The sequence below is a fragment of the Rhinopithecus roxellana genome, chromosome 10 (genome assembly GCF_007565055.1).
Source record: "Rhinopithecus roxellana isolate Shanxi Qingling chromosome 10, ASM756505v1, whole genome shotgun sequence".
Taxonomy (NCBI): Eukaryota; Metazoa; Chordata; class Mammalia; order Primates; family Cercopithecidae; genus Rhinopithecus; species Rhinopithecus roxellana.
This window is the reverse complement of record NC_044558.1, coordinates 61541864-61824852: the sequence shown is the minus strand read 5'-3', so window position 1 is coordinate 61824852 and position 282989 is coordinate 61541864. Positions and strand designations below refer to the sequence as shown.

The window sequence follows — 282989 nt, the reverse complement described above, 5'->3', positions numbered from 1 at the left end:
TGAGGAAGTGAAGACCAGAGTACCCTCTTTTTTTCTGAGACAGAGTCTACTCTGTCACTCAGGTTGGAGTGCAATGGCGCGATCTTGGCTCACTGCAACCTCCACCTCCTGGATTCGAGTGATTCTCGTGCCTCAGCCTCCTGAGTAGCTGTGATTACAGGCGTGAGCCACCATGCCCGGCCCAGAGTACGCTCTTAAGATGTGGTTTGGCCTGGCACTTTGGCTCACGCTTGTGACCCCAGCACTTTGGGAAGCCGAAGGGAGCAGATCACTTAGGTCAGGAGTTCGAGACCAGCCTGGCCAACATGGTGAAACCCCATCTCTACTAAAAATACGATAGTTAGCTGGGCGTAGTGGCGGGTGCCTATAAACACAGCTACTCGGGAGGCAGAGGCACGAAAATCACTTGAAGCTGGGAGGCAGAGGCTGCAGTAAGCCCAGCCTGGGTGACAGAGCAAGACTCTGTCTCAAAATAAATAAATAAAATAAGTTTTTTCTTTCTTTCCTTTTCTTTTTTTTTTTTTTTTCAGAGTCTCACTGTGTCGCCCAGGCTGGAGTGCAGTGGTGCAATCTCGGCTCACTGCAAGCTCTGCCTCCCAGGTTCACACCATTCTCCTGCCTCAGCCTCCCAAGTAGCTGAGACTACAGGTGCTTGCCACCACGCCTGGCTAATTGTTTTGTACTTTTAGTAGAGATGGGGTTTCACCATGTTAGCCAGGATGGTCTCGATCTCCTGATCTCGTGATCCACCTGCCTCAGCCTCCCAAAGTGCTGGAATTACAGGTGTCAGCCACCACACCCAGCATTGTTTTTTTTAGATGAAGTCTTGCTCTGTCACCCAAGCTGGAGTGCAGTGCCACAATCTCAGCTCACTGCAACCTCCGCCTTCCGGGTTCAAGCAATTATGCTGCCTCAGCTTCCTGAGTAGCTGGGACTACAGGCGCCCGCCACCATACCCGGCTAATTTTTGTATTTTTAGTAGAGACGGGGTTTCACCATGTTGGCCAGGCTGGTCTCAAACTCCCGACTTCGTGATCCACCTGCCTCGGCCTCCCAATGTGCTGGGATTACAGGTATGAGCCACAGCACCCGGCCTCTTTTTCTTTTTTAGACAGAATCTCATGCCGCCCAGGCCAGAGTACAGCGGCATGAACATGGTTCATTGTAGCCTCAACCCCCTGGGCTCAAGCGATCCTCTCATCTCAACCTCTCAAGTAGCTGGGACCACAGGTGCATGCCACCACACTTTGGTTAATGTTTTTTACATTTATTTCCTTTATATTTAATTTTTTTATTTTTATTATTTATTTATTTATTTATTTATTTATTTATTTATTTTGAGACGGAGTCTTGCTCTGTCACCCAAGCTGGAGTGTAGTGGCCCGATTTCAGCTCACTGCAAGCTCCGCCTCCCGGGTTCACGCCATACTCCTGCCTCAGCTTCCCAAGTAGCTGGGACTGCAGGTGCCCACTACCATGCTGGCTAATTTTTTGTATTTTTTTAGTAGAGACAGGGTTTCACCATGTTAGCCAGGATGGTCTCGATCTCCTGACCTTGTGATCCACCCACCTTGGCCTTCCAAAGTGCTAGGATTACAGGTGTGAGCCACCGCACCCAGCCAATTTTTTTTCTTTTAAATGGAGATTCGGCCTCACTTGGTTGCCCAGGCTGGGTCTTGAACTCCTGACCTCAAGTGATCCTCTGCCTCGGCCTCTCAACGTGCTGGGATTACAGGCATGAGCTCATGCCACCAAGCCCTCCCTATTTTTTATTTTTCTTTTTTTGAGACATGGTCTTGCCCTGTTGCCTAGGCTGGAGTGCAATGCTGAGATGACAGCTCACTATAGGCTTGACCTGGGATCAAGTAATCCTCCCACCTCAGCCTCCTGAGTAGCTTGGACTACAGGTTCATGACACCACACCTGGCTAATTTTTGTATTTTTTTTTTTTTGTAGAGACGGGGTTTTGCCATGCTGTCCAGGCTGGTCTCAAACTCCTGGGCTCAATTGATCCTCCCACCTTGGCCTCCCAAAGTGCTGAGATTACAAGCATGAACCACCATGCTTGGCCTAAAATTCACTTTTTATCTTTATAATGTGGCTAAAAAAAATTAAAAGAGACCAGGAATGAACATGTTTAATGCTGGGGAGAATGTTAAACAATCAAATTGTCATGGGTGAGCCCAGCCTTCTGTTAAAATGATACAACCTCAGTCTTGGATGTGATTGAAAAGTTTTGGGAAAACTCAAAATCCAATTCTAATCAAGGTGATCTGATTTATTTATTTATTTATTTATTTATTTATTTATTTATTTATTTATGAGACAGAGTCTCATGTTGCCCAGGCTGGAGTGCAGTGGCACGATCTCGGCTACTGCAACCTCCACTCCCAGGTTCAGGTGATTCTCGTGCCTCAGCTTCCCAAGTAGCTGGGACTACCGGTGTGTGCCACCACTCCCAGATGATTTTTGTATTTTTGTATTTTTAGTAGAGACAGCTTCGCCATGTTGGCCAGGCTGGTCTCAAACTCCTGACCTCAAGTGATCTGCCCACCTCGGCCTCCCAAAGTACTGGGATTACAAGTGTGAGCCACTGTGCCCAGCCGTGTTCTTCTTCTTATTTTTTTTTTTTTTTTTTTTGATATGGAATTTCGCTTTTGTTGCCCAGGCTGGAGTGCAATGGTGCAATCTTGGCTCACCGCAACCTCTGCCTCCTGGGTTCAAGCAATTCTCCTGCCTCAGCCTTTTGAGTAGCTGGGATTACAGGCATGCACCACCATGCCTGGATAATTTTGTATTTTTAATAGAGACGGGGGTTTCTCCATGTTGGTCGGGCTGGCTTTGAACTCCCCACCTCAGGTGATCTGCCCACCTTGGCCTCCCAGTGTGCTGGGATTACAGGAAATATCTGTACAACATTCTTCTTGGGAAGAATGAGTCCAGTTGGGCCTCCAGGCAGGAGACCCTTAGCAGTAGGGGACACACTGCTCCCTCACCTAGGGTTCTACTTCTTTGATTGCTCCTGTCTTTTTTTTTTTTTTTTGAGACAGCATCTCACTCTGTCACCAGGCTGGAGTGCAGTGGCGCAATCTCGGCTCACTGCAACCTCCGCCTCCTGGGTTCAAGCGATTCTCCTGCCTCAGCCTCCCATGTAGCTGGGACTACAGGTGTGCGCCACCATGCCCAGCTAATTTTTGTACTTTTACTAGAGACGGGGTTTCACCATGTTGGCTGGGATGGTGATTGCTCCTGTCACAATGAACAAATGACCTCACCCTGGTGTTTGCTTGCCCAGTTTCTTCTTACTCATGGCTTTGACTGCCCACAGCTTCCATTGCCTAGTAGCAACTGCATACTGATTTCTGGGGCTTTCTTTCCCTTCCTATCACAGAAGATGCCCACATTATCAATCTTATCAAATGGATCAATACTCTCCACCCTCTCTGTAAGACATTATTCCCACCTGATATCCAAAACATGCTGAGCTTGTGAGACAGCTGCACTAGTTCCTTGTGCACCCTGGCTGCCACAGGCTGAGTTAACAAATGTTAAATGCATAACACATGTTGGTCGTATTTATTCCTAAATCTGTTTTTGACACTTATATTTGTTATAAAATCCTGTCGTTCAAGTAAACATTTCTTAAACTAATGAAAGAGTGAATCATACAACTTTCATTTAACAGATGACATAGTAGGTAAGAATCTCTGCATTTGGGCCAGGCACGGTGGCTCAAGCCTGTAATCCCAGCACTTTGGGAGGCCGAGACGGGTGGATCACAAGGTCAGGAGATCGAGACCATCCTGGCTAACATGGTGAAACCCCATCTCTACTAAAAATACAAAAAAGATTATGGGCGTGGTGGCGGGCGCCTGTAGTCCCAGTTACTTGAGAGGCTAAGGCAGGAGAATAGCGTGAACCTGGGAGGTGGAGCTTGCAGTGAGCTGAGGTCGTGCCACTGCACTCCAGCCTGGGTGACTGAGCAAGACTCCGTCTCAAAAAAAAAAAAAAGAATCTCTGCATTTGAATCTTTTTTTTTTTTTTTTTTTTTTTTTTTGAGACAGACTCTTGCTCTGTCGCCCGGGCTGGAGTGCAGTGGCCTGATCTCAGCTCACTGCAAGCTCCGCCTCCTGGGTTTACGCCATTCTCCTGCCTCAGCCTCCGGAGTAGCTGGGACCACAGGCGCCCGCCACCTCGCCCGGCTAGTTTTTTGTATTTTTTAGTAGAGACGGGGGTTTCACCGTGTTAGCCAGGATGGTCTCGATCTCCTGACCTCGTGATCCGCCTGTCTCGGCCTCCCAAAGTGCTGGGATTACAGGCTTGAGCCACCGAGCCCGGCCTGCATTTGAATCTTGAATCTTCTACTTACTAGATGCATGACCTTTGAAAAGATGCTTCACATCTTTTTGCCTCAGTTTCCTAATCTGTAAAATGGACACAACAATAGTAGCTGCTTTATATGATTACTATGAAGTAATTATCTATGTGAAGATGAAATGAGATGATTCATGCAGAGCTGAGTGGACACGGCTGTCCTGTACGCAGGAGAATAGGGTGACACTGTTCAGAATATGACCTGGACTGCTGCCCTCAGCAGGGCGGCATGGGACTGATCATAAATTATAGACCAAGGATCACAGTTCTAATTGTTCAACAGTATAAACATCAAAGATTTTTTCTATTTCAAGCAGAAAGCTTGAAAATATGTTTCAGCCCTTTTCATGCTATATACATTTCCTACTGCCATTGCAACAAATTACCACAAACTTAGTGACTTAAAACAACAAATTTAAGGGCCAGGCATGGTGGCTCATCCCTGTAATCCCATCACTTTGGGAGACTGAGGAAGGAGGATATCTTATTTATTTATTTATTTATTTATTTATTTATTTATTTATTTTATTTTATTTTTGAGACTGAGTTTCATGCTTGTTGCCCAGGCTGGAGTGCATGGCGCCATCTTGGCTCACTGCAACCTCTGCCTCCTAGGTTCAAGCAATTATCCTGCCTCAGGCTCCAGAGTAGCTGGGATTACAGGCATGTGCCACCATGCCCGGCTAATTTTGTATTTTTAGTAGAGACGGGGTTTCTGCATGTTGGTTAGGCTGGTCTTGAACTCCCGACCTCAGGTGATCCACCCACCTCAGCCTCCCAAAGTGCTGAGATTACAGCCACAGCACCCGGCCATCTTTTTTTTTTTTTTTTTTTTTTTTTTTTTTTTTTTTTTTTTGAGACAGAGTCTTGCTCTGTCACCCATGCTGGAGTGCAGTGGTATGATCTCGGCTCACCGCAACCTCCGCCTCCCAGGTTCAAGCGATTATCGTGCCTTAGCCTCCTGAGTAGCTAGGATTACAGGCGCTCACCACCACATTCGGTTAAGTTTTGTATTTTTAGTAGAGATGGGGTTTCACCATGTTGGCCAGGCTGGTGTCAAACTCCTGACGACCTCAAGTGATCTGCCTGTCTCAGCTTCCCACAGTGCTGGGATTACAGGCATGAGCCACTGCACCTAGCCCAGGAAGGAGGGTATCTTGAGACCAGGAGTTTGAGACCAGCCTGGGAACTATAGAAAGACCTGTCTCCATAAAAAATGAAAAAATGAGCTGGGTGGCATGTGCCTGTAGTCCCAGCTACTGGGGAGGCTAAGGTGGGAGGATCAATTGAGTCCAGGAGCTCAAGGCTGCAATGAACTATCATTGTACCACTGCACCCCAGCCTGGGTGACAGAGTGAGAACTTGTCTCAACACAAACAAAAACAAACAAACAAAAAATACCCACAAAACCCCTAAAACAATACATTTATTATCTTACAGTTCTGGAAGTCAGAAGTCTAAAATGGGTCAACAGAGCTACGTTCCTGCTGGAGGCTTCAGAGGAACCTTTTCAAGATTACTTGCCTTTGGCTGGACATGGTGGTTCGTGCCTGTAATCCCAGCACTTCAGGAGGCCAAGGCTGGCAGATCGTGAGGTCAGAAGATGGAGACCATCCTGTCTAACATGGTGAAACCCTGTCTCTACTAAAAATACAAAAAATTAGCTGGGTGTGGTGGTGAGCGCCTGTAGTCCTAGCTACTTGGGAGGCTGAGGCAGGAGAATCGCTCGAAACTGGGAGGTGGAGGTTCCAGTGAGCCCAGATTGCGCCACTGCACTCTAGCCTGGGCGACAGAGTGAGAATCTGTCTATAAAAAAAAAAAAAAAAAAGATTAATTGCCTTTTTCAACTTCTAAAGACTGCCCGTGTTCCTCAACCTGTGGTCCTCTTCCATCTTTAAAGCCAGCAATTGCCTCAGTCCAACCTCTACTTCAGTTGTCACGTTTCTGACTCTGACTCTCCTGCCTCCTGCTTCCCTCTGATAAGGATCCTTGTTATTACATTGGGTGCACTCAGATAATCCAAAATAATCTCCCTATTTCAAAATCCCTAATTTGGCTAGGTGCAGTGGCTCATGCCTGTAATTGTAACATTTTGAGAGGCTAAGGTAGAAGGATCGCTTGAGCCCATGAGTTTGAGGTTACAGTGAGCTATGATCGCACCACTCTACACAGCATGGGTGACAGAGAAAGGCCTTGAAAAAAGAAGGAAGGAAGGAAGGAAGGAAGGAAGGAAGGAAGGAAGGAAGGAAGGAAGGAAGGAAGGAAACAAGGAAGGAAGGAGAAAGAGAGAAAGAAAGAAAGAGAGAGAAGGAAGGAGAAAGAGAGAAAGAAAAGAAAAGACTTAATCAAATCATTAAAGTCCCTTTTGCAATGTAAGAAAATGTATTCACAGGTTCTGAGGGTTAGGATGTGGACACTTTTGGGGAGGACATTATTATGCCTACCATATTCAGCCCTCTGGCCTCTGAAGATTTGTGTTCTTCTCACATGTAAGATATATTCACCCCATCTCAAGATCTCCAAAAGTCTGAAGCCATTGCAGTATCAACTCAAGTCTCAAATCTCATTTAAATCTCATCAGCTCAAAAGTCCAATATCTCATCATTTAAATCGTCTAAATTAGGTATGAGTGAGACTCTGGATATAATCACTCCTGGGGGAAAATTCTTCCCGATCTGTGGACCTGTGGAACTAGAAAACAAGTTATCTGTCTGCCCTACACCCCACCCCCCTTTTTTGAGACAGAGTCTCGCTCTGTGACCCAGGCTGGAATGTAGTGGCATGATCATGGCTCACTGCAGTCTTGAGTTCCCTGGGCTCAAGGGATCATCCCATCTCAGTCCCTGAGCAGCTGGGACTACAAGTGTGCACCATCATTTTTTTTTTTTGAGACAGGGTCTTGTTCTGTTGCCCAGGCTGGAGTACAGAAGTGCAGAGGCCTGATCTCAGCTCACTGCAACCTCCGTCTCCCAGGTTCAAGTGATTCTCCTGCCTCAGCCTCCTAAGTAGCTGGGATTACAGGCATGTGCCACCATGCCTGGCTAATTTTTGTATTTTTAGTAGAGACGGGGTTTCATCATGTTGGTCAGGCTGGTCTTGAACTCCTGACCTTGTGATCCGCCCGCCTTGGCCTCCCAAAGTGCTGGGATTACAGGCGTGAGCCACCACGCCCGGCCCATTTTTTATGTTTTATAGAGATGGGTTTTTGCCAAGATGCTCAGGCCAAAGTTATCTGTTCCTAAAATACAATGGTGGGACAGACAATAGGATAATAGTTATAGACATTCCCATTCAAAAAGGGAGAAAATGGAAAGGAGAAAAGGACTTACTAATCTGAAGTAATTTCAAAACCCAACTTGGAAAACACTAGATGTCAAGGCCTAGAAATAATCCTCTGTGGTCTTAGCTCCCCTTCCTGGCCATGCCCTTGGCATCATCCTCCTTGTTCCATGTGTTGTCCTGTGTTATTTACTGGCTGCAGAATTTTGAGATTCTGACAGCCTTCTTTCTTTTTTTATTATTTTTATTTTTGTAGAGATAGGATCTCACCCTGTTGCCTAGGCTGATCTTGAACTCCTGGCCTTAAGTGATCCTCCCACCTCAACCTCCCAAACTTCTGGGATTATAGGTGTGAGCCGCTGCACCTAGTTCAGCCTTCTCTCTTTTTTTTTTTTTTTTTTTTTTTTTTTTTTGAGATGGAGTCTCGCTCTGTCGCCCAGACTGGAGTACGGTGGTGCGATCTCGGCTCACTGTAAGCTCTGCCTCCTGGGTTCACACCATTCTCCTGCCTCAGCCTCCCGAGTAGCTGGGACTACAGGTGACCACCACCATGCCCGGCTAATTTTTTATATTTTTTGGCAGAGATGGGGTTTCACCGTGTTAGCCAGGATGGTCTCGATCTCCTGACCTTATATTCCACCCACCTCAGCCTTCCAAAGTGCTGGGATTACAGAGGTGAACCACCATGCCTGGTCCAGCCTTCTCTAATTTGTTCCTCTAATTTTTCAGTACAAGCTGGCAGTGTTTCCGTCACATGACATTCTCAAGAATCTCGTGGGTTTCCTATGTATGTCTCAGGGATTCACCTCATTAGACAAGAGGCTCTGTCACAAATCTTTTCGAATAATCCTATTTCTATTCTGCTTAGATGACTGAGGAGACTCACTAGTCACATGCCAAAACCCTCCAAAGGGCCCGCTGTATGACTGAATGATCTGACTTTTGATCCTTCCCAGGCACTAGCAGAAGATTGTCCAGGTACACTCTTGGATTTCTCTTCAGAGCACATTTCCTGACAGTGAATGGCCTAATTTGAGCATATTCACCAATATGGGTAGGCTGAGAATTTCCCAGATCCCAAGTCCTGCTTCCTTTCTGTTTAACAGTTCTTCCTTCAGTTTATCTCTCCTCTCACATTTTACTATAAACAGCAAAAAGAAAGCAGTCCACCTTCAACACTTTACAACACAGCTAAATATCCAAGTTCATGCTTACAAATTCTGCATTCCACATAATTATGACACAATTCTGCAGAGCTTCCTACTACTATATAAAAAATCCCCTTTCCTCCATTTTCTAAAAAACCTGTTCCTCATTTCCTTCTAAGCCCTCAATGTCAGCACTAACATTCACATTTCTACCGACATGATGACTTAGAGATTCTCTAAGATAATATAGGGATTCTCTCCTATGCTCCTCACTTCCTTCTGAGCCCTCCCTGGCAGAGTTGTTAGCAGTCATATTTTTACTAACAGTATATGTAAGGAAAGCTGGACTTTTTTTTTTTTTTTTTTCCTGAGATGGAGTCTTGCTCTGTTGCCCAGGCTGGAGTGCAGTGGCGTGATCTCGGCTCACTGCAACCTCCACCTCCCAAGTTCAAGCGATTCTCCCTGCCTCAGCCTCCCGAGTAGCTGGGGTTACAGGTGCATGCCATCATACCCGGCTAATTTTTGTGTTTTCAGTAGAAATGGGATTTCACCGTGTTGGCCAGACTGGTCTCAAACTCTTAACTTCAGGTGATCCGCCTACCTCGGCCTCCCAAAGATCTCAGATTACAGGCGTGAGCCACTGCGTCTGACCAGAGGTCCTGATTTTCTTTCCTTTGGGTATATGTATAGTAGTGGGATTGCTGAATCATATGGTAGTTCTAGTTTTAATTTTTTGAGGAATCCCCATAGTGTTTTCCATAATAGTTGTACCAATTTACACTCCTACCAACAATGTACAAGAGTCTCCTTTTCTCCACATCCTGCCACACATCTTTTATCTTTCTGATAATAGCCATTCTAGCAGGTGTGAGGTGATATCTCATTGTGGTTTTGATTTGCATTTCTTTGATGATTAGTAATGTTGATTTTTAAAAATATATATGTTAGCTGGATATAGTGGCTTATGCCTGTAATCTTAGCACTTTAGGAGGCCTAGGTGCACAGATCACAAGATCAGGAGTTTGAGTCCAGCCTGGCCAACATGATGAAACCCCATCTCTACAAAACATACAGAAAGAGAGAGAGAAAAAAAGCCAAGTGTGGTGGTGCACACCTGCAGCCCCAGCTACTTGCAAGGCAGAGGTAGGAGGATCAGTTGAGCCCGGGAGGTTGAGGCTGCAGTGAGCCAAGATTGAGACACTGCACTCCAGCCTGGGTCATGTAGTGAGACCCTGCCTCAAAATAAAATAAAATAAAATAAAATAAATATATCTGTTGCTCATTTTTATGTCTTCCTTTGGGAAATCTCTACGGAGGTCCTTTGCCCATTTAAATAAATCAGGTCTTGTTTTTGTTTGTACTATTGAGTTGTTTGAATACCTTATATATTCTGGATATTAACCCTTTCTCAGAAACATGGTTTGAAAATATTTTCTCCCTTTTCATAGGTTGTTTCTTCACTTTGTTGATTGTTTCCTTTTCTGTGCAGAAGTCTTTCAGTTTGATGCAATCCCATTTGTCTATTTTTGCTTTTGTTGCCTGTGCTTTTAGGTTCATTTCCAAAAAGAAAAAAAAATCATTACCCAGACTAATGTCATGAAACTTTCTTCTTTTTGCTCAAAATTGCTTTGGTTAGTTGGGGTCCTTTGTAGTTCCATATAAATTTTTTTTATTGTTTTTTTCTATTCTGTGAAAAATGCCATTGGAATTTTGATAGGGCTTGCTTGAATTTGTAGATCATTTAGAGTAGTATGAACATTTTAACAATATTAATTCTAATCTCTTTGTATTTTCTTACATCTTTTTCTTTAACTTTTTATTGTTTTCAGACCTCTATTATTATGATAAAGGGATCAGTTCATCAACAGGATATAACAATTGTAAATATATATGCACCCAACATCAGAATAACTATATGTAACAAATATATAAAGCAAATATTAACAGAACTGAAGGTGGAAGTAGACAGCAACATAATAATAGTAGGGGACTTCAATATCCCACTTTCAACAATAGATAGATCATCCAGACAGAAAATCAATAAGGAAATGGCAGACTTGAACAACACTATAGCCAAAATGAACCTAACAGACATATACAGAATATTCCATCCAACATGTCGCTATGCTGGAGCGTAAGAATGCTTAAAAGTGATGAGGTGGTCGGGCCTGTAATCCCAGAACTTTGGGAGGCCGAGGCAGGAGGATCACGAAGTCAGGAGTTCAAGACCAGCCTGGCCAATATGGTGAAACCCCGTTTCTACTACAAATACAAAAATTAGCTGGGTGTGGTGGTGCGCGCCTGTAATCCCAGCTACTGGGGAGGCTGAGGCAGGAGAATGGCTTGAACCTAGAAGGCAGAGGTTTCAGTGAGCCGAGATTATGCCACTGCACTCCAGCCTGGGTAACAAGCAAGACTCTGTCTCAAAAAAAGAAGTGATGAGGTTATGTTAAAAGGATACAGTAGGCAACTTGAAAGGACTCCCACTGGCCAAATCAGAGAAAAAGTGTCAAGAAAAAAACAATATTAGCCGGGCGCGGTGGCTCAAGCCTGTAATCCCAGCACTTTGGGAGGCTGAGACGGGTGGATCACGAGGTCAGGAGATCGAGACCATCCTGGCTAATACGGTGAAACCCCGTCTCTACTAAAAAATACAAAAAAACTAGCCGGGCGACGAGGCGGGCGCCTGTAGTCCCAGCTACTTGGGAGGCTGAGACAGGAGAATGGCGTAAAACCCGGAGGCGGAGCTTGCAGTGAGCTGAGAGCCGGCCACTGCACTCCAGCCTGGGCGGCAGAGCAAGACTCCGTCTCAAAAAAAAAAAAAAAAAAAACAATATTAGTAACTGGATAGTGGTCCATTGAATAGGCATTTACGAGTTCATACTGATATAATTTTAAAAAGCAAAAGAAGTCAGGTGCGGTGGCTCATGCCTGTAATGCCAGCACTCTGGGAGGCTGAGGCGGGCGAATCACCTAAGGTCAGGAGTTTGAGGCCAGCTTGACCAACGTGGAGAAACCCCATCTCTATTAAAAATACAAAATTAGCCAGGTATGGTGGCACATGTCTGTAATCCCAGCTACTCAGGAGGCTGAGGCAGGAGACTCGCTTTAACCTGGGAGGCAGACGTTGCCGTAAGCTGAGATCACGCCATTGCACTCAAGCTTGGGCAACAACAGCGCCCCACACACACAAAATACTTCTTCTTTTTTTTTTTTTTGAGACGGGGTCTCGCTCTGTCGCCCATTCTGGAGTGCAGTGGCGCAATCTTGGCTCACTGCAAACTCCGCCTCCTGGGTTCACGCCATTCTCCTGCCTCAGCCTCCCGAGTAGCTGGGACTACAGGCGCCCGCCACCATGCCTGGCTAATTTTTTTTTTTGCATTTTTAGTAGAAACGGGGTTTCACCGTGTTAACCAGGATGGTCTCGATCTCCTGACCTCGTGATCCGCCCGCCTCAGCCTCCCAAAGAAAATACTTCTTAATTACAAAAGTGAAGCGTAATTTACAGTGGAGAAACTTGGCAGATACCACTTTTGTTGTTGTTGTTGTTTTTGTTGTTGTTGAGACAGGGTCTCTCTCTGTCTCCCAGGCTAGAGTGCAGTGATCAGATCCTGGCTCACTACAGCCTCAAACTCTCAGCTGACGGGATCCTCTTGCCTCAGTCTCCCAAGTAGCTGGGACTACAGGTGCACGCCAGTATGCCCAGCTAATTTTTATTTATGTATTTATGTATGTATTTATTTATTTATTTTAGAGATGGAGTCTTGCTCTGTCACCCAGGGTGGACTACAATGGCGTGATCTCAGCTCACTGCAACCTCCGCCCCACAGGTTTAAGTGATTCTCCTTCTTCAGCTTCCTGAGTAGCTGGATTACAGGTGCCCGCCACCACGCCCAGCTAATTTTTGTATTTTTAGTAGAGACAGAGTTTCACCAAGTTGGCCAGGCTGGTCTCGAACTCCTGACCTCAGGTGATCCACCCACCTCGGCCTCCCAAAGTGCTGGGATTACAGGCGTAAGCCACTGCACCCAGCCGCCCAGTTAATTTTTTAAAAAAATTTTGTAGCGACAGGGTTTCACCATATTGCCCAGGCTGGTCTCCAACGCTTGGACTCAAACGATCCTCCTGCCTCAGCCTCCCAAAGTGCTGGGATTACAGTCATGAGCCACCACACCTGGCTACCACTTGAATCTAATAATTAAAGTAACAGGACACACTGAAATGGGAGTCACCTGATAGGATGTAGTAGGAAGAAAACAGCATAACTTCTGTGACAGTCCTGCCAAAGATTATAGCATGAGTTTAATCATAAGAAAACATCAGGCCGGGCGCGGTGGCTCAAGCCTGTAATCCCAGCACTTTGGGAGGCCGAGACGGGCAGATCACGAGGTCAGGAGATCGAGACTATCCTGGCTAACACGGTGAAACCCCGTCTCTACTAAAAATACAAAAAATTAGCCGGGGCGAGGTGGCAGGCACCTGTAGTCCCAGCTACTAGGGAGGCTGAGGCAGGAGAATGGCGCGAACCCAGGAGGCAGAGCTTGCAGTGAGCTGAGGTCCGGCCACTGCACTCCAGCCTGGGCGACAGAGCGAGACTCCGTCTCAGAAAAAAAAAAAAGAAAAAGAAAACATCAGACAAACCCAAACAGAGAGAAATTCTACAAAATAATTGGCCCATAATCCTCAAAAATGTGAGGTTATGAAAGGCAAAAATGAAGAACTGTTTGAGATTGAAGGAGACTAAAGAGATATGACAACTGGCCAGGCGCCTGCCACCACGCCCAGCTAATTTTTGTGTTTGTAGTAGAGATGGGGTTTCACCATGTTGGCCAGGATGGTCTCGATCTCCTGACCTCTTAGTGATCTGCCTGGCTCAGCCTCCCAAAGTGCTGGGATTAGAGGTGTAAGCCACCACACCCGACCTCTTTTTTTTTTTTTGAGAGAGAGTCTTGCTCTGTCTTCCAGGCTGGAGTGCGGTGGCCCGATCTCAGCTCACTGAAACCTCTGCCTCCTGGATTCAACGATTCTCCTGCCTCAGCGTCCCGAGTGGCTGGGACTACAGGTGCATGCCACCATGCCCAGCTAATTTTTTGTATTTTAGTAGAGATAGGGTTTCACCATGTTGATCAGGCCGGTCTTGAACCCCCGACCTCAGATGATCTGCCCGCCTTGGCCTCCCAAAGTGCTGGGATTACAGGTGTGAGCCACTGCGCCCAGTCTATTATTATTATTTTTTTTTATGATGGAGTCTTGCTCTGTCGCCCAGGCTGAAGTACAGTGGCTCGATCTCGGCTTACTGCGAGTTCAAGCGATTCTCCTGCCTCAGTTTCCTGAGTTGCTGGGTCTATAGGTGTGTGCCACCAGGCCCAGATAATTTTTGTATTTTTAGTAGAGATGGGGTTTCACCACGATGGCCAAGCTGGTCTTGAACTCCTGACCTCAGGTGATCTGCCCACCTTAGCCTCCCAAAATGCTGGGATTACAGGCATGAGCCACCGCGTCCGGTTCCCTATATCCACTTTAAACATTGCAAATATTTTCTTAGTGGGGAATATAATTGATTTTCTATCCAATGAACTCTTTTCTTATTTTTCTATTGATTCTTCTAAGTTTTCTACTGATATAATTATGTCCTCTGTAAACAAAACGGTTTTACGTATTCCCTTTCAATCTTTATACCTTGTTAGATTTTTTGTTTTTCTTGTTTTGTTTGAGTTTTTTTTTTTTAATGGTGTTTTGCTCTTATTGCCCAGGCTGGAATGCAATGATGTGATCGCCTCCACCTTCTGGGTTCAAGTGATTCTCCTGCCTTAGCTTCCCAAGTAGTTGGAATTACAAGCATGCACCACTGCGCCCGACTACTTTTGTATTTTCAGTAGAGACAAGAGTTTCACCATGTTGGCCAGGCTGATCTCAAACACCTGACCTCAGGTGATCCGCCTGCCTCAGTCTCCCAAAGTGTTGGGATTACAGGCATGAGCCACTGCGCCCAGCCAAACCTTGATACATTCTGACCACCTAACCCTCAGGCCCTCTGATGGTTAATTTAAGGCGTCAACTTGACTGGATTGAGAGATACCTAGATGGCTGGTGAAGCATTGTTTGTGCGTGTATCTGTAAGGGTGGTGCAGGGGAGATTGACTGTGAGTCCTTGGACTGAGAGAGGAAGACCTGCCTTCAGTGTGGGTGGGTATCATCTAACCGCTTGGGGTGGATTTGAACAAACAGGAAGAAGTGGGGGAATTATCAAACTCTCCCTTCCAGAGCAATCTGCTTTTTCTCCTCCTGCTCTTGTACAACAGACTACAGGTTCTTCAGCTTTTGGACTTTGGGACTTGCACCAGTGGCCTCTCAGGGGTCTTCAGGCCTTTGGCCTCCGACTAGGGGGTTGTACTGTTGGCTTCCCTGGCTCTGAAGCTTCTGGAGTTGGACTGAGCCATGCTACCAGCTTCTCTGGTTCCCCAGCTTGCAAAGAGCCTATCATGGGATTTTGCCTCTGTGATCATGTGGCTAATTCCCTAATAAATCCCCTCTCATATATCCAGTTGGTTATGTCTCTGTGAAGAACCTTAATACAAAAATTAGCCCGGCGTGGTGGCGTGTGCCTGTAATCCCAGCTACCTGGGAGGCTGAGGAAGGACAATCACTTGAACCCGGGAGGTGGAGGTTTCAGTGAGCCGACGTCGGGCCACTGTATGGGCGACAGAGCAAGACTCCATCTCAAAAAGTAACAATAATAAATAAAATAAAATAAAATAAATTTTTAAAAAGTGAATGTGGGATTAATATTCATAATATAGTGTAATCTTATGAAGGAACAAAAGTAAAGACAGGAATCCAAAATAAAAATAGCACAAAGGGGCCGGGCGCGGTGGCTCAAGCCTGTAATCCCAGCACTTTGGGAGGCCGAGACGGGCGGATCACAAGGTCAGGAGATCGAGACCATCCTGGCTAACACGGTGAAACCCTGTCTCTACTAAAAATGCAAAAAAATTAGCCGGGCGTGGCGGCGAGCGCTTGTAGTCCCAGCTGCTTGGGAGGCTGAGGCAGGAGAATGGCGTAAACCCGGGAGGCGGAGCTTGCAGTGAGCTGAGATCCAGCCACTGCACTCCAGCCTGGGCGACAGAGCGAGACTCCGCCTCAAAAAAAAAAAAAAAAAAAAAATAGCACAAAGGATATGAATAAGCATTTCAGAGAGGAGGAAGCTTTGTTGGCTAATAAGAATATGAAACAGCCAGGTGCAGTGGCTCACGCCTGTAATCCCAGCATTTTGGGAGGCCAAGGTGGGTGGATTACCTGAGGTCAGGAGTTGGAAACCAGCCTAGCCAACATGGTGAAACTCTGTCTCTATGAAAAATACAAAAATTAGCCAGGGATGGTAGCACATGCCTGTAATCCCAGCTACTAGTGGAGCTGAGGCAGGAGGATCACTTGAACTTAGGAGGCTGAGGTTGCAGTGAGCCAAGATCATGCCACTACACCCCAGCCTTGGCAACAGAGTGAGACTCCATCTCAAGAAAAAAAAAAAAAAAGAGTATGAAGTAACACTCAAACTCACTAGTAATCAGAGAAATGTAATTTTATTTTATTTTATTTATTTATTTATTTATTTATTTATTTTGAGTTGGAGTCTCGCTCTGTCACCCAGGCTGGAGTGCAGTGGCGCGATCTCGGCTCACTGCAAGCTCTGCCTCCCGGGTTCACGCCATTCTCCTGCCTCAGCCTCCTGAGTAGCTGGGACTACAGGCGCCTGCCACCGCGCCCGGCTAATTTTTTGTATTTTTAGTAGAGACGGGGTTTCACCATGGTCTCGATCTCCTGACCTTGTGATCCGCCCGCCTCGGCCTCCCAAAGTGCTGGGATTACAGGCGTGAGCCACCGCGCCCGGCCGAGAAATATAATTTTAAATAACTAAGAGTACACTTAATATACCCATTAGAATTGCAAATATTAGAGAGTTGTATAATATTAAGTGTTGGGAAGGGTCTGAGGTAACTGTCAGTAATAATGTTGATACTGTAAACATCTACAGACCTGGGTTTTTTTGTTTTGTTTTGTTTTTCAGGTTTTTTTTAAGAATGTCTCACCATGTTACCAAGGCTGGCTTCAAACTCCTGGGCTCAGGCAATCCTCCTACCTCAGCCTTCTGAGAAGCTGGGACTACAAGTGCATGCCATACCCGGTTTATAGCTACAGATTTTCTGAAAAATAATCTGATGCTACTTAGTAAAACTGAGCATGCACATACCTTACCACAGAAATTCCACTCCGAGGAATATGTTCCAGAGAAATTATTGAACTGGCTCACAGGGCACTGTGTAAGAGATAACTGTCTGGCATTGTGTGTAGAACATTAGTTTTTGCGAGCACATAGCAAAGAGGTCTTTACTAGATTGGGGTGGGTGGTAGGTAAAGGGGTTCAAGGAAGGCCTGAGGAAATAACAATGGAAATCAATTTGGAGGCATAAATAGGCAAAGTGGAAGGGGAAAGGGCATTCCAGAAACAGGGACCATATAGAGCAATCAGGACAAACTTGAGGAATTGAAAGAAGCCATGAAGTTGGAGGTATTAATAGAAGGGGAAGAGTGGTAGAAGATGGAGGGTTTCAGTGGGGAGAGGTCAAGGAATAGTGGTAGCCTGACTGGATGTGCATTTTGGAAAGATTACTCTAGCTGCTATATGGAGAATGGAAGAGTGTGAAAAGAAAGAGAGACTAAGGGATGGGAGACCAACTAAGAGACTTGCAATTGCCTAGGTGAAACTGAGGTAGATTTGGGTGGTGCTAACAAAGAACAAGAAAGTAGATGGGCTGGGCACGGTGGCTCACTTTGGGAGGCCAAGGCAAGTGGATCACTTGCGGTGAGGAGTTCGAGACCATCCTGACCAACATTTGTGAAACCCTGTCCCAACTAAAATACAAAAATTAGCTGGGCATGGTGGCTGGCGCCTGTAATCCCAGCTGCTCAGGAGGGTGAGGCAGGAGAATTGCTTGAACCTGGGAGGTGGAGGCTGCAGTGAGTCAAGATCAGGCCACTGCACTCCAGCCTGGGTGACAGAGCAAGGCTCCATCTCAGAGAAGAAAGGAAGGAAGGAAGGAAGGAAAGGAAGGAAGGAAGGAAGGAGGAAAAGAAGGAAGGAAAGGAGGGATGATGGATGCGAGTGGAGGGAGGGATTACTGGAGGGATTGGCTTGAAGGAGGACCGCGAGCGCACGAGCGAATGCCCTCCCCCCCCCAAATCCCCGATCCCCTCCCCTCCCGCCCCTCCAGCTCCCTCCCCCCTCGCCTCCCTCCCGACCCCCCTCCCCCCTCCCAGCCCGAATACAAGCCAATAAATCAACGACCTACCGCAATCAAAAAGCCACACAGCGAAATAAAGAAAGAAAGAAAGAAAAGAAAAGAAAGAAAATTTTTTCTTTTTTGAGACAGAGTCTCACTGTCACCCAGGCTGGAGAATGCAGTGGCACAATCTCTGCTCACTGCAGCCTCTGCCTCCTGGGTTCAAGCGATTCTCCTGTCTCAACCTCCTGAGTAGCTGGGATTACAGGCACCAGCCACCATGCCTAGCTAATTTTTGTATTTTTAGTAGAGACAGGGTTTCACAGTGTTGGTCAGGATGGTCTCAGATTCTTGAACTCAGGTGATCCGCCCACCTCGGCCTCCCAAAGTGCTGGGATAATAGGCATAAACCCAGCCGAAAGTAGATGAATTTTTTTTGTTGTTGTTTGTTTGGTTTTTTTGAGATGGAGTTTCTCTCTTGTTGCCCAGGTTGGAGTGCAGTGGTGCGATCTCAGCTCACCTCAACCTCCGCCTCCCAGGTTCAAGCGATTCTCCTGCCTCAGCCTCCTGAGTAGCTGGGATTGCAGGCATGCGCCACCAAGCCCAGCTAATTTCTGTGTTTTTAGTAGAGAAGGGTTTCATCATGTTGGTCAGCCTGGTCTTGAACTCCCGACCTCAGGTGATCCACCCGCCTTGGCCTCCCAAAGTGCTGGGATTACAGGTGTGAGCCACTGCGCCCAGCCTGAAAGTAGATGAATTTTAAAGATACATACAATTAGTAAAGATACCTTACGTATCTTTAAATTTTTTTTTTTTTTTTTTTTTTTTAAAGAAACAGGATCTTGCTACATTGTCTAGGCTGGTCTGGAATTTCAGGCCTCAAGAGATCTGCCTGGGCCATCCAAAGTGCTGGGAAGGACACCTGCAGCCCCAGGCTAGACAATGTAGCCAGATCCTGTCTCTACAAAAAAACACAAATATTAGCTGGTGGGGGGGGCACCTGTAGTCCCCAGCTACTTGAGAGGCTGAGGTGGGAGGATCCTTGAACTCAGGAGGTCCAGGCTGCAGTGAGCTGAGATCGCACCACTGCACTCCAGCCTGGGCGACAGAGTGAGACCCTGTCTCAAAAATGCATAAATAGTAAAATTAGTGAGAGTGAATGAGAGATGGGATATGTAAAGGGAGTGGGAGGACTTAAGGAGTAACTCCTTGTTTCTGACTTGTGTAAGAATAACTTCTGTGATTGGTGGGGAAAATTCACCAGAGTTCCGTCAACTTGAAAGTGTTGTTCATTTCCTGTCCCCCATTAGGGGTTACCCCTTTCATCTTAAGCAGGATATTCTAGGATCTCTCAGTCTCACAGCTCTGCCCACCAATAACCAGCAGGTGAGTCCCCTCTCCCCAGACCTCTAGATCTGCAAAAGGCAACCTGGAGGCAAGGAAACCCCCAGCTGTGAGTAGTCCTTCAATTCTGGTGCTGTGGTAACTGAGTTCAAAAACAATGAGTTTTGTTACCTATCGTGAAATGAAAGACACCTCACCAGACACCTCACTGGGTTGTGAGGCTTCAAGAAGCACACATATTGTTAGGCTCAGTTCGATTCCCTTCAGCCCTCTCTGCCCGTTTGAAGGCAGTTCCTTATCCTGGAGACAACGTGCAGATGTTCTGTCTCTCTCTTTCCCTATTTATTTATTTATTTATTTATTTATTTATTTATTTATTTATTTAGACAGGGTCTCACAACGTGCAGATGTTCTGTCTCTCTCTTTCCCTATTTATTTATTTATTTATTTATTTATTTATTTATTTATTTAGACAGGGTCTCTCTCTGTTGCCCAGGCTGGAGTGCAGTGGTGTGACCACAACTCAAACAGCCTCAACCTCCTGGGCTCAAAATAATCCTCCTGCCTCAGCCTCCAGAGCAGCTGGGACTACAAGCGCGCACCACTGCACAGGGGTTATTATTATTATTTTATTATTTTGTAGAGACAGGGGTGGGAGTGGTCTCGCTATGTTGCCCAGGCTGGTCTCAAACTCATAGCTCAAGAGATCCTCCAGCCTCGGCGTCCCAAAGTGCCGGGATTACAGGCGTCTGCCACCCCGCCCGGACGCAGATATTTTCTATGGGCATCTGGAGTGGCGTCCCCAAACCTTGGCGCCGTGCTATGGTCGAGCCGGGTCGGGGGCACGGGCCAGCCTTCAACACCGTTGGCACCAATCAGAACAAGCAACTGTCCCCTCAGGGCCGCGACGGCCCCTTTCTGCCAATGGCCAGCCCCTCGCCGGTCCCGAGACCTCGCGAGAGCTCCCGTGGCTACGCCTTACCCGGCCTCTGAACGGCCTCGGAACTGCCCTATCCTTCCTCTTTCCCCGCCTTCCAGCGGCGCTCCACTCTCGGATTGGCTGATTGAGCCGAGTCAGTTTTTTTTTTTTCCTGGCCAGAAAGCGGTTCGACAATTGGTCCTTCTTTTGGCCCCTCCTGCGAAGCCCGCGGATTGGACGGCTGAGTCTGGCTGCACGGAGCTCCGCAGGAGCGCGGCCGGGCCAATCAGGAGCTTGGCGTATTTTACAAACTGAGGAAGTAGCTCCAGCAGCATCCGAGAGAGTCAGGCGAAAAGCGGAGGAAGCTGGGTCGGCCCTGAGGGGCTCTCGGTAAGGTAAGGCACGGGGGTCTTGGAGGGAACGAGGGCCTCTGGGCTCATAGGGAGGAGGGCAGTTCGAGGTCCGAGGGCAAAAGAGTAGGCTTGGGGTGTCTGGAGGTAGCACTCATAAGAGCGGTCTTGCAGCTGCCGGGGGCTTGTGGGTGCGTGGATTAGGGCAGAGGTATTAGGGATGGCAGGACAGGTGCCCCGAGAACTGGTTGATCTTTGATCTCTGATTCTACCTGCCTTCTTCCCCGTCTCAACTGTAGCCATCATGACTACCCGGCAAGCCACGAGGGATCCCCTCCTCCGGGGTGTATCTCCTACCCCTAGCAAGATTCCGGTACGCTCTCAGAAACGCACGCCTTTCTCCACTGTTACATCGTGCGCCCTGGACCAGGAGAACCAAGATCCAAGGGTAAGAGCGGCCTAATGGGGGAAGACAGTAGTCACACCAGTAATGCACCCCAACACTAAACCTCACCTTTTTGTCCCACCTCCCTCCCCTAGAAATGCTTGCAGAAACCACCGCTCAATATTCAACGCCCCCTCGTTGATTCAGCAGGCCCCAGGCCGAAAGCCAAGCACCAGGCAGAGACATCACAAAGATTGGTGGGGATTCCTCAGCCTCGGAACCCCTTGGAGGAGCTCAGGCCTAGCCCTAGGGGTCAAAATGTGGGGCCTGGGCCCTCTGCCCAGACAGGTACCTGTTGGAGCCCTGGTAACACGGCCTCCATGGCTGAGTAGGGAACTAGGAAGGGTAAAAGTGGGGTTTTGGGGTTTTGCACTCACTCCTGCTGTCTCCTGCTTACTGTGATAGTCCTGGTTGCACCTCCTGGAAAGCTCTTTGCTCTTAGAAGATCTCCCTTTCCTCCAGCAAAATGTCATCTCACCAGGTGCCATGGCTTGTACCTGTAATCACAGCTACTCAGGAGGCTAAAGTGGGAGGATCACTGGAGGCCAGGAGTTGGAGACTAGCCTGGATGACAGAGGGAGATCCTATCTTTTTTAAAAAAAAATAAATAATAAATGTCACTTCTTCTGAAGCCTTTTCCAGTTCCCCATGTCACATGTTCCCCTAATACTTTGCAGTACTTCTTTTATAACATGTATATACCTTGGCTTGAGTCTATTACCTGTCTATAGTTTGATGATAGCTTCTTGAGGTTAGGGGCTTTGTCTTATTCTTATGGGACCCCAATGCTTAGAATAGTGTCTTATGTAACATTCTATGAACATTTGGTGGGCAGGTGTGGTGGCTCACGCCTGTAATACCAACACTTTGAGAGGCTGAGGTAGGAGGATCACTTGAGCTCAGGAGTTTGAGACCAGCCTGGACAACATAGTGAGACCCCATTTCTTTTTAGTTTTTTTTTTCTTTTCTTTCTTTCTTTCTTTTTTTTTTTTTGGAGATAGAGTCTTACTGTATCCCTCAGGTTGGACGACAGTGGTATGATCTCAACTCACTGCAACATCCACCTCTGAGGTTCAAGCGATTTTCTTGACTCAGCCTCCCCCAAGTACCTGGGATTACGGACACCTGCCACCACACTTGTCTAATTTTTGTTTGCCTTATTTATTTATTTATTTATTTATTTATTTATATGAGATGGAGTCTCACTCTGTCACCAGGCTGGAGTGCAGTGGCATGATCTTGGCTCACTGCAACCTCCACCTCCCAGGTTCAAGTGATTCTCCAGCCTTAGCCTCCTGAGTAGCTGGTACTACAGGCATGTGCCACCATGCCCAGCTAATTTTTTTTTTTTTTTTTTTTTTTAGTAGAGATGGGGTTTCACTATGTTGACCAGGCTGGTCTCAAACTCCTGACCTCAGGTGATCTGCCCGTCTCAGCCTCCCAAAGTGCTGGGATTACAGGTGTGAGCCACCATGCCCAGCCATCTATTTCTTAAAAAAAAAAAAAAAAAAAAAAAAAAAAAAAAAAAGCCAAATTCAATTGAATGAGTCTCTTTTGCTCACCTTGTACCTCAAAGTGACTATGCTAGGGTCCCTATCCCCCTCACCTGTCCCCCTTCCTGGTCCTTCTTACCTTTCCTTCTCTTTCCTTGCAGAGGCTCCAGGGACCATAGAGTTTGTGGCTGACCCTGCAGCCCTGGCCACCATCCTGTCAGGTGAGGGTGTGAAGAGCTGTCACCTGGGGCGCCAGCCTAGTCTTGCTAAGAGAGTACTGGTTCGAGGAAGTCAAGGAGACACCACCCAGAGGGGCCAGGTAATGAAACAGGATGTGAGGAGACCAGGCTGGGGGCGCTGAGGTGGGCATCCTGAGCTGTGCTGACAGCCTCTGTTGGTGTCCCAGGGTGTTCGGGCCTCTGCATATTTGGCCCCCAGAACTCCCACCCACCGACTGGACCCTGCCAGGGCTTCCTGCTTCTCAAGGCTGGAGGGACCAGGACCTCGAGGCCAGACTTTGTGCCCCCAGAGGCTACGGGCTCTGGTGAGTGCCCTTGAGAGGCCTGATACTTGGTGCTTCTGGGAGCTCCTTCCAGGGACAAAGCTGGCCTTTGGGAGAGGAGGTACCTCATGATGAGGCAAGGGATCCTATTGGGGGAGATGGGGTTGGTGGTGAGGCCTGAGGGTTTAGGGTCCATCTCTGATTCCGTTTTCATCTCTTGCTCCTGTGGATCAGATTTCACCTTCAGGACCTTCCTTTCACCCTTCCACTCGCCCCAGTTTCCAGGAGCTAAGAAGGGAGACAGCTGGCAGCAGCCGGTGAGAAAGGAGAGGGTGTGGGAGAAGGTCATCTGGAAAAGAATGAACCAGTGTCTGATATAGGAGTCCCCCAGAGTGGGGGCCTTCCAGTAGCTTTAGGACTCCCCACCAACTCTGAAGGGGAAGCAAGAAACCTGTGATTACCTGGGATGAGCCCTTAGGATAGGGTCCAGGCCTTCACAGGCAGGCCTCAGTGTGACATCAGTTTCCTCAAGTCATGGGGGGACAGGGAGGACAGAAATGTGCTATCTTTTTTGTTTAGTGGCTAGAGTATAGACTATGGCAATAAATGGGATTCGGGTTATATCCTAACTCTTACCACTTACTAGTTGTGCAGGCTTGTCTTCACCTCTCTGAGCTTTGGTTTCTTTGTCAAGTGAGAATAACATTTGTATCATCATTAGAAATTGTCATGAGAATGAAATGAGATGATGTTTGTAAAGCACTTAGCACATGTCCAGCTCATACTTGGTACTCAGTGACTGCTGGCTACTGTCCTTATTGTCATCAGGACTTCAGTGAGCCAGGCCTCAGGATTGCTCCTGGAGACCCCAGTCCAGCCTGGTGAGTGTATCTGACTGTGGGGAGAGCACAGGGGCAGTTGGGCTGCCTGAAGCAGGGAACAAGATCAGATAAAACTCAGCAGGCTGAGAGGGAGCATGAGAAAGTGGGAGGCTGGGAGGCTAGGTCAGAAGGAGAAGAAGAAGAGACCTTCTAGATAGGCCAGAGGTTGGCACAGTTGCACTTGTGTCAAAGGAGATGGTCTCCATTTCGGCCCTCTCTCTGCCACTTCCTGCAAGATTTATCTTCCATTCACTGTTTATCCCCAGCCCCTAAGTGCCATCACCACATCCCCAGCCTACTCAGACGTTCAGATTAGTAAGTGTTTACTGAGATAGTGTTGGGTGTTGAGGGGCTGCTGGATGGGTTCCTGTCCCTAATAGTGCAATGGGGGCTATTAAACTAATATACCTTCTTCAGAAGTTGTAGAACCCTGTGCCAAACTTTGGTGGGTGTTCTAGAGAGTCTACAACAAATGTCCCGTTTCTTCCTAGCTTTCTCTCTCCCTAAAGGAGAACATGAGGTTGTCACTCGCTCAGATGAAGGAGGTGTGGCCTCTCTTGGTCTGGCCCAGCGAGTACCATTAAGAGAAAACCGAGAAATGACACATACCAGGGTGAGATGCGACTCTCCTGGGATGGTGGGTGGGAGGTGCAGGAGATGCTTGGGAGAATTTCGCAGCAGCAGCCAACACTGAGAATTGTAGGTAGAGCCAGGCAGTCTTGGGCCTCAGGATGTTATTGGGTAGGTTTACCCCAGATGCACCCAGTCCCTCTCCAATGTGAGACTGACCTCTCTTTATCAAATGTCTAGGGCCTGGGGTGACAGATCATATTTGTATCACCATCAGATCAGTGCTAAGGGTGAGACAGATCTGCCACTTGTCAGCCAAAAGCGTTCATCCCTTCGCTCCACAAATATTTACTGAGTAGCACCAGCCTACTGAGAGCCAGGCCGTGTTCTAGGATCTGGACATACAGCAATAAACAAGTTCATATTCTAGAAGGGGGAGACAAGAAATAAACACATATATAAAATAGTGTCTCAGATGACTGTAAGTTCTCTATTAAAAAAAATAAAAATAATAAGGCACTAAAGGGGAATTGGGAGCAGGGGAGTTGGTGTTGCAATTTAAAATAGATTGGTCAGGGAACTCTTATTGAGAAGATGATGTTTAAGTGAAGACCAGGGGTTGGAGGAGGAGTGAGATATGTTGATATCTGGGGGAAGGAATATTCCAGGCCAAGAGAACTGAAGAGGCAAAGGCCCTGGGGAGGGAATGTGCCTGGCATGTTTGAGGATCGGCAAAAAGGAGAGGCCAGTGAGATTGAAGCAGAGTAAGGAGAGCGGTAGGAGATATGGTTTTAGTGATAACATGATCAGATTGGGTAAGGAATTGTACACCAGTGTAAGTCCTTGGCTTTTCTTGGAAGTAGTGGGAAGCCATGGGGAGAGGGGTTGATCAAGAAAGTGGCATGATTTGACTTAGGTCTTTTTTTTTTTTTTGAGACGGAGTTTCACTCTTGTTGCCCAGGCTGGAGTGCAATGGCACAATCGCCGCTCATCACAACCTCCGCCTCCCAGGTTCACGTGATTCTCCTGCCTCAGCCTCCTGAGTAGCTGGGATTACAGGCATGCACCGCCACGCCTGACTAATTTTGTAGTTTTAGTAGAGATAGGGTTTCCCCATGTTGGTTAGGCTGGTCTCGAACTTCCGACCTCAGGTGCTCTGTTCTCCTTGGCCTCCCAAAGTGCTGGGATTATAGGCCTGAGCCACCATGCCTGGCTTAACTTAGGTCTTAAAAGAATCATGCTGGCTGCTGTAGTGACAACAAGATATAGGAAGACAAAGGGGGCAGGGATCACTCTTCCACCTTTTTCTTCTTCACAGGACAGCCGTGACTCCCACCTGATGCCCTCCCCTGCCCCTGTGGCCCAGTCCTTGCCTGGCCATGTGGTGCCATGTCCATCACCCTTTGGACGGGCTCAGCGTGTACCCTCCCCAGGCCCTCCAACTGTGGTTTGTGTCAACAACTGGGGGCTGGGCAGGGGCAGAACAGTCTGGCCAGAGATCCTTGCTAGGTCTGCTAAGCCACCCACATCTCTCCCCAGACCTCATATTCAGTGTTGCGGCGTCTCACCATTCAACCTAAAACCCGATTCACGCCCATGCCATCAACCCCCAGAGTTCAGCAGGTAAGAGAGGGCATGGGGAAGTGGCTGGCATAAGCCACAGCTAGGGGAGAAAGGAGATGGATGGGTACAGGAGAGAGAAGACAGAAGCAAGGGGAGGTTGAGTGCCACCTGTGGGTGTCAGGCCTTGCTGACATCTCACTTCTGTGCCAGGCCCGGTGGCTAAGTGGTGTTTCCCCTCAGTCCTGCTCTGAAGATCCTGCCCTGCCCTGGGTAAGTATCAGAAGGCTCTTCCTACTGAGATTCCTTGCCCTGTGCTGCCAGCCTGGAGGCCCAGGAGTTTGAGACACATGTGCTTTCTGGGCCAGGCATGATGGCTCACACCTGTAATCCCAGCACTTTGGGAGGCTGAGGTGGGAGGATTGCTTGAGCCCAGATCTTTGAGACCAGCCTGGGCAACATAGTAAGACCCTGTCTCTACTAAAAATTTTAAAAATTAGAAAATGCTCTCTGGAAAAGCTGCCTAACTCTCCCTGCTTCTCTGCTGCCCCTCCTAATGTACATCTAGGACCTCTCAGTTAGGGGCTTTAATCCATTCCTCATGAGGGTGGGACTCAGGCTGGTCTTTCTCCTGCCCCATCCTGGCTTTCTTGTGTGCCTTGTTCCTTGGTGACAGGAGCAGGTTGCCGTCCGGTTGTTTGACCAGGAGAGTTGTATAAGGTCACTGGAGGGGTCTGGGAAACCACCTGTGGCCACTCCTTCTGGACCCCACTCTAACAGAACCCCCAACCTCCAGGAGGTGAAGATTCAAGTGAGTCTGTGTGGGCAACGGCTTTGATGTCTATTGAACAGTGACTGGGGCTGAGGAAGAAGGAAGAGATGGGAGGTCAGGAATAGGACAGTGTAAGTAGACTACTGAATGCACATCTTGATGTCACACTGGGGTGCTCTCTCCCACCACAGCGCATCGGTATCCTGCAGCAGCTGTTGAGACAGGAGATAGAGGGGCTGGTAGGGGGCCAGTGTGCCCCCCTTAATGGAGGCTCTTCTCTGGATATGGTTGAACTTCAGCCCCTGCTGACTGAGATTTCTAGAACTCTGAATGCCACAGAGCATAACTCTGGGACTTCCCACCTTCCGGGACTGTTAAAACTCTCAGGGCTGCCAAAGCCCTGCCTTCCAGAGGAGTGCGGGGAACCACAGCCCTGCCCTCCAGCGGAGCCTGGGCCCCCAGAGGCCGTCTGTAGGAGTGAGCCTGAGACACCAGAGCCCTCCCTCCAGGAACAGCTTGAGGTACCAGAGCCCTGCCCTCCAGCAGAACCCAGGCCCCCAGAGTCCTGCTGTAGGAGTGAGCCTGAGACACCGGAGCCCTCCCGCCAGGAACAGCTTGAAGTACCAGAGCCCTGCCCTCCAGCAGAACCCAGGCTCCCAGAGTCCTGCTGTAGGAGTGAGCCTGAGATACCGGAGTCCTCTCAGCAGGAACAGCTTGAGGTACCAGAGCCCTGCCCTCCAGCAGAACCCAGGCTCCCAGAGTCCTGCTGTAGGAGTGAGCCTGAGACACCAGAGCCCTCCCGCCAGGAACAGCTTGAGGTACCAGAGCCCTGCCCTCCAGCAGAACCCAGGCTCCCAGAGTCCTGCTGTAGGAGTGAGCCTGAGATACCGGAGCCCTCCCGCCAGGAACAGCTTGAGGTACCAGAGCCCTGCCCTCCAGCAGAACCCAGTCCCCTTCAGCCCAGCACCCAGGGGCAGTCTGGACCCCCAGGGCCCTACCCTAGGGTAGAGCTGGGGGCATCAGAGCCCTGCACCCTGGAACATAGAAGTCCAGAGTCCAGTCTACCACCCTGCTACAGTCAGCGGGCTCCAGCAACCACCAGCCTGATCTTCTCTTCCCAACACCCGCTTTGTGCCAGCCCCCCTATCTGCTCACTCCAGTCTCTGAGAACCCCGGCAGGCCAGGCAGGTAAGGAGTTGGCTAGGAAGGAGTGTGAACACAAGAGGTCCTCAACTCACTGTGAGTTGCACCCCTGCCCTGCCCCACCCCTGCTCCAGGCAATCCCATGCTTCCACACCTTCCACCCTGGCCCAGCCTGGCTCTCCCTCAGGAAGAGGGGAGGGGCTGCACTTCCAGCCCTGTGCTCCTAATTGGCTTGGCCGTTGGTGGGGGAGGAGGAAAAGACAGTACATGGTGGAAGTATGGGACCCCAGACCGCCCTCTAAATTCTCCATGCCCCTCAGGCCTCAGCAGTCTAGCCCCTCGAACCCTAGCCCTGAGGGAGCGCCTCAAATCATGTTTAACTGCCATCCACTGCTTCCATGAGGCTCGTCTGGACGATGAGTGTGCCTTTTACACCAGCCGAGCCCCTCCCTCAGGCCCCACCCGGGTCTGCACCAACCCTGTGGCTACATTACTCGAATGGCAGGACGCCCTGGTGAGACTCCAACCCACAGCCCAGCTGTGGCTGCACAGTGAGCCTGATGGGAGGTGGGGAACGGGGACAGGGGGCCACCTGGGCTCCTTCACAGAGAGGTCAGCAGGAAGGCTTGGCTACAGTGCAAGGTTGGCTGGGCTGTGACAAGGTCTTCTCTCTCTCCAGTGTTTCATTCCAGTTGGTTCTGCTGCCCCCCAGGGCTCTCCATCATGAGACAACCACTCCTGCCCTACCGTGCTTCTTCCTTTTAGCCCTTATTTATTGTCGGTCTGCCCATGGGACTGGGAGCCGACCACTTTTGTCCTCAATAAAGTTTCCAAAGTATCCACCTGTCTAGCTAATGAGTTCTAAGTGTCCAAACAGGCCAGCTACTGCTGTCACTCTCCCATTGCCCACAGGGTGGCAGTGTCCTCCAGTTCAGAGGGCAGCGCTGGGCTCTTGGGATCCCCCAGGCTCTCATCCAGAAGCTAGTCCTGAATCCTGAAAGGGAAGGAAGTAACTCACTCCTGCCTAGCCCACCCCCTTGCAAGCTCTGAGCATCCCACTCCTGCCAAGCCCACTCCCAAGCTCTGTAAATATGTTGGGGAGAAATTGGAACCGCTGTTCCCCTTGCTTTTTGAGATCAGTCCCACTTAACCTACAGGAGCCCTAGACTACTCCTTCACCCCCTAGAGCTCCTTTTCTAGAACTCTCTGCATGCACTGGGCAGAAGAGCAGAAGCACCAGACCCAGACCTTTGGAATCTTCCCTTGTTAGGTTGCTGTCTTCCTCCACCTACAACGTGAGGCCCCAAAGCTTTCCTGAAACTGAGACCATCCCTCTTCCTCCCCATAGCAGAGTAGAAGCACACACACACACCCCTTTTCTCAGGCCTTGCCTGGAATTAACTAAAACTTTGCCTCTGGCAGGGACTGACAGCACAGTAGGAGTCCTTTAGAGGAATGAGGGAAAGGGTCAGCCACTTTCCCCCTAGTCTATGCACCAAGTTAAGCAGCCACACACAATTCCCCAACCTCACTTTATTGGAAGAGGCAGCAGCAGCTGTAGCCCTGGGGCCTAGTCCGGATAGGGGGGAATGGAGACTGTACAGAATGCGTTTTAAATGCCAGGAAAGAATTCACTGGTTCCTCCAGTTCACAGGAAGGCTGCCAAGGCTGGAGCCTGAGCCTGAAAGTGGAGATGAGGGGAGGAGAGGGTGGCGAGAGAAAGTTGTCCTGACGGAGAACCTGCACTACCCTGTCTTAATGTCTTCTCTTGCCTAAATGGGCTCTTCCTGTTTCTATTATTTCCCTCGCAAGCTGCGGGGCTTCCCTCCGGCTTTCTGGGCCTCTGAATCCCGCTAGTAAAACTGCTCCCCATCTCTGTACAAAAGAGAGAGCCATGACCTCTGCCCCTCTGGGGTCCAGGGCGCACTTGGGTGCGGGTGATCCCTCCGGAAGTCGCTCTGCTCCTCCGGCCGGGTCTCCTCCTCTTTCCGGCCACTTATACCCTTGAGCACCAGGAGTTCACCCATTTAGGCCGCCTCCAGGAACGGGAGGGTCCACCCCACCACCAGGCTCTTAAAGGGTGGGGTGGCGCCTCGGGTGGGGCGGGCTGGAGGTGGGTGAGGACGGGGCGGGGCCGGCTCAGTCGGGGTAGATGATGAAGCCGGAGAAGGTGCTGTACTTGTTGGTGTTGCCGCCGTGCACCTTCCCGCCGTCCAGCTTGATGAAGACCTCGTCGCCCACGTCCAGGTGCAGAATGACGCTGTTGCTGGCGTAGTCGTAGTTCTGGTCCGCGTCCTGAGCAATGGCGCTGGCCCGGACCTATCGAGGGAGAAGAACCCCCTCATGCTTGGTGTGGAGCTGGGGTGACAGGAGGGGTCGGGGCGGCTGGGCGTGCGAAGGCGGCAGCACAGCCGCCGCAGGGGCTGGGGGAGGACCAGGAAGGAGGGTAGGATATCGCGGAGTTGCTCCAGCGCTGCCATTCACTAGCTGTGTGACGCGGAGCAAATTCCACGCCTTTTCTGGACCTCAAATTGATCTATAAAGTGAGGGATAATAATAGAACCCACCTCATAGGGTGTTAGGATTAAGTGAATTACTACGTGCCAAGTGTGTTCAGAACAGTGGTGTTTGTTTGTTTGTTTGTTTGTTTGTTTGTTTGTTTTGAGATGGAGTTTCGCTCTTCTTGCCCAGGCTGGAGTGCAATGGCGCGATCTCGGCTCACTGCAACCTCCATCTCCCGGGTTCAAGCTATTCTCCTGCCTCAGCCTACCTAGTAGCTGGGATTACAGGCGCCCACCACCACGCCCTGCTAATTTTTTCTATTTTTAGTAGAGACGGGGTTTCACTGTGTTGGCCAGGCTGGTCTCGAACTCCTGACCTCAGGTGATGCACCCACCTCAGCCTCCCAAAGTAATGGGATTACAGGCCTGAGCCACCGCATCTGGCTCAGTGGTTTCCATTCTTAAATTATTTTTAATGCATTTTCAAATTACTATTCTCATTTAAAAAATAAAATTGGCCGGCCAGGCGCAGTGGCTCATACCTGTAATCCCAGCACTTTGAGAGGCTGAGGTCGGCGGATCATCTGAGATCGGGAGTTTGAGAAGAGCCTGCCCAACATAGAGAAACCCTCTCTCTACTAAAAATACAGAATTAGCTGGGCGTGGTGGTGCATGCCTGTAATCCCAGGTACTAGGAGGCTGAGGTAGGAGAATCGCTTGAACCCAGGAGGCAGAGGTTGCAGTGAGTCGAGATCGCGCCATTGCACTACAACCTGGGCAACAAGAGCGAAACTCTGTCTCAAAAAAAAATAAAATAAAATAAAATAAAAATTTGCCTATAGGATAATTTCTTTTTTTTTTTTTTTTTTTTTTTTTTGGTGACGGAGTCTCGCTCTGTCGCCCAGGCTGGAGTGCAGTGGCCGGATATCAGCTCACTGCAAGCTCCGCTTCCCGGGCTCACGCCATTCTCCTGCCTCAGCCTCCCGAGTAGCTGGGACTACAGGCGCCTGCCACCTCGCCCGGCTAGTTTTTTGTAGTTTTTAGTAGAGACAGGGTTTCACTATGTTAGCCAGGATGGTCTTGATCTCCTGACCTTGTGATCCGCCCGTCTCGGCCTCCCAAAGTGCTGGGATTACAGGCTTGAGCCACCGCGCCGGGCCGCCTATAGGATAATTTCTAAAACTCTGAACCGACTCGGACCTCCTGTCAGTCCTCATGGAGGGCTGGCTTCCCCAGTGGTGGGGCATAGGTGTGCCTGTGCGTGTGCCACAGAGTGCGGGCCATGCTAAGGTGCACTGTTGCGCTCTCGCCTGTGGGCCTGGATTTCCCAACCGAGCACCCACTGGTGCCCAGGCGCAGGGAGGTAGTCTTCTGCCAGAACAGGGAGCCCTTCCTCCCCTCTGGGCTCATGGCGGTCGATTCGGGCCTCCAGCCCCCCTCTTCTAGAGAGTCCCACAGGGGCTGGTTATTAACTCATTAATTATTCATCATTATTCTAATCACTATTTACCGTCCCCAGGGCCGCAGCGCCCGCGCCGAAGAATACAGAGTGGGAGCTGCGCAGTCCCCTCCGCCTCTGAAACCCGCACAAATTAGTTACACACTGGCCCCCTCCACCTCCTCCCAGATACCCCGCATAGACAAAGCACGCCTACTCGGTGTTATATGCAGATAGACACCTCTCCACTCTCAACATCTTTGCACTCCGCAGTCACACACACTCCCTGACACACATACATATTCTCTCACTCCATGAGGACGCACACTCACTCCCTTTCCCCGGGTTCCTGGGGCAGCCCTGCTGGGATGAGACCCCAAAGCAGGTCTGGGGGCAGGCAGACGCTGCCGCGGTACCAAGCTCCGGCAGGCTGAAGCTCCTGGGTAGCCACCACTCCCTTCATGCGGGACATCCTGAGGTCACCACTCAGCCCCAACCTCCCTTTGCGGCCTGCGCAGCTCTGGCACCTTCTCCCACCTACCCCACACCTGTAGCCTCTAGTTCCCACTTTGTGTGAAATTTTGGTGCTAGAGCTTAGTTCTTGGGGCTATTCCCCGAAAACAGAGGCAACAGTGACTCCAACTGCCCACAAAGGCAGGGAACCAGGGAACCTGGATACTGAGAGATTGCTAGGGAGGGTGTGGGGCCTACAAGACCAGGCTAGGGTCCAAGGCTTTTCTACCTGTCCCTTGCCTCTTTCCTCCGCCAAATCCTTTCATTCAAGCCACCTGGCTGACCCTTGAGCTGCCAGGCTACAGACTCAGCTGAGGGCAAGGCTGTTCTAGGCCCCCAGCCCTGGGGTGAGCAATAGGACAGTTGATCGGCAGGTGAAGTGAGCAAGCCAATGTTTTCTTCCTTTTATACCTTTTCCTCAAACATCCAATCCAAATGCCCCCAACTTGAGAACAGCTGCCGACTTCCTATTGCCTGAGACATGGATTCCATTCTAATTCGAAGGAGTCTAGACTCCAGTTAGCTGGTCCAATGCAAGGCTGGGAGACCCAAAGGCCAGGAGGGCCGCCGCGGAAGAAAGGACAAGAAAAGAGGCCAGTTGGCAGGGCCAGATACCAAAGACATCTGGTGTTGCCCATAGTTGCAATGTGAGGTCGCAGCTGCAGAGACACTCAGGTTTGAGTACTGAGTTCTAATTCAAACACCATTCCTATACTCCCTGAGGCCCTAGGCAGGAGGTTTTCCTTCTCTGGCCCCCAATTTCCTCTGTGGGTAAATGAAGCCGTCTATGGTTCTTGGCAGCCTCATGTTCCTGGATTCAGTGACGCCTTTTGGGGGAATAATCTCAGGTTGTGAGATGAATGCAGAGACATCTAGAGAGCGACCAGTCTGAGCTGGTTGGAGGGAGGGGCATCTTACCTGTCCGTTCTTCATGAGGTCAGCCCACATGCTGGTGCCGTCGCCGCCGCGCATGAGCACGTGGTAAGCGAAGAAGTAGACGCCTGGCATGGGGCAAGTAAACTTGCCGCTGGCTGCCTCATAGGCGTTGCCCACGTTGGTCACCACGTCGTCGAAGCGCAGCACCTCGTAACCCTCGTGGGGCCGCCGCAGGCCCGCGTAGAAAGCAATGCGAGGCACGTAGCCTGCAGCGGGCGCCACCCCGCCCGGACCTGGGCCGGGAGGGCCCGGCGGGCCTGGCCTGCCGGGTTCTCCAGGGGGCCCTCTTGGACCTGGTGGTCCCGGGGGCCCCCGCAGGCCTGCTTTCCCGCGCCGGCCCACCTCTCCCTTGGCGCCCGGCGGGAAGGGGGGCACGGAAGCAGGCGCGCCGTCGGGGCCCGGGCCACGGGGCCCATGCGGGTCGCACACCATGCGGCAGCGACCCAGCATCTCATAGTGCGCTGGCCCGCGGGAGCTGTGGACCAGCAGCGGGATGGCCACCAGCAGCAGCAGCACCATGGCCACCCCGACGGCCGCACCCGCCACCCTCTTGCGGCGGCTCAGCCGCGACGCGGCCAGGGCCAGCAAATCTTCTTCACTCTTGGGCGCAATGGCTGCCGGGGCCCGGGGCTCTCCGCGGGCCCAGGAGGCGGTGACCCGCCTTGGGCCTGGGTCTGCACTTCCCCGACGGCTGACCCCCCCACTCCCCTTACCCTGCCTCTACGGGTCCCCGCCGCGGCGGTGCCGCTCCCCAAGCCGTCCGTCAAGGGGAGGCCCCTCGTGGGTTACGTCAGGGGCAGCTCCTAACGGTCCAGAGCCCGTGGTCCTCTAGTACCCTCCCGTTCAGTCCTAACGATCCTGGGCACCTGAGATCCGCGGCTTCTCGGACGGCTGGTTTCTTACAGATCTGAGATGCCTGCTCTCCAGACCGCTGCTTTCTCAGGGATGGCGCGCTGCCTGGGTCCCAGGCTGCTCAGATAGACCGCTCCTGGCTGGAGCGGGGACTACTCCCCGCGCTCCGGACGTCCCGGGGTCTGAGCTGTGGGTGCTGCTCACGGGGCGCGATCTCCTGGTAGGTTTTGCGCTCTGCCTCTTGGCAAGCACCGACTCACCTTGCTACCCCTGCCGCGGCCCCAGCCCCTGCTAGAGCCCTGGCCCGCGCCTCTGTCCTGCGAGCGCGGTCGGTCTCCGCGTCCCTAACCTTCCTCCCCTCCCTCCCGGTCGGCGATGCGGGTGGTGTGAGGCGCCGCGCGGCGGGAGCCACTATAAGCGGCCAGAGGCGGAGCGACCCCTGGTGCCCAGAGTGGGAAGCGCGGGGGCGGGGCAGGCAGCCGCCCCCCCTCCAAGTCCTCCCCGCCTCCCCTCCACCCCCACACCGCCCCTATGTTCCTTCCCGGCTCTGAGCGGGTTCTTCAGGGTCTCGCGGCCCCCACTCTATCTTTACTTTCACCCTTTACCCGGAGTTTGGCGTTCTCAGAGCCCAGAGGAAACCCAAAACAGCGACGGGATAAAGAGGGGTCACGATACAAACACGCATAGTAGATTCCCGAGCTAAAATGAGGGGGAGGGACCTCACAAACAAACGGAAAACAAAATAACAAGGACTAGAAAAGATAGAAATTCGCCACCCCACGCCCCTCAGCCCCCGTGACCGAATAACATGGTAAAGGGTTCAACTGATACTAGTTGGCCTGAACTGGAAAAGGCAAATCTCTAGCCAACCCCACACCCCCACCCCTCAGTATTGGGGCGCGGGGTGGAATGTGTGCGTGTGTGTGTGTGTGTGTGTGTGTGTGGAGAGAGAAAGAGAGAGAGAGAGAGAGAGAGAGAGAGAGAGAGAGAGAGAGAGAGAGAGAGAGAAAATAAGAGAACAGACCAGCCCGGAGGAGCAAGCAGGAAACCGACAAGAAAGCAGAGAAGGAGCGACAGAGAAATCAAAGAGCAGGAAAGCTAGATAGAGATGCAGAGACAGAGACAAAGCTTCGAAAAGAGACGGACTGACAGCCCCAGAGGGGGAGAGGGAGAGACAGAAACAGAGGAAGAGAGACAGAGCCGGGACAGGTTGACAGATCGAGAGAGAAATGTAAATGGCGCGCTGCAGAGAGACACCCAGGTCCGTGTTTGGACTCCAATGTGACACATCAACTGTGGGGAAGACGCGGGGGCAGGGCGGCTCTGCCAGCAGTGCTAGGCTCTGGGCCTGTGCGTTGTGACAGTGTGCTCCAAAGTGTGGAGGTGGCCATGGGATCCTGGCCCTGTGTGTCCCTGGGTGAGTGCGACTGTGGATTGTGTGTTGTCTTTGTGTATGTATACGTGAGGGCTGTTTGAAGGGAGGTATTTGTATTTGTCTTCCTCTTAGTCCCTAAATTTGGAGCCCACAAATGCCATTTTTCCTACCTTGGAACTGAGAGTGAAGGAATCTACGGGAGAGAGAGGAAGTCAGAAGACAGCGGTTTTCTCATTTGCCCTGCTCAGCTCAGCCCAATGCCACCCCCGCCCTGGTCCCAGACTTATCCAGTCCCAGGAGTCTCTGCCCCTTCCTCCTTCAAGAGTTTGTTGTTAGATGAAACCCAGAGAAGTTGGATCCCACATAATGGGTATTTGGGGTGGGAGTCGAAGTTGGTCATGCAAATTAATGTAAGTAAAATGGAGATTAGGTGCTAGGGAGCCTCCTGTAAGAGGGGACTGTATCTGGCTTTCAGAGCGGCTAAGACATTGCTAGACACAGGCATTACTAGATCAGAGTCCAGAGAAGAAGCTATTGACTGCATCCTTTCTTAGGGCCCGGGCCCTCTGGGGAAAATGTCTTGCTCACAAGGACCCCAGAGGCTAGGAAAACAGGCTCTAGGACTGGTAAAAAGTGGGGGCATTTGGAGACCCTGCAGGTGAGTAGCTGCAAAGGCCTCTTAGAGACCAGGATAAGCCAGGACTGTCATGTATGGGAATACATTGTGTAAGATGGAGGGCACAGGGCACACCAGGGCATGATTATTGGATGGAGAGTGATTTCCTCCTCTCTTGTTTTCTGTACTCCTTCCTGACCCCCTGCCTCATAATGATGCTGGGAGAGAGAGGTTCCTGAGGCTGGGCCTGTGTTGGGGGTTGGGGAAGGCCCCTACACATCTGCAAGGAGTGGGAGAGAAAGGATTGGCAGTCAGTGGGGGAGGGGTCTCCTGCTCCAACCATAAATACAAATTTTATTCAAGGTCTTTGTCGCCATTTGTCTTCCTCGGGGGGCTGAGGGCCGTGTCAGCCCTCTGCATGTCTAATTCTGGATCTGCTCCCCCAGGCTGGATGATGGATGGATCAGAGAGCAGACCCAGGCTCACACCAGCCTCCCCTGCCTGATCCTCAGGCCCCACCCACCCCAGGTCCTGCCACTCCTCTCCCTCCCTTTGCCCTCCCTCCACTTACCAGAGGCCCCCCCTGCCCAGTGGCACTCCCCACTCCACCCATTCTACTCACCAAGGCCCCCTTTTTAAGTCCCTCACCTCTGCCCCTTTCAGGTCCCAGTCCTCTTCTCTCTAGAGCTTCCCCTCTCCTCCCATCCCCAGCCCAGGGTGTGAGCTGTGGTGACTAGCAGGGCTGCAGGCGGCAGCGGATCTGTGTGGTTCGGGCGCAGGCTTGGCTCAGGGGGAGCTGAGGGGCCAGCTCCATGAATTTATTCATGTTCTGTTGCTCTTTCCCCACACTCTGGAATGAAGCTGCCAGCTCACCAGGTCCTTATTGCTTCCCGTGCAGCTGCCACATTCTGCCAAGAAGGGACCTGGGTGGGGCCAAGGCCAGCCTGCGCATCTGGGGCTAGAAGCCAAGTGTCTGGGCTCGAGGGAATGCTGGGGCCCAGGCCCGGGTCTGGGACAATTTACCCAGAGCTCCTCCTGCAGCCAAACTGGGAAGCCCCAGGGAGGTGGTATGATTGGGAATGGGAAGCAGGTAGAGAAGGGTGTGCTGCAGGACAAAAAAGAGGCAGTGGAAGTGAGAGGCCGAGTTGGCAGGAGGAGGGGAGAGGAGAGGAAGCCTTTAACAGTGTCCTAGGCTCCCCCATTTAAAGGTTAATGCAGCCTTCAGATAGACCAGTCTGTCCTTGACTCTGCATTAACCTTGACCCTAACCCCTATTTATATACTTGACTCCTCTTCGATCATAAAATGAATTTTAACTCCAGAAACTGACCCTAAATGGAATGCCTCCCTCACCTGTCCGGTACCCAGGGGGCTCCCCAGAATTCCCCCCAGGGCTATAGCTAGTTGTGTGTCAGAGTTCTGAGAACCAGACTTTGGATTAGCATGTGATTAGCATATGATTTGCATGTGATATGTGCCTTCTACTCTGCGGAAGTTTTCATGTTAAAATTTTATGAAGTCTAGTGGAAAGGTCCTGGCTCCTTGAAAGTTTTCTCTTTTTGTTCCTTCTCTCACACTTCTTGTCACTGACCCAGACCCCCTCAAGGGAAGAAAGAGGGTGAAGAGGTGAGCAATAGAGGGCCCTTGGGAGGGAAGGCCCCAGCAGAGTGATATGCCTCCATCACTTGAACGAGCCTCAGTTTCCTCATCAGTAAGAGAAGAGAAACCTCCCTTCCGCCTGACATTTTACCAAGATCTAAGGAAACACTTTTTTTTTTTTTCTTGCACTCTCTCCCTCCTCCCCTTCAGGGCCAGTCACAGTGTGGTTCTCCCTACTCATTCCCACACTCTGGCTTTCAGCTCCCACATTGAAGCTCACATGGATCTGGAAGCAGCCTGGGTTGCCTGACAGCAGTCCTCTAGTATGAAGAGAAAGGAATCCACGTGAGAGGACAGGGGAGGCATGGAAAGGGAAACATTATTGAGTCCTTATTGTATTTTAGGGCTTTAACATACAACATCTCATTGCATCCTCACAGCACCCCTTAGAGTTAGCTCTATTGTCCCCATTTTACAGGTAAAAAAACTGGGGCCCAGAAAGGGGAAATGACTTGTCCATTTTCACCCTGTAAGGGATAGTCCTGGAATTAGAGTTATGACCTCCTGGCTTTCTTCTCATTTCCCTAGAGGAGACAAATGGCACCCAAGGCAGTGGAAGAGTGAGAGAGGCAGGCCAGGAGTGGGCAGTGAGATTTGAATGGCTTCTGGGAGACTTTTGTATGTGAGGCCAACAGGGTTGGGTCTTGGCTCCGTGTATACCCCAACCCCCATCCTGACACTGTTAAACCTGACGCCCAACAGGTGCTCAACTGTTGGCCAAAGGATGGCCAAAGTTAGTTTCAGAGAACAACTCTCCAGATGGAGGAAGAGGGCCGAGAAAAGGGAGGCAAAGGAAAACAAAGCGAGTCAAGGAAAATTTGCTTAAGGGACAAAAGGGAAACCTGAAGCCGGCTCTTCTCCAACTGCAGCTGGGAAAACCGTCCCAGCCCAAGAACCTACTCATGGTTTGACTCCTTGCAGAGACTACCCGCCTGCCTCTGCCATCAGGCAGAGAGAGTGAGTGCAGGGCCAGGCCCAGGGCTCCCACTCATCAGCCAGTGCCTCTGGCACCAAAACTCAGTGCAACCTTAAGGTCAAAGTGTGGCACCAGGGTCCACAGGGCTGAAGACAAGCTCCTGGCTTCCCATAGAGTTGGTAAAGACTGCTTCTAAGGTGTCTGTCAGGCCAGAGCTGTTGCTGACTGACTTTGGCAGCCCTCCACCCCTGGCCAGGTGCTGCTCCTAGCCTTTGCCTCCTCCACCTCCCTTTGTGCTCCCCGCTGCCTCCACCGCTTGCCAGCTCCAGCCTTCAGTTAATGAAATGTGGGGATCGGCTGCACAGAGAGCTGTCAGACCCCTCATTTCTCCGCTGGGATATTGACTCCGGCTCTGGGAGACCCACAGATGAAAGGAGGCGGGTGGGGTGTGGGAAGCTGATGGGGCGCAGGCTGACGAGAGCCCAGAGACCAGGAGGTAGTGCTAAGCTCCAAGTCTCGAGGGCTTGGCTAAGCGAGGAAGGCCCTAGGATGCTCTTTCTGCTTGGGGTCCCCAGCTTTTCTCTGACGAGTAGGATACTTAACGAGCCCCAACCCACCGCACCCGGACCTGGACCCCGAACTAGCACCCCAGGCGAGCTGGACTTTAGTGAGCGCCGCGCGCAGCGCCTCGGAGCCGGAGACCGCTGCCCGGTGCTTCCTCCTATCTTCTTCCATTCCTTCCCTCTTGCTCCCCCTCCCTCCTGCACTCCCTCCCCGGCGGCCGCGGCCTTTATTAGGGATTCCGCGGCTGTCGGTCCCGCCATCCATCCTGTCCGCCGGCAATTAGGCGGCCAGACAAAGAGCAGCTTCGGATGGATGAGGGTCCCGGCGGATCGGAAATGTGAAGGGTCAGCGCTGCCGCCCGCGGCGCACCCCGCTCCCCCTTCAGCATAATCACCGGCCGCCCGTCACTCAGCCGGCCGCCCGGGGAGCTCCTGGGCCAGGCCCCGGAGAGGGCGGGGTGCGGCTGCAGCCTAGGCGCCCAGGGCAGGGCGAGGGCGGACCTGCGGCAGGGCGCCTCCTGAGGAGCAGTGGAGGACTGCGACTGAGGCGTTTGCCGAAGGGAGGGGGATTATGGCCCCGGGCGCTCCCCGAAGGGAAACTGAGGCTAGCGGCTTGGGGCCTCCCAGTGGGGAAGAGGGAACAAAAGCTGCGGAGACCAGAGGCCCTAGGTCCAGGGCGCCCCCTGCTGGGAAGCTGGGGACCAAGTCTTAGAGGTCAGGCAGGTACAGATGGTACCAGGCCCAGGACGACCCCTCCTAGGGAAACCAAGGGTTTCTAGCTTGGCGCGCCTCCTACCGGCTTTGAAGGACACTGCGCTTCTATGCCCGCTCTGTTCAGAGAAATCCAACCAATCCTCATCCACTCAAAAGAGGCTCCAAGTCCTGGCGAACCCGAGGGGAGCCTAGAGGGAGTTCAAGGAGTCCAGGTTTTACTGCAGATTCTTTGGCGCTAGCTCCCAGCTGACAAATCAACATCTCAATCTGACAATTAGTGGTCGAGATTGGGGGTGAGGGGCTCTCACAGCCCCGGCCGCTTAGCCCTCCTGGCGGGAGGCAGAGAGGTGGGCGGTGCTGGCAGTGATGAACGACTCCAGGGGGGCCCGGGGCCCGGAGCGCGCATTCATTACTCGACTGACAGGCGGGTGGCGGGTCGGGCGGGCTGCGAATGGACGTGCCGGGAAACAGGCCAGTAGCAGGAGGGGGCTAAGGGAAGCGTTTAACAGTCCCACTGCTCCATCTGCTCCTGGTCCTTCGCCTTGACCCTGGGACTTGATTTCCTTGAGCTCGGCCTCCCAGTTATTGGAGTTGTCCCTGGCTGGGAAGCAAGGGCGGGGACCTAAGCCCTCTTCTGGGGTTAGGTGATTTAAGGTCTGAGATGTCAAGGAAAGGTATTAGGCAGGTCTCAAGACTAGGCGCTTCGGCCTGACCTCTGAGAAACTGTGCGTGACTTGTGCACTCAGAGATGGTGTGTATGACAGGGATTGATGAGTGTGGATCGCAAGTGGGGGTCAGTGACTGTGTGTGTCAGTGCCAGGTATGTGTCAGTATGATTTTGCCAGTAGAGGTGTGAGATTCCCATCTGAGGATGTACCACCCCTCTCTGTGTGTCCACCCCCTGTATGTCCATCTCCCCACTACCCCCCAGCTGGCTGTCAGCTCTGTCTCCAGTTTTGGAGGAAATGGCAGTGCGCACAGTGACGGTGACAACTGAGGTGTGCTGCTGGGGTGGGGGGTGGGGGTGGTGCTAGATGTTAACTGTGAGAGTGCTGGTCAGGACAGCTGCTCCCTTCCAGTACCTTCACCACTAACATCCCTACCCCGAGGGTCTTGAAAGTAGTGGATTGATTTTTTTTTTTTTTTTTTTTTGCCAAAGTTTGGACATCTAGTTGATGTGCCCTGGGGAACAAAGTGATTACTGCCAGAGTTGTCTAGCCCATACCCCCACACATACACATACACGAGGTCTCCAATGTAAAATGTGATCTCCAACCCATGTGGCCTCCCTAGGCTGGTGTGGTGGCCAGAGAGGAGTTGGTAGATGTTGAACAGATGCCTGTGTGATGCTCAGGAAGAGAGGGGCTGACCTTCAGACCGCCAAGGCAGCCTACCTCTTTGGAGCCTGTACTAGCAGCCTCTGAGATCCTAATCTTTTGGGTCTCAAGTCCAAGTTAGTTACTAGTTTATGCCTTGGGAGGATAATGCTAACTGCACTCTAATTCCTCTCCCTAATAACTCTCTTCAGTTTTGCTTGGTCTCCACTCTCAATCTTCATTCTCAAAAACACCAAGAAGTTAAACCTGGCCTCCTCCCCAGCTTTGAACCTCCTGGGTCTACAGAGCAGAGAACTGGGCTGACTCTGGATCTCTGGCCCCCTGTTTTGTTCAGCGAGACCCCTTCCGTTTCCCTTGTTGTTCCTTGGGGCTAGGGTATCTCCTGGAGCTTCTGTATCTTTATCTCTGTACTCTTTTTCCTCCTCCTCCTCCTCCTCCTCCTCCTCCTTCTCCTCTTCCTCCTCCTCCTTCTTCTTCTTCTCAGGGTCTGGCTCTGTCTCCCAGGCTGGAGTGCAGTGGCTCCATCTTGGCTCACTGCAATCTCCTCTCCTGGATTCAAGAGATACTCCTGCCTCAGCCTCCTGAATACCTGGGACTACAGGCTCTGCCTGGCTTGCTTTATTTATTTATTTATTTATTTATTTATTTATTTATTTTGTATTTTTAGTGGAGCTAGGGTTTCTCCATGTTGACCAGGCTGGTCTCAAACTCTTGACCTCAAGTGATTCACCCACCTCAGCCTCCCAAAGTACTGGGATTACAGGCGTGAGCCACGGCGCCCAGCCTTTGTACCCTCCTTTGTGTCTGCATATTTCCACATTTAGGAATCTTCCAAATTTGTCTTCATACATTTTCGGGGGCTCTCTCTTTGTTCCTCTTGGGGCTCTTCTCTTTAAGAATACACCAGCCCAGCAGAATACCCCACGGAGATTGGAGTAGGAGGAGGAGGGCTTTCTTCCTGCCCCCATCCAGAGGTGATTGCTAACCCAAGGATGGTCACACCGTGTCAGGACTCGGGCACACGCGGGTCACTTCACATTCTGGGCACAGACGCCTGGTCGATGCCCTGCTGTCCCTCCTTCCTCCCAACCTCCCTCCTCCTGGCCCCCGCCCCCTCCGCCCGCCTGGAAAAGGCAAATTTGACATTTTTAAATCCCGAGCCTTAAAGGGATCGATGCGGCCCGGGGGCCCCGCCCGGGGTCGATATTCCTGATTGGGAAGCGGCCGCTGCGCGGAGCCCGCGTGTAAATCACCCGGGCTGGAGGAGGGGGTGTGGGGAGCCTACCACGTCCCAGACTGGTGAAGCCAGGAGGGGTCGGGACCCGGGCGGGACCCGAGGGCGAAGGAATGAGAACGACGGGCCTTAGATAACCAGAGAGAAGCCCTCCCAGGGCCTCCCCCTCCCGCGCTCAGCCCTGCCAACTCCCCCGGCCAGCTCCAGTCTCGCTTCAGCGGCCGCCACCCTTCGCTGCCCCTGGAGCCGCCGGGGAGGCCAGTGTCGGAGCCAGCCATGCGGCGGCTCCTCTCCGGCCGCTCCCGCGGGGCCGGGGCTTCGGCGGCTGCTGTCACGGAACCGACAGGCCGGGCCGGCCGGGAAGGGGCGGGTGGCGGGGGAGAAGCGGCGGGTTGAGGCTGGCTTAGCGCTGGCACTCAGTGGGCGCGCAACGTATGTTCGCCGAATTGAGAGTCTGGGACACCGAGCGGCGCAGGGCAGGGGGTCGGAGGGCACAGGCCGCGTAGGAGATGGCCCAGACCGGGTGAGGGCAGAAGCCTCACTCACGGGGGAAGAAGGCACTCGAGATCGCTCTGGGAACAGCTGGGCTGGGATAGACCACCCCAGCCCCCTCGGGGGAGACCTGGGTAGTTAAGAACAAGACATAATGGGGCAGGCAGGAAAGTTTGGACCCCACCCACAAGGGCCTACACCACCCCAACCTCCGATCCTTGTCGCGCTCTGCTGGGGAAACCAAGGCAGCAGATGCTGAGAATAGCCAAAAAGGTTAAAAGCGGGATCAGCGACGAGGCTGGGGCAGCAACCAGAATTCCTGCATGGGTTTCTGGATCCTCCCCCCACGTGGGGCCCGTTTGCGGGTAAATGCACCACCGCGCCCCCCACCACAGCTCAGACACTTTCCTCTCGCTGCAGCTTGTCAGATCCCCCCACCTCCCACTCTGCACCAGTTTATAGAACAACAATTTGGGGAAAACAATCCGGGCGGAGTGACGGCCTCGTAATTGTGACAAAGTGAGTGCGGGCTGCTGGAGAGAGCACTAGGGCGGGAGCGCTGCGGGGCGAGGCGGAGGCAGGGGCGCCTCCCCCCGCCCTGCCGTCCCCTCGTTCTTATTCCGGTCACCTCCCATTCCTCTCCTTGTCTCTTCTCCAATTCCTCTTCTCCCGGCTCCTCGCGCCTTCCTTTGCTTGTTCCTCCATCGCTCTTCCCTTTCCTCCCGGTAACAGCTCTTCTCCCGCTCCCCCTACCCCGTCGCCCCTCCCCCGGTGCGCTTTTTCCTCGCTCACTTCTCCCTTCTCCTCCGCCCTCCACTCGTTTCTTCAGCTTTTCCTCGTGCTTACATTGCCCTTGGGCCCCTGGCTCTCCCCGCACAGTCCGCTTCTCTCCCTCCCCACTTCTCGCTTCCTGAGATCGAACCCTGAGCCCCTTCCCGATCCCCACTCTCTGGGCCGCCAGCGCAGCACCGCATTCCTGGGTTCCTCGGTCCGTAAAGCTGGTGGCGCGCTGCGGCCCGGGGTGCCCCAGCGGCCAGCCTCTTCCCTCTCCCTTGTGTGGCTGCCGCCGCTGTCCCACCACCTGAGCCGGGAGATTGTTTGTCCAGAGGCGGCCGCCGCCGCCCGCGCTGTTTGCAAAGCTTAGCGCGCCGTCGCGCAGTGCGGGCCCAATTAAGTCTCATTCATTATTCAGCGCCCCTGTCCGCCCCCGCCCCCAGCAGTCTGAGGCGTCGCTTTGGGGCCCCTCCCAGCCTAGGTCCCTCAGTGAGACCTAAGAGGTCATATAGAGAGCAGCATTTCCTCTCCAGGCTGAGATGAGGGCTGAGGGCGTTTGGAGGGAAGCGTGCTGCCTACTGCAGGGAGGTGACACCCGCGAGGCCGACCGTCACCCCGAAGCCCTCGCAAGTCCAGACTGGGGGTCCTTGGAGATCCACGAGATTTCCAGAGAAGGAAATTGAGGCCCAAGAAGCTGCATGACTTAGCCAAGGTCACGGAGTAGAACCCGGGGTAGGAGCCTGGGACGTTGAAATGAAGGCGTCTTGCACTGCAGCTCCGTGGCAGCGCAGAGGCACAGGAAGGCAGACTACCCCGAGCCTAAGGGCTGCGGCCTCGCCCTCCAACCTTCTGCTCCCGTTTCTCCCTCTGGTCCATAGCCCGCGGGACGAGCAGGCCTGGATTGGGAGGCTCCTCAGATCTCAGGCTCAGGTGCAGGAGCAGAGCCACTAACTGGAAGGCTCGGAGGTGGGCCCGTGAGGCAAGCCCTGTGGGGGGTTGAGGACAGCTTGGGTTGGGGGTCCCTCCCTGCTGCCTGTCCGTGGATGTCTCTGCCTTAGGGGAATTGGAGGTGGAACCATCCAGTCTTGAAGGTCAACGGAGAGTGAAAAGAGGAGTGTGCAGCTTGAGGTGAGGGAGGAGTCACCTTTCTATTTGTGGGGGTGGGAAGAGGTAATCTAGGACATATTCTTGCATTTACAGGAGTTTGTCCTCTTTTAGCACTACAGATAGGAGCGTCCTTGCTCCTGCCAGGCAGCCCCTCCATAGGGGCAGTCCTGTGCTGCTGTGACTCGGCACCCGCACAAGGTGAGTCTGGGGACCGCCCGGACCCGCCCTTCCGTCGGCGGCAGCGCCACCTGGCGGCGATGGTGCCGTGGTGCGCGAGGCGCTGGGCCTGGGCTGGGCGCTGATTCTGCTGGAGCTGCAGGCGTCTGCAGAGCCTTGCACCCTCCCCTCGAGGGCTGGCGGGAGGAGTCCCAGGCGGGAATGTGATCCCGAGGGGCCCGGGGAGGGCCCTGAGGAGGAGCCTGGCCTGGGGTGGCCGGACTTCCGTGACACAACAGACACAAAAGACAAAGTCCATTTGGATGGAAGTGGGAGCCGGGCGAGACATGTCATTTTCACTCTGTGGTCAAAGGAAATGACTGGTCTGACTCGGTCTGGGAGCGGAGCACCCAGGTACGGCCACTTAATTTGGGACTAGCGGGTGCTGACTGGTGGTCGCTCCAGATAGAGGGGACACTGGCAGGCACGCTTGACGTCTGGTTTGATAGTGTGAGGATTCGTCTAGCTGCTGTGGAGTGACTTTTCAAGCCGGCCTCCGAAAGAGGTGGTTGAGTCGTGGGGTGCAAAGGTCTAGGTCAAACGTAGTTTTCCAGGATATTTTAATAGAGGGAATTCAGGACCCCTTTCAAGTTTGACCTGTGGGAAAATCTCGTGGCCTGGAGAGTTAGGAAGGCAGGAGAGGGGTAAAGCCTGGGCCAGGTGTGGGAGGGCAGCCACAGTTGGAATTAAGTCGTGGGTAAGGCGCAGGCTTTCAAAATGTGTGGGAACTTTGGAAAGGCATCCAATGCAGCTCTGCCCCTCCACACATCCCCCCATGAGTCATTTGGGGTCATTTGTCTGAGGGGAGGTCTGAAATTTAAACAGCTTTCTCCTCTAAATCTGGAGTCACTGTGGTTGTAAAGAATGGGACTGAGGTGCTAGGACAAGGGATATGAGATAAATAGCACTGGGGACTCAGGCAGATCTGGACTCGACTTTTATTGGAAAGAGAAATGGTTGCTGTGTTGGAGCTTGGACATCATCTTATGACTCTGCTTTTTCCCATCTCTTAGGGTCTAAGGATAACTCTGGGGCCATGACGGCCATGATTCTCACAGAAGACTCCAAGACTTCTGTGCTGCGAGTAAGCGGACTTGTTCTGAGACCTTTGCCCTAGAGGATGGCCAAGGGGCTCCTGGTGACCTATGCCCTCTGGGCTGTGGGGGGCCCTGCTGGGCTTCACCACCTGTACCTGGGAAGGGACAGCCACGCCCTGCTCTGGATGCTGACCCTGGGGGGAGGTGGGCTGGGCTGGCTCTGTGAGTTCTGGAAGCTCCCAAGCTTTGTAGCTCAGGCCAACAGAGCCCAGGGGCAGAGGCAGAGCCCCAGAGGGGTGACACCCCCTCTGAGTCCCATTCGCTTTGCTGCCCAGGTGATAGTTGGCATCTATTTTGGCCTTGTGGCACTGATTAGCCTTTCGTCCATGGTCAACTTCTATATTGTGGCCCTCCCACTGGCAGTTGGCTTAGGGGTCTTGCTGGTGGCTGCTGTTGGCAATCAGACCTCAGACTTTAAGAACACTCTGGGGGCAGCATTTCTCACTTCACCTATATTCTATGGCCGCCCCATAGCCATACTGCCCATTAGTGTGGCCGCCAGCATTACAGCTCAGAAGCATCGCCGCTACAAAGCTTTGGTGGTGTCAGAGCCGCTCAGTGTGCGGCTCTACCGGCTGGGCTTGGCTTACCTTGCTTTCACAGGCCCACTGGCATACAGTGCCCTCTGCAACACAGCTGCCACCCTCAGGTATGTGGCAGAAACCCTTGGCTCCTTCTTGAATTGGTTCAGCTTCTTCCCCCTTCTTGGCCGCCTCATGGAGTTTGTCCTCCTTCTGCCTTACCGGATCTGGAGGCTACTGATGGGAGATACTGGCTTCAACAGCAGCTACTTCCAGGAGTGGGAGAAGCTCTATGAATTTGTTCACAGTTTTCAGGATGAGAAGCGTCAGCTGGCTTACCAGGTAAGGCTTTCTTCCCTCAGTCCTGTCTGGTGGCTCTGGTGGCCCTCAAGTGGAAGCACTGTACTTACGTCTGTTGGCCAGGTGCCGGAAGGATGTTCTGGCTTCTTTGGATATCTGTTTGCAATGGGCAAAGGTTACCGAGGCTGTAATAGTAGAGTAGGAAAAATATATGTGTATATTATTTACTTTTTATTTAGGTACAACATATACAGTGCACTAATTTTATGTATACTCCATTCAGATCAAGGGATGGAACATTTCCAGCACTAAGAAGGTTCTTTTATTCCCCTTCTCGGCCTATACTCCCACCTTCAGAGGTTATCTCTATTCTGACTTTAGTCACCATACATTAGTTTTGCTCATTCTTCTTCTTTTTTATTTTTTTAAGGTAGAGTCTTGCTCTGTCGCACAGGCTGGAGTGCAGTGGCGCCATCTGGGCTCACTGCAAGCTCTGCCTCCCAGGTTCACGCCATTCTCCTGCCTCAGCCTCCCAAGTAGCTGGGACTATAGGCACGTGCCACCACGCCTGGCTAATTTTTCATATTTTTAGTAGAGACAGGGTTTCACTATGTTAACCAGGATGGTCTCGATCTCCTGACCTCGTGATCCGCCCGCCTCAGCCTCCCAAAGTATTGGGATTGCAGGCTTGAGCCACCATGACTGGTCCAGTTTTGCTCATTCTTGAGCTCCAAAAAAGCGGAACCATCCATTATGTGTTCTTTTGTATTTGGCATCTTTCTTCTTTCATTCAACATCATGTTTATGAGATTTATTCCTCTTGATTTCTTTTTTTCTTTTCTTTTTGAGATAGAGTTTTGCTCTTGTTGCCTAGGCTGGAGTGCAATGGCACCATCTTGGCTCACTGCAACCTCCGCCTCCTGGTGATTCTCCTGCCTCAGCCTGCTGAGTAGCTGGGATTACAGGCATGGGCCATGACGCCCAGCTAATTATATATTTTTAGTAGAGACAGGGTTTCTCCATGTTGGTCAGGCTGGTCTCGAACTCCCGACCAACCTCAGGTGCTCTGCTGGCCTTGGCCTCCCAAAGTGCTAGGATTACAGACATGAGCCACCACACCCGGCCATTATTCCTCTTGTTACTTGCAATTGTAAATTGTTTGTTTTCGCTGTTGTGTAGTATCCTATTGTATGATTATACCATAGTTTATTTACTCACTCTATTGTTAATGAACATTTGGGTTGTTTCTGGTTTGGGGCTATTATAAATAAAGTTGCTATGAGCTTTCTTGTACATGCCTTTGGTGGACATATATACATTTATGTCTTTTGTGGGGAAGAGATCTTGCCAGGGATATGAAGTTTCAGGTTGGACAATGGAGAGTTGTGATTAATGGCCCTTGCCATGAGATCTAGAGCTTGTCTATGTTTCAAAAGGCTGGCATTCTTTTTCCTACAAGAATTTTTTTCTTTTATTATTACTCTCTAAGGCTGGAATTCTAACCTGAGCTGCTGGACCTTTCCCACGGGCAAGTAGAAGCCAATTCTAGAGATATGATAGCCTGATTTAGCAAAGGTGCAAGGAGAGGCCCAGGTACCCTAACAACTTGGGAGATTCTGATTTGTCATCTTCTGTTTCCATAAGGTTTTGGGCCTCTCAGAAGGGGCAACAAATGAAGAAATACATCGTAGTTACCGGGAACTAGTGAAGGTCTGGCACCCAGACCACAACCTGGACCAGACAGAGGAGGCACAGAGGCACTTCCTGGAGATCCAGACTGCGTATGAAGTCCTGAGTCAACCCAGGAAGCCCAGGGGATCCTGGAGGTGAAAAGAAACTTCCCCCTGAGGATTGACTCTTCCTATCAGAGCTGGAAAACTTGTCCCAAATCTAGCTTTGCCCAGGAATGGCATCCCAACAAGGTTAAAGAAACTGCTTGCAGGGGCCAGGCGTGGTGGCTCACGCCTGTAATTCCAGCACTTTGGGAGGCCGAGGCAGGCAGCTCACAAGGTCAGGAGTTCGAGACCAGCAGCCTGGCCAACATAATGAAACCTCGTCTCTACTAAAACTACAAAAAATTAGCCAGGCGTGGTAGCAGGCGTGTCTAGTCCCAGCTACTTGGGAGGCTGAGGCAGGAGAATCGCCTGAACCTGAGAGGCAGAGGTTGCGGTGAGCCAAGATCATGACACTGCACTCCAGCCTGGGCAACAAGAGTGAAACTCTGTCTCAAAAAAAAAGAAAAGAAAAAGAAAAAGAAACTGCTTGCAGGGGACACGAGAAAACCTTAATGGGGTGAGAAAAGGTTGTGGTAGAAGAATGTGTTTATATTCTGAATTTCTGAATTCTTGGCTATTGCATTCTTGACAATTTTTCTTAAAACCAGAGAGTGAAAGGCATATTATAAAACAGTCAAATATCTTTTAGAGTATGGACAACTATTATATACCAATAAAAAATTAATTAGAAAAAAATATATCTTTTAGAGAACACACCACCTTATCCCACCCATGATATATTGATGTGTGATGGAGGAAGGTTATTTAACTTTTTTTTTTTTTTTTGAGACGGAGTCTCGCTCTGTCACCCAGGCTGGAGTGCAGTGGCCAGATCTCAGCTCACTGCAAGCTCCACCTCCTGGGTTCACGCCATTCTCCTGCCTCAGCCTCCCGAGTACCTGGGACTACAGGCGCCTGCCACCTTGCCCGGCTAGTTTTTTGTATTTTTTAGTAGAGACGGGGTTTCACCGTGTTAGCCAGGATGGTCTCGATCTCCTGACCTTGTGATCCGCCCATCTCGGCCTCCCAAAGTGCTGGGATTACAGGCTTGAGCCACCGCGCCCGGCCTTAACTATTTTTTAAATGTGTAAAACAGCAGGGCATGGTGGCTCATGCCTGTAATCCCAACACTTTGGGAAGCTGAGGTGGGAGGATCATGTGAGGTCAGGAGTTCAAGACCAGCCTGGTCAACCGACGTGGTGAAAAACCCCATCTCTACTAAAAATACAAAACTTAGCCAGGCATGGTGGCGCACGCCTGTAGCCCCAGCTAGGTGGGAGTCTGGGTCAGGAAAATCACTTGAGCCTGGGAGGTGGAGGTTGCAGTGAGCTGAGATTGAGCCACTGCATTGTACTCCAGCCTGGGCAGCAGAGCAAGATTCTGTCCCAAAAATTAAATAAATAAATGAATAAATAAATAAATAAATGTGTAAAGTACTATGTCAGGAGATTGAAGGAAAAATATGAAGATTCTAGTATTCATAAGCTGTCCTGTGATAAGAGGTATTTGATCTTTTCTATAGATGGGGTGAGACTAGGGTTACATTTCAAAATTTGAGAAAAATATTTTCATTCCATTTATGGGAGAACTTTCTAGCAGCTACACTTTCTCCAAGAAGGAACAAACTACTGTGGAATGGGGGGTAGTTCTTCCTCCTCTGCTTAGAGGAGGATTTTTGGAGAGCCCTCAGACTTGACGTAGGTGGTTAGACTGGCTGACTTCTCAGGTCTTCCCATTATTTGAGGTCTGATTCTGGGCCCCATACCCTACTCCTAGAAGCATACAATCTGATGGGAGATAATGACACAGGTACACAGATATCAAAGCCGTTGTTCAGTGTTTTGAACTAAATGTCATAAGAGCTATAAATAGTGTATTGGGACACTGGATGAGGGACAGATAACATTGTTTTATGGGGACTCAGAAAGATTCATGATTTTATATGTCGTATGTCCCTTTGGGGACTTTGGGGAACCCTAGAGAACCAGCAGCTGGAGCATCTCAAGGAGGCCTTATTCAATTCTAGATAACTAGCCAGGTGTGAAAGAAAGGGCCCAGGGTATCTCACTTTGCAGAGGAAGATTGGAAACCAGGAACATGATTTTAAATTATGTGCCTTTGCTGCAGCTTTCTTGCTGTCTTTGTGTGTGTGCATTCTTTACATTTTTTTCTTCTTTCTGGATGTTAAATCTGAGTAATATATATAATTTTTTTTTTTTTTTGAGACGGAGTCTCGCTCTGTCGCCCAGGCTGGAGTGTGGTGGGGTGCACCTGTAGTCCCAGCTAAGGAGGCTGAGATTGGGAGGATCACTTGAACTCAAAAGGTGGAGGGTGCAATGAGCCGAGATTGTGCCATTGCACTCAGCCTGAGTGACACAGTGACAGCCTGTCTCAAAAACACAAAAATAAATAAATAAATAATAGTGGAATTACGTTGGCGACTATTCTCTCTCTCTCACTCTCTCTCTCTTTTTTTTTTTTTTTTTTTTTTGAGATGGAGTCTTGCTCTATCACCCAGGCTGGGTCTTGGCTCACTGCAACCTCTGCCTCCTGGTTTCAAGCAATTCTCTTGCGTTAGCCTCTTCAGTAGCGGGCATTACAGGTGCCCGCCACCATGCCTGGCTAATTTTTGTATTTTTAGTAGAGATGTGGTTTCACCATGTTGACCAGGCTGGTCTCGAACTCTCGTCTCTACCAAAATACAAAAGAAATTAGCCGGGCACGGCAGCGTGGGCCTCTAGTCCCAGCTACTTCAGAGGCTGATGCAGGAGAATTGCTTGAACCCAAGAGGCGGAGATTGCAGTGAGCCAAGATGGCGCCACTGCACTCCAGACTGGGCAACAGAGCAAGACTCTGTCTCTACAAAAAACAAACAAAAAACATGACATGTAGCACTACTTCTATAAAATATAAATATATTCAAAATAATCTTAAGGAAAAAGAGACCAAGGAGTGATTAGGGTCTTTACTTGATATGGAAAATTATTTTACTGTTCTCAAATTTTTATTATTATTATTTTTTGAGACAATCTCGCTCTGTTGCTAGGCTGGAGTGCAGTGGTGCAATCTCAGCTCACTGCAATCTCCACCTCCTGGGTTCAAGCAATTTTCTCGCTTCAGCCTCCCTAGTAGCTGGGACTACAGGCGCGCGCCACCACGCCCAGCTACTTTTTGTATTTTTACTAGAGACAGGGTTTCACCATGTTGGCCAGGATGGTCTCAATCTCTTGACCTCATGATCCGCCCACCTTGGCCTCTCAAAGTGCTGGGATTACAGGCATGAGCCACTACACCCGCCACTGTTCTCAAATTTTATTATGTTTTTTTTTTTTTTTTTTTTTTTTTTTTTACAAAATATGGGTATATTTTAATTTACTCAAATGGGAACTGCTGGTAAGCAGTTCTTATTTTTCCAGCATGAGCAAGGCTACAATAAATATCTTTGAATATATGTACTGATGCTTTTTGTTTTTTGTTGAAGCTATATCCCAATAAGTGATAAGTAGGGTCAAATAGAAGACATGATTTTTGGCTGGGCATGATGGCTCACACCTGTAATCCCGGCACTTTGGGAGGCTGAGATGGGTGGATCACAAGGTCAGGAGATCGAGACCATCCTGGCTAACATGGTGAAACCTCATCTCTACTAAAAATACAAAAAAAATTAGCCTGGCGTGGTGATGGGCACCTGCAGTCCCAGCTAATCGGAAGGCTGAGGCAGGAGAATGGCACGAACCCAGAAGATGGAGCTTGCAGTGAGCCAAGATCACGCCACTGCACTCCAGCCTGGGTGACAGAGCGAGACTCCATCTCAAAAAAAGACATGTTTTTTACAATTTTGATTGATATCATATTGGGCCAGGCATGGTGGCTCAGGCCTGGCATCCCAGCACTTTGTGAGGCTGAGCTGGGAGGATAGATTGAGCTCAGGAGTTCAAGACCAGCTTGGGCAACCTAGCGAGACCTCATCTCTGCTAAAAAAGCAAAACAAACAAACACAAAATTAGCTAGGAGTGGTGGCATGTGCCAGTAGTCCCAGCTAGTTGGGAGGTTGAGGTGTGAAGATTGCTTGATCCTGGGAGGTTGAAGCTACAATGAGCTGTGATGATATCACTGCACTCCATCCTGGGCAACACAGCAAGACCCTGCCTCAAACAAATGTATTTGGTTGATATTGTGTCAGATTTCTTCTGAAAAACGTTTTAACAATTTAGGCTTTCACCAAGTGCAAGAAACTGGCATTTTCTTTGTAACTGGCTTGGAATGTTACCACTCTTTTAAACTTTTGTCAAGATGATTGTGAGAAATAGTATCTAATTACTTTAATTTGCATTTCCCTGATTCCTAATGAAGTTCAGCATCTCTTCAAATCATTATTATTTTTTTTGAGACAGAATGTCGCTCTGTCACCCAGGCTGGAGTGCAGTGGCGCGGTCTCGGCTCACTGCAAGCTCCACCTCCCGGGTTCACACCATTCTCCTGCCTCAGCCTCCTGAGTAGCTGGGACTACAGGCGCCCGCCACCACTCCCGGCTAATTTTTGGTATTTTTAGTAGAGACGGGGTTTCACCATGTTAGCCAGGATGGTCTCGATCTCCTGACCTCATGATCCGCCTGTCTTGACCTCCCAAAGTGCTGGGATTACAGGCATGAGCCACCGTACCCAGCCCTCTTCAAATTTTTATTGGGCATTTGAATTTTCTCTTCAGTGAATTGCTTCATCATATTCTCTATTTATTTTAAAATTGTGTTCCTATTTGTCTCTCTCAAATCTAGTTTGGTGGAATCCTTGCATGTTAGAAACCTTAAACCTTTGTAATATGCGTTGTAGACATTTTTCCCTCACCTATGACTTGTCTTTCATCTTTGAGCATGAGTTTTAGAGTCAGAAGAATCAACAGTAGGATTTGAATCAGGTTGCATTATTTTCTAGTTGTCGTATTTTTTATTTCTTCAGCCTCTTAGAATCTTAGTTTCCTTTAAAATTGAGATAATAGTATCTACTTTATTTAAAACATTTTTTTGGCTAGGCACGGTGGCTCATGCCTGTAATCCCAGCATTTTGGGAGGCTGAGGCGGGCGGATCACCTGGGGTAAGGAGTTGGAGACCAGCCTGGCCAACATGGTGAAAACCCATCTCTACCAAAAATACAAAAATCAGCCAGGTGTGGTGGTACATGCCTGTAATCCCAAGTACTTGGGAGGCTGAGGCAGGAGAATCACTTGAACCCGGGAGGCAGAGACGAGGTAGTTAGCTGAGATCACGCCACTGCACTCCAGCCTGAGTGGCAGGGCGAGACTCTGTTTCAAAAAAAAAAAAAAAAAAAAAACTTTTTTTTTTCATTTATTTATTTATTGAGACAGGGTCTTGCTCTGTTGCCCAGGCTGGAGTTTAGTGAGATGATCACAGCTCACTGTAGCCTGGAACTCCTGGGCCTAAGTGATCCTCCTGCCTCAACCTCTCAAGTAGCTGGGACTACAGACAGGCACCACCATACCTGGCTTTTTTTTTTTTTTTTTTTTTTTGTAGAGATGGAGTCTTGCCATGTTGCCCAGCCTGGTCTCTAACTCCTAATTTCAACCTACCCTCCTGTTTGGCCTCCCAAAATGCTGGGATTACAGGTATGAGCCAAGTATCTACTTTAAAAGGGTTGCTGTGGCCGGGTGCGGTGGCTCACACCTGTAATCTCAGCACTCTGGGAGGCTGAGGTGGTGGATCAACTGAAGTCAGGAGTTTGAGACCAGCCTGGCCAACATGGTGAAACCCTGTCTCTACTAAATATACAAAAAATTAGCTGGGCGTGGTGGCACAGGCCTGTAATGCCAGCTACTCAGGAGGCTGAGGCAAAAGAATCACTTGAACCCAGGAGGTGGGGGTTGCAGTAAGCTGAGACCGCGCCACTGCACATCAGCCTGGGTGACAGAGTGAGACTCCATTTCAAAAAATAAAAAGTACAAAAAATACAAAAATGAGCCAGGCATGGTGGCGCACGCCTGTAGTCCCAGATACTCTGGAGGCTGAGTGGGGAGAATCGCTTGAACCCAGGGTGCGGAGGTTACAGTGAGCCAAGATTGTGCCACTGCACTCCAGCCTGGGCTACAGAGTGAGACTCTGTCTCAAAAAAAAAAAAAAAAAAAAAAAAAGAAAAAGAAAAAGAAAAGAAAAGGTCGCTGTGATTAAAAAAAAAAAAAAAAAAAAAAAAAAATAGTAGGCCTGGTGTGGTGGCTACTACTCTTCAAGAGGCTGAGGTGAGAGGATTGCTTGAGCCCCGAAGGTCAATCATGAGTAAGTTGTGACTGTGCCCCTGCACTCCAGCCTGGGCAACAGAGTGAGACACAGTTTCAAATAAATAAATAAACAAATAAAATACAAACAAGTAAATGAAATTAAAACAAAACCCAAAATACAGTCTTAAAAGAAGAAGGAAATTTAGTAAAATAATAGGAAATCTAAGACATTAACAAGTGAGTCTTCTTTATTTTCTACCTTAGTTGATTTAATGAAATCCAGTGATTTTGTATTCTCCCATTTGCACAAATCAAAAAATCATAGATACTTTGAAGAGTTGGAAGGGAATTGAGAAGGCCTGTATCCCAAGCAACTATACAGTACAGAATCTTGGGAACAGCTTGCCTCAGAGATGACCATTTTGGGTTTTGCTTGAATTGGAAATCTCCTACTTGTCTCATCTTTTAGAGGGTTAGAAGCATACATCCTTAATTGTTCCCTAAATTGTTTCCTAAATTTGCTTCCTTATAATGTCTTTCTGGACCTGCCATCTCTTACTACAAAGAACAAAAACAAAAAACGAAAAACCATTTCTTGATGAGAATCTGCCCTTCATCTCCTATCCCTGTAAATCTTCCATTTGCCACATTTACCATCATCTTGTTTAAGGAGGAGGCACTATAGCCGAGTGAGTAAGGATGAAGGGGTGAAGAGATGGAGCTCTACTTCTGCCTCTTGCACTGACCATACTGGTGACTTTGGGTGAGCCACTTTTCCCCTAGGACCTCTGTTTCTTTCTCATCAGGTGAGGGAGATGGACTTAGATGACTTAGATGATTTTCTTTTTCTTTTTTTTTTTTTTGAGACAGAATCTACTTTGTTGAACAGGCTGGTGTGCAGTGGCACAGTCATAGCTCACTGCAGCCTTGACCTCCTGGTCTCAAGCGATCCTCTCACCTTGGCCTCCCAAAGTGTTGGGATTACAGGCATGAGCCACTGACCCCAGCCTAGATGACCTTAAGCTTGCTTTCAACCTGTGTTCTGTAGTTCTTAGCTTTTCAGCTGAGGCTTGTATTAAATGGTTTGATTCGTCATCTTCTGTCTGCCCCCTTGTGGACATTGTTTTGGGAAGAAAATAAAATATTTAATTGCTTAAGGAACAATGTAATGACTATCCCACCCTCCAAGAATTCACGGGCATCACATTGTTTGTTTTCAATTATTCACGTTCACTTCTAGTACTTGTTCATAAATGTACATCATTTTACATGGTTGAATCATATCCGGGACATAATTTTGTACTTTTCCCCCCTCCCTGATAATAATGATGTCTTTACAGTAAAATATAAAAATGCTTGTGATTCAATAAGCTTTTAAAATATTACCACAAATACTGTTATTATATATATTTAATTGAGATAATAATTCGTATAGCATAAACTTCACACTTTAAAAGTGTACAATTCAGTGGTTTCTGATAGATTCACAAGGTTGTATAATCATTACCACTATTTAATTCCAGAATGTTTTACCACCCCAAAAAGAAACTCCATACTCATTAGCAATCACTCTCTGTTTTCTCCTGCTCCTAGCCTCTGCAATCCCTGATCTACTTTCTGTCTCTAGATTTGCCTATCCTGGACATTTTATTTAAATGGCATTACACAGTATGTTGCCCTTTGTGTGTGTCTGGCTTCTTTCATTGAACATGTTTCCAAGATTCAAATATGGGCTGGACATGGTGGCTCACACCTGTAATCCCAGCACTTTGGGTGGCTGAGGCGGGCGGATCATGAGGTCAGGAGTTTGAGACCAGCCTGGCCAACATGGTGAAACCCTGTCTCTACTAAAAATACAAAAATTAGCCGGGCATAGTGGCATGCATCTGCAGTCCCAGCTACTCGGGGGCTGAGGCAGGAGTATTGTTTGAACCTGGGAAGCGGAGGAGGTTGCAGTGAGCTGAGATTGCACCACCGCACTCCAGTCTGGGTGACAGAATGAGACTCTCAAAATAAAATAAAATAAAATAAGCTGGGTGCGGTGGCTCACGCCTGTAATCCCAGCACTTTGGGAGGCCGAGGCAGGCAGATCACAAGGTCAGGAGATCGAGACCATCGGGGCTTACACTGTGAAACCCTGTCTCTACTAAAAATACAAAAAATTAGCCGGGCGTGGTAGTGGGCACCTGTAGTCCCAGCTACTCGGCAGGCTGAGGCGGGAGAATGGCATGAACCCAGGAGGCGGAACTTGCAGTGAGCTAAGATCGCGCCACTGCACTCCAGCCTGGGCGACAGAGTGAGACTCTGTCTCAAAAAAAAATAAATAAATAAATAAATAAAATAAAATAAAATAAAATAGATTCAAATATGTTGAAGCATACATTATCATTACATTTACTTTATTTTTAAATAACACACCATTATATCTTTTTTTTTTTTTTTTTTTTTTTTGAGACGGAGTCTCGCTCTGCCGCCCAGGCTGGAGTGCAGTGGCCGGGTCTCAGCTCACTGCAAGCTCCGCCTCCTGGGTTTAAGCCATTCTCCTGCCTCAGCCTCCCGAGTAGCTGGGACTACAGGCGCCCGCCAGATTGCCCGGCTAGTTTTTTTGTATTTTTTTTTAGTAGAGACGGGGTTTCACCGTGTTAGCCAGGATGGTCTCGATCTCCAAACCTCGTGATCCACCCGTCTCGGCCTCCCAAAGTGCTGGGATTACAGGCTTGAGCCACCGCGCCCGGCCACCATTATATCTTAAAGCTGTATAATATTCCCTTTTTGAGAAACATTTATATAATGTTGTTGGAAAGAATGTGGCATCAATATCTTCATGCCTCTAATTCATCTCTTCTCTTGAATTATTTCCTTAGAATAAATTCCCATGGGTGGGATTACTGGGTCAAAGGGTATGAACATTTTTTATAGCTCTTGTCAATATTGCTCTTAAATTGTAGTGCTCAGAACTAAATGCAATTCTGAGATGTGTTCAGACAGAATGGGGTACTGTGGGGCTATTACATTCTCAAGGTCTGAACAATATATCATCCTTTAAATCCAGCAGCCTGAAAATTTATTAGCTTTTTTTGGTTGCTATGTAATTGTGACTCATTAAGCTTATAGTCAACTGAGGCCCTTAGATCTTTTTCTAGGCACTGTGTCTTAGAGCTATGTTTGCATCTACTCTAGGACCCAGGAGGCTTTTGAGGACTCACTGACTTTAGTACTCTATGTCTTAGTTTTCTTTTCTCTTGAACAATGGGGTGGTCCTAACAAGCTTGGAGAGGTGTGGTTTGTTGTAGTCTTAGCTAGGAACTGCAGATGGCGCTACAAGGCTGTCACAGGGTGAAATATGTCCCTCGCCTGCTCCCTTCACTTAAAAAAAAAATGTGGTAGTGACACCTCCATAGCAGGTTCATTACCTGAGTTCAGCCCTCTCCTTTTGCTGAGAAGGAGCAAGCAACTGTGAAGTTGGATTTGGGGTGTTATTCAAGGCAAGCTCCAACTGAAGCATACTCTTCAGTTGTCATTTAATCTCCTAGGGGAATCTAGAGCTGTCTATTTCATGTTAGAACTTTGAACACACATCTCATGCCACTGCTTTGGCTTTTGAAGTTCATACCCTGAGAAGGTGATTTAACATTTTTTTTCTTGGCCGGGCGCGGTGGCTCAAGCCTGTAATCCCAGCACTTTGGGAGGCCGAGACGGGCGGATCACGAGGTCAGGAGATCGAGACCATCCTGGCTAACATGGTGAAACCCCGTCTCTACTAAAAAATACAAAAAATTAGCCAGGCGAGGTGGCAGGTGCCTGTAGTCCCAGCTAGTCGGGAGGCTGAGGCAGGAGAATGGCGTGAACCTGGGAGGCGGAGCTTGCAGTGAGCTGAGATCCGGCCACTGCACTCCAGCCTGGGCGACAGAGCCAGACTCCGTCTCAAAAAAAAAAAAAAAAATTTTTTTTTCTTTTACTTCATGTTCCCTGCAGTCTTTCTGTTAGTCATCTCAAGGCATTGAAAGTTGTTCAACTGTTTTGTTTTGTTTTTGCTAAGATGAGTTTTGAGCAGTAAGAGTAAAAAATTTATGTAGGGTTCTAGCAAAAGATACTTCATTTCGGCCGGGCGCAGTGGCTCAAGCCTGTAATCCCAGCACTTTGGGAGGCCAAGACGGGCGGATCACGAGGTCAGGAGATCGAGACCAGCCTGGCTAACATGGTGAAACCCCGTCTCTACTAAAAAAAATACAAAAACCTAGCCAGGCGAGGTGGTGGGCACCTGTAGTCCCAGCTACTCAGGAGGCTGAGGCAGGAGAATGTCATAAACCCGGGAGGCGGAGCTTGCAGTGAGCTGAGATCCGGCCACTGCACTCCAGCCTGGGCGACAGAGCGAGACTCCGTCTCAAAAAAAAAAAAAAAAAAGATACTTCATTTCAATAATTTGTTCTTTCTTTTCTTTCTCATTCTTCTTTTTCCCCACCTCTCATTCACCCTTTCCATAGTCCATCTGGTTATTTGCAAACTATTAGGACTCTAAGCAAGGATCTTGGACTTTCTGGGTTTAAACCTTACTGACAAGTTTCAACAGAATAAAGCAGTGTCCTATATGGGAAACTTGGAAGGAATCTTTTTTTTTTTTTTTTTTTTTTTTTTTGAGACGGAATTTCACTCTTGTTGCCTAGGCTGGCGTGCAGTGGTGCCATCTCAGCTCACTGAAACCTCTGCCTCAGGCTCCTGAGTAGCTGGGATTACAGGCATGCACCACCACACCCAGTTAATTTTGTATTTTTAGTAGAGACAGGGTTTCTCCACGTTGGTCAGGCTAGTTTCAAACTCTCTACCTCAGGTGATCTGCCTGCCTTGGCCTCCCAAAGTGTTGAGATTACAGGCATGAGCCACCACTCCCAGCCCAGAAGGGAATTTTTTAACCTATTCTGTGCCAGACCTCAGTCCCAATTCTGGGTCGAGAAAGGTTGTGGGGAACATCTTCTGCTGGGCAGTGACTGAGTCAACATGTGAATCTGGCTTTGCAAGCAACACCTAAAAGGGCATTTTTCCTAGCATCAATAGCTCAGGCACCTTTCAGGTGAATTAGCACCAGAAAAGGAATGAGAGCGGGGCATGATGATGGGTGGAGGCAGGGGGATCACTTGAGCCTGGGAGTTTGAGGCTATAGTGAGTTATGATTCTGCCACTGTACTCCAACCTACGCAACAGAGCAAGGCCCTGCCTCTAATAAATAAACAAGAAACTTATTAATCTGTCTCAAGAGTAGAAAAAAAAAGCCCAGGCATAGTGGCTGATGCCTATAATCCTAGCACTTTGGGAGGTTGAGGCAGGAGGATCACTTGAACCCAGCGGTGAGGATTGCTTGAGTTTGAGACCAGCCTGGGCAACATAGGGAGACCCATCTCCACACACACACAAAAAAAATTAGCTAGGCCTGGTGGCTCACACCTGTAGTCCAAGTTACTGGGAAGGCTGCAGTGGGAGGACCAGTTGAGCCTCGGAGCTGGAGGCTGCAGTGAGTAATGATCCCACCACTGCACTCCAACTCCAACCTGGGCAATGGAGAACCCTGGTCTCTTAAAAAAAAAAAAAAAGGAATGGGGCTTGGTGCCAGTGGCTCACGCCTGTAATCCCAGCACTTTGGGAGGCTGAGGCAGGTGGATCACAAGGTCAAGAGATCGAGACCATCCTGGCCAACATGTGAAACCCCATCTCTACTAAAACTTCAAAAAAATTACCTGGGCATCGTGGCGCACCTGTAGTCCCAGCTACTCAGGAGGCTGAGGCAAGAGAATCACTTGAACCTGGGAGGCAGAGGTTGCCGTGAGCTGAGATGGCGCCACTGCACTCCACTCCAGCCTGGGCAACAGTGAGAGACTCTGTCTCAAAAAAAAAAAAAAAAAAAAAAAAAAGAATGAGAAGGGTTTATGGGACATACAAACATCTTCGGTTCAGGCGTTTCCTAGTCACATATCTGAGGGCCATTGAGGCTTATTTTACTCCCCCACCCCTCCTTCCATATCCTTACTCACTTTAAATGTGGTTTCTCTTGCTTTTTTCTCCCTTTCCCTCCCATAACCCACAGGAGAGAGTGTACGTTTGATATTCAGTACGTTTGATATTCAGTAAATTTGATGTTCAGTGCCTGCAAACTCACTTTGTCTTAGCATTTGATTTTCTTTTTTTTTTTTTTTTTTTTTTTTTTTTTTTTTTTTTTTTTTGGTGCTCGGGGGCTGCTCCCCTTTATTATTGACAGCGGTTTCTCTCAATGAAGTATAGCGCCCTCCCCTTTGGGACAGTTGCCTGACCCCTGTCCATCAGCCCTTGAAGTACCCTCATCAGAAGAAGAGTCCGCGCATTCGCCTGCCGATGCCTTGTCGATCGTAGAGGAGGTTGAACTTGTTCACAAACTGGTTCATGGTGTTGCACGTTTTGGTGATGGTGCCGAGGTAGGCCATGAGCCCCACGTCGTTGCATTGATCATAAAAATCTGTCTTGAACTTGTCTGTGCTGAGCACCCGGAGGCAGTGACACAGAGCATAGGCCTCCCGCAGGATCTCATGATTAAAGGGGACCTCTCCCGCTTCAGAGGCCTTGACATACTCCAAGATGAGCTTGACGCGGCTGTGCAGCATCTTGATGGCGCTGTGCTGTGCTATCAGGTGTTCGGCCACAGTGGAGTTCTCTCCACTGCCTGTTGCTGTCATTCGGGCTACATGGTGTACACCAATGCGTTCCGCTTCCTCTGTGGCCAGAGTGTAGGTCAGCTCAGCAAACAGCATTGTGGCCTCTCCATTGATTATATCGATGACAGACTCAAAAACGCTGACAGGAAGATCTGTGTGCTTGGTCATAGGGTTCAGCTTCAGAAAGAGGGGGCTCTCGATGATCTCACACACCTGCTTATGGACGTGGATGTCCGAGGGGTCAGGTGGCCCCCCTGTGGTGTACCAACCCAGAAACTCCAGCTCCTTGAACACCTGTTTAAACTGCTCCTCCTTGGTGTAATAATATTCCTTGTCAATGATAATCTTCTCTTCCACGGTGTGGGACAGCAGCTCAAAGGAGTTCATCACCTCGATATTTCGGCCCTCCTGCTTGCCAATCAAAGCCCCAATCACCTGCACAGGCCGCCCCTCCTGGGAGCGCATGCGGATCCAGTGGTCGGAGATGTTGAGAATGACAAGGGGATGGAGAGCGACGGAAACACTCCCAGTCACTCCGGAGGCCAGCACGCTGGGAACTACTGCTGCATCCACCTCCATCCCGCTGCTCCCTCCGGTCCCGTTTGTAGCTGCAGCCGCCGCCGCCGCCATTTTCCCCGCGCCCCGCATTTGATTTTCTTGCACAGCCAAGACGACCGATCATTTCAGACCCATCTCCCTTCAGGCTCTAATTCTTCTCCATCAATGTGTTTCTTATTTTGATATTTTTGCCTTTGGCTGGTGTTGTTCTTCTTTTCTATAATTATTTTTCCTCTGTGCTAAATCCTTTTTTTTTTTTGAGACGGAGTTTCGCTCTTGCCCAGGCTGGAGTGCAGTAGTATGATCTTGGCTCACTGCAACCTCTGCCTCCCAGGTTCAAGTGATTCTCATGCCTCAGCCTCCCGAGTAGCTGGGATTATAGGCGCCTGCCACCACGCAAGGCTAGTATATTTGTATTTTTAGTAGAGACAGGATTTCATCATGTTGGCCAGGCTGGTCTCGAACTTCTGACCTCAGGTGACCCACTGGCCTCGGCCTCCCAAAGTGCTGGGATTACAGGCATTAACCACCACCCCCAGCCTTGCTAATACAAATCTTTACACTTCTTTCAGGACCTAGCTTAAGGTTTATCCCTAAATGATGGCTTCACTGATTAATTCCACCTCCAGTAATCTCTGCCGTTTGAATTCCTTCTGTATTCCCATCTAGTTTGTACTGTTCTATCAATAAGTTTCTTGCATGTTGCCATATAAATTGTTCTCTGTCTCATGTTTGCAAGTCTTCTCTTCTTAATTATACCAAAGCCACTTGAGGGCAAGGGACTGTGTCTTCTCCTAATGTAAATAGCAGGACATTTATTAAATGTGCAACCTAGGTAAATTATTGAACAATTTTGAGCTTCAGTTTCCTCATTTGTTACATGAGGCAATGATGCCTGCACCACACAATGTTGAGACAATCAAATAAAACAATGTGTAGAGAGTACTTTATGAAGTATAAAACATTTGACAAAAGAGAAGCATATTAATTTTTTAAAACGATGACAATCTACAAATGAAAGATAATTTAAAAACTTAATAAAAGAACTTAGAGTACAGCAATATTAGTTACATATCTTACACATAGGACAAATTCACTAAATATCAAATTCAAGTCTTTTTTTTTTTTTTTTTTTTGAGATGGAGTCTCACTCTGTCGCCCAGGCTGGAGTGCAGTGGCCGGATCTCATTTCACTGCAAGCTCCGCCTCCCGGGTTCATGCCATTCTCCCGCCTCAGCCTCCCAAGTAGCTGGGACTACAGGCACCCGCCACCACGCCCGGCTAATTTTTTGTATTTTTTTAAGTAGAAACGGGGTTTCACCGTGTTAGCCAGGATGGTCTCAATTTCCTGACCTCATGATCCGCCCGTCTCGGCCTCCCAAAGTGCTGGGATTACAGGCTTGAGCCACCGCGCCCGGCCTAGCTTTAAATATCTGATACACAAGTGAAAATTTGGGTATGTTAGCCTTGTCTTTGGGCCTCAGTTTTGTTATCTGTCAAATGGGAAATGCTGACCTAATCAAACCGTTTTAATTGAACTTTATACAATGGATGTTCAAAGACACATTAATTCTGCAAAAAAGTCTTGGGGGTGGGGATGGGAGTGGGAAGAACTTCCTTGGGGAAAGCTGCACACTATATAGCCTGCTCACTTCAATATGAACAAAGCATGGTACCATATTAAATATTCTGGGAAGTAAATAAACCAGTTTAACTTGATTTTAACCTGTGCTTCCCAAACTTATTTGGACATGGAATAGTTTTCTCAGATAACATGATTTTGGTATCCCATGAAACGAATTTTCTGAGACACACTTTGGACTGCTAACATGAATATTCATAGGTACTAGAGTTAGTATAGGCAAAAGGAAAAGTACAGTCTTACGCGCTGTTCTCTACTGGTTTTTGTGCCTGTTGTCACTTGCAGCTTCAGTCAACGGATACCTTAAAACATTCTTTCTTTTTTTTTTTTGAGACGGAGTCTCGCTCTGTCGCCCAGGCTGGAGTGCAGTGTCCAGATCTCAGCTCACTGCAAGCTCCGCCTCCCGGGTTTACGCCATTCTCCTGCCTCAGCCTCCCGAGTAGCTGGGACTACAGGCGCCCGCCACCTCACCCGGCTAGTTTTTTGTATTTTTTAGTAGAGACGGGGTTTCACCGTGTTAGCCAGGATGGTCTCGATCTCCTGACCTCGTGATCCGCCCGTCTCGGCCTCCCAAAGTGCTGGGATTACAGGCTTGAGCCACCGCGCCCGGCCAAACATTATGTTTCTTAATTACAGTCATTGGTTGTCAAGTCTCCAAGATAATAAGTTAAATTTCTGTGCCTCTCAGGTTACAGTTGGCCTCTTTTTCTTCCTAATAAAAACATGGAATCTGGCAATCAATCACTTAAGATACAAAACATCAATTCAAACCAAGCAAAAGCATTAAAGTTCTGAAGTCAAGGATCTATCTGAAAACATATCAAATTAGGTCAGGTTAATACCTGCAGAATACATCTGCCAAGGTGAAGCTTATGTCATGATTTCTCTCTAATTCTAGTTCTGGCACTCGATCATCAAGTAACCTGGGATAAATTAATTTCGTAAGGCTGAACAGAGACTAATGGATCTCATTTCAAAATGATCTTTTTCTTTTTTAACCCTTAACATCTATGCTAAACATTTAAGAAATTTGGTTATTTTTGTGTTTTCATAAGAGTAGGTCACAAATATTATATTTTGCATTTATTGCAGCATTTATTTTCCTCCAAAATAATTTATACACGCACTTTGAACAATTTGCAATTATTTCAAGGCAGGTGACAATAACTTTGTTTTATTGTGAAGTAAAACACACACAGTAGGCCGGGCACAGTGGCTCATGCCTGTAATCCCAGCACTGTGGGAGGCCGAGGCAAGTGGATCACCTGAGGTTGGGAGTTTGGGACCAGCCTGACCAACATGGAGAAACCCTGTCTCTACTGAAAATACAAACTTAGCCGGGCGGGTGGTGCATGCCTGTAATCTCAGCTACTCGGGAGGCTGAAGCAGGGGAATCGCTTGAACATGGGAGGCAGAGGTTGCGGTGAGCCGAGATCGTGCCATTGCACTCCAGCCTGGACAAGAGTGAAACTCTGTCTCAAAAAAAAATACATAAATAAACATACACAGTAGAAAATATATGTGTATTATAAAGAACAAAAATAGGTCGGGCCTGGTCACACCTGTAATCCCAGTACTTCAGGAGGCTGAGGCAGGTGGATCATCTAAGGTCAGGAGTTCGAGACCAGCCTGGCCAACATGGTATAAACCTCATCTCTACTAAAAACACAAAAATTAGCTGGGTGTGGTGGCAGGCACCTGTAATCCCAGGTGGTCAGTATGTTGAGAGAGGACGATTGCTTGAACCTGGGAGGCGGATGTTGCAGTGAGCTGAGACTGGGTCATTGCACTCCAGCGTGGGCGGCGAGAACAAAACTCCATCTTAGAAACAACAACAAAATTAATATTTGTAACCTAGGTCGAAAAATATTTTTGAAACATTTGTTCAATGTCCCTTTAGAGAGGTTGAGTGCTGCATGGAGAAAGGGCAAAGGTGGGCCATGAGTTGCAAGACCCCTTTTGCAAATCCCACTCAGCAAGACATATGCTAAAGCAACCTGATCTTCTTGGAGGATATTTTTTGAGTAAAATCCTTGTGAGGAGGTCATGTGTACTACTACACCCAGAACTTTCCCTTGAACGAGACTTGTTAAATACAATATTCTCCATCTTGCTAGATTTCCAGTGATGTTTTAACAGCTCTCATACCCTAGGGTGCTCTTCAATCTACCTTCCTTCTCTTGGAGAAGGCTGTCCACATATACAAAGTCTCTCCTAGCCGAGTGTGGTGGCTCACGCCTGTAATCCCAGGGCTTTGGGAAGCCCAGGAGGGAGGATCTATTTGAGGCCAGGAGTTCAAGACCAGCCTGGGCAATGTGGTGAGACACCCATTTCTACAACAAATTAAAAAATTAGCTGGGCGTGGTGGCCAGAGCCTTAGTGCTAGTTACTCAGGAGGCTGACAGGGGAGGATCCCTTGAGCCCAGGGATTCAAGGTTACAGTGAGCTATGATTGTGCCACCATACTCAAGCCTGGGCAACAGAGGGAGACGCTGTCTCCAAAACAAACAAAAAAGTCTCTTCTATTAGATCAGGGAATCTCTTGGCGTCATGAGGCATCATGTCTTCCCCACAACAGACTATAATATTATTAAGAATGGGAACTTGTTTTGATAAGGTCTCACTCTGTTGTCCAGGCTGGAGTGCAGTGGTGTGATCACAACTCACTGCAGCCTTGACTTTCTGGGCTCAAGGAATCCTCCTACCTCAGCTTTCTGGGCAGCTGGGACAACATGCACAAGCCACCTCAGCTAGCTAATTTATTTTTATTTTTTGTAGAGACAGGGTCTCCCTATGTTGCCCAGGGTAATCTCAAACCCCTGGGCTCAAGTGATCCACTTCAGCCTCTCAAAGTTTTGGGATTACAGACATGAGCCACCGAACCTGGCCAACAATGGGAACTTTATTTTCCATCCAAAAAACTTGTATTGGCTTTGCAGCAGCAAGAGGCCCTATAATGAAGGCCTTTCCTGAGTGACTTTTGGTGAGTGAAACCAGTCTTTGTGGAATAGGATGCAAGGCTCGCATTCCATACCTCATGATGTTCTCCATTTACCAGGGTCATATCATCCTGTTCCTACTCTGTATGGGAAGGAAGGGGAATTGTGGAAGAATTAGTCACTCGTTCTTTTCTTTTCCTAAACCGCTTTGTACTTTTCTGCTTCAACACTATGTTATTATAGTCACTTAATAACTTAAATTTGTTTGTAGAGATGGGGGATCTTGTTATGTTGCCCAGGCTGGTCTCAAACTCCTGGGCTCAAGCAGTCCTCCCACCCTGGCCTCTCAAAATGTTGGGATTACAGGCATAAGCCGCTGCAACTGGCCTATTTAATAACTTTATCCTCTTTTGTAACTTGATACTCTCCTTGGGGTAATGATATTGTTTTTTTCTTCTTTGTAAATGACTGAATACCTAGAACAATACCCACCATCGAGTAGGTGCCAGTTTAGTGAATGAAAAGAAAGCAGACATTTGGATAATTTGCTTCTATTTGAATTTTTGAAAGAAGACGGAATAGTAAGGAACATACAGTCCAGTGCCCTACCTAGCTGGATTACTTAAGTCTTCTGCTTATCCAGATCAGTAAATTATATGGTTGGAGTAGATGAGACACTATTAACCAGAGGTCATTGGACTCCAGAGGATTTTTGAGCCCTTACCTCAAGCAAAATTAAAAACCACAAGGATCAGATGTCTTGGCAAACCTCTACTATACTACTCAGTCATTGGAGTAGGATACCCTGTCATTGCAATAACATACGTGGAAACCAAAATGGTATGTGCCTGTGGTGTCTACCTATACACTCACACACACTCTTCAGCTTGTTGGTGCCTTTTCAGAGTCCCTTTGCTTGGCCCCAAAAGGTAAGATGGGAACAGATTCTTTTTTTTTTTTTTTTTTTTTTTTTGAGACGGAGTCTCGCTCTGTCGCCCGGGCTGGAGTGCAGTGGCCGGATCTCAGCTCACTGCAAGCTCCGCCTCCCGGGGTTACCGCCATTCTCCTGCCTCAGCCTCCCAGTAGCTGGGACTACAGGCGCCCGCCACCTCGCCCGGCTAGTTTTTTGTATTTTTTAGTAGAGACGGGGTTTCACCGTGTTAGCCAGGATGGTCTCGATCTCCTGACCTCGTGATCCGCCCGCCTCGGCCTCCCAAAGTGCTGGGATTACAGGCTTGAGCCACCGCGCCCGGCCGGGAACAGATTCTAACAAATCTTTTTTTTTTTTTTTTGAGATGGAGGGTGGAGTGCAGTGGCACAATCCTGGCTCACTGCAACCTCCGCCTCCTCCGCCTCCTGAGTTCAGGTGATTCTCCTGCCTCAGCCTCCCGAGTAGCTGAGATTACAGGCGTGTGCCACCACATCCAGCTAATTTTTGTATTTTTAGTAGAGACGGGGTTTCACTATGTTAGCCAGGCTGGTCTCGAACTCCTGACCTCAAGTGATCCGCCCGCCTTGGCCTCCCAAAGCGGGCGGGATTACAGACGTGAGCCACCGCGCCCAGCCCCATATTCTAATGAATCTTTTCAAGGCTGATTGTCTAAATCCCTCTGGCCCCTCTTAATAGACCCCGACCAGTCGACAGTGAGGTGAGTGCTTCATGCATGCGGAAAGGTGCACAAATACCAGTTAGTTCCAGCACCAGGGAGGTTGGGAGTCTGGCGTCGAAGACCGAGTATTTAACAAAAAAGATTCCAAGCGCGGCGGGACCGACCAACGCTGCGTAGAGGGGCTATGCTGACAGCTGGGTAGATTAGAAACTCGACTGACGAGGAACTGACTTGGGGGGCGTGCCGGGCGAACATCGCCAGGGCAGAGAAACCCCATCAGCTCCTGAGGTCATTCTTCCCGCGCCCCCACCGGCCTCTGCGCACTCTCAGAAGGCAGAGCGACCGCGCGGCCCGGAGGCCCCAGCGTTTCCCGCCGTTGGAGACTCTGAAATTGCCTTTTGGAACAAAACTTGAGTCGGAAAGGAAGCGAAGGGAAAGCGGTGTGAAGTCCTCCGTGCGGAAGAGTGAGCGGCGCCGTAGGGGGTAGCCCGAGGGGAAGCTTCCAGACCCGGACTTTGAGCAAAAGCCGCGCGCTCGACTCCTCTCGCTGCGCCTGCGTTCGGCCACCTCCGGGAGAGTTTCGGCTCTTTCCGTCAGTTCAGCTCGGGCCCTCTATTCCCGGCGCGCGTCGGCCCCCTACCCGATGCCGCCGGGTACGAGCTGTTCTGCACGCGGACGCGAGCTCGAGTCCCACCCGTTTTCCCCTTGTATCTAGTTTGTCCCCGACCCCCTCCCCGAGTCTCTTCCCTTCCGCAAGTAATTCCCAGTCTCCGGTGGCGCGCGAGCCTGCGGACGGTGCGAGACGCGAGGGACCGGGTCCCGAGAAGAGAGGTAACGCGACCGCTCGGAGCCCGCCTCTCGCCGCCCCGCGCCTCTCCCCGATCCCCTCGGTCTCCGGTGCGCGGGCCGTCTAGCCGCTCCAGCCGCGCTCGCGCACCCGTTGGCTGCCACAGCCTCGAGCTTGGCGCGCCGGGTTCGCGCCGGCGCGAGTACGCGCTCTGAGCTCTGGCTGGCTGGCTGGCGCGCACGCGTCCGAGAGGGCTCCGGGGCGGGGCGAGCCGCTGCCCCGGCGAGGATCGGGGTGATCTGCTGGAGCTCCGGCCGCAGCCTTGATTCGCGGTCTGCAGAACGGCCCTGGAGAGAAGCGGGGAGGCGGTGGTGGGGGCGGGGCGGCGTTCGGCTCTGAGAGAGCTGGGGGAGGAGCGCGGCGGCGACGGCGGCGGCGGCGGCGGCTCTAGAGGGAGAGGTGAAGGAGGCGGAGGATCTCTTTTCCTCTTCTCAGACCCGGGAGCGTCTGGGACGCGGATCCCGGAGCTGGGGCGACAAGGCGATTGCGGGGACCCGGGCTAGGTGAGACTGGGGGTGCTGGGTGGCGGGGTTGGCGGGGGCTCAGAGGGGCGCCGAGGTGCGGGGAGCGGGTTGAAGGAGGAAAAGGGGGGAGGGGGTAGTTGTTGGGGCGGGGGAACGGGAAGGAGGGGAATGTGAGCCCTTAGAGACCCGAAGTGCCCAGAAGGTGGAAGGTTCCTGGGGTATGTGGGGCGGGCGAGACACCCGTGTCCGAGTTGGGGAGTTTCCAGAGGGATAGGCCGGGGAAACAATGGAGTGTGGGGGGGACTCTGGCGTGAGCGTGTGTGGGGTATTGGATTTTAAGAAACAACGAGCGAGATAGAAAAGAATGAAAGAATAGGATCATTTGGGATGAGAAGTACAATGAATTGGGAATGCAGTGGGGATGCGTAAGGTCACCTCCGTGGGTGTCCGAGGTCCTTAGGATTCGGGGGCAATAATGAGATTTGAAAATAAGGGATAGAAGGGCGTTCTTGGAATTGAAGGGGGAGACGGAATGGAAAATAAGGCAGAGAGGCAGAGACATAAAATAGATGGGGTTAGGACTTGGATTAAAACAGAAAGGTAGATTCAGTCAGTTTTGGACTAGAGTGATATTTTTCTCATAATTCATCCAGAATGATTGGGTTCTTTTAGAAAGTGGATCTTTCTCAAGCTTGTCCTCTGCTAAGAAGTACAAGCCGTTCTTTAAATAATTTGATTATCACTTGTCCATTTTATTGATAAAACATGCCTGTGATAGTTACTTCCCCTCTGTTTAGCAGGCTACTGTACGTAATTTACCTATGGTTGATGAAGCAGGAGAGGACAGATCACCAAAAATATCTTGCTTTGAGTTAGGTCAGTGATAATGCAGAGTTCAGTGTTTTGGAGAGAACCAAAAGCTTGCTTGTTTTCAGTTTGATCAAAAGGTGATGGATAAAATTAAGTTATCTGTACTTTGTTAGAATTGCAGTTTCTCACTGAGAAATGTTCATGTACCATCTGCTACTGGTTTTATGTTTGTGGGAGAGAGTTGGGGTTCTGCCTTAAATTATTTCTTGATGTTAACTTCAGATAATCAGGCTGCCTCATACCTTCCGGTTTCAATTAAGGTGATTTGGGAATATTGTGGAAAAGTATCTCTGGGATTATGATCTTTGCATTTCCTTAATACTTGGATTTCCGGACGAAATTTATGATGGTACTGGATAGAAAATTGCTGATTTTGAAATTGTAATGACTGTTGTGTGCTCATAAATAGTCCATGTTAAGCCTTTTATTTGTTGGGCATTACATTTTGCTGACTCATCTAAGATTTTTGGACATTCATCAGTTTATATTTCTCAGCTAGGTCTTGGATGGTAGTATTTAGGTTACTTTATAAAGGTCCAAAATATGATTTAAATTGTCACTTTTCTTAGATGTTATGAAAATTCAACAAAGCAAGAAGTGAGTGCAGTGTTCTTATTAGTGACAATGTGCCTCTTTTTTTTTTTTTTTTTTGAGATGGAGTCTTGCTCTGTTGCCCAGGCTAGAGTGCAGTGGCGTGATCTTGGCTCACTGCAACCTCTTTCTCCCGGGTTCAAGCGACCCCAGCCTCCCCAGTAGCTGGGATTACCACCGCACCTGGCTAATTTTTGTATTCTTAGTAGAGACAGGGTTTCACCATCTTGGCCAGGCTGGTCTCGAACTTCTGACCTTGTGATCCATCTGCCTTTGCCTCCCAAAGTGTTGGGATTACAGGCGTGAGCCGCTGCGCCCGGCCTCTTTTTTAACTGACCTCTTTCAGTGGGCTAGTCAAGGTGCTAAGATTTTTTTGAATGTATTATGTCATTTAATCCTCACAATTATTTCATATTTTGTAAATTAAGAGGTTAAATAATTTACTGAGATCACAGAACTAGTAAATAACAAAGCTTGATTCAGACCTAGGCGTATCGGATGCCTTTTTAAAAATCTTCACTGCCTGCTTGCTCTTTCTGCTTCACCCCCATCTTGGTTATAGTAAAGCAGCATGAACTGGTTGAAACTTGGGTCTGATAACTGTGATTTAGATGAAGATTAGGTGAGTAGGCTGTAGCCTACTCTGTAGAGTTCATTGAAAGTTTACTGCTCCTGTGATTTAACAAAGCTCTGGGATCCTGATAAATAGGGCTAAAAACATCTTTTTGCTAAGGATTTGTCTTGCGACCACACTTAGTTTTCTGTTTAGTCTTGTACTGCTGAGGTACTGTGCATACGTGGCACTCTTACTTGTAGAAGTCAAGACAGCCAGTTGTGGAGCCAAAACCAATTAACTCTGAAAAGCAATTGAAAACTGCTCAGTACTCAGGTGCCCTCCAAGCACCTGTTGAGCCCACAATTGGTACTAGCATTACCTCTAAATATAGATATGATCCTCTTAGAACCCAGGAGTGAAACAGCTAGAACTGAGGGAAACAGCTGCGGCCTGAGGGAGGAGCCACAGGTTATAGCCAAAACATGAGCATAGCCCCTGGAGGCTAATCAGACTAAGACAGGAGGGAATTTTCATTTGTTGAGCATTTATGTATTCAGGCACTGAACTCAGTGTACATTTTTACCTTATCAGTTAGTTGTATTATCCTCATTTTTCAGATGAGGCTCAGAAGGACTAAAAGTAACTTACACAAAGTCACTTTATAATGGCAGTGAAGAAAGTTTGTGTATACTATTCTAAAAATTGCTGCTTTCAGTTTTCCATTGTAGGGTCACCATATTAAAGCTGGGAACTAAAAGTCAGTCTTTCGGATCTACCTGACTTCTCTTATGTGTGTAACTGATTATTTCAGTCTTGCTGCTTTCATTGGAAACTGGAAGGAAAAGCTTGTATTTTTTGGATGTAATTGTTAGGAAATACAGTCCATTCATTATATTACCAAATGACCTGTAGAATATAATTCAGCTTCCTCAGTTGCTTAGTGTATATCTGCAGCAACATGAAAATAGCATGTCTATCCCTTCTCTTCTGGGATCTTCACTTTCTTTTTTTTTTTTTTTTTGGGACAGAGTCTCGCTCTGTCCCCCAGGCTGGAGTGCAGTGGCGCGATCTCGGCTCACTGCAAGCTCCGCCTCCCGGGATCATGCCATTCTTCTGCCTCAGCCTCCTGAGTAGCTGGGACTACAGGCGCCCGCCACCACGCCCAGCTAATTTTTTTTGTATTTTTAGTAGAGATGAGGTTTCACCGTGGTCTCGATCTCCTGACCTTGTGATCCACCCACCTCGGCCTCCCAAAGTGCTGGGATTACAGGCGTGAGCCACCGCGCCCGGCCAGGGATCTTCACTTTCAACAAAGTCATCTAGACTCTGGAGGATGACAGTGAAGCTTGCCTGTTACAGATTCTTCCACTTTTCTCTTTTTTTTTTTTTTTTGAGACGGAGTCTCACTCTGTCGCCCAGGCTGGAGTGCAGTGGCCAGATCTCAGCTCACTGCAAGCTCTGCCTCCCGGGTTCACGCCATTCTCCTGCCTCAGCCTCCCGAGTAGCTGGGACTACAGGCGCCCACCACCTCGCCCGGCTAGTTTTTTGTATTTTTTAGTAGAGACGGGGTTTCACCGTGTTAGCCAGGATGGTCTCGATCTCCTGACCTCGTGATCCGCCCGTCTCGGCCTCCCAAAGTGCTGGGATTACAGGCTTGAGCCACCGCGCCCGGCCTCTTCCACTTTTCTCAATAAGTTTTTGCCTCAAATGTTTGACGGTTGTTCTTGGTTATTTATTTATTTATTTTTTAGACAGGATCTCACTATGTTGCCCAGTTTTGCCTCAAACTCCTGGGCTTAAACGATCTTCCCGCCTCAGCTTCCGGAGTAGCTGGTATTTACTAGTTTGTTTACTCCCCCAAACCCCCTCCCACCTGCCCAGAAAGGATCTCACTCTGTCACCCAGGCTAGAGTGCAGTGGTACAATCATGGCTCACTGTTTGACCACGCCCAGCTAACTTTTGTATTTTTTTGTAGAGTCAGGGTTTTGCTGTGTTGCCCAGGCTGGTCCCCAACTCCTGGGCTCAAGCAATCCACCCTCCTTGGCCTCCCAAAGTGTTGGGATTATAGCATGAGCCACCTTACCTGGCCTTTTTGTTTACTTAAAAAAAATTGTTGTGGTAAACTATACATAGCAAAACATTTATCATTTTAACCATTTTTAAGTGTATGAATCAGTAGCATTAAGTACATTCACGTTGCTGTGCAACCATCACCACCATCCATCTTGGGAACTTTTTTATTTTTCCAGACCGAAGCTCTGCACTTATTAGGCAATAACTCCTTGTTTCTCTTTCTCTACCCAGCTGCTGGCCACTGATATTCTACTTTCTGTCTCTATGAATGTGACTACCCTGGGTACCTCAGATGTAAGTGGAATCATACAATATTTGCTTTTTGGTGTCTGGTGTGTACCACTTAGCATATCTTCAAAATTCATCCATGTTGTAGCATATGTCAGAATCTCATTCCTTTTTAAGGCTGAATAATATTCCATCGTATGTACACACCACATTTTGTTTATCCATTCATTCTCAATGGACATTTGGGTTGCTTCCACCTTTTGGCTGTTGTGAATAATGGTGCTGTGAATTTTGGTGTACAAATCCACTTGTTTGAGTCCATCTGTATTGGTCCATTCTCACATTGCTGTAAAGAAATACCTGAGACTGGGTAATTTATAAAGAAAAGAGGTTGAATTGGCTCATGGTTCTGCAGGCTGTACAGGAAACATAGCAGCTTCTGGGGAGGCCTCAGGAAACTTATGATCATGGCAAGAAGCAAAGGGAAAGCAGGCATGTCTAGCTGGCTGGAGCAGGAGGAGGAGACAGAGGTGGGGGAAGTGCTACACACATTTAAACAACTAGATCTTGTGAGAACAACCCAAGGGGGCTGGCACTAACCCATTCATGAGAAACCACCCCAGTGTTCCAGTCACCTCCCACCAGGCCCCACCTTCAACACTGGGGATTACAGTTTGACATGAGATTTGGTGGGGACACAGATCCAAACTATATCACCCTCCTTTCATTTTTTTTTTTTCTTCAATTTACACAGAAGTAGAATTGCTGGATCCTATGGTAATTCTATGTTTAGTTTTTTGAGTAGGCTTGGTTACTTTTATTTTTTATTTTTATTTATTTTATTTTATTTTTCTTATTTGTTTTATAACATGTTTGGGTAAATTTATTTCAAAAATATCATTTTCTGGAGATATTTTCTCAGGTCCATATTTTGACTCCAAATCTGAATACCATCTGCTTGTTTCTTTCCTTACAACAATTCAGGGCTCTTTCTCTTGCTCTAGTAACGTAATCACATCTGGCTTAGAAATGGAACTTCCCAGTGAGATCAGGTGGCTGTAGTTCTCCAACTTCACGTTCCTGTACAAGGTCCTCTGATCAGGCTACAGGCACTCCCACTCCTCCTGAGAGAAGTCAGTGGTCACATCCCTGAATGTCACTGATCCATGGACCATGTTTCTAGAATTACAAAATTTGGTCAATCTTCCTCAGGCTTCTTCCCCTTGACTTAAGTATGCAGCAATAACTCTCTCATCCTCCTGGTCCTTCTTTTGGATAATGGTACGACCAGCTATGTCGTCAACCCCTGGAGGCCGGAAGTGGAACTGTTGTATTTTTTATTTATTTTTTTGGAGACAGTCTTGTTCTGTCACCGTGGCTGGAGTGCGGTGGCACGATCTCAGTTCACTGCAACCTCTACCTCCTGGGTTTAAGCAATTTTCCTGCCTCAGCCTCCAAGTAGCTGAGACTACAGGCATGCACCACCACACCTGGCTAATTTTTGTATTTTTAGTAGAGATGAAGTTTCGCCATTTTGGCCAGGCTGATTTCGAACTCCTGGCCTCAAGTGATTCACCCGCCTCAGCCACTCAAAGTGCTGAGATTACATGTGTGAACCACCGTGGCCTGCTGAGGCTTGGTTACTTTTAAGTGGTGATTTTATCATAGGCTACCTGAAGGTAGCACTTGATGGTGCTTTCTCTATTGACTTTTTCTGTATTGCTAGCAGGACACTTAGGGTGGAAATGATTCAAAGGAAATGTTTTACCCAGTTTTCTTGTATCCAATGTGGAAGGAACCATTTGTTACATACATTTCTTTCCAGTCATGTGCAAATATGGATGATCGTCTTTAAGAATGCTGTATATGTTATCTGTCAAGATTTTTAGTACACTTTGCTGCCTTTGATTGAAATTTAGGGTACTTTTTTCATTTAAACATGTTTTACATGTATGAGCTGCTGCTTACTGCTTACCTTCTGTATCTTCCTGCATTCAATGAAAAAAAAATTTAGTGTCTGCTGTATGCTTTAAATATCAAGCAGATACCTGGAATACATAGAATAGAAAGTAAAATTGTTTGAAGTCATTTGGCTCCATTTTCTCTCCCTCCTTATACAGTATGCAAGCTGTAACATAATACCAAATATAATAGGTTGAAAGAGCTGCAGTGAACTGTCTCTTAGGATGAACCTAGCCTCTCATTTCATCTGCTATTTTGTGTGTGTGTGTGTGTGTGTGTGTGTGTGTGTGTGTGTGTGTGATGGAGTTTTGCTTTTGTCGCCCAGGCTGGAGTGTAATGGTGTGATCTCATCTCACCACAACCTCCGCCTCCCAGGTTCAAGTGATTTTCCAGCCTCAGTCTCCTGAGTAGCTGGGATTACAGGCATGCCTGGCTAATTTTTTGTATTTTTAGTAGAGACGGGGTTTCTTCATGTTGGTCAGGCTGGTCTTGAATTCCGAACCTCAGGGGATCCACCCGCCTTGGCCTCCCAAAGTGCTGGGATTACAGGCATGAGCCACTCTGCTTAGCCTCCCATTGCATTTTCTAAATGTTACATGGAGGTTAATTATCCCTGCATCTTGCTTCATGATATTGTTGGGTGACATAGCGACTTCAGGCTCATATGCCATTTTCTGGAAGCCTTATAGGAGACTTTGTGAGCTCTCACTTACTTTGGAGGTGGTCTGCCTGAAACCCAGTCCAATTGCCATTCAGTTGAATTGATTCTGAAATATTTCTAAAGATTTGACGTTTGTGGGAGGCTGGTCCTGGTGGGAGGCCACTTTCACCTCAGTCCTAGCACTTTGAGAGTCCAAGGTGGGAGGATTGCTTCAGACCAGGAGTTTGAGACCAGCTTGTGCAACGTAGCAAGACCTTGTCTCTACAAACAATTAAAAAATTAGAGCTGGTCATGGTGACTCATGCCTGTAATCCCAGCACTTTGGGAGGCCGAGGTGGGCGGATCATGAGGTCAGGAGTTCCTGACCTTGTGATCCACCTGTCTCGATTTCCCAAAGTGCTGGGATTACAGGCATGAGCCACCGTGCCCAGTCCTGTGTTTTATTAATCTTATCAGCACACGCGAGGTTTTCTTTCTTCTTTTTTTTTTGTTTATCTAGAATATACACACTGGACACACTAGGTTTGAAATGGCTGTCTGACTTCTTTTTTTTTTTTGAGACGGAGTCTCGCTCTGTCGCCCAGGCTGGAGTGCAGTGGCCGGATCTCAGCTCACTGCAAGCTCTGCCCCCCGGGTTTTACGCCATTCTCCGGCCTCAGCCTCCGAAGTAGCTGGGACTACAGGCGCCTGCCACCTCGCCCGGCTCGTTTTTTGTATTTTTTAGTAGAGACGGGGTTTCACCGTGTTAGCCAGGATGGCCTCGATCTCCTGACCTCGTGATCCGCCCGTCTCGGCCTCCCAAAGTGCTGGGATTACAGGCTTGAGCCACGCCTGGCCAAGCTGTCTGACTTCTTAAGTTGATAATGCTTTAAACAAGGCTTAGTTGGTTAATCTTTTTCACCTCTGTTATTACTCAAAGGTTGTATTGTATCTAGGAATTTTTAAAGTTGATATTTGGCATTTGTCATTAGACTACCAGTCTATAATGTTATGATGATCCTATAAATTAGACTACAGGATATTATTATATGATGTTATTGTGATTTGGGAGCACGGGGAATAATGCATGACAATGACTGCTAAGTGTGTATTTGGTCTCTAGCCTGATGAAAAAGCTCCTGAAAAAAGGAAGGATATTTGGTACTTTCATCCTGATTACTTGTTACCTGAAATCTTAACATTTCAGCAAGATTAAGTAGAATGATATTCAATTTTTATATGATTACATTTTTCATTGGGCAGTGAAAATGAGAACACATCATCCTTTCACACTGTACTGGCTAATTATTTCCATTGTGAAATAGCCCCAAGTATATTATTAACCTTTTTGGCAGCTGAAGTTTCTGGTCCCTGAAATGTGTATCTACTGAATGGTGTTAGTTATGATCAGGCCAGTATTGATAGCTGTTATAATATTTCTGTGTATAATATGATCAGGCCAATATTGACAGTATAGTTATTTCTATGTATATTTCCAATATTATTCTTTTAACTTATTAAAATAGGGAAGCTGTATGAGATGTTAGTTAAAAGCACAAGCCATTGAGTACACAAATCTGGCTTTGAGTCCACTCCCCTACCTACTCCCTTGGTCAAGTCATTTAATTTCTCTGAGCTTATGTTTCTGTATCTGTAAAATGGATGCAGTAGTAATCCCTCCTATGGGGTTGTCATGGTTATTGGATTTTGTTTATTTATTTTTTGAGACAGAGTCTTGCTCTTGACACCCAGGCTGGAGCGCAATGGCACGATCTCAGCTCATTGCCACCTCCAGCTCCAGGGTTCAAGCGATTCCCCTGCCTCAGCCTCCTGAGTAGCTGGGATTATAGGTGCTCGCCACCACGCCTGGCTAATTTTTGTATTTTAGTAGAGATGGGGTTTCACCATGTTGGCCAGGCTGGTCTCAAACTCCTGACTTCGTGATCCACCCGCCTCAGCCTCCCAAAGTGCTGGGATATTTATTTTGAATTAATCTTTATTTTATTTTATTTTAGTTTATTCTTCTTTTGAGACGGAGTCTCACTCTGTCACCCAGGCTGGAGTGCAGTGGCTCGATCTCGCAACGTCCGCCTCCCAGTTGCAAGCGATTCTCCTGCCTCCTCAGCCTTCTGAGTAGCTGGGACTATAGGCGCGTGCCTTCACGCCCGGCTAATTTTTTGCATTTTTTAGTAGAGACGGGTTTCACCGTTTTAGCCAGGATGATCTCTGTCTCCTGACCTCATGATCGGCCTGCCATGGCCTCCCAAAGTGCTAGGATTACAGGCGTGAGCCACCGCGCCTGGCCAATTTTATTTTTTTTTGAGACAGGGTCTAGCCCTGTCACCTAGCCTAGAGTGCAGTGACATGATCATGGCTTAATGCAGCCTTGACCTTCTGGGGTCAAGCAATCCTCTTGCCTATGTCTCCCAAGTAGCTGGGACTGCAGGTAGATGCCATCATGCCTGGCTAATTTTAAAATTTTTTGTAGAGACAGGATCTTGCTGTGTTGCACAGGCTGGTCTTGAACTCCTGGGCTCAGCTATCCTCCGGCTTCAGCCTCCCAAAGTGCTGGGATTACAGGCATGAGCCTCTCTGCCCATCAGATTTTATTTTATTTTATTTTATTTTATTTTATTTTTTTTGAGACGGAGTCTCCTTCTATCAACCAGGCTGGCGTGCAATGGCAAGATCTCGGCTCACTTCAACCTCCGCCTCCCGAATTCAAGCGATTCTCTTGCCTCAGATTCCTGAGTCGCTGGGGTTACAGGCATGTGCCACCAGACCTGGCTAATTTTTTAAAATGTTTTTAGTAGAGACAGGGGTTCACCATGTTGGTCAGGCTGGTCTTGAACTCCTGACCTCATGATCCGCAAACTTTGGCCTCCCAAAATGCTGGGATTACAGGCATGAGCCACTGCGCCTGGCTCCAGATTTTATGTTTGAGTTGAAATTCATATAACATAAAATTAACCGGCCAGGCATTGGTGACTCACGCCTGTAATCCCAGCACTTTGGGAGGCCAAGGCAGGTGGATCACGAGGTCAGGAGATCGAGACCATCCTGGCTAACACGGTGAAACCCTGTTTCTCCTAAAAATACAAAAAAAAAAAAAAAAAAATAGCCGGGTCTGTGGTGGCGGGCGCCTGTAGTCCCAGTTACTCAGGAGGTTGAGGCAGGAGAATGGCATGAACCCGGGAGGCGGAGGTTGCAAGGAGCCTAGATCATACTACTGCACTCCAGCCTGGGTGACAGAGTGAGACTCCATCTCAAAACAAAACAAAACAAAAATTAACCATTTTATGCCTACAACCATCACTCTATCTAGTTCAAAATTTTTTTTTTTTTTTTTTTTTTGAGACAGAGTCTCACTCGGTTGCCCAGGCTGGACTGCAGTGGCACAATCTCCGCTCACTGCAATCTCCGCCTCCCGGGTTCAAGTGATTCTCCTGTCTGAGCCTCCCAAGTAGCTGGGACTACAGGCACACGCCACCACACCTGGCTAATTTTTGTATTTTTAGTAGAGATGGGGTTTCAGCATATAGGTCAGGCTGGTCTCGAACTCCTGACCTCAGGTGATCTGCCGTCCTTGGCCTCCCAAAGTGCTGGGATTTATAGGCATGATCTACCACGCCTGGCCGATTTCAGAACTTTTTCATCACCCCCAAAGGAGACCCTATATTCATTAAATATTTACTCTTTATTTCCTCCTCTCATTTCTGGCAACCACCGATTTGCTTTCTGTCTATGTGGATGTACCTATTCTGTATATTTCATGTAAATGGAATCACACAATGTATGACCTTTTGTGTCTGGCTTTTCTGACATAGCATAATATTGAGGCTTAACCACTGGTCTCATGTATCAGAACCTCATTCCTCTTTCTCTTTTTTTTTGAGACAAAATCTCACTCTGTTGACCAGGCTGGAGTGTAGTAGTGTGATTACAGCTCTCTGCAGCCTCAAACTCAAGTGAACCTCCTACCTCAGCCTCCCAAAGTGCTGGGATTACAGGCATAAAACACCATGCCTGACCAAGAACCGCATTCCTCTTTATGGCTAAATACTACTCCGTTATTTGGATATACTACTCTGCCTGCAATGCCTTCCAAGTCATTCTAAAAAATCTGTTTATCGGCCGAGCACAGTGGCTTACACCTGTAATCTCAGCACAATGGGAGGCGGAGGCCGAGGCGGGTGGGTCACCTGAGGTCAGGAGTTTGAGATCAGCCTGGCCAACATGGTAAAACACTACCTCTATTAAAAATACAAAAATTAGCCAGGCGTGGTGGCATGTGCTTGTAATCCTAGCTATTCGGGAAGCTGAGACAGGAGAATCACTTGAACCTGGGAGGCAGAGGTTGCAGTGAGCCAAGATGGCACCAACCTGGGAGACAGAGCAAGACTCTGCCTCAAAAAAAAAAAAAAAAATCTATTTGTCTATTGATGGTTAGTTGTGTCTTTTCCACCTTTGCTTATTGTGAATAAGATTACTCTGAATATTCATGTATAGTATTTGTTTGAATACCTGTTTTGAGTTCTTTTGTGTCTGTACCTAAAAGTGGAATTGCTGGGTCATATAGTAATTCTTTTTTTTTTTTTCCTCAAAAGCCGGTGTCATAGTGTACATATAGTAATTCTATATTTAACTTTTTGACGAATCACCATACAGTTTTCCATAGCGGCTGTACCATTTTACATTCCTACCAGCAACGTATGAGGATTCTGATTTCTCCACGTCCTTGTCAACATTTGTCGTCGTTGTTGTTTTTAATTTTAGCCATCCTGGTAGATGTGAAGTGGTATCTCATGCTTTTTATTTGCATTTCTCTGATGACTAGTGATGTTGAACATCTTTTCATGTGCTTATTAGCCATTTGTATATCTTCTTGGAGAAATGTCTATTAAGTCCTTTGCCCATTTTCAAATTAGATTGTCTTTTTGTTGAGTTATGACTATTGAATTTTAATTGCTGTAAAACACTCCATGAGTACATGCAGCATGCACTCAGTAACTATTAGCTAATACTATAGTTGTAATTATTTTTGCCACATGTGGCCTGAATTGGAAGGAAATTTTGCCTAGTTTTTCCAAATAGGAGTGGAGAGGCAACAAAACTTATGTTTATGATCAATAAAGATTTGACTCTGTCAGTGTTGATACTTTGCTTTTAATTGATGCTCTCAAATCAATAAATTAGAAACATGTATACATAAAATCAGTTTATCTTTGGCAGAAATCAGTATATTATCAATGTTTAATTAATTCCTAAGAATTAATGGCAATAATGACTCTAGTTTTAGCTGAGATTTAGATCATCTTTCTTCATTCTGCCCTGTTATGAGACATTTGCTGTAATTGCCACAATGAGAATTTTTTGAAAACTGGGTCAGAGAAGCCTACTTTTTACATTTAATAGTATGTGATTTATGTATTATCATTGTTTTATGCTTATTGCATCTTGGTTTTATGGGGTGTTCAAAAGAAGATAGATGAGAATAGGCGATCCAAAGTAATTATTTAGAATTTTTTCCTCCAGTCAGGATTGAACCATCTTGAACTGATGAATATATTCTTCCAGGTTTATAGGTAGACATGCCATTTCATTATAGCATGATTTGGAGTCAGACAGTAGCTTTTAAGCAGAACAGACAGCCATATGTAAGTCTAAATTTGGTTATTTTCTTTGAATAAGCAGTGGAAACTGTATGCATTCAGAAACTGGTGATTATTCAGATATCTTCTGAAGGTCCTCTCTCCCTGTGCTCTGCAGCTTTGTCCTGAACTCTCCTGTCTCTTGCCGTGCCTCTGTGCCTTTACCTATGCTGTGAACTCTGCCTACAGTGCCTTCCAAGTCAGTTGGTGACTCCTCAAACATCACTGAAGTCTTTCGGGTGGATGCAAATGCTGCTTTTAGCCATTAAAATCTGTTACATACTTTCACAATAGTTCTTGTCCTAGTGTAGTTTTAAAAATGCACTTAAACATTTTTAAAGCAGTGCATGCATGCAGTAAACAAAATTGGACAGTACAGAAATAAATGGTGAAGACAGTCTCCCAGTTTTCTTCCCCATGGATAGCACTTTCCCTTTTGTATCCTTCGAAAAATATTTTGTGCTGATACAAGAATTTTTATACTGTATGAAGTGCTTATTCATCTTATCTTTTACTTCAGGGTAATTTATGAATAATGAAAATTTCAATCATTATAGAAATGTAGAGTGTGTGAAGCAAAAGTCCCCTTTACCTTGATCCCTAACACTAACACTGTCCTAATTAACATTACTCTCTCCAGAAGTAACCTCTGTTATAAGCCTTGTGTGTGCCTTCAGATTGTTCTGCTTACACTTATGCCTATTTAAAAGTGTATGTTTTCGTATTTTTTTGGTTGTTTGAGACAGTTTCGCTCTTGTTGCCCAGCTGGAGTGCAATGGCGCGATCTCAGCTCACCGCAACCTCCACTTCCCAGGTTCAAGCAATTCTCCTGCCTCACCCTCCCAAGTAGCTGGGATTACAGGCATGTGCCACCATGCTCAGCTAATTTTGTATTTTTAGTGGAGTCAGGGTTTCTCCATGTTGGTCAGGCTGGTCTGGAACTCCCGACCTCAGATGATTTGCCCGCCTCAGCCTCTCAAAGTGCTAGGATTACAGGTGTGACCCACCACACCAAGCCCATTCATTTCTTTAATAAAGTTTTACTGAGTGCCTACTATGAGCCAGGTACATAAGAGTAAACTAAGGATGAAAATTCTTGCCTGAATGCAGCTTATATTCTAGTGGAGAGGGCAGATATTAAGTGAAGGAGTGAACTGTTTAGTGTTTCACGGGGTAATAAATGGTATTTCCAAAAAAAAAAAAAAAAAACCCCACCAAAGGAGGGGGAGACTGTGTGAGCATGTAAGTATATAAATGTGTGTGTGTGTTTGTGTGTGTGATAGAGACGGAGAGAGATACAGATTCAGATGTAGTGAGGGAAGGCCTTGTTGAGAAACTAATATTTGAGGAAAGATCTAAAAGTTGTCTTTGATTCCCTTTTCTTCCTCATACCTCACATCAAATATATCTCCAGTTCCTATTGATTTAATCTTCAAAATATATCTGCAACCCACCCATCAAGTAGGTGGATTGAATTGACAGTGGGAGTTTGTGAAGATTTTCTTCTGATTGTTTTAATATTCTCAGTGAATTAGGAAATAAAGTGCTCAGCCGAGAGTGAGGATGAGGAGGGTGATGGAGGTTTGTGTAAAGAGGAAAAGGTGTGAAATTGTTTAGGAGAATGGGAGAATGGCTGCAGCAGGGAAATATTGTATGATTGCCAGGGAGCATTGAGAGCCTCTTGAGGTTTGCAGTTACAATTTTTTTTTTTTTTGAGACAGAGTCTTGCTCTGTCTCCCAGGCTGGAGTGCAGTGGTGCGATCTCACTGCAACGTCTGCCTCCCAGGTTCAAGTGATTCTTGTGCCTCAGCCTCCCAAGTAACTGGGATTGCAGGTGCGTGCCATCATGCCTGGCTAATTTTTGTATTTTTTTTTTTAGTAGAGTCGGGGTTTCACCATGTTGGCCAGGCTGGTCTCAAACTCCTGACCACAAGCGATCCGCCTGCCTCAGTCCCCCAAAGTGCTGGGATTACAGGTGTGAGCCACCGTGCCCAGCCTGTGGTTATTTATTTATCTGAGATGGAGTCCCGCTCTGTCTCCCAGACGGGAGTGCAGTGGCGCAATCTTGGCTCACTGCAACCTCCACCTCCTTGGTTCAAGCCATTCTCCTGCCTTAGCCTCCCAGTAGCTTGGATTACAGGCACATGCCATCATGCCCAACTAATTTTTGTATTTTTAGTAGAGATGGGGTTTCACCGGGCCAGGCTGGTCTCAAACTCCTGACCTCAGGTGTTCTGCCTGCCTTGGCCTCCCAAAGTGCTGGGATTATAGGTGTGAGCTACCATGCCTGGCCTTTGTGGTTATAAATTTAAAGTGAGATCAGTCAGTATGGTTTGTTTCCTCCAGCTGTATTCAGCTGCAGGGGTGTAAATTTGGAGTGGATTTAACCAGGGAGGGGTTTTGCCAATAAAGCCGAACAAAGCAGGAGAAGGGCAAGGGATAGAGGGTACTTGTGTATGCAAGGTAGTGGTATAACATACTGTGAAATTCAAACCAGGTAAGGAGGGGAGGACATGACGTGGCTAAGAGATGGTGAAAAGGTGGGAGAAGCAGTGGATGGAAGGTCCTGGTGGGATCAGAAGCTGCAGGAGTTTGGGTATGTGAGAGACTGAACCATGAAGATAGTGGGTCATTGTTGGACAGTGGGAGATAATTGATATTGTGAAAGCATGATCATGGGCTGAGGGGGTGAAGGACAAGATCAGTGGAGGTGAGAAATTTAAAGAACTGAGACAAGGAATTCAGAGAGGTAGGGTATGGAAAGATTATCTTTGTGAAATCACTGAGAGTTAAGATAGTAGTATAGAAAGTCACAGTAAGCCAGGTAATGCGTAATAGGATTTTCATAGGATATTCAATGTAATGTTTTGTGTTTTTTTAGGGAATAAGGAGGGAGACAGATTTGGAAACATCTGTGAGGAGCAAGGAGGACATTTACCTCACTCCCAGGTCCAGTGGTATGAGAGGTATGGGGAAGGTAACTTATACCACTTTCGGGCCTCAGAGGCCAGTGTGGCTCCAGAGGAGAACCAGCTTTTAATTAGAGCAAGAAGTTGAAGGGAATATTCAGAGAAGTTGCTGAAAATGTAGGGAAGAGTAGAAGTGTTTCAAAATTTGGAGAGGTGGAGACAGAGCTAGAGATATGCAGAACAGTGTGGGGATTAGAGTGTGGGAGATGAGGCTGGGCGTGGTAGCTCATGCCTGTAATCCCAGCACTTCGGGAGGCTGAGGTGGGTGGATGGCCTGAGGTCAGGAGTTTGGGACCAGCGTGACCAACTTGGTGAAAACCCATCTCTACTAAAAATACAAAAATTGGCCAGGCGCGGTGATGCGCTCCTGTAATCCCAGCTACTCAGGAGGCTGAAGCAGGAGAATTGCTTCAACCTGGGAGGTTGAGGTTGCAGTGAGCTAAGACTGCGCCACTGCACACTCCAGCCTGGGCAACAGAACTTTTTCAAAAAAAAAATAATAATAATATGTGGGAGATGAGAGATGTGGGAGTCTGGGGCTTCTTTGATGGACAGCATAAGCAGAGATAAAGAACCTGAAGAGATTAGGCCTGGTGGAGAGCAGGCAGGCACTGGAGGTGAGGGTGGGAGTGTGGGGAGGGCTGCTCTTACCTAGATCCCCTGCTGACACACCTGTTCATGATGGAGAGGCGTATCTCACTCCAGGTGTAAAGGGTACTCTTTTGATAAATCCTGTGGGCTCTCTTTTTATGATCACATATTAATGCCTTTTGCTTTTAAGTATTTTTTTTTTTTTTTGAGGTAGGGTCTTGCTATATTATAACCCAGCCTGGCTTCAAACTTGTGGGCTCAAGCAATCCTCCTGCCTCAGCCTACTGGGTAGCTGGAACTACAGTCGTGCACCACCGTGCCTGGCTTTTTCACTTTAAGTCTTTTTGTCTGTGTTACTAATATTAATGAATGAATACCAATAAGATTTTTTTTTTTTTTTTTTTTGAGGCGGAGTCTTGCTCTGTCGCCGAGGCTGGAGTGCAGTGGCCGGATCTCAGCTCACTGCAAGCTCCGCCTCCCGGGTTCCCGCCATTCTCCTGCCTCAGCCTCCCAAGTAGTTGGGACTACAGGCGCCCGCCTCATCACCCGGCTAGTTTTTTGTATTTTTAGTAGAGACGGGGTTTCACTGTGTTCGCCAGGATGGTCTCGATCTCCTGACCTTGTGATCCGCCCGTCTCGGCCTCCCAAAGTGCTGGGATTACAGGCTTGAGCCACCGCGCCCGGCAAGATTTTTTGATTAATGTTTGTGTAGCACATTTTTTTAAAACCATCTTTTAAATTGTCAGCCCTCGGCCGGGCGCGGTGGCTCAAGCCTGTAATCCCAGCACTTTGGGAGGCCGAGACGGGCGGATCACGAGGTCAGGAGATCGAGACCATCCTGGCTAACACAGTGAAACCCCATCTCTACTAAAAATTACAAAAAACTAGCCGGGCAAGGTGGCGGGCCCCTGTAGTCCCAGCTACTCCGGAGGCTGAGGCAGGAGAATGGTGTAAAAAAAAAAAAAAAAAAAAAAAAAGACCATTTCAGGAATGAAAAAGAAGGAATATTACTTTTTTTTTTTTTTTCTGAGATGGAGTCTTGCTCTGTCGCCCAGGCTGGAGTGCAGTGGCGGGATCTCAGCTCACTGCAAGCTCCGCCTCCCGGGTTTACGCCATTCTCCTGCCTCAGCCTCCCGAGTAGCTGGGACTACAGGCGCCCGCCACCTCGCCCGGCTAGATTTTTGTGTTTTTTTAGTAGAGACGGTGTTTCACCGTGTTAGTCAGGATGGTCTCGATCTCCTGACCTCATGGTCCGCCCATCTTAGCCTCCCAAAGTGCTGGGATTACAGGCTTGAGCCACCGCGCCCAGCCAGGAGTACTACTTTCTAAGAAAAAAAATCTTGGCCGGGCGCGGTGGCTCAAGCCTGTAATCCCAGCACTTTGGGAGGCCGAGACGGGCGGATCACGAGGTCAGGAGATCGAGACCATCCTGGCTAACATGGTGAAACCCCGTCTCTACTAAAAAAACACAAAAGCTAGCCGGGCGAGGTGGCTGGCGCCTGTAGTCCCAGCTACTCGGGAGGCTGAGGCAGGAGAATGGCGTAAACCCGGGAGGCGGAGCTTGCAGTGAGCTGAGATCCGGCCACTGCACTCCAGCCTGGGCGACAGAGCGAGACTCCGTCTCAAAAAAAAAAGAAAAAAAAAAAAAAAAAAAAAGAAAAAAAATCTTATAGTAGACATATTTAGTAGGTTGAACTACTTTGAAAGAGTAAGTTTTGGTTTGAAGTCAATAATGAAGATGAGATTTGTTTTTCTCCTCTCTGGCTGATTTTTAAGGATATTATGTAGTTCATTTAATTAACAGTTGAAATGTTTGATACGGCAAAATAGGTATGGTAATTTCAAAGTGAATTGGGAATTCCTCTGGCTCATAGAACCCTTTTAAATTAAAATTAAAAAAAAAATTCTGGATCTGTTTTTAAGCTCCGTCTGGTCCTCATAACCTGTAAGATTTTTCTTAAAACTTTTCAGCTGAAAGTGGGGGTAGAAGTGGGGTAATCTGTGGATTTAGAAGTATTTGTTTTCTGTTGTCTTTTAAAATGTCAAATATGCTGGGCGCGGTGGCTCACTCCTGTAATCCCAGCACTTTGGGAGGCCGAGGTGGGTGGATCATGAGGTCAGGAGTTCGAGACCAGCCTCACCAACATGGTGAAACCCCGTCTCTACTAAAAATACAAAACTTAGCGGGGCGTGGAGGCGCGTGCCTGTAATCCCAGCTACTCAGGAGGCTGAGGCAGGAGCATTGCTTGAACCCAGGAGGTGGAGGTTGCAGTAAGCCGAGATTGTGCCATTGCACTCCAGCCTGGGCAACAGGGCAAGACTCTGTCTCAAAAAATATATACATTAAAAAAAAAAGTCAAATATATAGTATGTAAATTTTTAAAAAGCCACCGAGTTATAGAAATGTGCTTTAACATCAGTTGAAACCTAAATTTTCTTATGTCATGGTGATTGTAGTAAAAAGGGACAAAAGAAGAGTGTCAAACATGATGAAATATATCATATGCATTTATATTGAATACATATTAAAGACAAATAGAAAATTCTACTTTGAGTATATAATTTGTTAAATATTACTTTATATGGTAATTTTTATGTATAATTTCATATACTGGTAAAATTCAAAACCACTTTACGCTTCAGAATTTTTCTTTTTATTTATTTATTTATTTATTTATTTATTTATTTATTTTAAGAGACGGAGTCTTGCTCTGTCGCCCAGGCTGGAATGCAGTGGTGCGATCTCGGCTCACTGCAAGCTCCGCCTCCCTGGTTCACATCGTTCATTCTCCTGACTCAGCCTTCTGAGCAGCTGGGACTATAGGAGCCCGCCATCACACCCGGCTAATTTTTTTGTATTTTTTTTAGTAGAGACGAGGTTCCACCATGTTAGCCAGGATGGTCTTGATCTCCTGACCTCGTGATCCACCCGCCTCGGCCTCCCAAAGTGCTGGGATTACACGCGTGAGCCACCCTGCGCGGCCAGAATTTTTCTATCTTAAGTTTGGGCTGAGTGAGTTGGATGAGACTGATTGAATAGAAAAGGGCTAATGGCCCAAACATTACATAGATTTCTTTTCTCAGTCAGAGGCCTTATTTGGTATTTTATAAATGACAGTTTTTATTTTTAAACTTTTTTATTGTTTTTGGGAAAATATCCCTTAATTTAATGACACATTCATTCAGATACTTATCCCTGGTAAGAAAGAAAGGAAATAAGCTACACAATTGAGATTAAGTCTGAGGCAATTAATTGAGGCAGCTCTACTATAAAAGATTACTTGATAAATAACTATTTTTGTAAACAAGTTGGTTTAACTTATTCTTGGTCTTTTTGCTTGGATATGAATTTAAGGTCATGATATTTAAGGTCTTGATGTTATTTAGTGACACTTTTCCATCCTATTATTATTACTGTTATTTTTGGTTGTTGTTAAACAGAACCTTAAGTTTATGTCTGAGGTAGGTACTGCATAGGAACCTATTTTATTATTAAAGATGAGTGATTAAAAAAACGAATGCTTTAAGTTATATTCCTTCTGTATGCTTCAATCTTATTTAATTTTTTGGTAGTTTAGTTCCACCTTAAACCGTGCTTACTGTGAAATATTTAAGGCTGGGGTTGGTGGCTCACACCTGTAATCCCAGCACTTTGGGAGGTGGAGGCAGGTGGATCATCTGAGGTCAGGAGTTCGAGACCAGCCTGGCCAACATGGCGAAACCCCCGTCTCTACTAAAAATACAAAAATTAGCTGGGCATGGTGGTGGGGGCCTGTAGTCCCAGCTACTCAGGAGGCTGAGGCAGGAGGATTACTTGAACCCAGGAGGTGGAGGTTATGGTGAGCCGAGATCATGCCTCTGCACTCCAGCCTGGGCAATAGAGTGAGACTCTGTCTCAAAATATATATATATATATTTCAAATCCACAGATGAAAATAGTAGGGCGGGCATGGTGGCTCATGCCTGTAATCCCAGCACTTTGGGAGGCTGAGGTGGGTGGATCACCTGAGGTCAGGAGTTTGAGACCAGCCTGGCCAACATGGTGAAACCCCATCTTTACTAAAAATGCAAAAATTAGCCAGGTGTGGTGGCAGGCGCCTGAAATCCCAGCTACTTGGGAGGCTGAGGCAGGAGAATTGCTTGAACCTAGGGGGCGGAGGTTGTGGTGAGCAGAGATCATGCCACTTCACCACTCCAGCTTGCGCAAAACTGTGAAACTCCGTCCAAAAAAAAAAAAAAGAGGGTAATATAGTAACATCTGTGTACTCACCAGTGCTTTGTCTCATCTTAATTATGCCAATTGGCTTCATATCTTTTTTTTAAATTGTGGACATTTTCAACAATAAAAATGGAAAGAATAATATAATTGAGTCTCATGTAGACTTGTCTAGCTTCAGTGATTATTAACATTTTTTCCATTCTTAGTTTTCTCTATTCTTCCCACTCACTACTTTTGATGAGTATTGTCAATATTATCCATCCTTTTCTAAAAGTTTTCCATCAGCCTTTCATCCAGTGATTTTAACAGCCATTGATGATTGTTGACTAGATCCATTCTTATTTTAAGGCATACAAAATAGGGATTTTTTTCTAATTTTATTATTCTGTATTTATTAGGTAGAATTTTTCTATAAAGAAGACTTTTTCCTTCATTAACTTTTTGATTACTTTGAAATATGGTTTGTACAGGAAAGGCAGAATTATTTATCTTTGTTTGTATTTAGACTAATGAAATGACTTAGTGCCCCACTAACCTCCAAAAGTGACTAATGTGTTTTGTTTGTTTTAGAGTGTGATTATAAATTAATGGATATTTATGTTTTTAATATATTTCAGGCACCATAGACGTTATTCTTATTGATGTTCATATTGTCTCATCGTAGTTCAGTGGGAACCCATTTAATTTGGCTCCTTTGTCCTTTTAATGTGATCCCAGTAGTCTTTGATAGCTTTCCTGTTTTATGGGACAAGAAAACTGAGGCTCATCTGTTTATTTCCTTTCAATAGCAGGCCACTGTTCCCCGCTATTTTTGTGTTTATTTTTGTAGAGACAGGGTCTCCCTATGTTGCCCAGGCTGGTGATGTTGAAATCCTGGATTCAAGTGATCTTCCTGCCTCAAGTGATGTTACTGTCTCAGATTACAGGCGTGAGCCACCGCTCTGGCCAGCCCTCCAACTTCTTTTTCAAAGTCTTTTTTGCTATTCCAAGACTTTTGCATTTTCATATGGATTTTAGAACTAGTTTGCTGGACTGGGCATGGTGGCCCACCCCTGTAATCCTAGCACTTTGGGAGGCTGTAGTGGGCAGATTGCTTGAGCCCGTGTTGCCTGGGCAACATGACGAAACCCTGTCTTTACCAAAAATACAAAAATTAGCCAGGCTTCATGGTGTGCACCTGCAGTCGCGGCTACTCGGGAGGCTGAGGTGGGACGGATCACTTGAGTTTAGGAGGCAGAGGTTGTATCGAGCTGAGATCAAGCCACTGCACTCCTGTCTGGGGGACAGAGCAAGACCTTGTCTCCAAAAAAAAAAAAAAAAAAAAAAAATAGAGAACTAGTTTGCTGGATTCTGCAAAAAAGTCTTCTGGGATTTTGATTGAGATTGCATTAAATCTATTGAATCAGTTTGGGGAGAATTGGCATGCTGACAATATTGAGTCTTCTAACCTATGAACAGGTAGATATATAACTCGTTTTATTTAGGTCTTTAATATCTCTCCATGATGTGTAGTTTTCAGTGTTCAGATCTTTCACATCTTTTTTTTTTTCAGATTTATCTTTACAGATTTTATATTTGATGCTTTGTATTTGTAGTTTTAATTAGTGATTGTTTGTTGCTAGTATATAGAAATACAATAGATTTTTCTATATTGACCTTATATTCTGCAACCTTGCTAAACTCATTTACTATTATTTTTTAGATTTCATCAGATAGTTTTTTCACAGATGATCATGTCATCTACGGATAAAGACAACTTTAAGGCCAGGTGCGGTGCCTCACACCTGTAATCCCAGCAGTTTGGGAGGCTGAGGCGGGCGGATCACCTGAGGTCAGGTGTTCGAAACCAGCCTGGCCAACATGGTGAAACCCTGTCTCTACTAAAAGTACAAAAAAAAAAAAAATCAGCTGGGTTTGGTGGCAGAGGCCTGTAATCCCAGTTACTCCGGAGGCTGAGGCAGGAGAATCCCTTGAACTCGGGAGGTGGAGGTTGCAGTGAGCCAAGATCGCACCACCGCACTCCAGCCCAGGTGACAAAGCAAGACTCTGTCTTGGGCCAAAAAAAAAAAAAGGGACAGTTTTGCTGCTTTTTCTTTTTTCTTTTTAATCTGGATTCCTTTTACTTCTTAATTGAAAAATTTTTAAATTTAAAATATTTTTTATTTACAGAGATGGAGTCTTGCTGTGTTCCCCAGGCTAGTCTCAACACTCCTGTCTTGGCCTCCCAAAGTGCTGGGATTATAGACGTGAGCTACTGTGCCCAGCCTTCTTTTATTTCTTTTTCTTGCCTGATTGCTCTGGCTGGAACCTCCGATACAATGTTGAAGAGAAGCAGTGAAAGTAAATATCCTTGTGTTGTTCCTATTTTAGAGACACTACAACCTTGTTTTTCAGATTTTTTTTTTTTTTTTTGAGATAGAGTCTCACTCTGTTGCCCAGGATGGAATGCAATATCGTGATCTTGGCTCACTACAACCTCCTCCTCCCTGGTTCAAGCAATTCTCCTGCCTCAGCCTCCCAAGTAGCTGGGATTACAGGCGCCCGTCACCATGCCCAGCTAATTTTTTTTGTATTTTTATTAGAGACGGGGTTTCATCATGTTGATCAGGCTGGTCTCCAACTCTTGACCTCAGGTGATCCACCCGCCTCAGCCTCCCGAAGTGCTGAGATTACAGGTATGAGCCACCACGCCTGACCCAGGTTGTTATTTTACTTTTTTTTGGTGGTAAGAACACTTAATGTGAAATCTACCCTTCTTACAAATCTTTTGTTGTACAATACTGTAATATTAACTATAAGGACAATCTTTTACAGCAGACCTGTAGAACTTAATCAGCTTGCTGAATAGCAGCTCTTCATTTCCCCCTCTCCCCAGCCCCTGGCAACTACCATGCTACTTTCTGCATCTGTGTGTTTGAGTATTTTATATACCTCATGTAAGTGGTATCATGCATTATTTGTCCTGTGACTGGCTTCTTTCACTTGGCATAATGCTTCAAAGTTCATCCATGTTGTCACATGTGGCAGGATTTCCTTTTTAAAGGCTTAATAATGTTCCATTGTATGTGTATACTACATTTTATTGTTAATTCATCCGTTGATGTACATTTAGGTTGTTTCTACATCTTGGCCATTGTGAATAATGCTACAGTAAACATGTGTCCCTCAAGATCCTGATTTCAGTTCTTTTGGATAAATATCCAGAAGTGAGATTAGCGGATCACGTCATATATTTTCCATAGCAGCTACACCATTTTACGTTCCCACCGACAGTGTACAGGGGTTTTAGTATCTCCTTGTCTTCATCATATTCTTGTTCTTGGGGTGCTGTCTTTCTTTTTTTTTTTGAGACGGAGTCTCGCTCTGTCGCCCAGGCTGGAGTGCAGTGGCCGGATCTCAGCTCACTGCAAGCTCCGCCTCCCGGGTCCATGCCATTCTCCTGCCTCAGCCTCCCGAGTAGCTGGGACTACAGGCGCCCGCCATCTCGCCCGGCTAATTTTTTGTATTTTTTAAGTGGAGACGGGGTTTCACTGTGTTAGCCAGGATGGTCTCGACCTCCTGACCTTGTGATCTGCCCGCCTCGGCCTCCCAAAGTGCTGGGATTACAGGCTTGAGCCACCGCGCCCGGCCAGGGGTGCTGTCTTTCATTGCTGATTTTCTCATGGAAGGTTTGTTTCTCTGTCTGTGTATGTGTGTGTATTTTCTTTAACTCTGAACTTGAGTCCTATGTACCTCAGATTGTGGAAGCTTCCCTACTGCATAGTTTCTTCTTTGCTTCTACTGTGGTACTATTTCATTCTTTAGTTCTGAATCTTATTTATGATAAAGTGTCAGCTTGGGTTCCCTCTACCACATGTGTAGTATGAATTTAGATCTCACATCTATGAATGGTACAGGACTGGGATCCAGTTTCTTCCAGGTAACTTTTTGCATTCCTAGTCCCAAATGCAAGACTTTCTCTTCTCCTAGCTAGTGAGCTGTTTCTACTTCTCATTTCATGGATGGAGCAGTCCTTTTTGTTTCTTAATTTATGCTCAGTTCCATCTTGTTTTGGGCTGAGTACATGGCCTGTGGCCTAAACTCTTCTGTAGCTCCTAGCCCTTTAGGCATCTGTCTGATTCAGGTATTCGTGTGTATCATTAGGCTTCCGCTCTGGACTTCAGCTCTGTAATAGCCTTTTAAATGAGCTTCTCTGATTCCACTCTTGTACCCCTAATAATCCATTCCCAACACAGTGATCATTTATTTTATTGACATTTTAGTGCCTATGTTGTTAGCTTCATCTGGCACCATTCCTACCCTCTGGTTACTCTGGCCATTTATTTCCCTAATGCCTTGTGTTCCCACTCACTTCAGGGCCTTTGTACTTGCTATTCCCTCTGTCTGGAATGTTCTTCACTGCCACCACCCCTTTCCTTGTCATTACCTTCTCATTTTTAGGCTCTGACCTCAGTTATCACTTCCTGAGAGAAGTCTTTGCTGACTCCTCAGTTCGTTTCAGGTTTCTCTCTCCCTGTGGATATCACCGCATCCTAAACTTTATTTTCATGGCATGTATCATGTTTTTTATTAGAATGTAAACTGTCTGAGGGTAGGAACTTGATCTTGCTTGTCACTGTATTTCCTGTCCTGAGAAGAGTGCTTATACAAGTAGGTATTAAAAAGATGTTGAGTGGGTGCATGTATTTGAGCAGTTTCCTCCATTAGACTGTAAGCTAGGAGAGTGCAAGACATTTCCGTTTTGCTCACTAGTATATTCCCCAGTGCCTAGTGTAGAACCTGGCATATTATAAGCGCTCAATATTTACTGGCCGGCTGGATGCTGTGGCTCACTCCTGTAATCCCACAGCTTTGGGAGGCTAAGATGGGAGGATCACTTAAGGCCAGGAGTTTGAGACCAACCTGGGTAACATAACAAGACCCTATCTCTACAAAAAATAAGAAAAGCTAGCTGGGTATGGTAGTGCGTGCCTGTTGTCTTAACTACTTGGAAGGCTGGCGTGGGAAGACCACTTGAGCCCAGGAGTTTGAGGCTTCAGTGAGCTATGATGATGTCATTGCATTCCAACTTGAGCGGCAGAGTAAGACTCCTAGCTCTTAAAAAAAAAAAAAAAAGGATAAATTGGCCTAGCGTGATGGCCCACATCTGTAGTCCCAGCACTGTAGGAGGCCGAGGTGGGCAGATCATTTGAGCTCAGGAATTTGAGACCAGCCTGAGCAACATGGCAAAACCCCATCTCTACAAAAAATACAAAAATTAGTGGTGTGAGCCTGTGGTCCCAGCTACTCAGGAGGCTGAGGTATGAGGATTGTTTGGGCCCGGGAGGTGCAGATTGCAGTTAGATCAAGCCACTGCACTCCAGCCTGGGAGACAGAGGGAGACCCTGTCTCAAAAAAAAAAAAAAAAAAAAAAAAAATTTGATGGCTGACTGAATGAATGAATGAGTAAGTAATTTTAAATGAGGATGGGGGCCAGACTAGGGCCAGTTCGTAAAGAATTTTATTTGTAATGCTAAGAAGCTTGAATTTGAACTTTAGATAAGGGGGTTTTAAGCAGGAGAATGCCGTGAACACGCTTACATTCAATGTAGAAGGATCCCCTCAGCAGTTATGTGGAGACTGGTTGGAACGTTACAGAATATTGGTGTACTCCAGGGAAGATTGAAGTCCTAATAGAAGGAAGGTGGAATGGAAAAGATAAATTCAAGAGAATTTAGAAATAGGCAGGATTGGATTGGATGAAGATGGGAGAATAAGGGGAAGAATGTGTGTCACTTCCTGGGTTTCTTGTCTGGGAGACTAAGTAGTGCCACCCACATGGGCACTGTAGGAAGAAGGACAGGCTTGGGAGTGGATGAACTTAGTTGAGATGTGTTAAATTTTCAAGCATGAGAAATATGGAAAATTTAATTGATGGTGTATTTACTTGGATTACGGATATTCTTTTTTTCCCCTCACACACTTAATCCTTTATATGTAAATACAGAAATCCCACCCACCCCCATGTTTTCCAGAAAATGATTTGAGTTAAACAGCTCTTTTACTAGGAACATGTTCAGTTTGAGTTTCCTGTGGGATATCCAGGTGGAGATGTACATTAGGTAATAAGGAGCTTGGTTGGAAAAGTCTATTTCTGTACTATTTCCTACAATTTCAATGAAAACAGCCTGACAATTTTGACTTTTTCTATCTTAGGCTGTTTTAGCATGCTTTGTCTCCAGTACTTGCAAAGCTGTCCTAGATTTTTCTTCCTTTTGTTTTTGTCCTTCCTCTTTATTTTGCCTTTGCCAGACTCAAGGGCTTCTCACCTTCTGACCCCTGCATTTCCCCCATGTCCACATACGTCTTCGTGTCTTTTTTTCTAATTTTTTTCTCAAAGAGCATATAATTCTTTTTTCTCTTTTGGTTTTCAGGGTTCATTTTCATCAAAGTTATGTGTGAATATGGTTTATAGAATCAAATAGTTTTGTAAAGCTTGTTTTAAAAAAGCAGCACCCCCCTTTATTTCCCTTTTCTCAGAAGCACTTTTAGCTTTTTTAGTTAGTATTTTTGTTACCTCCATTTCTGTAATAACATGCTTATATTGCTATTTCTGATTTCATCAGTTGTAAGATGCACCATTACTTGATGTACTACTAGAAAAGGGAAATAAGCCCAAGATGGACAGTCTATTAAGGGCCATGCATAAAGCTGGGAAACTACATGAGAATGGAAATGAGAAGTAAACCCTACCTTACAGAAAGGCATAGCAAGGCAGCTTGTGTCTCAACTTTGATGGTATGTAGGAGGGCTAAAAACTTTCATGGGAATTTAAACTGGTTCTAGGTCTGAATTCACACTCCCTATGTGGTACAACAAAATTTAAGCAGAGATTCTAATTAAAAGTTGTTTCAGATTGGTAGTGCCTCAGGTGCTTGAAAGAAACAAATAGCAATTATACGATGTCATTAATTGTGCTTGGTTTTCAGAGATGTTAAAATATGAAAAAAATATGGTACCATGTACCAGGCACTGTTCTTATTGCTCGAGATAAACTGTGAACAAAACAGACCTTCTCTGTCTTCCTTGAGTTTATATTCTGGAGAGGGGAATGTTTAGACAAAATAAGAATATACATGGTATACTAGATGTTGCAGATATTTAAGTAAGATGACTAAAAATTGACCATCAGATTTAGTAATTTGGAAATTGTTTGCTGATCTTGACGGGAGAGGCTTTGGTAGGGTAGTCAGGAAGCAAAAGCCTCTTGGGGTGATTTTGAGAGAGAATGGGAAGACAGGAATTGGAGACAATTACAGCTTCTTGGAGTGTTGCTGTCAAGGAGAGCAGAGAAACGAGTAAGTAGCTGGAGAGGAAACTGGGGTTATGGCTTATCTTTTTCAATGAGATAATTAAGAGTGTGTTTCTACAGTGCTGATGAGGATGCACCAGTAGAGAGGGAAATGTTGCTGATGCAGGAGGGAGAAGAGGGAATGACTTAGCAATAGGGTTTGGAGTCTGGCGTTCAAGTGGAGGAGCTGGCTGTAGATAAGAGCAGTCAGTTCATCTACAGTGAATAACAGGAGAGAGGACAGGGCAAATGGTGGTAGTGATTGCCGCCTTCTTTCACTGAGGAAGTGGAAGGAAGGGCAGCAGCTAGGAGTGAGCATGGGCGAGAAAGTATTCATTGATAGCTTGAGAAAAGAGAAAATGGCATAAAATGTACCAAATAGAGGAGTGGGAGAATGAATGGATAAGGCAAAAGTTTTGATTGTTATGCTGAGCTAAGAGACCATTTGAAGTTAGCTGTTGTGAATTTTATGTGAGATCTGTTTAGTATGAATGTGTTTATTTTTATTATTTCATTTTAATTTTGAGATAGGATCTTGCTCTGTCAGCCAGGCTTGAGTACTGTGGTGCATAGCTCACTGTATCCTTCAACCTCTCAGGCTGAAGTGATTCTCCCACCTCAGCCTCCCAAGTAGCTGAGACCACAGGCATGTGCCACTAATTTTTTGATTTTTTTTTTTTTTTTTTGGTAGAGACAAGGTCTTACTATGTTGCCCAGGCTGGTCTCAAACTCCTGGGATAAAGCTGTCCTCCTGTCTGACCCTCTCAAGTAGCTGGAACTACAGCCAAGTACCGCCATGCCTGGCTAATTTTAAAATTTTTTGTAGAGACAAGGTCTCCCTACGTTGACCAGGCTAGTCTCAAACTCCTGGGCTCACGTGATCTTCCTGCCTCTGCCTCCCACAGTGCTGGGATTACAGGCATGAGCCCCTGCATTTGGCTCTTTTTTTCCTTTTTAAAGCCACATTTAGCTACATGGTGTAGGCATAGAGTAGATGGACAGCTTTTTGTTTTTAACATATTATTCAGGAAGATTTTAAACATACAAAAATAAATAGAGCCCTCATGTACTCATGACCCAGTTTCAACAAATATTTACTCACTGCTAATCTTGTTTTATTTGTACCCTCAACCATTTTCCATATTATTTTTCATATTATTTTGAAGCAATCCCAAACATATTTTGTGCTTAAATATTTTGTGTTTCTCTAAAAGATATGGACTCTTACCAAAAAGTACCATTACCATACTATAAGATTTAACAATTCCTTGATATCAAATATCCTGTCAGTTTCTTTTTCTTTTTTTAGTTTTTATTTTAAAATTTATTTTTCAGACAGGGTCTTACTCTGTCACCCAGACTGGAGTGCAGTGGTGCGATGTCAGCTCACTGCAACCTCTGCCTCCCAGACTCAAGTGATTCTTCTGCCTCAGCCTCCTGAGTAGCTGGGATTACAGCCATGTACCACACTGCCCGGCTAATTTTTTTGTATTTTTGGTAGAGACGGGGTTTTGCCATGTTGGCCAGGCTGGTCTTAAACTCCTGACCTCAAATGATCCACCTGCCTGGCCTAGTTTTTGTTTTATTGATTGATTGATTGATTGACTGACAGGGTCTCACTGTCGCCCAGGCTGGAGTGCAGTGGTGCAAACACGGCTCACCACAGCCTTGACCTCTTGGGCTCTGTTGATCCTTCTTCCTCAGTCTCCCAAGTAGCTGGGAGTATAGGCATGCACCACCACGCCCAGCTATTAGTTTTCTGATTTCCAGTTGCCTCCTGAATGTCCTAAATGGTTTCGTTTTTCTTGACAGGGGTTGTATTTAATCAGGGTTGGTGTTTCACCAGGCAGTTATGATGAAATGAGAGTAGGGGTCATGAGACTTGAGGTGTATACAAGGGAATGATAATAGTGATGGACCTTGAACTTGAAGCTTAGGAGGAAAATGAAGATGTACGAGGGGAATGGGATCAATGGCTTGTAAATCCGGGTGGGGTCAAAGGATTGTTGGAGTTAGGGTGCTAGAGGGAGCAATCTGAAAAGATACAGAATGGTGATTGGAGAGTAGAGCAGCTGAAGTGGAGATTGTGGGGGGACTCTAATTATTTAACGACAAGGTCTAGGAGATTGACTCTGGGAGTGAGTGGAAAGTAGGGTAAAGGACAAGATTGTCGCAGGAGAGATGGTAAAGGAACTGAGAGGTCTGAGCATCAGAACAGTCACCTACATGAACATTGAAATCTCCTGGAATAATGATAGCCCAGTGAGCCAAGAACTGAAGTCTTCAAGGCTTAAGGCTTGAGAAGTGACCTAGGCATATCCAGATGAGTGTAAAGAAGGGGGTAGTGGTGGTATGGTTGACAGGAGGCTTTTTTCAGGAAGGAAGGGGGAATAATCTGGAAACAGAACCTAGGTACAAGGTAAATAACCTTACCTCTTCTAAACCCTAGGCCCTCTAGTATTAGGGTGTGAGAGAGAAAACACTACGGATAGGACTGTAGAGAGAACAGTGGCTTTAGAGCAGTTAGATTTCATTTAGAGCAAAATGGTGAAGGGATCATTTAGACAAGAGGTTTAAGATACAGGGGATTTAGTTGGTGTGTTCCAGGGGATGTGGTGCAAAGATTTTGGGATTTGAGGAGGAGTGGAGAAAGGGGAGGCCGGTCATTAAAGGGGGTGAAAGTTTGAGGATTCAGAATGACCTGAGAGTCCTGGGATTTTTGTGGTGAGCGATGTAAAGAGGGACACATCATGATGACATTAGTCCTGATGTCTCAAGGCAAATTGTAGTGTAAGCACATGAAGGACAGAGGTAGCGAAGAAGCTGCAGAGTGGAAGTTCCCTTTACTTCTGGCAGTGCAGGTGTAGGGAAAGGCGGAGGAGCTGGAGCTGTTACTTCTTACTTTTGGGGCCAAAGTGGTCAAAAGTAAAAAGCTGTTATTTCAGTGATTCAAAGACTGGAATTCTTGCTGGGCGTGGTGGCTCACGCCTGTAATCCCAGCACTTTGGGAGGCTGAGGTGGGCGGATCACCTGAGGTCAGGAGTTCGAGACCAGCCTGGACAACATGGTGAAATCCCGCCTCTACTAAAAATACAAGAGTTAGCCGGGCGTGGTGGCGGGTGCTTGTAGTCCTAATTGCTCGGGAGGCTGAGGTATGAGAATCGCTTGAATCAGGGAGGCAGAGGTTGCAGTGAGCCAAGATCATGCCACTGTCTATACACACACACACACACAACTGGAATTCTCTGTTATGGCTTATTGATTTTCTATTCCCTGTTGTTTCCTGCCTGTAGTACCCTATTCTTAAATATCCTGGAAACTGGGTGCTAGGGAAACGACAGCAAGATTACAGTAAGGAATTGGGGGTCTCAGCTCAAGGGTTGAAAAGGGAAGGGAGGGAAGAAGTTTCAAAGAGAATTAGCTTTAGATTCCTTAAATCTGGCCAAAGAAAAAGAGAGAGTTAGAAGAGGGAAGTTTGACCTGTGTTCTGGGAGGGGAGAGTAAAGTACTGTTTGGAAATAGGGAACCTGCCTAAGGATCTGTGTCCTGACAGGTTCCAGAAAGAGCTGTTGCTGGATGTGAGACCTGACTTTTGCTAGATTCATTCGTTCCAGTGGATATTTACTAGAGCCTGCTGTGTGCCAGGCACTGGGCTAGATGCTAGGGGTATAATGTTGAGCAAGAGACAAGTTCCTGCTTACATGGATTTACAATCTTGCAGGGAAGACAATTAAACCAGAAATTACAATTTAGTGTGGTGAATGCTATGATAGAAATTGTCAGCGGCCTTTGGAAGCCTCTAGTGAAAGCATCAGATTAGTCTTAAGTGGGGTAGGGAGGGGAAGAGTACAGGTTCTGGAGTTAGTGACTTTAAAAAAAATTTTTTTTTTTTTTGAGACGGAGTCTCGCTCTGTCGCCCAGGCTGGAGTGCAGTGGCCGGATCTCAGCTCACTGCAAGCTCCGCCTTCCGGGTTCACACCATTCTCCCGCCTCAGCCTCCTGAGTAGCTGGGACTACAGGCGCCCGCCACCTCGCCCGGCTAGTTTTTTGTATTTTTTAGTAGAGACGGGGTTTCACCGTGTTAGCCAGGATGGTCTCGATCTCCTGACCTTGTGATCCGCCCGTCTCGGCCTCCCAAAGTGCTGGGATTACAGGCTTGAGCCACTGCGCCAGGCTTTTTTTTTTTTTTTTTTTAAGAGATAAGATCTTGCTCTGTTGCCTAGACTGGGGTGTAGTTGTGTGATCTTAGCTCACTGCAGCCTTGAACTCCTGGGCCGAAGGGATCCTCCCGCCTCAGTCTCCCAAGTAGCTGGGACCACAGGTGCATGCCACCATGTCCAGCTAATTTTTCGTATAGACAGGGTCTTGCTATGTTGCCTAAGATGATCTCCAGCTCCTGGCCTCAGGTGATCCTCCTTCCTTGGTTTCCCAAAGTGCTGGGATTATAGGCGTGAGCCACTGTGCCCTGCTTACAGTAGTCACGTTTAGATAGAGACTTGAAAGATGAGCAGAAATTAGCCAGTCAAAGAGAATAGGGGAGAATAGTTATGTGTCAAGCAGCCAAATGTATGCTGTGTTTGCCCCTCCAACTGCCAAACCTTATTTTCGCAGGGGAACAGAGAACAGAGTCATCTGTTCTGATAACTGTCTTCATCCCCAGCATTCCTATATACCAGGGGTTGGTAAACTACTGTTCACGGACAGGTCAGATCTGGCCTGCTGCCTGTCGTTGTATGGCCTGCAAGCTAAGAATGGTTCTTATACTTTTAAGTGGTTGAAAGAATAAAAAGGAGAATATTTTGTGACACATGAAAATTATATTAAATTCAAGTATCAGTGTCCCTGAAAAATACTTGTGTTGGAACACAGCCATGCTCATTTTTTTTTCTTTTTCTTTCTTTCTTTTTTTTTTTGTATTGTCTATGGCTGCTTTTACACTGCAGCAGCAGATTTGAGTGGTTGCAATACAGATTGTAGGGCTTGCAAAGCCTAAAATATTTGGTATCTTGCTCTTTACAGAAAAAGTGTGATGGCACCTGGTTTAACCCATCATTATTATTTCATTGTATCATGTCTGTATGAGGATTATCATTAGCTACCTTTCATTTCCTATGTGCTAGATGCTTTACATGTTTATATATAATCTTTTTAATAATTGTCCAGAGATGTTGGTAACATGCCTAAAATTAGGCACTTAAATTTTGACACAGTGTCAAAATTTAAACCCAGATGTCTGAATTCAACATCTGTATTCATTTTACTGATCACATTGTGTTACAATTGTTCATATGTCCATCTCTCAAGAAGAGACTTCAGCTTAGGCTGGGCGCTGTGGCTCACGCTTGAATTTTCAGCACTTTGGGAGGCTGAGGCGGGTGGATCGCCTGAGGCGGGTGGATCGCCTGAGTTCAGGAGTTCCAGACCAGCCTGGCCAATGTGGCAAAACCCCGTCTCTACTAAAAATACAGAAATTAGCTGGGCATGGTGACCCATGCCTGTAATCCCAGCTACTTGGGAGGCTGAGGCAGGAGAATCGCTTGAACTCGGGAGGTAGAGGTTGCAGTGAGCCAAGGTTGCAGTGAGCTAAGATTGCACCACTGCACCCCAGCCTGGGCGAGAGAGTGAGACTGTCTCAAAAAAAGGAGAGACTTGAGCTTGAATGATACCTTGCTTTTTCTTAAACAGCTACCATTTTTAGTACAGGGTGAGTCCAAATAAATGTTTATTAGACGACTTTCACGTATATAATTTCATCTGCCTTCTGACAAACCTGTGAGGATAACACATATAAATTTTTCAAATAGTTGACATTTACTCTTTTGCATACAATTTCTTCCATTTTAAATAACAATACTTTAAAACATGACATTTGAAAATTACATTAAATGTAACTAAAGATATTTGGAAAAATTTTGTGCTGTCAGAACAATGCCTTTGGTTTGGGAGGCCAAGGCGAGTGGGCCACTTGAGGTCAGGAGTTCAAGACCAGCCTGGCCAACATGGTGAAACCCTGTCTATACTAAAAATACAAAAATTAGCTGGTCATGGTGGTGCATGCTGGTAATCCCAGCTACTTGGGAGGCTGAGGCAGGAGGAGGATTGCTTGAATTCGGGAGGATACTGACATATATGTACAGTTGTTTGTGTAATACCTACAGTAAATAATAATCTTGGAATGCTAGATCTTTCTAGTTTTTGTCAACTTTTTTTTTTTTTTTTTTTTTTTTAAAGACAGGGTCTCTTGCTCTGTCATCTAGGCTGGAGTGCAGCAGTGTAATCATAGCTCACTGTAGCCTTGACCCCCAAGCTCAAGCGATCCTCCCACTTCAGCCTCCCAAGTAGCTGGGACTGCAGGTGTGCACTACCACACCTGACTAATTTTTTTTTAGTTTTTGTAGAGATGGAGTCTCACTATGGTGCCTACTCTGATTTTGAATTCCTGGCTTCAAGCTATCCTCCCATCTTGGCCTTCCAAAGTGCTGGGATTACAGGTGTGAGCCACCGCACCCAGCCTAGTTTTTGTCAGCTTTTTATGCTTTCTTTTCTGTGTATTCCTTTGTCAGCTGTCAGTGATAGCTGATTTTCCCCCCCATTTTAAATTTGCTACTTCTATCTTTTGGTGGATTCAGGAACTAGAATTATAACTCTATCAAAATTGTGTATAAAGTAAGAGTTCCAAGATCAAGCAGATTAGATTTGGTTAAAAAAAAAGTAAGAATTAGTCTTGATACTATCACCTGTGAATAAAGTGAAAGTGAGGTGTTCTTGTTCTTAAGGATTTTATAACACAGTTGGAGAGAGCAAACATATACTGGGAACAATCATAATGTAAAATAATATTAACACCAAACTTGTGTATCCCACTGGCCACTTAACATCTCTGTGTGCATGTCTAATAGTGGATATAATAGGCATCTCAAACTTCATATGAACCCCTATTCCTCTTTCACGGTCATCCCCATTTCAGTAAATAGACTATCCTTCCAGTTACTTGGGATAAAAACCTTGGAATCGTCCTTGATGGCTCTCTCCCTGTACATATCACATTTCATCTTGTTTTACTTTGAGAATACATACTGAACCTTACCACCCTCTCTGCTACTACCACTCAGATTCAAACTGCTGTCCTCTCTTTCCTGGATTGTTGCATTAGTCTTCTGATTGAGTTCTCTCTTTCTGTCCTTGTCTTTGTGCAGTCTTTTCTCAACAGACCTCCATAAAATGAAGTCAAATGAGGTTGTCACTTCTTTGCTCAAGATCTTCCAGTGGTTTTCCATTTTAGAGTAAAAGCCAAAGTTGTGACAGTGGACTGAAAGGTTGTGCAAAGTCTGACTTCAGTTTACTACTCTGGCCTGATTTCCTATGACTCTCCACTGCTCATGTTCCTTTAGCCACAGTGACATCCTTGCTGTTTTTCTAAGATGCCAGGTTGTTTCTTCTTCAGAACATTTGTGCTTGCTGTTGCCTCTCCTAGAATGCTTTTCCTATGCAGGTAGTATGGCTTTTCCTCTTCCTTACTTCAGCAGTCAGGCTCAAATGTCACCATATTGGTGAGGCCCTGGCTCTGTATCACCTTTACCCTGCTTCATTTTCTCTGTAGCACTTATCCAGATCTGATAGGCTCTGTGTGTATTTTATTTATTCAAATTTTAATTTAAAAAATGTTTTATTGCTATCTCCCCATAGGCTAAGACAGGGGTTGCCAAGCCAAAAATGGCCTGCTGTGTCTTTTTGTAAATAAAGTTTAATTAGGACACAGCCATGCTCATTCATTAACATATTGTCAGTGCAGCTTTTGCATTGCAACAGCAGAATTGAGTACTGTGACAGACTGTGTGGCCAGCAAAGCCTAAAATATTTGTTGTGTGGCCCTTGACAGAGTTTGTGGGCTCCTTGGCTAGCAGCATGTTTGACACATAGCAGATGATTGATTGAATGAAAACAAAGTCAGTGTTAAATGGTAGGTTACAGACTGTAAAATGCTATATGAGTTAATATCTAAAAAGTTACTCATTATTAGACTTTAAAATCAAGGATAATTTGGGAATACGTCAGCTGTAATACCTTGTTCAAGCTGAGGTTCTTGAATGTATTAGTCATTACTACCTGATAGCAGAGATATGCCAGCTTTTCTAAGGCCACACCTAATTTGGAGATGATAGTATTACTTTTTTTTTTTTTTTGTCACCCAGGCTGGAGTGCAGTGTCGCAATCTCGGCTCACTGCAGCCTCCGCCTCCTGGGCTCCAGTGATTCTCCTCCCGCAGCCTCCCGAGTAGCTGGGATTACAGGCACCTACCACCGTGCTTAGCTAATTTTTGTATCTTTAGTAGAGACAGGGTTTTGCCATGTTGGCCAGGCTAGTCTCAAAATCCTGACCTCAAGTGATTCGCCTGTCTTGGCCTCCCAAAGTGCTGAGAGATTACAGGTGTGAGTCACTGCGCCTGGCCTTTTTTTTTTTTTTTTTTTTTGAGACGGAGTCTCGCTCTGTCACCCAGGCTGGAGTGCAATGGCACGATCTCAGCTCACTGAAAGCTCTGCCTCCCGGGTTTACGCCATTCTCCTGCCTCAGCCTCCCAAGTAGCTGGGACTACAGGCGCCTGCCACCACGCCCAGCTAATTTTTTTTTTTTTGTATTTTAGTAGAGATGGGGTTTCACCGTGTTAGCCAGGATGGTCTCGATCTCCTGACCTCGTGATCCGCCCATCTCGGCCTCCCAAAGTGCTGGGATTACAGGCGTGAGCCACCGCGCCCGGCCCTTTTTTTTTTTTTTGAGATGGAGTCTTGCTCTGTCGCCCAAGCTGGAGTGCTCACTGCAACCTCCGCCTCCTGGCTTCAAGTGATTCTCCTGCCTTAGCCTCCTGAGTAGCCAAGACTATAGGCACGCAACAACAGGCCCAGCTAATTTTTATATTTTTAGTAGAGATGGGGTTTCACCATGTTGGCCATGCTGGTCTTGAACTCCTGACTTCAAGTGATCCGCCCACCTCGGCCTCCCAAAGTTCTGGGATTACAGGTGTAAGCCACTGCGCCCAGCCTGTTCAATACATGTTTGATGGCTGCACACCATGTATCTGAAAAAAAGTTGAATATACCCTAGCCACTTTGTTAGGCACTGGGATGCAGAATAAGTAGGACAGAGAGGATCCTCGCCCTCAGCATACTTACCATCTAATCTTTCTCCCCAACTCCTGCCTGACCTCATTTTGTGTTGTATAATGGAAAATAAAGCTTGAGAAATCAAGAAACTTGTCCAGAGTTACATAGCTAGTTACTGATAGACTCTAAGTGCAAGTTTCTTACGTAAGAGATAAAGGCAGACCATCTATTCATTTATGCAAAGTTTTGAGTGCTCACTGATGTATTTATTCCTATATTAGATGTTGGGGAATATAGTGGTAAGCAAAACACCCATATCTCTTTGATGTAGAGCTTAAAAGGATTTTTTTTTTTTTTTGGAAACCAGCATTTTCTCCACTATGTTATATATAGTTTCTAATCTTTTCTCTCATGGGAGGGTTAGGTGCTATCAAATATCCATTCTTTAATGTGACTGAGTTCAGTGAGTTTTAGTGTGTTCCCGACACTTTTAGTTTTATCAAAGGACTTTTGAATGAGGAAGGAGGAATTAGGTAGTTGTGGGTTCTCTGTGGGAGGTGACATTTACTTATTTCAAAATTTGTATAGGGCCTAAACTTTTGCCCTATGAGCAAGCGAGAACCTTTTCTCTTCCCTTGGATGGGATGACTCTGCTATCAGGACCCAGAGCCCATACTGACATTTAAAATCATCCACATTATGGGTTAAATAGATGTTTGCATGCCGACCTTCTCTTTCCTTTTAGCTACCCATCTAATGTAGTAATAGAGAAGGTTATTGATGTTAGCATACTCAGTCCTCTTGCCATGTAATGCCCTTGGTCATCTCAGGAAACATCAAAGAGAACACACCAGCAAGAAGGCTCCCACCAGATGTGCCGCTCAACTTGGACTTCCAAGCCTCCATAACTCAAATACTAGCTTATCTTGATGAATATGCATGTTTTACTGAGACTATGAGAAGAGACTTTACTGAAATGTGAAATGAAGCATGTGCCATATCTACCGTGAGTAAATAAATATTTTTGGTCCCCCCCCCCCAAAAAAAAAAACTTATTAAAATAGTTTTCTTCATAGGGTAGACTTGGGTATCTGCATGATTCAGTATTCAAAGAATCATATCTAAAGCAGAATACCTACTTTATTCTTTAAAATTTCTTCTCAAACTAATTATGATTATATTTGATTTTTTCCTCTTGGTACTTGCTTTAAAAAATCAAACATTTGACTAGTCTAGGAAAAAGTGAAAAAAGATTAATTAAACCACTGCTAAATAATTTAGGATGTGTCTAGTTGGAAGTGCTCACACAATGGAGAAAGTAATTATTCTTTCAGAGGTAAGTTACCTTGACCTCAGGCTTCCTTGCTGTTCTTTTACAGTACCTTCTGCCATTCTGCTGGGGCCAATTAGTTCTTGGCTCAGCTGTTTTAGTTTCTCTACAGAAGTTGGGCTTAACCATGTTTATAATATGTGAAAATCAAATTCCATTTTTTTCTTCTAAGAGAGCTAGAACATTAAATTCCCGGCCAGTGATCTAAAACACATTGAATTGTACATCTTCAAATACAAAAGGTTTATTTTCTCCAAACTTACAGCATTTAAAGATGATGAGGCCTTAGAAATAGTGGTTATTATATGTTAGTGATGATTATTTTAGTTCTGCAGATACAACTGCATTTTAAAACACTATAAATTAGTGTTATATTGCAGAGGAGGTAGCATGACCATCAGTCTCAAATTACCTAATAATGTTATTTTATTTTTGAGATGGAGTCTCTCTCTGTCGCCCAGGTTGGAGTGCAGTGGCGCCGTCTTGACTCGCTGCAACCTCTGCCTCTTGGGTTCAAGCGATTTTCCTGCCTCAGTCTCCCAAGTAGCTGGGATTATAGGTATGCACCACCACGCCCAGCTAATTTTTGTGTTTTTAGTAGAGATGGGTTTCACCATGTTGGCCAGGCTGGTCTTGAACTCCTGACTCCTGACCTCAGGTGATTGGCCTACCTTGGCCTCCTAAAGTGCTGGGATTACAGGCGCGAGCTACTGTGCCCGGTCAAATTATCTAATAATGTAAAAAAATTGTAAAATAAATGTTAGTAGGCAGTAAACCATTGATTATGTGTGTGTGTAAATAATTAGAAGTTGTTTCAGGCTGGGCATGGTGGCTCATGGCTGTAATCCCAGCACTTTGGGAGGCTGAGGTAGAAGGATCTCTTGAAGCCAGGAGTTTGAGACTTCAGTGAGCCATGATAACAACACACTGTACTAAGTCTGGGCAACAGAGTGAGACCCTCATTCTAAAAAAAAATTCAAATAATATTTGAATTTAGAGAAGAATATTTAAAGTTAGATTCAAATAACACTTAGATTGGCATAAATCTTGAAATCTCTAATAATTTTGTTACATTGTAATTGAATACATGTTAAACCAATTATAAAAATATCTTTTGCCATGGTCAAATCAAACATTTCATCTGGGGAAAGAAGAAGGAACCGAGTAAGCATAAAGCTAGTATTTGATGTTAATTGATTGGTAATATAGAAAGGCAGGCTAAGTTTGAACTTCCAGAGTCTCAGGCTGGGATCTCCAGGCATGTTGTTACAGTTATCTAATACTAAGGAACAAAATAACTCCAAACTTAGTGCACAAAACCCTCATGGTTTTGGGGGTTGACTGGGCTCAGCTAAGTGGTTCTTGCTCAAGTTCTGTCATGCAGTTGTAATCAGATGGTGATTGAGCCTAGAGATACCTTGATGGCTTCCTTCTGTACTTACATATCTGACAGGAGCAGGGAAGTTCAAATAGGCAGGGGATGGAACAACTAGGGCCCGTTGGACATCTCTCTGTATTTTCATGTAGTCACTCCAGCATAGGGATTTTATGGTAGCCAGACTACTGTAACTTTTTAATTTTAATTTTATTTATTTGTTTGTTTGTTTGTTTATTTATTTATTTTTCATAGAGACAGGGTCTTGCTGTGTAGCTCAGGCTGGCCTGGAACTCCTGGGCTCAAGTGATCCTCCTGCCTCAGCCTCTCAAAGTGCTAGGATTATAGGTGTGAGCCACCCTATCTTGCCAACATGTCATATTCCAAGGATACCTCAGTCTGCTCTTTGGTCACAAATTATTTTCATTCTTCCCACTTGCAGAATATACTCACCCCTTCTCAAGGCCCCCAGAATCTCACCTAATATACTTTAGCATTAGTCTCAGGTTTGAGGTCCAGGATCTTGCTATCTAAATCAGATCCAGGTGTAAATTAGGCTACTCAGATATGGTTCCTTGGGTGTAGTTCCTTGAGTACCATTGCTTTCACTCTGAAGACCTGTGAACTAAAGAGTCAGGGCATCTCCCCTGCATTCCCAGCCTACCCAATATGCAACACTGGACAAGCAGAAGATAACCACTATATTCACTCCTGTTTAAAAACACAGAAAAATGGGAGGAACACAGTCACGGGTTCACAGCAATTCCGAAATCCAACCAGGCATGTATTACCAGTTCCGTAACATTATTGGAGGGATCAGCCCTACTGCCTAGGAATGATCCTCCATAGCTCTTGGTCTGCCTTTTGAACTCTTCCTTTTCCATAAAATGTACTGTGTTGAAATAGAGTACTTTTCTTGGCTGCTTTCCTGCGCATAAAAGTTTGGGTGTCCAGAAGCCTCTTTTCATTTTGTATGGTCTCTGTCCCTTTTAGTCCAAGATGACAGTGTTTCTGAACATAAAATTCTCTTTAAAACTTAGTAGATTTTCTGTGACTCTTATGGGAAGGGAGTTTTAATGCATTAGATAAAAGCCACACTTACACATTGATAGAACATGTAGAACTTAGGTTTTTCTCTACGGCTTTTGTGGGACAACACCTGTAGAATTCTTAGAAGGCCTTTGGTTTGAAACAGTCTATGAGGTACCATCTTAAATGTCTTTGACTTCTGAACTAGAAGTAGGCAAACAAAGGCCATCGAACTAAGACTTGTTTTTACATTTTCAAAGGGTTTAAAAAAAAAAAGTTGAATAGAGACTGTCTGTATATGGCCCTAAGCCTAAAATACTTATCTGGCCCTTTGCAGAAAATGTTTGCTGACTCTTGGTCTAAATAAAGTTTTAATCTTAATGCCAATTTTCCCTGGTGTGCTTTGGATTCGATCTTTGCCCAGAAGGCTTTTTTTTTTTTTTTTTTCCTCTTTTTTGAGACGGGGTCTTGCTCTGTCTCAAAGGCTGGAGTGCGGTGGTGTGATCATAGCTCACTGCAGCCTTGAACTTCTTAGCTCAAGTAACCCTCCCACCTCAGCCTCCTGAGTAGCTAGGACTGTAGGCACATGCCTGGCTGATTTTTAAATTTTTGGTAGAGACAGAGTCTCACTATGTTGCCCAGGCTGGTCTTGAACTCCTGGCCTCAAGCGATCCTCCTACCTTGGCCCTGCAAAGTGCTGGGATTTTAGACATGAGCCACTGTTCCTAGCCCAGGGAGCATTTCTTTCTTTTTCTTTTTCTTTTGAGGCAGAATTTCACTCATGTTACCCAGGCTGGAGTGCAGTGACGCGATCTCGGCTCACTGCAACCTCCACCTCCTGGATTCAAGTGATTCTCCTGCCTCAGCCTCCCGAGTAGAGGCATGTGCCACACCACCCAGCTAATTTTTGTATTTTTTTAGTGGAGACGACGTTTCACCATCTTGGCCAGGCTGGTCTTGAACTCCTGACCTCCTGATCTGCCCACCTCAGCCTCCCAAAGTGCTGGGATTACAGGCTAATTTTGTATTTTTAGTAGAGATGGGGTTTCACCATATTGGTCAGGCTGGTCTCAAACTCCTGACCTCAGGTGATCCACCCGCCTCAGCCTCCCAAATTGCTGGGATTACAGGCGTGAGCCACGATGCCTGGTATGGGGCATTTCTTTTTTTTTTTTTCTTTTTTTTTTTTTGAGACGGAGTCTCGCTGTCACCCAGGCTGGAGTGCAGTGGCCGGATCTCAGCTCACTGCAAGCTCCGCCTCCCGGGTTCACGCCATTCTCCTGCCTCAACCTCCCGAGTAGCTGGGACTATAGGCGCCCGCCACCTCGCCCGGCTAGTTTTTTGTATTTTTGAGTAGAGACTGGGGTTTCACCGTGTTAGCCAGGATGGTCTCGATCTCCTGACCTCGTGATCCGCCCGTCTTGGCCTCCCAAAGTGCTGGGATTACAGGCTTGAGCCACCGCGCCCGGCCGGCATTTCTTAATTTGAGAAATGTTTGCTATATGGGAAGGCTGGGGATAAGAAACAGTTTAATTTTTGGACCTAGCAACTCTTGGCTCCTTATATTTTTTCTATATTCTGCTTGGAAATTGTGTAATTTCTTCTTGAGCTTCTCTCTATCTGCACTTTCTGATACACAACTAAAAGAAACCAGTTGATACTTGATATTTTACCTGGAAATCTTCTTATCCAGTTTGTCAGTCATTAATTATATTTTTCGTTTTCCACATTACTGCAGATGACAGCTTTGCTAAACTTTTTCTGTGGTTACCCAATAAAATTCTTCAGCTTCCGATAACACTTTTTGCATTACTTTTAAGCCAGAGGCCTGCAACCTTTTTCTGTAAAGGGCCAGATAGTAAATATTTTAGGCTTTTTGGGCCATATGATCTTTGGCATACTTAGACAATATGCCTGTGTTCCAATAAAACTTTATTTTATTTTATTTTATTTTATTTATTTATTTTTTTTTTTGAGACGGAGTCTCGCTCTGTCACCCAGGCTGGAGTGCAGTGGCCGGATCTCAGCTCACTGCAAGCTCCGCCTCCCAGGTTCACGCCATTCTCCTGCCTCAGCCTCCTGAGTAGCTGGCCGCCACCTCGCCTGGCTAGTTTTTTTGTATTTTTACTAGAGACGGGGTTTCACTGTGTTAGCCAGGATGTTCTCCATCTCCTGACCTCGTGATCCGCCCGTCTCGGCCTCCCAATAAAACTTTATTTACAAAAACAGGCGGCAGGTTGAACTTCACCTACAGACTGTAATTTGCTGATCTCTGTTTTAAGTCTTTACGACAGCCTCCTTGAGGCCTTTGTTAACATTTTTCTCAAGACCCTGCAGGCTTTGGCTTACACTCTCAAGGCTCTTTTTGCTTTCCTTTGCTGCGCAGTATTAAGACCAAACATTTTACTTTTTTTTTTTTTTAATGGCAGAACAAAAAAATCTACTCCCTGTACCAAAATCTGTTTTGGTTATCTATTGATGTGTAACACACATCCTGAATTTAGCAGTGTAAAACAAAATTCTATTTTATTTTTTATGGTTCTAATGTTTGGGCTTGACTAGGCAGATCTTTCTTAGGGTTTCTCTTGAAGCAGTCAGGTCATGGCTGGGGTTGGAATCATTTAGAAGTCTTCCTCACCAGTGTCTCTTATGCGGTTGGAGACAGATGGTAGCTTGTCCTGGAGTCATTATCTCAGAGGGTTCCTCATTCATATATCTGGTGGCTGGGCTGGGAAGCCTTAACAGCTGGTGTTCCCAGACATCTCTCTAACCCTGTGAGGCTTACTGGATATCTTACATGGTGACTTAGGAGTTCGAAGTTGCCCGAGAGAGCACCTGCAGAAGTTTTATCACCTTTCATTTTATTTTATTTTATTTTGAGATAGAGTCTCGCTCAGTCGCCCAGGCTGGAGTGCAGTGTGTGATCTCAGCTCACTGCAGCCTCCACCTCCCGAGTTCAAGCAGTTCTCCTGCCTCAGCCTCCCAGTAGCTGGGATTACAGGCACCCATGACCATGCCCAACTAATTTTTTTGCATTTTTAGTAGAAGCAGTGTTTCACTATATTGGCCAGGCTGGTCACGAACCCCTGACCTCAAATGATTTGCCTGCCTCAGCCTCCCAAAGTGTTGGGATTACAGGCATGAGCCATTGTGCCTGGCCATTATCACCTTTATGACCTAGGTTGCTTCTGAGGTTGCTCAGTGCCCCTTCTGTTGCATTCCCTTCATGAGGAGAAGAATGCGACTCTACCTTCTGATGGGAGAAGGATGAAAGAATTTGCAAACATATTTTAAAACACCAAACACCCCACACATACACCTATCAACAAGTTTTGGAAGCTAGAAATATACCCGGTCAGGCTTTTCTCTTCCCTTTTTCACTAGGCAGGGAGATGAAAGATGGCCTCTCTTCTTTTAAATGTTCAAGAACTGGTTTGTCAAGAGCTATGGAAGAAGACTTCCCAGTAATAAAAACCTCTTTTCTTCAGCAGGGACAGGACCTGGGAGCTTTGGACTGACATTCAATTTCCTCTCTCTTCCATTTGTATCAGAGTAGGCTTAATGATGCTTCTCTCTCCAAAGAGGAAACAAAAAGAAATTAAAATCTCTATTAAAATTTTTATCATTTAGGGATTAGCTGAATCCATAAGTAACATCTTTGCAAGGGTTAAAGAATATGTGTGCCTGTTTGTCATTCACACTTTCAGTTGAATTAGTTTAGCTAACTTTCTTAATTCTTGTAGGGATACTCCTAAGGGAAATTTTGAAAAGGGGTTAGGTGATGGAAATAATTTAGAATGTAGACACTGTAAAGCAGGTTAGAAGAGTCTTTGAACAGCATTAGGGCACTGTCTCTAGAACTACTGTACTGCCTGACCCCATCTGAAAAGGCTTTGCTCACCTTATGTAGTGATCTGGCTCTGGAGGTAAAATATTCGGAAAAGGTGATTTATGATATGTGTTTGTAGAGGCTGTTGTGTTTTGTGTTGTTTCCATTTTGTTTTTTTCCTCCCGTTTTGCTGTTTCTTTCTCTTTCTGGGTTTGTACATCCTGAGAGATTCAACCCATCTTCTCTGATGACCTAAAAGAAGACAGTAGCCTAGCAAATAGAAAGTTGTTGCAGAAATAGCTGTCTGCCATATTACAACACTTCTGGGAAGAAGAAATGCCTGAACATAATCATTAACCTGTTTTATTTTTCTTGGTATCCAGATCTATATATTGTTGAGTTGGGATAGAGGGAAAAAGTGTATTAGCATGTATGTATTTATGTATTTAGAGACCCTATTTATGTATTTAGAGACCCTGTCTTGTTCTGTTGCCCAGGCAGTAGTGCAGTGGCATGATTTTGGCTCACTGCAACCTCCGCCTCCCGGGCCCTGGGCTTTTGCCATTCTCCCACTTCAGCCTCCTGAGTAACTGAGACTACAGACACATGCCACCATGCCGGGCTAATTTTTGTGTTTTTCTGTAGAGATGGGGTTTCACCGTGTAGCTTTCATTTGAGATGATTCAGTTTTTTTTTTTTTTTGAGGCAGGGTCTCACTCTGTTTCTTAGGCCAGAGTGTAGTGGTGCAATGCCTCAACCTCCTGTGCTCAAGGGATCCTCTTGCCTTAGCCTCCTAAGTAGCTAGGACAGCCTCCTAAGTAGCTAGGACTACAGGTGTGTGCCACCATGCCTGGCTAATTTTTAATTTAATTTAATTTAATTTAATTTTTTTTAGACAGAGTTCCACTCTTGTCACCTAGGCTGGAGTGCAATGACGTGATCTTAGCTCACTACTGTCTCTGCCTCCCAGGTTCAAGGGATTCTCCAGCTTTAGCCTCCCGAGTAGCTGGGATTACAGGTGCCTGCCACCACGCCCAGCTAATTTTTGTATTTTTAGTGGAGGCGGGGTTTTGCCATGTTGGCCAGTCTGGTCTCAAACTACTGACCTCAGGTTGTCTGCCTGCCTCAGCCTCCCAAAGTGCTGGGATTACAGGCATGAGCCACCGCACCTGGCCTAATTTTTTATTTTTATTTTTTGTAGAGGCAGTTCTCACTATGTTGCCCAAGCTGGTCTTAAACTTCTGGCCTCAAGTGAGCCATCTACCTCAGCCTCCCAAAGTGTTGGGATTACAGGTGTGAGCCACTGTGGCCAGCTGACTAAATTACTTTTACTTGGTATTTGAAAAATACTTTTATAAAGCTTTGGTAGAATTCCTGCAAACACATGCTAATTTCTGGTGCTATAAGAACCATGAGAAGAATCAGAAAACAAAGTCTTGAAATGAGTGACATTATAGGAAAACAGACAGTAGGTACTTACAGATCTTGAACTACTGTAAATCAGAAGACTTCACTGCAATACCTTAACTTCAGTTGCAATTTGGCAGAAGTTTTGGGATTAACATTTATACCTTTTCAGTTGTCTTGTTTGTTTTATCTGCATTCTTTTTCCTTCCACCTGACACATACTCCTGTTCCCCTCCCAAGGTTCCCAAGTGGTTTGGAGGGAGTAGGGGTGGGGAGAAGAAAGAGTTAACTTTTTATGCTTTTAAGTCTCCTAGTATTACTTAACTAATTTCAGCTAGATGAAAGCTTATCTTTTAGCATATTTAATGCATGATATGTTGCATGCATTACGCATTCATTTTAAGACTTATAGTAGCATGGATTTATAAATGACATGGATAGCAAATTATTTCCAATCTAAATTGCTCTGTTCATTTTTGGGCAAAATAATTACTTGGGAGAGCAATATTTTTCTGACATGTTACAAGCCTGGGAGTGGTTTGGAAGGCTTTGAATGAATGCTGAGTATAAAGATTTTTGGTACAACTTGATTTTACTGCTTCTTTCCAGAGACTGCCAGTGGATTAGTTTGATCCTGTGTGAGGAAAAAAGCTGTTTGTGAAACCAGTAATTCCATAGAGACTAGTGGTATTAGAGATAATTTTAAATTTGGGGCTCAGCCAGAATGTCTGAGCGTTGATACACCCTTTCCTTTCTGTATTAATGAATTTAAAATACATTGTTGATTTAATGTTTAGTTTGTACATTGATTTCTGGTTTGGGCTTCTTTAAACTGTGTGAATATTAGAATCCAGTGAATTTGTTAAAAAATACTTGCTCATTCTGTCCTTTCATATGACATATACTAGTAGAAGACAGCTATTATTTTGAAAGCAGCAGATGTATTTAACATTCTTAATGATTGTACAGATGTGTACCGGCACAAGTATTTTGAATCAGAAAAAGCATTTGTCAAATGTAGATTTTTAGTTCATTATGAAAACATACCGTCTGTTTTATTGGTGCAATTAGCAAAAGTAGTTTAGACAAAAGATTCAGAGCATTTCTGAAATGATGAAGCTTCTGTTCTTGAGACAGTCCTTTACTTACACTATGCATCAAGGAAAAGCAGCTGGAAATACCATTTCAAACAATTCTTTTGTGAGTTATGGGCCCTTAATGAATGACCAGCTTCAGCAATGACTATGCTTCTTAGAGTCCTAAAATTTTGGAACTGAGAAGAGACAAGGCACAAGTTTTGTTTGGTCTTCATTAAGCACGTAGATGGGTAGAAAAGGATGTTTCTTTCCCTTGAGCTTTGAGCTTTTGCATTAAAATTTTTTTATTTTCCAGGTCATCTACCACATGTTATATTTATTGTTAAGGGATTAAAAAAAAACAGTCAAAAATCCTGATTTTCATACAAGTATAAAATGAGGGCCGGATACAGTGGCTCACGCCTGTAATCCCAGCACTTTGGGAGGCTGAGGTGGGTGGATCATGAGGTCAGGAGTTCGACATCAGCCTGGCCAACCAACATAGTGAAAGCCTGTCTCTACTAAAAATATGAAAGTTAGCTGGGCATGGTGGCATGTGCCTGTAATCCCAGCTACACGGGAGGCTGAGGCAGGAGAATCGCTTGAACCCAGGAGGCGGAGGTTGTGGTGAGCAGAGATCACACCACTCACTCCAGCCTGGGCAACAGAGCAAGACTGTGTCTCAAAAACGAACCAAAGAACAAAAAACAACCTTTGCACTGCTACCACTTATCTACAATTTACAGTTATAAAATAGCTCAAAGACCATGAGGGATATAAATCTCATAGAATGCGATAACTAGGTAGGGTACACATTATGCAGTGCCTCGTTTCCGTTGAAGATGCCTAATTCTGGTCCATTTTAAAGTCTGAAAGGTTTTCCCCTACATCATAAAAAGGTGAAGTAAACAGATCTGTATTATGATTTTTGGCAATAATCCAATGTCTGTTAGTTTAGGGCCTATTCATTTAAATAAAGTCAGTTTTGAAAACAAAAGAAAAGTTATTCTTAGGTGGATATTTTCTGATATTTTGATTGACATTAGATACTTCCTCAGATAAGTGTTGAGTTTGGACTATGTACAGCTACCTAAACTGTAGCTTCAAATAGTTGGGTAGCAAGTCCTGTAAGCCTACCCAGTGCCTAATGTTTTGTAGGTATTCAGTTTTGTAAAGAACAATAATGATAATTTAAAGGGAGGTAAAACTTGTCTGCCCTATATTAGTCCTTAAATGTACATATAAATTTGTTGCAATTCAAGCAACTTCCTAATGTTAAATGCTTTTTACCTGGGTGATTGAACTCAGGGAGCAGAGGGCACAGAGTTGGCATTATCTACTCTAATTTCATGCTGTGTGATTTTAACTGGGCCTTTGCTGCTTTATGATCTTTTTATTCCTCTCATATTTATTCTCTAGCACATTCCTGATGTTGATATAGCAGAAGGAAATATAATTTGTAGTTTCATGGAGCTAGGTTTGAATCATCACCTCACCACTTACCGGCTCTTTGGTCTTGGGAAACTCTCAGACCTCAAGTTCTTCAGTTAAATGAATGATAAGTACTTCACAGAATTAAATAACATGTATATAATGGATGTTACAGTGGCTGGCACTTAGTAAGCAGTAAATGTTAGTTTCTAATCTGTTCCTCTCAAGCCCTCGAGCTTTCCTGCTTTCTTTCCTCCTGTTTTCATAACTAAAAAGTTGGAGTCATTTGGTATGACCTCCTTAATCTTCCCTCTAGTTCTTTTTGACTTTTTGTTTGTTTCAGAAGTATGTTTCCTTTACCTAACAGAGTTTTTGTGAAGATTTTTGATAATGCATGTGAAATTGCATTATTAGCATAGTTCCTGGCCTATAGTAGGCATTAAATAAAGATTAGGGTTGGGCGTGGTGGTTCATGCCTGTAATCCCAGCACTTTGGGAGGCCAAGGTGGGCAAACCACTTGAACTTGAGCTCAGGAGTTTGAGATCAGCCTGGGCAACATTGTGAAACCCCATCGCTACAAAAGATACAAAAACTAGCTGCATGTGGTGGCGTGTGCCTGTAGTCCCAGCTACTCAGGAGGCTTAGGTAGGAGGATCGTTTGAGCCCAGGAGACGGAGGTTACAGTGAGCCAAGACCGTGCCATGACACTCCAGCCTGGGAAACAGAACCAGACCCTGTTTAAAAAAAAAAAAAAAAATTAATTAATTGCCTGTGAATATGTGAATGTAAGATTAATTTGGTCTTTGATTACCTTTCTGTGTTATTTGTCCCTTATTTTCTACTTCGATAGGTATTACCTTTCTCTGTAGTATATTTGATGTTTCCTCATCCCTTTTCAAAGAAAAAAATCTTCCCTATTTGGGGGAAACCCCTTTTGCTTTGCCTTGCTAGCACTCTGGTTAATACTCTTTTTTTTTTTTTTTGAGATGAAGTTTCACTCTGTCGCCCAGGCTGGAATGCAGTGGCACGATCTCGGCTCACTGCAACGTCTGCCTCCTGGGTTCAAGCGATTCTCCTGCCTCAACCTCCCGAGTAGCCAGGACTACAGGCACGCACCACCACACCGGCTAATTTTTGTAGTTTTGATAGCGACAGGGTTTCCCCATGTTGACCAAGCTGGTCTCAAACTCCTGACCTCAGGTGATCCTCCCGCCTTGACCTCCCACAGTGGTAGGATTACAGGCGTGAGCCACCACACCTAGCCTAATACTCTATTTTTTAAAAATCCCTTTATTGTCAAACAGTTGAATAGGTAAGTGGCTTGGTCCCCACTTTTCCACCACCTGCTCTCATATTAAAGCCTCCTTACATTCTGATATACCATAATTCTTTTGTGAAACTGAAAGAGCATCCTCCTCCCACCCAAGCTCTCACAAAGCTTAGAAAGTTGTAAGCATTCAATGAATATTAGTTGAATAATGAATGAAATGAGAAGCTTCAAAGTTCTATCACTGAGAGTCCTCTAATGCTTTCAATCAATGGATTTAAAGAAACCCAGTAAGAAACTGTTGTACCCAAATTCCACCTAAATGGATGTTCTTGTGTAACATGAATTTTATTCTTTTTTTCTGAGAATTATATCAGAGTCAGGGAAGGCATTTTAAATATTATGTTACAGAGAAAAGTTTGAGGGCAAATTTATTAGTAAAAGTCTCTTGTCTTTTCTATTAAGAGAACTCAGGCCAGGTGCAGTGGCTCATTCCTGTAATCCCAGCACTTTGGGAGGCCAAGATGGGCAGATCACTTGAGGTTAGGAGTTCGAGACCAGCCTGGCCAACATGGCAAAACCCCATCTCTACTAAAAATACAAAAATTAGCCAGGCATGGTGGTACACGCCTGTAATCCCAGCTGCTCGGGAGGCTGAGGCAGGAGAATCACTTGAACCTGAGAGGTGGAGGTTGCTGTGAGCTGAGATCCTGCCACTGCACGCCAGCCTGGGCAATAGAGCGAGACTCTGTCTCAAAAAAAAAAAAAAAAGAGAGAAACTCAGACCATTGTTTTTCGAATTCAGTGATACTCAGAACCTTTGTTCTTGAGCCCCATGTAGTCCGTTCAGCAGCCATCTTCTTCTGAGACATCTGTGATATTAACCAGACATACCTGAATAGGGAACCATGCTGCCCTTTTGATTAATGAGAATAGCTAATGTGGCCCCAGAGGCATTGCTTTTAAGCACAACAGTCTCAACTTTGGTCAGTTTGATTTATCTTTTGTCATTATAATAGGTAGACTTGTTGACAGTTAATATTTTTGTTTTATCTGTCTAGTAGATTGTATTAGTTTGCCAAAAGTTATTAGTGCAAACTTTCTTTGATTATAGTTCTCTTATCTGTTACTATTAGATCTTATATGGTGTTTGCTGTTAATTGGAAAAGTTGATTAAAGCAGGAAATAAAAAATGATATATACATACATACCATAGCATTTTTTGTTTGTTTTATTCGTTTGAGATGGAGTTTCGCTCTTTTGCCCAGGCTGGAGTGAAGTGGCGAGATATCGGGTCACTGCAACCTCTGCCCCCCTAGGTTCAAACGATTCTTCTGCCTCATCCTCCCAAGTAGCTGGGAATACAGGCACCCACCACCATGCCTGGCTAATTTTTGTACTTTTAGTAGAGACGGTTTCACCATGTTGGCCAGGATGGTCTGGAACTCCTGACCTCAGGTGATCCACCCCACTTGGCCTCCCAAAGTGCTGGGATTACAGGTGTGAGCCACCGCGCCCGGCCCATAGTGTTTTATTTTAGCTTAAAACAAATGTACATTTATTCACCAGTCTTTGATGTATTTAGTATGAGTTTGCTTTATTCACCAGTCTTTGATGTATTTAGTATGAGTTTGCTGATTAGAATTATTCGTATTTTTGGCATTAATTACACCCTGTGATACATGCTTGCAACTTCTATTTACGGTTTTTTAAAGCAGAGTGAGAACTCTTAGGGACTTGAAGCAGTGAGTACAAACCCTTTTTTTAGATTTTTAATTTCCCTCCCAACTTGTATATGTGTCTCACCCACATTTAAATTGAGGACAGTTTTAAAAATAATTTGTATTGGTTTAGTCTTCTAGAGCCTTCAATTTAGTTTTCAAAGAAATAATTTTTCTTATAGTTTACTTTTACTTTTTTTTCCTTTTCTTTTTTGTAGACAGGGTCTCAGTCTGTCACAGAGGCTGAAGTACAGTGGTGCTATCACTGCTCAGGTGATCCTCCCACCTTAGCCTCCTGAGTAGCTGGGACTACAGGCGTGTGCCATCATGCCTGGCTAATTTTTAAATTTTTTATATAGATGGGGTATTACTATGTTGCCCAGGCTCGTCTTGAACTCCTGGGATCAAGCGGTCCACCTACCTTGCACTGCCAAAGTGCTGGGATTACAGGCATGAGCCACCACATCCGGCCATGTGTTAACATTTCTGTCTTTTTTGAGACAGAGTCTTACTCTGTTGCCCAGGCTGGAGTGCAGTGGCACAATCTCAGCTCACTACAACCTCTGCCTCCCAGGTTCGAGCAATTCTCCTGCCTCAGGCTCCCGAGTAGTGGATTACAGGCGCATGCCACCATATCCAGCTAGTTTTTTTGTATTTTTAGTAGAGATGGGGGTTTCACCACGTTGGCCAGGCTGGTCTCGAACTCCTGACCTCAAGCGATCTGCCTGCCTTGGCCTCCCAAAGTGTTGGGATTACAGGTGTCAGCCACCGTGCCCAGCCAGTATTAATATTTCATGACAATTATGTAATTGTAATTATGGACACAACTGGCGTTAAATAGGTTTGAGAACAATAAATAGATTAGACTCTTAGTAAGTATCACATAATGGGAAGAGAAAAGCCTGAGTGTATGCCAGTGTTGCCTGTTAGCCTACCAGTGTTCAGTTAGGGGTGTCAGTCAGTGCATGCTAAGGGTAATGGACAGCATCGATTAAACTGTGAAGGTAAGAGGTAAAAGGACATCTTTAGTTTTTTTCTTTGTTTTTGGTAAACCTGTTTTTTTTTTTTTTTTTGGATGTGTAATACACATAAAATGCAAAATCCTTAAGGGTACAATGTAATGAATTTTTATATTGAACACAGCCATGTAACCACTATTCAGATCATGATAATAGAACATTACCGGGATCCTAGAAGCCTCCCTGTGCTCTGACCCAGATTCTCTCCCTGACCAGTATTCTGATTTATATCACAAGAGCAGTATTCTGACTTATGTCACAATAGATGAGATTTGTTCGATTATGAGGTTCATATAAATGGAAACATGCAGCATGCACTCTTTTGCACCTGCCATTCTTTGCTTAGCATTGCTTTTGAAATTCATCCTTGTTGTATCATCAGTAGCTCCTTTTTCATTGCTGTATCATATTCTTTTCTGTGAATGTGTTATAATTTATCCATTCTGTAGTTGATTGACGTTTAGGTTTGTTTCTAGTTTTTGGACTTGTAGATAATGCTGCTATAAACATTCTTGTACATGTCTTTTGGTACACATTATAAATGCATTTTTGTTGGGTATTAGGATTGGACTGCTGGGTCATAGGGTTTGCTTATGTTCAGCTTTAGTAGATTTTGCTAAACAGATTTTTATACTCCCACTAGCAATATGTAAGAATCAATTACTTCACATCCTCTTTTGGCAAACAATAAAGTGTTTTTTTTTTTTTTTTTTGAGACGGAGTCTCGCTCTGTCGCCCAGGCTGGAGTGCAGTGGCGCGATCTCCGCTCACTGCAAGCTCCGCCGCCTCCCGGGTTCACGCCATTCTCCTGCCTCAGCCTCCCGAGAAGCTGGGACTACAGGCGCCCGCCACCATGCCCTGCTAATTTTCTTGTATTTTTTAGTAGAAACAGGGTTTCACCGTGTTTGCCAGGATGGTCTCAATCTCCTGACCTCATGATCCGCCTGCCTTGGCCTCCCAAAGTCTGGAATTACAGGCGTGAGCCACCACGCCTGGCCAATAAAGTTTTTTAAAAGGTAAGGCTGGTCTCATTCCTGAGCTCAAGCAATCTGCCTGCCTCAGCCTCCCAAAGTAAACTTTTCAAAAACTCGTTATCAAATATATGTGTGTCTAAATAATATATTGTTTTAGCATTAGTTGTATTTTTTATGAAAATAAAAGGGTCTTATGCTGTATGTAATCTGGAATTTTCTTTTCTACTTCACATTATTGCTAAGATTGATCTATATCATTGCATATACTTGACACAGTTTTGCAGCAGTACAGTCATTTAGTGAATACATCACAGTTTATTCTCGTTGATGACATTTGGGTTGTTTCCATTTTCTTACCGTTACAAATACTACATGTTTTCTAATGTACCATGAGCAAGAGTTTCTCTAGTACTTGAATTTCTGAATCATAGGATTGACAGGTGTGCTACTTTACAAAATAATGCTGTATTCTAAAGAAGTTGTAACAGTTTACATTCCTACCAGAAATAAATAAGAAATGAAACCCTTTCTGTTACGAGAGAATTTTAAATTTTGACCTCAATTTCTTTTAGAGATACAGGACTGTCAGTTTTTCTTTTTTGTGAGTCTGTTTGGTAACTTGTTTTTCATGAAATTTATTACCTAAATTTTCAAATGTATTGGCATAAGGTCATTTGTATTTTTGACTTGTAATTTTAATGTCTGTAAGATCTATACTAGCTCTTTAAAAAACATTCCTGATATTGCTATTCTTTGCTTTTTTTACCCCTTGATCAGTATTTCTAGAGTCTTCTTGCTGGGTCAAGAAATGAACTTTTTCTTTCATATTTTTTTTTCTTATTGCATTAATTAAAAAAAAATTTCAGTAGAATGCACATAACATGAAGTTTACAGTTTTAACCATTTTGAAGTGGTGTTAATATACTCACATTCTTGTGCATCCATCTCCACAACTTTTTCATTTTCCCAAACTGAAACTGTACCCATTCATCAGTAACTCTCATTCCCTCTTCCCCCTAGCCTCTGGCTGCTACCAATCTACTTTTGGTAAAATTTGACTAGTCTAGGTACCTCATATAAATGGAATGATATGGTATTCGTTTGGCTGTAAATGGCCTAGTTCACTTAGCATAATATCCTCAAGGTTCATCCATGTTATAGCACCTGTCAGAATTTTCTTACTATTAAAGGCTGGGATAATATTCCATTTTTCATAATTTTTTATCATCAGTATTGGCACACAATTTATGTTAAATAACAGTTGATCAGTTAATAATTTTTTAAGTTAAGGTTTTTAGAAATTGCTTTTTCTGTATGCTTGGAATCTCCCCTTATGGGTTAGAATCAGTGAATATAGTTATTCTTAATTGCCTTGTTTTGTTTTTGCTTAATAGCTGCTCCCAATCCCTTGAGCTGCTTGCTGAGGACCGGAGTTTTATGTGTGTGTGTAAGGAAGCGGGTAGGAATAAAATGATCAGCATTGTTTAAATCCGTTATGAAGAGTAATACAGCTGAGGATAATTTGGCTCAGTTGGGTTTGGGTTAGAGCCACCTGTGTGAGGAGGAAGGCACAGACAGCTCTAACTACTGAGCTAGCAGTAAAATAGGAGGAGACAAACATGTGTTCCAGCTCTGCTCCTTTTGAGCTCCCTCTACTCCCACATCTACAGCTGCTGCTGATGACTAATGTTAAGCAATTTGGAGGGCCTTGTGTCTTTTAATAGTAGTAAAGAGGAGTTGTGGGATCATGTGGCTTCTGATTTTCTACTTAGAATGTCTTTTAAATTTCCAGAAATTCTATGTTGTTCCAGTTTGAGGTTTCTATTTTTTATAAAAAGAATTAATTGGTTTTTCAAAATGAAAACTTCATTTTTTCAAAATAAAATTTATGGTGATCAAGTCTTACAATTATGGGAGAGTTTTTAGATTAAAGTAGAAAATTGGTGCCAGTGAGTAAAGACACTTGAGAAAGCAGACTTAGGGAGAGGCCTCATATTCACCATTTTGACCTGAGGAAATGCCCTTTTTTGTTCCTTTTTTTGAGTCTTACTCTATTACTCAGACTGGAATGCAGTGGTGTGATCTCGGCTCACTGCAACCTCCGCCTCCCGGGTTCAAGCGATTCTCTTGCCTCAGCCTCCCGAGCAGCTAGGGTTACAGGCATGTGCCACCATACCCAGCTAATGTTTTTTTTTTTTTAGTAGAGACAGGGTTTTACCACGTTGGCCAGGCTGGTCTCGAACTCCTGACCTCAAGTGATCCACCAGCCTTCGCCTCCCAAAGTGCTGGGATTACAAGCGTGAGACACTGTGCCTGGCCTAGAATTTAGGTCTTTCTTTTCTTCTTCTTCTTCTTCTTCTTTTTTTTTTTTTTTTTTTTTTGAGACAGAGTCTTGCTCTGTCGCCCAGGCTGGAGTGCAGTGGCGTGATCTCAGCTCACTGCAACCTCCACCTCCTGGGTTCAAGTGATTCTCCTGCCTCAGCCTCCCAAGTCTCTCTTCGAAACCAGCCTGGCCCGCATGGTGAAACCTGTCTCTACTAAAAATAGAAAAATTAGCTAGGCCTTTGGGAGGCCAAGGCAGGAGGATCACTTGAGCTCAGCAGTTTGAGACCAGCCTGGGCAACATATGAAACCCTGTGTCTACAAAAAATACAAGGATTAGCTAGGTGTGGTGGTGTGCACCTGTAGTCCCAGCTATTCGTTTGAGGATCGTTTGAACCTGGGCGGTTGAAGGTACAGTGAGCATGGGCAACAAAACAAGACCTTGTCAAAAAAAAAAAAACCAAAGAATTGTCTTCCTGGGTCAAATAATATATACATTTTAAATTTTGACAACGACTGCTTAGTTGTCTTCCAAAGATATTATATAAATTTACATTCTCACTTAGATATGAGGGGCCTGTTTGTCCATACCTCAGAACCTGTGTGTTTTGTCATCATTTTGGATTTTTGGAAAAATGATGATAAAACACACAGGTGGCTGGGCGTGGTGGCTCATGCCTGTACTCCCAGCACTTGGGGAGGGTGAGGCAGGCGGATCACGGGTTCAGGAGTTTGAGACCAGCCTGGCCAACATAGTGAAACCCTGTCTCTACTAAAACAAAAACTAGCTGGGTGTGGTGGCAGGTGCCTGTAGTCCCAGCTAAGCGGGACGCTGAGGCAGAAGAATTGCTTGAACCCGGGAGGCGGAGATTGCAGTGAGCTGAGATGGCACCACTGCACTCCAGCCTGGGCGACAGAGTGAGACTCCGTCTAAAATTAAAAAAAAAAAAAAAATATATATATATATATATATACACACACACACACACACACACACACACACGCACACACACACACACACACATAAAAGTTCAGGAGTGTTAAGTATATTCACATTGTTGTGTAACAGATCTCCCAAAGTTTTTTTATCTTTGCAAAACTGAAATTCCATACCCATTAAACAACAACCCAGCCCATGGCCCACCATTCTACTTTCTGTTTCTATGAGTTTGACTACTTTACTTCATGTAAGTGGAATCATACAGTTTTTGTCTTTTTGCAACTGGCCTATTTCACTTAGTTTATTGTCCTCAAGGTTCATCCATGTTGTAGCATGTGACAGGATTTCCTTTTTTTAAAGGCTGAATAATATTCTCTTGTATGTATATACCACATTTTGTTTATCTGTTCATCCTTTGATAGACACTGGTTGCTTTCACCTCTTTTGTGAAGTGTTACCATGAACATGAGTACACAAATATCTCTTTGATATTCGACTTTGAGATCTTTTGAATATGTATCTAGAGTTGGGAGTCCTGGATCGTGTGGTAGTTCTAATTTTAATTTTTTGAGAACCTTTATACTGTTTTCCATAGTGGCCATACCATTTTACATTCTTCCCATCAGTAAACAAAGTTTCCAATTTTTCCACATCTTTACTAATACTTATTTTGTTTTCTCTTTTTGTTTTTGCTTTGTTTTATTTTGGGTAGCAGCCATCCTAGTGGGTACAGGGTGTTAACTCATTGTGTTTTGTTTTGTTTTGTTTGAGACGGAGTCTCTCTGTCACACAGGCTGGAGTGCAGTTGCACGATCTCAGCTCACTACAACCTGCGCCTCCCAGGTTCAAGCGATTCTCCTGCCTCAGGCTCCTGAGTAGCTGGGATTACAGGCATGCACCACCACGCCTGGTTAATTTTTGTATTTTTAGTAGAGACAGGGTTTCACCATGTTGGCCAGGCTGGTCTCGAACTCCTGACCTCAAGTGATCTGCTGGCCTCAGCCTCCCAAAGTGCTGGGATTACAGGTGTAAGCCATTTAAACCTGACCCTGGTTTTGTTTTGCTTTTTTGAAGAGCACATGAGCTCCTGGTCATTGTGGTTTTGATTTGCATTTCTCTAATTATGAGCATCTTTTCACATGTTTGGTGACCATTTATTTATCTTCTCTGGAGAAATGCCTGTTTAACTCCTTTGCCTATTGTAAAGTTGGGTTTTTGTTTTTGTTGTTGTGGATTTGCAGGAGTTCTTCATAAATTCTGGATATTAATCCTTTATAAGATATGTGACTTGCAAGTATTTTCTGCCATTTCATTGGTTGCCTTTTTAACTTGGTTGATTGCGTAGAAGTTTTAAGTTTCATGTAATCCCATTTGTCTATTATTGCTTTTTTGCATGCACTTTTGCTGTCATATCCAATAAATTGCCAAATCCTGTCTAATGAAGCTTTTCCCATTTTCTTCTAGGAGTTTTATAGTTTTAGGTCTTACATTTGGTTCCTTATTTCTTTTTGAGTTAATTTTTGTATATGGTGTAAGGTAAGGCTCCAGCTTCATTCTTTTGCATGTAGATACCCAGTTTTCCCAACGTCTTTTGTTGAAGAGACTGTCCTTTTCTCATCCAATGGTCTTGGCCCCTTCGTTGAAGATCTTTTGACCCTATATGTGAGGGTTTATTTCTGGGCTCTCTATTCTATTTCATTAGTCTAGATGTATGTCTTTATGACAGTACTACACTGTTTTGATCACTATAGCTTTGTAATATGTTTTGAAATCAAGAAGTATGAGGTCTCCAACTCCTTGTTTTTCTTTTTCAAGATTGTTTTGGCTATTTGGGATCTATTACTGAAGTTTAAAAATATACGTAATATAATATTTATCGTTTTAACCATTTGTATGTTGATGCCAAATTACTGGTATTAAATGCATTCACAGTGTTCTGTAGCCATCACCACTGTCTAACCCAAAACTTTTCATCACCCCAACAAAAACTTTTTACCCGTTAAACAGTAACTCCTCCCCCCGTCCAGCCCTTGGTAACCCCTATTCTGCTTTTTGTCTCCCTCGCTCATCTCCTTTTAATACATGTTCCCATTCCAATAAATATAAAACTTTAGGCCCTCTTTTGTTGTGATTTGAAATGAAAAATAAGTGTAAAGAACAATGAGAGTAATAAGTTGAGAACTACACATGTCTGTTCTCTCATTTCTCTACATTGAGAGTCATTGAGCTGTACCCTCTGGTTCAGGGGTCGTAGTTAAATACTAGGGATGTGGTCTGTGACCATATACTTCTTTAGAGCAAGGCTAACTTGAATATGGAATCGGGTTCATTGGTTTTCTTAGCTTTAAGCCCTAGCTCAGTGGGTACTAATCCCAGACTAACAGTTTCAAATCTTGTTTTATCATTTGGTAAGCATCAACAAATTCATATAAAAACCCAGATTTAATAATTTTTATTTTATTTTAATACATCCAGCCATTATTATTTACTAGTATCCCCACATTTCAGGTTTTAATTTAATACAATATGGTATTTAATTAATACAATATAGTATTACATACATTTGTTCCCATTTGGGAAAATGCTTAACTGAATGTTTTTTGTTTGTTTGTTTTTGTTTTTTTTGAGATGGAGTCTCATTCTGTCACCCAGGCTGGAGTGCAGTGGCGCAATCTTGGCTCACTGCCAGCTTCTCCCAGGTTCACGCCATTCTCCTGCCTCAGCTTCCTGAGTAGCTGGGACTACAGGCGCCTGCCACCACACCTGGCTAATTTTTTGTATTTTTAGTAGAGACAGGCTTTCACTGTGTTAGCCAGGATGGTCTCAAACTCCTGACCTCATGATCTGCCTGCCTCAGCCTTCCAAAGTGCTGGGATTACAGGCGTGAGCCACCGTGCCAGCCTTTTTTTTGTTTTTTTTTTTTAAGATAAGGTCTTGCTCTGTCACCCGGGCCAGAGCGCCATGGTGTAATCCCAGCTCATTGCAGTTTCTGTCTCCTGGCCTCAAGCAGTCTTCCTGCCTCAGCCTCCTCCTGAGTAGCTGGGACTACATGCACATGCCAGCGCGCCTGGCTAATTTTTGTATTTTTAGTAGGGACGGGGTTTTGCCTTGTTGGCCAGGCTGGTCTAGAACTCCTGAGCTCAAGTGATCCACTTGCCTCAGCCTCCAAAAGTGCTAGGATAACAGGTGTGAGCCACTGTGCCTGGCTACTGAATGGTTTCTTATGTACAAATGACTAGTCAAGAATATACTTTGAAGTTTTCCCCCAGTTTTTACATAAAAAAATTAAAAAGCTTTCAAGTTGTTTTTATACAGTAAAATGTACAAATCTTAAGGGTATACCTCAATGAATTTTTACATATGTTGCATCCATGTAATTAGCACCCAGATCAAGATGTAGAACATTTCCCCACCAAGACAACTCCCTGATGTCTTTTCTCAGAGGAACACTGTCCCTCCAGAGGTAACCAATATTCTAACTTCTATCACTGATATTTTTTTTGCCTGTTCTTGTACTTGATATAAACAGAATAATATAATGTGTACTCTTTGGGTCTGACTTCTTTGCTTAACAATGCCTATGAGATATATCTATGTTGTATGTAGCAGTGTTTCTTTTTTCGGTGTTTGTTTTTTATTAGTAGTTTTCCATTATATCAATATACCACAATTAGTCTATTCATCCTCTGGTTTCCAGATTGGGCTACTATGAATAAAGCTGCTGTTAATATTCTTATTTGTAGCCATATGTACTTATTTCTTTTGGATGTATGCCTAGGAGTGAAGTTGCCGTGTCATAAGATGGGCATATATTTAAATTTATTAGCACATTCCAGATAGTTTTCCAAAGTTATTTTTCCATTTTACATTCCCATGAGCAATATCTGAGAATTCTAGTTGGTCCACATCCTGACCAAACTTGGGATTGTCTATTTTAAAAAATTTTTAGCCATTCCTGTGTGTGTTTAATTTTTATTTTGCATCTTGCCAATGAGCAATAATGTTAAGTCTCTTCTTAAAATAAATTTTAAGTATAACATATACAGCAAGATGCACACATTTAAGTGAATGGCTTAATGGATTATTTATTACCTTGTCATATAACCCTCATGATCAGGAGTACTCTTCATTCATTCAATCAGTCAGCTAATTTACTGCCTATCTGCTATGTGCCAGGTATAGTTCTAGGCCCAGGGATACAAGAATTATCAAGATAATCAAAGGCTCTGTCCTCGTGGAGTCCAAGTTCTTGTCCTCAAGTTTATATCCTATTGAGGGAGATGGACAATAAATAAATACAGAATATAATGCTAGATGGTAACAGTTGTAGAAAAAATATTGTTGTAGAAAAACATAGGAATAGGAGTGGCAGGGACTGCTGTACGTAGGATGGTTAGAGAAGGAATCTCTGAGGAGATGACATTTGAACAAAGAGAGAGAATGATTCATGTGAATCTTGGAAAAGAGCATTCCAGGCAGACAGAATGGCAGGTTCAAAGGCCTTGAAGTGGTAGGTGCTTGGCTTGCTTGAGGCATGGCAGGGATTAGCTGAAGTGCATTGAGCAAGGGGCGATGATGGGGGAGGAAGTTGTCAGTTCCAGGGGCCAGGCCAGGTAGGGCTTGTTGGTCATGGGGAGCACTGAAGGGTTTTGAGTAGAGGAGTGTCATGATCTGAATTGTTTTTTCTTAAACAGCTGGCTTCTGTGTGGAAAATACACTACATTAACAGGAGAAGCAGGGAACTCAGGAAGCTATTATAATAGTACAAGCTGTAAAAATCATGATGGCTTGGACTAGAGTGGTAACAGTGGAATGGCGAAAAGCAGTTGGATTTGGAGAATAGTTAGAACTTGCTGATCATTTGGTTGTGGTATCTGAGGAAAATAGAGGAGTCAAGGATAATTACAGGGCTTTTGGCTTGAGCAGTTGGGTGAGTGGTTGGTACCATATACTGAGAAGGTGAAGACTTCGAAAGTGTATGCTTTGGGGGTGATGAATAAAATCAAGAGTTCAGGTTTGGAGACATTCAGCTGAAACTCCTTCCCACCTTAGCAGTCATCCCTCCTGTTCATGTATCCACTGATGCTGGGAATGTGCATTATTTGTTTCTTTTTCTTACTACTGCCAGGAACACCTGGCCTCTTTGCCCTTCCCCTATGTCTTTATGCTGACATCAGTTTCCTGAGATTCCATTTTCATTTCTTTGCTACAAAAGCAGAGATGAGTTTCCACTTATGTTGTAGAAGTTTCATCAGGTTAAGTTCCTAATACTCCAAGTTAAATTTAGAGTATGTTTATGCAGCAATAGGTTTTTAACTTTTGGACATAATTTCAAACTTACTGAAAAGTTACGAGAATAATACAAAGAACTCTCTGATATGCTTTCTTTAGCACCAAATGTTAACATCTTGCCACGTTTGCTTTGTCATTCTTTCTCTCCATATTCATATTATTGTTGTTTCCTGAGCCATTTGAGAGAGTAAGCTGTAGACTTCGTGTTCCTCTATCCCTAAATATTGCAGCATATATTTCCTAATCACAAAGTCATTCTCTAACATAAACCCGAAGAGTCAAAGTCCAGAAACTGAAATGTTGATGTCATAGTGTATTTCCTGATGTACAGCCCCTTATTTCCATCTGGCCACTTGTCCCATTCATGTCCCTTACAGCAGCCTCTTTTCTCCCACTCTTAAGATCTAATCCAGGACCATGCATTATATTTAGTTATCTTGTCTTCAGTCTCCAATCTGGAGCAGTTCTTCAATTTTTCTTTGAATTTCATGGCATTAATATTTTTCTTTTCTTCTCTCTCTCTTTTCCTTTCCTTTCCTTTCCTTTCCCTTTCCCTTTCCCTTTCCCTTTCCCTTTCCCTTTTCCTTTTCCTTTCCTTTCCTTTCCCCTTTCCTTTCCCCTTTCCTTTCCCCTTTCCTTTCCCCTTTCCTTTCCCCTTTCCTTTCCCCTTTCCTTTCCCCTTTCCTTTCCCTTTCCTTTCCCTTTCCTTTCCCCTTTCCTTCCTTTCCTTTCCTTTTCCTTTTCCTTTTCCTTTTCCTTTTCCTTTCCTTTCCTTTCCTTTCTCTCTCTCTTTCTTTCTTTCTTTCTTTCTTTCTTTCTTTTTTTCTTTCTGTCTGTCTTTTTTTTTTTTTTTTGAGATGGAATCTCACTCCGTCACCAGGCTGGAGTGCAGTAAGTGGTGCGATCTTGGCTCACTGCAACCTCTACCTCCTGAGTTCAAGCGATTCTCCTGCCTCAGCCTCCCGAGTAGCTGGGACTACAGGCGCGTGCCACCATGGCCAGCTAATTTTTGTATTTTTATTAGAGACAGGTTTCACCATGTTGGCCAGGATGGTCTTGATCTCTTGACCTTCTGATTCACCTGCCACGGCCTCCCGAAGTGCTGGCATTACAGGTGTGAGCCACTGTGCCTGGCCGATGTTTTTTAATAAATACAGGCCAGTTATTTTGCAGATTGTCCTTCAATTTGTTTGGTGTTTCCTTATGATTAGATTCATATTATGCAGTTTTGGCAGGAATACTATTGTAAATGATGTTGTGTCTTAGTTAAGTATTTCAGGAGCCACCTGATGTTCATTTGCCTTATTAATAGTGCTGATAACTTTGGTCACTTGGTTAAGGTGGTTTTTGCTAGTTTTCTCCACTGTAAAGTTTCCCCCTTCTCAAATACATTTTGTTTTTCAAAAAATTTATTTCACCACTGCTTAGATGGTGTTTACTATGTACCAAGCACTATTCTAAGTGCATTATAGATATTAATTCTTTAAATAGTGTAATAAATGATCATTGTTTTCTAATTGGGCTACAGTGTATCTTATACCTTTCTATTTCCTCCTTACTGCCACATTCCTGGCTGAAGCCCTCTTCAACTCTGGCTTGGATTAGTACTTATTTCTAAGTAATAGTACCTCTTTCCTGAGTTAATTGTTCTAATTTTTTTTTTTTTTTTTTGAGACGGAGTCTCGCTCTGTTGCCCAGGCTGGAGTGCAGTAGCCAGATCTCGGCTCACTGCAAGCTCCGCCTCCTGGGATTACGCCATTCTCCTGCCTCAGCCTCCCGAGTAGCTGGGACTACAGGCGCCCGCCACCTCGCCTGGCTAGTTTTTTGTATTTTTTAGTAGAGACGGGGTTTCACCGTGTTGGCCAGGATGGTCTTGCTCTCCTGACCTCGTGATCCGCCCGTCTCGGCCTCCCAAAGTGCTGGGATTACAGGCTTGAGCTACCGCGCCCGGCCCAATTCTAATTTTTTAAATCTGCTATTCATCAAATTGCACTTGTATTCTCAAGTACTGTAATCCATCAATATCTCTTCTCGTTCAGACCTTCAATCTTTATTTCTCCTTGTTGGTTTCTGCCCTCTTTCCTAAAAACATGTTCCTTCAATCCTAAAAATAGCTTCTTATTTTCTCCTTAAGTGGACTGTCTTCCCCCTCTTTTAGAAAGAGAAGTAGATAATGTTCTTTTCTTCTGCTTCTTTATTAGTCCACTTAACAGCAATCTGACTTTCTTTCACAACTCTACTGAATCTCTTTGCCAATTTCCTTTCAAAATCCAGTTACCTTTTTTCTTTCATAGTTGAGATTTTATTGGTTGTACTGAAGATCAGTACACATTCAGTTGTCCACAATTCTTAACGTATGTACAGAAAATCTAAAAAGCCATGTGTTACAATTCTGTTTCAAACAGTTATTTGCAGTCACTTAAAATTTGGAGGCAAATTTTCCTTAAGAGGATATCAAGTTCCAGTATCTTCAGATTTTGATAAGCCTTTGATTACAGGCGTCAGCCACTGCACCCAGCCATATACCATTACTTTTTGTATATTGGTTTAATTATTAGACCTTGCTGAACTAATGTTTTAGTCCTTAGCGGTATTTTTGGTGTGTGTGTATATGTGTTTGGATTCCTTAGGATTTTCTGTATATGGGTCATGTTATCTTTGAATAAAGACATTTTACTTCTTCCTTTCCAATTGTGATGCCTTAACTTCTTTTCTTTCTTCCGTATTGCACTGACAAGATCTTTCAGTATGTTGTTGAAAACAAGTGGTGAGCGTGTGCATTCTTGTTTTTTCTGATCTAAGGAAGAAAATATTTTGTCTTTTACTATGAAGTATGATATTAGTTGTAGGTTTTTCATAGATGGCCTTTATAAAGGTAAGAACATTTTCCCTTTTTTAAAAACCATGAATGGATATGGGTGTGTGAAAATGCTTTTTCTGTATCTATTGAGATGATCATGTGACTTTTATCATTTATTTGATTGATATTGTGTGTTACATTAATTGGTTTTTGCATGTTAAGCCAATCTTCCATTCCTGGATAAGCATCACTTGGTCATGATATTACAATTGTTTTCTATGTTGCTGAATTTGACTTGCATATTTATATATTTCTTTTCTTTCATTTTTTCTTTTTTTGAGACAGCATCTCACTTTGTCACCCAGGCTGGAGTGCAATGGCGTGATCTCGAGTCACTGCAGCCTCAACCCCCCCAGGTTCAACTGATCCTACTCCCTCAGACTCCCAAGTAGCTGGGACTACAGGCGTGTGCTACCACCCCTGGCTAATTTTTTGAAATGTTTTTTGTAGAAACGAAGTTTCACAGTGTTGCCCAGGCTGGTCAAGACTCCTGAGCTCAAGTGATCCGCCTGCCTCGGCCTCCCAAAGTGCTAGGATTATAGACAGGCGTGAGCCATTGTGCCTGGCCTGGCTTGCTAATATTTTGTTAATGATGTATTTCTCCTATATTTATGAGGAATATTGAACTGTAGTTGGGTTTTTTGTTTGTTTGGTTGGTTTTTTTTTTTTTGAGACAGAGTCACACTCTGTAGCCCAAGCTGGAGTGCATTGATGCAGTCTCAGCCCACTGCAACCTCTGCCTCCCGGACTCAAGTGGTTCTTGTGCCTCAGCCCCCTGAGTAGCTGGGACTGCAGGCACACGCCACCACACCCAGCTAATTTTTGTATTTTTAGTAGAAATGGGGTTTCACCATGTTGCCCAAGGTGGTCTCGAACTCCTGAGCTCAGGTGATCTGCTCGCCTTGGCCTCCCAGAGTGCTGGGATTACAGGCATGAGCCACCACACTCAGTGTGATCTGTAGTTTTCTAGTGATGTCTTTGTGTGGTTGCAGTATCAGACAAACATGGGTTGTTTTAGTTTTCGTTGCTACTGTAACAAATTACCACAAACTTAATGATTTAAAGCAACGTGCATGTCTCATCTCAGTTTCTGTAGGTCAGATGTTGGGCACAATGTGGCTCAGATGGTTCTCTACAGGGTCGAAACCAAGGCAAGGTTTTGTTCCTTTCAGGAAGCTCTAGTGAAGAATTCATTTTCAGGCCCAGTCAGGCTGTTGGCAGGATGCAGTTCCATGTGACTGCAGGAACTGAGGTTCCGTTCCTTCCTGGCTGTTGGCCTGGGATTCTTCTCAGCTTGTAGAGGCTATCTGCATTTCCTAGCCTCCTGGCCCCCTTCAAAGCCAGTTACAGCAAGTTAGGTTCCTCTTGCTTCAAATCTGTCTTTCCCCTTTGCCACATCTCCATGATGCATCTTTCTTAGCTCTAACCAGAGAAATTTCTCCCCTCTTAAGGGCTCATGCGATTAGATTGGGCTCATCCAGATAATCCAGACTAATCTCCTTATTTTAAGGTCTGTGATATTAATTATATCTGCAAAGTCCCTTCATAGCAGTACATAGATTATGTTTGATTGAATAATAAGGGGACAGGAATCTTGGGGAGATATCTTTAGAATTCTGCCTACTGCATAGGCATAGGCCTCATAGAATTAATTAGAGAATGTTCTGCTATTTTCTTTTTTTTGTGTGAGACACAGTCTCACTCTGTCACCCAGGCTGGAGTGCAGTGGCACGATCTTGGCTCACTGCAACCCCCGCCTCCCAATTTCAAGCAATTCTCCTGCTTCAGCCTCCCAAGTAGCTAGGATTAAAGTGCCCGCCACCATGCCCGGCTAAGTTTTTGTATTTTTAGTAGAGACGGGGTTTTGCCATGTTGGCCAGGCTGGTCTCGAACTCCTGATTCAGGTGATCCCACCTACCTGGGCCTCCCAAAGTGCTGGGATTACAGGCATGAACCTCTGCACCCAGACTGTTTCTATTTTCTTTTTCTTTTTTTTTTGAGACAGAGTCTCGCTCTGTCTCCAGGTTGGAGTGCAGTGGCGCAATCTCAGCTCACGGCAACCTCCGCCTCCTGGGTTCAAGCGATTCTCTTCCCTCAGCCTCCCGAGTAGCTGGGACTACAGGTGCGCACCACCATGCCTGGCTAATTTTTGCATTTTTAGTAGAAACGGAGTTTCACCATGTTGGCCAGGATGGTCTCAATCTCTTGACCTCATGATCCCCCCACCTCGGCCTCCCAAAGTGCTGGGATTACAGGCGTGAGCCACTGCACCCAGCTTGTTCTTCTATTTTCTAAAAGAGTTTGTGGAGAATTCTATTATTTCTTCTTTAAATATCTGATAAGACACTATCTGGCCTTGTGCTTTTTTTATGTGTGTAGGAGAAGGATTTTAGATTATTAATTCAATTTCTTGATATCTTACCTTTTTAAAGTCAGTGTTGGTAAGGTATGTTTTTCTAGGAATTTGTTCATTTCATCAGAGTTGTCAAGTTTGTGGACATAAAGTTGTTCATAGCATTTCTTCATAATCCCTTGAATTTTTGTAGAGTCTGTAATGATGTCCTTTCTTTTATTCCTGATTTTGGTAAATTGTGTCTTTTTTATTCTGGTCAGCCTATCTATAGGTAAAAGGAACCCCATCCTGGCTAACACAGTGAAACCCTGTCTCTACTAAAAAATACAAAAAACTAGCCGGGCGAGGTGGCGGGCGCCTGTAGTCCCAGCTACTTGGGAGGCTGAGGCAGGAGAATGGCGTAAACCCGGGAGGCGGAGCTTGCAGTGAGCTGAGATCCGGCCACTGCACTCCAGCCTGGGTGACAGAGCGAGACTCCGTCTCAAAAAAAAAAAAAAAAAAAAAAAAGAACCAACTTTTGGTTTTATTGCTTTTCTCTAGTGTTTTTCTGTATACTCTTCGATTGATTGTGGTCTAATCTGTAGTATTTCTTACCTTCTCATTGCTTGGGATTTAGTTGGCTTATCTTTTTCTAATTTCTTAAATTGGAAACTGAAGCTATAGATTGAAGACCTTTCTTCTTTTCTGCTATAGATGTTTTAAGTACCAATTTAGCTATATCCCATAAATTTTGATGTGTTATGTTTTTATTTTCTTTCAGTTCAAAATATTTTCCTTTTAAATTTTTTTTTCTTTGATTCATGGGTTGTTTAGAACTATGTTGTTTATTTGTGACCAGCCCAGGCAACATGGCAAAACCCCATCTCTGCAAAAAATACAAAAATTTTCTGGGTGTGGTGGTGCCCACCTATAGTCCCAACTACTTGGGAGGCTTAGGTGAGAGGATCAGTGAATCATGATCGTGCTGCTGCTGCACTCCACCCTGGGCAACAGTGAGACCCTGTCTCAAAAAAAAAAAAAAGAAAAAAAGAAAAAAAAAGCATGTTCTTTATTTTGAAATGTTTAGAGATTTCCCATACTTCTCTCTGCTCTTCATTTTTATTTAATTCTGTTATTGTTGAACCTACTTTGTATGATTTCAGTCATTTTAAAATTGAGAATTTCTTATGATCTATCATATAATTTAACAAGCTTTCTCTATAAAGGGCCATATAATAAATATTTATGTGCCGTATGGTCTGTGTTGCGGCTATTCATTTCTGCTGTTGTAGTGCTGAAGCCTCCATATACAATACATAAACCAATGGAAATGCCTGTGTTAGCATAAAACTTTATTTATAAAAACAGACAGTAGAGCTGACTTTGGCCCTTGGGGATATAGTCTGTCCTTGAGGATGTTCTGGTTGTGCTTGAAGAGAATATATATTCTTTTCTTGTTGGATGGAGGAGTATTACTGATTTTCTGTCTGGGGTTTTTTTTTTTTTTTTTTTTTCCTGAGACGGAGTCTCGCTCTGTCGCCCAAGCTGGAGTGCAATGGCACCATCTCAGCTCACTGCAATCTCTGCCTCACAGGTTCAAGCAATTCTCCTGCCTCAGCCTCCTGAGTAGCTGGGGTTACAGGCATGTGCCACCACACCTGGCTAATTTCCGTATTTTTAGTAGAGACGGGGTTTCACCGTGTTGGTTAGGCTGGTCTTGAACTCCTGACCTCATGATCCGCCTGCCTCGGCCTCCCAAAGTGCTGGGATTACAGGCGTGAGCCACTGCACCCGGCCCAGTCTGGGTTTTTAATCAGTGTATTAGTTTGTTCCCACACTGCAAATAAAGACATATCCGAGACTGGGTAATTTATAAAGGAAAGAGGTTTGACTCACAGTTCCACATGGCTGGGGAGGCCTCACATTCATGACGGAAGGTGAATGAGGAGCAAAGTCATATCTTACATGAAAGGAGGCAAGAAAGCTTGTGCAGGGGAACTCCCATGTATAAAACCATCAGATCTCTTGAGACTTATTCACTACCGTGAGAACAGTGTGGGGGAAACTGCCCCATGATTCAGTTATCTCCACCTGGCCCCACCCTTGACACTTGGGGATTATTACAATTCAAGGTGAGTTTTGGGTGGGGACACAGCCAAACCATATCAATCAGTTTCTGAGAGTGGGATACTTAAGTCTTTATCATTGTTGAACTCTTTATTCTTTCTGCCAATTTTTGCTGCATGTATTTTAGGTCTTATTGTTTGGTGGATATATATTTATAATTGTTCTATGTTTCTGATGTCATGACTCTCTTATAATGATTTCTCTCTGTCTCTAATATTATTTTATCTGATACTAAGCCCTTTTATTATTGGTTTGCATGATACATGTTTTTTCATTCTTTAACTTTCAATCTCTCTGTGTTTGAATCTGTAGTGCTTTTTGTAGATGGCATACAGTTGGATCTTGTTTTTCTAGCCACTCTAGCAATTTCTGTCTTTTGAGTTTAGTCTTTTTTTGATATGGAGTTTCACTCTTGTTGCCCAGGCTGGAGTGTAATAGTGCAAGCTCGGCTCTCTGCAACCTCTGCCTCCTGGGTTCAAGCGATTCTCCTGCCTCAGCCTCCTGAGTAACTGGGATTACAGGCATGCGTCGCCATGCCTGGCTAATTTTTGTATTTTTAGTAGAGACAGGGTTTCTCCATGTTGGTCAGGCTGGTCTCAAACTCCTCCACCTGCCTTGGCCTCCCAAAGTGCTGAAATTACAGGTGCAAGCTACTGTGTTGGCCTGTTTTTTTGTTTTTTTGTTTGTTTGTTTTTGAGATGGAGTCTCACTCTGTTGCTCAGGCTTGAGTGCAGTTACACCATCTCGGCTCACTGGAACCTCCGCCTCCTGGACTCAAGTGATTCTCCTGCCTCTGCCTCCCGAGTAACTGGGATTACAGGCACCTGCCTCTGTGCCCAGCTAATATTTTTTGTATTTTTAGTAGAGATGGGATTCTGCCATGTTGGCTAGGCTTGTCTCTAACTCCTGACCTCAGGTGATCCACCTGCCTCAGCCTCCCAAAGTGCTGGGGTTACAGGCGTGAGCCACTGTGCCCGGCCAGGTATTTGTTTTTTTTTTTTTTTTTTTTTTTGTCTATCTCTTGGCTTTTTCTGTTTGCTTGTACCTCTTTTGCTTTATTTTATGTTTAATAGTTTTTTTTTTAAGCGTATGGTTATTTTGTTGCTTTTGTGTTTTGTTTTTACTATTTTTGAGTTGTTTTCTTAGTACTTGCTCTGGCCCTTATAATAAGCATCTTAACTTATAGGCCAATTTAACTAAATTAGTGCTAATTTAATTCTGTAATATAGCTTCTTTCCCCTTTTATGCAATTGTTTTCATGTTTATTATATCTATATTTGCTATAAACCCAATAATTCAGTATTGTTATTAATCTTGTATTACATAAAGCAGTAATAATTACTTAAATTCTTTTAAAAATTTAAGAGAAGGAAATTTAAAAATATATACTTTAGTTAAATTATTTTCAGTAGAAACAGAGTCGTGCTATGTTGCCCAGGCTGGCCTTGGCCTCCCAAACTATTGGGATTATAGGTGTGAGCCATTGCACCTGTCCAAAAATACTTATTTTATATTTACCTACATATTTGCTTTTCCTAGTGTTCTTTGTTTCTTCGGGTACAGTCAGGTTACCATCTGTTTCTTTGGGTACAGTCAGGTTACCTTTCAACTTGAGAGAATTCCTTTGGAATTTCTTGTAAGTCAGGTTTGCAAGCAATGGATTCCCTGTAAGTCTTTGAAATGTCTTTATTTCACCTTCATTTTTGAAAGATAGCTTTGCTGGATATGAAATTCTTGGTTGCCAGTTTTTTTTTTCTTTTAGCACTTTGAATGTCATTTCCTGCCTTCTGGCTTCTTTTGCTTCTGATGAGAAGTCAGCTGTTAATGTTGTTGCCTCCCTGTACATGATGAAGTATTGTTTTCATTTTTGTTCTTGCTGCTTTCAAGATTTTCTGGTTGTGGCTTTAATCAGTTTCACTATGATATGTCTAGATGTGGATCTCTTTGTGTGTATTGCAGCTACAGTTCACTGAGCTTCCTGACTCTGTAAATACATTTTTTAAAAATCAAGTTGTAAATTGTTTTTGGTCACTGGTTTTGTCCTCTTTCACATCACTTCTTCTGGGGCTTCTAATTTGTGTATGGTGGTATACTTGACATTGCTCCACACACTTCTGAGACTGTTTTACTTTTTAAAAAATTTTTTACTTTTTGTTTGTTTGTTTAAGAGATAGGGTCTTGCTTTGTTTCCTAGACTCATGGCTGATTGCAACCTTGACCTTCTGAGCTCAAGCCCTCCTCCTACCTTAGCCTCCCAAGTAGCTGGGGCTACAGGTGTGCGCCACCACACCTGGCCGATTTTTAATTTCTTATAGAGACAGTGTCTTGCTGTGTTGCCTAGGCTGGTCTTATACTCCTGGCCTCAAGCGATACTCTATTCTGGCCTCCCAAAATGCTGGAGTTACAGGCATGAGCCACTGCACCTGGCTTGTATTTCTTCATTGTTTTTTCTCTCGTTTCTTCAAGTTAGATAATTTCTATTGTCCTTTCTTCAAGTTTTCTGATTTTTTTCTTCCACTCCAGTATTCATCTTCAGAATTTTGATTTGGTTGTCTTTTTTTATTTTCCAAATTTATTTGTGCCCTGTTTATATCATGGTTCTCTTTATTTTTTATTTTTTTACTGTGGTTCTCTTTAAAAATAATTTCTATCTCTTCATTAAGATTTTCTTTTTGTTTGAGGCATTGTTCTCATATTTTTTTAGTCCTTTAAAGAAATTTGGAGTCTTTGCAAAGTGTAGCATTTGGGCCTACTCAGGGGCATTTCCAACTCCATGTTGTTTTTTCTCATGCATTTGGGTCACATTTTCCTGCATTTTTGAATGTCTCATAACTTTTTGTTGAAACTGGACATTTTACCTACTATATTGTAGCAACTTTGATTTCTGGATTTTTCCTCCTGAGGGTTGTCATTGCTTTATTGTTTTTATTTTTTAAGTAACTTTCCTGGACTAAATCTGTGGAATCTTTTTCTCACTGTGGTATGTGGCTGCTGGTTGCTAATGTCTCTGCTCAGTTTTTGTATGTTTTTTTAAAATTATTTTTTAAAATCCGTTTGGGCTGGGTGCAGTGCGTCAGGCCTGTAATCCTAACACTTTGGGAGGCCAGGGCGGGAGGATTGCTTGAGGCCAAGGGTTTAAGACCAGCCTGGGCAACATAGTAAGACCCTGTCTCTGCAGAAAATAAAAGAAGTTAGCTGGGTATGGTGGTGTGTGCCTGTAGTTGCAGCCACCTAGCAGGCTGAGACAGAAGAATTGCTTGAGCCCAGGAGTTTGAGGTTGCAGTGAGTTATGATTGTGCCACTGCCTGGGCAACAGAGGAAGACCCTGGCTCTAAAAAAGACAAAATCCAAGCACGGGACACAGAATTGCAGCAAATAGCATTCTTTTTTTTTTTGAGATGGAGTCTTGCTCTGTCACCCAGGCTGGAGTACAGTGGCATGGTCTCGGCTCACTGCAAGCAAGCCGGGTTCACACCATTCTTCTGCCTCAGCCTCCTGAGTAGCTGGGACTACAGGCACCCGCCACCACTCCTGACTATTTTTTTTTTTTTTTGTATTTTTAGTGGAGATGGGCTTTCACCGTGTTAGCCAGGATGGTCTCGATTTACTGACCTCGTGATCCACCCACTTCGGCCTCCCAAAGTACGGGGATTACAGGCATGAGCCACTGCACCCAGCCACTAAGTAGCTAACCAGATATTAGAACGTCCACCCTTCTTTGTGACACCTGAGCTCACAAGTGCACTCTGCTTCCAAGTACTCCTGCAGACTACACCACAAGCCTGTCTGTATTCTCAAGCCATCCACTTCAGTTCATGTGACCACACTTGCATGTCAGCAACAGAAGAGAGCACACATCATATAGCATTTACAGCAGTTGTCAGAGAGGTAGGGGAAATACAAGTATTGGTTCACTTAATACATTCAACTAATGTGGGCTATCTAAGAACAAAACTCACTTAAAGTTTTCCAACAGATGTAGATGTTCTTTGAATACAAAAAACATTCACAAATCTTCTGCTGTTATTGCTCTCTGCATACCTCCTCACCAAAGCCTCAGAATTGAGAGACACATATCACCAGGTTAAAAAATATCCATTATGGGTCAGGCATGGTGACTCAAGCCTATAATCCTAGCACTTTGGGAGGCTGAGGCAGGAGGATTGCTTGAGCCTAGGAGTTGGAGACCAGACTGTGCAACATGAAGTGAATCCCTGTCTCTACAAAAGATAAAAAAAATTAGCCAGGCGTGGTGGTGCGACTCAGGAGGCTGAGGTGGGAGGATCATCTGAGCCTAGGAGGTAGAGGTTGCAGTGAGCCAAGACCACACGCTGCACTCCAGCTTGCGTGACAGAGTGAGGCTCTGTCTTAAAAAAAAAAGAAAAAGTCTTTTCCGCACCACCAAGTTTCGTCATGTGCTCTTACCTCTCCTCGTTCATGTTAGCCTTTCATGTCTCAGCACCACCATCAATCGCACATGAAGTTTCAAAAGTACACATAGCCTTTACCCTTGCCTTCGTAGCATTGATATGATTTCATAAACTAAAGGATCTGCTCAGTTTTTACTGTTTTTGTTTTAATTAAAAAAAAACTTTAAAGTCTGGCTTGCTGAAGTTACATCTGTATCTATTATCCTACTGGTCAGTTAGCGATTGGTTAAAGGTTGTACTAAAACACCATGAGCCAGTAAAGCTTGCACTCTCTGCCTGTAGATCTTTGTGTGATGGTGACTGCCTTCAAAGCTCATAATTTTTACTTTCCACTGGGCCTTTTTAAGTCTTTGCTGCTGCTATGTGTACGCTTATGGTCAGCCAGAGGTGTGTGGATAGTTTGGACCTTCTCCAATATCTGCATCATGAATGTGTGGAACATTTACCAAGGTCCCCTGTAGTCTTTGTTTTCTGACACAGGGTCTCGCTCTGTTGCTTAGGCTAGAGTTCAGTGGCACAGTCATGGCTCACTGCAGCCTCAACCTCCCAGGCTCAAGCAGTGCTCCCATTTTAGCCTTCCGCGTAGCTGGGACCACAAGTGTGTGCTACCATCCCTGGCTAATTTTTTAATTTTATTTTTTGTCGAGGTGGGATCTTACTCTGTTGCCAGGCTATGTTTGTTTGTTTGTTTGTGACTGGGTCTTGTTCTGTTGCCTAGGCTGATGTGCAGTGGCAGTCATGGCGCACTGCAGCCTCGACCTCCTGGGCTCAAGCCGTCCTCCCACCTCACCCTCCTGTGTAGCTGGGAGTACAGGCACACATCACCATGCCCAGCTAATTTTTGTATTTTTTGTAGAGACACAGTCTTGCTATGATGCCCTGGCTGGTCTCGATCTCCTGGGCTAAAGCAATCCCCCCTCCTTGGCCTCCCAAAGTGCTGAGACTACAGGCATGAGCCATGGTGCCCAGGTCCCTTAGTCTTGTTTCTGGATTTCCCTTTTAAATTTCTATCTAATCTCCTGTTCTGTTGCTTGCACCAGCCATGACAGCAACCTCAGGCTAGCTGAGCCCTTGGTCTTGCTTGTTTGCCACCAAGAAAGCGAACTGTTACCGCCTGTAGGCATGGGGTTTTTCTGTGCTTTGCTTTACAAGTCAGCCCCCTCTGTCAGTGAAGCTCCTGGTTTTCATGGCTTTCCCTACCTTGGTAGAACTACCTTTCCCACTCATTTAGGGGTATGTCATGGGAGCAGCCATAGATTGCCACTGTTCTTACCACAGGTTCAGTAGGTTTCTTGAGAATAACCACAGAGAAGATAACATTTGAAAAAAGACCTGAAGGAGATTGAGGAAGTATTCCATGTAGATAACTGTGGGAAATAACATTCCTGGCAGAGGGAACACCTTCAGGGCCCTAAGGTGAGAGCATATCTAGAGTGTAAAAGGGATGATAAAGAGACTCCAATGTGGCTCCAGTGGAGTAAAGGTAAAGGAAGGACATCAGAACAGACAAGACCGCTTAGGCCACTGTAAGGACTGGCTTTTATTTTAAATGAAATGGGGAGCTTCCCGAGAGCTTTCAGCAGCAGAAGTGGGACATATGCTGTCTTATAATTTTAATAGCGGCCATAGTGAAATAGAAGTGAGAATGGCAGAATAGAAGACTCAGGATGAGAGATTCTCGTAATTTCGACAAGGGTAGTAGCAGTGGAGGTGGTGAGAAGTGGTTCGACTCTGGATGTATTTTAAAGGTGGAACAGATGGGATTCTTCTGATGGATTGGAGGTGGTGGGGAATGAACAGATTCAGGTCTTTATTGAAAGGGAAATTTCCGGCCGGGCGCGATTGCTCAAGCCTGTAATCCCAGCACTTTGGGAGGCCGAGACGGGTGGATCACGAGGTCAGGAGATTGAGACCATCCTGACCTACACGGTGAAACCCCGTCTCTACTAAAAAATACAAAAAATTAGCCGGGCGAGATGGCGGGCGCCTGTAGTCCCAGCTACTCGGGAGGCTGAGGCAGGAGAATGGCGTAAACCCGGGAGGCGGAGCTTGCAGTGAGCCGAGATTGTGCCACTGCACTCCAGCCTGGGCGACAGAGCGAGACTCTGTCTCAAAAAAAAAAAAAAAAGAAGAAGAAAGGGAAATTTCCTGTTTATTATCTGTAAATGATTTTTCTGTTCCCTTTATTGAGTCCTATTTTTTTTTTTTTTTTTTTTGAGATGGAGTCTCACTCTGTCACCTGGCTGGAGTGCAGTAGCGTAATCTCAGCTCACTGCAACCTCCACCTCTCGGGTTCAAGCGATTCTCTTGTCTCAGCTTCCTGAGTAACTGGGACTACAGGCACGTGCCACCATGCCTGGATAATTTTTTGTATTTTTAGTAGAGACGGGTTTCACCATGTTAGCCAGGATGATCTCGATCTCCTGACCTTGTGATCCACCCACCTTGGCCTCCCAAAGTGCTGGGATTACAGGCTTGAGCCACTGCGCCTGGCCAAGTCCTATAATTTTTAAGTCCTTGTATTGATTCCAGTTACTCTTAGATTGGATCATTTTTTGTTCCCTAATGTTCTATTATAATTGCTTTTCTCTGTTTTTTTCTTCTGAAGGGTTTGTTTCATTCCATTCATTCTATTTTCATCTGTGTCTATTCTGTTTCTTGCTATTTCTGACTTATTGGATCCATAATTTTTTTCCAGTTTTTCTTTAACTTTGCAATCAGATTTATTTTTCTTCTATTTTTATCATTTTGTTGTTGTTGTTGTTGTTGAGACAGAGTCTCGCTCTGTTGCCCAGGCTGGAGTGCAGTGGCCGGATCTCAGCTCACTGCAAGCTCCGCCTCCCAGGTTTACGCCATTCTCCTGCCTCACCCTCCCAAGTAGCTGGGACTACAGGCCACCTCACCCGGCTAGTTTTTTGAATTTTTTTAGTAGAGACGGGGTTTCACTGTGTTAGCCAGGATGGTCTTGATCTCCTGACCTTGTGATCTGCCCGTCTTGGCCTCCCAAAGTGCTGGGATTACAGGCTTGAGCCACCGTGCCCGGCCTATGTTATAGGTTTTTTTTTTTTTTTTTTATACTTTAAGTTCTAGGGTATATGTGCACAATGTGCAGGTTTGTTACTTATGTATACTTGTGCCACGTTGGTGTGCTGCACCCATCAACTCGTCAGCACCCATCAACTCATCATTTACATCAGGTACTAACTCCCGATGCCATCCCTCCCCCTCCCCCCTCCCCATAATAGGCCCAGGTGTGTGATGCTCCCCTTCCAGAGTCCAAGTGATCTCATTGTTCAATTCCCACCTATGAGTGAGAACATGCGGTGTTTGGTTTTCTGTTCTTGCGATAGTTTGCTGAGAATGATGGTTTCCAGCTGCATCCGTGTCCCTACAAAGGACATGAACTCATCCTTTTTTATGGCTGCATAGTATTCCATGGTGTATATGTGCCACATTTTCTTAATCCAGTCTGTCACTGATGGACATTTGGGTTGATTCCAAGTCTTTGCTATTGTGAATAGTGCTGCAATAAACATACATGTGCATGTGTCTTTATAGCAGCATGATTTATAATCCTTTGGGTATATAGCCAGTAATGGGATGGCTGGGTCATATGGTACATCTAGTTCTAGATCCTTGAGGAATCGCCATATTGTTTTCCACAATGGTTGAACCAGTTTACAATCCCACCAACAGTGTAAAAATGTTCTATTTCTCCACATCCTCTCCAGCACCTTTTGTTTCCTGACTTTTTAATGATTGCCATTCTAACTGGTGTGAGATGGTATCTCATTATGGTTTTGATTTGCATTTCTCTGATGGCCAGTGATGACGAGTATTTTTTCGTGTGTCTGTTGGCTGTATGCATGTCTTCTTTTGAGAAATGTCTGTTCAATCCTTTGCCCACTTTTTGATGGGGTTGTTTGTTATTTTCTCGTAAATTTGTTTGAGTTCCTTGTAGGTTCTGGATATTAGCCCTTTGTCAGATGAGTAGATTGCAAACATTTTCTCCCATTCTGTAGGTTGCCTGTTCACTCTGATGGTAGTTTCTTTTGCTGTGCAGAAGCTCTTTAGTTTAATTAGATCCCATTTGTCAATTTTGGCTTTTGTTGCCATTGCTTTTGATGTTTTAGACATGAAGTCCTTGCCCATGCCTATGTCCTGAATGGTATTACCTAGGTTTTCTTCTAGGATTTTTATGGTTTTAGGTCTAACATTTAAGTCTCTAATCCATCTTGAATTAATTTTTGTATAAGGAGTAAGAAAAGGATCCAGTTTCAGCTTTCTACTTATGGCTAGCCAATTTTCCCAGCACCATTTATTAAATAGGGAATCCTTTCCCCATTTCTTGTTTTTGTCAAGTTTGTCAAAGATCAGATGGCTGTAGATGTGTGGTATTATTTCTGAGGGCTCTGTTCTGTTCCATTGGTCTGTATCTCTGTTTTGGTACCAGTACCATGCTGTTTTGGTTACTGTAGCCTTGTAGTATAGTTTGAAGTCAGGTAGCGTGATGCCTCCAGCTTTGTTCTTTTGACTTAGGATTGTCTTGGCAATGCGGGCTCTTTTGTAGTTCCATATGAACTTTAAAGCAGTTTTTTCCAATTCTGTGAAGAAAGTCATTGGCAGCTTGATGGGAATGGCATTGAATCTATAAATTACCTTGGGCAGTATGGCCATTTTCACAATATTGATTCTTCCTAACCATGAGCATGATATGTTCTTCCATTTGTTTGTGTCCTCTTTTATTTCACTGAGCAGTGGTTTGTAGTTCTCCTTGAAGAGGTCCTTTACATCCCTTGTAAGTTGGATTCCTAGGTATTTTATTCTCTTTGAAGCAGTTGTGAATGAGAGTTCATTCATGATTTGGCTCTCTGTTTGTCTGTTACTGGTGTATAAGAATGCTTGTGATTTTTGTACATTAATTTTGTATCCTGAAACTTTGCTGAAGTTGCTTATCAGCTTAAGGAGATTTTGGGCTGAGACAATGGGGTTTTCTAAATATACAATCATGTCATCTGCAAACAGGGACAATTTGACTTCTTCTTTTCCTAACTGAATACCCTTTATTTCTTTCTCTTGCCTGATTGCCCTAGCCAGAACTTCCAACACTATGTTGAATAGGAGTGGTGAGAGAGGGCATCCCTGTCTTGTGCCAGTTTTCAAAGCGAATGCTTCCAGTTTTTTCCCATTCAGTATGATGTTGGCTGTGGGTTTGTCATAAATAGCTCTTATTATTTTGAGATACATTCCATCAATTCCAAATTTATTGAGAGTTTTTAGCATGAAGGGCTGTTGAATTTTGTCAAAGGCCTTTTCCGCATCTGTTGAGATAATCATGTGGTTTTTGTCTTTGGTTCTGCTTATATGCTGGATTACATTTATTGATTTGTGTATGTTGAACCAGCCTTGCATCCCAGGGATGAAGCCCCTTTGATCATGGTGGATAAGCTTTTTGATTTGCTGCTGGATTCGGTTTGCCAGTATTTTATTGAGGATTTTTGCATCGATGTTCATCAGGGATATTGGTCTAAAATTCTCTTTTTTTGTTGTGTCTCTGCCAGGCTTTGGTATCAGGATGATGTTGGCCTCATAAAATGAGTTAGGGAGGATTCCCTCTTTTTCTATTGATTGGAATAGTTTCAGAAGGAATGGTACCAGCTCCTCCTTGTACTTGTGGTAGAATTCGGCTGTGAATCCGTCTGGTCCTGGGCTTTTTTTGGTTGGTAGGCTATTAATTATTGCCTCAATTTCAGAGGCTGCTATTGGTCTATTCAGGGATTCCACTTCTTCCTGGTTTATTCTTGGGAGAGTGTAAGTGTCCAGGAAATGATCCCTTTCTTCTAGGTTTTCTAGTTGATTTGTGTAGAGGTGTTTATAGTATTCTCTGATGGTAGTTTGTATTTCTGTGGGGTCGGTGGTGATATCCGTTTTATCATTTTTTATTGCATCTATTTGATTCTTCTCTCTTTTCTTCTTTGTCTTGCTAGTGGTCTGTCAATTTTGTTGATCTTTTCAGAAAACCAGCTCCTGGATTCATTGATTTTTTTGGAAGGTTTTTTGTGTCTCTATCTCCTTCAGTTCTGCTCTGATCTTAGTTATTTGTTGCCTTCTGCTAGCTTTTGAATGTGTTTGCTCTTACTTCTCTAGTTCTTTTAATTGTGATGTTAGGGTGTCAATTTTAGATCTTTCCTGCTTTCTCTTGTGGGCATTTAGTGCTATAATAATTTCCCTCTACACACTGCTTTAAATGTGTCCCAGAGATTCTGGTAAGTTGTATCTTTGTTCTCATTGGTTTCAAAGAACATCTTTATTTCTGCCTTCATTTCATTATGTACCTAGTAGTCATTCAGGAGCAGGTTCAGTTTCCTTGTAGTTGAGCGGTTTTGATTGATTTTCTTAGTCCTGAGTTCTAGTTTGATTGCACTGTGGTCTGAGAGACAGTTTGTTATAATTTCTGTTCTTTAACATTTGCTGAGGAGTGCTTTACTTCCAACTATGTGGTCAATTTTGGAATAAGTGCGATGTGGTGCTGAGAAGAATGTATATTCTGTTGATTTGGGGTGGAGACTTCTGTAGATGTCTATTAGGTCCGCTTGGTTCAGAGTTGAGTTCAATTCCTGGGTATGCTTGTTAACTTTGTGTCTCGTTGATCTGTCTAATGTTGGCAGTGGGGTGTTGAAGTCTCCCATTATTATTGTATGGGAGTCTAAGTCTCTTTGTAAGTCTCTAAGGACTTGCTTTATGAATCTGGGTGCTCCTGTATTGGGTGCATATACATTTAGGATAGTTAGCTCTTCCTGTTGAATTGATTCCTTTACCATAATGGAATGGCCTTCTTTGTCTCTTTTGATCTTTGATGGTTTAAAGTCTGTTTTATCAGAGACTAGGATTGTAACCCCTACTTTTTTTTGTTCTCCATTTGCTTGGTAGATCTTCCTCCATCCCTTTATTTTGAGCCTATGTGTGTCTCTGCATGTGAGATGGGTCTCCTGAATACAGCAAACTGATAGGTCTTGACTCTTTATCCATTTGCCAGTCTGTATCTTTTAATTGGACCATTTAGTCCATTTACATTTAAGGTTAATATTGTTATGTGTGAACTTGATCCTGTCATTGTGATATTAGCTGGTTATTTTGCTCGTTAGTTGATGCAGTTTCTTCCTAGCATCGATGGTCTTTACATTTTGGCATGTTTTTGCAATGGCTGGTACTGGTTGTTCCTTTCCATGTTTAGTGCTTCCTTCAGGATCTCTTATAGGGCAGGCCTGGTGGTGACAAAATCTCTAAGCATTTGCTTGTCTGTAAAGGATTTTATTTCTCCTTCACTGATGAAACTTAGTTTGGCTGGATATGAAATTCTGAGTTGAAAATTCTTTTCTTTAAGAATGTTGAATATTGGCCCCTACTCTCTTCTGGCTTGTAGAATTTCTGCTGAGAGATCTGCTGTTAGTCTGATGGGCTTCCCTTTGTGGGTAACCCGACCTTTCTCTCTGGCTGCCCTTAACGTTTTTTCCTTCATGTCAACTTTGGTGAATCTGACAATTATGTGTCTTGGAGTTGCTCTTCTCAAGGAGTATCTTTGTGGCGTTCTTTTTATTTCCTGAATTTGAATGTTGGCCTGCCTTACTAGGTTGGGGAAGTTCTCCTGGATGATATCCTGAAGAGTGTTTTCCATGTTGATTCCATTTTTCCCCCTCACTTTCAGGCACTCCAATCAGACGTAGATTTGTTCTTTTCACATAATCCCATATTTCTTGGAGGCTTTGTTCATTTCTTTTTCCTTTTTTTTCTCTAGACTTCTCACTTCATTTCATTCATTTGACCTTCAATCAGTGATACTCTTTCTTCCAGTTGATCGAGTCGGTTACTGAAGCTTGTGCATTTGTCACATATTTCTCGTGTCATGGTTTTTATCTCTGTCAGTTCGTTTATGGCCTCCTTCTCTGCATTGATTATTCTAGTTATCCATTCTTCCATTCTTTTTTCAAGATTTTAATTTCTTTGCACTGGGTATGTAGTTCCTTTTTTAGCTCTGAGAAGTTTGAGCAACTGAAGCCTTCTCCTCTCAACTTGTCAAAGTCATTCTCTATCCAGCTTTGATCCGTTGCTGGTGATGAGCTGCGTTCCTTTGGAGGGGGAGATGCACTCTGATTTTTTGAATTTCCAGCTTTTCTGCCCTGCTTTTTCCCCATCTTTGTGGTTTTATCTGCCTTTGGTCTTTGACACTGTGATGTACTGATGGGATTTTGGTGTGGGTGTCCTTTCTGTTTGTTAGTTTTCCTTCTAACAGTAAGGCTTCTCAGCTGTAGGTCTGTTGGAGATTGCTTGAGGTCCACTCCAGACACTGTTTGCCTGGGTATCAGCAGCAGAGGCTGCAGAAGATAGAATATTGCTGAACAGCAAGTGCTGCTGTCTGATTCTTGCTCTGGAAGCTTCGTCTCAGGGGTGTACCCCGCCGTGTGAGGTGTGAGGTGTTGGTCTGCACCTAGTGGAGGATGTTTCCCAGTTAGGCTACTCAGGGGTCAGGGACCCACTTGAGCAGGCAGTCTGTCCGTTCTCAGATCTCAGCCTCCGTGCTGGGAGATCCACTGCTCTCTTCAAAGCTGTCAGGCAGAGTCATTAACATCTGCAGAGGTTTCTGCTGCTTTTTGTTAACTGTGCCCTGTCCCCAGAGGTGGAGTCTACAGAGACAGGCAGGCCTCCCTGAGCTGTGGTGTGCTCCACCCAGTTAGAGCTTCCCTGAGGCTTTGTTTACCTACTGAAGCCTCAGCAATGGCAGGCACCCCTACCCCAGCCTCGCTGCCGCCTTGCAGTTAGATCTCAGACTGCTGTGCTAGCAATGAGGGAGGCTCCGTGGGCATGGAACCCTCTGGGCCAGGTGTGGGATATAATCTCCTGGTGTGCCATTTGCTAAGACTCTTGGTAAAGCACAGTATTAGGGTGGGAGTTACCCGATTTTCCACGTGTTGTGTGTCTCAGTTTCCCTTGGCTAGGAAAAGGGATTCCCTTCTGCTTTGCACTTCCCAGGTGAGGCGATGCCTCGCCCTGCTTCAGCTCTCGCTGGTTGGGCTGCACCAGCTGACCAGCACTAATTGTCCAGCACTTCCCAGTGAGATGAACCTGGTACCTCAGTTGAAAATGCAGAAATCACCCATCCTCTGTGTCGCTCGCTCTGGGAGCTGGAGGCTGGAGCTGTTCCTATTCGGCCATCTTGCTCCCGACTTATAGTTTTTTTAAAAATTCAACTTGAATTCACATTCTTATTTGAAATATTCAAATAAGTATTCTAGGTGGAATCTGCTTTTGGTTTGAGGGCTTATATTGTTTTCCAGATTGGGTTCTTCATCTGTTGCATGGAAATTTCTTCTCTCATTGTATTTCTCTTTTTTTTATAGTAGGTTTGATAGTTGCTTTGTCATTTTTGTTTATCTTCTTCATGTTACATGTGGATAGCTCTGTTTACACCTTTTTGTTTGTAGCTACAGAGTATAGATGAAATATCCTTGATATGTTTCCAGTCTTCTTTGGGACCTATCTCACCCACCCCTGCTCATCCACTATGGTTAGTTGTCGATTGTTGCTTTCATCCTCTTTTCATTTTTCTTCTTCTTTTTCTTTTCTTTTTTTGACATGGAGTTTTGCTCTTGTTGCCCAGGCTGGAATGCAGTGGTGTGATCTTGGCTCACTGCAACCTCCACCTCCCGGGTCCAAGCAATTCTCCTTCTTCAGCCTCCCGAGTAGCTAGGATTACAGGCATGCACCACCATGCCCAGCTAATTTTGTGTTTTTAGTAGAGGTGGGGTTTCACCATGTTGGTCTGACTGGTCTACCTCAGGTGATCCACCTGCTTCGGCCTCCCAAAGTGCTGGGATTACAGGCATGGGCCACCATGCCTGGCCTCATCCTCTTTAACCTGAGGACATGTGCTGTTGAGAAACTTACCACTGAAGGGTTCAGTTATTTTTGGCAGATCTGAGTTCTGTTCTTTTTTCTAAAATCTTTTTAAGTGTGCCATATCCAGGGGTATATTCCATGTATTTCCGTGGGCTTTGGCTAGTTCTCTCAACTTGGCTCAGTGTTCTGGAAGATGGTAAGTTTCAAATACTCACACTGCTTTTCCTGAGGTCCCGCTGTGGTTTGTAGAAGTTCTTAATCTTGATGGAATATTTTTAAAACTTTCACAGAATTGCCTCTTGACTCTTCAGTCTCCTCTTTTCAAATTGGAAAATATTTCATATAAGTGTACTCTCCTTTCCTTCTTGCATTTCATTTTGTAAATGTTTTTCCAGTCAGGTGTCTAGGTATAAGAGTTCTATCATCCTATGCTTTAAAAAATTATTATTTTTCGGCCGGGCTCAGTGGCTCATGCCTGTAATCCCGGCACTGTGGGAGGCTGAGGCAGGTGGATCACGAGGTCAGGAGATCGAAACCATCCTGGCTAACGTGGTGAAACCCTGTCTCTACTAAAAATACAAAAAAGTAGCCGGGCGCAGTGGCAGGCACCTGTAGTCCCAGCTACTCAGGAGGCTGAGGCAGGAGGGTGGCATGAACCCTTAGGTGAAGCTTGCAGTGAACCGAGATCGCGCCACTGCACTCCAGCCTGGGCCAAAGAGCAAGACTCCGTCTCAAAAAAAAAAAAAAAATTTCAGCTAGACATGATGGCTCATGCCTGTAATCCCACACTTTAGGAGGCCGAAGCAGATGGATTACTGGAGGTCAGGACTTCAAGACCAGCCTGGCCAACATGGCGAAACCCTGTCTCTACTAAAAATGCAAAAATTAGTCGGGTGTGGTGGCAGGTGCCTGTAGTCCTAGCTCGTTGGGAGGCTGAGACAGGATAATCACTTGAACCCAGGAGGCGAAGGTTGCAGTGAGCCAAGATGGCACCATTGCACTCCAGCCTGGGCAACAAGAGCATGACTCTGTCTCTAGAGAAAAAAAAAAAAATTGGCCGTGCGCGGTGGCTCATGTCTGTAATCCTAGCACTTTGGGAGGCTGAGGCGGGCAGATCACTTGAGGTCAGGAGTTCAAGGCTAGCCTGGCCAACATGGTGAGCCCCCATCTCTACTAAAAATACAAAAATTAGCTGGACGTGGTGGCGGATGCCTATAATCCCACCTACTCGGGAGGCTGAGGCAGGAGAATCACTTGAACCTGAGAGGTGGAGTTTGCAGGTTCCATCCCCTTATTTATTTATTTATTTATTTATTTATTTATTTATTTATTTATTTAAATTATCAGCCCATCTCTGCTGGCAGGAACTTATGTTTTTTTTACCCAGGAATATTGGGCATGTATCTTTAAAATGTTTACTAATATAGAAAAACAACATTTGTATGTTTGTAATTTAAAGGAGCTTCCTGCAGTATGGACTAATCTCATTTTGATGTTTCAGTTTTCCATGTTAAAATTCCTTTGCACTTCCCTCCTTTCGTGTGAAAAAACATTTTAAATGGTTTGTTTTCAAGGCATGATAAATCTAAGTACTGGCAGCTGGCCTGCAAATGTAACAAACCACACAGCTCATGCGCCTAGGAGGTCACAGTAAGTGAACCGAATGTAGAGGAGGGTTCCGCCCATAAAAGGGAAGAAAGTTTCGTTATTGAGAAATCAGAACTTAAGAGGGGAAGGGGATGGGGTATAACCTTATAAGGGAGATAATAAACTTTGGCAACATCCGGGAAGATTGTCACCCCACAGTACTTAACCATTGAGGAACTGGCGGAGGGACTTGTACGCTAAGAGATAAATTACCTGTTGTGACTGTCCCAGTGTGCCTACCCACCAAACACCTGATCTTGCAAGACCATTATTATTATTATTTACTTATTTATTTTTTGTCACCCAGGCTGGAGTGCAATGGCACGATCTTGGCTTACCACAACCTTCGCCTCCCTGGTTCAAGCGATTCTCCTGCCTCAGCCTCCTAAGTAGCTGGGATTACAGGCATGCACCACTACGCCCAGCTAATTTTGTAGTTTTGGTAGACACGGGGTTTCTCCATGTTGGTCAGGCTGGTCTTAAACTCCCAACCTCAGGTGATCTGCCTGCCTCAGCCTCCCGAAGTGCTGGGCTTACAGGCATGAGCCACTCCACCTGGCTAGACCATTATTAAAAAGTCTCACATTTGCTGTTTTTCGAGCCTCTAAGTCCATTCTTTGGGTTTGTACGGTGAGTGTGTTTCTCAACATTTCACATCCCACCCCCATATATTTTTTACAACTGTATTTGAGCTGGGAAACCTGAGAAGAGGTTAGATATAAGAAATTCTAGGCCAGGCGCGATGGCTCAATCCTGTAATCCCAGCACTTTGGGAGGCCAAGACAGGCAGATCATGAGGTCAGGAGATCGAGACCATCCTGGCTAACACGGTGAAACCCCGTCTCTACTAAAAAAATACAAAAAACTAGCCAGGCGAGGTGGTGGGCGCCTGTAGTCCCAGCTACTCAGGAGGCTGAGGCAGGAGAATGGCGTAAACCTGGGAGGCGGTGCTTGCAGTGAGCCAAGATCCAGCCACTGCACTCCAGCCTGGGCGACAGAGCGAGACTCCGTCTCAAAAAAAAAAAAAAAAAAAAAAAGAAAAGAAATTCTAGGCTCACACCTGTAATCCCAGCACTTTCGGAGGCCAAGGCCGGCAGATCACGAGGTCAGGAGTTCGAGACCAGCCTGGTCAAGAGACCAGCCTGGCTAATATGGTGAAACACCATCTCTACTAAAAAAAAAAAAAAAAAAATACAAAAAATTAGCCAGGTGTGGTGGTGGGTGCCTGTAATTCCAGCTACTCAGGACGCTGAGGCAGGAGAATCGCTTGAACCTGGGAGGCGGAGGTTGCAGTGAGCCGAGATCACACCATTGCACTCCAACCTGGGCAACAAGAGCGAAACTCCATCTCAAACAAAAAACAAAAAGAAATTCTAGAGGAAGAGAATAGACCCTTGATTTGGATGGGAAGATCAGATGGCTCATGCCTATATAATCCCAGAACTTTAGGAGGCCAAAGCAGATGGATCACGAGGTGAAGAGATAGAGACCGTCCTGATCAATATGGTGAAACCCCGCCTCTACTAAAAATACAAAAATTAGCTGGGCGTGGTGTTGCACGCCTGTAGTCCCAGCTACTCGGGAGGCTGAGGCAGGAGAATCACTTGAACCTGGGAGGCAGAGGTTGCAGTGAGACAAGATCACGCCGCTGCACTCCAGCCTGGCGACAGAGCAAGACTTCATCTCAAAAAAAAAAAAAAGAAAGAAAGATCTTGGGGAGTGGTAAGAGTTAACATTTCAGTTTGCGAAGCAGAGATGGGGATATTTTAGATGGATACAAAAGATAAGAAGACTAAGAGAACATACTTTCTAAACTAAGGGGATAATCTGATTCTAAGATTAAGTTTTCTTAAGAAAAATTCTGCTTTTCAGCAGCTACATTGTTTCTATAGTACTTAAAACTAGTTTTGTACAGAGAAATACAAAAGAAACCTTGTGGATATCTCAGAAATTTTATACAGATAGTCATTACTGTAATAGTATATGTGTGTGTTTTTCCCTCCAGAATCTCCCTGGAAAAGAAGACATGAATATCTGCAATGATACTTCCTGATAAGAAGTCGATACAAGAAAAGGAAAGGAGATTGACAGCTAGTGAGCAGAATTTCCAACAGCAGGATTTCGTATTTTTTGCTTCCAACTGCACACTTCCATTGCCCACTTTTGAATCAGAGATACCTACACAAAATCCAGACAAGGCAAAAGGATACTTTTCTTGTATATTTTTTGAGAAATATACATCTAATAAAATCTAAGAAACGACTATGTCCAGGAAACAGAGCCAGAAGGGTAAGATACATGTGGGCATAAATTGTTAAAAGCATAGTTATAACGATCCCCATTTATAGCTGTATATTTAAAAACTGTCCTAATGTGTTTTGAATGGTTTTACAAGTATTTATGGATATTAGATTATAGCTTTGTGTATTACCAGTCTGAGAATTAATTCATATAACAATAGCTTTTCTACTCACACAAACTTATCAAATTGTGATATACTATCTTGAAGATGCATTTTTGAATACTGAACATATGTTAGGGAGATGTGGTTAAGAGGGCTAGCTTGTTGCAGGATGTTCTATGTTGTTTGAGTTGACATTTTTCTAGAGAAAGGCAGCGGAGCAAGAGTAAATGCTTCTGGTTTTTGTTTCCTTCTTTAGCTTTCCTTCCGGGATTGTTCCTCTAGCTTCTTATCTAAAGTGAAATACAGGGTGCAAAAAGTCAGGGGGTAGAAGGGTAGTTATAATGGAGGGAAGGACAACAAAGATTCTGCAAAACCTTTTTCTACTTTTCTAGAAAGCAGCAAAAATTTAAAGGGACAAAGTGAACAATAGCACTAGAACTATTGTACATAACTGGTATATATTGATTAAAAGAATGCTCATAGATATCCTGGCATTTTCCCCTCATTCAATTTAATTTCCAGTTCAAAGTTAATGTTCTTTAATTCAAAACAAAGCTTCATAGATACAGGTCTCACATGTTAAATATGAAGAAAATGCTTTTAAAGCTGATTTTGACTTGGTAATTCAAAAACCTCATAAGAAAGTAAATAAACCAGATTTGTGGTTTCGAAAGTTGTAGTTTCATTGTGTAGTAAATCTATAGGAAGAATCTGAGCTCTAGGGAATGCTTAGATTACTAAAGCTGAACTGTTCTGTGGAATGAAATTTACCAATGGAAAAGTTTTTTTTTTAATAACAAACCAAGTTTGTTTTTTCTTAGTTGTTATAATTCAGTTTGTTTTTTTCCCAGTTATGGTTGAAACATTGAGCATCTGTTTTTGCCCTGCAAATGAGAAATACTATAGTAAAAATAGGGTTCTGGAAAAGTTGAGCATTTAATTTTTCCTAAAAAAAGTTAACTTCAGCAAATTGCTTTGACCTTTTTAAAATGAGAGAGTCTTTATTGCATGTCTGTGTTTTGCCAGAGCTGTAAAAAAAGTATCATTGTGAAGCAGGATATTTCCCTGACCCCTTTGCAAGAGTCTCTCCTTTGCTCAGCCTGCCTCTCTCAACTCCTCATGGGAAGGAGAGCGTGAGTGAACAAGGCAGGAACTGGAGGGCTTAAGTGCTGGAACCAGCTGGCTGCTGTGGCATCGTCCAGGCTGTGGGGTGCCTGTGACTCCCAAGGCTCCAGAGGTCATATTACAGTGCTCTTTTAGCTCTGCCATCTGTGGACGGCTTAAGTGTTAACAGCTCAGTGGGCCCTTTGCCCCGTTGTGTGGGGTGGCTCCCCTCTGCCAGCAAGGGCAAAGGGCCAGTGTGACAGCCTTTTGTATCAGCACTCGTGGCTCCTGAGCTCTTGTCTGGCGTCCAGGAAAAATGAGATCACACAATGAATTGAAGGATGGAGCTGAAAAGGGGTTGGTGGGGTGGGGGTAGGTAATCTTTCCCTGAAGTCCAGCTGTCTCCAGCTAAATTTTTCTCCAAAGTTACACCATCAAGCTGTCCCTCTAAAGTCAACCCGCTTCTCTCCAACATCCTGATGTCCAACTGGTTCTCCTCTCTGCCAGCTGAGTCTGGGGTCTTTATAGGCACAGAATGGGGCAGGGCAGGGCCATGGGTGGTTTAGGAAAACATTCAAACAGGAAAACAGGGATATAAGTTCTCACTTTGGGCCAAGGTTTCAGGCATTTTGGCTTGAGGGTGGGGTTTTCACCGGTGACCCATCCTTTTCTGCCTAGAATTTCTTTGCCTCCTGTCCCCATCAGTTGCTTTTTGTAACTGGTATCTAATTACTATAAAATGAATTTAAATATTACTATAAAATGAATTTAAATTTTAGACTATAACATAGACACTAAGTGCTTACCAGTTTTGGTTGAACTTAGCCTAGATTTGCACTTAGTTGGAAACAAAGTAAAGCTTACATGATGTTGCGACTTTCTCTGAAACAAATCTATTCATGTAATTCATTTGCATGTCTGATATTTGGTCCCATGAAATATATAATATTACAGTATTCCATTTATTCATTTATACGTTTAAAGTTTCATTGCTTTGGGTTTTAGTAGTCTAATCTGTAAATATACTGGCTTTATCTACTTGATTATACTACATTAAAAAGCAGGGTCGGCCAGGTGCGGTGGCTCACGCCTGTAATCCCAGCACTTTGGGAGGCCGAGGTAAGTGGATCACAAGGTCAGGAGTTCGAGACCAGCCTGGCCAAGATGGTGAAACCCCATCTCTACTAAAAATAAAAAAATTAGCCAGGTGTAGTGGCACACGCCTGTAGTCCCAGCTACTCGGGAGGCTGAGGCAGGAGAATCCCTTGAACCTGGGAGGCGGAGGTTGCAGTGAGCCAAGATCACACCACTGCACTCTAGCCTGGGTGACAGAGCGAGACTCCATCTCAAAAAAAAAAAAAAAAAAAAAAAGAAAAAAAAGTCTATGGTAGTCATTGTTCTTGGTGGTATTTCATTTATAGACTCTTATTTTGTAAGGAGTTATGCTTTTATTCAGCAATAGACCATGTTTTCATATTTTCCTTTTGTCAGTAATACTTGTAAATTCCTTATTTAATGAAATACTTAGTGGAGTTAAACTTGAACAGCTTAAATTAAATTAAGTCAGTTTCAGTTAAAATTATCGATTACTCCAAGCCTATTAGCCAATATCTAGCGGAAGTCAGAGCTGTGCTTCTTAAGAGTGTGGTCTGTAGACCCTATTCCTGTCTGTGAACTGGAGAAGTATATAGAAATGAAGTGTGTTTAAGAACTCTTTGATAGTGATTTGACAGTGTGGCAACATCTCAGCCCTTTTAAAAACAGTTTTATTGAGGTATAATTTAAATACCTTAAAATGTGCCCAAGTGTATAATTTGATTATTTTTAGTAAATTTACGGAGTTGTGCACCATCACCAAAATCTTGTTTTAAAACACTTTCTGCTTGGGTATGGTAGCTAAAGCCTATAATCTCAGCACTTAGGGAGGCTGAGGCAGGAGAATGACTTGAAGCCAGGAGTTCAAGATCAGCCTGGACAACATAGTAAGACTGTCTTAACCGGGCGTGGTGGCTCACGCCTGTAATCCCAGCACTTTGAGAGGCCAAGGCGGACGGATCACCTGAGTTTGGGAGTTCCAGTCTAGCCTGACCAACATGGAGAAACCCTGTCTCTGCTACAAAAAAAAAAAAAAAAAAAATTAGTTGGGTGTAGTGGCGCATGCCTGTAATCCCAGCTACTCAGGAGGCTGAGGCAGGAGAATCGCTTGAACCGGGAGGTGGAGGTTGTGGTGAGCCGAGATCGCCCTCCAGCCTGGGCAACAAGAGCAAAACTCCATCTCAAAAAAAAAAAAAAAAAAAAAAATTAACGAATTATAGTGGCACATGCCTGTTATAGTCCCAGCTATTTGGGAGGCTGAGGAAGATTACTTGAGCCCAGGAATTTGAGGCTGCAGTGAGCTGTGATCACTACACTCTAGCTTGGGTGACAGAGCGGGACCATGTCTCTTAAGAAAACAAAAACAAAGTCTTCTTTTCCTTATCCCCCAATATTCTCTTGTTTGTGATCAATTCCTGCTCCCTACCCCAGCCACAAGCAAACATTGATCTTCTGTCACTTTATTTTTGCGTTTTCTAGAAATTTCATATACACATATTAGTACAATATAGTTTTTATGTCTGGCTTCTTTTCACTTAGTGTAATGTTTTTAAGGTTCCTCCATATTGTTGAATGTGTCAGTAGTTTGCTCCTTTTTACTACTGAGTAGTATTGTTATAACACATTTATCCATTTACCAGTTGCTATTCATTTTGGATTGTAGTTTGTGCTGTTATGAATGATTGTCAGTTATGTACATTTGCTTACAAGTCTTTATGTGGACATATGTTTGCATTTCTCTTGTGGAGATACTTAGGAGTGGACTTCTTTAACTTTGTAAGAAACTTCCAGACTGTTTTCCAAGGTGGCGATATACAATTTTACAATCCCACCAGCAATGTATCAGGATTTCATACCAACACTCCGTATGGTCAGTCTTTTTTTTTTTTTATTATTATAGCTATCTTAATAGATGTATAATGGTATCTCATTGTGGTTTTGATTTGTACTTCCCTAATGACTAATGATGTTGACCATCTTTTCATGTGATTTTTAGCCATTTATGTATTTTTTTGGTGAAATGTCTGTTCAATCTTGATCCGTGTGAAAATTTTGGAGTCTTATTATTGAATTCTAAGAGTTCTTTGTATATTCTGAATACAAGTTCTGTATCAGGTACATGCTTTGCAAGTATATTCTCCCATTCCATGGCTTGTCTTTTAATTTTCTTAATGGGCTGGGCGCAGTTTCTCATACCTGTAATCCCAGCACTTTGGGAGGCCGAGGCAGGTGGATCATCTGAGGTCAAGAGTTCAAGACCAGCTGGCCAACCTGGCGAAACCCTGTCTCTACTAACAAAAATTAGCTGGGTGTGGTGGTGGGCATCTGTAATCCCAGCTACTCAGGAGGCTGAGGCAGGAGAATCACTTGAACCTGGGAGGTGGAGGTTGCAGTGAACCAAGATCCTGCTGTTGTACTCCAGCCTGGGCGACAGAGTGAGACTCCGTCTCAAAAAAAATAATTCTTAATGATGTCTTTTAAAGAGTGGAAGTTTTAAATTTTGATGAAGCCCAATTTATCTTTTTATTTTTTTCCTGTCACGGATTGGGTTTTGGTATCATGTCTGAGAATTCTCTGCCTAACTCAAAGTCAGAAAGACTTTTTCCCAGTTTTATAGTTTTATCTCGTATATTTTAAAGTCTGTGATCCTGTTTGAGTTAGTTTTTTTTTTTGTTTTGCTTTTAAATGGAGTCTCCCTCTGTCACCCAGGCTGGAGTGTAGTGACGCAATCTCGGCTCACTGCAACCTCTGCCTCCCAGGTTCAAGCAGTTAGTTCTCTGCTTCAGCCTCCTGAGTAGCTGGGATTACAGGCACCCGCCACCAAGCCCGGCTAATTTTTGTATTTTTAGTAGAGACAGGGTTTCACCATCTTGGCCAGGCTGATCTTGAACTCCTGACCTCGTGATCCACCTGCCTCGGCCTCCCAAAGTGCTGGGATTACAGGCGTGAGCCACCACGCCCGGCTGAGTTAGTTTTTATATGAGGTGTAAGAGTCTAAGTTTACTTTTTTGCATATGGATATCCAGTTGTTACAACACGTTTTGTTGGCGAGGCTATCCTTTCCTCCACTGAATTGCCCTGACACCTTTGTTGAAAATCAGTAGACCATGTGAAGATTTATTTCTGGACTCTCTTCTGTTACATTGATACATATATCTGTCTTTATGCTAGTACACTGTATTGATTAGTATGGCTTTATAGTAAATATAGTTTAATAAGTAAGGAAGATACATCCTCCGGTGATTTTTCCCTCCAGAATTTTTTGGGCTATTTTGGTTTCTTTACATTTACATATAAAATTTAGAATCAGATTGTTAGTTCTTACAAGAATATCTGCTTGGAATCTGATAGAGAGTGCAGTGAATCAGTAGGCCAGTTTGTATAGAACTGTCATCTTAACACTATGGAGGCTTTCAGTCCATGAACTTACTACTATATCTCTGCATTTATTTAGATCTTAATTTCTCTCAGCAGTGGTTTACAGATTTGAATGTACAACTCTTGCATTTTTTTGTTAAGTTTATTGCTAAATAATTTATTCTTTTTTTTTTTTTTAATGGAGTCTCACTCTATCATCCAGGCTGGAGTGCAGCGGCACAATCTTGGCTGACTGCACCCTCTGCCTCCCAGGTTCAGGGGATTCTCCTGCCTCAACCTCCTGATAGTTGGGACTACAGGCCCACACCACCATGCCCAGCTAATTTTTTTTTTTTGTACTTTTAGTAGAGACAGGGTTTCAAACTCCTGACTTCAAGTGATCTGCCCACTTCAGCCTTCCAAAGTGCTAAGATTATAGGCGTGAGCCACCATGCCCAGCTGTATTTCCAAAGGGTAGTTTTGCTACATATAAAAATCATCAGCCAGGTGTGGCAGCACCTGCTGAAGGTGGGAGGCTTGCTTGAACCTGGAAGGCAAAGGTTGCAGTTAGCCAAGATCGCACCACTGCACTCCAGCCTGGGCGACAGAGTGAAACTCCATTTAAAAAAAAAAAAAAAATTTTTTTTTTCATTGATAATTTTTTGTTTTAGTAAGTAGAATATGCCATTCCACACAATATGTCATATTGTTCCCCTGTTGTAATGAGTCATTCTTCTCCTGTTGCTGTCAATATTTTCCTTTGTTTTTAGCAGTTTGACTCTCATACATCTTAGTATGGATCTCTTGGGAATTTCCTCAAATGTTGGCCATTATTTCTCAAAAAATATATTTCTCTTTCCTCTCCTTCTTGGGATTCTATTACACATATGTAAGTAAGCTTGATGTTTCCCTACCAGGTGACTGAGGCTCTGTTCCTTTTTTCCCAGTGTTTTTTTTTTTCCCTGCTCTTTAGATTGTTTAATTTCTGTTGATCTCTTTTCAAGTTTACTGTTCCTTCTGCTGTTTCGGATCTGCTGTTAAGTCTGTCTAGTGAATTTTTCTTCTGGTATTGTATTTTCAATTAGAATTTCCCTTCATTTCTTGCCGGGCACAGTGGCTTATGCCTGTAATCCCAGCACTTTGGGAGGCCGAGGTGGGCGGATCACTTGAGATCAGGAGTTCAAGACCAGCCTGGCCAACATGGTGAAACCGTCTCTACTAAAAATACAAAAATTAGCTGGTTGTGATGGTACAAACTTGTAGTCCCTGCTACTTGGGAGGCTGAGGCAAGAGAATCACTTGAACCTGGGGGGCAGGGGTTGCAGTGAGACAAGATTCACATCACTGCATTCCAACCTAGGCAACACTCCATCTCAAAAAAAAGGAATTTTCCTTCTTTTTTTTTTTTTTTTTACAGTTTCCTTATTGAGGTTCCCAATTTGTTGAGTCATTGCAATTATGTTTTTCTTTAATTATTTGAAATAATTTGATATACTTTTCTGTACTTCTTTGAACATTTGAAGTCTTAGTAAGTCCATCAACTGGACCCTCTCAAGAATCAGTTTTCTAAGGCCGGGCACTGTGGCTCACTCCTATAATCCCAGCACTTTGGGAGGCCGAGACAGGCAGATCATGAGGTCAGGAGTTCGAGACCAGCCTGAACAACATGGTAAAACTCCGTCTCTACTAAAAATACAAAAATTAACCGGGCATGGTGGTGTGCACCTGTCATCCCAGCTACTCAGGAGGCTGAGGCAGGAGAATGTCTTGAACCCAGGAGGCAGAGGTTGCAGTGAGCCGACATCATGCCACTGCACTCCAGCCTGGGTAACAGAGTGAGACTCCGTCTCAAAAAAAAAAAAAAAAAAATTCAATTTATATTTATTGGTATTTGGAGTTTTTAATATGTATGAGTCACTCTTTCCTTCTTCCTTCATTCCCTCCCTCCCTCCCACACTCCCTCCCTTACTTTTTTCTTTCATTTAGGTAATGTATTGTGCTAACTCTGGATTCTCATTTTATTTTCTGAGAGTATTTGAAAAAAAAAAATAATTTTCTGGACTTAAGAATCTTCCTCCTCCAAGTGTACAGCCAGTAATACATCTGTGCTAAAAAAAAAAAAAAAAAAAAAAAAAAAAATCTAGTTTTTACTTTTTAGCCTGGCTTCTTGGGGTTGCCTCTGTGTCTGCAGTGCTTAGTGATCAGCAACTTATTTGGACAGAGGTTTTGCTCTGACACCTCAAGCCCGTAAGGCTTTCATCCTCTGCTGATTGATCTATGTAGGCTGAGGAAGTACATTCAAAGTTCAGACCATTCTCAAGTCTGCTTTGACTTTTACTTTCCTGTAGCTTCTCTTGGGTCTCCTTTATGCATTTATCTAGTTTTCTGTTTAGCTAGGGATGGTAGAGAGCTTATCTAGCTTTTCTGTGGTCTGTTCATTTACAGGATTTCCCTTTTAAATTTCCTACTTGTTTATCACTCACCCAACCAAAACCCCAACTTCAGGCTAGTAAAAATGCAAGTTTTCTGTTTATTTCCTGCTGAGTTCTTGCTTTAGCTGACAGAGCTGTGGGGTTTCAAGTCCTTTTCAAATCGAGTTAGCCCTGTTGTCAGTAAAGCTGCTGACTGTCATGGCTAGCCCAGCCCTGGTAAAGTTAACTGTTCTCGAGGAAGCTGGAGATGGGGAATGGGAGCAGCCCTACTCTAGGCAAAGAAAGACACGGACTTCACTGTTCTTACTTAAAGCTTTAGCAGTTTCCCAATAATTTGTTTTCTGCCTTTGGTTGATTTCCAGAGCCCTGAAATGGTTGCTTTACACATTTTGTTTGTTTGTTTTTGAGACAGGGTCTCTGTCACCCAGGCTGGAGTGCAGTGGCGGCGCGATCATGGTTCACTGCAACCTCTGCCTCCCAGGCTCAGATGATCCTCCCACCTCAGCCTCCCGAGTAGCAGGGACCACAGGTGTGAGCCACCATCCCCAGCTAATTTTTAAAAATTTTTTGTAGAGACTGGGGTGTTGCCATATTGCCCATTTTGGTCCCAAACTCCTAGGCTCAAGTAATCCACCAGCCTTGGCCTCCCAAAGTGTTGGGATTATAGACGTGAGCCACTGTGCCTGGCCTCATTTTATGCTTGTGTTTTAAGGAGAGGACTTGCCTACCTCTTTACACCACCATAATCCTCAAGCTTCATTTTATTGTAGATTACAAAAGCATTGGTTTTCAAAGCATTAGAAATTCAAACAACAAAATAACAGCTAGTTCTTTACCCTAGATAGTTTGAATAACACTGAGTTAAATAATGGCAATAGTGGACAGGTCTTTAGACCGTAAGTGGCCTTCTTGTTCATATGGCTTACTAGTTAATTAGGTAAAAAATATTTTGCCAAAAATCTCCTGTGGGCCTTATCCTTGGGTTATGTATACTTTTTGTCGAGCAACCAGGCGTCAAAAATCATGAGATAAATACAAGAAACTTTGAAAAGAACCCACGGCAAATACTTGAGAACGTGTTATATTTATGACATTAATTTATAGGAGAATAGATATGCATAACTTTTTTGTTGTCTTGCACTGTCGCCCAGGCTGGAGTGCAGTGGCGTGATCTCAACTCACTGCAAGCCCCGCCTCCCAGGTTCACGCCATTCTCCTGCCTCAGCCTCCAGAGTAGCTGGGACTACAGGTACCCACCACCACGCCCTGCTAATTTTTTGTATTTTTAGTAGATAAGGGGTTTCACTGTGTTAGCCAGGATGGTCTCGATCTCCTGACCTTGTGATCCACCCGCCTCGGCCTCCCAAAGTGCTGGGATTACAGGCATGAGCCACCATGCCCGTCCCAGATATGTATAACTTTTTATATTTTCCTTACTGATCTCTGAGTCTAGCACTGATTAGAAGAAAGCAGACTTGGGGGGTAATCCAAGGTTGGAAGTGGGCTTGTTGGTGATTCCCACAGATTGCTGATGCACTTTACATTGTTCCTAATTTCCTCTGAAGACAGCCTCTAGAGATTAGAGAAGGATGAGATCAAGCCATTATAACTTTTTTTATATTTTTGGGAGTCCTGATTTTGTCAGATGATATTTTTCTCCCATATCTGACTATGTATCAGAATCATCCTGAACATTTAAAACATCTTTTTGTGTCTCTTTCTCTGGGGATGGTATACTAGACTCTTTTTAACAGTCAAGATTGCTAGTATTGTTCTAGACACAAAATCATATTTGCCCATCAATGTCTAATTATATTTATCAAGTTACAGTGCTAAAAGTAAATTCACAAGTAGTTTACTTTGTCAACTTCATCTGGCATTTTAAGTTTAGTTACCTCTCCTTTTGTCCCCTGACAGACTATTCAGCTATAAAACACTTACACACTTGGTATTTAAACCTCTGAAATAATGAAATAGCTGATTTGAGTTTCATAGTTGATCATGTAACAATGTCTTGTATTACTGTGCTATTGCTTAATTCTTTCTCTACTTTTTGTCGATTATAGAGCTACTTAAATATTTCCCTCCTTTCCCCCCCACTTCCCCTTCCTATTTAAAAATCTTTGGGGGTAAAAAGAAATGTCCATATTGGTTTTCCCCCTTTTTAATCATCATTAGGGTGAATCCTTATGTGTTGGATGATATCTTTCCTTCATTCACTTCATAATGGCATAGATGCTATTGAGATCGCACCTTGAAAGTAAATGACTTCTGGCTGGGCGCGGTGGCTCACGCCTGTAATCTCAGCACTTTGGGAGGCCAAGGCGGGAAGATCACCTGAGGTCAGGAGTTTGAGACCAGCCTGGCTAACATGGTGAAACTCTGTCTCTACTGAAAGTACAAAAAAAATTAGTCGGGTGTGGTGGTGTGTGCCTGTAATCCCAGCTACTTGGGAGGCTGAGCAGGAGAATCTCTTGAACCTGGGAGGCAGAGGTTGCAGTGAGCCGAGATAGTGCCACTGCACTCTAGCCTGGGCAACAAGAGTGAAAACTCCGTGTCAAAAAAAAAAAAAAAAAAAAAAAGTAAATCACTTATGATTAGAATTTTCTTTTTTCTTTTTCTTTTTTTTTTTTTTTTTTGTTTTTGAGACGGTGTCTCACTCTGTCACCCAGGCTGGAGTGCAGTGGCGCCATCTCGGCTCACTGCAAGCTCCGCCTCCCAGGTTCACACCATTCTCCTGCCTCAGCCCGTCAAGTAGCTGGGACTACAGGCGCCCGCTACCATGCCCGGCTAATTTTTAAATATTTTTTTTAGTAGAGACGGGATTTCACCGTGTTAGCCAGAATGGTCTCGATCTCCTGACCTCGTGATCTGCCCACCTCAGCCCCCAAAGTGCTGGGATTGCAGGCGTGAGCCACCATACCCAGCCTCCTCGCCTCGCCTCGCCCCGCCCCTCCCCTCCCCTCCCCTCCCCTCCCCTCCCCTCTTTTTTTCTCTCTCCTCTCTTCTCCTCCTCTTTCTTCTCTTCTCTCTTTTTTCTTTTCTTTTTCTTTCATTCTTTTCTCTTTCTTTCCTTTTCTTTTTCTTTTTTTCTTTTTTTCCAAAATGGAGTCTTGCTCTGTTGCCCAGGCTGGAGTGCAGTGGCATGATCTTGGCTCACTGCAACCTCCATCTCCCAGGTTCAAGCGATTCTCCTGCCTAAACCTCCTGAGTAGCTAGGATTACAGGTGCCCACCACGATGCCTAGCTAATTTTTGTATTTTTAGTAGAGACAGGGTTTCACCATGTTGGCCAGACTGGTCTCGAACTCCTGACCTCAGGCAATCCGCCTGCCTCGACCTCCCAAAGTGCTGGGGTTACAGGCGTGAACCACCACGCTGGCCCTTTTTTTTTTTTTTTTTTTTTTTTTTTGAGACGGAGTCTCGCTCTGTCGCCCCGGGCTGGAGTGCAGTGGCCGGATCTCAGCTCACTGCAAGCTCCGCCTCCCGGGTTTACGCCATTCTCCTGCCTCAGCCTCCCGAGTAGCTGGGACTACAGGCGCCCGCCACCTCACCCGGCTAGTTTTTTGTATTTTTTAGTAGAGACGGGGTTTCACCATGTTAGCCAGGATGGTCTCGATCTTCTGACCTCGTGATCCGCCCGTCTCGGCCTCCCAAAGCGCTGGGATTACAGGCTTGAGCCACCGCGCCCGGCCTTTTTTTTTTTTTTTTTTTTTTTTTTGAGAAAGAGTCTCCCTCTGTCACCAAGGCTGGAGTGCAGTGGTGTGATCTGTGCATACTGCAACCTCTGCCTCTGGGGTTCATGCCATTCTCCCACCTCACCGCCTCAAGTAGCTGGGACTACAGACACGCGTCATCGTGCCTGGCTAATTTTTGTATTTTTTGTGGAGACGGGGTTTCACCATGTTGCCCAGGCTGGCCTCAAACTCCTTGGCTTACGTGATCCGCCTGCCTCGGCCTCCCAACGTCCTGGGATTACAGGTGTGAACCACCACACCGGGTCTAGAATTTTTTTTCTTGCTATGTAATTTTGCTGAGCTATAGAACTTTTGAGAACTGTAGTAATGTGGTATAATTATTTTTAATAGATGTGTTTGAAAGTAACCGTAAGTCCACTTCTTTCTTCTTTTGTAAGTTCTATAAACACTTGATTTACCTAAAGGGGTACTTAATGAAAATCTTTACCAAGTAAAATAAGGCTGGTTACAGTGGCTTACACCTGTAATCTCAGCACCTCTGGGAGGCTGAGGCCGGAGTATGTATTACTTGAGATTAGGAGTTTGAGACTAGCCTGAGCAACATAGTGAGACCCCATCTCTATAAATAAATAAAATAAATTAGCAGCCAGGCATGGTGGTTCACGCCTGTCATCCCAGCACTTTGGAAGACCGAGGCAGGCAGATCACTTGAGGTCAGGAGTTTGAGACCAGCCTGGCCAACGTGGTGAAACCCTGTCTCTACCAAAAATTACAAAAATTAGCTGGGTGTGGTGGCAGGCACCTATAATCCCAGCTCCTTGAGAGGCTGAGGCAGGAGAATCACTTGAACCCGGGAGGCGGAGGTTGCAATGAGCCGAAATTGCACCACTGCATTCCATCCTGGGCAACAGAGTGAGACTCTGTCTCAAAAAAAGAAAAAAAAAAAAAAAAATAGCCAGGCATGGTGGTGTGTGCCTGTAGTCCCAGATATTTGGGAGGTTGAGGAAGGAGAATCACTCAGGCCTAGGAGTTTGAGGCCACAGTGAGCTGTGATCCTGCCACTACACTACAGGCTGGGTGACAGAGCAAGACCCTGTCTCTAAAAAAAAAAAAAAAGAAGAAAAAGAAAAAGAAAAAAAAAGTAAAATAAAACTTTTCATAGCTGAGAAATATGGGCCAGGTGCAGTGGCTCACATCTGTAATTCCAGCACTTTAGGAAGCTGAGGCAGGCAGATCACTTGAGGTCAGGAGTTCAAGACCAGCCTGGCCAACATGGTGAAACCCCATCTCTACTAAAAACACAAATTAGCTGAGCGTGGTGCCATATGCCTGTAATCCCAGCTACTTGGGAGACTGAGGCAGGAGAATTACTTGAACCCAGGAGGCAGAGGTTGCAGTGAGCTAAGGTCACGCCACTGCACTCCAGCTTGGGCAAGAGTGAGATTCTGTCTCCAAAAAAAAAAAAAGAAAAGAAAAAAGGAAAAAACATGCAATGCAACTTTCTCTCCCTGAAAAATGTTTGATTTTTCATTCATCTCATTCAAAAAGGTTGAACTGTACTTTTTTTTGACAACTCAAAGACAAGATTTTATTCTGGCTACTCAAGTTGTTTCTCTTTTTTTTTTTTTTTTTTTTTTGAGACGGAGTCTCCCTCTGTCGCCCAGACTGGAGTACAGTGGCCGGATCTCACCTCACTGTAAGCTCCGCCTCCCGGGTTTATACCATTCTCCTGCCTCAGCCTCCCGAGTAGCTGGGACTACAGGCGCCCACCACCTCGTCCGGCTAGTTTTTGTTTTTGTATTTTTTAGTAGAGACGGGGTTTCACCGTGTTAGCCAGGATGGTCTCGATCTCCTGACCTCGTGATCCGCCTGTCTCGGCCTCCCAAAGTGCTGGGATTACAGGCTTGAGCCACCGTGCCCGGCCTGTTTCTCTTTTTTTTTTTTTTTTGGAGATGGAGTTTCACTTTTGTTGCCCATGTTGGAGTGTAATGACTCAGTCTTGGCTCACTACAACCTCCACCTCCCAGGTTCAAGCGATTCTCCTGTCTCAGCCTCCCAAGTAGCTGGGATTACAGGCATCTACCACCACGCCCGGCTAATTTTTGTATTTTTAGTAGAGACGGGGTTTCATCATGTTGGCCAGGCTGGTCTTGAACTCCTGACCTCAGGAGATCCTCCCGCCTCAGCCTCCCAAAGTGCTGGAATTACAGGCATGAGCCACTACACCTGACCCCGTTTCTCATTTTTAGGAGTAATTTTTTTCTATGTGAAATAGACTGGTTTTATTGATAGTGCTAGAGATGTTTTAAGTCTTTTATTCACTTCCACCTGAAATATTTACATTATTTACATACCGTTTTAAGTCTATTATTTTCTCTAAAAGTTAAATTCCAAACAAAGTTGTAAATTATATTTGTGGTTTTGGTACAAATTAAAACAATAATAGAGATCGGAGAAAGAAAAATATATCTTAGGAGCGGCTCACCAGCTGGTAAATCAACTGCATTTGCTTTTCGTGTACCTTCTAGTTCTTATCTGTTAGCAAGACTTCTTAAATTCTGCTTAGTGATAATCATGCCATAAGATCATCTCCTTCAGTTACCTTTTTTGGAGTGTGTCCCAACCACCTAGTACAGTTAGTTGTGTATAACCTTCTTGAGGAGCAATCGGAAGAGACTTGCGACATACCATCATTAGCCTTAGCCTTGTTCCAGTGTTTTGTTGCTTACCCATCAAAACTTTAAACTTATATTCAGCATATTTGTTTCTGCCTTAATTTAAGCTCATACTTCTTTTGTAGCTTCAGGGGAATAAAGAACAATTGTTTGACATCCTCTTTTTAAAAAACTTTGAGGGTAAATAAGAAAGGCAATGTGAATATGAGTAGTGGTATAAAACACTGACTGTTAGAACCAGACAAATTCAATTTTTTTTTTTTTTTTGAGACGGAGTCTCGCTTTGTCGCCCGGGCTGGAGTGCAGTGGCCAGATCTCAGCTCACTGCAAGCTCTGCCTCCCGGGTTTATGCCATTCTTCTGCCTCAGCCTCCCGAGTAGCTGGGACTACAGGCGCCCGCCACCTCGCCCGGCTAGTTTTTTGTATTTTTTTAGTAGAGACGGGGGTTTCACCGTATTAGCCAGGATGGTCTCGATCTCCTGACCTCGTGATCCGCCCGTCTCGACCTCCCAAAGTGCTGGGATTACAGGCTTGAGCCACCGCGCCTGGCCCGACAAACTCATTTTTAAATTCCATCTCTGTCACTAGCTATGTAGGCTGTCCTAGCAAGCTAGGAAGTCTGTTTACTGCTCTAGGTCTCCTCTTCTTTTCCTGTAAAATGGCAAGATCGCAGAAGACTTGTGTGTAGGAATATCAAGAGCATTAACTGAGATAATTCATGTAGAGCTGCTTCACAGTGTCTAGCAGAATGAAGCACTCATTAATGCCAGCTGCTGTTATGGTGGTCTGTTTAGCCTTTTTAAACTTGAGACCATTTATAATTCCTGTAACTCAGTAGTTCTCACCTGTTAGACCCAATGTTCCCTTTTTATTTTTATTTTTTTATTATTATCTTTTGAGACAGAGCCTTGCTCCATCAACCAGGCTGGAGTGCAGTGGCACAGTCAGCTCACTGCAGCCTCAAACATTTGAGCTCAAGCGATCATCCTGCCTTAGCCTCTTAAGTAGCTGGGACCATAGGATAGCACCTGGCTACTTTTTTTAAAAATTGTGTTGTAGAGACAGGATCTCACTGTGTTCCCTAAGCGGGTCTCAAGTTTTAGGTTTCAAGTGATCTTCCTGGCTTGGCCTCCCAGGGTGCTTGGATTACAGGTGCGAGCCACTGTGCCTGGCCAAAATTTGTATTTTAACCATTTTTAAGTGTATGACTCAGTGGCATTAGTACATTCCCATTGTTGTACAACCATTACTGCCATTCATGTCCAGAACTCTTTTCATATTATAAAACTGAAACTCTATACCCATTAAACAGTAACTTACCATTCCCTCCCAGTTGTTGGCAACCACCATTCTACCTACTGTCTTTGTGAATTTGACTACTCTAGGTAACACATATTTCAGTGAGATTAGACTGGGTGCAGTGGCTCACACCTGTAATCCCAGTACTTTGGGAGGGTCATTTGAGCCCAGGAGTTTGAAACCAGCCTGGGCAACACAGTGAGATCCCATCTCTACAAAAAAATTTTAAAAATTACCCAGGGCATGGTGGGGCGTGCCTTTAGTCCACGCTTCTTGGGAGGCTAAGGTGGGAGGATCACTTAAACCCAGGAGGTTGAGTCTGTAGTGAGCCAAGTTTGCGCCAGTGCACTCCAGCCTAGGCGACAGAGCAAGACTCTCTGTCTCAAAACTGCCCCCCAACCAAAAATTTATTATTGAAAAGTTTAAAATTATGAAAAGTAGAAGAGTGTGAGGAACTCCTATATACCTGTAACTCAGGTTCAATAATTAGCTACATATGACTATTTTTTTTTGTCTGTGTTTCCACCCATCTCTGATGGTTTATTTTGAAGCAACTTTCTCCCACTATCTTAAGGAAAGACTTTTAAAATAAAATGTACTAACCAGAATTGAAAAGAATTAATGTCAGTACATTATTACATATAGAATTAAGAACACCTGTTCATCAAAAGGCACAATTAAGAGAATGAAAAGGCAAGTTACAGAATGGGAGAAGAAACTTGGATTATATTTAATAGACAGAGAAATACAACAAATCAATAAGAAACAGACAACTCCCCTTTCCAGAAACTGGGCAAGAATAGGCATGTCAGGAAAGAGAATATCCAAATGGCTAATAATATATATAGGCACTCAGTCCCTTTAGAAGTAAGTGAAATGCAAATTGAAACCCTAATGAGATAACTATAATACTGATCTCATACCAGAATCACTAAAATTGAAAAGAATAACAGCGCCGGGCGTGGTGTCTCACGGCTTTAATCCCAGCACTTTGGGAGGCTGAGGTTGGTCAGATCCCTTGAGCTCAGGAGTTTGAGACCAGCCTGAGCAACACGGCGAAACCCCGTCTCTACAAAAAGTAAAAAATTAGCCAGGCATGGTGGCATATGCCTGTAATCCCACTGTAATGTCAGCTACTCAGGAGACTTAGGCCGGATTGCTTGAGCCCGGGTAGTTGAGGCAGTGAGCCGTGATTGTGTCACTGCACACAGCCTGGGCGACAGAGTGAGACCCTGTCTCAAAAAAAAAAAAAAAAAATAATAATAATAATAATAATGAAAGCAAAGAGTTTATGGGGAACAATAGAAACTTGGTGGGGCATGGTGGCTTACACGTATAATCCTGGCACTTTGGGAGGCCGAGATAGGCAAATCACCTGAGTTCAGGAGTTTGAAACCAGTCTAGCCATCATGGCAAAAAACCCATCTCTACTAAAAATACAAAAATTATCTGGGCATAGTAACACACGCCTGTAATCCCAGCTTCTCAGGAGGCTGAGACAGTAGAATCACTTGAGCCCAAGAGGTGGAGGTTGCAGTGAACTGAGATCATACCACTGTACTCCATCCAGCCTGAGCAACAGAGCAAGACTGTCTCACACACACATACACACACAAAAAAATCTCAAATACTGCTAGTGAGAATCTAAATTGGTACAGCGTCTTTGAAAAACTGTTTGACAGTATATACTGAAGTTGAAGCTACACATATCATATTTAGTTCTATTTTTGTATATATTCAACAGAAGTGCATTCCTAGCTACACCGTAACACTTGTACAAGAATATTGAAAACAGCATTGTTTGTATTGTCCCAAAACTGGAAGCAACCCGGTTGCCCATCACTAGCAGAATAGATAAGTAAATAATGGCATAGTCATACTGTGAAATATTATTCGGAAATGAAAACGAATAAACTGCGTTTACTTGTAAGAACCTAATATGAGTCTTACAACACGATGTTGAGCAAAAATCCAAATGCACACCAAAAATAAAATGCATACAGGGTTATTCCTTTTATAGATAATGGTAAGACTATACCATAATATTTAGGGATGTATGCTTAAGTGATATGAATTATAAAGAAAGGAAGTGGAAGTCCAGAGAGCGATTACCTTTCGTGAGTGGGAGATGGAGAGGGGTCATGATGAAGACTTCTAAGTACTAGCAGTGTTTTATTTCTTCACCTGGGTAGTAGTACTTGGGTATTTGCTTTGTGATAAATTATCAGACCATAATCCTTTATGTATTTGCACCATACATGTGTTATATATCAGCATAACTTTTAAGAGGACATTTCATTTGCCCAGAACAGGCTTAAACAAGCGTGTTACTTAAGTAGAGTGTCTCTTATCTTCACAAGTTTAACACTTAAAGCTGCCTTGTGATAATTTTAACAATTATTTGGAGACAGGAATATTTATGATTGAAGTTGATTATTGACTTCTAAGTCAGTTTAAGAAAAAATCTGACAGGTTTAATTATCATTCACATGAAGGTTAATGAGTGAAGAGTGACAGATTTTGCAGTGCTGTAGTGTTATGAGAAAGGTCGTGGTTTAGTTGGAGACAGAAGCATGCGATTAGGATTGACCTATTCATTTCTGTACTTTGAAGCAAGGTAGATGGGTGGAGAGGGAAAGCATTCACTATTTTACAGTTCTAGAAGGAACATCCAAAGCAAAGTCTTTTAACAACAAACAACTTCTCTCAGATCTAAACTGGAATTAGTACTATTATGTACGAAATGAAACACAGAGTTAAAATAAGAAATCATTTCCCATTCCTCACTGTCCAGATTCTTACTAGCTATTCTGTACTGATCTTAGTTAACTGGAAGTTTGAGTTTTAATACCTGGTTGTCCATCACTGGCAGAATAGATAAATAAATGATGTCATAATCATACAATGAAATATTATTCAGTGATTGTGTTAGTCCATTTTCCTGCTGCTGATAAAGACATAACCGAAACTGGGCAATTTACAAAAGAAAGAGGTTTATTGGATTTACAGTGTCAAGTGATTGGGGAGGCCTCGCAATCATGGTGGAAGGCAAGGAGGAGCAAGTCACATCTTATGTGTATTTCTTTTTGCAGCAGGCAATGAGAGAGTTTGTGCAGAGAAACTCCCGTTTTTGAAACCATCAGATCTCATGAGACCCATTCACTATCACAAGAGCAGCATGGGAAAGACCTGCCCCCGTGATCCAGTCATCTCCCACTGGCTGTCTCCCACAACACGTGGGAATTATGGGAGCTACAAGATGAGATTTGGGTGGGGATGCAGAGTCAAACCATATGAAAATGAATAAACTGCCTTTACTTGCAAGAACATAACATGAGTCTTACAACATGATGTTGAGCAAAACTCCAAATGCATGCCAAAAATAAAATGCATACAGGGTTATTCCTTTATAGATAAAGGTAAAACTAAACCGTAATATTTAGGGATATATGCTTAAGTTGTATGAATTATAACGAAAGGAAGCATTAAAGATACTTTAATTTTTTGACGTACATAATTGAATTTCTTTGAGTATTCTTGTTGCTACAAAAAAATTACAACTGAATTTCTTTACTGGTATACTGGTAGAATTCTTGTTGTTGTTGTTGTTGTTGCTCTGTAGCCCAGGCTGGAGTGCCGTGGCGTAATCTCGGCTCACTGCAACCTCTACCTCCAATCTCGGCTCACTGCAACCTCCACCTCCCTGGTTCAAGCAGTTCCCCTGCCTCAGCCTCCCGAGTAGCTGGGATTACAGGTGCATGTCACCAAACCTGGCTAGTTTTTTTTGTATTTTTAGTAGAGATGGGGTTTCACCGTTTTGGCTACACTAGTCTTGAGCTGCTGACCTCAGGCAATCTACCCGCCTTGGCCTCCTAAAGTGCTGGGATTACAGGCGTGAGCCACCACGCCCGGCCTGGTAGACTTCTTAAGAATCTGAAAGAGAGGAAGAGGAAAGAATTTTTTTAAAACTACATTTCATTTCGTATGTAGGAAAACGAATTCCAGACTAATGAGAGATGTCCTGGAGACAGAAGAGTGGGCATTAAAGTCAATTTCATTGCCTCCTGGCTGTTCTCTAGAGTATAGTACTAATGATACGGAAGTCAGGGAGGGAAGTGCTGGGAAGGGAAGGGCTGTGGTCCCATTGAATGATATTGAAGGGTGGAAGGGTGTGGTCCTTGGCTAGGGCTCCATCCCAGGCCTATGACCTAGGTGAGGATAGGCATTTTTGTTTTCCTGGCCAAATGTTGCATTTCCCAAGACCACTCTGGCCTGCCATGCCCCCATCCTATGCGTATAGAAACTCAGAGACCCTAGCAGGAAGACACACAGGTGGCTCGACCTGGAGAGGAGCACATCAGGGGAGGAACACACGGGCTGCTGTAGGTAGAGAGGAATGCACCGACAGCCACCAGCACGCCAGCAGGTCACTGACCGGCAGAATGACGTGGAGTTTGGCTGGGGCAGTAGGAGGAGGGCCTGGGCCACGGCCCGACTCCAGGGAAAAACCATCTCCCTTCTGGCTCCCCCATCTGCTGAGAGCTACTTCCACTCAATAAAACCTTGCACTTATTCTCCAAGCCCATGTGTTAGTCTGATTCTTCTGGTACAACAAGGCAAGAAACCCCAGGATACAGAAATCACTCTGTCTTTGTGATAAGACGGGTCTAATCGACACAACACAGGCCACCTATGGACGGTAGGTCGCTAAACCGAAAGAGCATCCTGTAACACACACCCACTGGGGCTTCAGCTGTAAACATTCACCCCTAGACACTGCCTGTCCATATGCTTCCCTAGAGGTTTGAGCAGCAGGGCACTAAAGAAGTGAGCCACACCCCCATTGCACACCCTGCGATGGGGGGCAAGGGAACTTTTCTTGTTGCACTAAGGTTTGTGAAAGGTGGACTGACTTGGAGGAATTGACAGGAATCAGAACAAACCTTTTAAACAGTGAGACCCTCAATAGTTCTTGGAACTTAGCTGGGTGCAGTGGCTCACGCCTGTAATCCCAGCACTTTGGGAGGTCGAGGCAGGCAGACCGCCTGAGGTCAAGAGTTCGAAACCAGCTTGCCCAACATGATGAAACCTCGTTTCTACTAAAAATACAAAATTAGCCAGGCATGGTGGCACATGCCTGTAATCCCAGCTATTTGGGAGGGTGAGGCAGGAGAATCGTTTGAACGTGGGAGGCAGAGGTTGCAGTGAGCCAAGATCACCATTGCACTCCAGCCTGGGCAACAAGAGTGAAACTTCTCTAAAAATAATAATAATAATAATTCTTGGAATTTAATAATTAAAAGCTTATTCTGTTGCCCTGGAAACTCAGGAAATCTGTGAGGGAGAGTAAGGTAGGATTTAATTGCTTGTCTACCTCCTTCCCATAAAAACCCTGATGTTTCCATCAAGCTCTACCTGGAAAAGTCAGAACTCATTCTAGAAGTTTGTAAACTTCCTGGTTTAAGTGCTTTGTCTCATAAGAAGAGGCACAGCATCCTTCAGAATATAGTTGAAATGGCACCCAAAGGAGCAAAGTAAGGAAAAAGTTTCATCAGCTGTTGAGACTATAGACAAATGAAAGCAGAAATAACAGGAAGATAAAAGGCTGCTTTCTTGCATTGCAGCAGATTGACTGGTAATTGGACAAGCGTGGATTTCTTCTGAACCTGTGAGTTGCAGTAGTCACCTGATAGAAGACTGATTGATGAACCGTCAGTTGGTATGCTTACAACCTACTGAGAGGATATGTGTAGTCTGGCCATTGGCAACAAAGATGGCGTTATTCTTAAATAAGTTATAAAGAATTAGATATGTATAAAAGTGTTAGCATTTCAAAAGGCTACAGTAACACACTATGGTAGTATTAAAGCAGACTAGAAGTCCTACAAAATGGCATTTTAACATATTTTTCTAAATTTCCCTGATTTGCTCTGATTTGGTTCCCTTCCAAACTTGATTCCCTATTATTTACTCATTCTCTTTTTCATAAATATTTTATTTCCTACCAAAACTGCCAAGACCAGCTCGGTCGGAGAGACCCTAACCCAGCAGTACTAGAGGAATTAAAGACACACACACAGAAATATAGAGGTGTGAAGTGGAAAATCAGGGGTATCACAGTCTTCAGAGCTGAGAGCCCTAACAGAGGTTTACCCACGTATTTATTAACAGCAATCCAGTCATTAGCATTGTTTCTATAGATATTAGATTAACTAGAAGTATCCCTTATGGGAAATGAAGGGATGGGCCGAAATCAAGGGATGGGTTGGGCTAGTTATCTGCAGCAGGAGCATGTCCTTAAGGCACAGATTGCTCATGCTATTGTTTGTGGTTTAAGAACGCCTTTAAGTGGTTTTCCGCCCTGGGTGGGCCAGGTGTTCCTTGCCCTCATTCCCGTAAACCCACAACCTTCCAGCATGGGCGTTATGGCCATCATAAACATGTCGCAGTGCTGCAGAGATTTTGTTTACGGCCAGATTTTTTTGGGGGGGGAGGGGCCTGTTCCCAACGTGTCCCCCTTTGATTTTTAAAGGGATAAAAGCAAAGGCAGCTTTGTCATGGTGAGCTACTTCTCACCATGCAGGAGTCAGGATCTGCATCTGCAGACTATACAAAGACAACACAGATTAAAAGCACAATCATCATTGAAATCACAGAGCTTCCAAGTGTTTTTATCTATTTTAATGGGTTACTAGCTGCTAATCTGTCTGCAGCTCCTTTAAGCACTCCAGTTCCTGGCATTAAGGTCAGGTGTGCCTGGGATGTTTTAAATACTTGTTTTTTTAATTTTGCAATATCCAAAAACAAAGTTTGCAGAGTGTCATTCTAGATGCTTTTTTATTCTTTCCCAAATTTTGATATTATTAAGAGCTATTAATAGTTTCCACAAATCCTTATGTTTAGCTCCTACAACGGGCCATATCATTTGAGGTTGAAGTGCCACTAAACCACCATGGTTCCAGATAATAAGAACTTTTGCCATACTTCTTACCATTTCTACCATCTTACCGTTTTGTTCAGACCATCTGAACACAGTGTGGCCATGGCACGCAGACTGAGAGGTGCAATCAAGCTAAACATCCCCTTAGAGGACCAATGAATAATGATTCCATAGGAATCGTGCAGCATGATTTTTTGGGCCTGTTCTGCAATGCAATCTTCCTAAACAAGTATGTTCATTTTTTCTAACTGGGTCCAATCCTGTTTACAAATAGGTTTTTGAGGGTGGTATATGCCTCAGTTATTGGAGCAGATTTATTATGGTAAATACTAAGATCAGAAAGCATGTGTAACTGTGTCATAGAGTGATTACATCCAGGCATTATTGCCAGCCAAGATTGATAAATATGCCCACTAGGTATAATTGTTCTCTGTGTCAGCCCTTGTTGAAGGAATACTCACGGCAATGGTGATCACCGCTATCATAGCTACCATTAGATTACTCACTGTGATTGGTTGTCCCGCTTTCCTCAGGTTTTCTTCCGCCATCTGTGACAGCTTCTTGATCTGTCCTCAGGTGGGTGGCTGTGTTCAATGGGTGTTGCTTGTGACAGCTGGCGTCCTCCTCAGCGTCAGGCTTGATATGACTGCAACTGGGGGGTCCTTGGGATCCTTCTGGAATCTCTTCCGTGGCATCTGGCTCATGATAAGGTTTCAGGTGTCTTGATGGTATCCAAATCGGCTGTTCATTTTGACCTGGAGAAACAAGCATAACCTCTACCCCAAGTTGTTATTTTACTGATTTCCCAACTTATTGTTATCGGATCTCTCCATCAAACCAGTTGTTCTGTGTCTGTCTTTGCAACTGGTATCTGTAGATGCTGTTCAGCTGCTGATAACATCTGGCCTTTGGGCAGGCTCAAAAAATTTAAAGTTAATAATGCTAGATTCAACTGTTTATGGGCTGTCCCATAATCCCTGTTTCTCCCCGTTTTTTGTTTTTGTTATCAGTTGTTCCTCTGTATGAAATCGTAACTGAGCATTTTCAATTAACTGTATGGAATGAACCATGTATGAAGAATCAGAAATCACATTAATAGGCATATCAAAAACAGTCAGTACTTCAATTACAGCTACAATCTCTGCTTCTCGTAGGGCGTCTGGAAAACTTTACTCTTCAATCCAGAATAAGAAGCTTTTTATAAAAGCTTTCTATATTTGTGCTTTCATGAGAGGGATAATAATTTTTCCAAGATCATATCTATGTAATTTGACAATCCGAGTTCTCCCAATTCCTATCATAGTAGAAATTTGATCTAAATAAGGAGTTAGAGTCCATGAATTAGTATATGGAAGAAAAAGCCACTCTACTAAGTCCTGTTCTTGGACAATAACACCAGTGGGTGAATGCTGAGTTGAAAAAATGAGCAAATCTAGAGTCTTCTCTGGATCTATTCTATTTATTTGAGCTTTATGGACTTGCTTGTCACAGTTAAAACAAACTCCAGGAAATGGAGTATTTCCTTTATCCACTCTCAGTCCTGCCATTGCCTGTGCTAGCAGAGTAGCCTTATGCAGATTACCTCCGATACCATCACAGGCCTTGATATAATCAACTAAATGTGCTTTCCCTCTGATAGGTCACAGAGCAGCCTGGCAATTGGGATTAGCATTGTTGAAAGCTAATAACTGCAGCACTATATCCTACAATCACTTTTTTTAAGAGACTCCTGTAACTGAGCTATAAAATCCACGTATGGTTCTTTTGGTCCCTGTTTTATAGCACTAAAGGAAGGGTATTGTTCTCCACATGAAGTGATTTTTTCCCAAGCTCTAATGTACACTCCTCTAAGCTGTTATATGGCATCATCCTGCATGACCACTTGTGCATCTAAACCAGCCCAGCCGCCAACCCTCAAAAGTTAGTCTGCAGTTATATTTGAGGTTGGGCCTGGGCATTGCGAGCAGCCTGAATGGAAGCTTCATCTGCCCACCAAGTTTTAAATGGTAAGAACTGAGCAGGAGTTAGACAAGCTCGAGTAAGAGCATCCCGGTCAGTAGGAATCATCTGACTGGAAACAGCAACATTCTCTAACAGTCCCATTACAGAAGGAGAACCTGGTCCATACTGATTTATAGCTTGTTTAAATTATTTGAGTAATTTAAAAGGAAATGGCTCAAATGTAGCTATATTTCCCTGTTGATCTGGGGGGTGTATTCTAACAGGGAACTACCGTTTCTAAATCACCCTCTCATCTAGCTTGCTGAATTCCTGTCTGAATAGAACTAAGAGGGGTCACTTGAGGGGCTGCTCAAACAGTCACTGGGGCAAATACTTTTCTCCCAGTGTCCTCTGGAAAAGAAAGATCTGGAGGGTCTTTTTCTTCAAAATAATAATGTGGGGGTACAGAAGGGTAAGGATGAACCTCTCCCTCCTTTGCCACTTTAGCTTTAGCTGGCAAACCTGCTCTATAACCTCTTCTGTTACTTCGTTATGCTCTCCTTCCTCCTCATCATCAGTGTGAAAAAGTTCCAAGGTGGAACGAACCAGACTCCACACTTGTCCCATCGTTACCCTGATGCTTCCGAGCTCCCCTTCTTACTCACCCGGGGTTTGCTTTAAGAGTACTTGGGTGTCCTCCAGCTAGTTCCAGGTTCTGTAACCATCACTCTGGTGACCCTTTGACCTGGATTCAAGCCCACACGATGGACACCACTTGCTGAGACCAGCTTGGTCAGGGAGACCCTAACCCAGTGGTGCTAGAGGAATTAAAGACACACACAGAAATATAGAGGTGTGAAGTGGGAAATCAGGGGTCTCACAGCCTTCAGAGCTGAGAGCCCCGAACAGATTTACCCACGTATTTATTAACAGCAAGCCAGTCATTAGCATTTTTTCTGTAGATATTAGATTAACTAAAAGTATCCCTTATGGGAAACGAAGGGATGGGCTGAAATAAAGGGATGGGTTGGGCTAGTTATCTGCAGCAGGAGCATGTCCTTAAGGCAGAGATCACTTATGCTCTTGTTTGTGGTTTAAGAATGCCTTTAGGCCGGGCGCGGTGGCTCAAGCCTGTAATCCCAGCACTTTGGGAGGCTGAGACGGGCGGATCACGAGGTCAGGAGATCAAGACCATCCTGGCTAACACTGTGAAACCCCGTCTCTACTAAAAAATACAAAAAACTAGCCGGGCAAGGTGGCGGCGCCTGTAGTCCCAGCTACTCGGGAGGCTGAGGCAGGAGAATGGCGTAAACCCGGGAGGCGGAGCTTGCAGTGAGCTGAGATCCGGCCACTGCACTCCAGCCCGGGCGACAGAGCGAGACTCCGTCTCAAAAAAAAAAAAAAAAAAAAAAAAGAATGCCTTTAAGTGGTTTTCTGCCCTGGGCAGGCCAGGTGTTCCTTGCCCTCATTCTGGTAAACCCACAACCTTCCAGCGTGGGCATTATGGCCATCATGAACGTATCACAGTGCTGCAGAGATTTTATTTATGGCCAGATTTTGGGGGACCTGTTCCCAAAAAAAAAGTCATATTTCCTCCAATAAGTGGTAAGTTGGCAGATTTACCACCCAGGAAATTAAAGTTAGTGGTATCTTTAGTTTTTGTTTGTTGTGGTTTTGTCTTTTTTATTTATTTTATTTATTTTAATTTTTGAGACAGGGTCTTGCTCTGTTGCCCAGGCTGGAGTGCAGTGGCATACTCATAGCTCCCTGCAACCTCAGACTCCTGGGCTCAAGCAGTGCTCTTGCCTCAGCCTCCCAAGTATGCATGCCACCATGCCCAGCTACTTTTAAATTTTGTATAGAAATGGGGTCTAGCTGTGTTGCCCAGGCAGGTCTCAAGCTCCTGGCCTCAGGTGATACTCCTATCTTGGCATCCGAAAGTGCTGGGATTACAGGTGTGAGCCACCACACCCAGCCAGCATCTTTAGTTGTGAAGTTCTGAATAGGCCTTAACTACTAATTCTTGTGACAATAACTTCCTTTTCTTTACACTTATATTTGTACAATATAACCCCAGTCCCCACATTTGCCATTAGTGCACATGAAGAAACTGAACTCCACTTGTAATTTTATTGGTGACTTACACGTGGATTATTCTCAAACTTGGCTTGAGACAAAGCAATTCCAGGCAAGTGGTCACTTTGCTTTATGGTCCAGTATTGGCTGTCTTCAGTCTGAAGGAGAACTTCGGGTTGTTTAATTGTTCATGAGATACCATTTCTGTAAGAGTTGGCACTTACATACGCTCTGCTCTTGAGCTTACTTTTTACTTTTTAGGAGGAAGTTGATACCATTAGAGAAAATATGTCAAATAATAATCATACTTGTCGGATTATCTAGACTTCTGGGCTTTACCTGTATTTCACTGGATCTTACCTCTTCTGGTCTTTCTTTGGTCATGGTGAAATTGTTACAGGATCTTTGGGGTGTCACTTTTCTGGCCAGAAACCTCTGTGGCCAGTGATGCCTTTGCCTGAGTTCTTGTCCTGCATCCAGGAAGAATGACGTATGCAAAGAAGTAGAAGGTGAACAAGATGAAGAGGAGCTTTATTGAGTGTTACAGCAGCTCAGCGGAGACCCACAGTGGGTACCTCCTCTCTGTAGGCAGGTCATCTCCTACAGAGCGTTCAGCTCTCAACAGAGAGGAGGCCCTGTAGAGGATGGTTCCTCTCTGTCAGCAGGTCGTTCCATTGTCTCTGCAGCTCTCAGCGGAGAATGTGGCTCCTCTCTGCAGCAGGTTGTCCCTGTCCTCTCTCCATCCCTGCCCCGCTCTGGCTGAGCCAGGGACTTTTGTCGACCTCAGAGGAGAGAAAGTGTGTGCCAGTTGGTCCGTGGGTGGCCATGGGTGGGCCTGGAAAAGGCACCACAAGTCCCTACCTGAGTATGCTGGACTAGCAGCCTGGCCCCCAGCCTTCAGAAGGCCCTCCCTGGCCTGAAGGTGGGGCCTAACCAGGGACCTGTTCCCTTCTGCCCAGAATTTGCTTGTCTCCTGCTGCCATTCATAGCACCCTGGCTCAGCCAACTTGGCTGAGACCGGAGCAGGCGCAGACAGCAGAGAGAAGCCAGACAGCAGGAGCAGGCACTTCCTAGCCTGTGAGGGCAGGGAGGCCTTCCTATGGCCTCAAGAGTACAGGGATGCCTGAGTGTGCAGCTATGGTTTGGGCAGCTGCAGCTGGGAGATGGGGTCTCCTGCCTGCTTCATGGAGCGGGAGGTCTGAGTCTACAGCCAGTTTTGGCAGTGGCACCTGGGGAGTTCCTGCCCCAACTCAGAAGAGGTAGGGCTCCTGCTCACCCACCCCCAACCCCACCCCCTGCCCACTTTCAGGCTCCACTGAGTGTGTATCCCTGGTGGCCTAGTGGCGCCTCCTTGCTGAAGCCAGTGTGATGGCAGCAGCAAGCCATCTGGAGTGGCTGCTGCCATCAAAATGTGAATAATATTGTTACTCAGCTTGCTTTATGTATGTGTAAGGCATATCAGTAGATTATAGCAAGAATCTGAGATCCTTAGAAGAAAGACTATATCTCAAGATACTGTTAAAATAATAGCAACTTGAGAACTAGTATATTTGATGAGTTACACAGCACTAGTGTAAAGCCTAAAACCTGGACTCGCTTTGATTCTACAGTAGGATTTACTGTGTGACTTTGGGCAAGGAGTAGTACCATGACTGATTTTCTCATCAATATAAGATTAAGAGAAGATATTCTGGGAGGGATTATAATTCCATTTTTCTCCTCGCTTGTCAGAGGGAATAATTTGCCATTATGTTAACAAAAGAAAGATACAAGCAATCCAAAACTGTTAAGTTTTTGGTTGTTGAATTTGGATACAAATTCAGTAGCCCCCATGAGAATCCTTAGACTTGGGTTCCACCACCTCAGGCTCAGCTATTTCTATGTCATTCTCAGTGCCTAAAAACAACTTTTGCCTAATTTTCGAAGCCAGCAAAAACAATAACAAAAACCCGTAGTATTTACAAATATGTCATTTGTACTGTAAATAACATACTTTTTCTAAAATATACCTACACTTGTCTCTGTAGTGAGCAGCCTAGAATTTGAGCACAGGCTTTTCTATGATAGAAATAATCTGCTCATGAATAATTGTATCAAATTCACTTCAGTGCATCTAAGAGCCTTACTGTGTGTTCATGTTAGCTCTGCCAAACCTCTTTAGATAGGACCCAAGGTGGTGAGCTTTTAATAATTTTCACTCCACAATAGTGTAATTGTGAAGGTCTAGCTTATGTATTTAGTATCGTACAGTTTGATAAATCAACGCGTTGTTGTTATATTGAGATGGTTATTCATTTTTTTACCAGTCTCTTGCACTAGACTGTAAATCTCTAAGAGGGCATGTGTCTTGTTCACTGTTGCATCCTAGTGTATCTCAATGCCTGCAGCAGTACATGGATATACAAAACACCTCTTAGAGACCTTGGTGACCTTTCTTTTGTATGTATACCAAGAAGCAGAATTGCTGGATCATATGGTAGTTCTATGTTTTATCTTTTTTTTTTTTTTTTTTTTTTTTGAGGCGGAGTCTCGCTCTGTCGCCCGGACTGGAGTGCAGTGGCCAGATCTCAGCTCACTGCAAGCTCCGCCTCCCGGGTTTACACCATTCTCCTGCCTCAGCCTCCCGAGTAGCTGGGGACTACAGGCGCCCGCCACCTCGCCCGGCTAGTTTTTGTATTTTTAGTAGAGACGGGGTTTCACCGTGTTAGCCAGGATGGTCTCGATCTCCTGACCTTGTGATCCGCCCGTCTCGGCCTCCCAAAGTGCTGGGATTACAGGCTTGAGCCACCGCGCCCGGCCCTATGTTTTATCTTTTAAGGAACCAACATGTGGTTTTTACTGGGGCTGTACCACTTTGCATTTCCACTAGCAGTGCTCCTGAATTCCAATTTTTCCACATTCTTGCCACATGTGTTGTTTTCTTTTTTTTTTTTTTAAATAAATAAATATGTACTCTGGGTATAAATATAATCAGAACTTTAAACCAAATTCTAAAACATTTAGTACAGTATGATCTTCAGGTTAAATTATAAACTAACAGCAGAATGAGACTGTGTTTTAAAGCTTGTCAAGACACCTGTTCAAGTTTGATTTAATACATGGAATAATCAGGCTCAGCTATTTCTGTGTCATTCTCAGTGCCTGAAAACAACTTTTGCCTAATTTTTGAAGCCAGCAAAAACAATAACAAAACCCGTAGTATTTACAAATATGTCATTTGTACTGTAAATAACATACTTTTTCTAAAATATACCTGAATGTGTGCTATTTGAAATAATTCCAACCAGCCTGACCAACATGGTGAAACCCTGACTCTACTAAAAATACAAAAATTAGCCGAGCATGGTATTGCATGCCTGTAATCCCAGCTACTCGGCAGGCTGAGGCAGGAGAATGGCTTGAACCTGGGAGGCGGAGGTTGTAATGAGCTGAGATCACACCATTGTATTCCCAGCCTGGGCAACAGAGCGAGACAGTCTCCAAAAAAAAAAAAAAAAAAGTAATTCCAAAAAAAAAAACTTCTGAAATGGTTCCTGATGTGAGTGAAATAAATAACAAAGCTCAAGCTCAAGGCTTCCTCTCTTTTTTTTTTTTTTTTTGAGGTGGAGTCTTGCTCTGTCGCCCAGGTTGGGGAGTGGCAAAGTGGCACATTCTCGGCTCACTGCAACCTCTGCCTCCCGGCTTGAAGCAGTTCTCTTGCTTCATCCTCCCTGGTAGCTGGAATTACAGGTGTGTGCCACCATGCCTGGCTAATTTTTGTATTTTTAGTAGAGACGGGGTTTCACCATGTTCACTGGTCTCGAACTCCTGACCTCCAGTTATCTACCTGCCTCAGCCTCCCAAAGTGCTGGGATTACAGATGTGAGCCACTGCACCCAGCCTAGGCTTCCTCATATTCTTTATGAATCTTGCCTGAGAATTTTTTTTTTTTATCTGAACACCCAGGATGAGAGATTTTTTTTTTTTTTTTTGAGGCGGAGTCTCACTCAGTTGCCCAGGCTGGAGTGCAGTGGCGTGATCTTGGCTCACTGCAAGCCCCGCCTCCCAGGTTCACACCATTCTCCTGCCTCAGCCTCCTGAGTAGTTGGGACTGCGGGCACCCGCCACCATGCCCGGCTAATTTTTTTGTATTTTCAGTAGAGATGGGGTTTCACCGTGTTAGCCAGGATGGTCTTGATCTCCTGACCTCATGATACGCCCGTTTCGGCCTCCCATAGTGCTGGGATTACAGGCATGAGCCACCGCGCCTGGCCAGATTAGAGAATATTTAACAGCACTTTTTCCTTAAAAATGTATTTCTGATAGAATACATGCTCTTGTATCACAGCTAAGTATTAATAAAAAGATGAAATCCTGCCTTATTTCCTACCAATAGAATCAGGTAAATCTTAAGCTTTCTTTTCATGAAAAAATAAGAGTTTAAAAATCACTATTGCTGATAGGAATTAAAAATTACTTTCTATATAATACTAAGAGACATTTAGGCTCCAGTTGATTAAAGTAAGGTTTTGAATCTACTTGAGGTGTTGGTTTAAGTTTAAAAAGGCAATATCAGCTAGTGAGTAGACAAATTAAGATGTTAGATTATTGCTTTCTCTTTTTGGTGACCTCATGTCATAGAATATAAATGCAAAATTGTCATTTGTGCCCTCCTGACCTGTATAGACCATCTCAGTGCCTCCCATGCCCTCTGGCTTAAGTAAGTAGTGGCCAGTGCTGGTCATTGGGCAACACTAGCAGGAAATTCAGAGGAAGGGAGGAGAGTGAGGTAGGAACATTTATTCCTCTAATCTTTCTCTGACAGGTAGCTGTGGGCTTGAGTGTGACCTTTGGCCCTCTCTATACCAGATGAAACAAAAATAAAAGGGCCCTTTCTGTCTTTGGCTCCTGTAACTGCTCCCTCCTCACATTCAAGTCTCAATTAGCAATGCACATTGCTTAAAAGCCAGCAAAACGATAACAAGAGGTACAGCCCTATCTTGGGTGGTTTCCCTACTCTCTGCTAGCACATTTGAAAATAGTCCTGTTATTAAACTCTGTTAAGATTGCAACAGTTTGAGTATGCCATTCGCTTCCTGTTTGGAATCCTGACTGAAATAACTGCTTTATGTATTTTTAATCATTATCCTAACAGTATTCCAGATAAATCCTAATTATACTAATTTGTTTTGGCCAATAATTGAGTGTTTGCAGAACTACCCTTTGTTTTTTGTTTGTTTCTTGAGACAGGATCTCTCTCTGTCACCCAGGCTGGAGTACAGTGGTGCATTCACGACTCATTGCAGCCTCAACCTCCCAGGCTACAGCTCTCTTCCCACCTCAGCCTCCCAATTAGCTGGGACTATAGAAACATGCCACCATGTCTGGCTAATTTTTCTCCTTTTTGTAGAGGCAGGGTTTCATCATATTACCCAGGCTGCTCTCGAACTTCTGGGCTCAAGCGATCCACTTGCCTTGGCCTCCCAAAATGTTGGGATTACAGGCGTGAACCACCATACCCAGCCTACCCTTTGTCTTCCTTGCAGTTTGTGTCATCTAGTATGTTGTTAAAGGAAAAAAAACAAAACAAAAAACAGAGCTAGATGTGTATAAGAGGCTAGTAATAGAACCCAAAATGCTGTTTTATGTTCCCTCTTTTCCCTAAAAGAGATTGGTGGTTTGATTGACGAATAAGTGGATTATTGATGTCCTCTGTATCATCCCACTGCTCATTACTCTTTGGGGGAGGATACATTCTTTTTTTTTTCTTTTTTTTTTTTTTTTTGAGAAGGTTCTAAATAGTGCTTTGGTTTTATAAGATCTTTGTTTTTGTAGACTATGTCTCTTTTCATTTAATAAAGATAATTGGGAGTTAACCATATTTATAGTCATCTAGAAAACTCAAGCTTAAATACTGAGTTTGTGTAAGTGTTACCCGATTTTTCATTAGAGTAACAGTCTAGAAATGGCCAGTATTAACAAAAGTTCAATCTAAATTAATTCAAGGTTCAAGATTAAGCCGTGAAAGAATCTTTAATTGAAACATATCTGTAATAACAGCAAAATAATTTGGAAAGTGTACTAGAGTATTACCGTGGTTTTTTTGTACCCCTTTTCTCAACATTTTTCATTTTACTTGCCTTGTTGAAATTCTGTTACTAAGCTACTTCCAAGTACAGTGCAGAGATCAGTAATATTGTTATCACCTGGGAGTAAAAATCTCCTGCCATAGGCCAGACTGCTGAATCACAACCTACATTTTAGCATAAGATTCCCTAGGTGGTAAGTATGCACATCAGAATTTGAAAAGCACTTTAACCATCTCCTGAGATTGTATCTTACTGGGTTAAAACAAAGCTATTGAGTATTAAAACTGAAGTAATTTATTGATCACATAGTCAGGGGTAAAGAAAGTGATTAAATTTGCATATGGCCTTTTTCTTTGTAAGTACAGATAAACCAAAATCTTTTTTTGTAATCAATCATATTGAACTGAGTTTTTCTAAAACCTACAACTTGGATACCTTGCTTCATCAAGCTTTGTATTAGGGACACACACATGAATGTATTCACGGGTTTATAGTCTACAAACATAACACATATGGTTCCATCTAGAAGAGGAAATTACTTTGTGTTATTAATGCTACAGAAGCTTCCATCCCACTCACATTTTCAGATTCTTTAGTGTTAAATTTTACCATGGGGAGCTATTTACTTGCAACATTTTTAGAGGACCTTAAGGTGGGATAATTAACAACAATATCAAGGATTACAGGACAGTCTAATATAGTTGATGTACTTAGGGTTTACCTCAAGCTGTGACAGTTTTTATTAAAATTAAAATTTTGTATTATAAGTTTAATTCAGAAGGCAGTTATAAGTTATCTATGTAACAGAATTTGCCAAATAGCAACTAAGCTGTTAATTGTTTTATGGGACAAAAGCAGCCAGTCTTGGCCCTTCTGTCTTAGGGATGGATTATATTTGAATCGTGTTGAATATATTTTTCCTTTCTTATTCTTTCAGATTCATCAGGATTCATCTTTGATTTGCAGTCCAATACTGTACTGGCCCAGGGAGGGGCTTTTGAGAACATGAAAGAGAAGGTAAGACTAGTCACTATGGATAGTAAACTTGACTGTCATAGGAAAAGTTAGGTACTAATATGACTAGTGGCTACCACAAACTCATTATAAGAGTGAAATTTTTTTTTCTTTTTTTGGGGAGTCTCGCCCTGTCACCCAGGCTGGAGGCCAGTGGTGTGATCTCGGCTCTCTGCAAGCTCCCCTTCCTGGGTTCACGCCATTCTCCTGCCTCAGCCTCCTGAGTAGCTGGGACTACAGGCGCCCGCCACCACGCCCGGCTGATTTTTGTTTTTTTGTATTTTTAGTAGAGACGGGGTTTCACCGTGTTAGCCAGGATGGTCTCGATCTCCTGACCTTGTGTTCCGCCCACCTTGGCCTCCCAAAGTGCTGGAACTACAGGCATGAGCCACTGTGCCTGGCCGAGAGTGAAATTTTAAGAATAAAACAATGCCACTATATATCAGAGAGTGATGGCCATAAATAGGTTCTGATTGCACAGAACCTATTAACAGAACCTATTAAATGCAAACATTTTCTTTGCCTGTCTCTATGTATATTCTAAATTCTCTTGAAGATATTCAGTATTAATTAGTTTATTAATATTTATATGTCTGAGTGTATCTCATTTGGCAACACTTCTTAAGGAACAATCTGAATAGGATCTTCCCAAGTACTTGAAGAGCATTCTTAAGTCCAGGAGGCTTCAGAGCCAAGACAAGAAATAGGTCTTTTGTGGGATTTTTTGAGACAGAGTCCAACCCAGGTTGGAGTGCAGTGGCATGATCTCAGCTCACTGCAATCTCCGCCTCCTGGGTTCAAGTGATTCTCATGCCTCAGCCTCCTGAGTAGCTGGGATTACAGGGGTGCACCACCATGCCCAGCTAATTTTTGTATTTGTAGTGGAGACAAGGTTCTCCATGTTGGCCAGGGTGGTCGCAAACTCCTGGCCTCAAGTAATCCACCCACCTCAGCCTCCCAGAGTGCTGGGATAGCCACCACACCCGGCCAGAAGTAGATCTTCTAAGGAGCATTCTTTTGGAAGAAAACCAAGTGGTTTTAGTAATGTAACCCTCAACGAGCTATACTGAGAAAAACATAAAACAAAAGCTTTATGTGCTTTCTGTCTTTTTTTTTTTTTTTTGAGACAGAGTCTTGCTTTGTTGCCCAGGCTGGAGTGCAGTGACACAATCTCAGCTCCCTTTAGCCTCCACCTCCCGGGTTCAAGTGATTCTCATGTCCCACCCTCCTGAGTAGCTGGAACTACAGGCATGTGCCACCATGCCTGGATAGTTTTTTATTTTTAGTAGAGACGGGGTTTTGCCATGTTGGCCAGGCTGGTCTCAAACTCCTGACCTCAAGCAATCTGCCCGCCTCGGCCTCCCAAAGTGCTGGGATTATAGGCATGAGCAACCGCACCCGGCCTCTCTGTCTTACTTTAAAAAATAATTGTTGACTATGGAGTCCTGTACAGTGGTTGAGTACTATACATACTCGTATTTTTAAATTATCAGAACCTTACCTTTATCGTAGAGTCTGTAAGTTTGGTGTTTTTTTATTTTTATTTTTTTTAATGAGACGGAGTTTCACTCTGTCACCCAGGCTGGAGCGCAGTGGCATGATCTCATGATCTCAGCTCACTGCAACCTCTGCCTCCCGGGTTCAAGTGATTCTCCTGCCTCAGCCTCCCATGTAGCTGGGGCTACAGGCACGTGCCACCACGCCTGGCTAAGTTTTTATATTTTTAATAGAGGGGGCGTCTCACCATATTAGCCACGATGGTCTCGATCTCCTGACCTCGTGATCCACCCGCCTCGGCCTCCCAAAGTGCTGGAATTATAGGCCTGAGCCACCACTCCTGGCGGAGTCTGTTAAGTTTTGCCTACACTTCCATTTTTTAGGGATCATTACTATGATTGATACATATTAAGTTGCTCATCTCAAAAATGTATTAGCCTTCGTTGAACTACAGATTGTATACCTTGTCACTTGTATGGTTTTTTTATTTTTGTTTTTATTTTTATTTTTTGAAACAGAGTCTCCCTCTGTTGCCCAGGCTGGAGTGCAATGGCGCAATCTCGGCTCACTGCAACCTCTGCCTCCCAGGTTCAAGCGATTCTCCTGCCTCAGCGCCCCCGACCTGAAGACATTTTTAAATATAAAATACCTAGAAATAGCCGGGTGCGGTGGCTAATGCCTGTAGTCCCACCACTTTGGGAGGCCAAGGTGGGCAGATCACCTGAGGTCGGGAATTTGAGACCAACCTGACCAACATGGAGAAGCCCCGTCTCTACTAAAAATACAAAAAAGAAATTAGCTGAGCATAGTGGCACATGCCTGTAATCCCAGCTACTTACGAGGCTGAGGCAGGAGAATTGCTTGAATCCGGGAAGTGGAGGTTGCTGTGAGCCGAAATCACGCCATTGCACTGCAGCCTAGGCAGCAAGAGTAAAACTCCATCTCAAAAAAAAAAACACCTAGAAATACGGGATGAAAGATAATATACATCATTTTGAATGTATAGCTGAATATAAGAAGTAAGGGAAATCCCTAGAGGGTACTAAAAACCAGAATAGTGAGCTTGAACTATTAATAGGTAACTGTGGCATGTTTTGCCAGTCTCAGTAACACAAGGGTTTTACCACACAGTGCCATTAAGCCCAGTAATGTCAGCACTTTTGGGAGGCTGAGGTGGGAGGATCCCTTGATCTCAGGAGTTTGAAATCAGCCTAGGCAACATAGTGAGACCTCATCTTTACAAAAAATAAAAATAGCTGGATGTGGTGGCACATGCCTGTGGTCCCAGCTACTCAGGAGGCTGAGGCTGCAGTGAGCCGAGATCACAACACTGAACTCCAGCCTGGGTGACACAGCAAGACTGTCTCAAACAAAACCAAAAAACCCAAACAAAAAGATTGGAACTGAGGTCTTATGTAAGCTTGCCATTTTAAAAATATTTCACCTTCATGCCGGGCGCGGTGGCTCAAGCCTGTAATCCCAGCACTTTGGGAGGCCGAGACGGGCGGATCACAAGGTCAGGAGATCGAGACCATCCTGGCTAACATGGTGAAACCCCGTCTCTACTAAAAATACAAAAAACTAGCCGGGCGAGGTGGTGGGCGCCTGTAGTCCCATCTACTCGGGAGGCTGAGGCAGGAGAATGGCGTAAACCCAGGAGGCGGAGCTTGCAGTGAGCTGAGATCCGGCCACTGCACTCTAGCCTGGGCGACAGAGCGAGACTCTGTCTCAAAAAAATATATATATATATATTTCACCTTCAGGGAAAGGATAAAGTAGAATAAATCTGCCCACTGACTTTTTTTTCTTTTTTTTTATTTTAATGGAGGCGGAGGTTGGAGGCGGAGGTCTGTCAGGGTTGGAGTATAGTGGTAAGATCTTGGCTCACTGCAACCTCTGCCTCCCAGGTTCAAGCAATTCTGTCGCACCCTCCCAGGTAGCCGGGATTAGAGACGTGCACCACCACGCCTGGCTAATTTTTGTATTCTTAATAGAGACAGGGTTTCACCATGTTGGACAGGCTGGTCTTGAACTCCTGACCTCACTCGAGTGATCTGCTTGCCTCAGCCTCCCAAAGTGCTGGGATTACAAGCATGAGCCACCGCGCCTGGCTCCACTGACTTTTGAACACAATATTCTTACTATGTGGGTTTACAGAGATACATTTAAAGGGTAAAAAGAATTGTAAATCTTAAATTTTATCCAATGGTTTTATCATTAGTAATATAATGGTAATATTATATTGTAGGGTTGTTATTATTTTGAGTATTATAAAATAAAGCAAATCAGTGAATAACGTTTTTAGGAACTAGAACTTCTGGTTAAGAGAGAAGAGATACATGTTTAAAATAAGATGAGAAAAGATCTTTTAATAGTACATTTGAATTGAAGATGTCAATGTGAGCTCATTATTTTACAAAAAACATCTCCTAGATTGATCTACGAAAGAGTCTAAAAACGATGACTCCACAATAGCAATAAGCACACCTAGCTCCTAGATACTGGTTTGTCTTTTTTTTTTTCTTTTTGAGACGGAGTCGGAGTCTTACTCCGTCACCTAAGCTGGAGTTCAGTGGCATGATCTCGACTCAGTGCAAGCTCCGCCTCCCAGGTTCACGCCGCTCTCCTGCCTCAGCCTCCCGAGTAGCTGGGACTACAGGTGTCCGCCACCACACCCGGCTAATTTGTTTGTATTTTTAGGAGAGACGGGGTTTCACAGTGTTAGCCAGGATGATCTCGATCTTCTGACCACTTGATCCACCCACCTCAGCATCTGCCCACCTCTGCTGCCCAAAGTGTTGGGATTACAGGTGTGAGCCACCGCTGCTGGCCGCTCCTAGATACTGGTTTCTAACTATTAAAAGGAACCAGAGCTTCTTTGAGAAATAATTAATTTTGCATTCTGCAGTAAGACAAGAAATAAAAATTGTAAGAATTGGAAAGGCAGAAAAAAACTGCTGTTATTTGGCCAGGGGCAGTGACTCATGCCTGTGATCCCAGCACTTTGGGAGGCTGAGGCAGGACGATCACTTGAGGCCCGGAGTTCAAGACCAGCCTGGGCAACATAAGGGGACCCCCATCTCTACAAAAAATATTTGTAGCCAGGCCTGGTGGCACCTGCCTGTAGTCCCAGCTATTCAGGAGGCTGAGGTGGGAGCATCGCTTGAGCCCAGAAGTTAAGTATTGCAGTGAGCTATGAATGCACTACTGCACTGCAGCCTGAGTGACACAGTGAGACCCTGTCTCAAAAAACACATGAAACCCCTTCTGTTTTTTATAGGCAATACAGTTATCTACATAGAAAATCCAAGAAAGCAACAAATTAATAGGACTAATAAGAGTTCATCAAGGTTGCTGGATATAAAATGGATATATAAACATGAAAACAAAATATACAATTATTGTAAATTTTGTATGCATGTGTGTGTGTGTGTGTGTGTGTGTGTATTTTTTTCTTTCTTTTTTTTTTTTTTGAGACCGAGTTTTGCTCTTTCGCCCAGGTTGGAGTGCAGTGGCATAATCTTGGCTCATGGCAACCTCTGCCTTCTGGTTTCAAGCAGTTCTCCTGCCTCAGCCTCCAGAGTAGCTGGGATTACAGGTGCGCACCACCACACCCAGCTAACTTTTGTATTTTTAGTAGAGACGGGGTTTCACCATGTTTGCCAGGCTGATCTCAAACTCCTGACCTCATGATCCACCCTCCTGGGTCTCCCAAAGTGCTGGGATTACAGGCATGAGCCACTGCGCCTGGCCTTTTTTTTTTTTTTTTTTAATTGAGATGGAGCCTTACTCTGTTGCCTAGGCTGGAGTGCAATGGTGCTATCTCGGCTCACTGCAACTTCCACCTCCCAGGTTCAAGCGATTCTCCTGCCTCAACCCCCTGAGTATCTGGGATTACAGGCGTGCGCCGCCATGCCCAGCTAATTTTTGTAGAGACAGGGTTTCTCCTTGTTGGTCAGGCTGGTCTCAAACTCCTGATCTTGTGATCCACTCGCCTCGGCCTCCCCAAAGTGCTGGGGATTACAGACATTAGCCAGCGTGCCCGGCCGTATATTTTTAGTCTCAAAAAATATGAAATACAGGCCAGGTATAGTGGCTCAAGGCCTATAATCCCAGCACTTTGGGAGGCGGAGGCAGGTAGATCACTTGAGGCCAAGAGTTTGAGACCAGCCTGGCCAACAGCAAAACCCCATCTCTACTAAAAATACAAAAATTAACTGGGCATGATGGTGCATGCCTGTAATCCTGGCTACTCAGGAGGCTGGGGCGTAAGAATCGCTTGAACCGGGGAGGTGGAGGTTGCATATAGCTGAGATCATGCCACTGCACTCCAGCCTGGGTGACAGAGTGAGACTGTCTCAAAATAAATAAATAAGAGATGCATTTATCAACATGGAAAAAATCTAAAAAAAAATGCCACGTGAAAAATACAAATTGAAGATAAATACATATGATATAATATTTATGTATTTATGTAATGCAAAATAATAGTGTATATTACCTATGGATATATGCACATATCATAAAAATGCAAAAGCATGTATGGAAATAATACCAAGTTCAGGGTAGAAATCTCTAGTGAGACGAAGAAGGGAAATAGGACTTATTAGGTGTTCGTGGGGGCTTCAATTGTATTTATTTTGTTTTAGTAAACTCAGTGTCATGCAGTGCGTGTTAATTATGTTTTATATGCCTGAAATAGTTTATAATTTAAATTTGTATAAATTATCTTTATTTTACAATTAAACGATACAAGGTAAAATATATTTCAAAAAATCTTACACAAAAATCTAAGTTGTTTTTGTTGCTAGTTCATTTAACTTTCCATCTTTCTCTACAGTATGCTAAAAATGAGGAAATGTTGATGCTACATTAATACCTGATACCGAAATTAAACCACCTTTTCTTTATATGAAATCTAGCATATAACTTCTATTTCTAGCAATGTTCTGCATTTCTAAGTTTTGAAATTAATTTTTCACATGCTGGTATCACTCATCTATTAATAATTCCCAGTGAGATGGTTGTATGTACTGTCGCTGATGCTAAAGAGTGATACATATTGTTAAAAATGAAATATCACTCTTTTCGTTATTCTCTGTATAGGCCTCAGCTGCCTAGTGACCTACTAAATGTTAGAATTAAATGACCCCGTCATCTTTTCCAGATAAATGCGGTACGTGCAATAGTTCCCAATAAGAGCAACAATGAAATCATCCTGGTTTTGCAGCACTTTGATAACTGTGTGGACAAAACAGTACAAGCATTCATGGAAGGTAATCCTGACTTAGTTTTAAAAATAAATTTATATTTGTTCAAATAGAATTTGCTTCAGACTTTTATAACACTCAGCAATCCAGTAATTCAGAGATGATATAGCAGACCCCATGAACACATAACATACCATGACATTTGACAATACCTCTTTCAGCCCTAGAAGCTGAAATAAGCTATGTGGTGTCTATAGTAAGAGACAAGCTGAGAAAATTCCATCGTTTTGCGCTAAATGTTCTCTAATGGCATTTAAGAGGAAATCATGTGGCCGGTGGTATAAGGGACTTGATTGGAGTTGGGTTGAATAAGAATTTAAGAGACTTTTAATAACAAAGTAGTGATTCAGTGGCTCACCAACAGATGGCAAATTCAGGGACTCAGTATTGTCTTGCGGATTCTAATATCATTAGTTTGGCTGTGGCAAGTGACTCAAATGTGTGGGTTTGAATTTCCTTATCTAATGTGTAGAAGAATGGCAGGCTTAGTCAACCCTTCAGATTTATGGCATTGAGAAGTATTTTATAAACTTCCTTCCATGTAACCTGTTGGAGAAAAACTATCTGAAGCTATTGCATCTTTGAATAACAACATCAGGTTAGGTCTCCCTGTTTTTGTTTTCCTGAGTCTGCCAGCATAGGATACACAGGTTTGAATACCATAAGGTTTTTCTTTATTTTCATCTTCTTAAAAAATAATGTTAGTGTTTGGGTAATGTGCAGCTGTCTCCAAAACAATATAGCCAAGGTGGTGTGTAACTGGAGGGGAAAGGATGGCACACTTGGCTAAAACCAGTGTGCCATCCCCTTTGTATTTGGTATAAGATGTATAGATAAGAAAATCTTCAAAATGGCCCAGCTACATTAGTCTCTTCTTAGAAGAACTTACTGAGGAAATTACTTGAAGAGGAGGGTCTAAGTAGGCAGGTATTCCAAAAGGGAAGCATGGCATGATTATCTCATTATATTACTCTAGACCCGATCCTTAATTTTTACTGTTAGGAGCTTTGTAAATTCTCCAGCAATTACAAAATGGGAGGACACTGACTCCTGCTTTACTACTGTGTGTGTGGTAGGAGACAAAATCTGTAACTGGTTTCTCTTACAGGTAGTGCCAGTGAAGTACTCAAAGAATGGACAGTAACAGGCAAGAAAAAGGTAAAATGAATTACATTTAAAAACATGATGTTGATATTATTTCTTAAAATTTAGGCTCTGCAAAAATATTTGAAAGAAAAGGTTTACATACATATCTTCAGTTTACCTGGTTAAAAAACATCTTTGGCCAGGTGCAGTGGCTCACACCTGTAATTCCAGCACTTTGGGAGGCCAAAGCAGGTGGATCACTTGAGATCAGGAGTTCAAGACGAGCCTGGCCAACATGGTGAAGCCCCATCTCTACTAAAAACTAGAAAAAATTAGGTGTGGTGGCACGTGCCTGTAATCCCAGTTACTCAGGAGGGTGAGGCAGGAGAATAACTTGAACCCAGGAGGCATGTAACCTGTTGGAGAAAAGCTATCTAAAGTTATTACATCTTTGAATAACAACATCAGGTTAGGTCTCCCTGTTTTTATTTTCCTAAGTCTGCCAGTATAGGATACACAGGTTTGAATACTATAAGGTTTTTCTTTATCTTCATCTTTAAAAAAATAATGTTAGTGTTTGGGTAATGTGCAGCTCTCTCCAAAACAATATAGCCAAGTTGCAGTGAGCTGAGATCGGGCCACTGCACTCCAGCCTGGGTTACAGTGAGACTTCATCTCAAAAAAAAAAAAAAAAAAAAAATGGCCAGGCGCGGTGGCTCAAGCCTGTAATCCCAGCACTTTGGGAGGCCGAGACGGGCGGATCATGAGATCAGGAGATCGAGACCATCCTGGCTAACACGGTGAAACCCCGTCTCTACTAAAAAAAAAAAAAAAAAAAAAAAAAAAAACTAGCCAGGCGAGGTGGCGGGCGCCTGTAGTCCCAGCTACTCGGGAGGCTGACGCAGGAGAATGGCGTAAACCCAGGAGGCGGAGCTTGCAGTGAGCTGAGATCCGGCCACTGCACTCTAGCCTAGGCGACAGAGTGAGACTCCATCTCAAAAATATATATATATATATATATGTATATATATATAATTTGACATTGAAACATAGCTGTGTCTCACAGAGTACCACACAGTCCTCTCCGTGTGATTTAAGGCAGGAAACAGAATGACTTTGCTGTGGTGCAGTTACTAGACAGGGGTGAAAAAGAGAGCAAATCAAGGAAAGCAAGAGAAAGCAATCTAATTGAGTGGTTTTCAACCGTATTCATATCATAAATCAGTTAAAACAGTTCAGATTTTTGGTCAGAAAACTGGGTTGTAGTGCTGATATTAATGAACTTTGACATAAAGCTATTAGGTGCTGGCCAAGCACAGTTGTTCATGCCTATAATCCTAGCACTTTGGGAGGCTGAGGTGGGAGGATCACTTGAGCCCAGGAGTTCAAGACCAGCCTGGGCAACATGATGAGACCCGATCTCAAAAAAAAAAAAAAAAAACTATTAGGTGCCTTGCAGAGGGGTCTGATGTTCCACTTTGGGAGGTAGAAGGCACTCAGACTATGGGGTCTGTCAGAATTGGATTCCTACCCTGTTCCACTATCTACTGGCATTGTGACTGATATTGCTTAACATTTGTGTGCCTTAGTTTGCTCATCTCTAAAATAGGAAGATAGCTCTAATAAATACAAGTACATAATACAATGCCTAACATATTAGTTCTCGTTCCCTTTCTCCTTATTGACTTAAAATCAGATGCTTTTCCCAAAGGATACCAGCTGGTCTCAAAATTCTTCCCACAGCTGTGCGCCATAAAGGTAACCCCTTTAGGAAATGCTTAAAGTATGGATTTTAATCAAGTATCTCTGTGAAATCAGTTTAGGGTGTTCTTTTCTTTATTAAGTCAGTGCTGGAGTTCTGAAATGCTTTCTTGATGACTCTTGTATTTTTTTTTTTTTTTTTTTGTATTTTTTAGTAGAGACGGGGTTTCACCATGTTAGCCAGTATGGTCTCGATCTCCTGACCTCATGATCCGCCCGTCTCGGCCTCCCAAAGTGCTGAGATTACAGGCTTGAGTCACCGCGCCCGGCCCTTGATGACTCTTACATCTCTTTTTAGGAGTCCTGTCAGGTCTTGAACAAAAACCAGGCTTGGCCTCAGTGACCCTTGAGAATTTTTTCCAAGGGTTACCTAATACTGCACAGATTCTCCTGAAGCTCATGATACCTGTAGTTTTGAATATTTGTTTAGCTTCTTTGCGCTGCTTTCAACCTACATAGATAACTGTGAGTGTCCTGGAAAACACCAGTTTAGGTTTTTTTTTTTGTTTTGTTGAGATGGAGTTTTGCTCTGTCACCCAGGCTGGAGTGCAGTGGCGTGATCTCGGCTCACTGCAGCCTCCGCCTCCTGGGTTCAAGCAATTCTCATGCCTCAGCCTCCTACGTAGGGCAGGACTATAGGTGTGTGCCACCGCGCCTGGCTAATATTTGTATTTCTGTTTTGTTTTTTTTTTTTTTTTGAGACAGAGACTCACTCTGTCGCCCGGGCTGGAGTGCAGTGGCCAGATCTCAGCTCACTGCAAGCTCCGCCTCCCGGGTTTACGCTGCCTCAGCCTCCCGAGTAGCTGGGACTACAGGCGCCCGCCTAGTTTTTTTTATTTTTTTAGTAGAGGTGGGGTTTCACCGTGTTAGCCAGGATGGTCTCGATCTCCTGACCTCGTGATCCGCCTGTCTCGGCCTCCCAAAGTGCTGGGATTACAGGCTTGAACCACCGCGCCCGGCTAATATTTGTATTTTTTTAGTAGAGACAGGGTTTCACCATTTTGGCTGGGCGGGTGTTGAACGCCTGACCCCAAGTGATCTGCCCACCTCAGCCTCCCAAAGTGCTGGAATTACAGGCATGAGTCACCGCACCCAGCCAACACCAGTTTCTTAATTTATTAGCCCAGGATTATAAGTTATTAGTGATATAAGATGTGCATGGAACTGGAAGAGGATGTATGTTAAGAGACACAGACATTCCTTAAAATTTGGAGAAAGAAATATGGCTTCAGTTTAGCAGTCCCAAATGCATAAATCCAGTCCAGTCCACTTAACTGTTGAGATTAGTCCAATAGAATGTGACTCTGAGTGGGTTAGTTATGATATACATGACCCAATGATATGAAAACGTAGCCAGTTCACATGAGGGAAAGTAAGAAAAAGAAAGATGAGACCAAGCAGGGCGGCTCACGCCTGTAATCCCAACATTTTGGGAGGTCGAGGCGGGTGGATCACTGGAGGTCAGGAGTTTGAAACCAGCCTGGCCGACATGGTGAAACCCCATCTCTACTAAAAATACAAAAAAATTAGCCGGGCGTGGTGGCACATGCCTGTAATCCCAGCTACTCGGGAGGCCAAGGCAGGAGAACCGCTTGAACCTGGGAGGCAGAGGTTGCAGTAAGCCGAGATTGTGCCATTGCACTCCAGCCTGGGCAACAAGAGTGAAACTCCGTCTCAAAAAAAAAAAAAAAGGAAAGAAAAGGAAAGAAAGATGAGAGCTGTTAAGGAGAAAAGTTTTATCTAGAGTTCAGCCATGTTTCTGCTGGAGAGGGCCACAGAAAAGACCTGGGGAATATTAATTCAATTATTATCAGCCTAGCCTTAGGAATAGAATTAGGTGTTGCCAGGGGAGCTACGAGTTTGACAAAACAAAAGGTAAAGGACTTTTGTTTGTTTATTTTAAGTTTACTATTTGCCTATGTAATGTACTCACGTGGCTCAAAATTCAAAACTACAAGAGTTAATACACTGAAACATATATATGTATATATTTTTTTGAGATGGAGTGTCACTCTGTTGCCCAGGCTGGAGTGCAGTGGTATGAGCTCAGCTCACTGCACCCTCCACCTCCCAGGTTTAAGCAATTCTCCTGCCTCAGCCTCCCGAATAGATGGGATTACAGGCATGTGCCACCACATCTGACTGATTTTTGCATATTTTATTAGAGATGGGTTTTCATCATATTGGCCAGGCTGGTCTCGAACTCCTGACCTCAGGTGATTCGCCTGCCTTGGCCTCCCAAAGTGTTGGGATTACAGGCGTGAGCCACTGCACCTAGCCAAGACACTGAAACACTTTATCCCTTCCCTGTTCCCCAGCCATTTGGTTCTCCACCCCCAAGGCAAACAGTATTTTCAATTTCTTATAAATCTTTCAAGATATTTTATGCATATATAAGTAAATAAGACTATTCTCCTGTTTGCCTGATTCCTTTTTTCATGTAATATATCTCGGAGCTTATTCCATGGCTCAATATATAAAGAGCTTTCTTGTTTTTATGGATACATAGTCATCCTACTGTTTGGATGTGCCACAATTTATTTAAGCAGTCCCCTATTGACCAACATTTGGGTTGTTTCTAATCCCGTGTGTTAATAGTGATATTGCAATGAATAACCTTGTGTATATATAGAAATCACTTTGCATATGTGTTATTCTCATCTTGAATAAATTCCTAAAAGTAGAATTGCTAGTCAAAGAGTATGTGCATTTGTAATTTTGATCAGCATTACTAAATTTGTCTTGGAGAGTACCACTTTACACTCCCAGGATTAATACACGAAAATGGCTGTTTCTCTATACCATCAACCTTATCAGTTCTACAGTGTTAACATACTTTTTGACCTTTGCTAAACTAATAGATGAAAAATGATCATTGCAGTGCAGTTTTAATTTGTATATCTCTTATTAGACTGAGGTTGCATATCATTCCATATGCTTACGGCTTATACTATTTTTTTCTATGGGATTATTTTGCTTTTTCTGAGAACTCTATATATTTAGCTTTTTGAATATAAGCTGCACTTTTTTTTGCATTTTGTAATTTATCTTTTAATTTTGTTTAAGGTGGGTTTCATCATGAATAAATGTTTTATATGTATGTGTTTGAGTTTATCTAAAGTATAGAATTTTACATAGTAAAATTTTATTTTAGGCAATAGTTCAGCATATGTGAAAATGTTAAATTTCTGAAAGAACATATAAGAAATTGGTAACATTGGTTACCTTTGGGTAGCTAGAGTTACCTCTCTAGGTTGTAGGGGAATCTGTTTTTTTCTTTTCTTCTCTTTTTCAAATTCTTAATAACTTTAGAACAAAAAGAAGAAAAACAAACCGAAACCTGCCGCAGAACCGAGTAACAGCATCCCAGATTCTAGCAAATCAGTTTCCATTCAAGAGGAAGAGTCTGCGCCTTCCTCAGAAAAAGGTGGTATGAATGGCTACCATGTCAATGGTGCCATCAATGACAGTGAGTCTGTGGACTCACTCAGTGAAGGTTTGGAGACACTTTCAGTAGATGCCAGAGAATTAGAGGATCCCGAGTCTGCCATGCTAGATACGCCGGATAGAACGGGTGAGTTTATTAACAGAGTTTGAAAAAGTTGTGTTCAGTTGAAAAACAGGGGTCTCCTCATTGAGAAAATGATCAATTAAATCTAGTTAGTCTTTTTTTTTTATCCAGTGCTTGCTGATTAGTCTTTTTACTTTTTAGTTTTTGTTACTTTTTGTCTGAGTCACATTTTATAATTATCAAAGGCCTAGAAAAAATACCTTTTTTTTTTTTTTTTTTTGAGACAGAATCTCACTCTGTCGCCCAGGCTGAAGTGCAGTGGCGCGATTTTAGCTCACTGCAAGCTCCGCCTCCCAGGTTCACGCCATTCTCCTGCCTCAGCCTCCCGAGTAGCTGGGACTACAGGTGCCCACCACCACGCCTGGCTAATCTTTTGTATTTTTTTAGTGGAGACGGGGTTTCACCATGTTAGCCAGGATGGTCTTGATCTCCTGACTGCGTGATCCACCCGCCTCAGCCTTCCAAAGTGCTGGGATTACAGGCGTGAGCCACCACGCCCAGCTGAAAAAATACAATTCTTGTTCCATTATATTTTAACTCTTGAACCTTAGTGTTCCAATAATGGAATTATTCATATCCTACTGCTCAAAGTCATCGTCAAGATCTGATTTTTCCACTCACGCAAAAATTCAAAAAATTGCAGCTTCTGGCATAAGTGGGTTAATAGCAGAGAAATACCTCAGTATTTAGAGACTACAGAAGGTGACTTTAAGTTGTTTTTTAAAAATTGTGGACTTATTAAGAAAGATGATGATGTTGATATTATTCTAAGACCCAACACAATGAGAAATATATAATAATGATAATTCCAGCTTTTGTGAGAGCTAGGCTGTTGGTTTTTATAGTCTCACATTTGTTTTCTAGTGAATAATTAAGATTAGTGTTAGTTGTAAATTCACATATCTTGTACCTTTCTTTGTTAACCATTTTTTTGAGGGTTAGTAAGATGCTGGAAATTTCTCTTTTTAAAAATTACTTGTTAATCCAGTTCCCCTGCCCTGCTGCTCCTGGCTTTAGAAGTGTAATGCCAATGTAAGATTTATGCTGTGCTGTTTAGGTGTTCTTTTATTGATTAGTATACACATATACACAAAAAAAGACTTAGAGAAAAACATTGCACTGACTCAAACCAACAATAGCCAGTGGTTTCCATTTTTTCTGAACTAGCTTCTCTCTCATTTCCTAACTCTTCCTATTACACTTCTATCCCCTAGAACGTTATTTTTTGTTTGTTTGTTTTGAGAGACCCGGTCTCTCTATGTTGCCCAAGCTGGTCTTAAACTCCTGGGCTCAAGTGATCCTCCTGCCTCAGCTTCCTGAATAACTGGGATTACTGGTGTGAGCCACCATGTCCTGCCCCCTAAAGCTTTTTAAATTCTTCTTTCCTTGAGAGAGTGTAAAACTTTTTTTCTTAACATGGAGTTTTGCAGAAGTTGGTGATACTGACCTTCTTTGATTCCTTGTGCCAGAGTTACGGAGAAACTACCAAGCTACAAAAAAGCCGGAGAGCCACAGGGATTGAGCTCCCTATCTATGTGCTGCCACAGACTCCTCTCTTCATTCCGAACTTAAGGCTAAGCCAGAAGCTTCCAATAGCCATACCCAGCTGATTCTGATCTTTATTCTATCGTTTCAGTTGATTTTATTTACAGTCTTTTAAGAGGCATGGTTTTGCCTCAAACATTTTTTTTTTTTTTTTTTTTTTTTTTTTTTTTTTTTTTGAGACGGAGTCTCGCTCTGTCACCCAGGCTGGAGTGCTGTGGCCGGATCTCAGCTCACTGCAAGCTCCGCCTCCCGGGTTCACGCCATTCTCCTGTCTCAGCCTCCCGGGTAGCTGGGACTACAGGCGCCGCCACGTCGCCCGGCTAGTTTTTTGTAGTTTTTAGTAGAGACGGGGTTTCACTGTGTTAGCCAGGATGGTCTCGATCTCCTGACCTCGTGATCCGCCCGTCTCGGCCTCCCAAAGTGCTGGGATTACAGGCTTGAGCCACCGCGCCCGGCCTTGCCTCAAACATTTTTACCTGTTTTCTTTGTGTACTTAAGAATGATTGGTTTACTCCTAAATTGTGCTCTAAAGTACTGTACTCTTTCTTGGACAGGATCCATGCTGCAGAATGGTGTCTCTGATTTTGAGACCAAGTCTTTGACTATGCACTATATTCAGAATTCTCAGCAACCCAGGAGTGCTGCCAAATCTCTCTCAAGACCTACCACAGAAACTCAGTTTTCAGCTATGGAGATGGAAGATGTTCCCCTCTCCACCAATAAAAAGCTAAGTAAGTCAGAGACCCACCTGTGAGAGAAAATCTGTGTTTTTGGCTAAAGAGGGCAAATTACCTCTGTTCCCATAAATAAGGTTTCAGAAGGGCATCAGTTACTACTTTTTCCATTTTGCTGACAGTGACTGACTACTCAGCCCTTCCCCTACCTTTGTGTACACAGTTGGAATCTGAATAGTAGTTTAAATGCCATACAATCTAATTATGACGACCCGTTTTGTAAATTAAAGTCAAACTGTACTGCCAGGATGACTTACCTGCTAATGTTAACCTGTTTCTTTATTTGCTTTATTGCAACATTTTTGTGCTATTTCTGTCATTTTTATCTCCTGGTTGACGCAACAAGTAAAAGCTCTACATTCTCTGACATTGACTTTTTTTAATCCCCCTGAGACTGAGTCTTGCTCCATAGCCCAGGCTGGAGTGCAGTGGCGCAATCTCACTGCAGTTTTGTCTGCTGGGTTCATGTCATTCTCCTCCCTCAGCCTCCCGAGTACTTGGGACTACAGGCGAGTGCCACCATGCCTGGCTAATTTGTTTGTATTTTTAGTAGAGACGGGGTTTCACCGTGTTAGCCAGGATGGTCTCAATCTCCTGACCTCATGATCTGCCTGACTCGGCCTCCCAAAGTGCTGGGATTATAGGCATGAGCCACTGCACCCAGCCGACATTGACATTTTTTTAAAGAAATATTTTCACTCCTCTTCATAACTTCGTGCTCTTACTGAGCTAGAGTCCTCTGACAGACTCTAGCTTTAAGTAAGATCATTTTCTCTTAAGTATGTGGCATTGACCAGTGGTAGCTCTTTGCTTAAAAAAGAACTACAATAATCACTTAAATAAACAGCCAATAATTCAGCGAACAGAGATAATAGACTGTGTTTCCTATATCTGAGTTTCATACATCTAAGCATAGTGGTCCACTCCACTAAACAAATGAAACAGAAATGTAAAGGACACTTGTAATCAGTAGCTCTTTATGGAATTATTTATTGCACATGAGCCAAATTTTAATTACGTAAACTCCCCTTTTTCATTGTTCTAGTAGCCCTCAGCCTGCTGCAGATGAGCAAGTTTGAGACTATCCAATCAAGCAAAAATTAAAAAGTATATATATGTGTATATATATATATATATATATATATATATATATGCACATAAGGCTTGAAAGCTTTTAGGTAGATTCTTAAAAAAATACCAAGTTGAGATGAGGAAGAATTTAAATTAAAAAATTGAAAATACATATCGTGGCATAGTTACAAACTTTTTAGATCCATGTTTCCAGCAATCAATTCTATATGTAATTTGGGGATTGGTGAATATAGAAAGGTAAATAGAACTTTTGGAAATTGGTTAAAATGTGTTGAGTAGGTAAATGCAGTCCATCCTTTTCTACAAAGCTGGCTTCCTCATATATACAGTGCTTCGAAGTGTACTGTATAGAGAGAACATTTTCATTTTGTAATGTCCACATGGTGAATTATATTCTATTAAATCCTGTAACTTAGGGAGTTTTGAAAATTTGGTGCCTTTTTTAAAGTCTCTTTTCTCTGTGTGTTTCATTTCATTTTGGATAGTTTGTAAAATTGCTGTCTTCAACTGTATTCGTCTTTTGTTAACAAGTGTCTATTCTGCTGTTAATTCTATGCAGTATATTTCTCATCTTGGACTTTGTTTTATTTGTCTCTAGAAGTTCAATTGGAGTCTTTTAAGATATCTTCCATGTCTCTCCTTACCATGCTTATGCTTTCCTCTACCTTCTTGAACATATAGTATCTAATTATAATAGCTGTTTGATGTCCTTTTCTACTCAATTCTATCATCTGTGTCATTTCTGCATCTGCCTCTGTGATTGATTTTTCTCTTCCTTATAGGTAATATTTTTCTGTTTCTTTTAAGTTTTTTTAGGTGGGACTAGAGCAGCCTTTAGTCTAGAGCTAATTTTGCCCTGTTGCTGAGGCAGTATCCTTCCAACTACTCTGCCTGCCGTGTATTGTGAGGTTTTTCCACTCTGGCCGGTGTGAGCACAAACTGTCCCTGGCCTGGTGAGCTCTCGGGATTGTTCTGCCTAGTATTTTTTTTTTTTTTTTTTTTTTTTGCCTGTTCTCTTTCTAGTCTTGGGTAGTTTCTTTATCCTCATAGACTGATCCGCATTCAGAATCCTCTGTGCATCTCCGTGCAGCTCTCTCATGTGTGTAGCTCTTTCCTCACCAGTACTCTGCCCTAGAATTTCAGCCATCTTGACCTCTCCAAATTCCCAACTTCGTCCCTTCAATTCAGGGAGTCCACCAGGCTCAGTTTAGGATTTCTCCTCCCTGCATTGTAGCCTAGAAACTATTGAGGCAGTAAGTTGGAGCAATCATAGGCCTCACTTCATTTGTTTCTGTTGTCTCAGGGGAAAAGTACTACCTGTTACACATTGTCTGAAAACCATTGTTTCATATATTTTGTCTTTGTATGTTTTTAGTTGTTTAAGATAGAAGGACAAATCCAATTCTTACTATTCCATCTTGACCAGGATCCTTTTTTTCCCAAAAATCTATAAAAACATGTTTTTCTCATTGGGGAGGGTGGTTATTTAGGAAAGATTCTTAGTCTACGTGACATTTGGCTTAGGTGTTCAGATACAACTTTCAAGTTACCTATATTATTATTCTTTTTTTTAAATCTTTGGGTTTCTTTCCCCAAGGTTCCAATATTGAAAAATCTGTGAAAGACCTCCAGCGCTGCACAGTGTCTCTTGCACGGTATCGAGTTGTAGTTAAAGAAGAGATGGATGCTTCCATTAAGAAAATGAAACAAGCCTTTGCTGAATTGGAGAGCTGGTAAGTTAAGCTGCATTTGGTATCAGTAGCATAAAAATGATCATATATAAATACAAAGATGGTCAACCATTCCCCAAGTTCTTTCATTCATGACTAACTACATATGAGAGAGACTTATAAATCCTGTGGTATATTTAGCCTTCTGCATTGTTCTGTTTCTCTTGGTCACAGTGTGAGAATAGTACAGATAACTCACAATGCTCTAGAAATGAGCCAGAGTTTAATATTGTTTGGAAAGGGACACATAATTATAGAGTAGATCATGTACTCTAAAGTCTCCTTTTAAACCAAGGTCCTATAACAAATGACATGATGTTTTTGAACAAAATTATAAAGTAGAAAAAATCTGTCTTTGCTTTCCTACCTTCTTCCATCCTCTTTAATGTATGCCACTCCAATAAAGTGCCTTTTTATTAATTATTATTATTTTTTGAGACAGGGTCTTGCTCTGTCACCCAGGCTGGAATGCTATGGCACAATCACATCTCACTGTAGCCTCAGCTTTCTGGGCTCCAGCAATCCTCTCATCTTAGCCTCCCAAGTAGCTGGTACTACAGGCATGTGCTACCACACCTGGCTCTTTTTTTAATTTTAAAATATTTTGTAGAGATGTGGTCTCACTCTGTTGCCCAGGCCAATCTTGAACTCTGGGCTCAAGTGATCTGCCTGCCTTGGCCTCCCAAAGTGCTAGGATTACAGGTGTGAGCCACTGCACCCGGCCTTCCTTTTATTAATTATTGATTTGTTTTTTATTTCATGTTTTTCAAACTGTGTTCTATAGAATATTCACCTTTTTTTAATTTTGTTTTTGAGGTAGAGTCTCAGTCTGTTGGCCAGGCTCTAGTACAGTGGTATAGTCTCAGCTCACTGAAACCTCTGTCTCCCAGGTTCAAGTGATTCTTATGTGTCAGCCTCCCGAGTAGCTGGGATTACAGCTGTGCGCCACCATGCCCGGCTAATTTTTGTATTTTTAATAGAGATGGGGTTTGCCACATTGGCCAGGCTGGTCTCGAACTCCTGACCTCAGGTGATCCACTGGCTTTGGCCTCCCAAAGTGTTGGGATTATAGGCATGAGCCACCATGCCTGGCCTAGAATATTCATTTCTTAAAATATATTAATAAGTGTTTTCAAATGAAATAATGCCTCCAAAAAGTTAAATCATCAGAACCAAAACTTACTTTGGGGCTAGATAACTCATCTAGTAGTCTACCCATGCCTTGTCCTGAACGCTAAGTTTGACTTTTCAGGTTTTATGGCTAGGAATTTAATGTCATGTCTTCTGTTTTTCTTTGTTTGAGACAGGGTCTGACTCTGTCACCCAGGCTGGAGTGCAGTGGCACAATCATGGCTCACTGCAACCTCCACCTCCTGGGCTCAAGCCATCCCATCAGCCTCCCAAGTAGCTGGGACTACAAGCATGTACCATCACACCTGGCTAGTTTTTGAATTTTTTGTAGAGATGGGGTTTCGCCATATTGCCCAGGCTAGTCTCCAATTCCTGGGCTCAAGCAATCCTCTTGTCTCAGCCTCCCTAAGTGCTGGGATTACAGCCATGAGCCACTGTGCCTGGCTGTCTTCTTTTTTGACACATATTTTGCTCCTGCCAGATTACTCATTGTCTCAAAACTTAACATTCACATTTCCTCTTCCATCTACTAATTAATGCCACTTTCCCAGCCTGATAATGCTCTTCTGTTCCTCTGTATTTATCTAAATCCCACCATTTCTCCAAACTCTCCTTAAATTAAGGTCAAACTTCTGGAAATTCTTCTAGGTAACTGATTTTTCCCCTTTCTGAACCTCTAGGAGGAAGCACCATGCCCTTTGCACTGCATTCTTGTCATGTAAGATAATTGTTGGCTTGTTTAGAAAATAAAGAGCTGGCTGGGCACGATGGCTCACGCCTGAATCCCAACACTTTAGGAGGCCAAGGCAGGCGGATCACAAGGTCAGGAGTTCGAGACCAACCTGGCCAACATGGTGAAACCCTATCTCTACTAAACATTCAAAAATTAGCCAGGTGTGGTGGCATGCACCTGTAATCCCAGCTACTCAGGAGGCTGAAGCAGGAGAATCATTAGAACCCAGGAGGTGGAGGTTGCAATGAGCTGAGATCGCACCATTGCACTCCAGCCTGGGCGATAGGGCGAGACTCTTATCTCAAAAAGAAAAGAAGAAAAAAAGAGCTGAGTGTAGTAGGTCATCACAACTTTGCTTTGATAAGCCTCTGGTCTCCATGATTGTTCAGCTTACTGATTACTTAGTCACAGGATCTGATTCCATTCAGAACAAGCTTAAACCAGGAAACACAGTTCCAGGAGAGAGATTTGTGAGTTCCTGCTGACTTGGAACCCAGCCAGGAGGAGCCTCCTTCAATAAATGACAAATGAAATGGTTTCCTACCTGGGAACTGTGTATTTAGGACTGATTAGCTGACGTAACAACCAGGTCAATTTAACTTGAGGAAAGACATTACCTGCCCTTTCCTGCTAGTATAAAGCCCTTTGCTCTGGTTGATTGAGTTTATAAACCACCTTATCTCAATGTTCCTTGTAGCCACTACTTCAAGACATAGTTGGCAAGTGACTAACTCCATTTGGCACCAAAGCAGAGCTTGGAGTTAGGTGTCACCTAGAAAGCCATTTCTGTGTTGGTTATAGCATAAAAGAAAAGCAACGAGTTCTAACAGATTTGCAGCAGTAAAAGTACATTACCCCTGACAGGGCACTAGGGAAATTATACAGATAACTCCTTTCACTTTGATGCCGAATAAAAACTGACACACCTATAGAAAGGTAAACTCAGAAGCTTTCTAATGTATAAAACTTAAAATTTCTTGTTATTGGTGACTTAGCAAGAATCATCTCTAGACCCAAGTTTACTTTTCTTGTTAATTAATAATATTTGTCTGCTTTTCATTGTTGGAGCTGTTAGTTGACTTAAGTTTAAGGATCTTAAGGAGGTACGATATGGAGTGGAACATGAAGCTAGAATGTATAAACTCTTTTGGAAGATTGTTATATAATGTGTTGATGAAAAATGCCAACAGGATATACACTCAGCTTCTCTTTTAAATAAAAAGTTTCAATTTAGCCGGGCGCGGTGGCTCAAGCCTGTAATCCCAGCACTTTGGGAGGCTGAGATGGGTGGATCACGAGGTCAGGAGATCGAGACCATCCTGGCTAACACGGTGAAACACCGTCTCTACTAAAAAAATACAAAAAACTAGCTGGGCATGGTGGTGGGTGACTGTAGTCCCAGCTACTCAGGAGGCTGAGGCAGGAGAATGGCGTGAACCTGGGAGGCAGAGCTTGCAGTGAGTGGAGATCGCGCCACTGCACTCCAGCCTGGGCAACAGAGCGAGACTCCGTCTCAAAAAAAAAAAAAAAAAAGTTTCAATTTTATGAAAGTCAAAAGATATTTTTTAAAAGGAGAACTGGGTAAGAGAAAAAGATTGTCAAGAAATTTGAGATTATACATCATATAAAGTCATATAGGTTTATGGTTAAGATTTTGAAATTTTTCCTGATTCCTCATTGATCTTAGAAAAGTTATGTCCTTTTATTGGCGTTTCGGCGTTTCTTTTCTTTCTTTCTTTTCTTTTCTTTTTTTTTTTTTTTTTAAGACAGGGTCTCTGTCGCCTATACTGGAGTGTAGTAGCACCATCACATCTCACTACAGCCTCGACCTCCCCAGGCTCAAGGGATCCTCCCACCTCAGCCTCTTGAGTAGCTGGGACTACAAGGCGGGTGCAAACATGCCCAGCTAATTTTTGTATCTTCTGTAGAGATGGGGTTTTGCCACATTGCCCAGGCTGGTTTTGAGCTCCTGGGCTCAAGCATTCTCCTGCTTCAGCCTCCCAAAGTGCTGGGATTACAGGTGGGAGCCACCTTGTCCAGCCTAGAGCTTTTTTTTTTTTTTTTTTTTTTTTAATGTTAAGCTTAGTCTTACCAAAGGCTTTTAAGTCCCTACATTTAAAGGCCACATATAGATGCTGAAAACTTAGGAATCATTTTATGAACCAAACTACCTCCAAAATATTATCTCCAAAAATATCTAAAATGTGTAGAAATAAAGGAATGTGCTAATGCAATATGTATTATCAAAGATGTACATAGCACTGTAGTTCTAAATCATTCTTTGGTTTTTGAAGCTTAGTACATTGATGTCTTGTTTCTACTAGTACTTGATGCCATGGTTCTTGATTTTTTTAATTTAAAATTTAACCATCTGTGAAAATAATTACAGGTTGAGTATCCCTTATCTGAAATGCTTAGGACCAGAAAAGTTTTCGGTTTTTTATTTTTATTTTTTTCAGATTTTGGAATGTCTGTAGAAACTAGTTGAGCATCCCTAATCTAAAAATTCAAAATCCAAACTGCTCCAGTGAGTATTTTCTTATAGTGTCATGTCAGTGCTCAAAAAAGTACAGATTTTGAAGCATTTTGGATTTTTGGATTAGAAATGCTCAACCTGTAATAACATATGAAGAATATTTTACTGAACATGTTCAGTTATATTATTGGATTTTTTTAATCCTGATTTCTTTTCCACAAAGTAGGTATTGTTAATTCTGTTTTACCGAAAATAAATGTATGTCTTAGGTTAAGCAATTTGCCTAACTTAAGTTTCAGATCCAATATTTGAATGTATATATTCAGACTCATTAACCTATGATTTTCATTTCATACCTCATTGATGGCTCACTTCTCCCACTAAAACTTGGCAAGGCTAGAGACTGTTGATACATATCATATTACAGACAGTCCCCTACTTATGATGGTTCAGCTTAACAATTTTCTGACTTTATGATGGTGTGAAAGTGATACACATTCAGTAGAAAGCGTGCTTTGTATACCCATACAACCATTTTGTTTTTCACTTTCAGCGTAGTGTTTAATAAATTACATCAGATATTCAACACTTCATTATAAAATAGGTGTTGTGTTAGATGACTTTGCCCAACTGCAGGCTAATATAAATGTTCTGAGCATGTTTAAGGTAGGCTAGGCTAAGCTTTGATGTTCAGTAGGTTAGGTATATTAAATGCATTACCAGCTTAAGATATTTTCAATTTGCACATGCCTGTAATCCCAGCACTTTAGGAGGTTGTATTCGTCTGTTCTCATGCTGCTAATAAAGACATACTCGATACTGGGTAATTTATCAAGGAAAGAGGTTTAATTGACTCACAGTTACACCTGGCTGGGAAGGCCTCACGATCTCGGCTGAAGGCAGAGGAAGAGCAAAGTCACGTCTTATATGGCGGCAGCCAAGAGAGCTTGTGCAGGGGAACTCTCATTTATAAAACCATCAGATCTTTTGAGACTTACTACCACAAGAACAGAATAGGGGAAACCACCCCTGTGATTCAGTTATCTTCACTTGGCCCCACCCTTGACATTTGGAGATTATTACAATTGAAGGTGAGATTTGGGTGGGGACACAGCCAAACCATATCAGAGGCCAAGGCAGGAGGATTACTTGAATCCAGGAGTTCAAGACCAGCCTAGGCAACATAATGAGATCCTGTCTCTACATAAGGTAACAAAATTAGCTGGGCACAATGACATGTGCCCATAGTCCAGCTACTCAAGAGGATCGCTTGAGCCCAGGAAGTGGAGGCTGCAGTGGGCCATGATCATGCCACTGTACTCCCACCCTGGGTGACAGAGCAAGACCCTGTCTCTTAAAAAAAAAAAAAAAAAAAAAAAAAAAAAAAAAAAAAAAAAAAAATTTCAATTTACAGTGGGTTTATTGGGACATAACCCCATTGTAAGCCGAGGAGCATCTGTATTATTTCCTCTTCAGCTTAAAGGCTGTGTAACAGAGAAACCCCCAATGTAGTAGAATTTAGGGACTAAGGAACGTAGTCATTACGAAACAGGTTAGAATGAGCAGGACCAGGATTTAGGCTGAGCCTATGAAAGTATTTTTTAAGTTCAATAAAGTCAAACTATATGAATGCTCCATCTGAATATCCAATGTTCTTTTGATTTTGTGATTCAGAAGGTCCAAATCACTATTACTCTTAAGTCACAACTTGTAGTGCCTTGTGATTCTAGTTATTCTTCAGGTCAGATCATAGTAGTGGGAAAGGTTTTAAGATTAAAGGTGGGGTTAATTAGAAAATATTTCTTGGGGGAAATGAATCATTGTCAAGCCATATAAAAAGCATGGTATTTACACTGGCAGAAAGGTTGGGGTGGAACACTGCATTTCGGAGATATGAGCAGGGACATAGAAGGGATACATAGGGACCACATGCAGTCTAGCTGTTGCTATGGGGCAATAGTGAAAGTAGCAAGGGATGAAGTCAGAGGCTGAGGTATAATGAGAGCATTTGATGGAAGGATCTGAATTTTGTTTTTCCTTTTTTTTAAAGATTTCATTATTCCCTCTTATTTTTACTGTATTGCCCATAATTATAATTGTTTTATTAAATATAAGTAAAACTGAAAATTCTACCACCTTAACACATACGTAATTTTTATTTTCTGCGTTCCCTTGTGTTCTTTATGTATATTCATACATATTCTTGAATAGTTGTGATCGTAGTGGGAGTGTAATTTCAATGTGTACTTTTCACTTAAAATTAGTTTGATTCATCACTTCATGACTGCTTACACTGTGTTAGTGTATGTACATGTTTATTTAATAATTTCTGTACAAGGAATCTGGAAGGTATAATGATTTACCAGTTAATACAAGTGCATTTTACTAAAGAGATATTCTGCTGAAATTGAGAAATCAACATGAATACAGGAATTAAAATAATAATTGCTGCCGCTATTTACTGAACTCACTTACTGAGCTTTTATTGTATGTCAGAAACTTTTATGTACAGTGCTTCTAATCTATATAACATTATCAGTTGAGGTATTACGCTCATGTTATAAGTGAGAAAGATATGCACAAAAATATTTTACCCAAAGATACTTTTCTACTACACCATTCTTTTGTTTTCTGTGTCTTAACAGGTATTCCTGTTTGCTTTATTCTGCAGTGTTTACCTTCCTACTCCACATGTTTTCACCTTTTTCTGGTTTCTGGAACTTTTAGACATTGGTGTCATAATTCCAGTTTCTTTCTTTCTTTTTTTTTTTTTTTGGAGACTGAGTCTCATTCTGTCTCCCAGGCCGGAATGTAGTGGCCCAGTGTCTATTCACTGCTACCTCTGCCTCCTGGGATCAAGCGATTCTCCTGCCTCAGCCTCCCGAGTAGCTGGGATTACAGGCATGTGCCACTACACCTGGCTAATTTTTGTATTTTTAGTAGAGACGGGGTTTCACCATGTTGGCCAGGCTGGTCTCGAACTCCTGACCTCGGGTGATTCGCCTGCCTGGCCTCCCAAAGTACTGGGATTACAGACATGAGCCACCGTACCCAGCCAAAATCAGTTTCAAATGAGGATCTGGTCAGCCACTCACTAAGGGGGCTTAACACTCGAGCCATTTTGATCTCATTTTGTTTTAATTTTTATGTTTTTGGAGAGACAAGATCCCACTATATTACCCAGTCTGATCTCAACCTCCTGGGCTCAAGTGATCCTCCCACCTCGACCTCCCCAAGTGCTGGGATAGCAGGCATGAGCCACTGTGCCTAGCCCTGGCTCAGCCATTTTTTTTTTTTTTTTTTTAACCAACTGAAAACTTGAGACCGGGCACGGTGGCTCACGCCTGTAATCTCAGCACTTTGGGAGGCCAAGGTGGGTGGATCACCTAAGGTCAGGAGTTTGAGACCAGCCTGACCAGCAAGGTGAAACCCTGTCTCTACTAAAAATACAAAAATTAGCTGGGTGTGGTGGCATGTGCCTGTAGTCCCAGCTACTTGGGAGGCTGAGATAGGAGAATTGCTTGAATCCAGGACACAGAGGTTGCAGTGAGCCGAGATCATGCCACTGCACTCTGGCCTGGGCGACAGAGTGAGACTTTATCTAAAAATTAAAAAAAAAAAAAAAAAAAAAACTTGAACAACATACTCCTTAGCAATACAGATTGTTACTGGTTCTTTTTCCTTACACAGATTATAAAATATCATCGAGTCACATGATCTCCTGGATTACCTTATAACTAAGGTGCTTTTGACCATTGGAAAAGAACAGAAAGAAAGATTATTCCATTGAAAGCTTGTCACATGAGAACCGTGGCTTATGTTCACATTCTAACTTTTTTTTTTTTTTTTGAGACAGAGTCTCACTCTGTCACCGAGGTTGGAGTGCAGTGGCATGATCTCAGCTCACTGCAACCCCTGCCTCCTGGGTTCAAGCGATTCTCCTGCCTCAGTCTCCCAAGCAGCTGGGATTACAGGCATGTGCCACATTTTTGTACTTTTAATAAAGAGACGATTTCATCATACTGGCCAGCCTATTCTCGAACTCCCAGCCTCAAGTGATCTGCCAGCCTCAGCCTCCCAAAGTGCTGTGATTATAGATGTGAGCCACTGCTCCTGGCCTCTTGGGGAGGCTGAGGTGGGTGGATTGCTTGAGGTCAGGAGTTCGAGACCAGCCTGGACAACATGATGAAACCTGTCTCTACTAAAAATACAAAAATTAGCCAGGCATGACTGGTGCACACCTGTAATCCCAGCTTCTCAGGAGACTGAGGCACCAGAATCGCTTGAACCCTGGAGGTGGAGGTTGCAGTGAGCTGAGATCACATCACTGCACTCCAGCCTGGGAGACAGAGCGAGACTCAAAAAAACAAAAAAAAAAAAAAAGAAAGGAAGGAAAAATAAATACTACTGGCAATTCTCTTTTTTGGCTATTTTATATGGAAAGAGGAAACCGTCTTCAAAGAAAAAAAGGTGTCTGCATTGGCTTTGCTTGAATTTTTGCTTGGTTAGTAGAATTAGAATGAATAGGTTTTAAGGCCATACATAGTGACTCATACCTATAATCCCAGCACTTTGGGAGGCCAGGGCGAGAGAATCACTTGAAATCAGGAGTTCAAGACCAGCCTGGACAACATAGTGAGACCCCTGTCTCTACAATTTTTTTTTTTTTAATTAGCCAAGTGTGGTAGCACACACCTTTAACTCCAGCTACTCAGGCTGAGCAGAAGGATTGCTTGAGCCCAGGTGGTCAAGGATGCAGTCAGCTATGATTACACCACTGCATTCCAGCCTGAGCAGCAGAGCAAGACCCTATCTTTAAAAAAAAAAAAAAAAAAAAAAAAGTCCAGGTACAGCGGCTCACGCCTGTAATCCTAGCACTTTGGGAGGCTGATGTGGATGGATCGCTTGAGGTCAGGAGTTCGAGACCAGCCTGGGCAACATGGTGAAACCCCCATCTCTACAAAAAATACAGAAATTAGCTGGGCATGGTAGCTTGTGCCTGTAGTCCCACTACTTCGAGGGCTAAGGCAGGAAGATGGCTTGAGCAAGGAGGCGGAGGTTGGCAGTGAGTCTTGATGGTGCCACTGTACTCCAGTCTGGGCGACAGTGAGACCCTGTCTCAAAAAAAAAAAAAAAAAAAGATTCTAGGTTTTGAGCAAATAAAATTGAGTACAAATGTTTTCTGACAATATTATTGAATGGTTTCAAGTATTATCCCTTGAAATAATTGACCCGTGGAATTGTCAGAGTTGCGTTTCCACTTTAATATTATTTTTCCAATGCAACAGTCATAAACAAATAATAATCAGTTTTTTGGTACCAATGAATTATTGAAGGCAAGAGCTAGGATCTCTAACTGCATGTTAGATATCTGTATATTAATTAGAAGACTTGCTTCAAATGATGGACATAATATGTGTTAGCGATGTGAATGCTGATACTTCAGTAACAACTATTCTGAGCAACTAAATTATGCAAAAACTTTAAAATAAATTGACTGGATGCTGTGGCTCATGCCTGTAATCCCAGGCCAGCAGATCACTTGAAGCCAGGAGTTTGAGACCAACCTGGCAACATACCAAAACCCCATGTCTACTAAAAATATAAAAATTAGCTGGGCATAGTGCCATGTGCCCATAGTCCCAGCTACTCAGGAGGCTGAGGCAGGAGAATTGCTTGAACCCAGGAAGCGGAGGTTGCCATGAGCTGAGATCATGCTATTGCACTCCAGAGCGAGACTCCATCTCAAAACAAAAAACAAAAAAAACCCCACAGCTTTAGAATAAGTCAAGCAGGCCGGGCGCGGTGGCTCAAGCCTGTAATCCCAGCACTTTGGGAGGCCGAGACGGGCGGATCATGAGGTCAGGAGATCGAGACCATCCTGGCTAATACGGTGAAACCCCGTCTCTACTAAAAAAATACAAAAAACTAGCCGGGCGACGAGGCGGGCGCCTGTAGTCCCAGCTACTCGGGAGGCTGAGACAGGAGAATGGCGGGAACCCGGGAGGCGCAGCTTGCAGTGAGCTGAGAGCCGGCCACTGCACTCCAGCCTGGGCGGCAGAGCAAGACTCCGTCTCAAAAAAAAAAAAAAGAATAAGTCAAGCAAATGTGAACATGGTAAGGAAGTCCCAAAAAGAAAGGAAGGAAATACAGAACATTTAGTTACCAGTCTTTTTCTTTACTAACAGGGAGCAGTCATCCAAATCTGTCTTTCATGATTGAGGAAAGGATGTGGAAATTCTCAACACTGAATAAGGCCCAGGCTTAATAAGAACTAATGTTTTTCCAAATAGGGTCCCAGCAATATTTAGCTGAATTTCATTAGCAATTTTAGAATCCAGTCTACCAGATGCTTGGTGCTTATTATGGCATATTTCCATTCAAGAAAGCCTTGAGAGAAGCTTAGTACTCTGAGGTATTGGAGTGAGCAAGGTAATAGAGAGTCTGAATGAGCCTTTCATCACTCTCTGGGAGGACTCATTGCTTGCCGTTCTGGCATCTAAAAACCATTAGCTCACACCACAGGTACTTTTGAACCTCTTGGCCACAGATACATACTGGGACCATTGTTTAGCTCAGAAACAGATGGAAAACTTTAGCTTAAGTTTCTGTGTTAAAAGTTATGTTACAATAGATTATTGTTTTTAATTGTAAAAAATGCCTATGTTGTTATCCTTATACCTAACCTACTTTTCACTTTGAACTCTTCCCACCTTCTCCATTTACTTTGTGATGCCAACATTTCACTAACTTTTCATTATGAAAACTTTCAGATATATAGAAAAGTTGAAAGGATGGTACAATGGCAGTGTATTTGCTGTGTGTGTATGTAATATTTTGGTGGAACCACTTGGAAGTTGCAGATGTAGATGATATGTCACCCCTAAATGCTTTAGCATAAATAACCTAAAACTAGGTCATTCTTCTATACAACCATAATCCCATTATATAATTTACTTGTTTGATGTGCTTTTAATAAGAAATTTACTATTAAATTTTGACATTTATTCGTTTTTATATTTTAAAGGTGTGAAAATTTTAATGTAAAATTATAAACGCTGATCATCCTTTTCTCTGAGAAACATATCGGCATCAGTTAACTAGTAGATTCTTTTGTTTAACGCTGGGCTGACATCACAGGACCTTTCACTAGGTGTTATCAATAGATGGCAACATGACAAAGAAACAAGTTCTTACTGCTTTTCATTTTTTTTTTGGCTTGAAAACATAAGCTAATATATGTATTTTAATTTTAATTTTTGTGGGTACATGGTAGATGGATATATTATAAGCTAGTATTTTTTTTTTTTTTTTTTTTGAGACGGAGTCTCACTCTGTCGCCCAGGCTGGAGTGCAGTGGCCGGATCTCCGCTCACTGCAAGCTCCGCCTCCCAGGTTCATGCCATTCTCCTGCCTCAGCCTCCCGAGTAGCTGGGACTACAGGCGCCCGCCACCTCGCCCGGCTAGTTTTTGTATTTTTGAGTAGAGACGGGGTTTCACCGTGTTAGCCAGGATGGTCTCCATCTCCTGACCTCATGATCCGCCCGTCTCGGCCTCCCAAAGTGCTGGGATTACAGGCTTGAGCCACCGCGCCCGGCCTAAGCTAGTATTTTTTTAATGGAGAGGTTATATGGTTGTCCATGCACTGTCCTATGAATTTCTTGTGATCACCACTGAGTTAATCAAGAAACAAAGTTATTTAAATGAACACCAGTAATTCTCACAGGGAAAAAAAAAATGCCGTCACAATGTACTAGCACAAATTGCCATAAAAAAGTCTGATTGTATTGATGCAGAGCTTGCTAAAAGTGTCATCTGACATTCTACTTCTCATAATAAAGATTGTAAGCTGCAAAAGGCTTACTTGTTTGCTGTAGTCTTTTAATAAATATTTTACAAGCTTTGTTAGAGACAAAGGATTTGTCATCTGATGGACACAGTGTCTGCATCTTAAGGTGATTTGGCAACAGAAGAGAGGTAATGTCAAACTGTAGGCCTGGCAGCTCCTGTCTCAGTTGTGCTTTTGTTTTGTCTTTTAGGTATTCCAATGCTGCTAGAGTTCTTGGAGCAAAATATTGCCAAGGTTTGGGAAATGCTTTCTTAGCAAAGTATTGCTACCCCACAATAATTGTATCTTCTCTCCAGTTTGATGCTTTTGGATTAATATGCCAACCAAATTTGTTTAGTTACAAGTCTGTTTATTAACATCATGCATAACGATTATCAAACCTATGTTTTCTGGCACTTCCCTATAAAAGATTTGCTCCTTGAGGAAATGACCCTGCCTTAGACATTTTTGTACATCTCACACCATAGTCTCAACATTAACTACTTTGTGCTAACATAACTATGTATTGAGCTAAATTGAATTAGAGAGTGACAGAGAGAGAAAGAGAGTATGTGTGTGTATGATTACAACCAGAAACAAGAGTGGAACTTTTATTTACCCTGTAGTTATATTCTCCTTCAAAAGGAGAAAGCAGAATGAACTCCAAATTTGAAGAAAGTTGGAATATTCCATGTTTGTGCAGGCATTAAAATTCTAGATTTTTTTCTTTTTGCCACCACAAAGCAAAACCGATATGGTAAGGAAAATTATTTGCATCCAGAGGTTGAATACTTAGGGTAACCTGCTGTCTCCTTATACATTGAAGGCTGTGGGCTCTTTTATAACGACACGGAAAAGCTTTTTGTGCCTATAAACCATTTACATTTGCAGTGGAAAAAATTCTAATTGACTATTTAATGTTCTTTTTCTGTAAAAAGCCTACCAGAAATCTGTAATTCCATCCTTCCTCATTATTGTTATATGTTTCTCAGAAACTAGCACACTATATGTCTTATCTTTTGACTACTTTGCATTCTAAGTACTAAAATGTAAGTGGACCTGGTGTTGAAGATATACAAGTCCTAATCATGGATAAATTTACTGTGCCCTAATGGGGATATTGCTTGGTAAACATTAATTACATGCAAAGCCATCAAATTTTATAGACCAAAATATAAATATAAAAGTATGTGAGTACATACATTAAGTAAGTAATTTCCACATGGACTTTTGCTTTAGCACAGCTTGCTAAAAAATGTGTTTTATAGCTTGCTACTGCCATCTGCTGGTTCTCAACTCTTAGACTTCTAGCGATTGGTGTACTGCAATGTACCAATTTTGCAATATAAAAGGGAATTGGGTCTATTTATTTTATTTTTGGGAAAATCTTAAAATATTCTTTGTTGAGAGTAAGACATCAGAATTTTTATGTGGTCCATACAGTATTATTTTTTAGTATGCTTTTAGCAAACTCACCGGTCTTTCTCTACTATTAATAATGTGCTAATTTTGTATTTGAGTTTCTCATCAAACCTTTTATTCCTTTGTCATCTTTTCCTAGTTTAATGGATCGAGAAGTGGCGTTGCTTGCTGAAATGGACAAAGTGAAAGCTGAAGCAAGTAAGATGATTGATCTTTAATTAAAACTATTACCTTCATAAATAGTAGGTACCTACTTCCCAACCCTCATAACAAAAGCTCCATATAAATACCATAATAAGAGTTTGTATATTTAAATAATCTTAAGTAGTTGCACTGTACTGGCATATGAATCCTTTCAGGTGAAATAACTTTAAAGAGCCTGTTTTAAAAATATTTCCAGATCTTAATATTTTGAATGCAGAGTTCAATGTATAAAAGACTACATCATGGTATCTGCCACCAGGTTTTTATTTTATTTTGTTTCTTCCTCCAGTGTTTAAGCAATTCCACTGGGATTTTTTCTAGTCAGAAAAAAACCTTTAGCATAATCAGAGAAGACTTCATTAGGTTGCCTACGATTGAATGTATATGTTCCTATCATTACCTATCTCAGAACTTTCTTTGTTTTCTCAGTTTATAGAACAGTCTTCACTTAGTGTCTGTTATCAATGGTAGGGGAAAAGTAGTGAACTGAGGGTTCAAGATACTGGGTTTCTTGAAAGCTTACTAAAATAGATTCTGGAGGAATGAAATCTAACTTTGGTGATTTGTGGAGTTTTGTACAGAAAAAACAGATATCTATTTTTTGATCATTTCTGTTAAGTGTTAGGTTAAACATGCACAGCTACACGAAGAAAAGGGAATACCAACTGCAACTTGTACAATGCCATTGATTTGGGGCATTTCGGTGGCAGGTTTTATCTTCCTGCATTAAATGGCAGATTTATTATTAGGAAAGTTGTTGATTTTAACCCACCCTCAAACTGATAAGAATAGAAATGCTGGGCTAGGTTGAGATCATGACTCACAGTTAAATCACTTGTGTGTGTGGTCACGGGCCAGAGGATGCAGCTTTGAAGCACTGAAATGACTTCAGTTTGGGTCCATTTTAACTTGAAAATTTGAGAATGTAGCAGAGACGCCTTCCACTGTTTTTCAGAGGTGAGATTTCGTTTACATTGAGCAATATATTTTGAGTTTCTAATTTGACATTTCAGTCCATTATTTTATCAGTACATTCTCTTTTTGAAAATGGAAATTCAGATAAACTAAAACCATTAAGAAGACATATTTCTTACTTTTGAGAAGAAGGTCCTTTTAGGCCAGGCATGATGGCTCACACATATAATCCTAGCACTTTGAGCGGATCACCTGAGCCCAGGAGTTTGAGACCAGCCTAGGCAACATAGTGAGATCTTGTCTCTACGAAAAATAAGAAATTAGACTGGGCGCAGTGGCTCACGCCTGTAATTCTAGCACTTTGGGAGGCCGAGGTGGGCAGATCATGAGGTCAGGAGATCGAGGCCATCCTGGCCAGCATGATGAAACCCCGTCTCTACTAAAAATGCAAAACTTAGCTGGGCATGGTGGCGCGTGCCTGTAGTCCCAGCTACTTGGGAGGCTGAGGCAGGAGAATCGCTTGAACCCGGGAGGCAGAGGTTGCAGTGAGCTGAGATCGCACCACTGCATTTCAGCCTGGCGACAGAATGAGACTCCGTCTCAAAAAAAAAAATTAACCAGGCATGGTGGCATGTGCTATATGGCTGTATGTAGTCCCATTTACTTGAGAGGCTGAGGTGGGAGGATCGCTTGAGCCCAGGAGGTCAAGGCTGCAGTGAACTGTGATTGCACCAGTGTACTCCAGCCTGGGCAATAGAGCAAGACCCTGTCTTGATATAAAGAAAAAGAAGGTGCTTTTAAAAATATTAATACATCTTTTATATTAATAGAAAATTTTGGCTGGGCGCAGTGGCTCACCCCTGTAATCCCAGCACTTTGGGAGGCCGAGGTGGGCTGCTCATGAGGTCAAGAGATCGAGACCATCCTGGCCAACATGATGAAACTCCATCTCTACTAAAAATACAAAAATTAGCTGGGCATGGTGGCATGGCCTGTAATCCCAGCTACTCGGGAGGCTGAGGCAGGAAAATCACTTGAACTCAGGGGGCGGAGGTTGCAGTGAGCCGAGATCGTGCCACTGCACTCCAGTGTGGTGACAGAGCGAGATTCCATCTCAAAACAAAACAAAACAAAAAATTTCAAATAGGCTAATGTAACAAACTCCCATCACTCAGCTTCAACCAGTTATCAAGTTGTGCCCAATCTTATTTTATCAAATTCAGAGCTCAGAGTTTTACTTAACTTCATCAGTTTTATATCTTTAGCTCTTTTCTCCCTGAAAATCCTGGTTCTTAATGACATGATGTAATTACTCATTTACCAATGCTGTTAAGAGTTGCTTTTTGCTTTTTACATATTATAATTTTATTAAGTAATTGATGGGTTTGTAGTATTTCAGTCTTTTCCAGTGTTGAATAATTAGGTCCTGTGAGTTATCTGTTATGTGTAGAAAGCTTTTTATTTACTTCATTTTTGCCATTTTGAGAGCTATAATTTTGTCATAGAATCACTGAATGCTAGAGCTGAGAGAAACTGAAGTTGATACAAATGGCAAATAGGTTTTATCTTGGGAGCTAAACCAATAGATCATTTGTAACTGTTGGGCTTTGGTGTTAAGAAACTTTTGTAGGCATGCTCCTGACTCCTGAGAAAGTGGGCCCTGACTGATTAGTGTGACTTGGGTCTAGGCAGCCCATGTGTGCATCTCTGTGGCAGTTGGGCTGAGTAAACTTGCTAAATACATCCAGCTGTCTGTAATATCTGGTGTAACTCTTTAAAATTTCTGTTTTTTTCTGACATGAATTTGGCTAATTCCTCAGTATGTTACAGGATTCTGTGTATATCAGTTAGGGATTCAGTTTGACTACATGGAACAGAGTGGCCTAAATAAATGTGAGTGTCTTTTTTTCTCAGGAAATGAAAAGTACAGAGGTAAGCAACCCAGGGCTGGCAGGACATTTCCAGTATGACATTAGGGACCCAGGTTCTTCTATCCTTCTGCGCAGCCACTCTGAGAGTATGCTTATGGTCAAAAGACAACTCCCTAGGCTCCAGTCAAGAAGGAGTAAAATGTTACATGCTAAGACCCCTTTAAAACACTCTCCTGTAAACCCTGCCCTTTGAGTTCTGCTTATATCTCAATGGTGAAACTGTATCACATGACCATTTCATCTGTAGCAAAGCCAGAAAATACAGATTTTTTAACCTAATTTTGTTGGTACCCAACAACATTGGATTTCTGATAGCCCTGAATGTTCCTGAATATAGTTGGAAAGACTGTGTTCTATCAACTAACGGTCTTTACTATAGTCCTCCCCTACCCAGTATCCCTCTTTTTTCCAAAATGAGAATATGTTCACCACCTCCTCAGTAGCAATACCTCCAAAGTCTCATCTAGTTAGTTAATATTCAGCTGAAAGGCCAGGTCTTCAGAGTAATTTCAGATCTTCCAAGGATGGGATCTCATAAATTAAAAGAAAGGCTAAATGCCCCCTTCTCCGATATTACACAGTTGGAGAAAGAAAAGGATGATTATAGTAAAAATTCCCACTTGGAAAAGCAATGATCAAATCGTGCTGGACAGGGAAGGATAGCAGAGTCCCTTCCCTGGGAGTAGAGAACATTCCTTGGGTGGTTTATCTGCTTCCAGGGAGGATTTCTTTGGTTCAGTTTCCACTGTAGCCCCTGTCTCTCTGGGAGATTTTTATTGTCTGTTCTCTGCCATGACCAAGTTGTATCCAAGTTGTATATCAGAAAGCATGCCATAGAAGGTGGTTCTTAAAAGGGTGTAACCATCTAAATACCCATCACTAGGGAACTCGGTAAATAATTGTGGTATATCCCCATACTCAGTGGCTGTTAAATAGAATGAAGGTGATCCAGATGTATTAACAGGGAATAAACTTAAAGATATATTAAGTAAAAATAGCTAAGGTAAAGGAAAGACCATGTGTATGATATACTTCCATTTGTGAGAAGGGAAAAAGGAGAGATACATATGTATGCATGTTGTGTGTACATAGACAATATTTGGAAGTGTACATAAGAAATGATGAACAGCGGTTTCCTCTAGAGAGGAGACCACAAAATCAGAAATAAGAGAGATGCTCTTTTCATTTTATCCTCAACTTACTCTAGATGAATATGTTTTATTATGTGTGCATATTTCCTTTTTAATTTATATGCATCTTGATAAAATTTTTTTGACTGGAAGGAGAAATAACAAATGATTTATGAGTGTTTGTGATTTATAAAAAAATGTTTACTACTTAACTGCCTTCAGAGACCCAATGGAAGGTAGAGACCGGACTTCTGATATTTTCATTTTCTGGATGGATGGGCAACTAAGCCTTTGGCTGACCAAATACCTACTACAAGGCATATATTTCTAGTTCTTCTTTATCCTATTTAGCAGCAACATAAGGTTCACACTCACTTTTCCTCTACAGTGGAAATTTTGCTCAGCCGACAAAAGAAGGCTGAACTTCTAAAGAAGATGACTCATGTGGCTGTTCAAATGTCAGAGCAGCAATTGGTTGAGCTCAGAGCTGATATCAAGGTAAAACTTCTTTCTGCTTTCTGCCTTTCTTCTTATCCTCAGGGGCTAAAGTAAGAAATTTTCATAATTCATGGCCATATCTAATATATTAAACTCATGATCTTCCTTTCCCAAACCTGGCCCTCTTCCTGGTCCCTTTCCCTGTAAGTGGTATTGTCATCTACCTAGTTATCCCAGCTGGAAACCTTAGAAAATTTCTCCATTTCCCACCTTAAATCTATCAGCACACCCCATCCATTTGACTAAATCTCAGATCTGACCTTATTTTTTCATCTCTACCACCACCATTATGATCAGGTTACCACCATCTCTTGCCTGGACTTCTGTAAGAGCCTTTTAACTGATTGTGTTCATCCATTCTGTCTCTGCCCCACCCACCCCACCCTCCATGTATGTTCCCCACACTACAGCAGTCTGCTTCAAAACTTTCTGTTGCTTTTAGGATAAATACTATAATCCTTAATCCAGTATGAAGGACTGTGCAGTCTTGCTCTGCCATTAGCCTCAGTTCATACCATCCCCACTGGTCCTCCGCCCTCCAGCAGAGGCTGGAGGCTTCTACACTTCACAGACACACACGCTTTTCCATCTGTCCAAACGCTCTTCTCCGAGCCTCCAACCACAGTTACCACTCTTTTTTTTGGGAGACAAAGTCGCGCTCTGTCACCCAGGCTGGAGTGCAATGGTGTGATCTCGGCTCACCGTAACCTCTGCCTCCCGGATTCAAGTGATTCTCCTGCCTCAGCCTCCCGAGTAGCTGGGATTACAGGCATGCACCAACATGTCCAGCTAATTTTTGTATTTTTAGTAGAGATGGGGTTTCTCCATGTTGGTCAGGCTGGTCTTGAACTCCCAACCTCAGGTGGTCTGCCTGCCTCAGCCTCCCAAAGTGCTAGGATTACAGCCATGAGCCACCACACCTGGCGGCTAATTTTTATATTTTTAGTAGAGATGGGGTTTCATGATGTTGGCCAGGCTGGTCTCAAACTCCTGACCTCAGGTGATCCACCCACCTCGGCCTCTCAAAGTGCTGAGATTACAGGCGTGAGCCACTGTGAACAGCCCAGTTACCACTCTTGACCTCCTCATCCTTCCTGACTTCCCCATCATATCTCCCCATTCTGTGCTTTCAGAGCACAGTTAGGATTTTATGTGCATTTGCTTAATTTGTCTTCCCCACTAGATAGTGAACTTCACAGTGGCAGGCAGGAGCTCCTGTCTCTCCAAGTGCCTAGCACAGCACCTTGGTATGTAGTTGGTCTTCTGTAAATAGTTGGTTGGCCAATTCTGATTGTATAGAGAAAAATTATCTTTGAGATGTTTGTTGTAATCTTTTTACAAAAATCACTTGGGTTCAATATTTATACCTTTTAATTCTTTTTTGTTTTTTTTGAGACAGAGTCTCGCTCTGTCATCCAGGCTGGAGTGAAGTGGCGCTGTCACCGCTCACTGCAACCTTTACCTCCCAGGTTCAAGTGATTCTCATGCCTCAGCCTCCCAAGTAGCTGGAATTACAGGCATGTGCCACCACGCCCTGCTAATTTTTGTATTTTAGTAGAGACAGGGTTTCACCATGTTGGCCAGGCTGGTCTCGAACCCCTGACCCCAAGTGATCCACTCGCCTTGGCCTCCCAGATTGCTGGGATTACAGGCATGAGCCACCACACTTGGCCAAATTCTTATATAAAGAACAGTGTTTCTGAGACTAAGCATGTGAACCTGAGGGAAATTGGGATATTCATGGATAGTTGTGGTCATTGGCATTCTAAATAATTGTTTATAAACTGCAAGCTGTGACAAAGGGAGTTGGCCTTCTCCACACCTGTGCCCTTTACCTCTTCTCTTTCTGAACACATAAGATTTATTGTCACACTGAGAGAACACTTGCTGTACAACAGTCTATAAAATAAAAACAGAGGTGGAATATCATCCAGGACCTTACAGGGATCCTTGCTATCATCTGACCCAGTGTTAGACCTGTGGAGTATTGTTCTCTCACTGCCTCCCCTTCAACTCTGTTGGGGTGAACTAGCCAAATCATGCAAATGTGCAGTTACCGTTTTCTGTTTAACTAAAACTATATGATTAAATTTTATAGAAAGGCCTCCTCACATTGATGCCAGTCAGTCTCATTCAACTCTTGGGGAGAAGCCGGAAACCCCTTTGGAATTAGATGAGAATTCTGGCTCTCACAGGCTTCATCTGTTCCTCTTCCCACGTGGCTGAAAAGCTGCTGGAAATATTTCTGCAGGCTGACTAAGGATCTGTTTCTCTCCACTTTTTCAGTGTACTGAAGTGGGTGCTGTGCAATTTAAATGTCTTATTTCCAGATCATTTTATTTCCGTCATTCCTATTATGTCTTTGACTCAACAAACCCTAGAATTTGTTTCAGAATTAATCTCAGACTGATATTACATGTCTGAAGGCTTTGTAACAAGAGGTTCGTGTGCTTTCCTAAGCCGCAGCATACTCTGAAGTTTTAGGAATTCAAGGCTGGAAGGTCATTTTTCTCTCTCCTTTCCCTTTCAGTGCTTCTGGTTGCTTCCCGAGAATTCTGATGCAGAGTAGTATTAGGCCACCCCCAGTTAAGAGGAGTGTCTTGAAGGGTTCAGTTCTTCCAAATTATATCTAGGCCTTTCACTTTTCTTTTTTATCTCCTTTTCATCTGAAAAAAAAAATGATTCTAGTCTACTTTAGACATTGTTTAATGAAATAGACCCCCAGAAGCACTTTATTCCTGACATGTTTCTAGTCCCACGATTTTTTTTTTTTTTTTTTTTTTTTTTTTTTTTTTTGAGACAGAGTCTCGCTCTGTCGCCCGGGCTGGAGTACAGTGGCCGGTTCTCAGCTCACTGCAAGCTCCGCCTCCCGGGTTTATGCCATTCTCCTGCTTCAGCCTCTGAGTAGTTGGGACTACAGGCGCCCGCCACCTCGCCCGGCTAGTTTTTTTTTTTGTGTTTTTTAGTAGAGACGGGGTTTCACCGTGTTAGCCAGGATGGTCTCGATCTCCTGACCTCGTGATCCACCCGTCTCGGTCTCCCAAAGTGCTGGGATTACAGGCTTGAGCCACCGCGCCCGGCCAATCCCACGATTTTTATAGCATGGTTAGTTTTTGACTCAAGGGGTTGGTTACTTCTCAGCTCAGTCTGCTTAAAAGGATTAAATTACTTGCAGCATAAACTTCTCATTTGCAAAGTTGACTTTTCACATGAATGATTTTCCATCTCAAGAAATTGTTCCTATTTCAAGGACTAAGAAATCCTACTTTATTATAAAGAGATTAAGTGGGTTTCCTAAGGAAGTTCCTATTAACATCAAACCATCTATCTAAATGGTATCATTGTAGCACCTTGTAAACATTTTTGCTGCCTGTTTCTGTATAAAATGGAAAGACATGGAGAATAGCCAACAGTAGAAAGATGGCCCTCTGCGGCCAGGCGCGGTGGCTCAAGCCTGTAATCCAGCACTTTGGGAGGCCGAGGCGGGTGGATCACGAGGTCAGGAGATCGAGACTATCCTGGCTAACACGGTGAAACACCGTCTCCACTAAAAAATACAAAAAACTAGCTGGGCGAGGTGGCGGGTGCCTGTAGTCCCAGCTACACGGGAGGCTGAGGCGGAGCTTGCAATGAGCTGAGATCCGGCCACTGCACTCCAGCCCCGGCGACAGAGCGAGACTCCGTCTCAAAAAAAAAAAAAAAAAAAAAAAGAAAGGTGGCCCTCTACTATTCTTCCTCCTCTTTTCTTTCTTTCTTTCTTTTTTTTTTTTTTTTTTTGAGAAGGAGGCTCGCTCTGTCGCCCAGGCTGGAGTGCAGTGGCTGGATCTCGACTCACTGCAAGTTCTGCCTTCCGGGTTCATGCCATTCTCCTGCCTCAGCCTCCCGAGTAGCTGGGACTACAGGCACCTGCCACCTCGCCCGGCTAGTTTTTTTGTATTTTTTTAGTAGAGATGGGGTTTCACCATGTTAGCCAGGATGGTCTCGATCTCTTGACCTCGTGATCTGCCCATCTCAGCGTCCCAAAGTGCTGGGATTACAGGCTTGAGCCACCACGCCCGGCCCTTTTTTCTTTCTTTACAGTTTCTCTTGATTACATCGAATGGGCTTTGGCAATCATGTAGCATTTCATAAACTTACAGACTTGCCTTTGGGCTCTTGAGAAATTGAATAGATTTATTCGATCACCCAGCGTTGGTCATGTGATGGCCATTTAATAAACTTTGAAGCAGTAAAAAGACAATTAAAAATGATTGTTTTATCTGTATAGTAAGTTATGGATTCCATGGATGATGTTTGTCTAACCTGGAGGCCTTTCTTTGCCCTTTCTCCAGCACTTTGTTAGTGAACGTAAATACGATGAGGATCTGGGACGAGTAGCCCGGTTCACCTGTGATGTAGAGACCTTAAAAAAGAGCATTGATTCATTTGGACAAGGTGAGATGGTGAGAGGGTCTGGGCACTACAGTTGGTGATTATTAATTAGAGACTGACATGCTGATTGTCTTCGTCCCGATTCCTCATTAGTGCCTCTTGTTTGCTTGTTGTTGTGAAAAGTAACTCTGGGATGCTTATGAAGTCCATGGGTGCAGATACTTTGAACTCTGAGGACAAGTATTTGCCAGCTCCCTAAATGTGAAAGACTGTTTTTTCATGCTGAATTGAGAGGTGCATGATATGTGGTATAAAGAGCATGGGCCCTTCAGTCAGACCAAGTTTGGATCCCTGCCTCTATAATAACCTCATTTTACTCCTCTCCAAAATGCAGATAACAGGCCAGGCGCGGAGGCTTACATGTGTAATCTCAACAAATTGGAAGGCTGAGGCCAGAGAATCACTTTAGCCCAGGAGTTCAAGACCATCCTGGGCAACATAGCGAGGTTCCCATCTCTTCAAAAAATTAAAAAGATAAAATTAGCGAGGTGTAGTGGCACATGCTTGTAGTCCTAGCTACTCAGGAGGTGGGGTGGGGGTGGGTGAGAAGGGGAAGATCGTTTGAGCCAGGAGTTTGAGGTTCCAATGAGCTATGATTGCCACTGCACTCCAGCCTGGGCACCAGAGCAAGACTGTGTCTCTAAATAGGAGAAAACAATACTTGTGTTGCCTAGAACATAATAGACTCTTAAATAATAGCATTAAAGGGTAGGGGAGTACCTATGAGGTGAGAGTTTCTAGTGACCTGTTTGTCAAACCCTGAACTTAGCCTCTTTGTTATTTCTGTCTAGTATAAAAGTGAAATATTGCCGGGCGCAGTGGCTCACGCCTGTAATCCCAGCACTTTGGGAGGCTGAGGTGGGCGGATCACAAGGTCGGGAGATCGAGACCATCCTGGCTAACATGGTGAAACCCCATCTCTACTAAAAAATACAAAAAATTAGCCAGACGAGGTGGTGGGTGCCTGTAGTCCCAGCTAATCAAGAGGCTGAGGCAGGAGAATGGCATGAACTCGGGAGGCAGAGCTTGCAGTGAGCCGAGATCGCACCACTGCACTCCAGCCTGGGCGACAGAGCAAGACTCCGTCTCCAAAAAAAAAAAAAAAAAAAAAAAAAGTGAAATATTTAACCCATGGCAACAATTATAAACTCATTGTTAGTCCAGGCTTAAAGCCTAGAAAAAAAATCTAGAGAGTAGTTTTAAACCATTGGAATTCTAACACAATTTGAACTGAAAATATTAATATTTGTTCAGTTAAATAGGTACTTTGAATTTGGGATTAATTTTGCAGAAAGAAATTTGGCAATATACGTGTTTGTTGTAAAGATTAGTTCTATTCATATTTAACTGATCTTGATTATTTATACCTTGTATCATTCAAAATTCTTTAAAAAATTTAGTAAATATTTTATGTATGTACCTTTTTCTTTCTTTGCAAAGACTGTACTTTAGAATGTTTCTTGCATAGGAAACTGAACATATGGTCTATACAATTGTTCCCAGGCTTAGTCAGCTGCTAGAGCCATAGCCAGGAGTTTAGGTAGTACCAGATCCAATCCCAAGAAGTCATTAGTTGGTGGGAAATGGGTAACTTTGATGTTAAACCGTTCTCTTGTTTAAGAATTCCTTTACAAAGCAGTGGGGCTTTGGAGGAAGTGGAGGAAGAGGGCAGAAGGGAGATTTTTCTTCCTGTTACCAGTTTTAGAGGTTTTTCTTTACTTGAATAGATAGATCTTTATCTTAAATTGCTCATTGTGAAATTGAGAAAGTAGAAACCTTACCCATTGTGCTGTTCCATCATATGATCATATATTCCTCATATTTCTGTTCCAGTGTCTCATCCAAAGAACAGCTATTCAACCAGATCCCGATGTAGCTCAGTTACATCTGTGTCCTTGAGTAGCCCAAGTGATGCCTCTGCTGCTTCCTCTTCCACCTGTTCCTCTCCTCCCAGCCTTACAAGTGCTAACAAGAAAAACTTTGCACCGGGAGAGACTCCTGCAGCCATAGCAAACTCCAGTGGCCAGCCCTACCAGCCACTTCGGGAGGTAACCTAGCTTCTACACTGAGCGTGTTAGGAAGAAAACCCTCCAGATTGTCAAAGCTTAAAAGCTGATAGCTCAGTATATTATCTTCCTTACTTTATTCCCATTCCATGCCTGTTTTGAATCCCTCCAACCCGAGTTAGTTCCTGAGAAAGCATTAGATATGTATGTTCCAAACTGCCAGCCAGTTTAGATTTCCTGTTGCCAAGAACTGCTGACTTTCTTGTGTTGGCAGCGATCCCTGCTGTTGTAGATAGTATTGCCTGGTAATTAGTCACACTGGGAGTCGTGCACCCATCTCAAGGTAGACAGGCACCACAAGTGGCAGTTTCACCAGTGTGCATCTGAAAGCAGCAACTCCCTAGAAGGACAATGTGGAATTTACAGGGAAAGAGAGAGTGACCTGGTGGGGATGGGGGGAAAACACTAGAAAGCCGAGGAGTAATCCCATAGGTTCTTCTCCTGTTTGAAGAATAAACACAAGAGCAATCCAAGGCAGTACTGTCAGTAATTCTTCAGAACTGGTATGACGTTTGGAATTGGAGGACAAAAATAAAATCCCATGCCATAAGCTTTCCGGATTATATTGTGAAAGATGTGCTGAATGCCACAGCAGCAAGCTTTAATCTATAGTCATGACATTTAGCAAAGCAGGCCATAGTGATGTTTACTTTATTATTCCAAATGTTTATTATCTTTACCAATGGCCTTTTATCTGAAGAATTCAGACATAATATAATATACTTGTCCAGTTGAGGACTTGTAACAACCCACAGAATGTTCTTTCTTCCTTATCTTTCTTCTTGCATCCTGCTAAAGAAAAGTAAATTCTTCAGTGGAGAAGAGCCTAGGCATGAAGAGCAGGGAAAGATGGATTAGTTCTGAAGTAGTGGCTAGGTTGGATCGGCTGACAGAATTCTTTGAGTCTTGAGAGATAAACTGAGTCCCAAGCATGGAATACCACAATTCTGCTTTCAGAATACTCTTGTAAAGTGAACGAATGGGGTACCATAATGCTAGAGCACCTTGAACATTGTATTCTTTTATCTTTAGGTATTGCCAGGGAACAGACGAGGACAAGGCTACAGGCCACAAGGCCAAAAATCCAATGACCCCATGAACCAAGGGCGGCATGACAGTATGGGTCGTTACAGAAACAGCTCGTGGTATTCATCTGGTTCCAGGTATCAGAGTGCTCCATCTCAGGCACCAGGAAACACCAGTGAAAGAGGCCAGACTCACTCTGCAGGGACCCAAGGAACTGGAGTCAGCATGGAGCCAAGCCCTCCCATGCCTTCATTCAAAAAGGGGCTCCCCCAGCGCAAACCCAGGACCTCTCAGACTGAAGCCGTGAACTCTTGAGAGAAATTCCAGTTGGCCTCTCTCCTCTCTCCACACAATTCAACTTGATAACTGGACTTTAGGAAACTTATAGTTAGATTTAATAACAAAAAGAAGTTTATGTGTATTGCTTTTTGTGCCATTCTAAACATTGTTAGTTTCTTGTCTCCTTATTTCCTCTTTACCATTTTGGAGGAAGCTATTTTTTTCCTTGATCTTTCCCAGTGATATGGATTGAATCTGGTTGGTCATTTCCACCAGGAATCAGAGGCAGCTGTTACCAGGTTTCGGCCTTCCAGTTGACCCCTCCACTGTAGAGGCTGTCTCAGGAGGAGGTGAATCAGAGCTAGTCTGTCACCTTTCCAATCTAAGCAGAAGCCACAGGTGCCTGACAGGTTCCCTTCAACCATTTGACCAAGAGAGGCAATGAGGGGATCATACGCTGCACTGGATTTGCCAGAGAAGGGAAAATTTAATTAGTGAAAAGGAAAGAACACTAGGAAACATTTGAGAACCTGCCTCTATCCCAGAACGTGCCTGAGATTTGACACTCAAATCAGTGTTTAGTCTTCTGCTTGGCACCATAGCTTAACCTGCAGTTTCTTCAAAATGCCCAATGCCTTGTTTCCTATTACCTTAGATTGCAAACCAGTCTAGGGAAGTCTATGGGAAAATAGCATTTAATTAAAGTTTAAAAAAAAAAAAAAAAAGATTGGGTGCAGTGGCTCACGCCTGTAATCCCAGCACTTTGGGAGACTGAGGCGAGTGGATCACTAGGTCAGGAGTTCAAGACCAGCCTGGTCAACATGGTGAAACCCCGTCTCTAATAAAAATACAAAAATTAGCTGGGCATGATGGCGTGCGCCTATAATCCCAGCTACTCAGGAGGCTGAGGCAGGAGAATCGCTTGAACCCAGGAGGCGGAGGCTGCAGTGAGCTGAGATTGTGCCACTGCACTCCAGCCTGGGTGACAGAGTGAGACTCAGTCCCAAAAAAAAAAAAAAAAAAAAAAAATTTTCTGTTTGAATGTTTGGAGACTTTTTTTTGTTCTCTCCCTTTCCTGAACCCTATTCTGATCCTGAACCAAATTTATAGCAATATAATTAGTGTTAATCTAAGGCATTACTCATCAAAAAATTGCTGCAATCAGTCTTTATAGTTGAATAAATAAAAACAGCTGCATAAATATTCCCACATTTGTTTCATAGGCGCAAGTGGTTTCATTTCGTTATGTTTTTCTTTGGGCCTCATGGGGGTAGAAGTCACTCAGACAGCTTGTTCCAGGATTAAATGAGGGTATCTGATTCCCAAGTCATTTTTCTGCCACCGCTGTGTAGCTTCAGAACCAGATTAAAATGTGAAAGCCTGGATGAGCAAATGCAGTTGTTCCTAGTGAGAAAGGATCATAGGATAGGGAATGGTGACTTTCCAAAGGAGAACTTAACCACTTTAGGAAAACCACAGCTCTCCAGGCTCTCCCAGGTAACCAAAGATTATAATGGCACTGCTCTTCCCAACTCCCTGTCCCTTGACTGAGTACTGAACGTAATTGAGCTCTTGCATGTAGCAGGTGGCATGGGTGCCAGACCCTTCCACCCCGCACTCACCCCCAGCATCTGTGATTTAATCACAGCACATCTTTTCTTTCTCTGGCATGTGTTCTCCCAAGTCTGAAGCCCAGACTGTAAGTGGCAGTCGTGCAGAACGTAGCTGCCTCAGGGCTTCCCTTGCCTCCTTGGCTGAAGCTGAGCTGCCAGGGTTCAGGTTGGTTGAACACATTCAGAGAGAGAGAGAGAGAGTGTGTGTGTATCTGTCTTGTCTTTCAGTAAAGAAAACAGTAGTCAAGGAGTTCTGGGAAAGCCATTTTCCAAGAGCACCTCATTTTGGGGAATTTGTCCAACAACACCAACAGCCTGCTGGGTGTCAGGAAAAAACCCTGCATTTCTGATTAATTGCTTACCTATACTTTATCAGAAATCCAGAGATTGAAGTGACCTGGAAGGATTATGAGGTCTGTTCCTGTATCCAAGCAAGACTATACTTAACTGCCCAGACAGATGGGACAAGGCATGTTTATCAAAAATGCCTTGAAGTTAAAATTAAAATCTCCTTATAGAAAATATTTGAAAATTTTTCATGACCACAAAAAGTTTGAAAATTTTGAATTAAAATTTTTTTTTGAGATGGAGTCTTGCTCTATCGCCCAGGCTGGAGAGCAGTGGCCGGATCTCAGCTCACTGCAAGCTCCGCCTCCCGGGTTCACGCCATTCTCCTGTCTCAGCCTCCCGAGTAGCTGGGACTACAGGCGCCGCCACCGCGCCCAGCTAGTTTTTTGTATTTTTTAGTAGAGACGGGGTTTCACCGTGTTAGCCAGGATGGTCTCGATCTCCTGACCTCGTGATCCACCCGTCTCGGCCTCCCAAAGTGCTGGGATTACAGGCTTGAGCCACCGCGCCCGGCCTAAAAAAGTTTTTATTACAAAAGTATTTAAAATATCAACACAGAAATATAAAAGAAAAAAGTTTTCCATCTTTCCACTTATCAGGGGTAATGATTGTTAATTTGGCATATATCCTTCTACGCCTTTTTTCTTTTTAGAAATGGGGTCTCACTGTGTTGCCTAGGCTGGAGTGCAGTAGCTATTCACGGACATGATTAGAGGGGACTGCAGCCTCAAACTCTTGGGCTTAAGCAATCCTCCTGCCTCAGCCTCCTGAGTAGCTGGACTGCAGGTGTGCTCCATCACTCCTGGTTAGACTGTTTTTAAAGCATGTATGTGCATATACACATGGGTATATGGGTTTTTTATTATTCTTATAAAAAGATTATACTGAGCTGGGTGCGGTGGCTCATGCCTGTAATCCCAGCACTTTCGGAGGCGGAGGTGGGCGGATCACCTGAGGTCAGGAGTTCAAGACCAGTCTGACCAACATGGAGAAACCCCATCTCTACTAACAATACAAAATGAGCTGGGTGTGGTAGTGCATGCCTGTAATCCCAACTACTCAGGAGGCTGAGGCAGGAGAATCACGTGAACCTGGGAGGCAGAGGTTGTGGTGAGCCGAGATCATGCCATTGCATAGCAGCCTGGGCAACAAGAGCAAAATTCTGTCTTGGCCGGACGCAGTGGCTCATGCCTGTAATCCCAGCATTTGGGAGGCCGAGGCAGGCAAATCGTGTGGTCAGGAGATCAAGATCATCCTGGCTAACATGGTGAAACCCCGTCTCTATTAAAAATACAAAAACTAGCCGGGCGAGGTGGCGGGCGCCTGTAGTCCCAGCTACTCGGGAGGCTGAGGCAGGAGAATGGCGTGAACCCGGGAGGCGGAGCTTGCAGTGAGCTGAGATCTGGCCACTGCACTCCAGTCCGGGCGACAGAGCGAGACTCCGCCTCAAAAAAAAAAAAAAAAAATACAAAAATTAGCCAGGCATGGTGGCGCATGCCTGTAATCCCAGCTACTCAAGAGGCTGAGGCAGGAGAATCACTTGAACCAGGGAGTCGGAGGTTCCAGTGAGTCGAGATTGTGCCAGTGCACTCCAGCCTGGGCTACAGAGTGAGACTCCGTCTCACAGAAAAAAAAAGGGGGGGGGGCACCGGGTGTGGTAGCTTACGCCTGTAATCCCAGCACTTTGGGAGACCGAGGTGGGCAGATCGCTTGAGCTCAGGAGTTCAAGATCAACCCGGCCAACATGGTGAAACCCCCATCTCTACTAAAAATACAAAAAAAAATTAGCTTGGCGTGGTGGCAGGTGCCTGTAATCCCAGCTACTTGGGAGGCTGAGGCAGGAGAATCTCTTGAACCCGGGAGGCGGAGGTTGCAGTGAGCCGAGATCACGCCAATGCACTCCAGCCTGGGCGACAGTGAGATTCCATCTCAAAACAAAAACAAGCAAAAAAAAGGGGTACATAATAGAAATTTAGACGTCTTCTCTACCTTGTCTCAGTCCCCAGAAGAAATCATTAGTAAGTTTCTTACATGTCTTTCCAGAAATTTTCTAAACCCAAACATGGAAGTACCTTTTCTTCTTTCTTTTGCATAAATGGAATTCATACTGTGCATACCCTTATACAAGTTGCTCTTTTCACTTGTCCTCACTTTTTGTAACTCATTTTTTTTGTTTTGTTTTAAGAAAAATCAAGTATATTTCTATATACTGACATGGACGGAGGTCTACGAGGTATAGACCTCTGTTCTGTGACTGCATAGTATTCCATTGTATAAGTTTGTTATTAATTAGTTTAACCAGTCCCTAATGATGGTTTTCAGTTTTTTGCTGTTACAAGTACTGCTGCAGTGAGCAATCCATAATGCATATATCATTCCTCACTTGTGAGAATATCCCTGTAGGATAAATCCCTAGGAGTGGAATTACTGGGTCGTATAGTTATTGATAAAGTATTATTTTGATAAAGTTGCACGGATTCACACATACAACTTATTTATTTAGAGATATGGACTCTCTCTGTCACCCAGGCTGGACTGCAGTGGTGGGATCATAGCTCTCTGTAGCCTCAAACTCCCGGGCTCAAGGGATCCTCCTGCCTCAGCCTTCCAAGTAGCTGTGTCTACAGGTGCATGCCACCACACCTAATTTTTTAATTTTTTTGTAGCGATATGGTCTTGCTTTGTTGTCCAGGCTGGTCTCAAACTTTTAGCCTCAAGCAGTCCTCCCACCTTGGCCTGCCAAAGTGCTGGGATTACAGGTGTCAGCCACTACACCCAGCCATCAGGTTTACATTTTCTGCCAGTGTTTGGCAATGCTTTGTACAGTTGCTGAGCCAGAAGCTAAGGAGAGAAACAATCCCTGACTTCACGTAGCTGATAAACCAGTTGATGCAACTGAGAATACCAATAAATAATACAAGGAAATAATGTTGCTTGAAAGTGCCATGCTGTCTTCGAGGTGGAGGGAGCACAGCCAAAGGTCTGGGTCCCATGCTTGAGCCAGAACTATACCAGCATATGATCAGGCAGTTGTGCAGTGGTGTATGGAGATAGTGACCTTCTATTATATTTCAGAATCCCAAACCAGGGTACAGTCTTGTGAGTATGAATGTATGTATGGGAGGGAATAGGATAAACTAGTTGAAGTCAGGAATGACCTGGAAAATTCGGGATGCATGTCACTCATCTTTGTACTAACCTGTTCTCTTGGAGAAGGTCAGTAGAATAATGACTTGTTGCCCCTGAAAATTCCACCATCTGACCTAAGAAAATGAAGTTTTGTCTTGCCTGATTTATAGGTTTCATCCCACCTTCTGGTCCCATTTGGTGAGGATTGTATCCTTATGGCAACACATTTCTTGGAAGAAGAAACAGGTGTACATGCTGGGGGGCTACCAACTGATACAAGGAACTATTTTATCACTAGTTTAACCAATGAGTTCAAAGTACTGGCCCACAATGCTGGTAGCCAGAACAACATACTAAATATACTATAAAATCAAGTTTTTCTGGTTGTTGTAGCCACTTGGGCACATTTTCTCACCTGCAAACATTGAGGTACCTACTGTGTGCTAGGCACTCTGCTGAGTTCTGAGCCAGAAACTATTCTAGCTCATTCTTTTTTTTTTTTTTTTTTTGAAATGGAGTCTCACTCTGTCGCCCAGGCTAGAGTGTGGTGGTGCGATCTCGGCTCACTGCAAGCTCCGCCTCCCAAGTTCATGCCATTCTCCTGCCTCAGCCTCCCAAGTAGCTGGGACTACAGGCGCCCGCCACCACGCCTGGCTAATTTTTTGTATTTTTAGTAGAGACGGGGTTTCACCGTGTTAGCCAGGATGGTCTCGATCTCCTGACCTCGTGATGCACCCGCCTCAGCCTCCCAGAGTGCTGGGATTACAGGTGTGAGCCACCGCGCCTGGCCTTTTTTTTTTTCTTCTTCTTTATATTTTTTGAGACAGGGTCTCACTCTGTCACCCAGGCTGGAGTACAGTGGGGCCATCTCAGTTCACTGCAACCTCTGCCTTCCTGGTTGAAGCACTTCTCTTGCCTCAGCCTCCCGAGTAGCTGGGATTACAGGTGTGGGCCACCACACCCAGCTAATTTTTATATTTTTAGTAGAGACGGGGTTTCACCATATTGGCCAGGCTAATCTCAAACTCCTGGCCTCAAGTGATTTGCCTGCCTCAGCCTCCCGATTAGCTGGGATTACAGGTGTGGGCCACCACACCCAGCTAATTTTTATATTTTTAGTAGAGACGGGGTTTCACCATATTGGCCAGGCTAATCTCAAACTCCTGGCCTCAAGTGATTTGCCCACCTCAGCCTCCCAAAGTGCTAGGATTACAGGCGTGAGCCACCAGGCCCAGCCCTAGCTCATTCTTCAACCACTTTGCAGGTAAAGGAAGTAGAGCTCGTCTTTAAACCCTTGGGAGCCCTGCCTGTTGACCAGGCAGTGTGGTAAAGTATAAAGACTCAACCTGGGGCTGGGCGCGGTGGCTCAAGCCTGTAATCCCAGCACTTTGGGAGGCCGAGGTGGGCGGATCACAAGGTCAGGAGATCGAGACCATCTGGCTAACACGGTGAAACCCCCGTCTCTACTAAAATAGTACAATAAAACTAGCCGGGCGAGGTGGCGGGCGCCTGTAGTCCCAGCTACTCGGGAGGCTGAGGCAGGAGAATGGCGTGAACCCGGGAGGCGGAGCTTGCAGTGAGCTGAGATCCCCCACTGCACTCCAGCCTGGGCGACAGAGCGAGACTCCGTCTCAAAAAAAAAAAAAAAAAAAAAAAAAAGACTCAACCTGGATTTTAATTCTGGCTTCACAGCTTGGTAACTGTGTGACCGACTGCCCTTGGACAGATAACAGCTTTGAACCTCTTTCTGAACTGTGAAGTGGGACAATGGCAACGACTTTATGAGACATCTAGCCAGGTGCTACAGAACAGTCCCCTGGGTGTCTAGGCTAACCCATGACAAGTAGAATGTTTAGCCCCTTTCCTTTTCTGTCTCTCCTGCTTTGTTAAAAAGTATATGAAAGAAGACTTCTCCTATCTCCAGCTGGACAGACCTTATTAACTACAAAAATACTAAAAATCCAGCTATCCTATTCCTTCTGTAAAATTTTTTCCTGAGTGCATGCCCCTCCAGCATGGTGAGCCCTGTGCCCCTCTTGTCTGTCTGCCATACTGGTCAGAAAATACACCCCTACCCCAGTTTCAGAGATATGTGGATGGGGCAGGCAGATGCTGATGGAGCTGACCTCAGCTAACACAGTAACCATTGCGGCAGCACACAGGTGAAGCTGGGGCCAGGGTTTCCCAGGGGAAAGTCAGGGAACATTATTTCCATACATGTGATGAGGCAGTTTTATTACCTGCCTTGTTACTCAGTTCCAAGGAGGAAACTCTATCCAAAAAAGATGTTTCTGGGTGAAGAAACTCACCCACCAGCACAACTATTCTCCTGCCTGCCCCTGTCAAAACAGCAGGAACAAATACCACGCACTCCAATTCCTTAGGGAAAAGTCGGGTCTCCTTTTTATGTCTCTTCAACTTAACCGAGTTAGGCTTTCTCTGTAACTTGATTTCAAACACACCTGTTTTCTGGTGCTGCTAGAACACATGAATTGAGAGGATGAGCTTTCTCAGGAGGCCGGGCATACACTCCCTTGCCACCTCCAGCAGGGCTGTGTCGGCCACCTTCCCTGTGGGGCCTGCAGTTAACTGCAGTGTCTCACCTGGCGTGGAGTCCAGGTGTTGTTCACAGTGGGCACTCACTACAGGTCACTGACCATCTGTCAGAAATAACCATGCAGTTTCCCTTTTCATAGGCTGTTTACCAAAAGAGAAAACGAAGTGGCCCCACAGCATAGCATAGTCCTGAATTGCCGTCAACCTAGTCAAGTCTTGTTTCAGATCGGATTCTTTTTCTTACTAGCCAAGCAATATGGGCCCGTTTCTTTATCTGTGGATAAACACAACAATGTGCCTCCCCGGATTCCTTTGTTTGAAAGTTGATTGTGGGCCCGGCGCAGTGGCTCATGCCTGTAATCCCAGCACTTTGGGAGGCCGAGGCAGGCGGATCACCTGAGGTCGGGAGTTCGAGGCCAGCCTGGCCAACATGGTGAAACCCTGTCTCTACTAAAAATAAAAAAATTAGCTGGGCATGGTGGCACACGCCTGTGATCCCAGCTACTCGGGAGGCTGAGTCAGGAGAATCACTTGAACCCGGGAGGTGGAGGTTGCAATGAGCCAAGATCGCGCCATTCAACTCCAGCCTAGGTCACAAGAGCAAGACTCCATCTCAAAAAAAAAAAAAAAAAAAAAAAAAAAAAAAAAAAAAGTTGATTGTGGTCTGTTCCCACTCTACTCTAGCCAGAGTCTTCCATTAAAAGAAAAGGAATCGCCTAGAATGAGACAGACAAGGTGCGGCCAAGTACTAGAGGCCTCAAAGAATTCCAAAATGTTTTATTTTGGTGGGGATGGGGAACCCTCAGGCTTCATCCTGAGCTCATTTCTCTGGTCCTAGCACCGAGGGCCAGGGATTTATTGTTGTTGTTGTTCTGTCCCCCAGGCTGGAGTGCAGTAGCATGATCTCAGTTTCCTACAACCTCCGCCTCCTGGGTTCAAGCGACTCTCCTGCCTCAGCCTCCCGAGTAGCTGGGATTACAGGCGTGTGCCACCATGCCCTGTTAATTTTTGTATTTTCAGTAGAGATGGGGGTTTCACCACATTGGCCAGGTTGGTCTTGAACACCTGACCTCAAGTGATCCACCCGCCTCGGACTCCCAAAGTGTTGGGATTACAGATGTGAGCCACTGCGCCTGGCCAGGCCAGGACTTTTCAAAAATAACAGCTGGCTCGGGTTCATTTCACAAATCAAAAGACCTGATACTCGGCAAGATAAAGTACCCTCTGCCCACCCTGGGTCTCCCAGCTGGCCAGTGGCAGAGCTAGATTGGAACCCCAACTAGTCTGACTTGAAAGCCCAAGATTTTCCCATCATACAACACAACCTTAGAAGCAGAGCCTGGCCATGCTGGCTGAGAGCCAGGCTCAGAGAACAGGCCTGGGGACCTCCAGAGAAGAAGGTGGAGAGAGTGGGAATAGGCAGGGAAGGGGAGGGGCCCCTGGGCTCTGTTCCTCGACAGCCGCCTGTTCCCACTCCCTGAACACAGTGTCTGACTCCACCTGCGCTTTGTGGTTGTGGAGTGGGGGGACTTTTTCCATCCTTTGTGTCTTGAGCGGTTTTTTCCTTGCTTTGAGCTTCCCTACTCTCTCTCCTTGTTCCTTTTTGTAGCTAATACTCCCACAGGCCTCCCACGGCAGCTCCAAAATGCAGCCTCCTGAGTTTCTTCTTGTTGACAGAGGCTTTGAGCATCTCTGAACAGGAATCCTCCTCAACGTTCCCCTCCCTGTGACTCCCCACCACAGCCAAATGAGTCAAGAGCTGGCAGAAGGGGAGAGGAAAAGGAGTTACAGTGAGGACTATGGTGCTCATCTCCCAGGGCCCTGCTCAATTTTCAACTCCCCAATCCCTGTCTTACTCTCTCCTAAATGTGGGTCCCTGCCCTTTGTGCATGTGGGTTGGGGGCTGGAGGAAAGATGGAAGGAAAAGATAGGGAATTAAAAGAATAAAAGAGGACCGGGCAAGGTGGCTCATGCCTGTAATCCCAGCACTTTGGGAGGCCGAGGCAGGTGGATCACCTGAGGTCAGGAGTTCGAGACCAGCCTGGCCACCCTGGTGAAACCTCGTCTCTACTAAAAATACAAAAACTAGCTGGGCATCATGGTGAGCGCCTGTAGTCACAGCTACTCGGGAGGCTGAGGCAGGAGAATCACTTGAACTCAGGATGCAGAGGTTGCAGTGAGCGAGATCGTGCCATTGCACTCCAGCCCGGGCAACAGAGTGAGACTCCGTTCAAAAAAAAAACAAAAAACAAAAAACAAGGAATAAAAGAAAAAACAATTTAAAAAAAAAAAAGAATAGAAAGAATAAAAGATAGAGAATTAGTGACTAAGAGCTGGGGGAATTCATACAAACAAAAGACAGGTCTGGCAGGAAGATCTGAGGGACTGGGTAAAGGTGAAGAGAGAGGACAGTGGGCTGAGATCCTGTGCCTGATCACGCTCATTCAAAACAGGCCAGATAAAGGAAAGGGTTGGTAGCGGCACCCTCCCTCAGTACGCATTCACATGAGTTCTTTGAGGGGCAATGGGGGAAGGAGTTTAAAGGCCCAAACAGGCTTTTGACTTTTCTCTCTGCAATAAGAATGATAATAACATTCCATACATATTAGTGTATTTTCTTCTCCTGGAAGTGGGGACCAGGGCAGCAAAGGGTGACATGGGCATTGTGCCTGGAGCTGCTGGAGGAGGCAGTGCACCTCAGACTAGGGATTTGACCTCTTTGCCCCAAGTTTTTCGTCTGTGAATTGGCAGTTATAGCCAATAAGTAGCTCATAACATTATTATGAAGATTAACTGGATAATCCAAATAAAGCACTTTGCACAGTGCCTGGCACAAAGTTAATGCTCAATAAGTGTAAGCTGCTGTAATCCTCAGGGGCACCCCACACATTCCATCCTGCCCTGCTCACCCCAACCCAAGGTGTCTGGTTTGGCTTAATGCCCAAAACCAGCCCTGGCAGGTGAGCTGGAAGCCTGAAAGTCTAAACACTTAGGCCTTACAGGGATAAGTGTAAGGCCACCCAGACATGCTACACAAGCCCAGATGACCAGTCCTGAGTGCCCATACAGTTAGGCTAGAGAGAGGCAGACCCAACGACCTAGGACTGGGATACTGTCAGGGTTCTAACCCTGGCTGTGTCATTTACCAACTCTGTTACCTTGAGCAATCTCTATCTTCCTCCTCCTCCTCCTCCGCCTCCTTCTCCTTCTCCACTTCTCCTCCTCCTCCTCCTCCTCCTCCTCCTCTCCTCTCCTCCTCCTCCTCCTCCTCCTCCCTTCTTCTTCTTCTTCTTCTTCTTCTTCTTCTTCTTCTTCTTCTTCTTCTTCTTCTTCTTCTTCCCTCCTCCTCCTCCTCTTCTTCCTCTTCCTCTTCCTCTTCTTCTTCTTCTTCTTCTTCTTCTTCTTCTTCTTCTTCTTCTCCTTCCCTTCCTCTTCTCTCTCTCTCTTTCTCTCTCTCTGTCTCTCTCTCAGCTCTAGTTCCCCCTCTGTGAAATGGAGCATAAGGAGCACCCACTCGGCTGTTTCACACAGCTCCCAGGAGACGCAAAATCAGATAATAAACATTTACACGTTGCACGTGTCACACACTGTTCTAGGTCCCCTACACATACTCACTCATTGAATCCTCATTAGGACCCTCTGATGTCATTATTAGCATCCTCATTTTACAGATGAGAAAACTGAGTCAGAGAAGGGTTAATAACTTGCCTTTAAAAATCACACAGGCCAAGAGTGGTGGCTCATGCCTGTAATCCCAGGACTTTGGGAGGCCGAGGCGGGCGGATCACCTGAGGTCAGGAGTTCAAGACCAGCCTGTCCAACACGATGAAACCTGATCCCTACTAAACATACAAAAATTAGCCAGGCATGGTGGTGGTGCATGCCTGTAGTCCCAACTACTCGGGAGGCTGAGGCAGGAGAATTGCTTGAACTTGGGAGGCGTAGGTTGCAGTGAGCAGACATAGCTCCAATGCACTCCAGCCTAGGCGACAGAGGGAGGCTCCGTCTCAAAAAAAAAAAAAAAAAACAAGGCCGGGCGCGGTGGCTCAAGCCTGTAATCCCAGCACTTTGGGATTCCGAGATGGGCGGATCACGAGGTCAGGAGATCGAGACCATCCTGGCTAACACGGTGAAACCCCGTCTCTACTAAAAAAATACAAAAAACTAGCCGGGCGAGGTGGCGGGCGCCTGTAGTCCCAGCTATTCGGGAGGCTGAGGCAGGAGAATGGCGTAAACCCGGGAGGCAGAGCTTGCAGTGAGCTGAGATCTGGCCACTGCACTCCAGCCCGGGCGACAGAGCGAGACTCTGTCTCAAAAAAAAAAAACAAACAAACAAACAAATAAAAAATCATACAGACCAAAATTTTAAAAAAAAATTTTTTTTTTTTTTAAATCACAGGGACAGCAAGTGGCAGACCTGGTTCCCAAGTGGGTGGGTGATTTCAACTGTGGCCTTACCCTGTTTCAAAGTGAACTGACTCCTAAAATGTCTTTCTTTTTAGTAGACGGCTGGACCTCTGCCTGGAGAGGAAGCCTTGAGCGGCTGGGGGAGGGGATTACTTTACAGCCAGGATCCATCCAAGGCTGGGGATGGGATGGGAGCAGGATCTAAGACCCTAAGTGACCCTTAGTGACCCTAGGGAGGATTCCTTAAGGTCACTCCTCCTCCTGGGGACCAGATTCCAGGCTTCACAGGACTGGAGAAGGGGGAACGCGTCCTCCCTTCCCAAAGCGCCAGCTCGTTTAGATACAGGTGCCTGGGGCTTTCGCCCTTGTCGCTGACGAGGGGTAGGTGGAACGGGGAACACTCCTTTCTTTCCGATACTGGTGACTGTGAGTGCGTCTGGAGGGATGGGGGTGCAGAGCCTACCGCTTCGCTCGTTAGGGAACAAATTGCTGTTTTGGCCCTGGCGGCTCCTCTGGGCGCGGGCGGCAGCCGCGCTCTCTGGCAAATCGTGGGAGGGAGGAGGAGCGGCGCTGGGAGGCAAGTCCGGGGGACCGTCGCAGCGCGGGAGGCCAAGAAGCGACGGCCGCCCCGGGCCCGGCTCCGCCCCGCCGGGAAGGGGCTCCCTGCAGCCGTCCCCCGGCAGCTCTCCACGCGGCGCCGCGAGGAGCTCTCCAGGACTGAGCTGGGTGAGGAGCGGGGCTCGGCCTTCCTCGCTCCCCCGGTGCCAGGACCCGCATGCACAAGGTTCGGAAGTTTTTTGCAGTGTCTGACCCCTGTCGGTCCCCTGTATTTACCACCCGATCCTCTAGCGCGCTTAGGAGAGGCAAGAGGTGACAAAAGCCAGAGGGAAATGGAGGGGCAGGACAAAGGGTCTGGCGTTCCCCTCCCCACCACACACCCTTTCCACCCACGGGGTCACACGGAGGACGTCTGACCCTTACTCCTAGGGCTACCCACCCTCTGGTTTCCCGGCAGCTCCTGCTTGCGGGGGCACCTCATAAGAGCAGCTGGATCCATTTTCCAGAGAGTCAAGTTGAGGATGAGAAAGTCTCGAGGGCCGGACAGCTGTGCGCGCAGAACCCCCGCCCCATCTGCTTTTAGATTTCCCGGGTGTGGCTGGAGCCCCTCTAGAGCGCCGGCCTCCGCTGGGCGCCGGGCCTTCACCTGCGCCTGTCGCCCTGTCCCCTTGCCCACTGCATTTTCCTCGGGAAGAGCATCTTCCACAGCTTGCGCCCCCCACCCCACACGCTCCGAGCCCTTCTCCCATTCCGCCGGGGGAGGAGCGGCTGCTAGGAGGCTCTCGGAGAGCCCCGGGCTGCAGAGAAAGACGCCTCCCCTCTGCGGCTGAGCCGAGTCAGCGGGAGGGGCCGGCTGCTCGCCAGTGGTTCTCCGAGGGACTGGCGGGGAGGCCCGCGGGGTAGGATCAGGGCGGTCGCCGCCTCCCCGCCCCCACCGAGGTCCCGAAGGGAGGGGAGCCCTCGGCGGGAGGCCTGTCCCTTTAAGGAGGCGGCCCTGGCTGGGTGTGCCCCGTCTCCATGGTTACCCCGGTGCAGGCGGCGGGCGCGGGAGGGAGGGAGGGAAGCTGCAGCTTCTCCCCGACAGACGGAGGGAGCTGCCGAGAGCCGGCGCCGAGCGGAGCCCGAGCGGAAGCCCACCCGCAGCCGACACGCGAGCCGCTGCCGCGGAGGGAGGTGCTGAGAGCGCCGCGGCTGCGGGGCCTGGAGCCCGGGATTCGTGGGCGGCGAGAGTGCGAGGGGTCGCGCGCCATGCTCCGGGCCCCGACGGCGCGGACGCCCCCTTGCGCGCCCGCGGCCGGCGCGACCCGGGATCCCGGTCTGGGCATTGCCCCCCGACGGCTGCGCTAGGGAGCGCGGGGCCCGGCGGGGGGCGGCCGAGCTGGGCGCCCTCCCCCGGCGCGGAGTCCCCGCACCCCGGAGGGATGGGGCCAGCAGCCGCGGGCGCCTAAGATGCCGGCCATGCGGGGCCTCCTGGCGCCGCAGAACACCTTCCTGGACACCATCGCTACGCGCTTCGACGGCACGCGTGAGTCCGACCCTCGCCCACTTGCACCCGGGCCGCTGGACCCTCGCCAGGGCTCCCGCCTGCCCCGAACCCCCAGCAGCCCAGCTTGGCGCCCGCCTGTTCTCAACCTCTCCTCCCTACCCGCCCCTCTTGAGGCTGGGGCCATCGTCTCCTGCTAGGCGCCGTTCCCCCGAAGGTTCGGGGTCAACACTGCTTCAGGCGAGGCAACAGGACCAGAAGTCCCTGGGTGTGGGTCCTGGGATGCTCTCTGTTAGCTGGGTCTCGAACCCGAACCTGGTCAGTCTGACCCGTCCCATCCCTGCGTCTGGCGCTGTCGCAGCAACTACCCTCGGACTGGCGGGGTAAGGCGAGGCGGGTGAGCAGTGCTCAGGGACAGCTGAGAGGGCTCAAAAAACAGATTTAGAAAAGAGATTTGCAAACGGAGATAGAGTAGGCGGGACTCGGGAGAGCATGGTGTGTCCAAGCCCCGTGTGTCATAGCCTGAACCCCCTAGACTTGGGGAGGCCATCTAGCCCCAAGAAGATGGTCTGGGGACTCCCATCAGGACTGGCGAAGTTTGGAGAAGGCGCCCCAAGCTCTGGATCCCCGGTTCCGGGGGTCTGAGCACAGGGGAAGTGGTGAAAGCCCCTCCCCCCTCCTCTCCCTCACATCCCCCGTGGGGCTTCCCAGCTCTCTGCCTAGGTCCTCCTTGGTCTCCGGTTCCTGATAGGAGGTGGGAGCCCAGCACTGAGCTCTCCCTCCTCTGGGCTCCTCCATCTGCTTTGCCAGTTTGCTTGGCTCCTGCAGCCTGCTGATTCAGTGCCCCCTACTCCCCAATACATTCCTGGCTCCTGGCTCCCGAGCTCAGTCACCATTCTTACACCCCCATTCTTGATCACATTCACTAATTCCTGAGCCAGGTCAGGCAGCTAGGGCTAAAACACAGACAGCAGGATGTATGGTGGTCTGGGGTTGACTCCCAGTCTAGGTGTGTCCCAGTGGGAGGAGCCAGACAGCCAACCTGGGTACCTGGCTAGTGGGTGAGCCTGGCAGAAGTAGAGGTGGGGCTGAGGCTGGCCCAGAGCTGGCAGTGCAGTCCTTGTTAGGGAATCCCCAATCCCAGCCCTTACCCCACATTGCTCAGGACACCCTCCAGAGGGCACAGTGCCCGTACAGCGCTTCATTCACTGACCTCAGTTCACACGTGCTGATCCTTGAATGTACTCACACCTGCTTCAGGGCACTGACAAACAGGTGACACACACTGATTGCCATTCATAAACAGCCCTGCCGTAACACACACAGGATTCCTGGGGTTTGGAAAACCCACTCTTTGGTTGCAGGTATTTGGGAAAGGAGGGGTGGTAGGCCTCCTGCCCCTTCACCCCAGGTCTCTTCTGAGAGGTGCTCTCTTGCAGACAGTAACTTCGTGCTGGGCAACGCCCAGGTGGCGGGGCTCTTCCCCGTGGTCTACTGCTCTGATGGCTTCTGTGACCTCACGGGCTTCTCCCGGGCTGAGGTCATGCAGCGGGGCTGTGCCTGCTCCTTCCTTTATGGCCCAGACACCAGTGAGCTCGTCCGCCAACAGATCCGCAAGGCCCTGGACGAGCACAAGGAGTTCAAGGCTGAGCTGATCCTGTACCGGAAGAGCGGTGAGGGGCCACCTGGCCAGCCTGCCTCACCTTTGCAGTCTTACCCAGCCTGGCACTGGCCCCATCGACTATCCCTTCTCCTTTCTGTTGCCATCTTCTCCATCCCATCTTTGCATCCCCCCATCCAACCCCTCTTGCTCCATCCCACCGCTTGCCCGTGGCTCCCCATCTCTACCTGCCTCACCCTAGACTCAGCCTGCATTCAGTTCCAACCTTGGGTTTCCCACATCCAACAGAAAAGCATCCGCATTTCGGCAGGGCAGATCTACCGCGGGACAGGTCTGGCTGTCATGTTTGCTCTCCTTTGCCTCCGCCCCCCAATTCCATCAAGCCCTGCCCTCAGTGAAACTGGACTGCCAGCCCCTCCCCCAGGAAACCACTGGATCCTGCCTGTGTCTTGCCCAGGATGTCAGTGGAGCCAGGGCCTCTGTCACCTCAGGCAGTGCCAAGAAAGGGAGGTGGGCTGAGTTTGTTTTTGTGCCCAGGGCTCCCGTTCTGGTGTCTCCTGGATGTGATACCCATAAAGAATGAGAAAGGGGAGGTGGCTCTCTTCCTAGTCTCTCACAAGGACATCAGTGAAACCAAGAACCGAGGGGGCCCTGACAGATGGAAGGAGACAGGTAGGTGCATGTAGGTGCTGTGGTTGGGGTGTTGGGTGCTACAGGCCTGGGCGGGGCCTTGGCACCCAGTCTGAGTATGGGGGTCCCCCATGCCTCCTGTATTCATTTCACTCCCACTCGGGCTGCCTGAGCGGCCTGTGCTGCTCTCATCTCCACGTGATTCCTCGGTATGGGAATATTTTTTCCAAATAGACAGATTGAGACAAAGTTAGAGTTTTTTTTTTTTTTTTTTTTGAGATGGAGTCTCGCCCTGTTGCCCAGGCTGGAATGCAGTGGTGCGATCTGGGCTCACTGCAACCTCCACCTCCGGGGTTCAAGCAATTCTCCTGCCCCAGCCTCCCAAATAGCTGGGATTACAGGCACGCGCCACTACGCCCAGCTAATTTTTGTATTTTTAGTAGAGACGGGGTTTCACTATGTTGGTCAGGCTGGTCTCAAACTCTTGACCTTGTGATCCACCTGCCTTGGCCTCCCAAAGTGCTGGGATTACAGACGTGAGCCACCCCACCCAGTCGACAAAGTTGGAGTTTTTAAATCAACTTTATTAAGAAACTGAAAGCAAACAAACCCCATTGTACCCATGAAACATTACTTTCTGACCAGTTAATAAGGTTGAGCACACACCCACTAGGTTCCTCTTCCCTACAGCAAACCTGACTGGGGGTGGAGCTCTGGGCAAAGCCTGCTTTTAAGTTCTTTGAGTCTTCCCCCTCTCGTGTCCTCCAAGGCTGGGGCAGGCCTTTGGGCAGGTTACAAAACTGTCAAGGCCTCTTTGCCATTTGGGGATGCTGGGGGTACTCTCCATTCCCACTCCCATACTCCCAGTGCTGGGTCTGCCTCTCCATGATGTCAGCCTTCATTGTCACCCTCTGGTCCCTGCACTAGCTCCTGGGCTCCTGCTTAAGTTCCCACACCTCTGCTGACAGCCTCCTGCTAGTTCTCCACCCTGGCCCTGTGAGGTACCTCCTCGCTTCCTGTCCCAGGCCTTTCCCCATAGAGATCCTCTGGTCCAAACCTCCTCTTCCTGGAAGCAGACCCCAGAGGTAGTGTCTATAAGCACTCCTAGGACTGCCCATTGCTGGGCTGGGCAAGTGAACCCAGGAAGTGAGGAATACCTGAGTCCTCAACTCTAAACAGTCTAAGTGGTCAATGAGCCAGACCAGTCCATGGGCCAGCAACTGTGTCCTACACCTGACCCGGAGCTAGGGTGTGTGGGCACACACCCATCATATTCATGGGCCCCTCTGCTTTTGCAGGTAGTGGCCGGCGCCGATATGGCCGGGCACGATCCAAAGGCTTCAATGCCAACCGGCGGCGGAGCCGGGCTGTGCTCTACCACCTGTCCGGGCACCTGCAGAAGCAGCCCAAGGGCAAGCACAAGCTCAATAAGGTGGGCTGAGCCCTGGGAGGTGTGGAAGAGGGGAGCAGCAGACACAGGAGATGGGGAAGGGGACTTGACCTACCACAGAGAGAATGTCCTAGGGGCCACCTAGGCCTTGCCAGCACTTTGGGGGTTGGGACTGAAGGATCACATGTCTGATCCATCAAAGGTACAGAAGAAAGTCCTGGCCTGGGAGGCAGGTGGGCCTTGGTTCAATCCTGGCTCCTCCCCTAAGCAGCTGTGTGGCTGCAGCTAAGTCACTTAACTTTCCTGATCTTTAGTTTTCTGATCTATAAAATGGAGACGCTAATGTCATCTCAAAGCAGATGTTGCTTCCAGAATGCAGGGAGAGAAAGGAGGTGGATGTGGGTCCCAGACTCTATCCAAACTCAGCTTGTGCCAATATTCTTTTCTCTCTGCCTGGACCTGCCGTGCCTCACTCAGGGGGTGTTTGGGGAGAAGCCAAACTTGCCTGAGTACAAAGTAGCCGCCATCCGGAAGTCGCCCTTCATCCTGTTGCACTGTGGGGCGCTGAGGGCCACCTGGGACGGCTTCATCCTGCTCGCCACGCTCTATGTGGCTGTCACCGTGCCCTACAGCGTGTGTGTGAGCACAGCACGGGAGCCCAGTGCCGCCCGCGGCCCACCCAGCATCTGTGACCTGGCTGTGGAGGTCCTCTTCATCCTTGGTGCGTGTACTCTGCCCCTTCCACCCCACCCTCTGCTGGCACCCTGGGGCTTTGCTGGGGATAGTCCACGTGGCTTCTAGGGCCGTACAGTGCCCCCCTCGCCCTCTCTCATTTGTAACCTGTGAGCTTTGAAATCAGACCTAGGTTCCAAACATCTGCCACTTACAAGTTATATGACCCTGAGCTGGTCAAAGCCTCTCTGAGCCTCCATAAAATAGATTCCCCCTTTGTAAAATAGGCAAAATGATGTCTACCTGTTACAGTTACTGTGAGAACTAAGTCAGATGATGTATGGAAAGGGCCAGGGACAGTGTCAGCTACTGAGAAGGTGAGCAGGTGTCCAGGCAAGAGTGGCTGCCCCCCAGCCCCAGTGCTGACTCCCACCTGGATTCCCCACAGACATTGTGCTGAATTTCCGTACCACATTCGTGTCCAAGTCGGGCCAGGTGGTGTTTGCCCCAAAGTCCATTTGCCTCCACTACGTCACCACCTGGTTCCTGCTGGATGTCATCGCAGCGCTGCCCTTTGACCTGCTGCATGCCTTCAAGGTCAACGTGGTCAGTGTGGCTGGGCTGGCTGGGTGGGTGGACTTGGCCAGGGGACAGGCAGGGCCAACCTGGCTGACCTCCCTCCCTCCCTCCCCGCATCTTAGTACTTCGGGGCCCACCTGCTGAAGACGGTGCGCCTGCTGCGCCTGCTGCGCCTGCTTCCACGGCTGGACCGGTACTCGCAGTACAGCGCCGTGGTGCTGACACTGCTCATGGCGGTGTTCGCCCTGCTCGCGCACTGGGTTGCCTGCATCTGGTTTTACATTGGTCAGCGGGAGATCGAGAGCAGCGAATCCGAGCTGCCTGAGATTGGTACTGGAGGCTCCCTCTGCATGTGGTGGGGAGGGAGTTGTGCAAACGTGTCAGAGGAGTGTGAGCACAAGTGTGGGTGCTGTGTCAGGGACCTGTGCAAGTCTACATGTGTGCAGATCAGAGAAGAGGGTGTGCAGGTGTGAGTGTGACAACCACCACCATGTGACAGGCCTGTTCTCCAGCAGCTGGGCCTTGTGGAGAAAGCCCAAGGAATCCCAGTCGCCCATCCAAGGCCTCCTGGGACCAAATGTTGGTCACATTCCTTAAACCCCTGCCCCGTTGGGAAGGCCAAGCAGGGAGCCACTGCCCTCCAGGGTTTCTCTGACAGCCAGCACTCTCCACTCCTCCCCCTGCATCCTCTTTGAAGCTTGTCCCCACCACCTTGGCTTCCAAGGCCCCTGCCTTTCTCTTGTCACCTCCAGTCCACATTGCTCCTGTCATCTCCAGTCCACATTTCTCCCTGCTGCTCCCAGCCTAAAAAGCAGCCTTCCTGCGTCCCCAGCATCTTCACTCTCCTTCATGTCACCTCTCTTCCTTCCACAGCTCCTCCCTCTGCTCACCACCCACTCACATCTTAACTCCTGCTGGGAGGGCTTCCACCCCCACCTCTGCACCCAAAATGTCACCCGGAAGGTCACAGTGACCTTCTGGGGCCAAACCCTCATCCTCCTTGAAGTCCCTGTATCTGCCAACCACAGTTCCTCTCAGCTGTGGGTGATGCAGCCCTTGGCTGGCCTCCTCCCAGCTCCTCCAAGTTCCAGGGTCTCCAGACCTTTCCTCACAGCTCTCCCCCTTCACCTTGCTTTCCCTCAGCCATTCCACTGACACCACTGAGTGAATATCTCAACTTCCCCCTTTCTCTAGCCAAACCATTCCATTCCAGCTGTTTTTAACTCTCACTGTGCCTCAGGTCCAAAATCAAGCCTGACTTCTTCCTCCCCAGCCCTCCAGCCCTCTCTCATCTTCCAGGTAACTGACATTTAGCCGGGTTTCCAGGTGCAGGTGGCCTCTTATGACTGTCTGCTCCTTGTCGGAGTCACCAGGTGTCCAGGTCAGCCTTAGAAACCAGGTCTGATCAGTTCTCTGGGAACTACAAGGCTCCTGTGAATCCTCTCTCCCTCTCAAGCTCACGGGAGGCCTGTGGGTGTCACAGAGGGCCCACTTGAAATTTCCCCCGAGTACTCTCACTGCTGAGCAGGTAGAAACCAGGACACTTCAGGCAGTGACAGCTCCTTGGTGCCTGCCATTCCCAGAGGAAGCCTGTGGTAGCAGCTGCTCTGGAGTCAGATGACCACACGGCAAATACAGTCAGAGGGCCAGGAGACGGACAATAGTGAAACAAAGCCTGTCCCCACCACCCAGCCCCGAAGTGAGCTGAGACACCAAATCCCCAGGTCCACTCCCGCCCCCTGAAATGGGACCCAGACACCCTTGGGCTTCTGTCCACGAGGCTCCTCTCTTCCAGCCACCTCACAGGGGTTGCTAATCTGACACTAAGATCACCTCTAGCTCCCAAGAGTCTCTGGGCCCCACAGGGTGGGCAAGGGTGGGTCGACCCTTGCAGATACACCTGGTATTCTTTCACCCTTGATCCCTGAATTCCAGGGTGGTTTCGTTCCATTTGGAGCCGGTACTAGTCTACATTTAGATACTTCACAAGTTCTTCACATCATCATCTCCTCTTTCTCCAGGGAGTCTGCCCCCAACGGGGTTGGCACCAAACCCAGACCTCTCCAAGTCCAGTCCAGGCAGGAGAGCTCCTTGTAGGGGGAGGTGAGGCTGAGGTGGGTGGGTGGGTGGCTCCTCGGTGCTTCCTTGCCTGGGTTTCCTTTTCCACTGCCCGTGATGTGGACAGAGTTCCTTCCCCAGATTCCCACTAGCCCAGTGGAGGTGGGCTGGATTTTCACAAGACTGTGCCGAGTATTGAGGGAGAGAACTCAGGGCACTCCTCAGTGTGAGAGCCCCCAGCCTCCGGGACAGCTCCTGCTGGCCTGACTCCCCCCCGCTGGAGGCACCATCCTGGCCCCAGCTTCAGGGGCTGCTGATGTCCCATGGCCAACACTTAGAGATCAGAGGCCTCCCTGCTACCCTCTCCTGTGTCCTGCTGCTTCTCCCCACCTTCCCTATTCTGGGCATCTGGCTTTGGGTGACTTCACCCTCAGAGGCCAACTAAACAGTGATTGTGAAGAGTTTTGTGTACTCCATTGCCTTTTTTTTGAGACAGAGTCTCACTTTGTCACCCAGGCTGGAGTGCAACAGCGCAATCTCGGCTCACTACTACCTCCGCCTCCTGTGTTCAAGCAATTCTTCTGCCTCAGCCTCCCAAGTAGCTGGGATTACAGTCATGCGCCACCATGCCTGGCTAATTTTTGTATTTTTAGTAGAGATGGGGTTTCACCACACTGGTCAGGCTGGTGTCGAACTCCTGACCTTGTGATCCGCCCACCTCAGCCTCCCAAAGTGCTGGGATTACAGGCATGAGTCACTGCGCCCAACCATGTACTCCATTGCATTCTTTTTTTTTTTTTTTTTTTGGAGACGGAGTCTGGCTCTGTTGCCCAGGCTGGAGTGTAGTGGCCGGATCTCAGCTCACTGCAGGCTCCACCTCCCGGGTTTACGCCATTCTCCTGCCTCAGCCTCCCGAGTAGCTGGGACTACAGGCACCTGCCACCTCGCCCGGCTAATTTTTGTGTATTTTTTAGTAGAGACGGGGTTTCACCGGGTTAGCCAGGATGGTCTCGATCTCCTGACCTCGTGATCCACCCGTCTCAGCCTCCCAAAGTGCTGGGATTACAGGCTTGAGCCACTGCGCCCGGCCTCCATTGCATTCTTATAGCACACCTCAGATAACAGGAAGGTGAACCCCCACCTTGGTGCAGGTCTTAGTACATCCCCCTAAATTCCTTAGCCTGGAATGTAATGCCCTCACTGTTAACCCCACATTCTAGCCAAACTGAGCTATTTGCCTGTATTTGTCTTAAAATATCAATCTCCAGGTTTGGCTCGTGCCTGTCCCTCCACCAGGAATGAACCCCTCAGTTTCTTTGTATCAAAACCCTAACTACCCATTGGAACCAAGCACAAATGTCCCTTCTTCCAGAAGCCTTCTAGCCCTAGCCCATGGCACTTGGTTCGAGCCCCCCTTCCTTCCTGCTGTGTGGCACCTCTGAGATGTAGCTCTGGCCCTATGTCATCTGCCCTTCTGAACTGGAGCCCTCAGGGAGCTCCTGTGGGACCCCTAGCTCCTGGCACACTGTGCGAGGTTGCTGAATGAATGAGTGGGTGGATGACAAGTGTGTCGGGGCCACAGGGACCCATATGCCTAAAGTGTTAGGGAGAGTCTGGAGTAGGGGGTCTGTGCTGAGGTGGGAGGAACAGAGCACAAATGGAGAGGTGGGGTCCCACTGCAGCCTGTGACCCCAAGCCACAGCCACACATTTCTAGATCAGCCAATCTGCCCTGTCTGTCTGGCACCCCATGGCCCTCAGCTCTGCCAGGACCTCTGTGGACCTTGGGACCTCCCACCCAACACCCTAGAGCTCCTGCAACCCTCCAGCTAGGCTCAAGAGTGACTCTCAGCGCACAGGCTTGGGAGAGACCTCAGTGCACAGCCCTACTCCGTGCCAAGGCCAGGTGGAGAATGTTGGGCTGAGGAGAAATCCAGCCTCTACTCCGTGGCCCAGTCTGGCCTGTGACTGTGTGTGTGTGTGCGTGCATGTGCATGCACCTGTGTGAATGTATTCACCTGTGTGCTCTTGTCCACGAAAGTGTGTCTCCACCCCCCGCCTAAGTGACAGTGTGTAGGCACCAGTGTACCTTTGTCCCTCTTCTAAGTGTGCACAGGCCTTTTCAGTGTGAGTGGCTATGGCGAGGTGCCTGTAAGGGGCACACGTGTGTCCTTTGTCTTCTTGACTGTGTGGGACACACACATAGCCTTAACTATGTGTGTGCATGTCCATGCAGGCGTACTTGGGACCTGCGTGTGAGGCTGAGTGGTTTGTGTGGCTGTGGGGAGGGATGAGGCTGAATGGGGAGGGGAGGGAGGGCCTTCTGGAGCAGATGGGCTCAGAGAAATGCAGGAAGAGGAGTCCTGGTGGGCAGGTGGAAGTGAAGGTGGAGGTGGCCTCACCATCCATCTTTGGGGTTGAGGCTGTGGTTGAATGCAGTGAGCACCCCAGTCCTTTTGCCCACACCAGCCAGGCCCTCCGACTGGTCCCGTTACCTGGGATGGGTGCCAGGCATGGGGGAAGGGGTGTGATTTCCCTTGTGTCATCCTCAGTGCCAACAGGAGCTGGCTGGGGAAATGGCAGACTCTTCTGAGGGTTGAGGGGGTGGAGAGGGGCGTGCTAGGCTGGCAGTGAAGGGGCAAAGCGGCGGGAAGCCATGGGGCTGGGTCTGTGTCTGAGTGTCCCCACCTCCAGGGCCCCGCATCCTCGCCCACTGTGTAGCCGAGTCTTCCTGCCTGCTCAGTCCCTTCTGTTCCCTCCTCAGGCTGGCTGCAGGAGCTGGCCCGCCGACTGGAGACCCCCTACTACCTGGTGGGCCGGAGACCAGCCGGAGGGAACAGCTCTGGCCAGAGTGACAACTGCAGCAGCAGCAGCGAGGCCAACGGGACGGGGCTGGAGCTGCTAGGCGGCCCGTCGCTGCGCAGCGCCTACATCACCTCCCTCTACTTCGCACTCAGCAGCCTCACCAGCGTGGGCTTCGGCAACGTGTCCGCCAACACGGACACTGAGAAGATCTTCTCCATCTGCACCATGCTCATCGGCGGTGAGCCCGGTCGCGCGCGTCTTCCCGGGTTCACTCCCAGACTTCTGCCCGCAGGCGGCGCCGTCCCACTCCCAGAGGGCCTGAGGCCGGGGGCTGTTCCGCTTTAGGTGGCCATGGAACTCCGGGCCGGGGATGGGGGAGACTCCGCCCCGCACAGCGGCCCTCGGGCCTTGCCTAGGAGCGTGCGGGGCCGGAGACAGATGAGCCTAGCGTGGTGTCAGGCCGGGCCAGGTCCCCAAGGTGACCCCCTCTCACCACCTTCCCCCAGCCCTGATGCACGCGGTGGTGTTCGGGAACGTGACGGCCATCATCCAGCGCATGTACGCCCGCCGCTTTCTGTACCACAGCCGCACGCGCGACCTGCGCGACTACATCCGCATCCACCGTATCCCCAAGCCCCTCAAGCAGCGCATGCTGGAGTACTTCCAGGCCACCTGGGCGGTGAACAATGGCATCGACACCACCGAGGTGCGGCCTCCAGGGCTGGGCCTGCTAGCCTTTGCTCCCTCAAGGGGTTTGCAATGGCCTGGAATTATCAGGAGTGAGGGAGGATGAAGAATGAAGAATTTTGGCCCCTGTGCCTCCCTTCTCTCTTGGGGGGACAGCGGCATGGGACAGAGGGCAGCTAAGAAGGCTTGGAGGGCCATCTGAACCCCGGTTAGGTCTGGGGGCTTGGTACTCACTGAGATGGGAAGCTGGGCTGCTCAGGGGGCTAAAGTGATTGAGAGGGAGGTGGAGGAAGCCCCTCGCTGCCCACCCTGTGTGGAGCTTGGAGTTGTGAGAGAGGCCTCAGGTCCCTCCCATGCCTCCCCTGTTCCTGAGGCCTGCTAGGGTGGAAAGGGGCTGACTGGAGGCCACCTCCTCTTCTGCCACTCCCAACCCCGCCACCCCTGCACCTGCTTGCCCACAGCTGCTGCAGAGCCTCCCTGACGAGCTGCGCGCAGACATCGCCATGCACCTGCACAAGGAGGTCCTGCAGCTGCCGCTGTTTGAGGCAGCCAGCCGCGGCTGCCTGCGGGCACTGTCTCTGGCCCTGCGGCCCGCCTTCTGCACGCCGGGCGAGTACCTCATCCACCAAGGCGATGCCCTGCAGGCCCTCTACTTTGTCTGCTCTGGCTCCATGGAGGTGCTCAAGGGTGGCACCGTGCTCGCCATCCTAGGTTTGTGAGGGTGGCAGAGAGGGCATGGGGGCACGTGTGTGTGAGACCATGGCCCTGATCTGTGGAAAACCTGGAGAGGGGACCTCCACAAGGCCACTGAGAGAGAAACAGCCAGGGTGGAGTCAGGAGTAGTTATGGAGTCCCGGTCAAAGCTCAGAAAAGCCCCAGTGACTGCAAGGTGGCAGCATAAGGAGGTGGATACGATCTCACAGGTGTGCCTGGGGCCGAGCAAGTGGAGAGCCAGCCTTTGAAAGGAGCCAGTCTATGGGGGACAGAGGGGAGCTGCCCCTCCTTCAAGAGGAAAATCAGAAGCTGGGGATGGAAGTGCTGGGGAAAGTGTCAGGCAGGGCTAAAAATGGGAGGAACAGAAGCTGTCCTTGTGGTCCCCCAGGAATGGTGAGATGTGACTTTCCTGGGGCAGATCACAGAGCAGGCCCAGAGCCCAGATGGGTGACAGAGCTCAGTCTCCAAATAGTCAGGGAGACTTGTTCTGGTGAAATGGTACCTACAGTGTATATACTTCCCTTCTTGGCAGAAGAAGGAGGTGAAAAAGGAAATCAGTTCCCTAGATGCAGATGAAGAAATTGCAGGTGTGGAACGGACACAATAGTAGTGCTGATCACAGGGGGCTCACAGCGTGACTAGCCCTGTCCCAGTTCCTCACATGCTTTGTCTCACTCCAGCCTCACAAAACCCATTATTCCTATTTTGCATAGCAGGAGACCAAGGTCAGAGAAGTTAATGAACAGCTAGGAACTGGCCAGCCGGGGTTAGAGCCCCATCCACCTGGCGCCAAGTCTCATGCTTCTTCCATGGGGCTCCCAGGTGCTCTGGGGGGAATTGGGACGGCAGGGAGGAAGCCATCATTAGGAGGGTTGGACCTGCACCCTAGGATTTGGGAAAGCACATTCCATCTCTCAGAGAAACATAGGGCTGTGTCTGTGAAAAGCCACTAAAGGACCGGGCACGGTGGCTCACGCCTATAATTCCAGCAGTTTGGGAGGCCGAGGCAGGCAGATCACTTGAGGTCAGGAGTTCAAGACCAGCCTGGCCAACATGGTGAAATCCTGTGTCTACTAAAAATACAAAAATTAGCTGGGCGTGGTGGCGGACACCTGTAATCCAAGCTACTTGGGAGGCTGAGGCAGGAGAATCACCTAAACTCAGGAGGCAGAGATTGCACTCCAGCCTGGGTGACAAGTGAGACTCCGTCTCACAAAAAAAGAAAAAGAAAAGCCACTAAAGGGGAGCAGAGCTCTGTGGCTGCAAGAGACTATCATGGTGACCCTAGAGGGTGAGGAACATGCTACCGGTGTGGGTAGTCAAGGACTTGTACATGTGGGGAGTTGGTGACCTGACCACTGCTGACCACATCGAATTCTCAGGCAGCCAAGGCACGTGTAGATTCACTGTGGGGAGTGCTGAAGCCCTGGGGCTGAGGTTTGTCATTCATCTGGCAATCTACAATCAAGATAAGAAGGAGGAAAGGGCCAAGAAGGTTGGGCAGTGTCACCAGACGCAGCTACTGTGTGTCTGTCCTTGCTCCCTTGAGGAGGATGACCTTCCAGCTGGAAACAAGAGGAAAAAAATGCCATCGGGGTCTTAGACCCTGAGAGTGGGGACAGGTTGTTCATACCCTTTGTTTTACGTCTTTCATGAGTCCAGCTTTTGGGCCTACATGTGGTTTATGCCAACATGAGAAAATGGAGTTATGCCAGTCAAGTGTAGCTGGCAATCCTTGGAGAGATTCTGAAGGGCACAAGGACAGATTTTCACCATTGTAGACTGGTGAATCCAAGGCAGGATTGATGAGTGGATTACGAAACAGATGATTTTCAGCCTGGAGCTAAGGGAGTTGTGTGGCTGGGAGCTGGCACAGGTCCTCTCAGAGCATGCCTTTGCTGGTGCCAGGCACCACGTCTCAGAATAGCCACGTTCAGTGTGCAGTATTCAGTGCCACAAGAATGGTCACAGCCTGTGCCCTGGGCCTTTGCCTCCACAATGTCCCTAGCACCAGGACTTATGCCACCATTGATCTATCCTGTCACTGCCTATATGTTTTGGGTGAACTACTTCCCTGTTGACTTGGAGGCTCTGGATGCCCTGGTGAATGAATGCCTGATTCCCCGACCCCAATCATGGTCGGGTTCTCTGCTTTGCCTTCATACCCTCTCCTCACCTACCTTTTTACTCGAATGTCCAAGTGCATCCTGCCTGCTCCCGGCAGCTCTGGGTTCTGGCGCCTGCTTTTCTTGATGAACTGATGGAAGCTAAGCATATGCAAAGTCCATTGTGAGGAAGGAAGTAGTTTGATGAGCTGCACCTGGTGGGCAGTCTCTGGTCCTGAGACTCTGCCCTAGGTCCTGTCCTGTTTCTCATTTTCTCCCACCTCTTGGATGAAGACAAGAAGCACGTGCTTATCCTATTTCAGACGACACAAATGAAAAGAGAGCACATTCCCCAGATGATCACCATTGAGATCCAAACAGCTCTCAAAATGACCCAGAAGGATGGCCTGAAACCAAGAAAATCAAGTGTTAAACTATACTTAAGTTGGGGTACATTCTATACTTAAGTTGGAGCAAAAGTCCAGAAACATGTAGAGGAGACGTAAGCTCAGTGTGTGCTGCTGGCGGTGTGAGGTAGTCCATAGCGGGGCCATCCTTTTTGAAACGCTTTCTAACAGTCTGAACTGCCTGGCGGTGGTTGAACTGCCTTGAGGGTAGTGAGTGCTCTGCCCAAGCCCAGACTGCGTGCCTATCCCTGTTGGAAATGAATTTTTTTTTTTTTTTTTTTGAGACCAGGTCTCACTGTCGCCCAGGCTGGAGTGCAGTGGTGCGATCTCGGCTCACTGCAGCCTCGACCTCCTGGGCTCAAGTGATCCTTCCACCTCAGTCTCTAGAATAGCTGGGATTGCAGGTGCACACCACCACACCAAGCTAAATTTTTGTCGTTGTTGTTGTAGAGATGGGGTTTTGCCATGTTGCCCAGGCTGGTCTCACACTCCTGAGCTCAAGAGATCCTCCTGCCATGGCCTCCCAAAGTGCTTGGAGCCATTGTGCCTGGCAGGAATGATTTATAAGGGGTTCTATCTGGGAGGGAAAGGAAGAAAATGATTTCTTTTTGGTCATCTTTGTGTGAGGCACTTTATCTACATTAACTCTAATTTAGCCTTAACATGTCCCTGAACAGACACACCCTATTTCATTGATTCTAAGACACATCTCACCCACCGAACCCCATGTGACATCTCTGGGATTACATCGCAGGCTCTAATTGATGCCATTTAATAATTGCTGTCAGCCAGGTGGCAGTCTTAACCTGGCTATGGGAAAACCTCCATTGACCCCTTCTGGTGAGATTAAGAATATTCCCTAGACTCAGTTAAATGCAGCATCTCTTGTAGAGCAGAGACAGCTGGGGCTCAGGAAGGAGAGCCTGGCTGCCTGGCGTTCTCCCTGTGCCACACAGGGCTCTAATTTGCTGGTTCCAAACACTGATTCCTGGACAAGCTGCACCTGAATCACCTGTGGGACTTAAAAACAATCAGACTGTGGGGGTCTCCCCTAGATACTGTGATGCTGTAGGTAGAGATAGGGCCTGGGTGTTTGTTCTGACTTTTCCACGGGATTCTAATCAACAGAGCCAGCTGTGAACCACTAGAACTGAAGACAGTTCAGTCTCTCTCAGGGCTAAAATTCAGGTTTTCCAGCACAGTGGTTTTGATCCTGAACGTGTTTGAGGGCCTGGGTCACAGAGCTCTTTACCCCAAACCCTTGTGGGAGCCAGTGAAACAGGCCGCAGGCGTTAGGCCATGTCCCAGGCCTCTTTGCTCCTCTCTGTGCTGGCTTCAAGGCTTCAGCTGCCGAGGCCCATCCCAGCCCTGAAGGGAATTTCAGCAACCTGCAGCCCCCTCTTCTCACCTCATGGCTGAAGTTCTCAGGGCTTGCTGACCTCTGCTTCCTCTCCCCAGGGAAGGGTGACCTGATCGGCTGTGAGCTGCCCCGGAGGGAGCAGGTGGTAAAGGCCAACGCCGATGTGAAGGGGCTGACGTACTGCGTCCTGCAGTGTCTGCAGCTGGCTGGACTGCACGACAGCCTTGCGCTCTACCCCGAGTTTGCCCCGCGCTTCAGCCGTGGCCTCCGAGGGGAGCTCAGCTACAACCTGGGTGCTGGGGGAGGCTCTGCAGAGGTGAGTGTGCTGAGTACGTGCTTGGAGGGGCTGGGGGTGCCGGGGAGCCTGGTGAGGTGGGCAGAGGCTGCGGATGGTGGAGAGCTGTGTGTGAAGTGTGGCCTGGTATGAAAGCCCCCACCTCAGGCAGGGGTCTACACCCTCTCTGCCCTTCCACACCCATGCGCCCAGTCCAGCATGCGCAGCCACCCCTGCCAGCTCTCCTTGGCCTGTCTGAGGCAGCCTCATCCCGTCCAGAGGAATCTTAGTAAAGGAAGATGAATGCACTGGTGCTGGCACAGGAAGGGGTGGCTCCTGGGGGTCGGGGCTGAGCAGGGCAGGGACAGGCACCAGCCCTCCAGGTTGCTTCTGAAGAGAGCCTGGTGGCCCCCTCTGCTTTTTCATGGTGAAACAGGACTGTTCTGAGGGGCTTTTGAATTGTCCTGGATTGTCACTAATTCCAAAACAGTTTTTAGTGCTGCATTATCTTGGATAGTTTACTTAGGCTGAGGGACCTGGTAAAGGGGTGGTGGTTTCCGTATTTGGCTAGAATTTCGAGAGGTAGTTAACACCTCCAGGGTTTGGTGGCTTTAGATAGATTTTAGATTAGGATAGTATCATCTATAGGACCTTCAGTGAGAATAGACGTTGGCTATTCTAACAAAGATGGCTCATCCCTTCCAGGGAGATGAAGCCTTGGTAGAGGAGGTGAGTGGGTACACAATAGTGACCATCCATGCCGATTCCCTGTCCCCCACTATCCCTAGGTGGACACCAGCTCCCTGAGCGGCGACAATACCCTTATGTCCACGCTGGAGGAGAAGGAGACAGATGGGGAGCAGGGCCCCACAGTCTCCCCAGCCCCGGCTGATGAGCCCTCCAGCCCCCTGCTGTCCCCTGGTTGCACCTCCTCATCCTCGGCTGCCAAGCTGCTATCCCCACGTCGAACAGCACCCCGGCCTCGTCTAGGTGGCAGAGGGAGACCAGGCAGGGCAGGGGCTTTGAAGGCTGAGGCTGGCCCCTCTGCTCCCCCACGGGCCCTAGAGGGGCTACGACTGCCCCCCATGCCATGGAATGTGCCCCCAGATCTGAGCCCCAGGTGAGCAGACCCTAGGCCCCCATGGCAGAGATGGTGGTGATGAGGCTGAGGCCCTGGGCAGGTGCACCCTACCCTAGGTGCCCATTTAACCATCTTAACTCCTGCTAGCCTATGTGGGCCAAGCCTGCCTCCTCCAGGAAGCCTCTGTGCTCCTCTTTTCTCCTGCTGTCCCACTCCACTGTGTGGTGTGTGGCACACGCTGCTCTGAACTCTCGCATCTCATGCTGCTCAAGCTTGGCCCCCCAGCTAAACCTCAAGCTCCTAGGGGAAGGGACCCCATGTTAGCTTTCTCCTGGGCTCCTAGTCAGTTCCACGCTCCTGTGGCCTATGTGTGTGGACGCTGGGGCATCCCATCCCATACGACCCCACAGTGGCTGCCTGTCCATTGATTTGTCGTGGTGCCTGGGTTCACAGGGTAGTAGATGGCATTGAAGACGGCTGTGGCTCGGACCAGCCCAAGTTCTCTTTCCGCATGGGCCAGTCTGGCCCGGAATGTAGCAGCAGCCCCTCCCCTGGACCAGGTACCAGGGCCCCGGGATGGTCTAGGTTGGTGGGCAGCCCCTTTGCCTTGTGAACCTCAAGCACTGCTGGCCTCTGAGCCAACAGTGTTAGAGTAACTGGCAGACTGCCTGGAGGCCATCTCACCCCACTACCCCTCTGTGCCGTGCGGGCAGGGGAGTTTGGTGAAGACTGGCACTTTAATTTTGACGTAGCCAGGAACTGGGTTTATGTCCTTGCTCTGTCAGCTTTCTGGCAGTGTGAATTTGGCTTCTCTGGCCCCAGCTTCCTGTCTGTAAAAAAATGGGTTGATGTTTATATTATATAATGTAACTTAAAGCCTTAGCACAATGTCTGGCTAACTGGGGGGATAGAGGGCTGGGGAACCAGGGGTGAAAGTGGCTGCAGGCCAGGGAAGTGAACAAGGTAACGAGCTCCTAGAAATGTCCATTTGCCTGGAGGACAGAGCAAGTGACAGGCACAAAGAACAACTTTTTGAGGGGAAGGAGAGCGCTAGGCAGTGTGGCTGAGGGCTGCTGGGTTGTGTTTTCCCTGCCCCTGGAAGTTTGGGCAAAATTCAACACTTTGGGCAAGGCCAGAAGAGATGATCCTAGGAGTCAGGTCCTACCAGATCAATGTGGTCTAACTGCGGCAAGGCCTAGACCCTCTCACTGCCTGTCTCCTCTTACCAGCCCCAGCTGATAACCCCATCCTACTACCCACAGAGAGTGGCCTGCTCACTGTCCCCCATGGGCCCAGCGAGGCAAGGAACACAGACACACTGGACAAGCTTCGGCAGGCGGTAGGTGAGGGGGAAGGTGAAGGTGAGGGGGGTGCCAGGGGCAGACACTCCATGGCTGACTCCATTCTGACCTCACCTCCTCCCTCCCCCGAAGGTGATGGAGCTGTCAGAGCAGGTGCTGCAGATGCGGGAAGGACTGCAGTCACTTCGCCAGGCTGTGCAGCTTGTCCTGGCACCCCATAGGGAGGGTCCATGCCCTAGGGCCTCAGGAGAGGGGCCATGCCCAGCCAGCGCCTCCGGCCTTTTGCAGCCTCTGTGTGTGGACACTGGGGCATCCTCCTACTGCCTGCAGCCCCCAGCTGGCTCTGTCTTGAGTGGGACTTGGCCCCACCCTCGTCCGGGGCCTCCTCCCCTCATGGCACCCTGGCCCTGGGGTCCCCCAGCATCTCAGAGCTCCCCCTGGCCTCGAGCCACAGCTTTCTGGACCTCCACCTCAGACTCGGAGCCCCCTGCCTCAGGAGACCTCTGCTCTGAGCCCAGCACCCCTGCCTCACCTCCTCCTTCTGAGGAAGGGTCTAGGACTGGGCCCCCAGAGCCTGTGAGCCAGGCTGAGGCTACCAGCACTGGAGAGCCCCCACCAGTGTCAGGGGGCCTGGCCTTGCCCTGGGACCCCCACAGCCTGGAGATGGTGCTTATTGGCTGCCACGGCTCTGGCACAGTCCAGTGGACCCAGGAAGAAGGCACAGGGGTCTGAGTACCAGCCCTAGAATGCAGTGTTGCCAGGCGTGCTGCCATCTGCTGTTCAGCCCAACCTCAGAGTGAAGACAGGGTGGCGGCCACCCCATGGACTCCATGTGGCCCGCTGGCTCAGGGCAGGGAGCCTGGAAGCAAAGGAGGGCCTGGCTCCTGACTCTCAGAGAGGGTGGGCTGGAGCCCTCGGGCAGGCCCCTCCTCAGCCTGCTCCTCTGACCTCCCGGTCTCCCTCTGCAGGCTGGGGGCAGAGGCCTGAGGACAAGGAAGGGCTTTGCCATCCCGTGCATGTGCCCCTGCCTCTACCTGTCCCAAATTTTTATATTAAAAAAATAATAATAAAAGAAACTACTTTGGAACTTGGTGCTTTTTATTTACAAAAGAAAAACAATAAAGGAAGAGTCTGAGGCTAATCTGCTGGAGACACGGGAGTGAAGGTGGCAATGGGGGGGGGGTAGGGTTGTTTTTAAAGAGAGGAAGAGCGGGAGGGGCTCTGGCTCTAGGGAAGCCCGAGGTTCTCATCCTCTGCTGGCTTCACAACGGCCAGACCTATCCTCCCTCAAAGGCTCAAATCAATGGCCCACAGCTGAGCCTCCCACTGCCCAATCTGGGCAGGTTTTTCCAGGAGCCTGAGTTCCCAGCTCAAGGGGGCTGGAGTGGCAGGGGAAACAGGCCAGAGAGGGCCCACGAGTCCTGCCACCACTCCTCACTGTGGTGTGATCTTGGCAGCCTCGGCCCGGATGAGGGCAATGAGGTCCTGGTTGATGAGGAAGACGAATCGCAGGCTGGCGATCTGGGTGGGAGACAGAGGTGGGGCCAGGCTTGTGTACTGGCTCACCATGCCTAGGTCTCATCCTGGCCTTCCTGCCTCCTCCCCAGCTCACCTCCACCACAGAGTTGTTGCTGAGGCGCCATTTGGAGCCACAAAGCACTGGCCGTCCATCGATGTAGATGGGCCGTCGACCCTCATTGGCAATGAAGAAATCACCGTTGTTCTTCAGCTTGATAACACCTGTGGAAGCAGAAAGGAAAAAGGAATGATGGGATTGGGAGGGATTGATGGGATGGGGAAAGGCCAGAGAACACCAGGAGCCTCCACAGACCAGCTCTGCTTCCTGCAGACACCAAGGAACCCCTGCCTCAGGTGGTTCACGAGGGTCCCCATGGACATCAAGCCCCAGGGCTAGAAAGGACAGCGAGAGGCTGGGAGGGACATCCTCACACTGCTTCCTGCTGGGGCAGGGGGTGGGGGATACCTTGTTTCCGGGAGATCTTCCAGGCTGGACCCTCCAGAGACAGGTCCACATCAATCTGGTTATCCTTGGTTGCTCTGCCCAGGGTGATCTGGGGAAATGGGGCAGGTGAGGGCTGGGACCTGAAGAATTGGGGTAGTAGGTCTATGCAGGCCAGAGAAAGATGAGAAACCAAGGACTACACAGAGAAAGGCAATGACAGAGGAAGCACACCTAGGAAGGGTGGGGATGGGCCTGCCTCACCTCACGTGAGCGCATCAGGTACCGCACCATGCGGCCCCGCAGCACTGCCAGTGTCTGGTTGTCGAAGTCCGGAGAGCTCATGCCTAGGGGAAGAGGGGGTTTGGAAGAGCCTACCCGAGGGCCAGAATGGAAGACAGGGAACCAGGGCAAGGTTGCCTTCTGGTGCCCGGGCCTCCTCACCTGTGATGCTGTCCACTAGCACCTGCCACTTATGCAGTTCCTGTTCCAGCTGCCGAATCTCTCGCTTCTGGCGCCGGTCAGCCACCATCAGCTCTGGGGTGAGGTGGGGTGGTAAGGAGGGACGCTCTGAGGCCCCCAGCACCTTGTACTGCTCCTCTTGATACTGGCAGGAGCTTCCATCCCCTCACTGCCCCATCAGGCCACACTTACCATGTTCCAGGACCTCATCTCGCATGTCCCTGAGGGGCAAGAAGAGAAGGAAGATTTAGGTCCACTTTCAGCTCGCCTGTTACTTGGCTCATTAGGGCATTCCGGAGCCCCTTTAGCCAAGTGGCCTGGAAGGTGGTATTATTAGGCCTTGGCCCAGCCTCCTTCTCTGGGCTTGGGCTGGGGATAAGGGTAAAGCAGCGGAGCCTAAGAAGGCCCCAGTGGGAGGGGAGGGGGCTCAGCCAGAGGGGCCAAGCACCAACAGGAGCCCAAGGGCTGAGGTTGGGCAGCCTGGGGCGCTGTACCCTACATGAGTGACTCGGCTCTCTACACCCCTTCCTGTGTCTCCAACCACTCACTTGAGCTTACTGTCATCAATCAGGTCCTCCGCATCAGAGAAGTTCAGCACTTGGTCCCCTTTGGGCAGCGGCTGCACTGAACAAAGGACAGAGGAAGCGTGAGCACCAAGGGTCCCGCTGAACCCCATGATGCTGAACGGACCACTAAGCCAAGTGGACCAGCTGCAGACTGCGCCGGCTGGAGAGCCCAGCACCAGCAAGGGCGCCCATACCAGACTAGGCTGGGCTCCAATTTGGCACAAAGCATCTTTAGGCTTAGCTGAGGGTAGAGGTGGTTCTAGAAAGGGAAAGAAATTAAAATTGACCTTTTGCATGGGCTTCTCAGTGTGCAAAGGGCTTTGATCACACAGCCTTGAACTAAGCAGGGGAGGCACTATCATTAGCTCCATTTTACAGACGAGGAAACAGACACAGGAGTGGGGTTAAACTATGTGAACCTAGTTTGGGATGGAGCCAGGATTTAGATCCTGCTCTCTTGATTCGAAATCTCAACTTCTCCTTCCATCACATCATATGATCTCCAGCATTTCCTGCCATGCTGTGAGGGGCTGGGAGGCACCTCCCAGGCAAGTTCCACTGAGAAAGTATGTGCTGGTGGGCACTGCCCCACCTTAAGCCAATGTCTCTTGATCTGGGGTCATGACCTGCTAATGGGTCATGAAGTTAGTTTCATTTTTTTCAAAAAATGAAATGGAATAGGATAGTGAGCATCAGAGCCCATCAGATATGCTCAGGATAAATACTATTTCATGAAAGTCTTGTTTTTTTTTTTCTGGCCAAAATGTGAAAGGAAGTGTGTGCCCACAGACCTATCTACTCGGAGCGTGAGGCAAGATCTCTTAAGCTGAGAATTCAAGTCCAGCTGAGCAACATGGCAAGACCCTGTCTCTTAAAAAAAAAAAAAAAATTAAAGGGATTAAGGCTCCCCAAATCTGAAAACCTCTGTCTTTAGGCCAGCCGTTCCCAGGACTGGAGGGTGTGCTCTGTAGCAGCTAGTGTCCATTCAACTATCAACTGAAGAAGCGAGGGGGAGTGTGGGGGGCCCACAGATGCTCCTCTTCCTCCCCCCGAGGTGAGACTGTATGGGGGGAACTGAGGCAGTCACTCCATCAAGTCCCTCCCCACCAGAGTTGCCTCAAGTTCCACGAATCTCATGTTCAGCTGACTTGACAGCTAAGCAATGTGTCCTGCCTGTTCCTAGGGTCTCCTAGCTCTCAACAGCAAAGGATAAATCAAATCCCCATATACAAAAACTCTTGAAGGAATAAATAAAACTTTCACGATAAGGCTTTTAGTTAACAAATAAATTTGCACAAAATAACTTTCTTCTTTTTTTTTTTGAGACGGAGTCTCGCTCTGTCATCCAAGCTGGAGTGCAGTGGCGAGATCTTGGCTCACTGCAACCTCTGCCTCCCGGGTTCAGCAATTCTCCTGCCTCAGCTTCCTGAGTAGCAGGAATTATAGGTGTGCGCCACCAGACCTGACTAATTTTTGTATTTTTAGTAGAGACGGGGTTGCACCAGGTTGGTCAGGCTGGTCTGGATCTCCTGACCTCGTGATCCAACCACCTTGGCCTCCCAAAGTGCTGGGATTACAGGCGTGAGCAACCGCGCCCAGCAAAACTTTCAAAATAGTGACAAAGGAACTAGCTTTAGCAGTAAAAAGAAAAATTATCCAGTCAGTATCTGTTCTCTCTGTGGGCATTCTGTGATATCTGAGTCTGAGGAAGAGGCAGAATTTTGGAAGCCGCAGGAATAAAGAGGGCTGCCCCTTGGGCCACTAAAATCAGAGGTCCTTAGGAATGGAAGATGGGGCCTCCCTCTGATGAGATTTCCTAAAATGCTCCTGCAGGAATACTTCTTCTAAGCAGAAGCTGCAGGACTCTGGTAGTTAGGTGATGGGTACCAAAGAAGCTTCATGTTTGAACTGTGTGAAAAACTATGTAGAGGGCAATGGGCAGTACTTTTAGAAAGTGAGAATGTGCTTGTACTATGGAAATCAGAACCTGAATTACAGACCTCATTGGGGAGTTCCTCCAGTTTAATCACACTGTTTTCTTACCCCCTGTCACTGGGAGAGGGAGTGCTGTGCTGCTGAGGCAAGGGGAAGCAGGGAGCAGTGTGGCCCTTGGGGAAAGGGAGACAGATGGACTGGGTGTGAAGTCCCAGTGTGGATTTATGAATGGCCTGAGGGCAGCTTGACAGCACTGACAGCCTAGTGGGAAGAGAAGAGAAAGAAGGAAGACAGAATGAAGAACGGAGAGAGGCAAAGAGCAGAAAAGCTCAGAAAAAGTGGTTATTACCTCTAGGGTGGAAAACAAAGTGAAGGGTGGGCAGGGAGGAGGACTTTCTCATTTTGCTCATGTTTGAATGTTATCCATAACAATTAATGCGTTATTTATGTGAGCATAAAATGTGTCATGAAAAAACAAAAGACAAGAAGTGGTAGATAACTCCGCTATTTGGACCTTTTGCCCAAGATTCCAGGCAATGTTGGCTACTCTTATGATGATGCTGAAGACCATTCCAGCCACTTTCTCTGGAAAAGAGTAGGTTTTGTTGCAATGTGAGGTGAACAAGACATTGGGGGTCACTGAGGAATCTGTTACAGGGCACTTGAAGGCAGCTGTGTCGAGTACTTCAGACACACACACACGCACATGCACACACCCCCATTCTGCCAGCTCCTGGGGCGTTACCTGTCTGGTCCTCCAGCAGGTAATACTGCTTCATGAGCTGCCAGTGTGCCTGCAGGGCCTTCGCGGTACGGGCCAGGTAGAAGGCATCGGGGTGTCTATGCAGCAGGTCCTGGAAGGTCTCCAAGGTGGGCTGGCTGGTCTGGAGGGCAAGAAACATTCTCTAGGCATCTGGGCTTTTTCACACATGCCTCTGCCTTACCATCTCTACCTCCCACCTCAGCACCCCCCAGGAGCTGGGAGAAGCAAACTAGTCACCCAGGGAGTCAGGCTTGGCTCTTCCTGAGGTCCCTGTCATAAAGGCCCCTGCCGATGTGCATGCGTGTGCACGTGTACACATCCAGACAGTGGGTAGGGAGCTCTCCACATCAGTGGTTTTCTAGGTGGTCCAGCTCTCCCTGCACCCTGATCCTCCACTTTCCCAGCCTTCAGCCTTACCGATCCCACTTTGCTCAGCAGCTGCTCCTCAGCCTTGCTAAACAGGGCCTTGCTCTGGATGGCTGCAATAGCCTCTGGGTGCAGCTGCCTCATGGCCTGACAGGCCAACCTGGACACAGAAAGATACAGAGGGGAGGGATGAAGGAAAGGTGTCTAGCAATCTGTGGTTCCTACTATTTCCCCCAAACCTACAGGCTTTTGAGATCCAGAACCTAGAGGCCAGGCCCTCATCAGAAAGGGCCTAAGGCTTAGCAGATAACCTGTGGCTCCACAGGTTTGTCAAGTGAATGAACAGCCAACTCACAAAACGGAGGCCTCTATGTCCCCTTCACACCCAGTCCTTCCTGACGCTGAGCCTCGGACCAGCTGCTGCTCCCTCCAAGTTCTTTCTCCTTCCTTTGCCAAAGCTGTCACCCCCTAGCCACTGCCTACCACCACCTCCTTCCAAGCTGAGCCCAGTCCATTTCCTATCAGAACTGCGGCTACAACTTAAGTGGTGCCAGGGTCTGTGGAGATAATGGGTGTTAAGCATCCAACCAAGCCCTGAAGACGTTAAGTGACTGAGGAGGAGGAAATGTGTGCTGCATGTGTACATGAGTTTGAGTTTATTTGGAAGCCGGTGGCTACTGGAGCTAGAAGCGGGCTTGGTGTTCTTCTATCAGGAGGATGAAACTGTAGGAGGTCAATGTGGGAAGGTTGGAGGTGACCTGCCCAAAGCCACAACACACACAGTGCACTCCGGGCACTCATTTTAGTTTTCTTCCCCATGCTATTCCCTCTGCCTTCAGACTCCCTTGCCTGGAGGCAGGAAGAAACTTCTCTTTAAAGCCTCTCAGGCCTCAGTATCACCCCCAAGGAGCCTCCAGGAGTCCTGACTCCCAGAACCCTCCTGGGGCCCTGGTACAACTCCCTCTGCTCCAGGACCCAAATTCTGGTGTCCTCAGTACCTCCCCATTGCTGGAACCAGCTCCCACTCACTTGGAGATGACAGGATCATACAGCAGGGCGTACCAGCGCTCCTGGACTTCCCGAAGGGTGAAGCGGCAGCTGAACTTCACACCCAGGTGGACGGAGGTCAGGTCGTTGGTCTGCAAGGCCCCAGAGGGATTTGCTCCAGCCTTGGAGCTGGGAAGAACCCTTCTTTGCCACCCACAGGGCCCTGCTGGGCTAATTTTGGGGTGTGAACTGGAGGCTGGGGGGAAGGGAGACACTAAGCCTATGGTAGGGGCACTACCTGCAACACAGCATTTATGAGCAGGAGGTCATCTGCAGGCTTCCAGCGGCCCAGATCCTTGGTCACCTGAAGTGGCTGTTTACTCTTCTTCACACGCTTGGTGAGTCCAGGGGCTGGGGCTGGGCTGGGTGGCACAGGAGTGCTGGGGGCTTTGGATACCTGGGCAGAGAATAGGAACAAACTGAGCTCAAAACCAGCATCCAGTCAGCTGGCGCTTCATGACTAGAGTTTCACATACTCCGTGGCAGCGGCAGCCCCAGCCCCAGCCTCAGCACCAACTCCAGCCCACAAAAGGAAGTACAGGAAAGGAGCTCAGCTTTCTAATACCCACCCCCTCCCACCAAGTTACTTCTATATAGTCCTTGACCATATGGGGTCTTCTCTTTGCTGGCGGTACCCCCGACCCCAGAGTGAAAGGTGGGTGGGGAGGATACCGGGAAATCACTCTTGCTGGTGCAGTGTCTAGGGCCAGAGCAATGCCACCTGGGGGTTATTTTTACACTCTGCAGTGCTGGGAACAGGCTGTCTGCTCCCAGAATAGATGTATGCTCCATGCCTCCCACACGGAATGTGATACAGGATGCAATAGCAGGGTGGGGGGTGGGGGCTGCAACAAAAAATGGGGAGTAGAGAGAGGTGGGTTCCCAGGAGAGAGGCATCTGAGATGAGGGCTAGGGCAGCTTGGTCCTCTCACCAGCCTGCTCTGCAGGGTTCCTGGCAGCTGGCAAAGGTTCTGGGGAAACATGAAATCTGGCACTACCTCCCATCCCCTAAGTCTCCCAATTCCTCACCTTCTTCTTCTCACTGGAGGAGGGTTCACTCCCTGAACAGCGCCCTAGTTCCACCCCACTGGCCCCCTTCGCCCGGGTAGAAGACTTTGCCAGGCTGCTCTCCACCAGCTCATCATCAAACTTCTTCCTCTTGATGAACCTGTAAAGGGCCTGCCCAGTGAACACTCCTTACCCCACCCTAGTACCCATTCACACACACCCAGCCCACAAAAGAGAGCAGGTGCCCAGTAAGGTGCTAACTGCTCCAGCCTGCTTTCACTTTACGCCACAGCCCAGCTCAGCGGCCATGGAACTGCTACACTCCAGCCCTCTGAGATGACAGGGGATCACGCCACAAAGACTTCACGTCAGAGACCTAAGATCTCCCTCCCCTGCCCTCAGTCCCACAGGGAAGGATTTAGCAGGGACAGGAAAAGCACAAGGCTCTGCCAATATAAGGCCCCAGAGGGGATCAGGCAGCCATTCCCAACAGAGGTGGAGGCAAGTGGCACTTAACGCCCTAGACCTTCTACCCTTTCCCAGTTCCTGGCCCTCCGACCCCTTACTACCTGGAAGAGCTTCTCCGTTTAGGGATGGTGCCCAAGGCCTGGGAGGAGGCTCGCTTCTGCCCTGCCAGTGACTCCTCATCCTCTGAGCGGCTGGCAGTGCCTGATGCCATCAGGGATGAATCTAGCAGCCCCTGAGAATCTAGAAAGAGAGAAATGGTGGATTCGGGCCTCCTCAGATCCTAGAGCCTCTGCAAATGGGACCCCTCCCCAGCCCCCTTCCCCTGCCAGCCCTCTTAGCCCCTCCCCTGTCTCCTTGACACTTGAGGTTTTAAGGTAGAGTTCCTTGGCCATCCAGATCCCATCTGGGCTCAGACCTGGCCCAGACCTTCCACGCTGGGCAGTTCCCCCGGTGCCACGTGTCATGTCGTGCAGCACATGGTGCTCGGGTCAGACTGGTGATGCCGACACGCTGGGCTCCGGGCATAACTGCTCCCTCTGCCATCAAAATGCAGCCATGCTAAAGAGCAGCAGCTCAACAGCAAGTCAGTCAATTGTGGCTCTGCCGACAGGTACATGGGTGGTGCTGGCCCAGGGGGAGGTGGCAAGGCCTAGCCAGGACCGAAAGACACGTGCCAGGCACAGGGTGGAATCAGCAGACCTTGGCGCCCGAGCATTTGGGGAGCTGTCCCGGCCTCATACTACCTTTGTCCATCCTCTTACAGTCCCAAAGCCACTGGTTCCAAACCACAGGGCTAGGAGGAAGGATCCCACAGGCTCATCCAAGGATTCTGACCAGGTGAGCTTAAAGGCTGAGAGGAGATTCTGCAAAGGAGAAATGAGGCTCCCTGAGGTTCAGATTTCCAACTGGCCAGCCTCACTTCCTTATACTGGCTCAAGTCCCCCAGGGTCCCTTAAGCTAGGGAAGATACAAGGAGAGGAAAGAGGCATAAGGCCCCACTCTGCCAATAATAATCTTAGACATCAATCTTGTGAAGGTCACTGGCACCTTTCAGAGTATAACAGCTATGGACTCCAGAAAAGTGTGCAAACCCATATTATTTTAGAGCGTTCATGGACCCTCTAATTCTACTGATATCTCCTAGGTTAAGCGCCTTGACTATAAACTAGCAAGAGACAGGATTCTTCGGTCCACTTTTTCTTTACTTCAGCTGTCCACTCAGCTCAGCAGCACCAGCCTTCCCCTCCCAGGCCAAAGCAGGAAAAAAAGAAAGGGAGACAAAACTCCAAACAGTCCATCTCGTTGGGGTTTTTTTTTTTTCATTTGGGGTTTTTACTGAAGATTTAGAAAGTGGTATTTGCATGAGATACCATCTCGTGGAAACCAAAAACCACTGTTTGGGAAGTGCGTGATTATCAACCTCCCTGCGCCCCAACAACCCCTGGAGAACCCAGGTACTGGACTTTCTCGGGGCGTTCCTCTCGTGAGTTCCCACTTCTAACCAGGGTGGCTCTTAGCTCAGTGTTCTAGCTCTGCCCCCAGGTGAGCCTGTCGCTCTCCGCTCCATAGGCTACAACTGAGAATCTTGACATCTGAGGAGAGGGCGAAGGGGCCCGAGCTTGCCGGCAAACTGAGGTAGGGTATGTGCCCGCTTCCTTCCCTGGCCCTCCGCCCCTCGTTCTCCCACGAGTGCACACCCAAGGTGGGGGATCGGTCCAGGTCTGTCTCAAGAACTCGGGGTAAGAGCACTGATGAAGTCACCTCTGCAACTCAAAGCAGAGCATCAAGTAGCCTTGGTTTGAGACCCACAGGCTGGTGGCTGGAGAGGTGGGGGTAAACTCGCAAGCCCAGTCTCACCCCGCGAGCTCCATGCCTTTGCGCATGCGTAACACCTCGAGCCAGAGTCTAACCGGGTCCGGCCCACGCATGCGCAGCTTTTCGGGGCGCCACCGGGGCGTGGCCCCAAACTTTGGGGAGGTCGTCCCCGTCGGCACTCTGGAAAACTCCATTTCACCCCCAACTCCTTTAAGAACCCTCAGAGGCGAACCGCGAGGTCTCACCATTCCTAGACTGCCAGATCCAACAATTTCTCCGCGGCGACGGTAGCAGCCGCAGGGCCAAAGCCGGCTTCCGTGAGGTACGTCTACTTCCGGTTTACGAACCAGGGGCTGGCAACCTCTTCCGGTTCGTCTTGGCAACGTGTGTGAAGGGGGCGTGGCCATTTTACCGAAGCTTTAAATATTTTACTAATAGCGGAAAGTAAAGGCTTTCCTAGTTGGGACAGCATATAGGGAAACGTTATGGATTATAGGTACCGAGGAGGTAGCCTGGCTTGAGGGGGCAGTTAAAGGGAAAGGCGAGACTTAGGGCGAGACCGAGCGGGCTTAATTTGAGGCGACGCGGGAAGGGCGGGACCGCGGACTGGATTTCGACTTCCAAATTCACGCGAGGTATAGGAGTCTGAGGGTTGCACAGGACGTTATGCATTGTTTGACTCCTCCAGCGCCTTTACAGAAACTTCTCTCAGGCTCGCCTGCTAGCACTAGTCGGGGAGATAATGTAACCAGGGAGATGTGGCGGACAGAAAGTGCAGGGAGTCTCTGAGGAGCGGATGGATGATCTTGGGTCGCTTTACTAAGCAGAAAAAGACCCTGCCAGAAGGAGTGGTGTCCGCTTGGTCCCGTCAGCCGGACCCACCTGGACGGCTGGGGCCACCTGTGGTCGCCGGGAGGTAAGAGAGAAAACCAATGAAGCACCTTCAGAGGAGAGTGCCTTGGAAGGAATCTTGGGATGGGAGAACGAGCCTGTCGGAAAAATTGGGAATTTGGGGCTGTCAGAGATGCCCTGGAAAACTAGAAAGACTGTTCTCTAAAAGAGGAGTTCTATTTGTTTTATGCTCCCTTTGCGAGGTACTCAAGTGTAGCAGTTATAGAGAGACATACTTCAGCTCGGAATAAGATTCAGTTCCAAAGCTGCCCATCAGAAGTGTCAAGCACACATCACATGGACATTGCCAGAGAATTCAAGTATCCCAAATGAGAGACTGGCCCTTTTGGCCCTGACAGTATACGATAGTCCTCTGCTTCAAGAGTACCCACCTCATTTACTGTTCTGTGGACTTGCTTAATGAGTACGTGCTTAAAATTTTAACTCTCATGAAAGATTGTGAGTTTTATTCTTTAACAGGCACTTGATTAAATATGTTATGTAAACTTGTGAAAATATCAGAAAACCAATGAATTTTTTTTTTTTTTTGAGACAGAGTCTCGCTCCATAGCCCAGGCTGGAGTGCAGTGGCACAATCTCGGCTCGCCGCAAGCTCCGCCTCCCGGGTCTCCGTTCAAGCAGTTCTCCTGCCTCAGCCTCCCAGGTAGCTAGGATTACAGGCACGCGCTACCATGCTCAGCTAATTTTTGTGTTTTTTTGTAGAGACAGGTTTTTACCATGTTGGCCAGCCTGGTCTTGAACTCCTGACCTCGTGATCAGCCTGCCTCGGCCTCCCAAAGTGCTGGTATTACAGGTGTGATCCACAGCACCCGGCCTGAAATAATTAATATTAATATTATTAAATATATATGAAATGATAACTATTAAAAACATACAGAGGAAAAGACAGTTGAAGGAAATGCACCAGAATGTTCACATATGTCCAAGTGTTAGTAGTAGTAATTTTTTAAAAAATTATTTTCCAACTTTTTTATACATGGTTTTTAAATTTTGTTTTTTTGAGACAGAGCCTTCCTCTGTTGCCCAGGCTGGAGTGCAGTGGCACGATCTCGGCTCACTGCAACTTACACTTCCTGGGTTCAAGTGATTCTCCTGCCTCAGCCTCCCGAGTAGCTGGATTGCAGGCATGTGCCACCATGTCTGGATACTTTTTGTGTTTTTAGAGACGGGGTTTCACTATGTTGGCCAGGGTGGTCTCAAACTCCTGACCTCAAATGTTCCACCCGCCTCAGCCTCCAAAAGTGCTGGGATTACAGGCGTGAGCTATTGCGCCCAGCCATATTTTACAATGAAAAAAAAATAGGTTCTACACAACTTATTTTTATTGGTTGATTGATTTTGAGGCAGAGTCTCGCTCTGTCACTCAGGCTGGAGTACAGTGGTACAGTCTTGGCTCACTGAAACCTCCACCTCCTGGGTTCAATTGATTCTCCTGCCTCAGCCTTACAAGTAGCTGGGATTACAGGTGCCCACCGTCACGCCTGGCTAATTTTTGTATTTTTAGTAGAGACGGGGTTTTGCCATGTTGGCCAGGCTCATCTTGAACTCCTGGCCTCAAATGATCCACCCGCCTCAGCCTCCCAAAGTGCTGGATTACAGGCGTGAGCCACTGCACTGAGCCACAACTTCTTGAGTGAGAAACGAGAAAGGAAAACTCTTGGCTTCCAGCTGCCTGAGGTAATTCCTTCCCCCAAGGTGTCACGAGGGAAAGGAGGTGGTCACCATCATCTCCTTTTTGGTGCCTGGAAACTCAAACTTCCCCTCTGGTCCTCAATCCTCCCTACTACTGGAGAAAAAGAAACCTGGGCACCCTTGTGGTATGGATGCAGCGATTTCTAAAGGGCAGCTTTCTGCTCAAGATTGTGAGTTTTCTGTTTACACAGTGTGGTGGACTATACTAGCTATAGTTAGTTGTATATAGTATAGTATCTATACTAGATGAAAATTCTCAGGATGGTCTTCTATGAAGAGGTGATGACTGAGCTGAGATTTGATAGTCGATAGGAAACCAGTCATGCAATCAGGTGGGGTACACTGACACCATCAGAGGGGATAGCTGTGGTTCCAAAACTGGAATTAGTTTGGTGAGTTTGAGGAACAGGAGGGAGCCCGGTGTGGCTGGAGCAGGGCGATCAGTAAAAAGAGGGAAAGAGTTGAGAACAGAGAAGTCATCAGAGGGCAGCCCATGCTAGCCCATGTAGTTCTCAGTATGGATTTTGGTCTTTATTCTTAGTTCACTGCAAAGCTCTTAAAGGATCACAAGCAAGGGCATCCTATGATATGATTTAAGTTTGAAAATGATCCCTCTGGCTGCTTGTGAAGAATAGATTGCAGGGGGCAAAAGAGGAAGCAGAGAGATCAGGTAAAAGGGTATTGCAGAGATCTAGGTGAGAGGTAAACCCAGGTGGGCATGTGGGGGTGGTGAAGATGGACAGGAACTGTGACCGTGTTACATTTTGGAAATAAAACCCCAAGGAGTTGCTGATGGACTGGATATGGGATATGAGGGAAAAGGAAGAATCAAGGATGGAACTGAGATTTTTGACCTAAGAACCTGGGTGGATGGTAGACCCCCCTGCTTCAGAATATATCCAGAATGTGACCCTATCTTAGCAGTTTTCCGTGGTCTGCTGGTCCAACTCCCCATTATCCATTATCTGTTACCTGGAATATAGCAAGAGTTCCCTAACTAGTCTCCCAGCTTTCATCCTTACTGCCCTTCTTTAGTTTATTCACAGCAGCTAGGGTATTCCTATTACACTGGCAATCTACTCTCATCCTGCTTCTGTTCAAAGTCCTCCATCTTCCTCAGGATAAAAGCTCATGGCCCAGCCACTGTTGCTTCTCTGGCTTCACCTCCTGCTCTTCTCACTTGCTCTTTCAAAAATTTCAGTCCTTATCCCCTGCGCACTGTACCTCTTCTTGGCTTTCTCCTTAGCCCTTCTCCTTAGCCCTTATTATCTTCTAATGTATGATGTAGTTTACTTATTTTTTTCTGTTTACTGTAAGTTTTCCAGTAGTGGAATGTAAGCTTTAGGAAGGCAGGGTTTTTGTCTCTTTTGTTCACTGCTATAGTAGGTGCTTAATAAATATTTATTCAATAAGTATCTTACGTAAATTGACTGCAGAGGAGAAGTCTGTGGGAGGAACAGGTTTGTACAGGGGCAGAAACAAAAAGTTCTGTTTTAGACATGTTAAGTTTGAGGTGCCTGTAAGGCATCTTGGTGGTGCTGTAGAGTAGAGGGGTGGGCACATTAGTTGGGTCAGGAAAGAGGCCTGGACTGGCGATATCCACTGGGGAATCATCATCAGGAAGATCTGGATGTGGATGCGTAGGGGGAGATTGTGGATAAGAGAATGAGGAGGGCCCAAGACCATTTCTTGGGGCATGCCAACATTTAGGGCAAGGCAGAGGAAGAGGGGCAAGAAAATAAACCAAAAGAAGAACGTGGATAAAGAGAAAAGCTAGCAATGGCACCCATCATCCAGCTTCCAGTTAACTCTCCCTGGCTCTAGAACAGTGGTCCCCAAGCATTTTAGTGCAGGGACTGGTTTTGTGGAAGACAATTTTTCCACAGATGGGGTGTTGGGGAACATGGTTTCAGGATGAAACTATTCCATCTCAGATCATCAGGCATTAGATTCTCATAAGGAGCGTGTGACCTAGATCACTCGCGTGTGCAGTTCACAATAGGGTTCTCCCTCCTATGAGAATCTAATGCCACCGCTAATCTGACAGGCGGCGGAGCACAGAGCTCAGGTGGTAATGCTCACTTGCCTGCTGCTCACCTCTTGCTGTGCAGCCCAGTTCCTAACAGGCCACAGACTAGTACATGTTGGGGACCCCTGCTCTAGAGTAGTCTTTCGTAGTCACGCACTCTTTCCCCGGGGTTGATGTGGTTTACAATGGAGGCCACGTTCAGGTTCCTTCTGGATCTTTGCTCAGGGCCCCAGGCTCCATCTTCTGGGGGATTAGAACACAGTGGTTAAGAACATAGGCTCTGGCCGGGCGCGGTGACTCACGCCTGTAATCCCAGCACTTTGGGAGGCCGAGACGGGCGGATCACGAGATCAGGGGATCTAGACCATCCTGGCTAACACGGTGAAACCCCGTCTCTACTAAAAAAATACAAAAAATTAGCCAGGCGTGGTGGCGAGTGCCTGTAGTCCCAGCTACTTGGGAGGCTGAGGTGGGAGAATGGCATGAACCCAGGAGGCAGAGCTTGCAGTGAGCTGAGATCGCACTACTGCACTCCACCCTGGGCAACAGAGCAAGACTCTGTCTTAAAAAAAAAAAGAAAAAAAAAAAGAACATAGGCTCTGGCCAGGCCTGGGATCTCACTCACGCCTGTAATCCCAGCACTGTGGGAGGCCGAGGCGGGCAGATCACTTGACCTCAGGAGTTCGAGACC

At 45.7% G+C, this 282989-nt stretch overlaps 7 protein-coding genes and 2 pseudogenes across 24 annotated transcripts; 5 read left to right on the top strand and 4 right to left on the bottom strand.

Annotated features, from left to right (window-relative positions):
* Window positions 1–20522: 20522 nt before the first annotated feature.
* On the top strand, window positions 20523–28896 carry TROAP (trophinin associated protein). Of its 3 annotated transcripts, XM_030939256.1 has the most exons (15): window positions 20523–20737; window positions 20992–21140; window positions 21233–21425; window positions 22792–22949; window positions 23037–23174; window positions 23367–23449; window positions 23961–24013; window positions 24505–24626; window positions 25902–26030; window positions 26123–26206; window positions 26357–26416; window positions 26820–26954; window positions 27107–28103; window positions 28379–28572; window positions 28738–28896. In XM_030939256.1, exons 2-15 carry the CDS (start codon window positions 20997–20999, stop codon window positions 28783–28785), a joined length of 2538 nt encoding a protein of 845 aa, XP_030795116.1. In that variant the 5' UTR covers window positions 20523–20737; window positions 20992–20996; the 3' UTR covers window positions 28786–28896. The 3 variants fall into 3 exon arrangements, with proteins under 3 accessions (XP_030795116.1, XP_010383705.1, XP_010383704.1); XM_010385403.2 differs by lacking the exons at window positions 22792–22949; window positions 23037–23174; window positions 23367–23449; ... (7 more) ...; window positions 28379–28572; window positions 28738–28896 and adding an exon at window positions 21619–21768 and having other exon boundaries at window positions 20575–20737; XM_010385402.2 differs by lacking the exons at window positions 22792–22949; window positions 23037–23174; window positions 23367–23449; ... (7 more) ...; window positions 28379–28572; window positions 28738–28896 and adding an exon at window positions 21543–21753 and having other exon boundaries at window positions 20575–20737.
* A 1301-nt stretch (window positions 28897–30197) lies between these two features.
* On the bottom strand, window positions 30198–33965 carry C1QL4 (complement C1q like 4). Its single transcript, XM_010385400.1, has 2 exons — window positions 33429–33965; window positions 30198–30377 (listed from the first exon to the last, which is right to left on the bottom strand). The coding sequence occupies exons 1-2, from the start codon at window positions 33963–33965 to the stop codon at window positions 30198–30200; spliced, it is 717 nt and encodes a 238-aa protein (XP_010383702.1).
* A 10530-nt stretch (window positions 33966–44495) lies between these two features.
* On the top strand, window positions 44496–49695 carry DNAJC22 (DnaJ heat shock protein family (Hsp40) member C22). Of its 2 annotated transcripts, XM_010385398.2 has the most exons (4): window positions 44496–45106; window positions 45197–45655; window positions 46315–47261; window positions 48864–49695. In XM_010385398.2, the coding sequence occupies exons 3-4, from the start codon at window positions 46422–46424 to the stop codon at window positions 49047–49049; spliced, it is 1026 nt and encodes a 341-aa protein (XP_010383700.1). In that variant the 5' UTR covers window positions 44496–45106; window positions 45197–45655; window positions 46315–46421; the 3' UTR covers window positions 49050–49695. The 2 variants fall into 2 exon arrangements, with proteins under 2 accessions (XP_010383700.1, XP_010383701.1); XM_010385399.1 differs by lacking the exon at window positions 45197–45655 and having other exon boundaries at window positions 44818–45106; window positions 48864–49456.
* A 7285-nt stretch (window positions 49696–56980) lies between these two features.
* LOC115900045 lies at window positions 56981–75452 on the bottom strand (annotated as a pseudogene).
* Window positions 61436–62543, bottom strand: LOC104679715 (annotated as a pseudogene). Its single transcript, XR_750362.2, has one exon. The product of XR_750362.2 is annotated as a COP9 signalosome complex subunit 6 pseudogene (transcript).
* Window positions 69073–236702, top strand: SPATS2 (spermatogenesis associated serine rich 2). Of its 9 annotated transcripts, XM_030939260.1 has the most exons (16): window positions 69520–69997; window positions 74281–74343; window positions 85412–85496; window positions 107568–107743; window positions 157046–157329; window positions 191066–191145; window positions 197807–197915; window positions 199018–199067; window positions 204069–204330; window positions 206427–206603; window positions 209296–209431; window positions 223158–223216; window positions 227587–227696; window positions 232028–232130; window positions 233961–234175; window positions 235226–236699. In XM_030939260.1, the coding sequence occupies exons 5-16, from the start codon at window positions 157305–157307 to the stop codon at window positions 235532–235534; spliced, it is 1635 nt and encodes a 544-aa protein (XP_030795120.1). In that variant the 5' UTR covers window positions 69520–69997; window positions 74281–74343; window positions 85412–85496; window positions 107568–107743; window positions 157046–157304; the 3' UTR covers window positions 235535–236699. The 9 variants fall into 9 exon arrangements, with proteins under 9 accessions (XP_030795121.1, XP_030795117.1, XP_030795126.1 ...); XM_030939259.1 differs by lacking the exon at window positions 107568–107743 and having other exon boundaries at window positions 69288–69997; window positions 235226–236702; XM_030939262.1 differs by lacking the exon at window positions 74281–74343.
* Window positions 236703–246081: 9379 nt separating this feature from the next.
* Window positions 246082–249080, top strand: LOC115900044. Its single transcript, XM_030939697.1, has 3 exons — window positions 246082–246104; window positions 247877–248335; window positions 248567–249080. The coding sequence occupies exons 1-3, from the start codon at window positions 246082–246084 to the stop codon at window positions 248937–248939; spliced, it is 855 nt and encodes a 284-aa protein (XP_030795557.1). The 3' UTR covers window positions 248940–249080.
* A 92-nt stretch (window positions 249081–249172) lies between these two features.
* Window positions 249173–268366, top strand: KCNH3 (potassium voltage-gated channel subfamily H member 3). 4 transcript variants are annotated; one of them, XM_010385389.2, is made up of 15 exons: window positions 249173–249634; window positions 251032–251265; window positions 251751–251885; window positions 253142–253275; window positions 253711–253954; window positions 254354–254511; window positions 254607–254814; window positions 259306–259584; window positions 259853–260052; window positions 260495–260744; window positions 264718–264935; window positions 265682–266013; window positions 266428–266534; window positions 267237–267313; window positions 267408–268366. In XM_010385389.2, the coding sequence occupies exons 1-15, from the start codon at window positions 249559–249561 to the stop codon at window positions 268005–268007; spliced, it is 3252 nt and encodes a 1083-aa protein (XP_010383691.1). In that variant the 5' UTR covers window positions 249173–249558; the 3' UTR covers window positions 268008–268366. The 4 variants fall into 4 exon arrangements, with proteins under 4 accessions (XP_010383691.1, XP_030794933.1, XP_030794935.1 ...); XM_030939073.1 differs by having other exon boundaries at window positions 249195–249634; window positions 267204–267313; XM_030939075.1 differs by having other exon boundaries at window positions 249196–249975; window positions 250853–251265; window positions 267204–267313.
* On the bottom strand, window positions 268353–278016 carry MCRS1 (microspherule protein 1). 3 transcript variants are annotated; one of them, XM_010385390.2, is made up of 15 exons: window positions 277911–278016; window positions 276594–276713; window positions 275952–276090; window positions 275404–275542; window positions 274613–274771; window positions 274357–274466; window positions 273379–273487; window positions 272944–273082; window positions 270246–270321; window positions 269890–269918; window positions 269680–269772; window positions 269500–269582; window positions 269260–269347; window positions 268888–269015; window positions 268353–268796 (listed from the first exon to the last, which is right to left on the bottom strand). In XM_010385390.2, the coding sequence occupies exons 2-15, from the start codon at window positions 276601–276603 to the stop codon at window positions 268710–268712; spliced, it is 1389 nt and encodes a 462-aa protein (XP_010383692.1). In that variant the 5' UTR covers window positions 276604–276713; window positions 277911–278016; the 3' UTR covers window positions 268353–268709. The 3 variants fall into 3 exon arrangements, with proteins under 3 accessions (XP_010383692.1, XP_030794938.1, XP_030794937.1); XM_030939078.1 differs by lacking the exon at window positions 276594–276713 and having other exon boundaries at window positions 277911–277997; XM_030939077.1 differs by lacking the exons at window positions 276594–276713; window positions 277911–278016 and adding an exon at window positions 276266–276587.
* Window positions 278017–282989: the final 4973 nt, after the last annotated feature.

Excerpts from the sequence above, each read along its gene's own strand:
- TROAP (XM_030939256.1), top strand. The coding sequence starts at position 20,997 with ATGACTACCCGGCAAGCCACGAGGGATCCCCTCCTCCGGGGTGTATCT. Across the intron at positions 24,014-24,504 it reads GGAGACCCCAGTCCAGCCTG|CTTTCTCTCTCCCTAAAGGA; the intron begins GTGAGTGTATCT and ends GTTTCTTCCTAG. Across the intron at positions 26,417-26,819 it reads AAGATCCTGCCCTGCCCTGG|GAGCAGGTTGCCGTCCGGTT; the intron begins GTAAGTATCAGA and ends CCTTGGTGACAG.
- C1QL4 (XM_010385400.1), bottom strand. The coding sequence starts at position 33,965 with ATGGTGCTGCTGCTGCTGGTGGCCATCCCGCTGCTGGTCCACAGCTCC. Across the intron at positions 30,378-33,428 it reads ACCTCATGAAGAACGGACAG|GTCCGGGCCAGCGCCATTGC; the intron begins GTAAGATGCCCC and ends CTCCCTCGATAG.
- DNAJC22 (XM_010385398.2), top strand. The coding sequence starts at position 46,422 with ATGGCCAAGGGGCTCCTGGTGACCTATGCCCTCTGGGCTGTGGGGGGC. Across the intron at positions 47,262-48,863 it reads AGCGTCAGCTGGCTTACCAG|GTTTTGGGCCTCTCAGAAGG; the intron begins GTAAGGCTTTCT and ends TGTTTCCATAAG.
- SPATS2 (XM_030939259.1), top strand. The coding sequence starts at position 157,305 with ATGTCCAGGAAACAGAGCCAGAAGG. Across the intron at positions 197,916-199,017 it reads AGTACAAGCATTCATGGAAG|GTAGTGCCAGTGAAGTACTC; the intron begins GTAATCCTGACT and ends TTTCTCTTACAG. Across the intron at positions 227,697-232,027 it reads AGCTCAGAGCTGATATCAAG|CACTTTGTTAGTGAACGTAA; the intron begins GTAAAACTTCTT and ends CCCTTTCTCCAG.
- LOC115900044 (XM_030939697.1), top strand. The coding sequence starts at position 246,082 with ATGCCCAAAACCAGCCCTGGCAG. Across the intron at positions 246,105-247,876 it reads CCCAAAACCAGCCCTGGCAG|CGCCAGCTCGTTTAGATACA; the intron begins GTGAGCTGGAAG and ends CCCTTCCCAAAG. Across the intron at positions 248,336-248,566 it reads CCAGGACCCGCATGCACAAG|CTCCTGCTTGCGGGGGCACC; the intron begins GTTCGGAAGTTT and ends GTTTCCCGGCAG.
- KCNH3 (XM_030939073.1), top strand. The coding sequence starts at position 249,559 with ATGCCGGCCATGCGGGGCCTCCTGGCGCCGCAGAACACCTTCCTGGAC. Across the intron at positions 251,886-253,141 it reads TGACAGATGGAAGGAGACAG|GTAGTGGCCGGCGCCGATAT; the intron begins GTAGGTGCATGT and ends CTGCTTTTGCAG. Across the intron at positions 260,745-264,717 it reads CACCGTGCTCGCCATCCTAG|GGAAGGGTGACCTGATCGGC; the intron begins GTTTGTGAGGGT and ends TCCTCTCCCCAG.
- MCRS1 (XM_030939077.1), bottom strand. The coding sequence starts at position 276,314 with ATGACACGTGGCACCGGGGGAACTGCCCAGCGTGGAAGGTCTGGGCCA. Across the intron at positions 276,091-276,265 it reads GCGTGGAAGGTCTGGGCCAG|ATTCTCAGGGGCTGCTAGAT; the intron begins GTCTGAGCCCAG and ends CTCTCTTTCTAG. Across the intron at positions 274,467-274,612 it reads TCATAAATGCTGTGTTGCAG|ACCAACGACCTGACCTCCGT; the intron begins GTAGTGCCCCTA and ends GGGGCCTTGCAG.